Source organism: Podarcis pityusensis (assembly GCF_964106645.2).
Source record: "Podarcis pityusensis genome assembly, chromosome: 4".
In the NCBI taxonomy this organism is placed as follows: Eukaryota; Metazoa; Chordata; class Lepidosauria; order Squamata; family Lacertidae; genus Podarcis; species Podarcis pityusensis.
The window spans coordinates 79400895-79657074 of record NC_138027.1 but is presented as its reverse complement, the minus strand read 5'-3'; the positions used below and the strand labels follow the sequence as shown (position 1 = coordinate 79657074).

Here is a 256180-nt window from a genome sequence, read left to right as displayed (position 1 = left end):
GTGTGACATTGCAATGTGCTTTTATTGTTTTTTTTTGTTGGGAGCAGCCCAGAGTGGCTGGGGCAACCTAGTCAGATGGGTGGCATATAAATTGTTGTTGCTAACACTGAGACTTCTGTGTGACCACAACACATTTATTTTCATACACTCAAGAAATCAAAGGCAAGAGAGAGACCCAGAACACATCTCACAAAATTAAAACCCATCTTTCTTTCATCTATGTCACAGTGGGGAGCAGTTTTTAGCCCGGGGGCCACAATGGCTTCCTGGCAACCTTACAAAGGGCCACATTCCTGTGGTGGGTAGGGCCAGAGGCAAAAGTGGTTGGAACGATGAAAGTAAATTTTACCTTGGTACATGAGGCTAGTTTCTGCCCAATATTCAATCCAGGCAAACAAAATAAGGTTACCAGATTTTTTTCAAGGAATCCGGGGACACTTTTCATCTTCAATGGATTTTGTATGGGGTAAAGGTAAAGGGACCCCTGACCATTAGGTCCAGTTGTGGCCGACTCTGGGGTTGTGGCACTCATCTCGCTTTATTGGCCAAGGGAGCTGGCGTACAGCTTCCGGGTCATGTGGCCAGCATGACTAAGCCGCTTCTGGCGAACCAGAACAGCACACGGAAACGCCGTTTACCTTCTCGCCAAAGCGGTACCTATTGATCTACTTACACTTTGACGTGCTTGACTAACGTGTAAATCCGGGGACTGTCCCCGGGAAACGGGGATGTCTGGTAACCTTAAAACAAAATGCATTCAAAGGCACATTCCAGCCATTTGGGGCGAGAGGCAGGTCTGTGTTCCAAAGGCTCCCCACCCCTGATCTATATATTTGCTATATCCAGGGAATGAGAATTATCAAGGCAACTTTGAAAGCTGCTACTGAAAAATACTTCTGATTCCGCAATTTAGTTTAATCTCCATGTGACTTAGAGCTTCAAAGATTCCTAATGTACTGTGGCATATATAAGGTTGTTCTGGAATCAAGGAATAGCCTGGGGCATCAACATTACTCTAATCATTCTATGTAGAAAAGAAGAATGCATATAAAGGCGGCTTTTTTTAAAAAAAACAACAACGTTGGGACGGTAAGAAAGGAAGCGGAAGATGAGGCGAATACTGTCACTGTTAAGTAAGCCACGTTGAGCATACTTAATATGCATACAATAGTAGTGTAAGATGGTAAACAGAGCTATTCAATGGACTTCAACTCTTTGTATCACTTGCAAGGGAAGGGATAAAATTAGTTTCTATTTGTCTTCATGCTAGAGATGAGGCCTGGCCAGGGCGGCTTTCCTTTTATACCTTCTGGGCTTGACGAGGCATGCGACCCTCACCTCCTCCCCAAGCTAGCGAGCCCCACCTGGGCTAGTGAGCCCCACTTGGGTCCTTGCCTGCCTTAGCCTTCGAGTGTTACTCCCATTGCTCAGAGGTCAGTTTGTTCTGGCCTGAGACCAGCAGCTATGAATCTCGCTGGACCTGCCTCCTGCCTGGTAGGCCGGCCGGTTCCATCTGGCCCAGGACGACGGGGTCTTGGCAGACCACAGTTACAAAAGACTGTGACGAAGGCTGCTCAGCACCTGAGGAGAGCAGGGTTCTAACTGATGAAATATAGCAGAGACAGCTGAATGGACCTTGGGCTTGGGGTATGCTGGGGCAGGTCCCTGCAAGGTTCCAGCAGAGAATGGCTGGGGCAGGTTTCACAGCGGGGGAATGCATCAGGAGACCCAATCTCAGTGACCCCAGGCAGGAAGAGGAGTTACGCTATGACCAGACCATGTCATTACTGAGGAGGCAAGTTTAGTCGTTGTCCCTGCCTCTGGGTCTGGTCCTGACGAGAAGGATACAGGTATCAACAAAGATGTCCCACATGACCTTAAGGTGCTGCGGTGCAATGCTTGGTCAATGATTCACAAGACCACCGCCATCCATGACTTGATCGTAGATGGATGAATTGACCTTGCATGTGTAACAGAAGACTTGGTTGGACATGGCAGATGGGCCTGTTCTTGCCGCTGCTTGTCCACCAGGTTTGCCTTAACACTGCAGCCCTGGTCATGTGGGCAGGGAGGCAAGGTTGCAGTGATTTTCAAGAAGTCCTATTAGGGAAACCCAGTTTTCTGAGTGCATGTTCTGGAAGTTGGGCAAAAGGGCTAGTACGGGATTCCTATTGGTGTACTGTCCACCCTGCTACACCAATGATTCCCTGCCCGAGCTGCTTCAGGTTTTTTTGGCCTTTACTTGTGAACCCAGTTTGAATGTCAGTTGCTCAGTGTGGGGGGCCACGCAGAAGGCAGGGCTTATAACATAAAACAGCACACCTCTTTGGCACCAGTTGGAGCCAATTGGACAAGATTGGGTTGGGGGGTGTCCCTATGGCCCCTGGTTTGATTGTCAATGACTCAGTTTAGGGGGCAGCACAAAACGTGGGGTTTGCAGCACAAAACAGCGGCACCTGTTTGGAGTCCATCAGACAAGGTTGTATTTTTTGGCATTAACCTGTGACCCCGATTTGCTTTGCCAGTTACGTGGTTTGGGGGGTGGAGGCACAAAATACAGCACGAAACACCATGAAACCAGCACAAAACTTTGGCATCAGTTTGGGGGGGGGCAGGATCCAGAATTTCAGGGTCATATGTTAATGAAGCTGTACCAGAGTGAGAGGAGGAATAGGAAAACAGTGCAGTGCTTGAAGACGGGGAGAACCAAGTACTACACTAGGAGACATTTTTGTCCAAACAGTGTTGGACAAACAGAACAGGGAGAGCCACCTGCCCCAGCCTCTGTTGCTTTGAACCTGAAATACACAAATGACATGCGCAAAGGGGGCATGTCAGGTGTTGAGACGGCATCTTAGTTTGTGCCAACCATGTACCTTAGAGCTCTGCTTTGAACTCTTGAACCCTGTACAGTAATCAGTAATCAGATCTATGTTTAAACTGTGTAGTGATTCTTAGAATAAAGCCTTCTGGAATAATTGAGCTGAGAGTCCGTATCCATGAGTGGGAGCTAGGGCAGGTCCTAAGAGTGTGCCTGTATTGAAGGGGGCATCTTTTATTTTAAGATGGTTTCATAGGCAGAACTTGGAAGACACAATACAGTTTCCCCGAGCATAAGCAAGCAAGTTCTGTCTATGGATCATCACATAGGAAAGTCTCCCCACCCGCCAATTTCATACACACAGATACAAAACTATGGAACCTATGGGCAGAGTATTTCTTGGAGCAAGTTATTGCGTCCTTATTGCATCCTTGAGGTTGTTCAGCTGGGAGCAGGACATACAAGAGGGTGAATGGTCATACAAGAGGAGACAGTCCTTTAACATGTGATCTGATTTGGGTCTAATTGTGGCCTTTAGCTGTTCAGTTTCATATGTCAGAAGAAGAATTTTATTTCAGCAATATTGATTTCAACCGGAATCAGTGGCAGATTTTATTTTTGCCAGACTTAAGAGACCATAAGAAGAGCCTGTTAGATCAGGCCGGTTGTCCATCTAGTCTAGCATTCTGTTCTCACAGTGGCCAACTAGATGCCTATGGGAAGACCCCAAGCAAGATCTGAATAGCAAGAGCACTCTCCCTTCCTGTGGTTTTCCAACAACTGGCATTCAGAAGCTTACTGCCTCCGAACATTTTCTCATCAGAGAGAAATGGTGGATGTTGTACATGATATGAAAAGTAGGAGTGTGTGTGTGTGTGTGTGTGTGTGTGTGTGTGTGTGTAAAGCAGGTATAGGCAAACTCAGCCCTCCAGATGTTTTGAGACTACAAGTCCCATCATCCCTGACCACTGGTCTTGTTAGCTAGGGATGATGGGAGTTGTAGTCCCAAAACATCTGGAGGGCCGAGTTTGCCTATGCCTGGTGTAAAGACAAGGCCTTGTCTGGTTGGCTTGCCATTTTGAAGACTGAGAATTTTGTTCCAGTGTGTCTGATTTCCTGCAGTGCAGATGGGCAATGCGATCAGATGGGTGTTTACCCTGAAGCAACTTACAAATGTGCCGGGGGAGATGGGGGGTTACCTCATATAAGCGTGCCTAGGATTGCAGCCTCAGTATAGGTTAAATGCACAACATGTTCCTGGCTGTGTGTACAGCTGACCACCAAGAATACAGGAAGCAACTGCCTGGACCACAGTCTAGACAGTGCTTTGAAGATGTGGATTTTGGAGAGGGGTTGTTATTGACCACTGCACAGACACCTTTGTTTTTAGCAACTGTTGATGCTGTTGTGACTAGATATGGTACTTCACAGCTTCCCTCCTTTTATTTATTTCTCTCTTTTTTTGCAGCAAGTTCCCAGGAGACTACGGTAGTCAAAATGGCATTTCAGTGTATTTATGTAAGCTTATGCATGATGAGTTGGAGTTGTGCAACAGTGCTATCTGCTTTAATGCCCCAAGTCTGGTGTTAGTTTTTTTTTTTTTTTAAATTACTATGCTCACCTTGGAGACTATAGAGGCTGATGTTTGCATCGGAGCAGTAGTCACCCCCTTCAGGCCCTTGCAGTAGCAAGTACTGTAAGGCTAGTTATTCCAGTCTGGTGGTACCATATCGTGCTTGAGAAAGAAGATCTGTAGCTCATCATAAGAATCCAGAGAAAATAAAAAATGCATTCAGGAAGATCTAGTTCATAGGGAATGTTTAATAAGAATAATGTATATAAGAAAAATGACTGCATTGAGATGAAGTGCAACAAACACCTTTACCTGAATCCCATACTACGCTGCATCTGTTATTAGATGTAATGTGTTCCTGTGCAATTTTATGAATTGTGTGTACGTGGTCCTGTGACATTCCACTGTGGAATGTTTGTGGCATTCGCTCCTTTTTTTTTTAATGACTGGTTTGCTAAGTACTTGCAGGCAATATGCAAAAGCATAATTGGGTAACTACATTGTTAAGGAAAGTGGCATCCAGTAATAATTTCACAGGAAGAGGATGATGGCACCGGATCTGGAGGAATGGAATGGATAAACTGGGAAATGCAAAAGGAGAAGGGGAACTCATTAGGATATTATTATTTTTTGAAATGCTTGCTAAGAGTATTTATTTATAAAGCATTATTTTCCCTGTTCTTCAACCAAAAAGGGCCCCCAGAAGAGCTTGCAAATGTAAATGACGAGACGGTAGATTTGCAGTGTAAAATTCTATTTTAGATCCCACCTTTCTTCCATTCATGAATCAAGGTGGTATACAAGATAGGGTTGCCAGAGAGCCTCCCGTTCAGGCACTGATCAGAAATTGAGCTGCTCAAGGCTTTTTTTTTCATCTGGAACTCACTGGAAATAAGTTCCGTCACCTCTCAGGTGGGCACCATTGCCATTACAAGACAACAAGGGAGGCGTTCACACTGAGTTCCTGCACCTCTTTTCCTAGAAAAAACAGCACTGGACCTGTTTATCTTTAGCAAGGTTGTTGTATTGTTTACCTTCTAGCCATGTCTTGAGACTGGGGCATAAACCAAATATTCAACACCCATTGTTGTTGTTTTTCTACTCTGCTTGAACTCATTAATGTTTGTTCAAATCTGTCTGGTTGTTCTTTGGTCACAAACATTTTTTAAATCAAATACAATTGTATAATTGGACGCGGGTGGCGCTGTGGGTTAAACCACAGAGCCTAGGACTTGCCGATCAGAAGGTCAGTGGTTTGAATCCCCATGACGGGGTGAGCGCCCGTTGTTCGGTCCCTGCTCCTGCCAACCTAGCAGTTCGAAAGCACGTCAAAATGCAAGTAGATAAATAGGTACCACTCCAGTGGGAAAGTAAACAGCCTTTCCGTGCCCTGCTCTGGTTCGTCAGAAGCAGCTTAGTCATGCTGGCCACATGACCCGGAAGCTGTACGCCGGCTCCCTCAGCCAATAAAGCGAGATGAGCGCCGCAACCCCAGAGTCGGTCACGACTGGACCTAGTGGTCAGGGGTCCCTTTACCCTTTACCTTAATTGTATAATTGGGGAATATATATTGTTGTGGGGTCAGGGGGTTATGCTGGATGAACTTTTGATATGCCTTCCCTCCAGCGGAGTTAGCTATGAGTTTAGACAGGACAAAGAGGGCAAAGAGGACCAGAAACACTGTTGTGGATGAAAGAGTGCTTTTTCTAGCTAGGTGCTTCTGGAAGAGGACTGGCCTCCACCCTCCCTCCAATTCACTTCTGGAGGCAGTTTGACTCTGCATAGGAATTACAAGTGGGGAGAGTGTTGTGCTTTTGGTTCTGCTTTTCAACTTCCCATAAGCCTTTGGTTGGTCCCTGTAAGAACAGGCTGCTGGACCAGATATGTCTTTGGCCTGGTCTCGCAGGGCTTTTCTTATTCTTAGGTCCCCCTCCCTCCCACACCAGCTGTGGAATATGCAGACTGAACTTGTATGAACAAAGGTAGCATCCTGAGTAGTTGCAGCAAGGAAAGGGTCTGTCTGCAGGCAGCAAAACGGGTCAACTCTCACAGGCCTGGGATTCTCGTCACTTGAGGAACTGGACCAAAGGGTACCGGCATTTGAGAGTTACTTTGGAACAGCGAATTTGTCAAAAACTCTCCTTTGAATTTGATACTTGGAATTATCATACCCATCACCCAAAAAGACAAAACAAACCACCGCCTAAGAGGCTACCTATTTGCATAAAATGGGCACGTGCTGATGTATACGTAGACACAAATTTAGAAATAAGTACTGCAATTTTAACAGGAACACGGTGTACCTCACCATAGTGGGGGAAACCATGAGCCTCTTAATTGTGGATGGGCAAATTCAAGGCCCCTGATCTCCCTTCATGCAGTTCTTTACCTTTAAACCAGACTTAGCCCTTCAAATAGAAGGATTCCTTTAAATACAGGACTTGCCTCTGACAGACCTTCCCATGCAGAACTGTTCTCTGTAAATAAGAGACATTGCTATCCAGAGGCTTGAAACAAAAACTTCAGAGACTTAGGCTTGTGAGCTTTTATAGATGGTTGCTCGGTCCCTGCTCCTGCCAACCTAGCAGTCAAAGTGCAAGTAGATAAATAGGTACCACTCTGGCGGGAAGGTAAACGGCGTTTCTGTGCGCTGCTCTGGTTCGCCAGAAGCAGCTTAGTCATGCTGGCCACATGACCCGGAAGCTGTACGCCGGCTCCCTCAGCCAATAAAGCGAGATGAGAGCCACAACCCCAGAGTCGGCCACGACTGGACCTAATGGTCAGGGGTCCCTTTACCTTTACCTTTATTGGGAGGACTGCAGAACCGGCATCACACAGAAGGTAACTGAGCCATGCAACATCAAGCAAGTGTGGATTAGCTTCTGGTATCCATAAAAGGAAGCAGGCTTTCTGCCAGTCAGTGGTCAAGAAAGTCATGTTTTCTTCTTTCTGGGCTCCAGGGCTCAATTCCTAGTTCAAGACACTGACCTCATGAGTCACAGACTCAAGAGTCTGGAGACCCTTCAGGGCTAGATTTTAATACTAGCCTGACCTTGGCATTCTGCTAGCTAGCTATAGTTGCATCTACTAAATATAACAAACTTTTTTGTTAACACATCTCTGTCATCGTGGTTCTCAGGTGGTCCAAATACCTAAAAATGAGATCTCTCAAAGCTAAAAAATATTTGACAATGCATCTCTCTGTGTATCGACATACTTAGAGATGTATATATGCACACACACGTCTGGGTAACATCTGTCAAAATGGACCCTGTGTCATGGTTCAGAGATCACAGCACATGTTTTCAGAGAATGTAGTGAGGTGGAATAATTGAATCAATAGCCTAGATGCTACATGTATGACAGGACTCTTTTTAGAGCTGGTATCTCAACTTTAACCAGCTGGAACAGACAATTTAGTTGCGGCTACATTGTAGAGTACAGCTGTGCTGTGCTAACCGGTTCTGAACATAGGCTTGCCAACAGCAGGGAAATGATAACATGCTTGAAAAATTCATATTGTGCAATTATTTCTTTTTCTTTACCTATATGCAAATGTTCTAAGGAACTTAGATACCCTGTGATGCGTCTTTCCTGCTCTACACCCAGATTGTTCTGCTAAATGGAAAATGCACCATCTAGAGGCAGAAAATTACACTGCAGGGGGGGGAAACAGTCTGCCTACAAAAGAAAAAAAATGGATGTCATCCATTCAAAGGTTAAGTGGTTTATTGTAGTACTTCCAGCAGTAAGGCAGAATGGGAGAAATCTAGAGAAAATGAAAGCCCCTCCCCCCAGTTCCTTTCAGCATTGCCTAAATTTTATTTCTAAGTTTTCCCATTAGCATTATATATACACCAACCTCCCAAGTCCTGCTTTCTAATATATTTGCCCCCACAGCATTCCTGTTTTTAGCTATTACAGTCCTAGCTGCTGTAAGCAGGAACAGTTTGAATAGCCCACCAGAAATCATATGTAAAGTCAATTGAAGGCTTGGCAGAATCGTTTGCTTATCTTATTTATTTCTTCGAAAACAGTTCGCTGGTACTCTGCAGTTTCCTTGCATGACCACCACATGTGGAGAAAAGTATCCTGCTTCCCACACCCTCTCCGGCAATTTGCTAGATTTTATGGTTTTGATGCAAGCTCTGGGGACAAGGGGGCTTTGCCCTGAAAGGAGGCGTTTACCTTTAAAACAAACAAATAATGCAAGAACTCCATAGAAGCCGCAGTTTTGTCTGGGAGTGAGACAGACTGGGAGAGAATCAGAGAGAGGATGGAAATGAGCAAGATGCTCCTTTTGTGTATGTGGGGAGGGGTACTTCTCTCTGTCAGGGGGTGGAGAGGCAGTGGATTTGGCTCCTATTGGAGTGTCACAGCCTTTCTCAATCTGTGGGTCCCCAGATGTTGTTGCACTACAACTCCCATCATCCCTAGCTAGCAAGGCCTATCGTCCCATCAGGGATGATGGGAGCTGTAGTCCAACAACATCTGGGGACCCACAGGTTGAAAACTACTGGAAGCCATGCCTCAAATACAGAAAACACAATAAGCCTTCAGTGACCTCTTGAAGATGACTTAGAAACTTCAGCTGGTTCAAAATGCAGCAGCCAGATTACAGGCTGTGGTGACAACTCAGAACTCCTATAACCCCTGTTTTAAAACAGTTGCATTTGTTGCCAGGTCATTTCCAGGTCTGGTTCAAGGTGCCTACATTTGTGTTTCAAGCCCTAAACAAGGCAGGCCCCAAATCTCTAAGACTGCCTCCTTCCCTACAGATCCCCTCAGGTGTTAAGATCAGCAGGTCTTGCCTACCTCTTGGTAGTTCCACCATCCTCAGAAGTTTGGAGGGTTCGTGTGACAGCCTGGAAGATGGCATCTTCAGCGGCAGGTACTAAGTTGAGGAATCCCCTCTTCCTGGAAGTGCGTCTGGTACCTTTGTTGTGCAGTTTCCATTGCAAGCTGAAGATCTACTTATTTACCCTATTCTTTGACACCTTGCATATAATTGTTGGCATCCGTCTGTCCCTACAGACAGTGGAAGAGTGCGCCTTCAGGGGTAAAGTCAAACTGTTGGAAAGTTACTGCACCTGCTGTGACTGTAGAGAGGAATACAGTGTTTTATCACAACAGGGGTAGATGAATACATCCTGTTTTCCTGCTACAGGTGCACCACGGTGTTTCTTCTCTCTGCAGTCATTCCTCCTCTGGTCACTGCTGTGGGGATGTATATGTATATGTATATGTATATGTATATGTATATGTATATGTATATGTATGGACCCACCCACCCCTATTCTTTCAATTGCATTTGTTTTAAACAAATTTGAATATTGCATTTTTAAATTGCTGGAACCACCCATAGAACATCGAGGTAAATGGCTGGTAAGAAATCAACCAGACAAGCAAACAAAATGAAATTTAAGGTTGCATATTCACTGAGGTGGCAAACCTGTGTCAGGACTTTACCATGCCTAGTTAAATGATCCTGCTTACATAATCCATACAGGAATCCTTGCATGTAAAAATAAACAAAACCAAAAAACAGTGATCAGCAGAATGGGTTCCAGACAAGGCTAGCCTGTTCCCTGATACCAAGTCACCTGTGTGCAAGCATTTATTTTTTACTCTGAGGAGAAGCATATGAGCTACCCAAAGTGGTACAACCCTGACACAACTGTTACCGCCCTTTTGAGCAGTGGACCTGAGTCAAATGATGTTGGGAAGTAGCGGAGCTCATCCATGCTTCTGCTTGCGTTGCCTCTTCCCCCCAGGGAGACCTGATCTTTAGGACTGAATCAGAGCAAACGCCAATTGGGTTTTCTCCGGATTGACGTTTGCTCCGATTTAGTGCCTAAACAGCAGGGCAAAGGCAAAACTGCTAGATACAGCACTGGCCAAGTGGAAAACTGCTTGGAACCATGCTTTCTAGGCACAGAACAAGTGGAATTATGGAAGAGCCCTCTGCTCTATTAGAAACTCACAATTCAGACACATGCAAAGTTTTATTATAGGCATAGCTGTGCACATAGGAAAATAAGAATGCTAGCTCGTTATTTATGTAAAAAAAAGGGGAAAAAAGGATAGACCAACTTTCATTAAAAGCAATTCGATGTGTTCCTCCACCCCACAATCAAGATTTGTACCTCTGGGTTTTGGACGTCTTAATTACATGTACGTAGTTGCTAATTTCCATTATTTACTTATATCCTGCAATATAAATCAAGCCACATGATGGAGCCTCCCCACTGCAGCTGATAGTTCCTGTACATAGCAAAAGGGGGGGGGGATGACTGCTTATACTAATAATACCCACTGGTATCTGTTACAGTTTCTGTGGAACTGAAACGCGAAAGGTTAAACCTGTAAACAGCAAAGGTATCTTCGGTGCTGGAGTCAGTGTGGTGGTTTAACGGATAGCTTGTGTTGTTAATAGGCGTAGAGACTCGGATTCAGAACTCAGCAATGGCGCTCATTGCGGGGCATTTGTCAAATTGCTATAGCCTGCCTACCTTGTTAGGTTGGGAATAACCTTAGGGGAAGTCATTGGAGGAAGAAAGGAATGCAAATGGAACAAATAAATAATACTGTTTTCCTTATAAACAGTGGACGCATTGTGTGTAGAAATGCACAATTATGAACATAACAATAATTTTATTACCGCCCTTCATCAAAAGATGTCAAGTTAAAAACACAAGATAAAAGCACAAATAAATAGTTAAAACAGAAACAACAAAACACTAATGCCCCAACCTACAAACACATTTAAAAGGCTGTAGAATATTAATCGGCCAAAGGCCTAGGACGTTTTTGCCTGGCACCTAAAGATATACAATGAAGGCGCCAGACAAACCTCCCTGGGGAGAGCATACCACAAATGGGGAGCCACTGCAGAAAAGGCCCCATTCTCGTGTTGCCACCCTCCGGACCTCACATGGAGGAGGCACACAAAGAAGGGGTTGAGATGATGAACACAGAGTCCAGGTCAGTTTGCTGTATATGGGGAGAGACGGTCCCTTGAGGCATTGTGGTCCTGGGATGTTTAAGGTTTTATAGGTCAAAACCAGTGCTTTGAATTGGGGTCTGGGAGCTAATTGGCAGCCAGTGTAGTCGGGCCAGGATCACTGTAATATACTCAAATTGTCTTGCCCTGGGTGGGCAAGGAGAATTAACAAAGACATACTGGTATTTTCCCTGTCTCTCTCCCAACAGTCATGCAGGGCAACCAAAGCAGTTTAATTGCCAAAATCAGGGCTAAACCCCAATTGAAATGGCTCTAGAAAATGAGTTTTTAATGAAACATTTGTTAGGAAAACCTTTACAGAGAAATTTGACTACAATATACATAAATTAGTTTAGTTATCTTCACTTACAATTTGAGCACTTTAATTCTTTCAGAAAACTAGAACCGAAAAACAACAACACTTTCCCTTAGGTCAATGCTGTAGCAGTTCTTCAAATCCTGAAACTGTGCAACAAAACTTGTGCATTTATTATAATTATTTATTGCTTAACGCATTAACACCCCGCTTTTCTCGACAGTTCAAATCTCCTAACCAGGATGCACAAAATGCAACCGCAAGAACTATGAACAAAAATAAGTTTAAAATCCCCAAACAAACTACATCAAATATTTGCTTCCAAACAACGAGAAACATTAAAACCAACAGCAGGAGTTACAGGCAGCGAGTAAAATCAGTCTTGGAGTAAAACAACAATAAAACAGCTGCAATAAAACCGAAAGGCAAAAGTTGAAGGTCTTCCTAAAATGGAAGGCTAATTCAGAGGAAGCCCTCCCTGAGAAGGAGCAGTCTAGCTCCCTCTTCTTGTTTTGAGACCTGTGTACTCTGTTTGAATATTTTTGCCTGGATGGAATGTGTCCTTGAACTGTTACAATGCCTCATGCATGCCTGGATGGAGACAGAGGAAGAGAGAGAGAGTCAGCAACTTCTGTCTTTCCATGGCTGGAATGTCATCAGCACTACAAAGGTAAGAGTCACATTCATTTGCCATGCCCGCTGCACTGGCCCACATCTGCCATGGTCATGGAGCCCCCTGAAAATTTGCCCACAAGGGAATGTGGCCCTTGGGATGGAAAAGGTTCCCCCCCCCACACACACACCTTAGTGGTAGAACTGGAACATGGTATTTCAGGTGCCATGTAAATAAAAGTTGCTCAGTTCTCTGGTCTGAACACTCTTTCTAGCAGAAATATAGGCACAGGGCCTTCTCGGTAGTGGAATGCCCTCCCATCAGATGTTATGAGTAACTATATAACTTTTAGAAGACATTTGAAGGCAGCCCTGTACAGTATAGGGAAGCTTTTTAATGTTTTATTATGTTTTTTATATATGCTGGAAGCCATATGCTGGGGCAACCCAGTCAGATGGACAGGGTACAAAAAAATTAAAAAAAAATATTATTTAAAAACAGCTAAATGCAGCCTTTTTTAAAAAAGGCCTATGTCTCACCTGCAGTCTGCTGTTTGGACAGAAATAAGGAACCTGGGGAACTGAATCTGCTCCCTTCCTTAATAGCCAGTAAATCAGATTTTATCTTTTAAAAAATAAATTCCTATAACACTGGGATCCAGGGAGAGGAGCCTTATACAATGCATATTTGTTTGTGTTGTGTATTTAACAAAGAGCATTTTGTCCCATATTGTACATTTGCATTTTTTAAAAAAGGATAAATATGAGACACTGTCTTAGTGACTAGTCCATGGATAGGCAAACTAAGGCCCAGGGGCCAGATCCGGCCCAATCGCCTTCTAAATCCGGCCTGCGGACGGTCCAGGAATCAGCATGTTTTTACATGTGTAGAATGTGTCCTTTTATTTAAAATGCATCTCTGGGTTATTTGTGGGACATAGGAATTCGTTCAGTACCCCCCCCCCCCAAATAGTCTGCCCCCCCCCAAGGTCTGAGGAACAATGGACCAGCCCCCTGCTGAAAAAGTTTAGTCTTTTTATGTCAGCTTATTTTGCTAGAGTCACTTCCAGGCAACTTGCTATCCCTGGTGTAGAGAGTTGCAGCTGAATAAAATTAGCTGAGAGGTGCTGAACTCAGACCACAGGTCTCCCTCTATCCCCCCCCCCCATCCTGATCTATGGCTGTGGTTATTCCATAGGGTTAGGAAGGCACTCTGTACATGTGGCACTCCCAACCTGTGGGGAGGTGGGCAGGGGTAGGGGGAGAATTGGCAGTACAGTGGTACCCCGCAAGACGAACGCCTCGCGAGACGAAAAACTCGCAAAACGAAAGGTTTTTTCGTTTTCGAGTTGCCTCGCAAGGCGAATTTCCCTATGGGCTTGCTTCGCAAAACGAAGCTTGCCCCGGGGACAGCGGGTCTTCTCTTCGCGCTGCCCGCGGACCTCTTTTGAAGCAAGGGTTTGCGGGGAGATCGCTTCTCCCTGCAGCCCCTTGCTTCAAAAGAGGTCCGGGGGCAGCGCGAAGCGCTTCGCGCTGCCCGCGGACCTCTTTTGAAGCAAGGGTTTGCGGGGAGATCGCTTCTCCCTGCAGCCCCTTGCTTCAAAAGAGGTCCGGGGGCAGCGCGAAGCGCAGCGCTTCTTCCCCGCTGCCCCCGGACCTCTTTTGAAGCAAGGGGCTGCGGGGAGATCGCTTCTCCCTGCAGCCCCTTGCTTCAAAAGAGGTCCGGGGGCAGCGCGAAGCGCAGCGCTTCTTCCCCGCTGCCCCCGGACCTCTTTTGAAGCAAGGGGCTGCGGGGAGATCGCTTCTCCCTGCAGCCCCTTGCTTCAAAAGAGGTCCGGGGGCAGCGCGAAGCGCAGCGCTTCTTCCCCGCTGCCCCCGGACCTCTTTTGAAGCAAGGGTTTGCGGGGAGATCGCTTCTCCCTGCAGCCCCTTGCTTCAAAAGAGGTCCGGGGGCAGCGCGAAGCGCAGCGCTTCTTCCCCGCTGCCCCCGGACCTCTTTTGAAGCAAGGGGCTGCGGGGAGATCGCTTCTCCCGGTGCTCCGAAGCGGGGCGGGGGGGCGGGAACACCTTCCCCCACCGCCCCGCTTCGGAACGCTGCTCCGAAGCGGGGCGGGGGGGCGGGAACACCTTCCCCCACCGCCCCGCTTCGGAACGGTGCTCCGAAGCGGGGCGGGGGGGCGGGAACACCTTCCCCCACCGCCCCGCTTCGGAACGGTGCTCCGAAGCGGGGCGGGGGGGCGGGAACACCTTCCCCCACCGCCCCGCTTCGGAACGGTGCTCCGAAGCGGGGCGGGGGGGTGGGAACACCTTCCCCCACCGCCCCGCTTCGGAACGCTGCTCCGAAGCGGGGCGGGGGGTGGGAACACCTTCCCCCACCGCCCCGCTTCGGAACGGTGCTCCGAAGCGGGGTGGGGGGGTGGGAACACCTTCCCCCACCGCCCCGCTTCGGAACGGTGCTCCGAAGCGGGGCAGGGGGCGGGAACACCTTCTGAAGGCTGGCGGGGGGCAAAAGTCTTTGTCCCCCCTGCCTGCCTTCCCAGGGGCTTTTAAATCGCCCCGGACAGCGGAGAAGTCCTCCGCTGTCTGGGGCGATTTTAAAATGCCGCCCGCCAGCATTTTAAGATTGCCCGGACAGCGGAGAAGTCCTCCGCTGTCCCGGGGTTTTTTTAAATGCTGGGGGTGGGAAGAAAAGCCCTTATCCCCCCCCCCAGCCTTCAGAAGAGGTCCGGGGACAGACTGTCCCCGGACCTGGTCTGAAGGCGGTTTCCCTAGGAACGCATTAATTGATTTTCAATGCATTCCTATGGGAAACCGTGCATCGCAAGACGAAAAACCCGCAAGACGAAGAGACTTGCGGAACGAATTAATTTCGTCTTGCGAGGCACCACTGTATAAATGCTGGAGTATGAAACAGATTTTGAGGTCTGACACTGGTGAGCTTTGAAACTAAGCAATTGTTGTATTCTACTATAGTGTAGTTCTAGCTATGGCAAGATGGAGAATACCGGTATATAACATTCCCCTGAGTAGGAACCAACAACCAGCGCGATGGGTATATATTACAAGATGTAGTGAATACCTTTAAAAGAGACTTAAACCAAGTCATAACGAGTACGGCTATCAGTGGAACGAATACAGTGGAACAGATTCCCTCAGGTGGTTGTGGACTGTCCTTCACTGGAAGTTTTTAAGCAGAGGTTGGACGGCCATCTGTCATGGATGCTTTATTCAAGATTCGTGCATCGCAGGGAGTTGGAATAGACGATCCTCAGGATCACTTCCAATGCTACAATTATATGATTCTATCAATATTTTAATGAGGAATGGCAAATCTGTGTGCCAAAAACAAACAAACCAAGACGCACAACGAGGCAGAAAGCTCCGCATACTGATACATTACAGCTAAAATTGTGGAGTGGTGGGAGAGAGAGAGAGGACAGAAATATTTTCAGAGCACTTGGGATTGTTACGCTTCTTTATCCTTCACAATAATGGCAGCAAGGTTGTCAACACAGATCATCTTCTTTAGCCACAAATAAAAGGGATTTATCCCTTTGGCATACATACCTTCTAGCAAAGCTCATTTTAACTGTTGGCAACAATAGTGTGTACAACAGATGAGCTATACTCCCACCTTAAATACCCAAGACGCAGAACCTCTGTCCATTTTTTAAGAAGTACCAAACTTAGGAAATAACTTTATCTCTAGATAATCCAGTGGATCAATATCCTGGCTTCATATATTCAGGTTTTGCCGCTTGGCATTGGACCTAGATCCTAAGGCTACTGTCCCAGTGAGCCCTGTTTTAAATTAAGCCCATGTTTATGAGATGTGTAGGCCAGGGGAGGGGAATGTTTTTCTGATGCCAGGAAGACCTGCTAATCCTCTGACTTTGAAAAAAAATGTAAAACTGACGCCTTACTTAACGTCCCAGGGAACAACGTGTGCTGTGTCATGTCTTCAGTATTCCTGTCTTGTCTGTCCAAGAGCTGTAATATATGTAACTGCTCTTTCAGTCTTTGATCAAGGGTGAATCTGATTGCCTTTTAACAGTGGCTGTCCCAACATTTTGAACAATAACAACAAGCTAATAAAAGACTGCAGATTTCATTTGGTTGTATACACCATTGGCAAAAAATGCTGAACTCTGGCAAAACTGCATAGATCTTGGTCTGATACAGCAATGAATATTTATATCCTTAAAGGTAAAGGGACCCCTGACCATTAAGTCCAGTCGCGGACAACTCTGGGGTTGCGGCACGCATCTCACTCTATAGGCTGAGGGAGCCGGCGTTTGTCCGCAGACAGCTTCCAGGTCATGTGGCCAGCATGAAACACCATTTGCCTTCCCACCGGAGCGGTACCTATTTATCTACTTGCACTTTGACGTGCTTTTGAATTGCTAGGTTGGCAGCCGCAGGGACCGAACAATAGGAGCTCATCCCGTTGTGGGGATTCGCTGTGGTTTAGACCTTAGATCCTTATTTATAGTATAAAAAATGTGACAAAAATTAAGACTTACTCTTTCCTATAAATTATTTTACTTATTTATTTGCTGTACCTTGTGGCTGTCTAAGGGTACACCTTTGTGAAGCTTGTTGTGAACCCTGCCTCCCCAATCTCTTTGCACTTATGCACCTGCCAATCATGAAAAACACCTGAAACATCACATAACACCATGGGGCCTCACTGAGGTGGTTTATTGTGATGATCTGCAAAATGGTGGACTTTGTCACAGCATTAAAAAAAAAAGTTTAAATGTGATTCCCACAAGAACCCATTGTTATCTAGGCCTGGATAGCTATGAAATAAACTTCAGAATAAATAAATAAATTCCTATTAAACAAAACTACATACAAAGATAAATCATTACAGTACCATATAAAAGGGGATTCATTTTTTAAAAACAACAACACGCATACACTATATAATACAATAAAATAAGAAATATTTGTGTTTCAAGACAAATTATAAAGTCTGACACATGTAATAGTCTCATTCCAAACTACACAAACAAGTTGTGCAAAAGACTTACAATTAAATATATTACACGAGTCCAGATTTATAACATAGTTCATACAAAACTTGCTGTCATATCCACAATAGTATCTGCTTTGAGCTTACTGTCGTGTTCTTCAAAAATACTTCCAGTTGAGACTGTAGTCGTGCAGAAATTCTCCATCAACAGAAAGTCCATTTCCTGCTCATCAGTGTTGAAAAACAGTATCTAAACATAAGTACCTACTTTGACATAGCATTTACAAAATAAATTACAGTATGTGGTTGTCTCCAGTTGGTTTCTCAAAGACCATCCATAGCAGTTTCCTGAAGACTGGTTCAAAGATCATTGCTCCACCCCATGTTTTCAGATAGCTGAAAAAAATTGCATTGCCACCTAGAAACATTTTCAGTGACATCCAAGTATAATGGAATGAGCCCTAAGTCTTATATTCAACTAGCAATTCCAAATAATTCATACAAATAACCATCATAGCAAAGTCCTAGGAATTCCCAGAGGACATTTACCTGAGAGGTAGCAAAAGAATATTGGTGCACAAACATTGCATTATATTATCAGTAGTAAATGCTTCAGGGCCAAACTAAAAGGAACATTATTCACATATTTAATGACCTGGCCACTTTTATTTTATTTTGTAAGACTCCAATCCTGAAAACAGTTTACTAAAACAGCCCCTAAAACAGTTTACTGCTATTTGATCTCAAAGGTGTAGTTTACAGTAATCAGCACCTTTTTTGGGGGGGGGGGGTGCAGAAAGCAGCCAGAAGGGATCAATGTTCAGCAGAAAACTATCAACCCCCCCGCCCCCCCGAATTGCATGCATATTGTGGATCGGTGCCCCTGTTTCCCCCATCCCAAAGTAAAAGCAACGTGGTTAACTACAGGGCTTTTTTACAGCCAGAACTTACAGGAACTCAGTTCCAGCACCTTTCAGGTGGGTGCAGTTGACGTGATGAGAGAACAAGGAAGACATTCATGGTGAGTTCCGGCACCTCTCTTTCTAGAAAAATAGTACTGGTTAACTTTATGATACTTGTTTAAACATATGACTAACATCACATCTAGTTTTGCCCCACAGACTGACAATAAGCAATCTGTGAGTCTCCCTCCAGCACTCAACTTATTTACTAGGGTGAAAGTTCCACGGAGTTTTATTTCCTTCTAGGCAGGCAGAGAAGTCCACTGCAGCCTTAGACTTATTACCTGGAAGCAAATTTAACTGAAATCAGTGCAGTATATTTCTGCTCTAAGAGATATTGTGATATCTGACAATAACTAATATCTGAAAAGATAAAAGCAAACAGAACCTTCCAGAACATGACAAAATGTATTTTTTTGGACAGGGGTTACAGGTGTTTGCTTTTTGAATTGTGAAAGTCACCTTCTTTTAAGACAGTGCAGAGATCCTGGTTGCTTATTATGTAGTATCAAGTTTCATTTTGTAGACCAGAATTCTGTTGCTGTAAGTCTTGACCTTAATGTGACGCCTGGGTCCTGTCTTGGATTTTTATCCATCTGGTATGTTCACATTACAGAAGTGCCTCAGGAAAAATGGGCCTATTTCTGCTCCTAAACAAGACACTCTCTCTTTGTGGACAAAGAAGTTGGAAGAAGGGAGACCAAGAAGATGATCCTTTATTCTGTCCCATAATTTTAGGCAGTGGATTCAGGCGACTTTTCTTGTTTCAGATTTCACAATAATGACTTTCATCATTTTCTGCAGCGCCTTTTCTGCATATTCCAGGAAGTGCTAGGATCTGGCATGCTTGCCACATTCCAAATCTTTATTAATAAGTTGATCACAATGAGGAATGTAATAAACGTTGAAAGATAAAGCTATACAGGAATCTGAATGCATTGAACACATGGAAGATACCAAATTACCTCTGCAAGAGATTCGATCAATATTTTCCCCGTGATAAAATATATTTCATTCAGGATTTTACTGTATCATCCTGTAGAGCAGATGTATTCGTAATTTAATTGTCACAAAGAGCCTTTAATTACAATACTCAAAAATGACTTGCGGTTTATTACATTTTGTAGCATTGTTAAGACCTTCTTACAGGCCTCTTCTATCTTTATATGCTTGTCTTATTTATGCACACTATTACGCATCACTGTTTTCACTTTTTTTTTGAAAACAATTAAAACACACACAAAAATGTATATACAGGCATGATTTCAGTGGCTGAATAGCCTGCAATGTCAAAAGCCTTCCAGGAGCACTAATAAACAGCATTATATTAGAATGAGTAATGAGTAATTAGAATGAGAAAGTGCACTCTCAAAAGGGTCACTTTAGTTAGTTATACACTGACCTCAGCCTTTAGCAGAGAAACACACTTTGGGTACGATGCAGCTGAAGTTAAGCACTTTTTATGCCCCACTGGTTTCGCACCCAAGACCTGTCTAACCCACCATCCTGTTTCCAAGAGTAAGATGCCAGCTGCCCCTCACAGAAAGTGAGAGACTGGGAGAAAAGAAAGCAAAGTCCTAAGGACAGACCTTCTAAACTGTCATCCATCATGATTAATCCCAGAAAGCTATCTGGCAAAGACTTGTGAAACCTTAAAGTCTGGCACCTTTTATTATAGAATCATACAATTTCAGAGTTGGAAAAGGATCTTAGAGGTCTAATCTCCTGCTCAGTCTTGTCTAATCCCCTACTGAGGGCAGAACCTACAATGCAACCATGACAGAAATATGTGGCCCTCCAGGTAGTATTGGACATGAACCCTATAATTATAATAATTATAACATTTGTTTGTTTGTTTGTTTGTTTCCTGCCCATCTGGCTGGGTTTCCCCAGCCACTCTGGGCGGCTTTCAACAAAATACTAAAAATAAACAGGGCTGCCTTCAGATGTCTTCTAAAAGTCAGATAGTTGTTTATTTCCTTGACATCTGATGGGAGGGCGTTCCACAGGGTGGGTGCCACTACCGAGAAGGCCCTCTGCCTTGTTCTCTGTAACTTTGCTTCTCGCAGCATGGCCAGTGGTCTGGGGTGATTTGTAGTCTGGCAGTATCCACAGGTTCCCAACGAACTGCTGCAACCTTGACAGATTCAGCCTCTGTTGAAAAACCTCCACTGAAATATTTTACAAAGAATAACAATTATAATTACTACTTTGTCAGCTCCACCTTATCTAAGGATGCTTGTTTGTGGTGTAACATTGTATCCTTCCTGCATTCACTCTGTATTCTGTTTTGTGTTTCTTCTGTAGTTTTATGGTTTTGCCTTGTAATATACCCTCGCAAAATCGCAACAAAAAACCCAACCCCTTCGTTGAAGGAAAGCATCTCCCAAGGCAGCCCACGCCAGTCAGACAGCTTATTGTTACGAAGTGTCTTCTAATCTGCTTCCTTGCTATTTCCACCCATTTGTTGTCGCCCTGCCCTCTGGAGCAACAGAAAGAAGTTGTGGCTTTCATGGAAATGCCTCAATAAACTGGTTGCTGTTTAAGGTGCCACAATACTTCTTTGTTGTTTTTACTGTTTAAGCCTCTCCCATTAAAAGTGCTTAATTTTGGCTGAGGGTTCCCATACAGCAGAAACAGGAGGCAGCATATTGAGGAGGCAGAGTAAACACAATCACTTCCATCTCCCAGGTGAGGGGCACAGGTTTTAGTAAACTTGCCTCTGTTAAGCACATCTGGAAGAAAGGTTCTAGTCTAGTCTTTGCCTCCTGTGCTGCTTATCTGTTTATTCCTAATATAAATAAGTGTTATGGCGGCATGAGGCCACTTTATTCTGCCACATATTTTGACCGGGCCTTTGTTCCCATAGTTATTACATCTAAGAGTTACCATACACGAATCATTGGCTTCTGATTATTCTGGGTTGACATGTAATATACTTGAGGTTCCAGGTGACACCAATTTATAAACCGCTAAAATCCAAAACTGATCAATGGACAGCCAACTCAGTGTGATTTCAATGCCATCATTTAAAGCTCTGAAGTAAAACAGTGGCCAGAGGATGAAAAATTCAGGTCTATATTCCAGTCATTTGAGCTGCATTTAGTTATCAAGCTTAATTGTATCAATCACACGAACAACCATTGGTTTAATAGACAAAGGTACTAGTTCTTCACTGTAGCTTTCTGCTATGTATTTTTCCAAGGCTAGTGATCTAGCTTTCTGACTTATTGCATCAGCCCCGAGCTTTTGAGATTCCCCACTTCCTTGCTCTGATAGCACATTTGCTGACAGAGTTTGGTACTTGCCAGGAGGACTACGCTGTGGTTTTCTCTGTTCTGCAGGACATGTCTTGTTCGGTGAGCCCAATTTGGGACCAGTATCAGTCTCACATAGTGTTTTCTTCTTTTGCATGGTCCTATCGTGACTTGAAAGTGGAGCCAAGGAACCCTTCCTTTCACTAGCATTCTTTTCATGCACTCCCAGTTCATCTGAGGCAGGAAGACGATACTTCTCTGATTTATGATGCATATGCTTTCCATCTCTTATACTAGATTTAGGCTTGACATAATCCTTTGGTGGTTGTGGTTGCTGCTGCTGTTTCCCTGCTGTGACACTATATTGATGGCTCTCCTGTTTCACATCTGATAAGGGTAGCTGCTGGTTCTTAGAATTCCATGAAGCCCGTTTTTCATTCTTAGCAATATCCTCATGGTTTCTAGAGTCATTCAAGGATGGTTTCTGCGGCTCCCCTGCTGCAAGATTTACTGGCTCAGTCTTTGATTCATTTGGTGCTGGTATCTGATGTTCCTTAAGGTTGCACAAAGTACCTCTCTCCCTTACAGTAGTCTCTTTGCTCTTTGGAAGTTCATTTCTAGAGTCATCTAAAGATGGTTTCTTCTCTGCTGCAAGTTTCATTGGCTCAGCCTTTTTACTCTTTGGAACTTCATTTTCCAAAGGTAACGGGATTTGCCCAGAATGACTAGTGTTCTCTTTTGTCTTCCCCAATTTACTTACAGTAGTCTCTTTACTCTTTGGAAGTCCATTTCTAGAGTCACCTAAAGATGGTTTCTGTAACTTCTCTGCTGCAGGTTTCATTGACTCGGCCTTTTTACTCTTTGGAAGTTCATTTTCCAAAGGTAACTGGTTTTGCCCAGAATTACTAGTGTTCTCTTTTGTCTTCCCCAATTTGCTTACAGTAGTCTCTTTACTCTTTGGAAGTCCATTTCTAGAGTCATCTAAAGATGGTTTCTGTGACTTCTCTGCTGCAGGTTTCATTGGCTCAGCCTTTTTACTCTTTGGAAGTTCATTTTCCAAAGGTAACTGGTTTTGCCCAGAATTACTAGTGTTCTCTTTCGTCTTCCCCAATTTGCTTTCAGGTTTCACTTTCTTGCCAGATAATGGTATTTTGTCACTCTTAGTCTTAAGGCTATCCTGGGCATTTCTTTGGTTAGCATTATCATCACACTTCACTGGTTCTTTGAGTGTGGAGAGCTGGTGTTTTGCAGCGTTTTCATCTTTTGATGCAACAGTTCCACCTTTTTCTGGATCTCTTGATGGTGTTTGACATTTTGAGTTATCTGGGGAAGGTAACACTCCCGGCCTGCTAGGTTTATGCTTTGGTGGGGTCAGCTGCTGTGAACCTGCTCTTTCACCACCACCCTCTGCAAGGTCACTTTTTATTAATTTCTGGGGCATATTGGAGTTACGCACCAACTTCTTACCTCCCACTATAGAGTTTTTCTCTTCTGTTACCTTATCATCTTGCCCCTTTCTGTCAACAGATGATGGAATTAGACATTGTACTTCTTTCAGTAGATTTCTTTCTCCTCCTTCACTGTTCCCCTGCTTTACTGTTTCATTTGGGGAGGGAAATCCGCTTTTCTCAGGCTTTACTTCTGCCATCACTTTTATGCTTTCCTGCTTCCCAGTTTTGTTTCCTAAGGGCACCTGCTGCTTCTCCACATTGTGCGCGGGGCTTGCCTCCCCTACAGGACTAATTTCACGCTTTCTAGTCTCCTTTGTTGAGGCTGGTTGATACTTCCTGGTCTGGGGACTCATACCCTCAACTTCTACAGCATGGTTTTCACTCTTAATTAAATCATTGCACAAATTGCTTGTTGTTGGCTTGCTGTCTTGCCCAGGTGCCCCCTTGGGCTTCAGCAATTCAGCTGGAGAAGGGAAGTGGTGTTTCTCAGAATTAGGACTGGCTGCATTATCTCTTACAATACAGCTCTCTTTCTTTTTCACTGCATTTGATGTTGGGGTTTGGAGGTTTCCAACACTGCACCAAGGTCTGTCGACTTCTGGAGTATCGCCTTCTGGATTTGCTGAGTCGGTTAGTGAGGATGAGTGAGATTTTTGAAAAGGAGGTGTAGGATTCTTTTCCAGATTGCCAGTTTCGTGTCTGATGAATTCTTCCGGCAGCCTCTGAGAGGTATCCAAATGGCTCAAGCTACTATTTCCCTTTTTGCTCTTGTTTTCAGAATTTGTCTTTTCATTATCTGAGCGCAGTTCAGCTTTGCTAGTATTCTCTGCTGCTCTAACACAGCTGGATTTATCTAAATCGCCAGTCAAAGGGCAAAGCTCTTTTTCAAAATCATTTCCTTTTAAATCATTGTTGTCTTTCTGGCTCCTATTTGAAGTAGGAGTTTGGTGTGGTTGATCTAAAGTCTGTTTTGATATGTTTGAGCTAGGGTTATTTTGTTGGCTCAGCTTTGGATGTGATTGTGGCTCCTTGGGCAAATGCTCCCTTTCTGCCTGTTGATCAGATGGCTCACCTTGGCTTCTCGATGGCTGTAGCACTCCCTTTTTTGCTTTACCCGCATGGTCGCTTTTGTTAAGGCTAGGAAATAGTTCCTCCTTATCAGGCAGCTTCTCTTTGTTCTGAACCGTGTCAGAAAATGTGCTCCCCAAACTTTGTGCGTTATCTTGACTTGGCTTAAGCGGAGGCATTTTGTGAACAGCTGCAGGTTCAACACTTGATTGCTGGTCCTTTATTGGAGGCTCTCTGTTACAAGATGCCTGAGCTACAGGAGAGAGAAATGGTGGAATATTTTCCAACACTTTCTTTTCAGAGAAACATTTTTGGCTGGTGAATGGGGGATCTTTTATAGGCTCTGCTAATTCTATTTCTGTCTCCTTTGGCCTGAACATGCCTTCTGGTATGCCAGGAATCCCATCCTCTTTCATTTCCTGGTGACTATGTACATGAACTCCTTCAGCTGGATTAGAAGAGAGGTCGTTAGTAGGTATGTTTTCTCTGCTCATGATTTTTGCTGCATTTTTGTCTCTGGACCTGGAAAAGGTATCATCCACAGGCGGTATGATGTTCTCTTTGTGATCTAAGCTGTCCTTAGATAAAGGAGGAATGCAATCAACAAGGGACACATTTTCACGTGAAGGAAGAACACTGTCTTGATTAGAACCTGGGCTTGTAGGAGTTACATTACTCTTGACAATGTCCTTTTTGTCAGCCACCACCTTAGGCATTTCATGATGCTTGTTTTGCAACTGTCCTCCTAGTTGCCCTTTATGTGTCATGCTTTCTGGTATCTTGCTGTCATGCGACCCAATGCCAGGTGCTTTCTGGGTGTCTTTTGGCCTCCCCACTTCAGAAGGCTGAGTGGCGGACTTGGCATTTGTAGCCCAGCTCCAAGGGTGACTAATTTCAGTAGCAACACAGAATTTAGGTGTAGGGACAGTTGTGAATACCAGCTGTTGAGGCTGAGGGCTGTTGACAATTGTGGTTGTCCTTAGTTTCCTTTCAAGCACTCTTATTTCAGGTTTGCAAATCTTTTTTCTCTCTGGGCCTTTTTTGCTCTTTCTCTCGCCTTTGCGCGGCAGCAAAGATTTCACCTCAATGGCTGAACAGATATTACTGCTTTGTTCAAACTTTTCTTTCAGTTTGGACAAGACAGAGTTTTTGTTGATTATCTTGGGCAGGTTATCGTTTGGGGTCTTCTTTTTTGGAGCCACCTGCTTTTCTCTTTCTTTAGCTTCTTTTTCCTCAGCAACTAAGAATTTCTTCAGGATATTCTTCACAGTATTTTTCCCAGTTGAGCAGACCCATTTGACTTTATCGTGGGGTGTTATCTCTGGGCTTTCTCCTTCTTTTGAGGAGCTTTTGTCCAGCTTGCTTACAATGGAGTTTAGCCCATTTCTGTTCTGCTTTTCTTTAACGACCAGCTTGCCAACCTCTCTCGACCTTTTCCTGTAGGCCTCGCGGTTGTTGTTCATGAACCTCGATTGCAGAAGCTGGAATTTGGTGGGACGAATGCCGCCATGTGCGCTATGGCATTCGCGCCTCGAGTTCACCTTGTTCTCTATCCCTTCGAGCCACTTGGCCTTCTTGCTCTCGACCTGGGGTCGGCTGGATAGGAGGTCTGTGAGGTAAAGTAGAAGGCTGCTGAGGACAGCAAATGCACCTAGTTCTGTGGACATCTTACTGAGCTTCTTCTTCAGCACTATGGGGTCAACCAGCACCTTATCACTGCCCAGCTTTGTACCTTTACTTCTGCTGCATAAAAGAAAACGAATGTTGTTGTTTTTGTCCAGGGAAAGTCATCAACATTGCTTTTACTTCCTTACTGGTTTTAATGTGTTTATATTTATTAAACAAGATTATATACCGCTTTATTTTTTATTTTTACACAGGAACTTGCCTGAGTCAGGCAATAAGTCCATCTAGCTCAGGATTGTCAACACTGACAGGAAATGGCTGTTCAGAATTTTAGGCAAGGGTGTCTCTCAGCCCTATCTGGAGTTGCCAGGGATTGACCTTAAGACCTTCTGCATGAAATACAGGTGCTCTACCACTGAACTACAGTCCTCCTCCTCAAAAAAACACACGGTATAAAATACTCATATTACCAAGAAAAGTAAACTTAAAAACAGGTAGACATAATAAAATGTATCAAGATATAGATAAAATCAACAGGTTTTTTTAAAAAGTGAAAAACCATAATATATGCATAATAAAAAATGAGCATTAATTTTAGAAGTAAAATTACATCGGCACTCCTCTTAATGTGCCAGGCACATTTATCCAGTGCAGAAGATGATATACAACAGTTGTCTTAGCCATGACTGTTATTAACAGATGATTGCTGATACCTGTCCAGGAATGGCTGTTATGAACAGTAAGCATACATAGTATTAGCACAGAGTGGTGTTTTTTTAAACTTTCTTTGAAACACAGGATGCGCCTCTGCAGGCACATTCCAAATAATGGCATAGTGGCTTAACATGCAGCTGAAGTACCAGAAAACAAAATATGACTATGTGTCATGTCTGGAGCATGACACTATGTAGTGTGAGGTTCTGTCTGTATTTTTTTTTTTAAATCCTGTGCATTTCTGAAAGGGGCAGAAAACAGAGAGGAACAGGATACTAGCAAAAGATTACATAGTTCATTCATTCAGTGGGGTTTAAAAAACAAAACAAAAAAACTTATTTTATTTCAACTGACTCTCATGCCATACTATTGAAACCCTCAGTTTCTAATGCAGTTTGTCATCTGATAGTAGGATGTGATGAAGATACTGTTAGAGAAATGCAAGTCCAAATCCTACTTTTTAATGCACAGAACGCTTTGGAGCCTGGCCTGCTCTCTATAGGGAGCTAGCAAAGTTTGAAAGCTTGCAGCATTCCACTGTGTAATAAAATCCATCTAGTCCTAAGCGAAAATCTGATCTGCTTTCCCATCAATTATGCGGGGAAATGTTCTCTTAAAATCCCTTTTCTGAATCCCAATGAAATCTGGAAAGCCAGAGATAAAAGCATTGTATGCCATGATATCCAACACAGTATCAATTGACCTCTCTATCCTTTCATTTATTAACATGGGTAGAGATAGAAGTCTGGCATGGTTATAAGCCTACTTCTGTTTGAAGAATTAGGCCTACAGGCAGCTGAGGATTTAGGAAATGCATTAACTGGTGAGGATCCGTTACTAAATAAAATAGTGAACTCAGTGTGAAAGCTACATGGTGAAGTCAACAGTAATAGACAATAGCCCGGAGGGGGGAAAATGCACCAGAGGTTTCAACTTTCTAGCACCATAAAAAAACTTGGAAGGTTAATTCACGTAATAATAAAGTAGTATGTGAATGGGATTCAGTCTGCATACCAGGACAGTATTAAGTTTTTATACCTCTTCATATACAAGCAAAAGCAAGACAACAAATCGCCTTGGGATGAAATCCTGGCACTGGTGAATGCAAGGGCAAATGCCAGCTTTGATTCCAGCAGATCAGGAGTTCATCCTTACCACGTAAGATGCCCAGACCATACAATGAAGGTGCTTTTCTGATTTCGAGAAGCAACATAAGCTGCTAAATTCAGATAGATTCTGCCATCCACATCACTATAAGATAGTCAACCATTTATTTATTTTTTTCCTTTCTCAACAAGCTGTGACATTTTATGAAGAGTTGTTGTTGCTTTGTGGTTTTTAAAAAAAGGTACTTTTAATGGTCATGTCCTATCAACAGGGATGCCAGCTCAAGTTTGAAGGAGGGAGGAGCAGAAAGAGATTTCACAGCAAGCATCAAAAGACTGCTTTTTGGAGAGATAGATCTTCAGACAGAAATACACACAACAACGTTGCATTTTAACAGCACATGTTATGGTGACTTTTTTATACCTCACAATAATCAGAAATATAGATGTTCCTGAAGAACAGTATCCCATGTAAGTGGCAGACTGCCCCTCACCCCTCTGCTTGTAAATGAAGATGGCAAAATCTAGGCCTCAGAGCTTTTCTCACAGGTAAACATTGCACACAAGAACATCTGAATGAAACAGTTGTGCTCAACATCACAGGTTCTGCTTATAATTACCATTGTCATAATGGGAAAAAAAGCAATGAAAACTTTGACAGTTGGCCAGCACTGAATACAACAAACAATATGCAGCATATGAGGATAAGGATGAACAGCTAGATGTCACTGTGTTTTGGGGTTTTCCCCATTGCACGACAACACACGTATACAACACTTTTATAAAAAGCAGCTTCTGCTGAGGCCATGCCTGACGCACACATGAAAGAATGGATAACGTCACTGATTCAAGGTTTGGATTTATTGGAACTGGTGTTAATCTCAAGCCATATCACTCACTGGATTCTCTTCCCGTTACCGAAGTATGAATTCAAGGATGAATATTAAATATACCCGATGATTTAAAAAATTTGCCCTTTCAAGTTATAGGAGCCTTCAGATGGGAAGAACACATCAAGAGTTTTATTTCAAACAAAGACTATGATGCATTTATAAATCTAGCTTCGGGAATGAAGGGGAAATATCTGTTCCCCATTTCTTCAGTCCCTCTCCAATCCCTCCCCCATATGAAATCCTTGTTTCATCAACGCCCACACACAAAAGGCATATTCAGGAGGTCTTGAAACCAGCATTGTGGGCCTGGGTCTCATTTAATTGTCTTCTGGTGTCAAGAGGCAGAAAATTTCAATCTTAAACAAAGAACTCACACTGTGGGTCAGAGTCCATAGGACTCACTTCAGTGTTACCTCAGCAGTGAGGAAACTTTCCTATGCTGCTGTGGTAACATAAGAACCCAAAGATCACATTAGAGATTTGCTAATGATATGGCAAATTCCTTTTTCTTTCCTGGCCAGAATTAAATCAGTGTCTTGTCATGAATGACCTGTTTGTATGTTTCAGCACCTATATTCTTCACTTCAGCAGTTTCAACAAATGAAAGCAAATTGCATATACTCTTAGGGCAACTAAGTATAGCTGCTGACAAAGGGTTAGGAATGGGTATTCTATGGAAAGAATTAAAGTTATGTGTTAGGAATGCAATCCTATGCATGATTACTAGGAAGTAAAGTCACACTGAACTGTGGTGGCTACTTCTTAGTAAAAGTACATAGGAACGGTCTATATATCCTATTTACTGTAAAAGGGGACTGAGGCACAAAGTTGATATCAGAAATCAATCGGACTTAAAAGCGGTTTACTCAGAAAGTTAAAATAGATTGGGGGCATATAAAATAAACTGCCCAAGGCACTGCTTTGAAACAAAGGTAATAATATAAAACAGCAAATGCGGCTTCATAATTTGGATCATATTATACAGAGATTGTTTTGTAGGCTGCCTCAGTCACTATTCATAGTTACAAGGTTACTGTTACAACGTACAAGGTGACTGTTTAAGAGAGTACGTTCAACATGGAGAAGAAGAAAGAGGCCAGCAGTGTATTTTCATTTGGGAGTCAACCTCTGACTGGCAAAACACCTTAAAATTTCAGGAGAGAGTGAAGGACCTGACCACAGTGAAGAACTAAGGTGGAAGCTGGCAGTGTATGTCAAAATTTACACAAAGGGCTGGCCCAATACATTTTGGCACCTGAGGTAAACCACAAAATGGCATGCCTCCTACCACCACGGAAGAAGGGATGAGTGAAGATCTACATCAGGAACAACGGAGGGAATAAAAATCTACACAGGGATATCTGCTGCCTTGGTTGCATCTAGACTAGGTTAGGCTGCAATCCATCCTACTCACCTGGAACTCGTAAGCCCAATTGAATAGGACTTACTTCTGAGTAGACATGGTAAGACTTGCACTGTTTATGTGGTATTCAACTAGATTCAACTCTGGGTAGACCGATTGAAATGAATGAACATGACTAAGTGAGGCCCATTCATTTCAGTGGGTCTACTCTGAGTAAGACTTAGTTGAGTGCCAACCTTGGTCACACTTTAAGTCCAATGGAAATCAGTAGGACTTAAATTAGTCATTACTAACTTTCTATATTGATTTTAACAGAATCTAAATGCTCTTAACTTATGCCACAACTACCAGCCATCTCCATATTTACTCAGAAGAAAACCACATTGAAATCAACAGAACTTACTCCAAGTTGAATGTATGTAAGATTGCAGCCTCAGTCTGGATCCAACCCACTAACTTTGAAACTCTTTATCTGCCACTATATATCCTACATCTTTCTACACCAGAACAACACTTTCTAGATTTTGTAGTAGAAGAGATTCTCAGCACCAAGAAACTCACTGTAACCTTGACCAACAATGACTTAGTGACAACTGCAAGCAAGAATTCCAGCAATGACACAGTAACATGCAATGCACACAATGTCAAAATAATGAATGATGCTTATGAAGAGGCATAAGATTAATTTATTTACAAGTATTTTAGCCACCCAAATCATTAAAAAGTTTGTAAAGGTTTTTTTGGGGGGGGGAATCACCACAAAAATATATAGGAAGCCAGGAATAGTTGTAGAGTTGTGTTTTGTTACATTGCATATATATATATATTTGTGTTCTGCTAAATCTCAGATAACTTCCTAGAATATTTAGGCACTACAGTTCTGAAAAAGGATATACATTTAATTGATTTTCAGTTAGGTGATATCACAGAAACGTCGATATTACGGAGTTGAGAGGAAACTGGAAAGAGTGCATAAAAATGGACTGAAGAAATAGAATCTCAGATAAACTTCCTTCAAAGGGTGATAAAATTAGTTTGCCTTAAATAGGTGTGCAGACAGCATTAGTTTTACATATATATTATTGGCATATGTGTACATGCAGTCACATTTTGATGTGATGCAGAATTTTATAACAAAAATGGGTTATTAAACTGCTTCATCCCCCCAAGAATTATAATGCCAAGGTGCTATAATTAAAGTAGTATGATTAATATTAATTAATATTAGAAGACATTCTTAAGTATTGAATACTGACAGAATTTAAATACCCTTAATCTATTTTATTTACTATACCCTTTTCTTCAAATAAATTATTGGAGCGGCTTACAATAAATTTAATAGTATAATTCTACTATTCTACCTCTGCGCAGCATTTTATAATGCTGCCTGCAACAATATTGGCATAGTTTGGGAGTTTTCCACACATTACATGGAAATATAGATTTGCAACCCAATGTACACTTAGCTGCAGCTAATTCTGTCCCTATATTTGCTAACAAAAATGTAATGTGTGGACTGGCCCTTATGTCGGGTCAAGAAACTCCTATCTGTGGAGTAGTGGGAGTACTTCAGAGTAAATGAATAAAATAACATCATGTTAAAGACAGTGTGACTTCACTGAGACTTAGGGGCAGACAATTCTTTTCCTGAATTTTTACAAATCTGTTTAGAGTTGCTTCTTAGGAATTTGGCTGCAGGGTATAATATAATCTTTTTAAAAATAAAATGAAATGGCAAAAACATCTTTACTTTTCCTCTGAAGACAGTCGGAAGAGAGCCTCTCCCAAGTTTTCTAGCTTCTCCCTCTGTTCAAGATCCTGGTACAAGCCTTTAGGGACCTTGTTGAGCCCATAAAGCAAGCCATACAAACAGCCAGCAATAGTTCCAGTTGCTGCACTCTCACCTGTAAAATAAAGCAGAAACGAGAACCCAGTTGCATGCCCTTTTAGCTTCTCCGTGAAATAATATCATCTATATTAAGAGCAATCTCAGTTCTCTGAGCGCTGGTCCAAATTGGCACCACCAAGAGACAAGTATCAGGTTGGCAGAAACATTTAAAAAAGTCACTGGGGGGGGGGGAACAACTCTAATGTGGAAACAGCCCAAAGAAGACATGCCCAATTCCCATGCTGACAATTGGTCTTTCATGTCACAATCACATCCTACCTTTAAAGCACTCTTAGGCTACTTTAGCAGTCATGACTTCTCCTAAAGAATTATGGGAACCACAGCTTGTTAAGGCCAGTGCCTTTAACAAACTTTGCCACTTTGCCTGTCATCTCCTTGAAACACCCCTGCTGTAAAACTAGTTGTGAAACATAGGTGTAGACCATATAATCTTTCGTAGATTAAAAAAACACACCTCACAATTCCTGTGGCTTAATTTTTCTTTGATAGTAGGATTGCCACTTCCTTTATGGGAATAAGAAATGAAGCTTTTCCCAACCAGCACAACATTACTGCAATAATTACTACAGTGGTACCTCAAGTGAAGTACTTAATTCGTTCCAGAGGTCCGTACTTAACCTGAAACTGTTCTTAACCTGAAGCACCACTTTAGCTAATGGGGCCTCCTGCTGCTGCTGCGCCGCCGGAGCACGATTTTTGTTCTCATCCTGAAGCAAAGTTCTTAACCTGAAGCACTATTTCTGGGTTAGCGGAGTCTGTAACCTGAAGCGTATGTTACCTGAGGTACCACTGTAATTGGAAAGTACAACAAGTGCTTTAGATGCAAGATACTTCAATGATTGTAGTAAGTGGAAAGAGCTAGAATTATTAGTGAGTCACCTAATGTAGCCAAACTGACCCTAATCAAAAATTATAATGGTCTGTATGCCGAATATATTTTGCTGTTATGGTTACAAGGAACCGACATGAAGGAACTACTAGATTACTCACCGCCATGGAACATTGCCCGGTTGCAGAGCTCGGTCCAATCACTACCACATCCTAAGAGAGCATCATATGCAATCATGGGAGCATCATGACCTCTCCTTCCACCACGACCTTCAGAACTCCATCTCCTATAAGTCTGAATGGATAATTAATGAGTTTGGTTGGGTGAATTTGATGGCAACGCAACCCAGAATATACAGATTTAAATGCCACTCTTTTACTTTGCCTTTTTTCTTTTTCTTTTCATAGCATGGCACAGAAACATGAGGTAAATTGCAGATTGTGCTTTAAAATACTCCCTTTTTTGTTTATTTTTAAAAATATTGGAGTGGCATTTGCTCATTCCTTATTTCTGTGTGTAGTCAAGCCTTGCTTTAGCATACATTAAATATTTCTTTAAAAAAATATTTAATCTGAAACAAGATGAAAATGGCCTTTCTTGGCTTTGGGGGAACCACATTAAGGCAATCTCTTAGATAGCTCATCTTTCTTGGGTTCCTTCACAAATAAGGATTCCATTTGCCTCCATCAGTTTATCTGAGATTACTGTATGATGAAGATGGTGGTGATGGTGATGATGATGTCATTTGCTTCTCTGACATTACCATGATGGCATTTGCAACACTGCCTATGTGTTTTCAAAACTTGCCTACAGTTTATCACTTAAGTCTATAAAAATGTGGAATCCCACAAGGTTGCTTCCTCAGAGAGGGAACTGCATGTTACCGTTTTTGTTGTTCTTGGCAAACCTTTTTATTTCATTCACTGACCGTTTAACACTTTCTGTAAAGAGGTGGAGAAAATAGAGAGACAGACAGTCAGTGTGTGATCCAGAAAGTTTTAACCGGGACTTGTCCTATCTGCTGATTGAAGGTCCTTATTGCACAGATGATGGTTTCCTGCATGGGTATCACATTATACTGAGCATACATGTATATTTCTACAGAAGAAGGTCACAGTTAGCCAACGCTTTTTGAAAGCTGTAGCCTTCACAGAATGAGCAGCAAAGGCCATAGAGAAGATCTTAATGTACTATAAGTGGTGCTCCAAGTAAACAAGCAAACAAACATCCTGACCGCTAAGCAATTGTCACATCTACATCCAGTGATGATACTGGAATTCTTAGTAATAGTTTTTCTAACAGCAGCTTCTGCTGTACTGCAACTTCGTGAAATGCTGAAATGTAAGTAGATACTACCATAATGTTCTTGGCAAAATTTGCATCCTATTTAAGTGCTGTTGCCTTTTACTTGGGTGCAATCTGTTTGGGGCAAGTCTCCAAGTAACAGAATGGATTGTGCATATTGTAACTTCGTATGGAATACTGGTGAGGAAAGGGCTTGCATGAGTGACAAGAGAGCCATTTCATGAGGTAGGTCACCTGATCTCGTGGAGAGTTTCGTACACTGGGATAATGCATTAAAGAATACTGGCATTGTAATGAAGACTATCTATGCAACCCAGATGAGACAGGTGGTGAGGGGGTTTCAAATGTCAGAGGCACCCCGTGGAGTCATTGTCATGCAGGAGTACGATAGTCATAGCATTTGAATCAGATCTCAGTTAAGAAAATAAAGAGAGCACAGCAGCGCACAGGTCTGAAAAAACTGCAGCTCTTATAGAGTGCCTGGGATATATAACTGGAGCCACCAGCAAACAGACATGGACATCTTCTTACCTCTTGTGCCACCAACTTAGCATGTCTGCTGAAAGAGTGGTAGGCAGAATTAGATTGCTAGAGGCATGTTCACAGTCCTTGCTACCCAACCTCAGCATCTGCTTGGTGACCTGGACAGCTAATTCAGTTCCATCTGACCCTATAAAACCTCAGCTTTGTTAAATTCTGCTCCCCAATCTAAGCATACTGTTTTTCTGTTGAGGAGACTGCCAGAATGTCTGCTTTCCACCATTTCCCACATTCTACCTCTGTAACCTGATCTTTTTCCTGCTTTGAACTGCAATGTTTGTCGTTCTAGACCATCTGCACATTAGCTGCCACATCTGGAACCCAATATTATGACCGCCTTAAGCTACACTGCTGGCTCTTCCCTTCACCTCCAGCTGCAATGGTGTGACCCTTGGATCTCCTATTCCCCATCTCACATGGAATATGAAGTTGATCCAGCAACTTCAAGAGCTGCTGGATCCCAACTTCCATCATCCCTGGCCAATGTCTATAATGGGGCTGATGGGAATTGGATTGCAATCATATCTAGAAGCCCACCCCTACACTCAACCTAGCACCAATCTAATATTTGTCCCATAGGCTTGAGTCATTCAGTAAACTTATACTACTACCATGTTATGGTACTTGGTTGCAATTGTTTCTAAATTAAAGAAAATAGGACCTACTTTCAGATGGGAGAGTATCAGTACATATTTGTCCCCAATACTTTCAGAATTTTTGGTTGAAGAGTTTACCTTTTCTCTTTCCTCAGCATCATAATTGTCAGGAAAGTTGGGTTTATTCTGGTTGTCTTCATTGATTTCTCTCTCCTCCAAGTAAAATTGCCATTTCGCTTCAAAGTAAAACCAATGCTCCTGATATTCTGAATGAAAAACAAATTAATTATGGTACATTTAATCTTGAATAGGTTCTTTCAGTGCAACAGCATGAATGACAAAATCCAATTTACAGAACTCTCATGAAGAAAATTAAATAAAACCTGTCCAACTATTCTTAGCCTCTCAACAATACTAATTAGCTTATCTTCACAATGTAAAAAAAGGGGGGGATAGATTTTAATACAATAGATTTAAATACAAATAATTAGGGCCACCAGACACACATTTTGGAAAACCAGAATGTAGATCACAGAGTCTATTAAACCTACAAACAAACTTTTACTGTAGTCCATTCAGCAATTACTACTGGGTCCTGAATACTGAGCAAAAGCATAAGAAGCCCTCCCAAGTCTCAACAGGAGCTATTTTGAGTGCAGGCTGTATGCTACCTGATAAGGCAGCTGGCAGTAACACCTTTTTTTTTTTTTGCAGTATGATCTTCAGAAGGCAGCCTCTGCAAATAAACTAAGATGGGCATCTCTACCCATTTGTGCAGCTTTTTCCGAGTATGCACCCAAAAGATGCTTAAAACTAGAGAGGGTGCACTTTATAAACTGGTGGTGCTTCACATGAAACATTTTCCTACAGGAAGCAACATCCCTGCCACTTCTGCAGCATCCATTGCTGTAGCTTTGTTTCTGCCACCAATATTCAGCATACCTTCCTGAACCACTGTATCTGTAGCAAAACAAACATTTGCAGCACAGTTTATATATTGAGTCTAGAGCAGCTGTTCTCAACCTTTGGTCCTCATATGTTGTTGGAATACAACTCCCATCATCCTTAAGCTAGTAGGACCAGTGGACAGGGAAGCTGGGAGCTGTAGTCCCAAAACATCTGGAGACTCAAGGTTGAGAAAGGCTGGTCTGGAGGAAAACTTTTTTTTCCTAAACACCAGATTGCTGCTGATTATGAAAAAGTCATTTGTGAAGTTGCTTCAGTTTGAGAAAGGCAGGCTATGCTCATTTTCTCAGTATGTGTACCACTTGCACTTTGAAGACAGGAACAAAAACATAATTTTCTTATCCCCCTGCAAATAGCTTACTGATCCCTGCTGACTGAAAAGTTACTTTATCTCTTGTTGCAATCCGGAGGGAGCCAGGGATACCTTAGGCCTTTTAAGTAGGTGAAACTCTGATGTCGCACATTCTGTATCACAGCTGATCCTGGAAATCCTTGACCTGCCAGTCATTTTCATCCACCTACCTGACTATTTGCTCGTCAGGATCTTCCCTCCCAACACCTGTTCCCTCACAGTCACATTGCTCAGCTTTCTGCTTTTGGGATTCCCCCCAAAGGCACTTGAGAGATGCTTCTTACTAGCCTCTTGTTATTTACCTATGGCCTTAGACATATGGTTTTCCTCCCCATCTTTCCCTTGCTTCATTCCCCTTCCTTTCTTCTTTACAGCCCTGAAACCCTTTGCACTATGCTGTCCCTGAGCAGAAGGCTGACTTTTGTCAAAGAAGTTCTAGGCATCATCTTCTGCAGCATATAGCAAACATCTGTCTGTACTAAGTGCTACCACAGGTGATCACTTGTGGCTACCTAGCAGTAAAGTTGCCTCTGAGAACTACAGAGTGAGAATATGCAGAACAGGAAACATTAAACAAATGTGCTTTTTTTAAAGAAAACAAAAACAAAAGAAATTGACTGAATAATTCAAAAGGAGAGATCCCTTGAGAAAAGGGGCTCACATTTGTTTCAGGCAGGCTTTTTAAAATGTCGTCCCCTTTATTTATTTCTAAAATAGCATTGCACTTCACTCCATAATGACAGATGCATGCTTTAGGAGTCTTGCATATTTTACTCAGGGTTGGAATCGTGCAAGAAGAGTGACAGCATCCTTCTGTCAAAAGCAGACCAGACCTATACAACTTAATCCTGCACCTGGTCTAGTCAGGAGGAGGAGGAGGAGGAGGAGGAGGAGGAGGAGGAGGAGGAGGAGAAGAAGAAGAAGAAGAAGAAGAAGAAGAAGAAGCAGGAGGAGGAGGAGGAGGAGGAGGAGGAGGAGGAGGAGGAGGAGGAGGAGGAGAAGAAGAAGAAGAAGGAGGAGGAGGAGGAGAAGGAGAAGAAGAAGAAGAAGAAGAAGAAGAAGAAGAAGAAGAAGAAGAAGAAGAAGAAGTTGTTTAGCTAAAAGCCAGAGAACTTCTGAGAAAGAACACAGGGCCTATTATTTGTCAGTAGTCACCTGCATCGCTATCCAAATATGGGTTTCGTTTTTTAAAATTGTGCATATAGGTATATTCCTAGAGCAAGGATTCAGAGAAGAGGGACAGGTAGCAAATTGACAAACACAAACACCTTTACTGGCATTATGAGTTAAAACATTTCAAAACACTAGGATACATTTAAAAGGGACAGGAGTGAGGCTGTTGAGGATCAGAAGGTACTTGATTGTTCTTCTTCACCCTGTCTATTCCCTACAGGGGTGATTCATTAAGAACCCTTTCGGGTAAGATGGAGATTAAAAAGGAAGCCACAGGGGCAGTAACGTCCTTGTCCCTATCTGCTCATTTGACAAGTAGCATCTCTCTTTCTCTAGGCTCATGATAAAACCTTCTGAGTTCAAGATTGAAACAGACACCTGAAATGGCAGTTAGGGAAATTAAGCTACCAGAGCATAAACACTTCAATTATGCACCTTACGTGTGAATTTGCAATTGCATATTGTGCAATGTTACCTGCCATGTGCCGAATTGTCTTCTTGCAGTATTCTTCAGCCATTGGGACCACCTTCATCATTTCTCTTCCCCACTGCACCAGTGGCTTTCCTTGTATTGCATATGAAACAAACAGAGCTGTGCACAGTGATCCTAAAAACCCTGAAAGGAGCATAGAAAAATGGTGATGACGATGGCACCAAGTAGCACCAAAAAGGAGGAGAAATCAGCGTACAGATGCATAAGAAACTACGTTTATTAAGCTCAAAGAAAGACAACATGCACACATTTCAAGCTATATGCCTTTCTTCGGGAATATTTTTTTGTTCCCTATAAAACAGGTATTGAACTTCAAATAGCATTACTGTATGTGTATATAACTGACCGGTGCAATGCCTACTCAGAAGTCCTGTTGAACCCAGAAGGGTTTATTCTTAGGTCAAGTGGAGTTAGGATTGCAGCCTTCATCACTACTTTCAACCCCTGACCAAAGAGAGGCGTTCCAGAGAGGGTGCCACTACCGAGAAGGCCCTCTGCCTGATTCTTTTACAGAGGGTATGTGTGGAGGTTTCTGCCAGCCTCACTTGGGTAGGTTCTTTTTCTATTTGCTTATTTTAAATGGGGATTTTTAGTTGGAGGTTTCCCCTATGAAATGCTGGTCAAGTGTTGGTGGCACTGCTTCGGACAATTACTTTTCCTTTTTGATTCTGGCATTGATGTCCTCCAAAGAATGAGCGATTTGGCTGTTGTGTTAATTACAATGTGCCTGTTATTTTAGTGATGTATTGTGTTGAGATACTGTGCCTTTATAACACAGAAACCATGTGAGCCTTTTTTCCACCATTTAATCTCCACTGGAGGAGATGCTTCATCTACTCTATTCCTGAGAGCTAGACTGCCAATAAAAGTGCATGAATTTAAAAAAACAAATAAGGTGACAATTCTGATAGATTTACTGTCATCCTTAGCATTCAATACAGATCCTTCATGTAGTGTGCCAAACACTTAAAAGTCACATAGTCTGCAACTTTATTTTGCCATTTTAAAACCTAGAAAACAAGCAAGATTGTGTGAGCATTTATCATTTAAAGTAATGAAACAAGATTGGGGAGAACTGGCATAACGGAATACTTCAGCAAATACGTATGACTTACAACTTGTGTCTCTACTTAGGAGGGAGCCATCTGATATGTGATGATTGTTGGCTGAGATTAACATTCCAGGGTGATGACTTCTTTTACATGTCCAACTGATCTTAATGAGGATAACATTAGAATGGTGCATAGGTTTAAAACAACTGCTTTTGTGGCCCTTAGAGCTACCGAAAATGAAAATCATGAAAACGAACTGCTGAAAATTAAAAGGAATTCATAATATGTTGCATGTTGAACTCTGTATGAACAGCCCTAAAACAGATTGATCAGAAGTTTAACCATAAAAGTTTCTTGCTCTGATTAACCAGTGGTTTTGCACGGTGACACTGTTTTCATGTCAGACTGGACTACAGCCTAACCTGGTCTCAGAATGCAACTGTTTCTGGTTATTGCTTCTACTGACCTACAGTAATTTTGCAATTCTGATGGTGGGCATATTGCATTGTTTCCCCCCCCCCCCCAGACTGATGACAGGTGAAGCTGCAGAACAGATGTGTGCCCCAAGCAATGGCTCTCAGATTGCAGACCACTGCTGTTCCACTTACCAGGCTAGTGGATAGAGAAAGAGGAAGAGTCATAAATGAGTGTGGCTGGCTGGCTGGCTGGGAGAAACAACATTTCCTCATCCCCCCCAGATCTCAGAAGTAGGAGATATAGTCAAGCTGAGGTTTGTCTTTACTGCCAGTGGTTCTCCAACCTGCTCCTTCTTCTTCCTATTGGTCCAGCCATCCCATTAGCGCTTTTATTGTCTTTCCTCCTCCCCCTTTTTTCCTCCAGTGCTCACACCCCTATTCCTATCTTCATGCATCAAGAATTGCAGTTGGGGTGTGTGTGCTTTTAGTGCAGAACTTGAATCTGACATATTGCAATTGTGATATGGCACACTGCAGAATCCTTGCAAGAAAGAGCCCCCAAGCACTTATACAGGCAAAGCTCCAGCCACAACTGCCCTGAGCAAAAAGCACCTTAAGTTTGCTACAGGCCTATGTATGCTAATTTGAGAGTTATGCCCACTGAAACAATAGGAGCTTCAAGGTGAACATGTTAAATTTGTTGTGTGTGTACACACATTTCTTTCCTGTTTCATACCTGAACACTATACTGTATTAGGTTTCCTCTGTCCAAATGGTACTACAATCCACCACCCCCCACCCCCTTGACTGGGCTTCCTTCCAGTTTAGGAGCCCAGATGGGGACAGGGAACTATTAAAAACTACACAGGGCCATTTGCAAGGGGAAACTGAAGGGCAGAGAAGGGTTAAACACCTCCCACCAGCTTTCCCCTGCAAGTGTCTCTCCACCCCTGCATTATGAGGAGAACACAGGGTAAGTGTAGTTTATTGAATACAATTTAGTTTATTGAATTTATGTGTTGCTTCCCACCATCAAAGAAGTCTTGAAGCAACTTGCAAAAGAAAGAAAAACCTAGAAGAGACATGTCCATTTAAAACAATGCAACATACTAAATGTGTTCACCTACAATAATCACTTGCAAGCAACCATACCACCCAAGAATGGTCCCAAAAGAAATAGCTGCTAAAAGCCAGACTGTTATTGTTGGGTAAATGCCAGAAAAATAAATACATCTTCTCCTGGTGCTGAAAAGATGACAATGTTAGCAGCAGACAAGCTTTCAAGAGGAGAGTCTCCCATAAGCATAGGACTACCACAGAAAACATCTGTTTTCCTATTGCCACCCTCTGAACATCTTTGCAGGGAACATACAGAGATTCCCTTCTTCAAATCGAGGTAGATTCATATGGGGAAAGGTCGTCCTCGAGGTACTGGGCTCCCAATCCATGCAATACTTTGAAAAGTCAAAACCAGTACTTTGAATTTGACTTGGAAACAAATTGGCAATTAGTGCAGGTAAGGTAAAAAGATAAAAGATAAAGGACCCCTGGCTGGCTAAGTCTAGTCAAATGCAATTATGGGGTTGCGGCACTCATCTCACACATCTCGCCGAGGGAGCCGGCATTTGTCCACAGGCAGCTTTCTGGATCATGTGGCCAGCATGACTAAAATGCTACTAGCACAATGGGACACTCTGACGAGTGCCAGAGCGGACAGAAACACTGTTTACCTTCCTGCCGCAGCGGTACCTATTTATCTACTTGCACTGGCATGCTTTCGGACTGCTAGGTTGGCAGGAACTGGGACAGAGCAACGGGAGCTCACCATGACTGGTGTTTTATGTTGAGAATGCCCTGTCTCTGTCAACAACCTGGCGACTGCGTTCTGTGCTACTTGCATTTTTTTCAATTGTCTTCAAATGCTGTTAACAGACCTCAAGCCGCACACACAGATCGACCAGGACTTTGGCAGGACTGGCAGTCTTGCAAGGGGTAGGGCAACCCAGAGTCAATACATCCTAACCAAAACAGGTCGATTTCCATAGACATTACCTGTAGGATGGTTATGAGTCATTCGTCCAACTTCAATGCTCACTTCAATGAGAGTTTCCAGTCTGTCAGGCTTCCAGTATTTCATCCCTAAGCACATGGCCTTTGTAGCGGCTCCAAATCCTGAACCTATTGTCAACAGCAACAAAAAGGCAAACGAGTCATGAATGATAATTTGAATCACGTTTGATTGTAGCTGATGATGTTAGTGAATTTTGAAGTGGTGTGGGAGCCAGAAGGCTGCTGGGAAGTTGGTAGTTGGAGTCCGAGAACTCTGAAGGAGGGAGGCAGGCCCATGAAGAGGGATGGGGGAAGACAGGTACACTTGCCCTAGACCTCACGGGGCTAAGCTGACCAGGGCCCCTCCACCAGGGGCACGCCAGACTTAAACTGTCATGTCAAGAATGCCCCATACCTCCCAACCACCCTGGACCTGAGAGAAGCGCTGCACGGCCCAGGGGCAACAGGTGGCTCATCGCTAAGCTGGGAGGAAGATAGTAATTATAATTCTGTATACATATGTATATAGGGTGTGGTAATCCAAAATGAAACACCTTTTAAGTCCTCTTGATGTTAACATGAGAGCTAAGGGTGTGACCGGGCCCGTGCAGAGCTTGTCTGAGGCCCTAGTTGGGAGTCTTGTTAGAATAAAGTTATAAACTCAAACAAAAAAAGCAGGTGGTCCCTTGGCAGGCCAACCTGTGCCCTGCCCCCCGGCCAGCCAAGCCCTCCAAGGCCCAGGGCGAATGTACCTAGCTGCCCCCACCCTGCTTTGCATAAGCCTGTGTGTGACTATATATTTCTGTACCCCACTTATTTGGGAGTAAGTCCCATCAAACATGTCAGTAGACATGTTCAGTGTTCTCCCTTGCTGAATTTCCTAATGAAATCAATTCAATAAAACATTCACTTTCGCTGGATTGTTATATATGTAATATATTTTGAGTGCATTTTTGTTTGTCTCCCGGTATGCCCCATGGAGAGCCTCAAGGTCCATTAATAGCAACACCCTAGTGGTCCCGGGCCCTAAGGAAGTTAGATTAGCCTCAACCAGAGCCAGGGCCTTTTCAGCTCTGGCTCTGGCCTGGTGGAACGCTCTGCCTCATGAGACCAGGGCCCTGCAGGATCTGATTTCTTTCCGCAGGGCCTGTAAGACAGAGTTGTTCTGCCTGGCCTTTGGCTTGGAGCCAATTTGATTCCCCTCCCCTCTTTCTTTTTTCTTTTTCTTTTTCCTTTCTCCTCCTGTGATGAGGCTGCATTTTAATATTTTAATGTTTCAATATTTTAATGTTGTATTTTAATCTTGTTTTTCAGTTGTATTCATTTAACTTGTTTTTATTATTGCTTGTTAGCCGCCCTGAGCCCGGTCTTGGCTGGGGAGGGCGGGGTATAAATAAAAATTATTTATTTTTATTTTTATTATTATTATTATTATATCCCATATTCCATTGAAGTAACACAATATTTTGAAAGAATCCTAAAAATCCTAAAAGCTGGAGGTTGCTGATTTGGGATCTCAGAGAGAAGGAAAGCAACAACTTTTACACCAAGCCTAGAAACAGCTCCTAGCAGCGAGTTCCCTCTCCCCAAGCACCAACGTCCATTGCTTAGGCCGCAGAAGGGAAGGCAATCACACCCCTCCAGCTGTATTGCTACCTGGACTATTATTATTATTACATTAATTGAAGTGAGTTTTATCTTGATATTGTTAGATGACCTTTTGCAAGCCACCTTGGAGGTGTTTAAAGGGCAGGAATGTGGAAATATAAATTAAAACAATAATAAAGACATAAAAGCCAGGCTGAATCTACACATATATATTTTAAAAATGCTGTGAAAGTGCTTTAAAAAAAAGTTTAAAAATATACAGTATGTGGAATTTGCCATTAGCTCACTAGAGCCATCTAGTGTCACATTTGTATAATGCGCTTAAAACATTACATTTGCAGCCATATAGCTGAGTCCCCAATCAAAAAACATCAATTAATAAACAGCAGATTAAACAACAACAATATAAAGCATCAGCAATAAGCAACACCATACAAAAAAACCCCAAAATCCAAATACTCATGTAGGCCACCTCTTAACATAATATAGCTCCCATCATATAAAGTCGCAAGATAAGCAAAACATTTAAAAAAATTGTAACAGCAGCATTGTAAGCAGTGGTAAGAATAAATAACAATTAAATAATTAGCTGTCTAGAGGAAAGCACTGTCAGTGCCAAGCAGCCCTCTTTGAGGAGGATTTTCCAAAGACCCAGGACCATGACAGAAGAGGCCCTGACTGTCTCCCATCACCACTCTCAGTATCTCAAAAGGGCAGGCGTCTGAAGCAAGGCCTCTGATGACAACTCAAGTGTCATCAACCTAAGTTCATACGGGGTAAATAGCCATTCATTGTTATACATAAAGAAAACAAGTAGCAGAGTTCATTTCCATACCAGAGATACAGAGACAAGGTTTCCAGGCCGGAGAATAAGGTTGCAGGATAACCTGAAACCCTGACCCTTTTCAAAATTCAGCACTAGGCCTATGAGGCCTTTTTCTCCATAGAAACCGTGGCTGCCAGCCGTTTTTAGGAGTTTGGGATGCCAACTGTGCTGTGTCCAGCTTGTCAGGCACAGGAACGTGCTTCAATCCTAGTAGTGGAACTTAGTCCTGGTATTTGCTTATTAGTTTAATGCTTCACACCCGACTGAATGGCTTGGTGCATGTTAAGCTATGAATAAGATTAAGCTGTTAGAGCCTCATAGTCTGTTGTCACCTCACAAGGGATAGGCAGGGACTAGGTAAAAAAGTTGTTGTTGTTGTTGTTATAATATCCCCTAGCCAATGTAACCTTTAATTACATTTTAACAATAGTCTTTTCTATATTTTAGCTTGTTTTGTTTTAAGCCTGGGGCTACACAAAAGGTGTCTGGCTGTTGAATTGGTTGCCCCCACCCATTTATATATGTAGTAGTATGACATGAAGCTGGAAAGAGAGTGGGGGGCAGAGGCTGACTTTTTAAGGGACAAAACCTCTAAACCCAAGTCTCCCATAGTCCATGCTTTATAGAAGTAGAAATTACCAACCAAATGTCTGCTAGCATTCTAGTGGCTATGAATATAGCCATTTCTCACTTCACATGACTTCATATACATCATTTAAGAAAGCAGTTCCAGAAGACAGCCACCTTTGCAGCACCATTCCTAAAGTCTGGCTTAATTGGGTTTATAGTTGTACTCACCTTATATAGATCCTACGTGGAATCTCAAATAGCTATTGTGATTTTGCTTTGAGAGATACACATACCTCCTCAAAACACTTTCTGAAGTTTCTATTTGATATATGCATGAATGAGAGCAGTGTGCTTGTAACTGCTTCACTACCAAACTGCTATTCATTCATGGAACGGGGCCAGAGGGGGGAAAGTGAGCTAAAACTGCCAGGTATTTTTCTTTTCTCTTCCAGCAATTGCCATGAGAAGGACATAGTGGGGAGAGAGGCAGCAGCACTGTCAAACGAGGTTGATTGCAGAGAGACAAAAATAATCATCGTATTGCATTACAATGTTTATGCCATGAAGTTGCATCAATATATGATGCTGGTGTTGAGTGGTTCTATATTCCAGTGATATAGTGTCACATCAACACAGTGCTGGCCCTGGAATCTGCACTTTCCTTGTGAGGCCATGTGCAGCCAGTGAAGAAGACGTACAATGCCTCTTCTAAATGGTTAGTACTAAAGACTGGAAAGTGATCTCTCTGCAGAATGCAAATAATAATAATAATAATAATAATAATAATAATAATAATAATTTATTATTTATACCCCGCCCATCTGGCTGAGTCTCCCCAGCCACTCTGGGCGGCTCCCAATCAAGTGTTAAAAACAGTACAGTGTTAAATATTAAAAACTTCCCTGAACATGGCTGCCTTAAGATGTCTTTTAAAGATAGGATAGCTGCTTATTTCCTTCACATCTGAAGGGAGGGTGTTCCACAGGGTGGGCACCACTACCGAGAAGGCCCTCTGTCTGGTTCCCTGAAACCTCACTTCTCTCAATGAGGGAACCGCCAGAAGGCCCTCGGTGCTGGATCTCAGTGTCCAGGCTGAATGATGGGGGTGGAGACGGTCCTTCAGGTATACAGGACCGAGGCCGTTTAGGGCTTTAAAGGTCAGCACCAACACTTTGAATTTTGCTCGGAAACATACTGGGAGCCAATGCAGATCTCTCAGGACCGGTGTTATGTGGTCCCGGTGGCCACTCCCAGTCACCAGTCTAGCTGCCGCATTCTGGATTAATTGCAGTTTCCGTGTCACCTTCAAAGGTATCCCCACGTAGAGTGCATTGCAGTAGTCCAAGCGGGAGATAACTAGAGCATGCACCACTCTGGCGAGACAGTCCGCGGGCGGTAGGGTCTTAGCCTGCGTACCAGGTGGAGCTGGTAGACAGCTGCCCTGGACACAGAATTAACCTGCGCCTCCATGGACAGCTGTGAGTCCAAAATGACTCCCAGGCTGCGCACCTGGTCCTTCAGGGGCACAGTTACCCCGTTCAGGACCAGGGAATCCCCCACACCCACCCACACCCTGTACCCCCAAAAACAGTACTTGCATTTGAAGCCTAAATAATACAATAACTACCACAGTGAAGTTGTGTCTCGGCCCATACTCTGAGAGGCATCACATATGCCTTGTTTTGCTCCCCAGGCAATTTGGTTTAAATAGATTACTTTACATCATGGGCAGGCAGACTAAGGCCGGGGGGCCGGATGTGGCCCAATCACCTTCTCAATCCGGCCTGCAGATGGTCCAGGAATCCAGCATGTTTTTACATGAGTAGAATGTGTCCTTTTATTTAAAATGCATCTCTGGGTTATTTGTGGGGCATAGGAATTCGTTCATTCCCCCCCCCCCCCAATATAGTCTGGCCCCTCACAAGGTCTGAGGGACAGTGGACCAGCCCCCTGCTGAAAAAGTTTGCTTACACTTGCTTTACATGGACAAAATGTCCAGGTTAGTGCAGGCCCCTAAAAGGATCCACGACAGATTGTATTCCTGAAAAGAAACACAAATTCCAGAACAAAAAAATCTGGACCAGAAGGCATCGTGCCAAGCACAAAGACTCTTTAAATAGACATTTAAACTGGACAGAGATAACTTACAAAAGGACGCAGTGCCCTACAAAAGGAATTCCTGACGGCTTGCCTTTCGCATCCCAGGCAAATATGGAATTGCTGAAAAACTATACAATGAGTACAGTCTTTCCCCACATGGTCATAGTGCCCATACAAGGAAGAAACCTGCCCTTACGCATCAACACGTGTAACTATAGGCAACTTATAAAGCATATAAAGAATCAAAATAATTATATACTTCATTACTGAGTGAGGCATTATAGTCAGAAGTAGATTAAATGAGAATGTAGGGGGAGGATCGTAGAATATCTGTTTTGCAATGCAGAAGGTTCCAGGTTCAGTCCCCAGCATCTGCAGGAAGGGATGGGAGACAATCCTGTCTTAAATCCAAGAGAGTCACTGTTCATCAACTGTAGATAACACTGAGCCAGATGGACCTATAATGTAACTTAAGTATAAGGCAGCTTTCTATGTAAGAAGCTGTGGTTGCCTCCAGAACCAACAGTACTTCCTTGGGGCTATGTAAAAAAACAACAACGTAATGAACACTGATTTAAATCAGTTAGTGCTGAGATAGCAGCAAAATGGGAAACTCTTCAGATTGCAAAAATAATGCAATCACATTCATGTTTACTCAGAAGTAAGCCCTCCTTTGTGCAATGGGGCTTCCTATCAGGTTAGTGTCCATGAACTCGCAGCCTAACAGTGCAATCCTACACTTAGAAGTAAACCCACTGAATTCAGTGGCACTCCTAGCCTGCTGCCCTCAAGTGTAGTACAGTGGTACCTCGGGTTACATATGTTTCAGGTTACATACGCTTCAGGTTACAGACTCCGCTAACCCAGAAATATTACCTCGGGTTAAAAACTTTGCTTCAGGATGAGAACACAAATTGTGCTCCGGCGGCGCGGCAGCAGAGGGAGGCCCCATTAGCTAAAGTGGTGCTTCAGGTTAAGAACAGACCTCCGGAACGAATTAACTACTTAACCCGAGGTACCACTGTACTGGAGTAGGATTTTTAAGTAGAGGTTGGATGGCCATCTGTCATAGATGCTTTATCTGGGATTCCAGCATTGCAGGGGGTTGGACTAGATGACCCTTGGGGTCCCTTCCAACTCTACAATTCTATGATTCTACCAGTCAGATCGGCTTCTGTGTATGCATTTGGTTGGGGGGGGTGCCACCTTGTCCTTTGCCTCAGGCAGCAAAATGTCTTGAGCTGGCCCTGACTTTATTATTCCTTACCAATCCACTGTAGGTTACTTTAAAGTACAATGATGTAGGATAAGTTTCAACTCAGAAAAACCACCACCTTACCTTTCTCATTAAATGGTGTGTGCCAAGCCAGGAGATAGTTGTCTGGCTTCAGTTGGGAGCAGCCTTCGATAGTAGCAGGATCTGACCGTCTCCCAGGAAGTTTGTCAATAGCATCCACATAACGTTTTACAAGTTCCCGATATAGGTCTTCTAAACACCAGTAATCTGTTCAAGGGAAGAAAAGTGTTATATAGTCAGATGAAGCAGCAGGGAATGTTCAAAAGGAGAAAAGGAAATCACTCCTGCTGCTGCTTTTTCATTTCTCAAGGTTGCTAAAGATGGATCAGTGACACCTTAACACCCTTAAACTACTCTGTTATCAGTGCTCTTTTTCTAGAAAAACGAGGTGCTGGAACTCACCACGAACACCTCCCTTGTTCTCTTATAATGGCATTGGCACCTGAGAAGTGCCGGAACTGAGTTGTGGTGAGTTCCAGCTGGGGGGCAGGCTGCCCATCATAAACACAATTAGGAGGTTAAATAATGTATAGTGCAATTCTATGCATGTTTACTTAGAGGTGTCAGGTGAGAGAAAAGCTGGAGCTGGGGCATATACATTTACATCCCACCTTTCTAGGCAAAATGCCCACTCTGTGTGGCTTACACAACAACATAAAGCAGGGGTAGCTAACATAATACCATCAAACGCAATACCATAAAATTTAACAAAAGCAGAAGAGCAAAAATTATAATCAGAGGAAAATTAACCTTTAAAACAGTGGTACCTTGGTTCTCAAACACCTTGGCACTCAAACAACTTGGAACCCAAACACTGCAAACCCGGAACTAAGTGTTCTGGTTTGCAAACTTTTTTCCGGAAGCCGAACATGCTCTGTTTTGAGTGTTACGCTTCCGTTTTGAGTGCCACACTTCCGTTTTGAGTGTTATGCTGAGGTCTGTCTGTTTTTGCTATTTATTTTGCGGTTTTGTTTTTGCAGCTCTTTTTTGTTTTGTTTTTGTGACAGTGTGGAACCCAGTTCAGCTACTGATTGATTGTGTGACTGCAGTACATTATTTATTGCTTTCATTTTATGGATCAATGGTCTTGTTAGATAGTAAAATTCATGTTAAATTGCTGTTTTAGGGGTTGTTTTTAAAAGTCTGGTACGGATTAATCCATTTTGCATTATTTTCTGTGGGAAAGCACGCCTTGGTTTTGAAACGCTTTGGTTTTGGAACGGACTTCCAGAACGGATTACCACTGAAGCTTTTATTGCAAGGCAATGAGGGGACAACTGTAACTCTTTGGGGTTCTTACTCCGTAAACTGGATACCATGGTGGAAAAAACTCTGTATATGAACAGGGGTACTTTTGGGATCGCTGTATCCAAAAAAAATTTGTAGAAAATGGACTGGCCAAAACAGGGATGCAGTTTAATATATTCATCCTGGTGAATTTCCAGGGAGTCTAGATAACGATGACATTGGTTATTTAATTAGCTTTCATGTGTTTCTAGGGCTGTTAAATGACCTTTCACCAAGCAAGTGCTGTCCTGTGTGTTCCAAAGCATTTCCCTATCACTTTCCTTATTAAAGAAGTGGGTTTGTTGCACAAGACCTCTTCATCAGCTATAAAGGTACAACCTGAATTAGTCCATATGTGCTTAAAACCCACTCCAAAATAGCACCAGTCTGGAATCGCCCTGCAAAGCCATTTTTAAACGTTCCAACAGAACTGAGAGATATTTATAGAAAACAATGAATAAAAGTGTGTTGAGCCATTCCTAATTCATCTCTAGTCAAGATGTGAACATCTTTGCAGAGGGTAAAAACATCCTCAACCTGGTCAACACTCCTGAATGTGTACACAAACAGAAATAAATCCAATGGAGCCCGGCTGATGGGACTAGCTTGGGGGCAAAGTGCTGTGAAACATTCTGGCTGGGAAGGGGGGAGAAACAACTTTACTGCGCTCTAAAATTTGCCAGACATAGCCGGGATTTTCCCATCAAAAATGGTGCCTGGGCAGAATTTTCGGCAGTCACTTGAAATGTCTTGTTTTTTTTTAGATTCTGAAAAAAAAGAGGGGGGAAAAAGCTTTTGTGTCCAGATTTTCACTTTTAGTATAGGGCACATTTTGGATAACATCATGTGACCACAGGTTAAAAGCCCAGCACTGGAAATGCACTGAGTACATAGTAAAGGTAAAGGGACCCCTGACCATTAGGTCCAGTAACGGACGACTCTGGGGTTGCGGCGCTCATCTCGCTTTATTGGCCAAGGGAGCCGGCGTACAACTTCCAGGTCATGTGGCCAGCATAACTAAGCCGCTTCTGGCGAACCAGAGCAGCGCGCGGAAACACCGTCTACGTTCCCACCGGAGCGGTACCTATTTATCTATTTGCACTTCCTGCTTTCGAACTGCTAGGTTGGCAGGAGCAGGGACCGAGCAAAGGGAGCTCACCCTCGAACCGCCGACCTTCAGATCGGCAAGCCCTAGGCTCTGTGGTTTAACCCACAGCGCCACCCGCGTCCCAAGTGCATAGCAAACAGTAGTATAAACACAGCCAAAATAAGAAGGGGTACACAGACTTAACAGTTTCCAGTTCTGTTTTTCTGTTAACTCAATATATGTGCCTAAATACAGAAATGCTGGAGGTAGCTTCCAGGAGGTTCCCAGAGCATGGCTATCAGCTTCAACCATGTGTGTGTACCTACTGCCAATACAGTGGTGCCCCGCAAGACGAATGCCTCGCAAGACGGAAAACCCGCTAGACGAAAGGGTTTTCCGTTTTGGAGGTGCTTCGCAAAACGAATTTCCTATGTGCTTGCTTCGCAAGACGAAAATGTCTTGCGAGTTCCTGCAGGGTTTTTTTCCTTTCCCCCCCTTTTTCCCAAGCCGCTAAACCGCTTATCAGCTGATGGCTAAGCCGCTTAACAGCTGATGGCTAAGCCGCTTATCAGCTGATCGTTAAGCCGCTTATCAGCTGATCTTTAAGCCGCTTAACATCTGATCTTTAAGCCGTTTATCAGCTGATCTGCCAAGCCCGCTAAGCCGCTAATACTGTAGCGCTAATCTGCTAAATCGCTAATGGGCTTGCTTCGCAAGACGAAAAAACCCGCAAGACGAAGAGACTCGCGGAACGGATTCTTTTCGTCTTGCGAGGCACCACTGTATAAGGAGGCAGCCACCAGTTTTTGAGCTTGCATGAGCAGCTGCAAAAGGGCACTTGGAGATTCAGACAGATGATGGGGGAATATGCAGACCTGTTTGGCCTCCTGCAACTTGTTATATTTGTAATTTCAAGGCAGCCCATCTCAATACAGCCCTTCTGCCCACTGCAGCTGTTGATTTACAGTAGGTCACACTGAATCCTGCAGTATGAATACAGATACACCTGATGCACACCACCTGGTCAATGGCTCTGATAGCATCATAGGTCCCAGCCACTCTGCCATGAATGCCAGTGGTCCATATGCCTTGATGTAGGAGAAACAGATGATCACATGTCTACATATTGTTGCACGCCACCACGATCTCTCAGTGATGCGAGATTCTAGGGTCTCCAGGAGATAACCCAGAGTTTGTTTCCTTTTGGAATGAGGCACAGTGCAGACTGTGGTTCCTTTATACAGTTTATTTATATGTGCATATAACCTGAGCCTACAATGGATGGGTTTGCAGCATTAGCAACCCTAGAGGGTTTTGTTTCTCCCATAGCTGCAGCCTTGAATTCAAACAGAAACTAAACATTGATCTGACTCTCTCCCCAGCTTGCTGTTTTCCTTCTAAGTCACATCTCAACTCTGCTTTTCCTTCTAACTAACCATCCATTTCCCATCTCACATACACCTCTTTCCTTTGTTTCCTTTAATGGCCCATCACCCAGGCAATCACCTCACCAGGAAGCTAGCTTGGCTTATATTAAAAACTTGCGTGATCCAGGGGTTAGGAGGGTCTTTGCATACAGCTTACTTTTTTACCTTAAAGGTAAAGGGACCCCTGACCATTAGGTCCAGTCGTGACTGACTCTGGGGTTGCGGCGCTCATCTCGCTTTATTGGCCGAGGGAGCTGGCGTACAGCTTCCAGGTCATGTGGCCAGCATGACTAAGCCGCTTCTGGCAAACAAGAGCAGCGCTCAGAAATGTCGTTTACCTTCCTGCCAGAGCACGGTACCTATTTATCTACTTGCACTTTAACGTGCTTTCAAACTGCTAGGTTGGCAGGAGCAGGGACTGAGCAATGGGAGCTCACCCCGTCACGGGGATTCGAACCGCCGACCTTTTGATCGGCAAGTCCTAGGCTCTGTGGTTTAACCCACAGCGTCACCCGCGTCCCTTTTTTTACCTTACCCCCACCACAAAGCCATAATACTATCTTGGCCAAGAGATGACCTTGATCAATGGCAGCTATATATTCAACTTTATGGTTTAGACACTATTGATTTTTCACATTTGGAAAATGGTAAGGATATGGAAGGAAATAATATTGTATAGCTGCTTTAAGGAGGGAGGCAACTGAAAAGTGCTGTTTCCTGCTCTAGAAAACATTAGGACTGTGAAGCTGCAGAAACAGCCACTCTATAGTCCAGCCTGAGATTTTTATGTTCTGGTTTCAACAACCCTAAAAGATAAGTTATGGTAAATCAACTTAGATATTACAAGAGGACAAAGGAAGAAAGGGTTTAGATAGATACCTTACACTTAAGACAAAACCAGATGCCTTTATTAGATTTCAAATTATCTTTCATTCAGTGCTCAGTCTAAGAGACACAAATGGTGATACAGGCAACCCCCATTTATGGGGGGGGGGCATAGCTGTCAACGTTTTCCTTTCTTTAAGGGAAATTCCCTTATTCCGAATAGGATTCCTCGCAAGAAAAGGGAAAAGTTGACAGCTATGGGGGGTAGGTGTTTACGTTAAATTGTGTATATTTGAAACACCATTGGAAAAGCCTGCAAAAACCCTGTTCTGCCCCCGCCCCACCCCTTTTTGTAATGTTTTTGGGTCACTTCCAGACAGTCATGCACATATCGAACACGTGTAAAAGGGGGCTTGTACTATCTCAACCCATGATGAGCAAGTTAAGGTGCATTTTGCTTTTCAAAACGGGAAAGCATGTATTGTCTTAAATGGCTAAAAACTGATTTTATCATGTTCCTATGTCTAAAACACACATGTATTATAACAACTGGTGCTTGCAATTGCAATTGATGGAATTCGGACAGAAGTTCAAAAACGAGATTTTGAAACAGCAGCTCCCCTGCTGTATACGCTATAGGCAGAGGGATATGTATGTAGCTTGCTTTTGTACAGCTAAAAATGGTTGCAAAGCAGCTTGATAAGCCTTGCAGATAACATTTATGCTCATACAGAGGTCAAGAAGCAGGAAACATGTGACATGCATTTAATCACTGACTATATTCAGAAGTATGTTAGTCATCCTTTTCCATGATAGGTTGACATCTTGCCATTATCTTTAGGGTATTAGCTCCTGCTCACATCATTGGCTAACCAGTAGCTAGACACGAAATATCCGAGATTCTCTTCAACAGGCCTCTGGTAGCTAAATTTAGAGCATCTCAGCAGCAGTCAGATAAGAGTGGAATGTCAGAGAAATTTCATTGACTTTCCCGATTCTAGAAAACACGCTGAGAAGTGCAACACATTTGGAGAGCATTTGTCTTCAGTGAAGATACAGATGTTTTGTTCAGCAGTTATCTTGGAAGTATCACAAAAACAACACATAAATTGGGTTGTAAGATACCGTTGCATTCAATAACTTGACAATATTGGATGCTTTTTATGCAAAGGGAGTTGATACTTACTATGATGGGCAGCTGTCTATATACCAGTCAGGAATAGGCAACTCTGATAAAGGAAAATGGCTTAAGGTTTTCTTTTCCCCATCCATGTTTCATTCAAGGCAAGTTTATATCAATGCATCCAGTGAAAGAAAAATGTGTTCTCTTAGTTTATACCTTTCAAAATAAATTTTATGCAACCAACGAAGAGAATATGTAACTTTCTTACTGTGAATGGAAATCATATTCATTCTCTCGTTCATATATATATAGTGTGAGAACATTGAGACTCAATTATTCTCAGTAATAAGGTAGACCAGTATTCTCTTCTCCATATTGAAATAGAAAGATGAGAAATAGTTGGCCACCTAGCAAGCTCACACTTGAGGTGGTATTTGAAGGGAAAACTCCTTGTACCATTTACATTTTCAGCAACCATGCTAGTTAAATGGCAAAACCAAGACATCATATGCATTGATAACTGAAGGTAGCATGAATTTCTGCACAAACTCGCTGCTTAGGTAACAGAACACAATAATTAAATGCTGTTCTCCAGGTTTAGCCTTCCCCTCCCAGCTTGCATACAACCTGAAGTTTTTCCTACCTGTGACGAGAGCCTCAGCTGTAGCCATGTGCATAAGAGTATTATCACTGATTGGCCATTTGTCAGATGACAGGACCAGGTTCTCGAGTCCTCCAATTTCTTTCAGTTCCCCTTGAATCTTTGCACCTAATGCATTATTTTCCCGCGTGAAATTTCGATAGCCCAGAGCGTCTCCTACCCCTGCCAGCAACAGAGCAGCCTTAAATTTATCCATCATAAGGGGACTTCAGTGCTTCTTCGGTTCTCAAAAACTGTCACTTCTTGTTTCTTTGTTCCTTTGCCTTCCAAGCTCAGGTCAAGCAACACTTTATATCGGAGCCATTGTGTCATTGCACAGAGCTGTCTGTATAAGGCAAGGCTTTCCTTTTCTGGCTTTGCAGATGCCACCACTTGTCTGACATCCAATGAAGGGATAGAAATTGTTAGTCCAAGAATTTTCTGACTTATTTTTAAGCTGCAAGCTCCCAAAGTGTGCAATGCACTAGTCCATGCAAGTAGCAAAAATCAAAAACCCTCCTAACAATCCTGGACAAAGCAAGCCAAGAAATATTTTGGCTATCCAGTTCAAGTAACTCTACACCTAGAAAAACACATGCTGTAATCAGGAGGTTTATTTTTACAGCTGTGCAAATGAGCATATTTTTCTTTGACTTTTGTAGTACTGTATTCAGTTACTTTTGGGGGGGAACTGAGAAAAACACAAAACAAGGACAGCGATTATAGACACCAGAGGAAGAAGACCATAAAGGTGAGAAGGAAGCTAGCAATAAAAAGAAGAAAATGGAAAGCCAATTCATCAATGAACTGAGCTGGCTTTAAGTTTGTTTGCTGCCCTGCAGCACACTCATAAATGTTTTATTGCAGTGAAACAACACTAGGCCATACAGAAGTAATTGAACAGTGTTTCCTTCCTAGTGCTCCTTCATGAGAATCACATTATGTACACACATAGTTAGGTTATTCTGGGGCAACTAGGCGTTTCCCAAAGGATGCTTAGCTTTGGTTTCTATTTCCAGCATAATTCAAGGTTCTCTCTCATTAAAAAAAAAAAAAAATCTCTGGCAGGATTCACACTTGAGCATGTAGGTAGGAAAATACTTTTACATTTTATCCACTGTGGGAAAATACAGAAGTGTAAACTTTGAACAATTTGATTTAAATAAAATGTGACACAAAGTTTCACAGGCCTGTGAAGGAAAGGGGTAGTTCTGTAAGGCAACTCACAAGCTAACAAAAAGGTGCTACTCATTGCTAAAAGGAAAGGCCATCTTTTAATATTCTCTTCATTCCACCTCTGAGAATATAAAATTATTTCCTAATATAGCAGTACAAAAACAGCTTTACAAGCCAAACAAGATGATGATCCATCGGTATTTTGGAAGATCCATATTTAAAAATATGAATTAGTTATGGCAACTGACCACTTCCTGTTTTAATTCCCTGAAGTGCATAGGGTTAGAAGAAAAAACCTGGCAGTTTTAACAAAGCATGGGTTACATTTGTGTAAGATTGTCCCAAAACATATTTTCAGAGATTACAGTAATCTTCATTCATACATTTTCTGCAGAGAATTTAGCACTCAAATCAAATTTTGGTGTTACTAATTAAATGAACTTATTTCATCAGGTAGTAATATCTCTTTTGCCATCAAGATTGCTGTTACTCAATTGCACAACTGTCATGCACATACTAGAGAGTCCAATTGACACTACTGATAAATCAGATGGATTTGCTTTGAACACCTGAGTTCGGAGTCATTGTTTGTTCTTGAGCAAGCCTTTTTCATTCCAGCTTATGTTCCTGTTACATGTACTGGAAATTATAACCTGATTCAAAAGTTTGCTGTGATTTGAAAATAAAGATTGTTATATTGTGTTTTGTGCTTATTGCCTTTAATGTATAAATCCACCCCCCATTTTATGACTTGTTAATTATCATTTTTGGTGCACAATAACAAGTATTTTGTTGGCTCTGATGAATGGAGACAGTGCTATCAATCATCATTCTCTTCATTGCAGTTTTAAGGTTAACCGAACACTAGATGTTGCAGAAAATTATGCAGCGTATATTTAGGAATTTGGCCACCATTAATTAAAATCTTGTCCCTCGATCAACTCTGGGATCCCCATGAAGTTCCAGAATTCTCAATGTACCAGGGATATGTTAAATTTTGCGAATATTGCCCATCATACTAAACTGTATTAAGGACGTATATCCTCAAAATATAAGAACAGGAAAACGTAAGGGTTGTGATAACCATCTGCATGCTCAAATACATTAAGCTGCAAGTTAAATTCTGATACAAACTATCAACATGCTGCTAAGATTTTCATGTTTAACTTGCAATACATGTCTGTATCCAATATCACATTTTAACTGTTTAACACTTAGATTAAGAAGCGGTAGATGAATGTAACTGGTTATTAGAAAAAAACAAGGGTTTAACATTTAAAGACAAAGCATTTCTATCCCTCTGATCTTGCAAGGACAGTTTCAAACCTAGTGCAACCTGTTAGGGTCTTTTTTTTGCTGTAGATCACAGATAGCTAATCTGTGGCACTCCAATATGGACTTTTAACTGCTATCAGCCTCAGGCAGCATGGCCAAGACTCAAGGATGATGAGAATTCTAGTCCAGGAACATCTAGAGAGCCACAGATTAGGAAGGCCTGCTGTAGACCCCATTTGAAGACATTTAATGTCCAGATACATTTCTGGGCAAATGCATTAAGGTAGTTGAATGACCTTTTGAGAATACTGTACCTGGCTTTTTCACAGTTCCTAGCCTAACCACCTGGCTAGAAAAATAAGAGATATCTAAAAGCTGTCATACTGGCATCTAGTGGTGAAATGAAAGATAGGCAACATTCAATTCACTACTGTTGTTTGTAGTTTCTATTTTTCTTACTGAAGTTTCACCTTAGCAGAACACAGCTGATGATGTTAACCTAGTCTAAAAGTGAAATTGGTCACCTTGTACTACATAGCTTGACATTACCCTCTATTGGCTCTTTTGTAACTCAAAAGGAAGGCTTGTGAAATCCACCACTTTACATGCTTTCAACCTTATCAGATGCAACATGGGACCCAATTTAATTTCTTTACTTTATTTATTGCAAATGTTCACCTTCCTCTATTTCTTTCTAGGATAACAAGTTACAATGAAGAGATGGGCTCCTGCAACTTCAACTGTCATACAGAAGAGGAAATTTAAGAAGGGAAATCATGCAGGCTGAGAAAGATATGTCTGCTGAAATCACTCCTTCTACATAGGAGGCACAACAGTCCAGTCTTCCTTTGCATCTATATTGTTTAAAAAAGATAAAATGATGCTGGTACCATTTGTGGAACCCACTTTAGGTCAAGGCGCAATGCATTTCTCGGTCCTTAATCTATGAGTTGACAATCAATACACCTTGAGTTCTTGGCCACGATTTGGAAATCACTCAGTATCAGACTGCTGCATATATAACGACATAATCAAATGAACTTAAGCACTTTTTAAGTGACTTTGATTTCAGTGGGAGAATTAAGCATGTGTATGTCTTGCTTCCACTAATATCAGAGGAACTTAAAATGGTCTTGAGCCAGATCGTATACATAATATACTTGGAAAATTCAATAGGCAATCATGAAATATCAAATGATTCTTGAATGTTTCCTCTACGTTCAAAATATTAACAATAGCCACAATACAGATACTTGGTTGCCTCATTATTGATCAAGTGCAAACAAATTCTCATAAGGTCAGTGTGGAATGAGGAAATCTGTTTTAAAAAATGGTTCAGCTTGGCCTTTCCATAAATTTAGAATCACAGCACCATGCTGAAGAGATGTGTCAATAAACATTTCACTGCATTCTTTCATCAGCTTTAACTTCATATAAAAATACCACATACCACATACTTTATTTAGGGATTTAATTTATATACCACAAATACTGCTTTTTAATATAAGTACAATATAATACAGTTGTAATTATGTAACTGCTGGTGTTCATGAACTGAATGGCATGCTGTGCTGTCAAAACTTTTACTAAAATGGCCTCTAGTTAAACTTCTCCAAAGTATAAAATCATGCAAAATCTACATCCTATATGATACAACCAGTACAATAATTGAAGCCAATATCCTACAAACAGCCTGGGCTATCTTCTGAATTTCTTCTTGCAGTGTCCATGAGTCAGCCATCATTTTCTTGAAGCAGAAGTAGTGATTCCTGTTTCGTCAGTGGCATCCCACCACGACTATCGAAACCAGTGACAGTGCGCACAGTTATTGGCCAAAATGTCTTCATTACCTGATGCAGTTCAGACTGCAAACTTATTAAGTCCACTGAGAAGAGTCTATGGTTAGGAAGCTTTACGTTTTCCTCCTGTGACTACTGGTCGTGCATATTCCACAAAATCGTCTATTAGAACTGGCCATGCTCCTAAAAATAAAAAAAAAAGTTAAACAGCTTTGAGTCAAAACCTTTGAATGTTTAAAAAGCAATGCATTTATCTTTGCACACGTGTTCACAACTCAGATTTTATCCATATGAAATCCTCCAGAGGGAAGCCAAGTTGAATAGCCAAGTGCAAATTACAAAACGCTTCAGCTACATTTTAGGGTCAACATTATTTTGCAGCACACACACACACACACACACACACACACACACACACTTCGCCTAGTGGACACACAGGGCGAATGTTTATGGACAGTATTACTTCAGCACCACTCCATTTAATTTTGAATATCTACATCAGTTACCTTCTTCGTCGTAGTTTGACATATCATCTGCAATCATATTTCCAAAGTCTAAAAGAAGATTCCAAGTATCTTTGGGGATTGATCTTTTATGATGCTCCTACACAAGAAAAATAAGCTGGTATAAACTATTTTTAGATTTTGTCACAAATTTTGTAAAATCTCAGCTGGGCACAACATCTGAGTAAAAAGTCATAAGGTCAGCAGATCAATCCCAAACCTGGCTTGGGAGCAGCAGATCCACGGCTGCACCCAAAAGCCCTACTGCTCATGCCAGAGATGGTGGAAGGGAGGGCATGTTCATCCTCCCTTTTTTGCTTTGCCAGATCTGACATGCCCAAGGATCAGGCCCCTTAGGGGATCCATGGGGCTTTGGATCAAGTGCATCCAAAGCTACTAATGCCTCTCTCACACTTATCAGGGTTGGATTTGGATTGATCTTTATTACGGCCATTGGCCCGTCACACGACAGTTTCCCATACCAACATAATGTACTTGAACCTCCAAATTTAAAACCGTCAAAACTTACAAAAAACAGACAAGAACCAAAGCAGAACAAAAACAAAAGACCAACATCATACGTTGCAATAAATTTGTAACATAACCATCACCATCTGCTCACAAATCAATAAAAGACATCAATGGTGATTCACCTAGTTACATCCTAAAACATAGATCATGGTTTAAAGGGATTTTCCGAGCCACACAGGAGTCCGTTTCTCTTCTTTAGGGATAGGACACTGATCAAGAATCTGGCAACCGTGAGTGATCTTAGGGGGTCATCATCATTTAATAGATATCTCAGTTTGGCTTCATTCGTATCATCGGCAATTCCCTTTAGATATTGGGCAAGAAACTTGCTCCTGGCCGATGAGTGAAAAGCACAGTCAAAAATCATGTGATGCAACGATTCCGGTGCCCCACAATTACAATCACATAAGAGCGATATCTGTCCATTGGAGAATCTATTTCTCAGCATGTTCGATGGGAAGGTGTTGAATCTTGCCTTTACAAAGGCATATCTATGAGCCGAAGAAGTTAAGGAATTCAAGGTTTTCTGCTGCCAACCTCCAGAAGGAGCTTATCACCTGCTTGGAGAAAGCTGACATATTCACCTCGACAGAACCCCCGCCAGCAGCATTCTTTTCTGCCAGGACACTAACACACCATCCTGAACCCCCTTCCCCATCGGGGAGAGTAGGGCCGAGCTCTGAGTCTGTTGCACTGTAAATGCTTAATATGAAAAGGTAAAGACTTCAGATGCCTCTATGGACTTCCAGTATTGTACTTACCAATAAAAATTTATTCCAAAGATCTAGAAATTTAAATCTCCCTGATAAAACTAAATTCCAATATGCGATTGCCATTTCTAGATCTGAAATACATAAGCATAACATACAATATATAATCATATGAAAGATGTTGCGCTCTAAGCCAATATAGAATGAGTAATTTTTAAAACCAAGATAAAAATAAATAAATACCAATATAGGTTTGGAGATATCGTTTGGTGATTCTACAGTAAAGCCTCGGTGTTTGTATGTGTGTAGCGCTAGTCCTAAACATGGAAGACTTGCTTTTAAAAATACTATTTTTTGGTATTCATTGTTTACCACTTTAAGTTTTGAAAGAACAAAATACGGTACCTCTGGCTATTTTGAACAAGGCAATACAACTCATTGAAGAGAAAAGGGTTGAAAGATTTCAAGTTGTTAACTTTTAGCAAAACACATAATTATCCAGTACTAATTTCCAAATGTGATTTAACCTGTGACTCCGAGTGATTATACCAAAATAATGTGCATGGCCAGGAGAATAACCTTGTTTGAACATCAATGATGTTTCAGTTTACGTAAGATGCAAAGGCAACAATTCTTCATTTATAATTCTTATAAACCAATCTTATGTATGTTTACTCAGAAAAATTTCCCATTGAACTAAGAAACAGGATTGTAACCTTATCTTGGGCTTTGTTGCAACTAGGTTTATCAGAGGTCAATGACATTTTGATGCAAATGATCAGTGTGGTCATAGATAGCCAGGAGTTTGGCTACTTCCAAACCTCATTAATGAAGTAAGTTTGGCTCCCTCCATTTAAACCTGTTTTCCCCTTCATACCAGCACCCACTAAGACAACATGAGAACTGAATTTAATTCTGTGCTGTATTTGCTTCTCATATTGCTTCTTCTGAGGTCTATATTACTAATTCTAGCTTTGACCATTCCCAGTTTTGGTTGCAAGAAAAGGCTGGATTATCAGCAACAAAACAACAATTTTGGTTCCCAGAACATGAACACAAATATTTCCTTCTCAAGATAGTACACATTATCATGTTTGCCCTCCAGTATACGATCTTCACAGCTACTGTGTCTGAGCCGCAAAGATAAAACTAACATTCCTTTGGTGTGGTAGATAAATTTAAAACAAAACTTAGAACCAGACTATCTTCATTCATGTGTACTCATGATAATGGTGAAATACAGAAAAGTAAAATATATGTCATAGTAAAGCATATAAGTCATATTGAGAAAAGACTATTGCAACCCACATTTAACTTCTTATTCAAATGTGCTACACTATTGTTCTGACAACATTAAACATAAAATAGTTGTTGAAGATTCTGCATTCCCCTGTAGACCTGCAGGTATAGGGAGGTATATAAATTTAATTAATTAATTAATTAATTAATTAATAATAGTATAATCCACATTCAGGAGCACACCTAGTAAATAAACTTGCTCACACCAATGTGTGTTCCCCCTCCCAAAACAATTTGCATATGGAAACACACACCTAGCAAAATTTGAAAAAAGGTTGCCAACGTTAGCAAGTCTAGCCTCCTAAGTGTAGATGAGGTACAGTCATACCTCATGTTACGTTTTTTCAGGTTGCTCTTGTGGTGACCCGGAAGTACCGGACAGGGTTACTTTCGGGTTTCACCACTCGAGCATTCGCAGTAGTGCTAAATCGTGCTTCGTGCATGCGCACAAGCGCCAAATCACACCGCACACCTCTGGAACAGATCCCATTAGCAACCAGAGGGACCACTGTATCTGTATTAGCAATGACAACAGAATAACACTTTCTGGAGAATTGTGCAATAGCTACAATCAATTTGGGGTATGACTGTGTACGAACGTCCTTTAAAACATTCCTGTATCTCTGAAAAATTACCCTCATATGCTACTCTAATGGAGCATATGAACAACTGCAGTTCTAAGATGATTCTTGGCATATAATGTCATTTTTCAATAAACTAATGTGGTCATGAACACATTAGTCTTATTGTTCAAAAGTGTCTTAATGTACACATCTTCCATTTGTGTTAATTAGAACAAACATTATTTTTGCAGGCTTACTTCCTTACTTAAAGGTTTCTTAGATAGCAGTTTACTACTACTACTATTGCTGGCAGTGACCATTTTAGGTGTGTCTGATATGTGCGTGACAGCACAGATGTGCATCGCACCGAACCTGAAAGTGTCCCCAAAAGATTCTCAGGCAACCTTTCCCTGAAATTGTTTGCAGAGAGTAGTTGCAACGAAACTGTACAGTGGTACCTCGGGTTACATACGCTTCAAGTTACAGACTCTGCTAAGCCAGAAATAATACCTTGGGTTAAGAACTTTGCTTCAGGATGAGAACAGAAATCGTGCTCCGACGGTGTGGCAGCAGCGGGAGGCCCCATTAGCTAAAGTGGTGCTTCAGGTTAAGAACGGACCTCTGGAACGAATTAAGTACGAAACCAGAGGTACCACTGTAATCTAAAGATAATGCTACTTAAATTGAAGCCACAACTGTACATCTGAACTTTCCAGCTGAAGATGAAAACTTGGGGAAGGGAACTGATTACAGAAAGAACATTAATTGATTTTTATCTTCAACTTAAAAAAACCGCACAACATAACTCACCTAAACCTTTTTGTCCAGGGTTCTTAGCAAAGTTAAAGGTAAACTGATAAAAATCTTTAAACTTCATTGGATCCTTTAATTCTTGTTCCAGCCTTGGCAAAAGAGTTTTTAGCTTGTCCGTAGTATCACACCTGGTGAAAATATTATTCTTTTTATAACAAAAAACCCTACAGTTTAAATACACCAACAAAAACATGACAAATATGCTCCCACTGTTCAAGATAAAATACATTCTTTATTAAAAGAGTGTAATCATCTTTATTACAAAGTTTTTATATACAAGGCAAGAATCAGCATAAGACTAACTGGCATGATAATTTAAGACTTTAACAGAACTAGTGACTATGAATTATTCCACAATTCTTCATTAAAGTGCTGTGGCTGGGATGCAAAAAAACCTGCACAACTGCTTTATTTATTTTCATTTTCACCCTGCCTCTAGGCCACAAAATACGCATTTAAAACAGCTAAAAATCAATAAAATGTTATTAAAACCATTTAAAAGCAGGACAGAACTACATGAACACCAATCAGCATTTACCATGGTAACATGAATATTGGATTGAAACATTTGTACAGGAAAAAAATGGCAGACAGAGGAATGTTTAAATATTCTCTTGAGCCTGCTAGTTGTCTCCAGGTCCACATTAGCATTCTGAGACAAATACCGTATTTTTCGCTCTATAACACGCACCCGACCATAACACGCATGTAGTTTTTAGAGGAGGGAAATCCGTAGGCATGCCACCCGTAGGCATTCCCTCCATAACACACACAGACATTTCCCCTTACTTTCTAGGAGGAAAAAAGTGAGTGTTATGGTGCAAAAAATACAGTACTTGGTTAACTTTATATATTATTTTTACCACACATTTCATCATCATCATCATCACCTTGTATGCCACTTTTGAACAAAATTGTGCCCTGAGTAGTCTCCGATGTATCAAATGAGTGATAAGAAAAACAATTTAAAAAAAACCCTATCAGGTAGAATCATAATGTTTATAAATAAATACCAAAATATCCATTCAACAATGTATAAAAATATAAATAAAATAAGCTGACAGCTTAAAAACACAAACAGGAGGAATAATACCTAACATAGAAATAAAACAGTAGTACTTTACTACTATTTTCAGCGCAGGAAGACTCAAAGTAGCATATGAGATTAAAAATAAAACACAAAAACAACCCAGCAATTTAATACAGCAGCAGACAAAAAGCAACCAGCTATTCTCCACCTAAGCTATTTTTGGTGATGGTTAAGCTCAGCCTTCCTTGGCAAAGCCCAAAGGTTTGTTACAGCACTAATAAAAACTGATGTCAAATTGGCATCCCTCCTCCAGCAGGCTACTTGACTTAAGTCAGAATTTTTAGGTCCAATAGGACTAACTTAGCAGCATGAATATCTAGTTGAAACAGCTCTACCAGGAACAATCAGCAATATACAAGTCTGGGGAGAGGCTGCAGCCAGAGCCTTCGCCCCTTTGTCATCAGGCACTACAGACTCCCTAGCTGTCCATGTGCGGAGATACTGTCTTCCAGCACCTCTAAAAGGTAAAAGGTAAAGGACCCCTGACAGTTAAGTCCAGTCAGACGACTCTGGGGTTACGGCGCTCATCTCACTTTACAGGCCGAGGGAGCAGGCGTTTGTCCGCGGACAGTTTTTTCCGGGTCATGTGGTCAGCATCTGGCGCAACGGAACACTGAAACCAGAGCAGCACACGGAAACGCCGTTTACCTTCCCGCCGGAGCAGTACTTGCACTTTTTTGGCCTGCTTTCGAACTGTGGGGTTGGCGACTTCCTCCTAATTCTTTCATTCATTTCTGCTTCATTCTTGCACCATGATCTACTTCATGCATTATGATCCTGTATTTATTTTAACTCCTGTCTTAAATGCTAAATTCTACATCTGTGGGGAAGTGTGAGAGCTCAAAAACCATTCAAGGTCTCACTGCCCCAGGGCAACAGAGGAAAATAAAATCAAGCAGGCCTTATGAAGAAAATATAAAATCTATTTACTGAACCAAACAAAAACATCAAATTTTGTCCATCTTGTGATAAACTAATTGCATGGGTAAGAATGGGAGAATTTTTGACCTTTTTTGTCAACAAAGCCAAATATATGTTTAGTGACTTCAAATGACATTTAAAAAAACATTTGGTCACATGTTTGAAAGAGGCAAGAGGACATTAGAAAGATGAGCCTAAGCATTGTTATCTTAGACATTATGTGTTGCATAACAGGAAGAGATGAACTGTCTTGCTCTGGTTCTGTGGAGGAGCCAATGGAGCAAGGCAGTTGTCACAGCACCATGGAGAGCTCCTAGTGAGCAATGTATTTCAAAAGGGGTTGAAAGTGAACTGGGACGTTTGGGGCGTCTGTTTCCAGTCCACCTCTCCTAGGCTCCACCCTATTTTGGAAAACTATACAGAATCAAAGAATTGTAAAGTTGGAAGGGACTCCGAAGAACATCTAGTCCAACTCCTTGCAATGCAGGATTCACAACCCGAGGTTCCCCCATCCAAACTGAAACCATACAGGACCCTGCTTAGCTTCGCAAATGTGCTAGTATTTTTATTGATGCACCACTAAAGGACTAACTCTTAAATGGGTCAAACCTCTAGCTGGAGGTCTTCTGTGTTCCACGACACTTCAACTGAATCCAAAAGAGCCATAAATATGGTCTTAACTGAAGGGAACAGACAGAAGGACTGGGGAATGAAATTGTCCCTACTAGGAAAAGCTCCAACTCTAGAAATTCACATACATCTAATGAAACCATGTGAATGGCTAAGAGCATCTTTGGGTAGTTTTTACTAGGACAGTTCCCATAGTGAACTAGGAAAGCCAATGTTCGATTTTAAAAGTGTCTACAGTTAGCTACAGGAGGTTGAGCAGCAAATGAATGCTACGCAGAAAGCTCTGGATACATGCACAGTTTGTTTGATAACAAATAGCTTCCTTGGACCACAACTCAGGTTATATGTGTATAAATAAGACATGTGTGATTAAATAATACAATTGTTCAGTATGCACAACTTTGAAATATTTCAGAAAGTTACTTTTGGTTTACTAAGAACATTTTGAAGTCCTATTAAAGAAAGGCATACTCACCCCAGTTCTGTCATGCCATCTACAAATTCTTTTTTGCTGAATTCACACTGCGTGGCTGCCCTAAATTTCCATGCTATGACCAAAACACTGATACTAGCAGGGTCCAAGCTTAAATCATCACAAAACTGTTGAATCCCGTCAATGCCAATTTTATTCTCATCTTGCGGATCTGTATATAGGGGAGGAAAGAATGTTACATTTTTTCATGAAGAATCACAGTTCAAAGAATTGCAGCTCTTTAACCATCAGAAAACATCCTGCTATTCCATTTTTCACACACACCATGGGGCGTGGTGACATTGCACAGCCACGGCCCCCTCAGTCATGAGGGCAGAGCAGAGCACCTGCCTAGATCTGCAATCCACAAAGTTTTTAAGTTAAAGCACTTGAAGCCAAGTGGTCAAAAACCTTAAATCCAAGTACTCTAGCTGAACCCACCTACAGATGCGGCTGTAAACACACAGCTTTAATCCAAGAAACTTCCAGACATACTTCTGTTTTCTGTGCCTGATATGAAAGCAATTTCAGACTTTAAAGAAGCTCACTCCTGTTGTCTTCTTTACACTTAAATGTTTCATATGATAGAACGGAATTATATGAAGTTACAAAATTCAACTGGGTTGTGAATCTAAATCAGGTATCCTCCATCTGAACAACATGATGTCCTCCAGACATTGTTTTACTAGGACTCTGATAATCCCTGGCCTGCCTGGAACTGATGGGAGTTGTAATACAACAGCTAGAGGGCACTACATTTTTTTCTATCCAATCTAAACTACACACCTTAACCTTACTAACCAACAAGACCATCCTCTCTGATTTTCTTTAAAATTGAGTTCCAAAATCTAAATAAATAGTATGTCAACATTTTATAGTACAGTATATGTTGAAATTTCAAAGAAAGACAGTCTTACTTTTAAAATTCCAACTGAAGAGTTGTAATGATATTTAAAACAGACCTTTGTACTGGATGTGTTTCACATCTCCATAAATCTCTTAAGGGCTTGAAAAACAGATGATTGCTGTAAGAGGTTATTAGACAATCATACACACAAGAACAGATTTTCTAACTTAAATTCTATGGATCACTCTAGTCTTTCATTCATCTCTCTGAGAGCCTGCTTTTGAAGCAGTTAACTACAGGTGCAAATGAAATGTCCTCTTCAAGTCTGCTTCTGTTTAAAGTCCCTATAATACTAATAAAGGACAATAAGCTACCTTGAGCTCTCCAATTTTCTGCATATGCTTAGTGGAAATGTGATCTACAACTCTGCCATTTGTGACATAGTTGTTGTTTTTTTACAAGTAAAACTAATAACGTCTTTCAGACACCAGCATATTATTATAACACATTTCATTGGAGCTGTCAGCTGATTAAAGTATTTTGGTTTGTTAACAATCTGTCTTTTAACCAATTGCTTAAGTAAATTTGCATATTACCCAAACATCAGTACGTTCTGAGATAAAGTTCAGCAAATGATTGCTTACTGAAGACTGAGTAAGCTACCAAGCAATTTAGAAGAAAAGACCGTATTCAATCTCTTACAATAGTACAATAGAAGTGTTAACACCAGACATTTAAATCCCAGAATCTTGGAAATTGTAGTTTATTACAGGTGCTGAGAGTTGTTAGACCTCTATTCCCTTCTCAGAACTAAAATTCCCAGAGTTCCATGGGAAGAGGGATTGAGCGCTGTTCCTCTGATAACAGGGAGGTTTAACAATCAGATTGCATCCATAGTACTGGGAGACACTATTAAACTTTAAAGCACAAGCACTGATAAACGTTACACTCAAAGTGGCAAGGATTCAAGGCTGGGTGAAAAATCTTACAGATTTGAACTTCCAAAGGACAGTGACTGATTTATTTTTATTTTTTAAAAAGTTTTATAGGGACAAACCAATGGCAAGATGTGCTACTTATGATACAGATCACCTGTTCAGTCAGGTTGAGATGGCATAAAGTCCCCAACCCTGGTTCAGTCAAGATACACTGGTGTACCTTGCACATCCCAGCTCAGCCAGTTGAGCTGTGGCTGGTATACATCCCCAAAAAGGGGCGTTATGGGGCTAAGCTCACTGAAGTGCAGCAGGAGCAGGAATGAGGGAGCAATGCAGCCATGATCTCCTCTGGAGCTTGCACACTGGGCCATGTTTTAGCTCTGTATTATTTGTGAAAGAGAGCACAGAATATAAATCCAAGCAAATTACAGATTTAAATATAAATAATTCAACAGTGACATAGTCTCTCACATATAACTGCGAAAAATTAAGTATGTTTTCACTCCTTCACTGGATACTAAGCCTTTTTAAGAAATTCATATTGTTCTACCTCTCAATTTGTGATGAACATAACATACAGGCAAAGACCAATTTGCGTGCATCCAATTGACATGCGACTGCGTGCATTGCATCGACCCGGAAAACAGAATGAACCGGGGTGTAACGTGCTTATGTGAACTCTGCCATTGTGCACGATTACCCAGAATGCAACACCCATGTAAATTGGGGGTTGCCTGTACAATAATAAAATACAGACAACCCCAAGTGTGCACGGGGGTTGTGTTCTGGGTGATCATGCATGTTAGCAGAGTGCACATAAGCCCCACCCCTACTTTCAAAGGAGTTGTTGGCATCTGTCCTTCTCAAGAGACAATGGAGTGCAACTCCAAGGGTGGAGTCAAACCACTGTGTTAACAGCACCAGTGACTTCCCCAGGGTGCAAGCCTGAGCAGTGTGTATGGAGGCCCTGGGCTGCCCAGATGACAGGACCCCCTCTCAGCCTCGCTGATGTGGTCCAAAGGGAAGCGGAGCAATACATTTGGCAACAGCCTGGCTGCAGGAGTTGCCCGAAGGAGGTGTACAAGATGCCATCTAACCATTTTAGGGACTCTGCTCTGGATTTGAGTAGGGTTTGCTCCTTAGCTTTTTCTTCTCTTGAAGATATTTAGCAAGGCTGCCGAGGTTTAGGATCAGCTTTCTTCTAGATGGGCTACCTTCCCAGGTTCACAAGTCCCATCTGCCTCTCACTTCCCTCTAGCATGGGTAGGCAAAATAAGGCCCGGGGGCCGGATCCAGCCCAATTGCCTTCTAAATCCGGCCAGTGAACGGTCCGGGAATCAGCGTGTTTTTACATGAGTAGAATGTGTGCTTTTATTCAAAATGCATCTCTGGGTTATTTGTGGGGCATAGGAATTCGTTCATCCCCCCCCAAAATCTAGTCTGGCCCCCCACAAGGTCTGAGGGACAGTGGACTGGGCCCCTGCTGAAAATGTTTGCTGACCCCTGCTCTATAGCATGTGCAGAATCTGCCTTCTTGACCAGTGGACCCAATATTGTCTCGTCCGTTCAATCCACCAGAGCCTGTCTTCCTATGCAACGGAAGTCCCTAACTCACCAGGGGTTTGAGACCCATCGGCTACCCTCACCTGGTTTCAAAGGAGTATACACTTATATAACCATCAACATAGGCATTCCAATGTGAATGAGAATGCACATTAGAACACACGTTCTATGGAAAACAATGCAGGGAGTATAAACAGCACCTCCATTCTTACGCCCATAACACCAGCAAGTGATTGACAATAGAAACTGGATCAGGGTGATGCAATTTAATTATAAAAAGTCTTCAGTTCATGTGTAATGAATCAGATACTACAAGATCCACACAGTCCGTAGTGGCTGACAGGGTAGTGTGGGTGGGGCTGCATTGCGCTCCCGTTTTTCCAACTTGCTTTGCACCATGAGGGGGCAGAATTGGGATCATTGGATTGACCCTGCAGCTGCACCCAAAACGTGCTGATTATCTCACTATGTTACCCCTCCCACCCTTGGTAACCAGCAATGACCTGTGGCACTGGGAAGGCCAGAGAGCAACACAGCCCTACCCATATGACCCTGCTAGCTACAGCTATATATAGCACTTAATATACTGCTAGTACATCTCACACATACAAATTTAAGCAGCTAGATTGCTCTTCCTTAGCACGCATGCTGGATTTGCACTTACAGTGTTTTCAATTTTAAAATAGAATTATGTCATATTGAATGGTAAAGATAAAGCAGGGGGAGAGAGCTTTATACTTGGAGGTTTCTGATTATTACAGTAGTATATACAGAGATCATTAGAACAGACTTCTACATTCACATTTAGTTTACAGCCTGATACTATGCATGTTTACCCAGAACCAAATGCACTGAATTCAATGGGTGTTGCTTCCAAGTAGATATGTTCAGGATTACAGATTCCCCAAACCCCAAAGATTTAGGCAAAAGCTGAAACCAAGTCCAAATGAAATAATGAAAAAATAAACCTTACCTTTGTACCTGTTATACAATTGTTCTAATTTCTTTCTGTCTATTGAAATTTTCATGGATTCTTTGTAGTACAAGTCTGGGTTCTGGAAGTAGTTGTCTGTTGCCACTTCTAGTTTCCACTCATTCTGCATTAAACAGTATATAGCAGTCCTTTCACCAGCCTGGGTAACTGCCATAAACTGGCGGACCTTGTCCTTCTGAGACGATTTAAGTTTATGCTTTGGGATGCAAAAGAAGCAGGAAAGCCAATGAAGCTAATCCAGTCGTTTGTTTCAGAATTCTACTATAACTGCCTATCTTTTAAAAGGGTTTACTTCTCTTGTTGGGTAACAAATTTCACTCCAGAATAACCCAAAGAAATCCTTGTTCTTCTGTAGTTAAAGACAGCACTCTCTTCTGAAAACTGAAATGACAGCATCTATATGTACATTTTTAACAAACAAACAAAATTCTGAGTGCAATTCATTTCAGTCTTAGCATTACAATTCTAGATACATCAACTTTCCTCATTAGAATATCCAGTTTTATCTACACAGTAGCTATTCATTAAGGGGGCCAAATCTTTAGTCAAGTAACTTTTAAGTAGTGGTGTTACGATAAACCTAAGAACAAAACTGTGCCCTTATAAAGCATAAATTACACGACATGTAATTACACTACCATATATTCAAGGGTCTAAAAACACTGAAGATACAACCCTTTGCACATTTACTTGGGAATTAAGTTCCATTAAAATGAATGAGCTACTTGAAAGCAAACATGCATAGGATTGCACTTAGTTGCAATATCAGTGGAGATACATAATCATGATAAAAATCAGAAGCCAGCATTCTAAAAGTATTGTTTCAGGTTAGAAACCAAAATAAATAATAAATAAATGTATCATCCAAAAACACAGTAACATGAAGTCACTTTAACAGTACATTCCTATTGCATTAATGTTTCATTTGCATTTCTTTACTGCCAGTACAGTCTTGAAATATCTCTCAGTAAGATGAACGCAGTTGTGATATTTTGTGTCACCATTCACGATGGCATTTTCTTTATAAAATCCTCTTAGCAAACGAAACTGCACGACCAAAACTACAGCAAGACTTCTCTCCTATTCTAAAGAAGCCCCATGTAAAAAAATGTTTGTGAAAGAGTCCTGAGAACCACCACATTGGAAAATAAATCCAAGTAAAACATGGCTCCTGTATCCTTACTTGCCAGCCAATTTCAAGATCCAGGAATTCAAGGTTTTATCACTGAAGTAAAGAAAGGCTTGCTTGTTTTGATTCATCATTCACTTTTGGGGATAATGTGAGAAGTTGAGCTTTCACAGGCAAAAATAATGAATAAAATATAAATAAATAAGCAAGCAAGCAGTTTATTGAACTTCCTGAATCAGGGTTTTTTAATTTTTTTAATACATTTATTCTGATTCTAATCTGAGATCCTCATTTAAACTCGGCTTTCTCTCCAAATAAACCACTCATTATCATACCTAGCAGAAGACGAATGAGGGGAAATTGAGCGATGCCAGATCCTAACCGAGTGTGTGTGGGAACTATTTGGTCTTAGGAGCGCAAAAGGAAGGAGGGAAGAGCACCTTAGCGGCTCACGGGCAACTCATTCACCTGCGGCTCCTTGCCCCCCCCCCCCGCGGGACAGCTCACCCCGGCCTATATCCCCCCTATAGAAACCCCTCTCCCCAGAGCCGAGGGGAGGCAGTGCGGGGGGGAAAAGAGGGAAGAAAGGCAAAGAGAGAAGTATAGCTTTGGGGGCCGGTCTGTAAGAAGCGGGACAAAATCGGTGTGTGTGTGTGTGTGTGTGTGTGTGTGTGTGTGTGAGAGAGAGAGAGAGAGAGAGAGACAGGTCGTCAGGCTGCAGCACCCTGCCAGCTTCTCCGCTGCCCAAAAAAGGGAAAGGTACGTGGTGGAGTTAGTGGTGGTGAGAGCCCGTCAGCCAGCCGTGGTGGCAGTAAGTACTGTAGCTGCGGTGCTTCTGCTATTTGCTTCTCCCCCAAGAATCCCATTACACGCACGCACGCACAAAAGAACAACCTCCCTTTCATTCACACGAGACGCACACCCGTGTGTCCGGGTTAGTGTTACAGGATCGCCTCGGGGCTTGGAGAGCTTCAATGACGGGGAAGGAGAGAGGGGGGAGAGAGGAAGGCAGACAGGGTTAAGTCTCAAAAGAGCCTTTGCCGCCCCCTCTCCAAAAAAAAAAAGCCGGCCGCCTCGTGACCTTCCTTGACTGAGGCGCCAGCAGACGGGAGAGACCTAAAGGGGAAAGAGAGCAAGGTCGCTCGCTGCGCTGCACTTTGCCCTCAGGCGGCAGCCCGGCGGGAGGAGCTTTTATTCCGCTGCTTCCTCCTCCTGCTCGCGGAAGCGGGAAAGGGGGGGCTGTTATTAAACAACCGGTGCAGTTTTTCCTCTCTCCTCTCCCTCCCCCCCCCCGCCCGTGCGCAACCTACCATTTTATCAGCGGCGCTTTCAACCAACTTCACTATCCAGCGCCAGCGCTGCTGCTGCCGCCGCCGCCACCGCTACGGCGTCCTCCTGCGCACGCGCGTACCGGGCCGCCTCCCCCCCCCCCCCCGCTCCCTCACGACCCTCAACCGCCTGCCATCGCCTAGGATCGTCTTCGGAAACTCCCGCCCCCGAGTTGTGTTCTTTCCCGCGGTTCCAGTACTAAAAGGTGCGACGCTACCGCGCCCGTGAGGTAGCGCTGGGGGGAATCGTGCAAGGCCCGACAAGAGCGAGAAGGGGAAGGAGGAACTACGTTACCCATGGTGCACTCCGCTCTCAACCGGCTGCTGCCGTAGATGTGTAATAGTAGACTCATGCGAAGCGTCTCACTTCTGGGCTAACTTTTTGTTTGCTTGCTTCGAGCGTCACAAGGGAGACAAAAAGCTGGAGAAACTCGGGATTCCCCGTCCCCTGTAACTGGGCAACTACAAGCCTTCTACAAAGGATTTATTTTCTTCTTAGCGCTGGTCTTGCCGTTTTTTGTTTTTTTAAGTTATTAACGATTTTTAAGTGGGCAATGCACTCGTATGCAGCTTGTTGAAGCACAAGACTTCTGCACGCAGTTCAGTGCTGGTTTGGGCTGAGAGGAGATCTAAGGTGGGGACTGTTTTTTTTTTTTTGCCGTAACCTGGAAAGGTCCAGCCTCCTTTTTTAACTTCATTATTATAGATGGGGATGCTGAGGCCAGTTTGCATTTACAGCCTCAAAAATATCCCTCGTACAAAAACACCATGTTGCAACAAGATAATCCCGCCCTCAGATCAGTTCAGCGCAGAACTGCATGTAGAAGCCCAGATTTGAAGGCAGGCTACGACGGCTGTTTTGGTACAGTCAATGCAATTCTAAGAATTCCCACCCACATTTCCCACACAAAATAAGAGCCGAGTCGAAAATAACATGCCCTTTGCTGTTACCTTCTGTTTCTGGCTAGGCATACTGCTGCTCAGGAGCAGCTATACCCAAATACTGCCTTTCCCCATTGTTTTTCTACCGACGCCTTCCCCTTCCGTCATATAGTGAAGCGGCAAAAAAGAGCGTCAAAGGAAACCAGGAAGTCCCACCTCCATTCTATTGTAGCTCTGTAAATATCTTACCTCTATTGGCCGATGCGAGCGTGGGAGGGGTGGAGTGGGAATTTTATACTTCCCACAATGCACCGCAACGGAGGCGGTTGCGATTACTGTACCCCTTTCTCTCTCTACTGTACATGTATATATAAACAACCCCGTTCACTACATTTCCCACAGTCCACCAGGAGGACTACATTTCCCACAAGGCGTTAAAAAAAGAAACGAAAGCGAGGGAAAGCGCTGGCGAGTCGCTCGGCTGTGCTCCTTCACGCTGAGAGAAGCCGAGTGGTTGTTTTTGACGGGTGAGGTAATGGCAGGGGGTTCGTTATGGAGAGGGGGCGGAGCCCTCCGTTCTGGTTGGCTAAGGGCGGGGCGCGAGCTTGGCTAGGCGGCTCCTCCGAGGGATTCGATTGGTCACCTGAGAGAACGAGGAAGGGAGGCGGCGTGGAGGTGAGGAGGATGGGGACGTGGCTCGGCTTCTCCGGCGGTGGCTCGGCTGCGGTGGGACCTTCCCGTGCAGGTGAGGCGATGCGAGGTGGGGTAGAGTGGGGGGGGGGGAGAGAGGAAGTGCTATGTCGTTCGCCACTCCCTCCCCCGCTTCTTTCCCTCACTTTCCTGTCGGCCCTGACGAGACTGAGGGATCCAGGTTTGAAATGAAAGAAGGAAGAGGCTCCGAAACCGGATCCTGAATCGCCTTCGGCGGCCCACCCTCGCGCGTGATCTCATGACACGGTTCATGCACACGATTTGAGTGGCAGTGTCCATCAACTTCAGAGCCGGGGGTCTTTTAGACCCATGGGGCTGGACCCCCCCCCCCCAAATCAAGTAAATGTGGCTGGGGAAACTCAGCCAGATGGGCGGGGTATAAATAATAAATTATTATTATTATTATTATTATTATTATTATTATAAAATAAATATAACTGACTGACCAGTTGCGTCACAGATAACTTGGTTCTGCCTCCCTTAACATCATGCCTGCCCCCCCCCAAAAAAAATCATGGTTACACCCAAGCCTGGACCCCTCCAATGTTTTATAGGGCGGGGGCCCTGAAGTGACCTCAGCCCCAGGAGTTGGTTCCTAAGGTGGCGTCATAAAGGAGGCAGTGCTGAATCTGCGTTTGTTATTTTTAGTATGGGACCAGAGGGTGGTGGTTAGCGAGTTGGATCCTTCCCCCAAAAAAGAGGGGTGGTGTGGTGGTGGTGGCTTCTTCCTCTCCCTCCCTCCTCCCCACTAAATCTCCACCATTTGTTACATCTTTAGCACCAAGGGAATAATGGTGTGTCTTGCTGCTCTTCCTGCTGCTGGACGTGCCCTGCCCTTTAAAGCAAGCGGGGTTGGGAGCTTGGGAAGTGGACGCAGCTTCAGAATTTCTTCCTTCCAATGGACGGAAAGGATATACACCTTTATGCATCTTGGTCAGGGCTGATGTAAATGGTCTGCTATAACTAGTGTTTTAATGACCCGTTTCATAAATGCCTTTCCTGGGACTAGATGTTGTCTCATATATATGTAAGTAGTTGGTGCCAGCAGCAAGCAAGGTCATCAGACTACTCCCTGGGGTCCATAGATGTTTGAAGGGGATGCTGAATTGAGCCATAGCTCCAGCACAATCTTCCTCTTTTCCCAGTATTTAGTGAATTAAGTATTATGGAAGTAAGGAATGTGATCTTACTGAGGAATAAGTCTTGCTTGGGAGTACCTGAAAAACCTGGAGATATCCTTGACAGGATTGATGGATCTGAAGTTTTAATGGCCATCCACTGCTGTTTAACACACTTGGCAGAGCACTTGAGCAAAATTATGCATGTCCTTATTTTATATGTATAGATGCCTCTGGGAAATTAAGACAGTGGGTACATTGGGATCTCACCAACACTATGATCCACCATCTTATCATCAAAGTAAAACAACAACAGGTTTTTTTGGGAAGAGCAAACAGCAGGAGATCAAGGAGCTGCCCCAGAGTTCCAAAACTCAGGTCTCCAGACCACTCCATAACAATATGGATTTGCAGCATCACATATTCCTGGTTATTGTACAGAACAAAGCCATGTCACAGCCTTTGACTTTAATGGGTTTACGATCTATGTAGACTGGAGAGATTTGGAAAGGAAGAGGTCAGGGAAACGTTCAGTATTGTTGACTGCGAGAAGGAAGTTGCTTGACAAGTAGAGAGCATGAGGTGTTGCAGAGAAAAGGAGGAGCACAATAACAAAAGCAATGGAGGTGGGAGAAGTCAAAGGGAGGGAAAGTAACTGATGGTTTGTGTGGAAGAGGAGTGAAAAGATATGGTAACTTGTAAGAATTAGAAACTTTAATGTGTATATGGCTCTAAGGAAGGACATAGTCGTGATCGAGAAAGATGAGAGAAGCAGGAAGGGTCCTGGGATTATAAGGTGCCTTTTCTTCATATTCTTTTGTAGTTAGGTTAGTTACTAGGAAATTAAAATATTGTAATCAATTGTACTTTATTTTATTCATTTAACAATATTTGAATACTGCTTGATTATAATAAAAAAAACCTCTCAGTAAGTAGCCATTTTACTTTTTGTTTTGAAATGCAGAGTTTGGAATCATCATTTATTGTCCATATAAGAAGATCAAGCAACCATTCCATTAGTGAAAATTAATTGAAGAGTATTTGATATAATTCAAGGAAAATATATTAAAAAAAATTTCAGTAGAACTCTTTCCATCTTGATAGATGTTAGCTAGTGCTATGTTTTGGACAAAAAGCAGACCAAGAAAAAAGATGTTTTTCATAAAAAACAATGTAACCTTGAAGAAAGAAGAGTGTGCAGTGCTTAAGGTATTTTCATCTCCTGGTTTCTGGAATTTGAATTCATATTTGGTTCAGCGGTTCAGCAGTATACTAAGAATTACAGCTAATTTTTATTAATTGATCATACTGCATATATATTTGAGATGCAAAAAGCATATGATGGAAAGTTTGGGATAATTTCTGACTGCTTTCCTATGATTGGTAATAATTGGACCATGAAGGTAACTGGATTTATTTCCTTATGGGTGTTGGCTTCATTGTTTTGCTGTCAACTAATAACACCTGTGGAACATGAGGATATAGTGAAACATGCAATAAAACTGCATCGTGGAAGAGGAGTTGCTGCTACACAGAGGAAACAATGGCTTGTAGAAAACTGCAGAAAGCTATCTGGACTCCTGCGTCAAAAGAATGTGGTTCTCAACAAACTAAAAAGTGCAATAAGAGCAGTAGAAAAGGACTCGGCACTGTCACTTGCAGAAAGAACTTTTCAAGTCCACACATTTGAAATTTTTCAAAAGGAGCTGAATGAAAGTGAAAACTCTGTATTTCAAGCAATCTATGGACTCCAAAGAGCTTTACAAGGTGATTATAAAGATGTTGTGAACATGAAGGAAAGTAGTCGGCAGAGATTGGAAGCTTTGAGGGAAGCAGCAATAAAGGTTAGTTCTCTCTACAGTTGAAAAATTACGGTAATGTTCTAGAACTAAAGGATGTCAAGGTAGCTACTGCCTATAGACAGGTTTCAACAAAGTATTAGGTTGGTTTCAACAAACTTGCCAGCTGTGCTTGGTGGAGGAGGGGGAATCACACCCATCACATTAATTTTGAGATAATGCTTTGCATAGGGCAGGCTTCCTCAACCTCGACCCTCCAGATGTTTTTTTGGCCTACAACTCCCATGATCCCTAGCTAGCAGGACCAGTGATCAGGGATGATGGGAATTGTAGTCTTGAAACATCTGGAGGGCCAAGGTTGAGGAAGCCTGGCTTAGGGCAATATCTGGTGTTAGTTATACTCTGAGTAGACCTATTAAGTCTGTTTATTTCAATGGCTCAATTCTGAGTATGATCAACATTGGATATCGCCCTTAGAACCAAAGTTGCAAAAAAAGCCAATGCGTGCAGAATTTCCCATATTATCAGTGGTCATATTTGGGCCATAGATGCTTTGCAAATGGCACATCTATGTATGATGCCCAGAGACAGGACAGGGACTCATGACAGGGTAGGCTGCTGCATACTCCACAACCAAAAATACCCAGTAACTGACCCATAGCGAGGTATGACATTCAGTAGTAAGAACTACTCTTCTGCTTTCAAATGCAATATTATACTCTCTTAAGTGTCAAGTTCTTGTTCCGTCTGTCCAAATAGGAGACAAAATATTTCTCAAACGTGTTCAGTTCTATCATTTGTTATGCTCATAAGCCTTTGATAGGAGCAAACTTCATTAGCTCTTGAAAAGGTAGCAAAAGCCCCTACGTTAAATCATCCAGAATTAAAAATCTGTTACTTCCACTGTTGCTGGGCAAGGAGATGCCTTTCTTAAGTAAGTAAGGAAGAAGTGCATTCATGCCCATAAAGGTTGCCATGTCAGCCGAGGATATACAATCAGTGACACTGCTCTTTTTTCATTGTACAGTGGTACCTCGCAAGACGAATGCCTCGCAAGATGAAAAACTCGCAAGACGAAAGAGTTTTTCGTTTTTTGAGTTGCCTCGCAAGACGAATTTCCCTATGGGCTTGCTTCGCAAGACGAAAAACGAAAACGTCTTGCAAGTTTGTTTCCTTTTTCTTAAAACTGTTAATACCTAGGGTGACTTCGAGGAGCAACTCATAGCACGCGGTGTGGTAGCCTTTTTTGAGGTTTTTGAAGACTTTGGTGATTTTGAAGACTTTGGGAAACCGTGCTTCACAAGACGAAAAATTCGCAAGACGAAAAAACTCGCAGAACGAATTAATTTTGTCTTGCGAGGCACCACTGTAACTCCTTTTCCAGCAGTGTGGTCATGAGAAGGGGTGGCTGCAGAATGACAATAACCACATAATGAAATGAGAAGAGAAATATTGGCTTGCATTTTTATACTTAGAGAGATGTTAGTTGTACCCCATAGTTCCCCATAAAATCACTGGTGATGTTGAGTAAATTGCTATATTTCACCCTTAAAACATATATGTCATCTTGTACTTCCTGGGTGAAAAGTGGGATATAAATACATACAGTTAATAAATAATGGCTACAGAAGGGAGTAAACACTCTGCATATGTTGACTGTCCTTATTATAAAATGGCCTTTTTAAGGATTTCACTCCAGCTTCATTGAGGATCTAGAGCTGAAAGGCAATTCAAGGACCTCAGGAAGCTCTTTGTATGAAGTATTTGTTCTGCAGCTTTTAAAAAGTTTTGTAAGAACTTTGACAAAATGAAATGTTCATCTTGTGAATTTCAGCTTTGAAAAAATATCTTAGAATTTTTTTAATGAATTCTAACAGGAAGAAACGGAATACGTTGAACTTCTAGCAGCAGAGAAACACCAGGCTGAAGCCCTGAAAAACATGCAGCATCAAAATAAAAGTTTATCCATTCTTGATGAGATTCTTGAAGATGTAAGAAAAGCAGCTGATAGGCTTGAAGAGGAAATAGGAGAGCATGCCTTTGATGACAACAAGTCAGTAAGTTTATCTAGAGAGGGATTTTTATAGCGATTGAGTTCTGCTACTTACTATCTTATATAACAATTTATCAAAAGTATTCTTATTAAGTATTTTTATGTTATGTTCTCCAGTTAAGTGGCATATTGGCAGAATAAATAAGAAGACTTTCATTTCTTCTTGTTGCAATATAAATTCTAATTTGAAATCCAATGCAATGGGGAGGATTCCAAGACAGCCACTGCAAGTTTTCTTCAGTGGTGAGAGGCGAGAAATACATAGTAGCTTGTAGGTTACCCACATAACTGTAGAAATTAAAAGTAGCAAAACTAGAAACTTTTAGAATAAAAAATAGCAATGTAACAGATACACAAGATTGATATCTCTGACCTAGAGGTTATTAAGGCAATATAAACAATTTATAAAAATTGAAATCCTGGTGTTGTAAGAATAGACAGGATTACTCCAACGCTTTATATGCAGGGCTGCCTCTGAAGACTGTTTGGAAGCTTCAGCTGGTGCAGAATTCAGCAGCTAGCTTGCTCACTGGGGCAAAAGGGTTTTAGCATATTAAACCGATCCTGGCTTCCGGGCCCAATTCAAAGTGTTGGGTTTGACCTATGAAGCCTTAAACAGCTCAGGACTGCAATACTTCAAGGACCATCTCTCTCCATAAAAACCACATTGGAGAGGTACCTATGGATGTTTCTTCAGCCACAATCAGAAGGCTTCCAGGGCCAGATCTCTGCCCACAGAGAGGGAGGTCCACACTGTTCTGTGACCTGAGGATACCTTCTGAGACAATAGGATTGCTTGCTCATTATTATTATTTCCTTTTAAACTCTAAAAACAAAGAAAAAATGGCATAATTAATAGATGACAATAATGAAAAACCTTTGCTTCCTTGATAGGTGAGGGGAGTGAATTTTGAAGCTGTTTTAAGAGTAGAAGAAGATGAAGCAGATACTAAAAGAAATATTTCAAAACGGGTAGTAGAAGATGATTTGGGTCTAAGCATGCTTATTGATTCACAAAACAATCAGTACATACTTACTAAGCCCAGAGACTCTACCATTCCACGTGCGGATCATCATTTTATAAAGGTAATGTATAAAAATAGGGCTGAGCATATTAATAAAACTTAAATTAAAAGTGAGTATTGTCTGTATACTTTTCAAAGACAGAAATATAAACAACAATTATGAACATATCAAAGTTATTTGCCAATACCAGTTTGTAATCGTGTTATATCCAGGTGTCAGGAACTTTTTATTGCTGTCATATCTTAAAATACTACTGGGTTTTCCAAAATTAAAAATGCTGCTATTGAAACCTGGCAAAAATGGCAGAAAATAATGAATATTAATTTCCTCTATTTCTGAGAATTCAAAATTGTGACTTTAGGTGCTACATTGGACTGCACTAGCTTATATGATTATCTCAAGATCATTCTTTTATTTGAAATACTGTGAAGCATCTTCTTAGACTTTGCCTTGGATGGTTGTTATAGACATTATTCAACCACAAACTTGTGTTTGCCACCAGCAATACCCTCAACAGGATGAGAATTGCCATATACAATGTAGCTATTTCATGTAGTTATCACTCTGCCTTAACTGAAAGAGACTTCTAGGTAGGCTCCATTATTAAACATGTCAACCTTTTTACAGTCCCATTATATATATATGAGATGTCCGAGTTCTGGTACTAAAAGTAGTATAAAATACTACTATGATCCCTCCATCTGCTTTTAATGCAGAAAAAATTCTAGGTTGGATCTATGGCTCCAAGTCAAAGCTCTTTCCCATCCCATCACCCTAATTTTTGCAGAAGCTGAGTTTATTTTTGAGTTGCCCTTGACCAGGCATAGGCAACCTCAGCCCTCCAGATGTTTTGGGACTACAATTCCCATCATCCCTGACCACTGGTCCTGTTAGCTAGGGATCATAGGAGTTGTAGCCCCAAAACATCTGGAGGGCTGAGGTTGCCTATGCCTCCCCTTGACACTAAAGGCAGCAGGGAGGTCCTTGCTCATATAGGAGCTCCTGCATATGCAAGAGCTTCCGATCTGATCTCTGTGTGCCATAACTACAGCAGCTGTTCTTATAGAGCTGTACTGGGTTAGTTTTTAGTGACAGCTGGTATAAAAAATGAATTTAGAATTTGTGATCTGATTCCATTCACAGCTATGGAAAAAAAATTAAACCCAAATAAGAATGTGATATGCCCCATAAATGCACCCTGGGCTGCTCATCCAGCTCACAAATGAAATGGAATTGTTGTGAAACCAGTACCAACAAAGGGCAATATTAGTTGTGGTTTTTTTCCTAGAGAGAAAGGTGTCGGAATGCACATCCCTCAGCAGAACCCACCTCAGTGATCCTCTCCTTGCCAGCCAGAGGCTTGCTTAGGCTGCTCACCTGAGGCAAGGGGAGCTTTCCACACCGCAGCTGACCAGCTTAATGGCCCCCCTACCCATGCACCTCTCCGGCTCAGCTGAAGTGTGGAGAGGCTTCTGTGCCTCAGCTGACCAGCTTAATGAGCAACCCCCCACCCATATGTCTCTCTGACTAGTGTGAGCCAGAGCAGCTTGGGGCTTGCTCAGCTGAGGCATGGCTTTCCCACACATCAGCTGTTAGCCAGGAGGCTGAAGAGCCTCAGCAAAGCCCTGCTGTGCCTCCAGCTCACAAGGAGACCCTCTCCAGAGCCCTCATATTCAGGCTGTGGGGAGGATGTCCTCATGAGCTGGGGGTGCAGTGAGGCTTTGCTGGTCAAGCCTCTCCCCCAACTTCTGGGGCCCAGCTGAGAGGTGACAGAACGCTGTTCCGTTAGGGGGAAAAGCCTTGAATATTAGTATTAGGAGTTAGCCTGAACAAACGAAAATCAACACTTATAAGGACTAATGACAAAAATACAGTATTTTGTTGTTGTAAAAATGTTGGTATAAGCATTTTCCAACTGATATTAACACCAGCTTTATCTCCATTTCATGTTTCATATGCATAATGAGTGATAGTTTTTTAATCTCTCCCAAGAGGTTTCACTCTCTTGGAGAAAGAGCAGAGGGAGAGCATGTGAGCCCAAGGCTTGCTCCTCGTCCCACTCAACTCCAGGTAGTGTTTCAGGAATGCAGTGTTCCATGAAAAGGCCCAGTGACGATCCATGAAACCTCTTCCTTCCTGGATCAGTAGTATGTTCCCTTGCTTTGCATGTTGACATATGTGTGTGGAACATTTTTATTTTATTTTTGTTTTATTTATTAGGATATTGTCACCATAGGAATGCTATCTTTGCCTTGTGGATGGTTATGTACAACAATAGGATTACCAACTATGTTTGGATACATTATTTGTGGAGTACTCTTAGGACCATCAGGATTAAACAGCATTAAGGTAAGATTTTGGAGAGGTACGATGCTACATAAGCTGATATTAATTTATGCACCAGGGCTGCTACTCCCCCCCCCCCCAGTCCTGTATAGCCCCAAAATCTGCTCTGGAGAAGTAAGGGAATTAAGGGGTTTATGTATGCTTTCCTTATTGTGGAAGTAAGATGTAAGCAGATACTGTATGTATAGCATGACTGAACTTCTAGTTACTACTTTTGCAGAAGCTGACTATATTTTGAGACAATTAAAAAGACTTACCTGTGGCAACTGAACAAACTTGTGTTTTTCAGTCAATTGTGCAAGTAGAGACATTGGGAGAATTTGGTGTGTTCTACACACTGTTCCTCGTTGGCTTGGAGTTTTCCCCGGAAAGATTAAGAAAGGTATTGCTCCATACAATGTATGTGCATCAGCATTGCAAATAATCCAAAAGAAAAACAGCATTTTGGATTGTTCAAATTTGCATGATTTTTAAAAAAATGTTGCTTGACTAGACATTTTGTTATAAGAATTTTTTGTTTGTTCTCTTAACACCTCTTTTTAAAAGACTTCTACAGTTTCCGGAGGGTTATTTTTTTGAAAATACAGTGGTGCCTCGCAAGATGAAATTAATTCGTTCTGCGAGTTTTTTCGTCTTGCGAATTTTTCGTCTTGCGAAGCACGATTTCCCATAGGAATGCGTTGAAAATCAATTAAAAAGGAAACAAACTTGCAAGACATTTTCGTTTTTCATCTTGCGAAGCAAGCCCATAGGGAAATTCGTCTTGCGAAGCAACTCAAAAAACGAAAAACTCTTTCGTCATGCGAGTTTTTCGTCTTGCGAGGCATTCGTCTTGCGAGGTACCACTGTAAACACGTGTTCTCCTAGAATACATAGACACAGAGGCCTAGTTCTCACTGAGGTGGCAGATTTGTGTCTGGCTTGTACCACTTCAGATGGCACATGTGGGATCAGATGCTCTTCTGTCCAAATTAAAATCCTTGCACGTGGAAAGCTAGCATGCTGAGGAGAACACTGTGATAGAGCCATAGTCTGAAGTGGGTAGGACTCATATTTAGGGCATGATTGGCCCCCAGGTGCAAAGGCTGCAGCCACCTAGGGACAAAAAACAGAGCTAGAGACTGAGAAAAGAGAGACTATTGCGACTGCATCATAAGTAGGCAAGTCAGAAGAGCAGTAAGGTGGATGCTACAGAAACAGCTCTGAATGGGAAAGTACCTCCAGGGCAGTGCAAGAGTCTTGAAAGTCTGAAAGTGGGATAGGCAGAGTGGGTGGTGTTAACCTGGCAATTTAATATTGCTCTTCTGCCTGGGTTCTCACCGAGGTGGCAAACCTGTTTGTACCATTTTTCTTTCTTCTCAATTACTCCTTTTTACATTCTCTTTCCACTGACCTTCCAGCTTGCGCTCAGCTTTTAATTCTTTCCAAGCTTCTTTGCTAGAGCATAGCTGTGTTCATCACAGCCCCTTTAACACTTCGTTGGGTTGTCATTCCACATCTTACTTTGCCTCTGGACTCCACTTTGGGAGCTGTGAGCTGAAAGAGTCCATCAAGCTACTATAAATAAATTTTATATGGGAATGCTTGCATGCTAAAGAGTTATTGCCTTACTGACAGCTTATTTACTGTTTGAACACAAGTTAACAATTTACTCAGTAGTGTAGGATTGTTTGTTTTCTGCTTGTAATAATATATATCCTAGCACTTTTTTCAGTTAAACATCGAGGACAAGGGTTGCATTAAGCAGGTGTGAGTATAATCTATAGCATAATATAATCTATTTGCCGGGGAGGGGGAACTCCTATTTTTTTGGAATTCATATTGTTAAATAGATCCAGAAACAAAGTTTTGGTTGTCTAAAGAACTCTCAGGATCTATATATTCTGAAGGTGTATTGCATAAGAATTTAGCATAAAATTTAAAGGATAAATACAGTTGCAATGTTGAAATAGTATTATGCTAATCTAAGTGACCATTATTCTCAAAGGTGTGGAAGATATCATTGCAAGGACCCTGTTACATGACATTCCTGATGATTGCATTTGGCTTACTGTGGGGACACTTGCTACAAATTAGAGCAACACAGAGCGTTTTCATTGCTACTTGTTTATCATTATCAAGCACACCATTGGTATCCAGATTCCTTGCAGGGAGTGCTCGGGGAGATAAAGAAGGTAGGTGGATCCTTAACCTACTGAATTCTTCCATTTAATTTTAGCCCAGGCACATGGGCAAAAAGAACTAACCTTAAAAGGTACTGATGAACTTTTAATTGTCGTAGAAGGGTGCTCTTAACTATCAGTTAACTTCCAGTTAAATAGTGAGAGTTTCGCATAGTGATGGTCCTGACCTGAGTTCTTTACCCATTAAGTTATAGGATCCATTTATTTTTGCCGAATTTTCGGATTGCCCTTCACTTTTCATCATATTCTCCAACCTGGTACCCTCCAAATGTTTTCAACTACAACTTCCATCAACCTTGGTAAGAATGACCAATGGTCAGGAATTGTGGGAGTTGTAGTCCAAAGTGTCTGGAAGGCTAGGTTTGAGATCCAGTGCCTTCCATGCAGTTAATAATTTCTGAAGATTCTATCCCTAGTTTCTCAGCCGATATCTGAGTTAACAAAACTTATCCTGCAGCATGTCTAATCACAGCACTCCATAATGCTTTCTGTGTGAGATAAGTTGGTTTCTATGAAATGCAAGCCTCAAGAGACATGTATTGTAATAGACTTCTAGAAAAGCATAGATGCAGGCTTAGATATAATCTACTGAAAATATAAAAGCTTGAGAATAAGACATCTTAATAGAATCCTGTTAATACGTCTACACGTGTAGCTTTATATTTTCAATGATATTTTGTCATCTGCCTGGTATGATGAATGGGCTAATTATGGAACTGAATCATGAGTTGCGTACAGCTATTGCAGATGAGAGCTAGAAGAGTTTTTCTTCCTCTCCCATAATACTACAAACTGAATTGTAGGAGATTCAGGACACCCAATAGGAAACAATTATTTACACAGCACATAGTTAAACTATGGAATTCATTGTCACAAGAGTGTGGATGGTCACCAACTTAGATGGCTTTTAGAGGAAATTAGACAAATTCATGGGGGATAAGACTATAAATGCCTACTAGTCATGGAGATATGCTACAGTGCCGGACTTAGGGTGGTGTGGGCAGTTCCCCTGCACAGGGCACTGAGCCAAGGGGGCACTAATAATAATAATAATAATAATAATAATAATAATAATAATAATTAAATAAATAAATAAATAAATAAAAAACAAATCAATATTTATGCTGGTACCTACTCAAAGTTAGGCCCTGGTCAGGCAGGTGATTGAATTTCTGCAACTATGATGTAGTGCACTTGAGAGCAAAATGGAAGGCAAAAGGGGGGGAGGGCATCAAATAAATATTTAGGGAGCCAAATTTTGTCCTTGCTCAGGGCACCATATTACCAAAGTCCACCCCTGTATGCTAACTCCAGGTTCAGAGAAAAGACAGCATGCCTCTGAATGTAAGCTGCTGGGGAACTACTGGATTTGTAAAATTTCCAGGAATTTTGAAGCCCCAAAGAAACCCATACCTTTTAGGGGTGGGGGTGAGGAATAGACATTTTCAGAAAAAAATGCAATACATTTTAACAGTACTCTTTACATATTGAAAGTCAGTTTGATACTTTAGGAACATAAAATACATTATGCATAGCTTGGTTTACCACAGAAATATGACTGGTATTTTAAAAGAAGATTTTATTCAGACAATAATTACTAATTTGTTTTTTAAAATCTTTGTTCCAAATGGAGTTACAAGCTGCTCGACTGTAAGGAAGTTCATCTCTATGATTTTGCAAGCTTATGTGGAGCAGGCAAAAATAAGAAGAAAAACCATCAAAATTATTGTGGAACAAATGACTATTCTGAAAACTATTACGTCTTCTCCAGTCCTCCACAGTGTTAAGCAGACATAAAAAGAGCTGAGAAAAAGAGGGGAGGAGAAACAAAACTTACTGAACCCCATGTGAAATTTAGTCTTTATTCTATCAATAAGTTTCAGTTTCTTCATATTTCCCATCATATTTATCATGGACTTCTAAAAACAGAAGGTTTGCCCAAGCTGAAACCAGCTTCTACCCTTCCACAAGTCAATTTATTTCTTGTTTTGGTGTGTTTCAAAACCATAGATCAGCTTCTTTCACGTGCTACAGAAAAGGGAGGAATCTGAAGTAGGTAAGAGACAAATGTCAGAGGCTGTACAGTGGATGCTCGGGTTGCGAACGTGATCCGTGCAGGATGCACATTCGCAACCCGCATCTGCGTACGCGCGGGTTGCGATTTAGCGCTTCTGTGCATGCGCGACTGCCGAAACCCAGAAGTAACCCGTTCCGGTACTTCCGGGTTTCAGCAGTCCGCAACCCGTAAAAAAGCAACCTGAAGCAGCTGTAACCCAAGGTATGACTGTATTGTGCATAGGTCTTGCCACTATGTTGCAGGAAGGTTATGCTTGGCAGAATCCCAGATGCTCTGTCGAATATGTTGGCCCAATAGGTTCTGTACTCTGCAGAAAGAAAGCTTTCCTCATCAGACCCTAATTTTAATGGAGTCAAACACAGAAGCAGTGTGGTCATCACTTACATTTCTGCCCTTGAATCTTGGATCCAGCAGATATGCAGCAGCATAAATTGCATGGCAACAGAATTATGTTGGAACTTGGCTTGTATTTGTATTGTACTGGCTTGTATTTTGGGGCTCAAAATGACCTTCCCATTGATTTGCCATTCAATAATAGATATTCTGAAAGTCATGCCTTCTTGCACACATTTTCTTAGACACTCATTTTATTTTTCTTTCTGTGATACTTTCACATGTATGACTTCGGTCCAAATATATAACAAGTTCATGATAAGTGGCAAATCATTATCAAGGAAACGGACGCTATTAATACTGTATTGCAGTTCTTGAACATATTGAACATCTGCCTCTTTTTTTTTAAATCTCCCAGGAGATATTGATTACAGCAGTGTTCTGCTTGCAATGTTGGTTATGCAGGATGTACAGCTTGGCTTGTTTATAGCTGTTATGCCAACTCTTATTCAAGCGGGTGTTGGCACACATTCCAGGTAACAAAGTTCATTTGTTTGCTTTTATTCATTACATTTTTAGCCTGCCTTTTCTCTAAGAATTTCAGGATTGCGTACATGGTATGTTTATTTTCCTTCATGCTGCATGTCTCTTAAAGTGTGAATGCGATGAAGTGTTTTATCATACATCTAATAACTAATTTACTGTTGACATGCATGGTACATAATTACTGGCTTTCCATGCTGCAGTTCAGAGGTGCAAATGAATTGGAACCGTAAATACATTGGAGTTTCTATGTCAACTTTCTTTTCATTAGTCCGGCTCTTCTACCTTCAAACTGCTCTTTGAATTTCACTGAGTTTGATATGTAAGTTCCTGAAAAGGGCACTGGCCAAGAAATTGGTACAAGAAATTGTACATGCATAGGGCTTAAATGTTAAATACATCCTAATACTCTTTATATTGTGACTCAGATGTCAATTTAATTAGGTTATAAATATTTTTAGTAGCTCATTTAGTAGTTCGTTTTTAGTAGCAGTTTTGAATGGTTCAGTATACCAGCTGGATCAAAATGGTGTCTTGTGGTATCCAAATATAAACCAAATTCAACATGGGAACTGTCATGCTGAATTGGGCAACAGTAACTTCAGTGACATCCAAACTGGTGCAATTTAAACAGTTCAGCCTGACATCTGGATTCTAAATGGCACGTGATAGTATCCAAATGCAGGCCAAAACACACTCCTCATTCTCTGGAACCATCATGCCAAAGTGGGCAGTGATATTTTCTGATCCTTTGGCACTGGTGCAGTGTGGAACATTTTGGTTCATCATCTTGATTCAAAATGGTGGCCAGTGCTAAACATAGACAAAAAACTGGCTCCTCCTCCTCAGGAACTTCCACATGATAGCTCAAGTGGCATTCAAATGCTTAGAGGGCAGGGCAAACAGACACACCGCTTTCAAAAATATTTATTAGATAAGGCTCAACTTTTATTCTAGCTTAAATATTCCCCAAGTCTGTTTTTTTTTTTTAAGACCAGGTGTGGCTAACCTGTGGTTCTCCAGATGCTGTTGGACTCCAACTTCCATCAGACCCCTTCAGTGTGGCCAGTGATTAGGAATGATGGGAGTTGTAGTCTAACATTTGCAGGAATTGTGGGTTAGGAAACTGTAAATGACAGATACAGATTTATGCACACATTTTCCTGTTTAATAAGAAAAATCATTTTAAGAGGACTTTTAGAATGACACTGAATGTGACTTTTTCTTCTTTTTCCCTAGCACCATCAAGGAAATACTGAGAATATTGATGCTGATTGGACAAATTCTCTTTTCTTTGGCTGCTGCCTTGCTTATATGTCTTGTTTTAAAGACTTATCTAATAGGACCATACTACCGCAAGTTGCATACGGAAAGCAAAGGAAATAAGGAAATTCTAGTTCTGGGAATATCTGCTTTTATGTTCCTTATGTTAATGGTATTTTTTCCAAATATTTCTTTATTTTTAACTTGCACATGATATGGTGATATATTAATTTTGAAAATAATTCCAGGAGAAAATGTAGATTTCATTAATGGAAGCTGGCTTCATAGGTGAATATGTAAATTACATAAAACATTATGTCAACAAATTTAATAACCAATTTAATAACCAGTTTTAAATGAACATTTGAGCAGTCAGAAAGCTGGCTGCTCATAAAAATGCTTGTGCATAGCTTAAAATGCTTATGCGTACATAGTCCTAGCTTAAAGTTCCTTCATTGTATAGCTAAAGTTCCACCCATACAGCTGCCATTATTGCAGAAATCATCGCCTGCCATGTCTGAGTCAAAGTCTGTTATCTGGGTTGTCTCTGGGAAGTTATGTCAACTTGATGAAAAGGAGATACGTTAAATCTCCTGGTGCCCCCCCCCCAAGTGTTGGCTGGTACCCATTTGGGCCAGTAGGACAGATGACAGGGGGGTCAACAGCAGGTGGCACTAGAGCCAATGACAGCCAGAGCCAACTTCTTTTCTGTTGGGTTCTACAGCTAAGACTAAGGAGGAGGAAGCTGATAAGCAGTGCTACATCTCCTTCCGGGATTGGCTATAAGAAGCCAGGCAGGTGGGGTTGGAAGGTAACTGCAGGGTAGAAGAGAAGAGCCAAATGTTAACTGATTCCATGTAGACTAGTCCTTCCATGCAACCAGGTAGATTGAAGAAATGAGTGATGAAGAGGCATAGAAAGATACAGAATATAAGCAAATACTTTGATGCTTTGACTGGATCTTATGTTCATTTTTACTCTTCAGTTATTTGACATGCATTAGATCAGAAGGTGTATCTAATCATTTTGCATTGCCTTTGGCCTCCCTTTCTTAGAAAATCATTGCTCTCTCTGTATTCATAACATATTGTCCATTTAGACAGTTACATCATGCATCTGAGAAAGTGCACTGTTGCTCAGGAAAGCGCATGCCACAATAAACTAGCCTTTTAGATGCAGGAAGACTCTTTGTCCTTGCTGCTACAGATTTACACAGCAACCTCTCTGTAATATAAAACAAACTTCTAAAAGCAAATATCTTGGTGTTGAGGCATTATTTCTGAGTGCACTAGTGTCAGATATGGCATAAAAAGTAAGTTTGAAAAATTCATATACATTTCTTAAAATCAAGTGTGCATGGCCACTTGTAGTTAGATCATTGCATTACCATCCTAAATACATTAATATGGTAAGTTTCCTTTGTTTGTATTTAATGAGAGGCGCTAGTGTGACTAGTTTGGATTTCAAGTGGATTTTACTACAGTGAAATTGTGTTTAGGAACTGGGCTAACAGGTAATCAAAGATGGTAGAGACCATTTTATAACTCACAAAAAGATTACAATTTTAGAAGTCTTAAAATTGCTTATTTCCTCTAACTTTAATTATTTAAATTATAGTGCTTTCATTAAATAAGGATAGTGTTATAAAATATTTGCATGTAATATTTAATTTTTAAGCAAGGTGGTTAATGAAAAGTTAATTAATAGACACAGAATAGTAATAAAAATCTTTTCCACCCCCTAACAGATCACAGAGCTATTGGATGTTTCAATGGAATTGGGATGTTTTCTAGCAGGAGCCCTTATATCTTCTCAGGGTCATATGGTTACTGAAGAAATTATGTCCTGTATTGAACCAATACGTGACTTTCTTGCCATCATATTCTTTGCATCTATAGGTAACTTATTACAAAAATATATAAATGATTATTATTTTTACCAGCATAACAGCCAAAGGGAAAGGAATGTGCATTTGTAATAACTAGGATAAATTTTAATTGCATTGTGCTTGTGAAGCCTATTGGCATCAACTGATGATGGTGTGAAGGCACAGAATGTTTGAGTATTCTAACTATTCAGGTAGACAAAACTATTGGACTAGACTCCAAAGAACTATGGATCTTCCAAAGTCATTAGGCTTATTCTTGATCTGTAACCACCATGATACATGACAAACTACCTATGAAATTAAAGTGACTTTCAAGCAGTTTGTGATGCGGAAATGTATAAAAAGAAAAGGAATTGAAGAGCTGGATTGATAAAAGTTCCTTATGTGAACCAAAGTAGCTCTTTATGTCCCAGAGTGTTTGCAGTTCACATTCTCTAAGGGAAAGGGGAGTTGTCAGTTTGTAACTGAAGTGAAATATCACACAGCTCAGGGACTGGAAATAAGTCCCAATAGTTACAGGAGCGAAGGTGACATGGTATCTAGAAGCAAGGTGGATCAAGAAATTGGAGCCTATGTAACATCCCTCAAATCAGCTTCTATACCTGAGGGCTGGAAAGTGGCCAATGTACCACCAATTTTTAAAAAGGGATCCAGGGGAATCTTGGAAATTTGGGCTGGTTAGCTTTATGCATGTCCCAGGAAAACTTGTGGAAAGTATTCTTAAATACAAAATGGTCAAATATATAAAAGAACAAGTTGTTGCTAAAGCAAAACCAGCACGGCTTATGCAAGGGTGCACCCGATCCCATTAACCTATTACTTTGAGTGTCAAAAAGTATGTAGACATATATGATCCAGTTGCTATAGTGCATCTGAATTTTTAAAATGCTTTTGAACAAGGTACTGTACCTCATGAAAGACTCCTGAGTAAGCTTAGCAATCATTGACTAAAAGGCAGGGTCCTCTTGTGGCTCAGGAACTGGTTAAATAACAGGAAGCAGAGAGTACGAATATATGGATAGTTGTCCTGATCGAGGAATGTGGGAAGTGGAATCCTCCCAAGGATCTGTATTGGGCCATGTTCACAAGCAATGTAGAGTTAGAGGTGAGCAGTGAGGAGGCCAAGTTTGCTGATGATTCAACACTGTTTGGGGTCGGTTCAAAGGGATTGTGAAATGCTTCAAAGGGATCTCTTTAATGAGCGAATGGGTGGTAAAATGGCAAATGCAGTTCAATATAAACAAGTGTGAAGTGATGCACGTAGGGGCAAAAATATCTTAATTTCACATATGCGCTCATGAGATCTGTGCTGGCAGTAACTGACCAAAAGTGAGATCTTGGGTCACAGTTGATAGTTCAGTGAAGATAGTCACCTAGTAACATCACTGACAGGATTTATTTTTTTTACCTAATTCAGGAACAACCAGCTAGTAAGCATCACTACTATGCTTTAGAGACAGCATCTACAGCAGACTCTGTAGGCTGAAATACTGCATCTGGTGGATGGTACTTCCACCTGAATTATGCAACCTCTCTAATATCGTGGGTAAAATGAAAACATCTAAAATATTATTCTTTAATATGGCATGCTTAACTCAGCAACAAGCTTTAAGAAAGATTCCTGTCAATATTTCATCACTGTGCTCTTTTATAAATATTGCAGTGTTTAGAAAAAAGTCACAATAGCTGTAAGATGCTTCTTTTTCTCTTGCAGGCCTTCATGTTTTCCCTACCTTTGTAATATATGAACTCACAGTCTTGCTGTTCCTTACACTTTCAGTGGTAATAATGAAGGTATATATATATTGTGTACTTTAGAATAAAATTGAATAAGGTTGATATTTTGTATTACGTTACTATGGTGACTGCAACCCCACTCCCTGCAACTGGTATTCTGTGGCTTAAGAATGCTAGATGAAGGACACAACTGATGATTTTTTTCCCACAAGAACCTAACCACGGGTTTCAATTTTACAATGCAATCCTATCCATGTCTACTCAAAAGTCCTACTGAATTCAGTGGGGCTTACTCCCAGTTTTGTGAGATTAGGACTGCAGCCTTGGTTCTGGTTCAGGCTGCTGAATGCAGATTGTGAGAATGCAGTAGTAATTTATTAATCATTACTACAGTGGTACCTCATGTTACGTGCTTAATCCATTCCAGAGGTCCGTTCGTAACTGGAAACCGCTCATAACACAAGGCTCTCTTTCGCTAATGGCACCTCCCGCTGCTGCCGCGCTGCCAGAGCACGACTTCCGCTTGCATTCTGGGGCAAAGTTTGCAACAAGGGGCATCTACTTCCGGGTTAGGGGAGTGCGTAACTTGAAGCATTTTGTAAGGGGGGGCAGTACGTAACACGAGGTACCACTGTATCTGTATTAGTCAAAGAAACAACAACAGTAAGATACCAATGTGAGATATATAGGCTGAAATTCTATATTCAACAATATAATATTTAAAAAGTTATCAGATTCAGTTATCAGAACAATTGCCCAACTACATAAGATTAGTCAGATAAAATGTCAGCAATGACAGCAGGAAAACTAGCAACTAAATGTCTGGGAACAGAGAAATACATTCACGTAGTACTGAAAAGATATCTGCATTGGTGCCAGGCAAGCCTCCCTAATATATTATGTTTAATATATTGTTTTGATCTCTAATGTTACTATAAAGCACTAGATTGGCTTAAAATATACAAAGAAAAGCAATATTTAATCCCATCAGAAGTGTACAAACCGCTGAAAGAATTGCAACTCACAAGCCAGTAAGCTTTTTCTCTTATTTCATATACATTTGTAGAGGGTTTTTTTAACCAGACTGAAACTTTTCCAGAACTATAAAATTTAAGCAGGCATTCTATGTTAAAGCCCAGGTTTATTGAAATCAATGAGAAAGAATTGTGTCCAGTTCTTTCAGGAGTTGTTCCACTTAAGCAATAACTTTCTTATGAAGTCTTCACTACTGTAGCCACCAGCATTGCAAAAAGCCTCTCCTCAGAGCTGGAATGTAGTGCAGGAGTTGCAGTGGAATGGGAAAATTTGTTTGGAATCTCCCCAGTTTTCACTAATTCCCCTGCACCACATTCCTGGTCTCACCTGTGGGACGCCTTGCCCCTCAGCAGAGGCTCTGGAAGGCACAGTGTGTCTGCAGTGGAAAAAAAAGGACAGCCTTATTGTGTGAGCAGCTTTCTCATTGTTACAAAGCTGAGATACAACCCTAAACACTTTAAATTTAATCTAGTATGCTGTGTAAAGATCACCTAGATTACAATCTGACCTGTTCTGTTCTGCTAATCAGTATAAACTAGTTAACTGTGGTTAATTAAATAACTTCTTAACCTTATTTTATTTTAAGCAGCATAAACTTTCCTGTTTTTCCCACTGCGTTGTTAAAAACATTCTCTCTCAGTTTTTCCTGGCAGTGCTTGTCCTTTCTATGATTCTTCCAAAGAGCAGTCAGTACATCAAATGGATTGTATCTGCAGGCTTGGCTCAAGTCAGTGAATTTTCCTTTGTCTTGGGAAGCAGAGCACGCAGAGCGGGTATAATTTCTCGAGAGGTAAGCTATGACATCATAAAGCCATATCACGGAGAGCCAGGCTGGTGGTGTGGTTAAAGCGCCAGACTTAGGGGTGAGGAGAGACCACAGTTCAAATCCCCACACAGCCATAAAGCCAGTTCACACTTTGAAGCATGTAATAAAACCATATGCTAAAATGGTCAACTTAAGGGATGTTGAGACTGGGTGCTATATACACCGTTGTCGGTAGCTTCTTTAAGCTTTTTTCCCTTTTTAAACAGAAACATCTTTGGAGTCTTAATGCTTCATTAGTAGAAGAAAGGGAGGGGGAAGAGCTGGTTAACGTTTTACCTCCATTCTATTTCCTTTTCAAACCTACCCAGCTGTTTTCCCCCTTGCAAAATAGTGATAGGCCTGCATTCCCCACCCATGGGTAGAAACAAAAACTTCAGAAGGAAGAAGAAATTCTAGCTCCTGCATTTGCTTTACCTTGCAACCTCCCAAGGCTGTTTGGGGGTTCATTCTTCTTTAATGGGAAATTTGCGCAAAAGTTGCGTTAGGCCATGTCAAATACATGTATTCCAAAAGCTGGACTCCACCAGCCTCAACTTCTAGTAGCATTTTAGCTGTAGATTGACAAATATTAAAGGGCATGTTGGATGGGTAATAAAGGAATAAGAAGGTGTGGCTTGCCATAAACTGTTGCTTGTTGCATATTGAGCTTGGTTGTGCTATCTTCCAAGTCCTGGTAATAGAACAATAATGGCAATCCTTTTCTTTTTAAGCATTGTGTGGTGATCTACTTGTGGGATTGATTGAGTATCTGCTGCATAAGTAGGGTGGTAGGATACGTTGTCTCTAGTTGCCATTGTCTTAGTTACCTTCATGCTGTAGCATCAGAAGCAGCCTAATGTTTCTGTGAGTGAGAAGCCTAAGGATGGGTCCCAGACGGATGAAGAGGACTGCTGAGATCTTAAGAGTTTTCATTCTGAGGTCCGTAAGCAACCTCTGATAAGTGAAACTATATTAATAATGCTTGCAGATAATGGGCAACTCAGTGGAGCAGTTTCAAAGCCAATTGATAAAAAGGGAATTAAAAAAATATAGAGCAAAGACTATCAGATGGCCTGTTACACTTCATTACTCCAGTAATATTTACTTCTTCACCTCATCTCTCAAACTCTCTTGTTGATGTTGATCTGTCTGTGCGTTTGGGTAGGTAAAGATGTCATGGCTTCTCTAGATGGAACTTTTCTGAGTTCTGAGTATTATTTTAGTACAAGAGTTCTGAGTATTATTTTAGTACAAGAAAAATTTCCACCCATTTAAGTGATGCCTTTGAAAAGTATTGTAACAAAATTATTCAAAGGCTGCAACACTGCAAATGTCATGATTTTGGAAAAAAAAAATGGATTAAGACTATCACAAGTGTGCAAATATAATTACGTCATGTAATGTACTTTGCATGCACAGGAGGCTGGGAAAGACTTTTGTCCAAGACCCTAGCCTAGAGCCACTGTCATAATAGAAGACACTGGTCTTGGTGGAAGGATCTCTTTGAATACTTTAGTGGGTTTTTCTGCTAAGATTGTTTTTCTTCACAGAAATAACACATTTTGCTTCCCAATTTTTAGGTCTACCTCCTTATATTGAGTGTGACTACTCTAAGCCAATTGCTCGCACCAGCACTCTGGAGAGCTGCGATTATGAAATGCTTACCAAGACCTGAAAGACGATTAATTTCCTAAAGTTACTTAGAACAAATCTTTCATGAAGAAAGCATCTTTATAATCAACAAATGCAGAATTTCCCACACTACATAGCCCGAATTTGGGAGGAAGAGCCTGTGTGTCCACCCCCACAAAAAAGCTTTATTTCTTTTACAAAAAGTCTGCAATTCCAATAACTGACTGGTGTGCCTTTTTGTGAGAATCAGGCAGAATCCTGCACTGCATAAGAAAGACACTGATCACACAATGGGATTTCACCAACCTTTCTTTCCCCCTATGCTCCACCACAATCACTCCTGGAGCAGATTTTGAGGTATACAGGGGCTTGTGGGAGAGGAAAGTGAAGTCCCATAGTGTGAGCAGAAGTCTATTCCATTTGCACATATGTAGTGCTGGATACAACCTGTTATTTACAGTCAGTGTAGTAAGTTTAATTAACATTTATAGTGCCTGTGGCACTGTTAAAGAACTATGTAATAAGTTAGTATCCAAATCTAACAGCCACAGTATATATCTATTTTCAGTGCTATACAAACTTTACTTTTTTCCCCATTCAAATATAAGCTTGAAAACTACTACAGCTATCAAAGGACTGAAAGTTAATATGCCTAAATTTACACTTAATTGATGCATTTTAAATAATGTAGTTATTTGTAACATTGATCTGTCTCATTTTTTTGACAAAAATGTTTGTTGTGATCAGAAATGACTTTTTAGTATGAATAGCAAGAATTTATTGTGTTGATCATGTTAATAGTTCAAAACCAAAACATAGACACTGAAACTAAATTAAAACTATTTTTGGAAGATACGTTTAGGTTTGTGTTGCTTCACTGGATAAATCATCATTTATATAGCAAGAAGGAAAAACTCAGAATCTAGTCACATTGAATAAATACTGGAAAGTCCATGTCTTTAATTCTTATAAAAATAGACACATACTAAATGGTGAACTATTCCACTTTATTTGATTCCAAGTCTAATATTGAAAATGTGATTATTTAACAATCTTAGTGGTATTCTATATGAAGCTATAGTGGCTCTGAGCAGCTTCCAAAAATCCATACTTTGTTGCTGCATGTGCTGTGGCCAGTGGCGTAGCAAGGTCAGGTGGTTCCCGGTGTGGAAAATTTATTGTCACGCCCCCCCACACATTGACATTATTAAAAGAAGGAAAAATAAGATACTTACAGTTGTAAGTGTTATTTTCTGGCTTATTTACATTGTGAGCATAAGCACTTAAAACCATTTTTCCTAACTTTATTCTCTGCAAATTTTGAAATCAAAATCAATTCCTTTCGCTACTTTCGGCGGAAAGAAACACCCCCTGTGACTTAGTTGGTTTTTAACCACTGTCCTAGAACCTAATAATGCCCAGAGAGATAAAGATGTCTGTCCCCTTGCTCATGACCAGTCCAGAAGGTGGCCTGGCCAGCGGGCCAGCTTCCTCCTCTTCCTCCCCAGCCCCAGTTTTGCCTTTGTGCAGCTCAGCAGGGCTTCCCTCCTGCTCTGTCTGCTACATACCTCATTGAGGGAGTCCCCAAAACTGTCAAATGTAGACAAGGGAGCACTCTGACGAAGATCACGGCAACTGCGGATGAAGAGGGAGAAGTAATTTGTGTGCCATATAACAGCTCTTTCCAAAATATAAAAACCAGTATCATGAACGTTAAAATGCAAAAGACAAGCAATTAAAAAACACAACCAAACATTAAAGCTCAAGGCACCCATAACTGAAACAATATAACATCGGCGTAGCTAGCTGCTCAGGTGCCCGGTGCAAGGCTCGCATCCTGTGGAAGGGGGGCGCTGCGTGGAGCCTCTCCGCCGCCTCTCCCTCAGCTCTAGGTGGCTGAGGGAGAGGCGGTGGGCAGACACAAGCCCCACGCTGCCGTTTCAGGCAGCATTGAGCCTGCAAGTGCCCAAACCACCACGTCACTCCCAGAACAGCAGTGTGGCTCAGGCGCACTGTAGGCCCTACAGTAAGTGCCGGCCCCAGCAGTGTGCCAGCCACATTTTGTTATGTTTGTTGACGCAATTAAAAAGTTTCGTGAGGCCAATTTTATTTTTTAACTCAGCTTTTTGTCATGTTGCCACCCCCTCAATGATGACACCCTGGGTAACCCACCCCCCGCACCCCCCCTTCTCTGCCACTGCAACAGAATAAAATAAGGACTTAATGGAGACGCAAGATCTGTTGGGCTGTGGATCCTCTGCTCAGGTTGTACTTGTGCATATAAAACCATGCATCCTGAAGACACCACGTTCTCCGCTGACCTTCATTCCAAGGAAACTGAACTTGCGTCAGCAACTGGAACCCTGGGAGATTGGGGCATTCACATTCGCATCTTTGCATTTATTTGTGGATGTGTGGAAACCATAATTGTGAAGCAAGAAGTGAAATCATTCTCCATTTTTTTTGACCTTATAAGTAATAACTTACATTATTAGTTCTCAGTCCTGAATGTGGAATGATGGCTTGTGTTTCCATTTAAATTTCATTCCTTATTCCTAAATCTATGGATACCTTGGATCCTGCTTGGGGGTTCCCCCTTTGGGCATCTGGCTGGCCACAATGAGAACAGGATTCTGGACTAGGTGGGCCATTGGCCTGGGTGTCCGTTTTTTTACTTTTTGAAATATAGCAACCCTATTTAAGGGCCCACCGCCTCCAATTTATGCATCTCTTCCAGGCCACTCCTGGAGGGACCCCTCTTCCTCTTCCATTTCCTGAAGCTGTGGGACAAAAACAAAACAAAAATAGCAACACAAGAAATATGAAGGACAGAGCAGGCCAAGATGTCCTCAGATGATCTTGTATTTCCTAAATAATTCATAGGAAAGATCTGCCTAGTTCAACCTCATGTTTCTCACATTATATAACCTCTTCCCTCCTCATCTCTCTTTCCTTTTGTGTTGCATCTTTCAGTTTGACAGGCTGAGGGCAGGGGAAGTGTATTGCATTTTACTGAGCTGCAAGCTGCTCTGGGAGCCTTTTTACTGAAGAGGGGGGTAGAAGTGATTATCGTGGTAGTATTAATTAATAAATTAATATAACCGTGGGGGGGGGGAGGTCGCCCTTGAAAGGCTTCCAGCTTCCTTCCATTCTGCAGTTGATATGCCCCCACCCCTTCTGCCAACCGCCCCTTAGGCTGCTGCCACCTACCCATTCAGGACTGAGCAAATCTGTACACTGGGGTCTCGGGGTCTCCTTCTTGCCTTCGCCTTCCTCCTCCAGGGGGCTGCCTGGCTCTTCCTTTGACTCGTCCTCCTTGCCAGCCATTTTGTTGCAGGCATCTCCGTCCTCAGAGGATGACTGTTGGCATGGACAGGATGGAGGAACCAGCCCAGAGGTGGTGGCAGTGGTGGTGGGGAGAGGGCAGATAGACAGCAGCCCAAAATCAGACAGGCAGGAACCCAGAAGCCAAACTGCCTGCATTGAGTCGCTTGCCAGGGAAGCCCTGGAGCCCTGGGGGGCTGGTCCATCAGGACGAGTGGGGCAGCAAGCACAGCACATTAACATATTTTTGTCATTTTGCCACCCCCCTCATTGATGACACCTGGGGCGGCCCCCAACCCCCGCAACCCCCTTCCTCTGCCACTGCAACCAAATAAAAGAATAAAAGAAGGACTCAAAACTCCCTTAGCAATTTCCTGTTGGTCCCCTCACCATTTTCCCAGACGTTAATCTTCAAACTTTGCTGATTGTCACTCCCGCTTTCTCGCTGTCTAATATCTCGTGATTTTTAAAAATAAATTAAGGCCCCAGCTTTTCTCATTCTGTCGCAGCTAAGCCACCCAAAGGCTGTTGAGCCAAGGCTGGAGTTGGCCTCAACTGCAAAGTGAGGTTGGGATTCTGAGCTGATGTCACAGACGGTTCCGATCAGTCCATTTCCTCTAAGGGGGGGGGGACCTGTTTTCCCTTAGGGTGACTGCTTAACACACAACCCAAGAGAAAAAGGAGAAAAGTGGATAAATCTTTTAGTTCTGTAGCAAGAAAGAATGAGTGCCAGTTTTGTTTCCCCTACAGTGGCGTAGCGTGGGGGGTGCAGGGGGGGCGGCCGCACTGGGCGCAACATCTGGGGGGGGGGCGCGCTCGCACTCGCAGCTCTCTGCCCCCTGCTAAAATCCACGGGTTAGGGGGCACAAATTACTTGCCTTGCCCCAGGTGCTGACAACCCACGCTACGCCACTGTTCCCCTGCCCGCCTCCATTGCAACACGTTATTTATGTTAGCAAGGGGGCTAACATCCTTCTGTCTAATTTGTAGAATGTCCTGTTAAGCCCATCCTAACCTTAAGACTGGTATGGGAATAAAGATAATTAAGATCAGTAATCCCTTGCCAATATTTGTAGCATGAGGTACTATTATTAGCTCAAATGAAACATATATTGAAGGGGCGGCTGACTCCCTCCCCCACCCATCTTCTTTGTACAGTATTTGCTTTACCACTTAACTGATGTATATTTGCTTTGGACAAATGTCCACCCACTTTCAAAATAGCTTGTTCCCTTCCCCACCCCATGTAAGTGAACCACCTCTGTTCTCTCATGTCCAAGTATGTTTCGTACATGCTTTGCAAAGTCACTTTTCCACAGCTCGTTATGCATGCTTAGTGGCAGCAAATAAACAAAGGTGGAGAAACATCATTTTGTGCAAACACATGCATACTGTGTGAGCTCAATGCAGACCAGTGCAGCGACTCATTTCTGCAAAGGAATAAAAAAATGGGTTTAGATGGGTGGGGGGAGGCGGGGTAGTCGTTATACAGAACACTTTTTACTGCCTGTATTATGGGCACGAATTATACATTTCCCCCATGGGAATGGCGGGAAGAGTGACGGCAGCACACGCAAAAGCGGAAGCCGCGAGGTCCCCGAGGGCGGCTCAACGGCCGGTCTCGCGCTGCCGCTTCCCGCGCTCTCAAGGCCCCGGGAGGAGGAAGGCGTGAAGGGAATCCCGAAGGCGCGAAAACCTCGCGCATGCGCGGGCCTTTCGCCTGCGACAGCCCAGTAGGCCGGCAGAAGCGAGCGAGCGAGCGTGCGGCAGAGCGGCGATGGGATGTGGGAGGGAGCTCGCTCGCCGCCCCGCGTGTGCCTATGTGGGGCACGTTACAGCCCCGTGACGTCAGCGCGCAGCGTCACGCCGGGAGGGACGCACGAAAGTGTAAGTTTCAATTTTTTTCCCTCCCCCTTGCCTTCCTTCTGTGCCAACCGCCAAAAAGCCAAGAATCGCGGGACCGCCGGCGGAGGGGGGGAGGGCGAGCGGAGGCAGCGGCGAGCCCCGTTCCTCCCCATCCGCCCCATTCCGTGCAAGGAGCGCGAACAGGTGTGAGAAGGGGCTCAAACCTGCGGGTCGGCGCCGGGGAACCTCCAAGCTTTGGGGGTGGGGGGGGGAGGAGGCAGCAAAGCGAGGCAGGAAGGAGAGCGCGGCTTGGCTGGGTGAGCTTTGGCAGGGGCAGGGAATGATGGCGCTTTCGCGAGGAGGAGAAGCAGGAGGGGTTGTTGCCTGCAACCCGATCCCGTGCATGTTTACCCGAAAGTAAGCGGAGGGAGGGGGAGGATTGCTTCCAAGTAATCAGCAATTGTGCATCGGATCGCAGCTCTGCACCCCGAGTACGGTAGAAGAAGAAAGAGCGGCTAATTTTAAGTGCGATTTACTCCCAGGTAAAAGCTTTGTTTAGGATTGAGGCCGATCCATTATTATTATTATTATTATTTTGCATGTCTGCTTTTTTATCCAGTAAGCATGCAAAAGTCTCGGTGGAGCTTGCTTCCAAGTAAGCCTGCACACGGCTGCAGCCTTAAGGGATGGCTGAAATGTACTCGTGTTGTGGGGGGGGGACGACACCCCCCCCAAAAAGTGTCCCCTCCTTTGCTTCAGGAAAACTTCACACTTTCTGGAAAGTGTTGGAACCAAGGAAAGAAAAGAGGCTTGCAAAGCGAGGGGTTGGGGTGGAGAGGCGCTGGAAAGGGGTGAAAAGACGTGTGGGAAGGGGGGCAACTTCTTATTAACATTTCCCATGCACACTTATGTCGCTTCATAATTATTGGCAGAGTTCATTCTGGTGCAGTTGAACGAGTGTGTGTATGTTTGTGGCCGGAGGTTGTGGGGGGGGGGAGAGCAGAAAGGTGCCCCCCTCTCAACCTTATCTCCCCACAAACACAGCTGCTTTGCCTTGCAAGGGGGAGGGGGAGGAGGAAGCCTAGAGGTGATGGTGTTGCTCCTCGGCTGCTTCTCCCCACCCCCGAGGGGGTTTTGAGGAGGGCCGTGCATTGCACATGTGCAGTTGGCATCTCTCTCTCTCTTTCCGTGCAAGAGCGGCGCTGTGGGTGGGGGATTGCTCGGGAGTGTGTTGTGGGGGATGGAGTTTGCTCCCTGCTTCTCCTCCTCTAGTTCCTCAGGTACCGTCGGCGCCTTGGGCAGGGGAGTGGGTTGCAGGGACCGAAAAGTAAGACAGGTGGGAGACGAGGAGGAGGAGGAGGCAGCGGCGGTGGGAAGCGCTTAGGCGGGACGGTTTAAGGCGAGGATCCTCTTCCTCCTTCCTCCCCTCTCTCCTTCTACCCCGGTCTCTTTCCTCCCCCCTTCCCCGGGGCGGGCGGGCGAGGAGGAGGGTCTGCTGAGGGTGAGGTTGGTGCCTGGGTGGCCCCCCGTCTCTTCCCTCCAGCCTCAGACTCCCCGGGCTCTGGTCGGGCTTCTGAGGCCCTGGAGAGGGGGCGGGAAGGTGCAGGAGGCGGGGGCTGGCGGGAGTTGTTCTGTGGAGCGCAGATGCTGCTTCGCCTGGTTTTCACAGGGACTCTCAGGACCAGTTTCCTCCCCCCGCCCCCGAAGCAGCATGTAAATTTCCAGGGCCTGCTTGCATGTTCGCATGGAGAAGCAGTGTGTGTTTTGTTCAGCGTTGGGGGGGGGGTGTAGTAGGGGGTTGGGCCCCTGAGGCCTAGCAACTGTTCTGCAGTTAATGGGTCAGGAGCAAAGCCCCCCACCCCGCTCCCCCTTCTTCTTGGAAGGGGGTTGCGTGCAGATTTATGCAGGAGGCATATTTATCCTTTTCAGTCATCCAGCGCATAGCTGGACAGGGTGCAACTCCCCATCCCCACCTCTATGATCCTGTCAGTTCAGGCCATCTTGCCTTTATATTCTCAGAAGATCAGGGGCCAAACACTTTGGAGATGGAGCTGCTCTTAATTTATGAAGGCTTTAAGTTGGGTCTTTCAGACTGTAACTTACTTTAAAAACCCTGTGCTGAAAGTCAAGAAAATGTAGCCATCTCAATTTTAAAATGTGTTTCCCTGCAATAACCAAGTTCTTTTCTTTTAATTTATCGTTTTTAGAATACAGTGCTACTGTTCCTGTACCTGTGGCAATCAAGCAAGTAAAGAACTGATTTCTTGGATTAAGTAACATGGCAAAAGATGTAAGTATATTTGTAAGTAACGGTCCTACAGATAATGTTTTTGTTTATTGTATTTGTATCCCACCTTTTTTCTCCAAGGAGGATCTCAAGGTGATGTATATGGTAATCCCCACAACTACCCGGTGAGGTGGGTTAGCTGAGAGGCAGTGACTAGCCCAAGGTAACACTAGCATTAATAAATATAGGAATTCACTGTTACCCTATGTATTCATGTAGCTGCTTCTACACAGCAAATAAGCATGTGTTTATTTAGCTGCATTGACTCCATCCTCATACCATTTAGGCTAAGATGCTTTTAGCATAGTGTCATAGAGATGACAAGTCATCATCTCTTCTAATGATGAGTAGTGGTGCATCTGGTATATTGTAGTGGTGGTATACATGCACATAGCAGCATCAGCCTATACTGCTGTACTAGGGTAGCATGAAACACTTAGCAGAATTCCATAAGTCACTATGTTGTGCTCTCACTTTCAGTTACACTTTATTCCAAACTAGGGAAGGCCAGTTACATGTATGTGGATCAGGATCAGTTTTATTTGAGTCAGCAGCCCCCAAATAATTATGAAGGTATAATATTTTTTTTGCCCACCATTTCACTTGTGAATAAACTAGGGAAAGCTTCTACCTTTCAGGATGTTTATTGCTAGCCCACTGGCTCCTAGTATAGCTCCAATAATAGCTTAACACTTGCTTTGCTTTCTTAAAAGCAATATAAGTAGAAGGTTTACACTAAAAAGTTATAGGCTTGAGGATCTGTAATAAGCTGTTTGTCCGTCATATGATTTTGTGTGGTGCTGACTTTGATCATCTATGGCATGAATGAAAAAAACCTTTTTAGTGTTGTCTTTTTAAGTATGATGCAGTGAATTCTTACTGCTTTTGTTAGTACTCTACTTTCCATTATATTGCCTGGCTGAAATAGAAGGTACACCTTTATCCTATTAATCTAGCCCTCTTCTAGCAGAACCACACCTTCAGCATTGAAAAGCATATGACAGTTTGGTTGTTTCTTTGTGCCCTATTCTTAAAAAAAATAGAGTTGTTGAATTTCCTATTAAGGTATTTATCATAGACTCAGATCGTGACCTAAAATTGAAATTGCAAAAAAATAGCTACTGGAATCTATAATTTCCTCCCGTTGTTGTAATTTTCCTGCAAACTAGAACAGTCAAGTTCAGTTTCATCAATGAACATAAGTTTAATCAGTATGGGTAATCCCATTGATTTAGAGCAGGCTTCCACAATTTATAACACATCAAGCTAAACAGTTCATCAACCATGTATTGTAGGCTGGTGTGTACTTAACAAACCCTGTTTTACAGTATCACTTGGATATCACAAACAGACAGAGGGCTGTGCTTAGTTTGGCAGGCCCCAAATTCTGCAGTTAATTTGGCAATTAAAATTGCAAAGAAAAAGCACAGAAAAATAATTGTTTTAAATCACGTTTCCCATTTTGAATTTTCCCTCCTGAACAACTATGCATGCTAACTAGTCAACGACAACAAAACATGTTGGTTGGCAACTAAATTGAGCCATCATAAATGCTATAAGTAAAATGGAGAGCTTTTGTGGTCTTGCAGCCCATATCCACTGCAAAAATAATGTGGGATTAGAGACAAGTAACAGATCTTTGTTTGGATCTCTGTACAGATACAGAAACACCAAGGAAGGTCACTTACAGTCATGGGAAAAAGAAAGTGACCTTCTTTGAATTCTGTGGTTTTACATATCAGGACATAATAGCAATCATTTGTTTCTTAGCAGGTCTTAAAATTAGGTAAATACAACTTCAAATGAATAAAAGTACATTACATATTACACCATGTTGTGATTTATTTAACAGAAATAAAGTCAAAATGGAAAAGCAATATGTGAAAAACTAAGTACACCTTATGATTCAATAGCTTGTAGAACCACCATTAGCAGCAATAACATTAAGTAATTGTTTTCTGTAGGACTTTATCCATCTGTCACATCATTGTGGAGGAATTTTGACCCAATCTTTACAACTTGCTTCAGTTCATTGAGGTTTGCTGGCGTTTGTTTATGCATAGCTCTCTTAAGGTCCCACACAGCATTTCAGTTGGGTTGAGGTCTGGATTTTGACAGGGCCATTGCAACACCTTGATTCTGTTCTTTTTCAGTCATTCTGTTGTAGATTTGCTGGTGTGTTTGGGATCCTTGTCCTGTTGCATGTCCCAGTTTCAGCCAAGCTTCAGCTGTTGGGCAGATGGCCACACATTTGACTGTAGAATACTTTGGTATACTCATGGCCAACTCAATGACTGCAAGGTTCCCAGGTCCTGTGGCTGCAAAACAAGCCCAAATCATCACCCTTCCACCACCATGCTTGACAGTTGGTATGAGGTGCTTGTGCTGATATGCTGTGTTTGATTTTTGCTAAATGTGCTGTGCATTATGGCCAAACACCTCCACTTTGGTCTCATCTGTCCAAAGAACATAGTTCCAGAAGTCTTGTGGTTTGTTCAGATGCAACTTTGCAAACCAAAGTCGTGCTGCCATGTTCTTTTTAGAGAGACAAGACTTTCATCTGGAAATGCTTCCAAACAATACTTGTTTAGTCTTTTTCTATGGATACCGTCATGAATTTTAAAATTTAACATGCTAACAGAGACCTTTAGAGCCTGAGATGTAACTCTTGGGGTTTTTGCAATTTCTTTGAGTGTTGCACGGTCTGACCTTGGGGTGAATTTGCTGGGTCATCCACTCCTGGGAAGATTGGAAACGGTCTTGAATGTTTTCCACTTTTGAATAACATTTCCGCTGTAGAACATTGGTTGGAGTTGGCCTTGGAACCCTTCCAGTTTTATGGGCAGTAGCACTTCTCTAAGAATGTTGTCTTTCCTCCTTGGCATTGTGTTAAAACACACCTGAATGCTCCAGACCGGCAAGCTACTAAAACTTTGGCTTTTATGGAGGTGGGCACACTTGCTGATGATCAATTAAGCAAGGGTATTTGTAGCCCCTGTCTGCTACTTATCCTTTTAATTCCTATGGAGCAGTAAGGGTGTACTTAGTTTTTCACATCTAATTTCTCCATCTTGAATACAAGATCGCCTGTATGGACTCTGGATCATCCTGATGAGATGCAAGATGGCATCTCTAGAATATTACAGTATCTGTGAAAACTTGCTGCTTCCTGGATCCAGTAGGCATCAACAACAATAAATTCAGTATATTGCTTTTATGATACTTAAAACTAAGAAGTCATATTTTCCTCTATGGTTCTAACTAAATCTGTTTGATAAACTGTTGTGATTGAGTTTAGGAGGTAAGTGTGGACTTAACACTTTTGTCTTAAATTCAGATTTCCTTTATAAACATACACAATTAAAGTCTTTTATAATGCAATTTCCTCCTGCCATGTTTAGGGCCTCAGGATATTACATGTCCTTGTAAATGCAGAGAAATATGAGGCTTGTTTTTCTTTTGAAAGTACATTGCAAATTCTAAAATGTATTGCTGATATCCGTGTTCAACTTAAGATTTGTTTTTAGAATTACAGTCCCATTTGGTTTTCGAACGTTTTGGAAGTCGAACGGACTTCCAGAACGGATTCCGTTCAACTTCCAAGGTACAACTGTAGTGACGCTGTGGGACTCAGCCCTATGGCAATTATACCATGGGGTCCTGCAGGGATCTGTGCTATTTAAGATCTGCATAAAGCTGTTGGGAGCCATTATCAGGGGAATTGAGGTGACACATCATCAGTACACTGATTGTGCCTTGCCTCATCTCTTACGTCTATTGGAATCGGGAGCTGAAGGGATAGATGCAAGCCAGTAAGCTGAAATTGAATCTAGAGAAGACACGGGCCCTATGGATTGGTTTCTGGGTCCAGAAATTAGGATTGGAGTGTAGTTGCACTCCCCCTAAAGGAGCAGTTGTGTGATCCAGGGGCACTCCTAAATTTCACCTTATGGTTGGAGACTAAGATCACCAGATACACCCGATTCCCTAGCTGTTGCCATTCCTGGATAAGGATAGCTGGAATTTTGATGACTCTACATTGGGCCTCCTTTGGAGGTCGCAGCTGTTGCCTGGGTGCTGTTGAGTTTAGGTGCCCCAAGCATATTGAACCAGCTCTGAAGCAACTTCACCGGCTGGCTATTTGTCAAGGTGTTGAGTTTAATATATGAAGCTCAAATGGCTTGGGGCCCACCTACCTGGAATAGCACCTTTCCAGGATCATCCTGCCTCTGAATTGAGATCTGCGGAAGATTCCTTATTGGTTGTGCCATCAGTGACAGAAGTAGGTTTAGTTGACCCAGAGCAGGGCCTTCTTGGAAGTAGCACCTTGACTTCAGAGCTGTCTTTCCCCTTGGATCAGGCCAGCTCCCACTCTCATTTGGTTTTAGTGGCAGGTTAAGACATTTTAGTTCTGCCAGGCCTTTGTGTTGTTTTCAGGCAATTTTTGTTTTGGATGAAGTGTATTTTAACGGCTTTTTATTCAGTGATATATGCCATATGATGTTGTGGCCCACCCTGTGACCTTCAAGTAGAGGGTATAGAATAAATGCCCACAAATGAAATACACATTATTTGATACACAATATTTCAGTTTACCCATACGTTTATTTTAAGTGAATTTGCGATATGTTAATCTTGTAAGAAGGGACGCGGGTGGCGCTGTGGGTTAAACCACAGAGCCTAGGACTTGCCAATCAGAAGGTCGGCGGTTCGAATCCCCGCAACGGGGTGAGCTCCCATTGCTTGGTCCCTGCTCCTGCCAACCTAGCAGTTCGAAAGCACGTCAAGTGCAAGTAGATAAATAGGTACCGCTCCGGTGGGAAGGTAAACGGCGTTTCCGTGCACTGCTCTGGTTTGCCAGAAGCAGCTTAGTCATGCTGGCCACATGACCCGGAAGCTGTACGCCAGCTCCCTCGGCCAATAAAGCAAGATGAGCACCGCAACCCCAGAGTCGGTCACGACTGGACCTAATGGTCAGGGGTCCCTTTACCTTTACCTAATCTTGTAAGGAGGAGTTCTGTATCCTCTGAGAAAGCAGTACCTTGCACAGTTTATAGTTTCTTGCTTTTGTACACTTATGTTTCGTGTGGCCAGGTTCAAAGAGCTGCTCAAGTAATCAGTGTGCAGTAGGAGTCTTTGCACTTCCATTCATTGAGTAATAGCGCACATCCTTTGTAACATGGCAGATTCCTTTGAAACTGAGGGCACTTTAATAAGGAGGTTGTGTGTGGCATTGGTTGGTGGTGGTTTAAAGAAAGAACATCCCAAGTCCTATGACATACTTAAAATAGCTTTTGAATGGTTGCTGCTGTGACTGATGGGAGCAGAACTGACATTGCTATATGTCTCTGAAGCTAGAGAAGCGGGTAAAGGTGCCAGTCAGATTGACAAAGAGGCAGTGTAATTAAAGGAAGTGTGTCAAAGTGGGCAACGGACTGAAGAAAACTGAAAAAAATAATTTCTGATGGATCTGTGATGAAAGGGAAAGCCAAGGAGATTGTAGGGTTGAGGCACAGCCTCAGCAAGGCCCAGGAACAGAATAAACTATGCACTATTGGCAGGAAGGAATTTGGTGGGGGCAGTAATTCAGGAAGTCAAGGGGAATCAATTTGCTACCTCTACAGCCTAAACTTTGCCAGCACTATTGTACTTTAGAGTTTCATTAAAGAGGACTCAATTTTAAGGTGTCAAAGAGTGGCAAGTTGTGGGGGCAGTCTTTAGTTCAAATCAATATGTTAACTACCGTATTTTTTCATGTATAACACGCCCCCGTGTATAACACACACATTATTTTGGGGGACTCCAAATTAAGAAAATGGGGAGGGGGGAGATTTCCAAGAGTTGTTAAGCTTTTTTGGGGGGGAGGGAATGATTGCTGAAAATAGCTTACAGTACCCGCTGCTGAAAATCGCATGCATCACAGAAGACCCGCAGCTGCCAATCAACCGCCCTATTGCCACAGTGGCAGCCAATCACCATCAACCCTTGCCGCAGAGAATCTCTTGCTCACAGCTGCAACAAATCAACCAACCCCCCTCTCTGCACTACCTGTGTATAAGACGAGCCCCAATTTTAAACCTAAATCCTCGTCTTATACACAGAAAAATACGGTAATTAAATACATCATTTATAGAGTTATTATTGTTAGCAATTCTTTGTTGCTCAACCAGGCTATAGAGTTCAACTGTATGCTGTTATATAATTATGCCTTGTGCTACCCTGAAGTAAAAGGGCTTTTTAAAATGTTGCAAGTTCTCTAGTGCAAAGAGATTGTCCTCTCTCAGAGAAGGCTGCATACTATGATTATGCTGCTTATATTATCGAGTTATAAAGTAACAATTGAAACTAAATAAATACGAGAATCAGTGGAAACAAAATAATTTAAAATCATGGCTAGCCATTATGTCCAAACTGGGAAACATGGTTTGTTTCTTTCAAATCGTGATCGGTACGTCAAGAACAAACCTTGACTTAAGAGTGTCATTTGCGGGAGTGGAAGAAGGCCACAATCCCCAGTTCTGACACAGCGCTAAGTTGTTGCTTCTGCTCACTGGCGAGGAAGAGCAAAGTGAGAGTAATCTGCATATTCATGTTAAAATATTACTCCTAGCTTACTATGGGGTGTGAATGCAGTCACTGTATACAGAGAAGACTGAGTTAAATGTAAGGGACATAATGCATATTGGCATATGTGTTTTAGTATCCACATAGCAGTGCATGCATCTGTGGCCAATAATGTGTAATACTTAACAAAAAGCATAGACTCTTTCTGTATGTAGCATGTAGCTTAATTGAATTTACCATTAAAATATATAGAATTTCAAGCACTGTGGGTTGGGTTATCACTCAAACATATATATATATTTTGTTGCTTTCTACATCTAGCTCCAAGCAAAGCACAGCAAATAGCATTTTTTTGCAATTGGAAAATAGATGCTTTCAATAAATGTCTGTGGAGTAATTTGTTTGTTTGTTTATGCAGCTTCTAGAGTATTATGTTCCATATCTAACTGGTATATCTGACTTCCGAGGGAATTCAGCTGGTTTCCTGATTTTGATAGAAAATATTTGTACACATCAAGTCTTTTCTTAGAATTATATCAATGCATTCATTTTTTATTCCAGTTAATTAGCCTTTCTTAAAGGGAAGGTCATACCAATGTTAAGAAATTTGGGAGGTGGGGGTTATACATTGAAGATTTTTCATTCTGGATTTGGGCGCTGTTCAGTCGTACCTGCTTGAGGAGAAGGGCAAGTTAGAAGACACTGCATGAAAGATGTGAATGCAACTAACTGCTCAAGTTTTCTATGTACAGTAATTTCTCACCCTGCAGGAGCAAGTGCAACTTTTAACCTGAAATGATTTGGTGGGAGAGGGGCTTTATCTTACAGCAGGAGGGGTAAATTCAGATTTCTTTAGAAGTGTTTTACATGCCTAATTGGTCATGTTTGAGATACCTGGTTCATTATCTGTCACTGCATTTTGTGGAGTTCAACTAATGAAGGACACTTCACATATTGCTTCAAAGGACGTCTAACCCCCAGTTCTCTTTCCCTCAGTCTCAATCATTGCAGATAATTTATTTGTGTTAAGGGAATTTCATTTCATTTATTATATTTCCATGCCACTTTTCACTCACATGAGATAAAAAAATTAGAATTTTAGATTTAAGCTTAGTTTTGATCATTCAACAAGTGTACAAAATATTAACAAAATTGGATGACATGAGGTAAAAAGGTTGGATCACTTGATATGGAATGACCCACTGGTAAGTGATAATATTCAGCTAGTCTGTAGTATTGCATTCTTGAGTGAGGTGATTGAGCATTCAGCGCCAATGTTCTTCGTTGAGCTGGATTCTCCAGATTCATTTCATTCTAACTTTGACAGCTTGTTGAATGGAGATAACTTTCTCTAGCCTAGTGCACCTGGAACTGGATGTGGGGATGTGTGTCCCTGAAGTGTCTCTAGTCCAGGGGTAGGCAACCTAAGGCCCGGGGGCCGGATGCGGCCCAATCACCTTCTAAATCCGGCCCGTGGACAGTCCAGGAATCAGCGTGTTTTTACATGAGTAGAATGCGTCCTTTTATTTAAAATACTGGGTTATTTGTGGGGGCTGCCTGGTGTTTTTACATGAGTAGAATGTGTGCTTTTATTTAAAATGCATCTCTGGGTTACTTGTGGGGCATAGGAATTAGTTCATTCCCCCCCCCCCCATATAGTCCTGCCCACCACATGGTCTGAGAGACAGTGGACCGGCCCACGGCTGAAAAAGGTTGCTGACCCCTGCGAGTCTAGTCCTTCCTGGAGATGTAGTTCCAGAAGGTGGGGATGGGGGTGACTCCTGTTGGACATTTTGACCGTAGTGTCCTTCAAGGTTCTGTCTTGTACCACATGCTGTTTAACAGCTACATGAAATTGCTGAGAATGCTCAGGGTTGCGAAGTTTAGTCCCATTAATATGCTGATTAAACCTGGCTCTCTCTCCTTTCCATGTAAATCCAAGAGAGCTGTTCCAAGTTTTGATTGGTGCCAAGCATCAGTAACCAAAGTGAAATACCTTCTTAGTTCTTTTGCATGCCTAAAATGGTAGAACTTCTCATTTACTAAGCCATCAAATTTCTTATTTTAGTGGCTTTCTATCCTTTAATCTGGGCTCCATCTTTGCCGTTAACATGTTGACTTATTCTAAATGGTATTGTTAACTAAATCGTTTTATTCCGTTTCTGGTTGCCATAAGGAGCTTTGATTTTTTAAATATCTCCATGATAATTTAAAAAGTGTGGAAATTGTTGCCCTAGGGAACCACAATAAAAGTCTCACCTTTGAAAAATGATGGGTTTTTGGGGGGAGTAAGGTAAGAAAATACAAAAAGTTGATAAAAATTTATTCCCTTGTGCTTACAGTACTTTTAATTTTTGCTCTGCTTGTAAGTGTGCTAAGGATTGAATATGTAGAGCTTTATAATGCAGGCTGCTGGCTTATTTTAAAGATATGCTTCTCTTTATTATACCTACATTTTGTTTGATTCAGTCCTAAGAGTTCACAGCAGTCCTGTCTTGGAGAAATAATTCCCTAGTTGCTTTGCTCATGTGCTAGTCAACAAGAAGCAAAATTGGTGAGTTGGCTGGCAGTGCACTCTAGGGTACAGGGTAGGCCTATAAAGAGCTAGTAAACAACTGTGTGTACTTCAGATTTCCAGTGCACCTGCTGTGAAGTTCTGGTGATGGCAGTCAAACCCTGGTCTGACCCCCAGGCTGAATTCCTATGAGGTTTTATGGCAACTGTATTCCTTGTGAAATGGAGCTTTGATGACATTTTAAAACGTTTTGCTTTCCTAAGTTGAAAAAGAAACTTTGAGCTAAAACTCCAAAACTCACTTTAGGGCCAGAGGGAGGCATTTGAAAGGAAAATGTATGTGATAGTTTAACTCCTTTGGTGTAGGTTGCTGATAGAAGCCCATGACCCTGGTAAAGAGGACAAATGTCAACCATGTATTGATCAGAGCAGTCTACATAGTTGCTTGCTTCTGCGGTGTGTGTGTGTGTGTAATGGGTTGGAATATTGCATATTTTGATCTTACTAAGAGCTGGGTTACACAACTGCCAGCTGATAAGTCTGTATGCATAATGGGGCATTGGGAGTGTGTATGTGCCTATGTGCAAGTTCCCCAACTCCTTAGGACAAAACAAGGTGTGGCCTGAACTAAGGGGGATTTTGTGTATAGCTATATGCATATAGGTAGACCTGGAGCAGTGTTCTATGATAAGCCTGCACAGTAAACATCACAGATCTGGTGCTTGCCAGGACCACAAAAAAATCCAAGGCACAGACCCTCATGGATCTTAATTATTTTTTATAGAGAGTGACAACAGTACCACCAACAAATCACAGAATACATTTGTGGACACAAAGGCAACCTATAACTTGATGATGGATTTGGATGGTCCCTTGCAAAACCTATTGGGACCTGGGAATGTAATTTGTTTGCAAAGTACTTTACATCTAAATAAAATGTGTCTTCTCTTGTAGGCTGGTCTAATTGAAGCTAATGGAGAATTAAAGGTTTTTATAGACCAAAATCTTAGTCCTGGAAAAGGTAAGAAACCCTTGTTGTCATTGGCCTTCATATTTAATGAAGTAAGACTTCTGTGTGTGTAGTAAGGCTGGCTTCACGTTTGAGGAGTCCTGGGCAAAGAAATCTCGGGTGGGTCCCATTCCTCTTATCTGAAGACCCTGGTGGGCTACACCTAGCCACACTTGACACCTGGGCCTAGTCTTTCTCACAGTGACCCAGATCTATTAGTACTTTGTAAACTTCTTTAAAACTTTGCAGTTGAAAGGCAGCGTGTACAAATTTTAATCAGTAAATACATCCTAGGCATGTAATGCTACCTGCACAATGGTGTTTGTTGTAGAAGAAAGCATGCATATTGACCGTTCAGTCTTTCTTACTTATAGGTTTTCACTGAATTTTTGAAAGAAATACTTTATACAGAAACAGTACAATAAACAACAATAATTTTTTAAAAGTGCACACGATCAGTGGCAGCCAATACTGTAATCAACCATTGCCTGTTACACAAATGAAATTGTGTAGGGAGTCCATGTGCCCTATAATTTTCCATTTTCCCCTTGTGAAAAAGGCATCTTCTCATAGGTGGTGGCTGGTATCTTTGGTCCATTGTATGATTAGGGAGAGGATCTCTCCTCCCATTATTGGATTATTATGTGCTTAGCTATCATGAGTGTCCACAGCAGCCAGTCACATTGTTCCTCACTCAGATTCCGGAATGGTATGTAGTTCATCAGCAACATCTTTGAATCCCATGGATGCGTCTAAGGCCTTATTTATGCAGCTGTTTATCTTTGACCCATAGGGTGCAACTTTTGAGCAGGACCATGTTGTGTGACATAGAGTTGCTTGAGGGGAGCCACAGCGGCAACCTATATCTGTTTCACAGTTGTTTATGAAAGAGACAGTGTGTTACTCAGTACTCTCTGAAAGTGAGGCTTTGGAGTCTTAAGTCTTCAGTTGAAGTGACCGAAGGGGATAGTACCCACTCAAAATTCAAATGTGCCATAGGCCTATAAAAAGGTTGTGACCCCTGCTTTAACAAATAAAGCTTCAATTTATTTACTAATGTGTTTGTATCCCAGATTTTTAATAAAATTGTTTTTTATGGACAGGGCATCCAAATGTGAGTAAGAATACATTTGAGACTGATAGTTATTTCTCAGCAGAACCATTCCACTTTCGTTCCAAGCACAATTCAAAGTGTTGGGGCTGACTTTTAAAGCCCTAAAATGCCTCGCCCCAGTATACCTGAAGGAGCGTCTCCACCCCCATCATTCAGCCCAGACACTGAGGACCTCCTCTGAGGGTCTTCTGTTGGTTCCCTCACTTCGAGAAGCAAATTTACAGTGAACCAGGCAGAGGGCCTTCTCAGTAGTAATGCCCTCCCTCTGGAATGCCCTCCCAGCAGATGTCAAGGAGATAAAAGAATTACACAACTTTTAGAAGACATCTATCAGGAGGTTTTTAATGTTTGATGTTTTTAGATATGCTGTAAGCTGCCCAGAGTGGCTGGGGAAACCCAGCCAGATGGGTGGGGGTAAAAACAACAACAACAACAACTATTATTACTTTAGTTCCCTGAATCAACTTATTGACTTATGCCACAAACATTTCATCAGGATTTGGTTGCGACTGCAATTTTCTAATTCTCAAAATAGGCATGTAATGCCATCTGCACAAAAGAAAGAGAATCAACTAGGCTATACCGGTGTCTCATAAAGATCACACTTTTAAAAAGTTGCACACTAGAATAGTTAATGTTAAAAATCTCTTCCAGTCTCAGATGCTACTTGCCAGAAACTGATTGGTATTTTCTTATTTCCTTTAGTCATCAAATCCCTCCTGAATTATTTCAGACAACACTGCATTTAACTACTTAGAAGGGTGGGTGGGTAATTGGCTGCATATACACCATACTAATATTCTGTAGCTATTCAAGTGAATAGAATACTTTTTCACTTTACTTTCTACCATTCTAAAATTTTACTTCTATAAAATATTTTGTACCACAGGGTGGCAGCATTTATACAGAAATGCATATACGCATTGCTCATACAGAACTTTTACAAACTTCTGTCTTCATGACGACTTGGAGACACAGGCTGCAGTTCTTCACACTGACTTTCCAAGTAAAAATGGATGTGATTGTAAAGAGATGTGGAAGCTTTCTTCATGCTGACTTGTGGCTGACAAGATTTATCCAGAACCTTTGTAGGGGACCTATGACTCTCCAGTTGGCATGGTTAATGGTCAAGGATGATGGGAGTTCAGTCAGTAGATTTTATGGTTTTTAGCTAATGGCCATCCCAATGCAGTATGAGCACAGATCACACAACTACAAAATGAAAGACGTTACTAAAGGATGATGGCAGTTGTAGTTCAGAAATATCACGAAGGCCATAGATTCCCCAGCCTGATTTAGAAGTTAATCTTCAAGCAAAGCAGATGTTTCTGGTAGTAGTTTAAGTCAGTATGTCAGATAAATTATAGTGAGGGATTCTAATCTTGGCACGTTGATTTCTCTGTCTTCAGAGAATTAAATCAAGCTATTATGTTTGAGCTCAATGATTTATCTCGAGGACTTCATCCTAACATTTGCTCAAGTAAACAATGTTTTGCATATTTAAAAGCATTTTAACTTGGACGTGTGCAACAGAATGAGGTTAAATATTAGACTGACCTCTTTAGTTTGCCTAGTCAGATGCTAATTGTGTTGCCAGTTATTTGTTACCATTTTGTAACTTTTCAATTTGTGTATTTTAGGTGTTGTTTCATTAGTAGCCGTTCACCCTTCCGCAGTAAATACACTTGGAAAACAACTCCTACCAAAAACATTTGGACAATCTAATGTCAACATTGCACAACAGATGGTAAGAGGCCTGTTGGGAAACCTACTGATTCATTTGTGATATGTAACTTGTAGATTTTGAGGTGCCACATTAATCCTTTGCTGGGGTCAACCCCAACATTGGGACGCATTATGAGAAAACATGGATAAGATTGTTCTACGTCAGGGGTGACTAAACTGTGACCCTACAGACGTTGGTGTGCTGCAGCTTTTATCAGCTTCTGCTAATGCACCCAGTGATGAGGGATGGTGGGAGTTTTAGTTCGGAAACATCTAAAGCGCCACCTCTGTTGTACATTAGAAATTTTTGAGATCTACACCATGGGGTGCATTTAAACTGGCAGCTTTCAATGGAGAAGAGCACCATTAGATGAGGTTCTTTCAGCAGCATGCCTATATAATATAAGTTGGAGTTTGATTCCAACTTAAGAGTTTCCTGGTTGGGCAAAATACCCACTAAAAATGTAAATTGTTGTTTGACTTTTTAAAATGTATCTAGTATAAAAGTATGGCTTCCATACTAAGGAAGCTAATATAATTACAGTGTTACCTCAGTTTTCGAATGTCTCAGAAGCTGAACATTTCAGTTTTCGAACGCTGAAAACCCGGAAGTAAATGCTTCTGTTTTTGAGTGTGCCTTGGAAGTCAAACAGCTTCCGCTGAGTTTTTTTTCAGTTTTCTCCATTGAATTTGCAGACCGCCCTTTGCGCCTCGGTTTTCAAACATTTCAGAAGTCGAACGGTCTTCCAGAACGGATTATGTTCGAAATCCGAGGTACCACTGTAATCTGAATAGGAGTGGTATTAATTGACATTTTGTATTAACTGTAGGTTATTGGTACACCTCAGAGACCTTCAGCCCCCAATACTATTCTGGTATCAAGTCCACATACACCCAACACACACTTCGTACCGCAGAACCAGACTGCAGATTCTTCGCCTTGGTCTGCTGGGTGAGTAAAATTTAGTTAGGTTACAACATATTCACAGGAAAATGTTACAACATATTCACAGGAAAATGTTACAACATATTCACAGGAAAACGCATGCCTCGAAAGCATTATTCTTGGTAACTAAAGTTGGGCCTCATATTCAGCTAGTTAGCTAATAGCTGAAAAATATTGGGCCAAATCCAGTGATGTCCCTGGAGGCTTATGTTAGCAGAATCAGGGGAGGGGGTAAGTTTTTCCCAGTTTCCCTGACAACTCCCCATGTGATCCAGATACTTGGAGGATCCTTCAGAACACCATGGGAGGTGATGCAAGGAGCTACAGGGGAGGGGGAGGTCAGTGACAATCACCTCACTCCCTGTCCTGCCAGCAGAAGCCTCCCCTGGACCAAAGCCCTTTCCATCCACTCAAGGACATAATTGCATTCAGTTCTCTTAAACTTGTAGTTCGTTTCTTCCTCGCATAAAGGTTGGTATCTGAAGGTAGATATGGTGTGTATTTCTATAGAGTTTCCTTTGAATAACGTTATAAGCAAATCCAAAATGTTTCGAGTAATAGGAGTGTATGCCTATTGTCATAATAGGCTTTCTCGGTAGTGGCACCCTCGCTGTGGAACGCACTCAGATGTCAAGAAAATAACAACTACAGTCATACCTCGTGTTGCGTTTGCTTCATGATACTTTTTTTCAGGTTGCGTCCTGCAGCGACCCGGAAGTACCGGAAAGGGTTACTTCCGGGTTTCGCCGTGTGTGCAGACACACAAAATGACATCATGCGCAGACGCGGGTTGTGTTCTGCTCATGTTGCAAACGGGACTCCGGAACAGATCCTGTTCGCAACCAGAGGTACCACTGTATCTGACTTTCAGAAGACATCTGAAGGCAGCCCTGTTTAGAGAAGTTTTTTAGGATTGATGTTTTTATTATGTTTTTAGATACGTTGTAAGCTGCCTAGAGTAGCTGGGGAAACCCAGCCAGATGGGCATGGTATTAATAATAATAATAATAATATCCTCATATTTTAACTGTGTGTGTCTAGGTCAGACGTGGGTGTGCAAACCAACAAGTTACGTTCATTAAAACAATTTCTTCAGTGCCATTGCATTTCTTAAAAAATACTGTTTTGAGGTGTTCTGCTTCTGTTTTTGGTTGTTTTTGTATATATTTTATAATTTTATATATGGACGTTTTACAATGGCCTTTATTTGTAATGCCTAATAAAGGTTTGGCAAAGTAAGTATGAGTTCTGCTTCTATGCAGACAAATTCCTAAGGGCAGTGGGCCAACACTGCCACCATTAGAACATATTTTATCATTGATGAAGCCTTCTTTTTCACAAGGTTTAATGAAACAAGTGATTTGGGGTATGGGTTCTCTTAAAAAAAAAAAAGAAAACCACCCTAAAGTCGTCTCATTGGTTTTGGGGGTTTGTGTGTGTGTAACTCATTGTATCTGTATTTATAGGAAGCGCAACAAAAAGGGTGAGAAGAATGGCAAGGGTTTGCGGCACTTCTCTATGAAAGTTTGTGAGAAGGTTCAGAGGAAAGGAACAACCTCATATAATGAGGTAGCAGATGAGTTAGTTGCAGAGTTTAGTACCGCAGATGCACACATCTCACCAAATGAATCGGTAAATATATTCATGTTCTGAATTTAGTAGAGACAACAAACCCTTTTCCTGCATGCTACAAATACCTACATGCAGACACAGCCCTTTTCTTTTTGCTTTCTTTTGGGGATCATCCCAATGTGCGTATTGTGTGTTATAAAAAATTCAAGTTCTTGTTTTCAAGATTAGAAATGCTACTTTGTTAACCGACAAAGTTATGATATTACTTCAGCTGTTGCATGACTGGATAAATTCTTTAAAATAGTTAAATCAGAGATATTCTAATACTCTTAATTCAACAGCAGGCTTATGATCAGAAGAATATTAGACGACGTGTCTATGATGCCTTAAATGTCCTTATGGCCATGAACATTATTTCCAAGGAGAAGAAAGAAATAAAATGGATTGGCCTACCTACTAATTCAGCTCAGGAATGTCAGAATTTAGAGGTAAAATGCGGTGGACTTTTCTCATTTGCAGCATTTCTTTAATCTTGTTTTCTGATTACTCGGGAGGAACAGATTCCCTCACTTCCATCCCAAGATGGTGGCATGCCTTTGGTTCCACACAGGGTTTCATTCTGGTTGGAGACCCAGATTCTGGAGTGGTGGAATAATTCATTCTGCGCATCTGGCTTTCAAAATCATAACTTTCTTTAATTGAAAATGATTGTGCATTTGCAAATTTTCATAAGTAAAAAATAAATCTTTAGGGTAAGAACCTCCCAAGTGCTGGTGGAAGAGAGCGGGAGTAGACAGTTGACAATTCCTCCCAACTTCTGGAAATAATTCCAGAGCACTGTAACTAATAGTGAAAATTTGAGTTCCACTTTAGGGAATATTTACAATGAAGTAGAACTTCGGAATCTAGTGCAGAATCTAATCGTGTCAGATTCCATAAGCACCTCTGTTTAATACCCCTTCATTCTATGAATGACTTCACTATAAGAAACAGATACATTTTTGGTTGAATTATTTTGATTGTCTTTTAAATAATCTCTGAACAGGCTTATGTATCATTTGATGGTAGTTAGCTCTGGGTGTTCAAGATTTCCTTGTATGCAGAGAGAGGGTTTATGGCTGTTGCCACACTGTCGTTGTTGTTTAAGAACAACAAATGATGTTTCAAATTCATTTCAGCAGATATGAAATCTTGGATATTTAAAAAAATCTAAAACAACCGATTCTCATGCCGTCTTGTGAACTGCTTTGGAATCTTGCCTATGTTTCAAATGTATATATTACTTGAGACAGGGTGCTGCTTTTTGAGAAGTATAAAGCCCCCTTAGATTCACAGAATGAACTTCTTGGTTTCTTGGATTTTAGCCCACATACAGAGCAATATGTAGCTACAGTACTTCTCAAATTCACCCAGCTCCTCTTTAAAACTAACAACGTTTCTTTTCTTAAGGTGGAGCGACAGAGAAGACTTGAAAGAATAAAGCAAAAACAGTCACAACTACAAGAGCTAATACTTCAGGTATTTTTGGAACAGTTGTTTGCCTTGCCAAATCACTTTATATTTATTTATCAATTGTCTAATGTGTTAAGATGAGCCGGTTTCCCCCTGAAGCACTTACTTAATCCTACATAAGTAAATGACATGACTGGGAATAAGAGGATAATGGGCTGGACAAGTCAACTAAGCAGGTGGGCTAGCAGAAGCCACGGCAAGGGCTCCTGCTACTGCAAAGGTGCTTCCCGCCCCCCTTATCTGCCTCAGATCAGCTCTGGAGGGTTGGGAGAACCCCCCAGAACAGTGCATGGGGATTGGAGAGGGGAGATTTTTCCATCTGGCAAGGCAAAATGATTTCCTCCCAATGGTTTTAATTCACTTTAGCAATAAGGCATCACACAATTTTCGTTCTTGATTATTGCAAGCACCTGTATGCAATTTCATCTGATTCTGTTCTGTATGTTTTGTGTCTCCTATTTTTATTTTAGGCCTGCCCTAAAAGATAGAGTAGAATTAAATAATAGAATAAAAATAATTAACTGGAACAACCTCAGGGGGGTTTATTAGACTTCTTTGCATTTTTCTGGGGTTTCAAGAACAGCAGCCTTTTTACTTCTGGAAAGCACCGTATTTTTCGCCCTATAGGATGCACTTTTTTCCCTCCCCCGGCTTGCGCAGCGCTGCCTCTTATCCCGAAGTCCCGGCGCGCTGAGCAGTCGCGCCGGGGCTTCGGGTAGCTCTGCGCAAGCCGCGGGAGCCCTCTTTCTTGCGGAGAGCAGCCTGTTCTGGGGTCGGGGGAAGCTCAGGCTTCCCCCTCCCCAACCTCGCGCCTTGGGGGGAAATAATTTTTTTTCTTTATTTCCCCCCCAAAAAACTAGGTGCGCCTTATGGGCCGGTGCGCCCTGTGGGGCGAAAAATACGGTACTTCCTCTTGGTAACCAGGCAGTATCTGCATATATGAAATGGCACCAAGGGAATAAGCTTTTCTTCAGCTTCCTGGTCAACCCTACCTGATTAGGCAGATTTTTCTCTTCCCTAACCCCCCACTGTCTTTCCTCATCTTATTTTACTTCTATTTTACGGATGATCTTATCTTTAAAAAGTTTGTCCAGAGCTTATTCACTTTGCAGAAGTTAGTTTTTTCCCCATGTTCTGGACTCTGTTTTGGAGCTGGAGGAAAAACCCCTCCACTTGGGTGTGGGTGTAGGTGTGGGTGTGTGTTTCTGTTTGTAGACTTAAACACATACCACCTGGTAACCAAAAAGGAGGCATTTCTCAAAACTTAAGAGTGCCTAATCCAGAAACACTTGATTATAGATATTAGTGTTACTTGTTTAATTATTCTTAAATATTCTTATTTAAGAATTAATGCCAAGCAAGCCTTCACAATTGTTTTTCTATTCTTAAAGAAAATGAAGTTGTTTATATTTAAATCCCTTAACAGCAAATTGCCTTCAAGAATCTTGTTCAGCGAAATCGTCAAGCAGAACAGCAAGCAAACAGACCACCAGCTTCTAATTCTGTCATTCATTTGCCATTTATCATTGTGAACACCAGCAAGAAGACTGTGATTGACTGCAGTATTTCTAATGACAAGTAGGTTGCTAGTAGGGAAACGAGTGTTTTCTTCTGTCCTTGCAAATACACTGGCTGCATTTGCATGATAAATTATAATAAGCAATTGACTTGTGCTTTGCTTCTCCCTCTAGTAAGCATGGGGGCAACAAACCATGGTGCTTGTCTTAGTATTATATATGAACTTGGGAACATGCTTTGTTTTGCTCAAACCAATGTCTGGTAAGCAAAGAAGAAATCTTGCCTTCATGTTGTGGTTTATTTGAAGCAAAACAAACCAGGACCTCCAATTCAGTCATAACACGGTAAGCCAGGGAGCATAGTTTCATTGCTCATGCTCTTGCAAGGGGAGAGCAAAGCTGCAACCAGGTTCACATGTTCATGGAGCTAGCTTGACATTTATGCAGGAAAATGGACTAATCTCTTAAATACTGACAAAGTTGGGGTTGCAAATACTGGTTTTATTATTTTATATTTATATACCACCTAATTGCCTAAGTGGTTTCAAAGTGGTTTACAAGTATAAAAACCAATAGAAAAAACACACACGTAATGAAAATCCACACTAAAACAGTTCATTCAAAATGTTAAAATAAAAACTCGCAATTAAAATGTACAATAAAGTAAGCCCATTAAAGCAGCACAGAGGTTAAAACAGGAGGTTCAGTTTAGGAGATTAGGTGGGGTGGGGAATGCTTGTAAACAGGTATGTCTTCAAGAGCCAGAGGAACACTGTTGAAACTTCTTGTATTTAAGCAGGTGGAACATTCTACCACACTGGTGCTACTAGTGAAAAAGCTGGCCTCAACAGTCTATAACCTGATGAGATTATAGCTGATTCTGTGAGCTGCACTCCTCAACACTGATTTCTGCAGGGCTCCACAAAAGACCTCTGCCAGTGAGACTGGACAGTGTTGGTCTTGATGGGGCCAATTATCTTACTAATATATGAGATATTGAATTATTTGAGACTACTGCTTCCTGAAAGACAGTGTTGGAATTGTATAACAGCATCAGAATGTGCTGTATCTTTTAAAAGTTGCGTATTAGTAGAAGGTACACTTTGGAAGAAAATTTTATAACCCTATGTGCATAGCTTTTTGACCAATTTCTACCCACTTTCTGTAGGTTTGAATATCTATTTAATTTTGACAATGCATTTGAAATACACGATGATATAGAAGTGTTAAAGCGCATGGGAATGGCTTTTGGGCTAGAATCTGGAAGTTGCTCAGCAGAGGACCTAAAAAATGCAAGGAGCTTGGTTCCTAAAGCTCTTGAACCATATGTGACAGGTAAGGTTCTGTGAAAGATCTCCTTATATTTAAAATGTGTGTGGAAAAGAAACCAAACTGCCATTGGAACTTGACACAACTGCAATATGCAGCGCTATAGGATACAAGTAGTTTGCAAAGCCTTTTATCATTACAGTTGCCTAAGCAAAGCATTTTCCGAGTGAAAAGTTCTTAAGAACTTCCCTGCCCTCAAATGATGGAAATAAAAGTTGTAATAGTGCAGTGACTTCCAAATCATTGTGGAGTTACCATCACCTACATAGAGGTGGATTATCTAGCAGTCGATTGTGAAATGTTAGGTGCCAGGCCAATCCTAGAAATCATTTCAGAAAGGAGAACTGTTTGTAAAGTGCTATGGTGCTGTCCTCAGTTGGTGTCAAAAAGGACTGCAGAACATCAGAATTAACAAAGCTGTCCTTGAAATACCGTATTTTTTGCTCTATAAGACTTCCTTTTTCCCTCCTAAAAAGTAAGGGGAAATGTGTGTGCTTCTTATGGAGCGAATGCAGGCTGCACAGCTATCCCAGAAGCCAGAACAGCAAGAGGGATTGCTGCTTTCACTGTGCAGTGATCCCTCCTGCTGTTCTGGCTTCTGAGATTCAGAATAATTTTTTTCTTGTTTTCCTTCTCCAAAAACTAGGTGCATCTTGTGGTCTGGTGCGTCTTATAGAGCGAAAAATACGGTGCTTGTCAGCTATTAGAGCAAATTTGAACCAAGTCTGATTTCATTTTAGCACGCGTTTCCATACTTTTAAGTGTAGCAGTTATGAATGATCAATATTTTCATAGTAAAAGGAAGTTGTCATATTCATCCTTGCCTCTGCTGTTCCGTACAATTGGTTTTATTTACTAAAATACAATCGGGTGTTTTAATGATACACTTAGTTTTGTATGCTGTGGAATCCCTTTAGAGAATTAGGCTTTGTACACCCAAACTTATCCCCTCCCCTATTTTTCTTCTGCTTTGTATGCACTTTAGAGATTATTCAGTGCACCTATATTTTAATGGGAACTTTAATGGGCCGTGTAACCTCTTTCTTTCTTTTTTTAAGCTCCTTTAAAAAAATTCTTCGTGATGAGCTCTTTGTACAAAATGTTACTACGTGTAAAAAATATTTGGATTAGATTTGTGTTTAGTACAGAATCAACACTGCAGAATTCATAATGCTTTCTTCCTTTACAGAAATGGCTCAGGGATCAATAAGCAGTGTGTATGTCTCATCCTCATCAGGTTCAGCTTCAAATGGGACAAGATTTTCAAACAGGTTAGATGGGATTTCTCTTTAAATACTGATAAACCTGGCAAATGGCAAGCACCGTCATTTTTAGGAAACCCCCCCCTCTCCATTGATTTTAATGCAGAAGAAAACAGTATTACATACGGGGATATAGGGAAAAACAAAAACCATAGGGATGAAAGGTGGCACAAATCACATATATTAACAGTTCACATATCACATAACGAAACAAAAGTTAACTCAAAAGTCCAGATTTCCTGGGAAGCTGATGTAAGTTGTTGTAAGTGGTGTTCATTTGTATTCAAAATAAAATCCCGCTCGACTGGATAGAGGGTATCCAGCTGTGCCTTGCAAAGTTTGAAGATGGTGTGTAACTTCTTCAAAAACGGCAATATTTCAAACATTATTGGAATATCCAGTATATTCCGATTTCTGTATGGTGGGCAAGCATGCAGTAGCCAATAAGAATCTTCTAATATAACCATCTTGTTGTCATGCCCAAAAATAAACGGGAGAGCAAGCAGAGAGGGGGTAATTAAGTTGACTGCTTAGTTTCATTAAAAACCAGGGACCAAAAATATATAGACCTGCAAACACTTTCACCAGAGGTAGAAGTATGTTCCCCTAGCACCACACAGCCTTGCCAACGTGAGAGGCGTGTGACATTTGCCCTGTGGTCCTGTGCCACCTACGATACAGCTCAAAGTGTGGTCTCCCTGATATGGACCAAAATCGACTTTATTGCCCAAATAGAGCATATTACCATATTGGCCCGGATATAAGCCACAACTTTAAAATTCGAGGGGGAAGAAAAAAAGACAGTATCCGAATATAAACCACTCCCTTAAAATTCCGCAGGCACTCACCCCCGTTCCATTTTACCATATGTCTGTTTCAGCTGCGATACCATAAAAGCCAGTTTCTTTAAGGTCGTGAATTTAAGCTGCACTTTAACTATTCACGGTTGGAATTTGGAAAAAAAAAGGTGAGGCTTATATTCAGGCCAATACAGTATATTCCAAATACCACCACCTGTATTCTCCCCAATATCTCCCTCCGCGGAGTTTTAAAACCAACTTAGAGCCTGCAGTGCAGGTTAATAATTGCTTATATTAAGCTGCAACCCAAGCTTTTACCATAGAGGAACAGGGTTTTTGTAAGAGGTCTAGTGACCTGTGCGCAGGTGCAGTTCAGCCAAAAAACATGTTACCCAATAAAAATGCAACCAGCCGGTGTCCTTGATCTGGGAGGCTTGCTTGGTAGCGGGTGATGGATTCTGGTCAGTTGGATTTTGTTGTTAGCCAGATAAAATCTCATCAGCAGCTGCTGAGACTTCCTAAGGAAAGTGCTTCTTTCATCAAAGGGCAAATTTCGCTTTTTGTTTTGCCTAATAGTTTCCCTACGGGACGCAGTTGGCGCTGTGGGTTAAACCACAGAGCCTAGGACTTGCCAATCAGAAGGTCGGCAGTTCGAATCCCTGCGATGGGGTGAGCTCCCATTGTTCGGTCCCATCTCCTGCCAACCTAGCAGTTCGAAAGCACATCAAAGTGCAAGTAGATAAATAGGTACCGCTCTGGTGGGAAGGTAAATGGCATTTCCGTGTGCTGCTCTGGTTCACCAGAAGCGGCTTAGTCATGCTGGCCACATGACCTGGAAGCTGTACGCCGGCTCTCTCGGCCAATAAAGCGAGACGAGCGCCGCAACCCCAGAGTTGGCCACGACTGGACCTAATGGTCAGGGGTCCCTTTACCTTGAATAGTTTCCCTAATTGGCATTTTGAAGGAGTTAAAGCCCAAAAGGTGATAATGGTGTAGAGCAGCCATAGGGAAGTGTTGAGAAGTTGGTCCCAATTCATACCCACAAAGGCTTTTTCTTTTATTTTGCCATTGTGTCCAGGAAGGCACAGCAGTTGATCCTGGCATCCTGAGCCAAAGATATGAGCAAAGTCCTTGGGGTCCAGTAGCTACCTTGCATGACTTTAGTTCAAAAAAAATTTTTAGGCACATTCCTTTTCTCTTTTTTTTAAAAAAAAGATATTTATTGAGATTTTCAAAATGTTACAAAAAAGAGAAAAAATAAAATAGAAGCAGAAGAGAGTACAAAGGATAAAAATAATTGACAAAATAGAAAAAAACAGAAAAAAAACCCAACCCCTTCCCACCATATACAAAAAAATTCCAAATGAGAAAAAATGACAGAAAAAAAAGAATGCAAAAATCACAAAACTTTAAAAACATTTAAAAACAAATTCATTATTTTCAAGTCCTTAACTGTCATTACCTTCTTTCTTAGACCTCCTCCTCCTCCCTTTCTTTGTATCCTAGTTATTAATTATCCCAGCAAATCCTTGACCTTATCTTTCTATAATAAAATAAACCTTAAAACTTAAAACTTATCCTTACCAACTTCTCATAATCATAATATTCTTTCATAATTCTTTAAACATCTTTGCTAAAGCCAAGTAATTTCATTCCAACATTTTTCTATCATTCATCAATTTTATAAAACAGTTCTAATGGTAGAAAAAATGAAGATTGGATCTTCATTTAAACAGATCCAATCTTCATCCAGCGTCCCTTCCTCCTGGTTCCGGGTTTTCCGAAAAACCTTTTCTCACCCTTCCTCCTGCATAGCTGTGTTGTAAAAACTTAATGCATTAATGGAAAACCAGTTAAAAGTATTGATCCTAATTTGCTTTTGTTTCAGTGACTACTCAAATGGAGGGGATGGAATGTTAGCTACAAGTTCCAATGGATCTCAATACAGCGGCTCTAGAGTAGAGACACCAGTGTCTTATGTTGGAGATGACGACGATGACGATGACGAGGACTTTAATGAAAATGACGATGACGACTGATATTTTTTGCGTGTAGACTTTTTTAAATGTTAAAATTCAGCAAGCTTCAGGAATAATTCTAGGAAGAGAATTGTCATAAAATTGCCCCATCAAGGAGATACTGGTAAGAGTCCTGAATTTAGAAATTGCTCCTCCAGTAAAGTAAAAAGAATTGTTTGTTTTATGTAGATTTTTTTACATGTGGTGAGGATGTGTGTGTTGATACCAGTGTGTTAATGCAGAACCTTTATTTACTCTTTGCTTAGAATTTTTAACTTGAAGGAAAATGCATTTTGCCCCTAAGTGTTGTTGCTAAGTTTGAAAATGTAGCCACATTTAATGGAAAATAAAATCTGTCCACCTGTCAAAAATGCATACACTGAATGGCATTTTATTTAGAGTGCATTTAGGTGACACTTCGTACTGAAGCATAGCAAACAAATGTTATATTTTGCTGATCATGCAGAGTCCAAAGAAACAAACAAAAGAGCCTCTTTTTAAATGTTAGTTTGCGGAAATTGTGTGAATTTATTTCCCTTTTAAAAATTATTCTGATCATTGTAATTCCATCAAATTTATATATTGTGTTTGCTGAATGTTAGGACATATGGAATACAATTTTTGGCAAATGTTTACTGCCAAGCTGGTACAGCTGTGTAAATGTCTTGAAGGTTTGGGATGAGTTTTGCTTATGATAAAAATTTGCCTGATTTCTTACAGGCAGATTTTGAAAACAATTTGTTATATAGTTGTTTACATACCTATAAGTCTATCATATAAAAGACATGTACTGAAACAAATGTTTATATTTGTTTCTTAAACATCTTCCAGTAATCTATTATAAAGTTGAAATTAAATATAGAGAATGTTTTATGTTTAACTCAAAATTTGTCAATCACTTTTAATACTTCATTTTTTTTATAAAAGAAATTTCAGGGCAGGTGGTAGTCTTTTAAAATTTATTCATAAAGAATTAACTGCACAAATACTGTCAGCTGCCTGTTCTAAGACAGTAGTCTTTTTATTGAAACACAAATAAACTTTTCTGTAATATTTTATGGAATATAAGCAGTTTGTTTTACTTGTTTAATTGTGGCACTATTAGTTTTTATTAATAAAAAGCGCGTGGGCATTTTTAACAAGTTCTTTGTTTCTCTAATCAAGATTATTTTCACCTTCTGCTTTGTTGTGTTTTGACTTGTGATATAGTTCTTCAGTTTGGAAGAGTTTCAGAGCTCTTTAAATGGGTAAGTAGGTAGGTATTTATATCGCTACATAAATTGTGAGAGACTTTGACAGCACTGCATTCACAAGCAATTAATCCCTAGGATAGTGCCTCTGATCATAGAAATGTATAAGTGGATAAATCATTGAGATATGCCTGAAATAAAAGGGAGCTTTAGTAAAATGTGTTGGCTTCTGTTTTCATCAGTAAATTTAAAAAATGCCATTTTTTAAATGGTTAGTTAGAATAATATGTATTCTGATGCATCTGATTTGATAAAATTGTATATTCTTGTGGTACCTTGGAAGTCGAACGGAATCCGTTCCGGAAGTCTGTTCGACTTCCAAAACATTTGGGAACCAAGGCATGGCTTCCGATCGGCTTCAGAAAGCTCCTGCAGCTGTTTGGGAACCAAGGCTTGGCTTCCAATTGGCTGCACGGAAGTCATGTCGGATGTTCGGGTTCCAAAGAACATTCGAAAACTGGAACAATCACTTCCGGTTTTCGATCGTTCGGGAGCCAAAATGTTTGACTCCCAAGACGTTTGAAAACCAAGGTACAACTGTACTTGTATATCTATTCTAAGCTTCCTGGTGATTCCCATGCCCAGGAATTCAGTGCACTTCTGTGGGAATAGATTTTCACTCTTCTCTTTTTCTCGCCTGCCACTACTCTGGGTCTTTTAACCTCTGGAGTTTTGGAGGAGGTGGGATTGCAGCAACTAGAGTCACTAATAGAGTCAGCCCTCCAAAGTTTGCAAGGATATGCTTTCCATCTGCACATGCAGATATTTTTCATTAATTCCTTTTGTTTATTTAAAACACCTTCGCAGCTTGAGGCATCTTTTTTTTAAAAAAACAAAATTTAAAAGAGCGAAAATGTCGATGTAATGAAACACTAATCAAAATAATCAGTGGCATACAGTGCTTAAAATTACAAAAATTGGCGGTCGCAAACATCACCCTGGTAACGTAGCTCACCATTAGGCCTGTTGTTGCAGATGTAATAGGCTAGCTTGCTTGCCCAAGCATGCACAGGCAGAGACAGTCAGACAGCGTAGACCCACATCACTATTAGAGTTTGTAAGTTGTGACCTTGCTTAAGGCCACTAATCATTATTAAGAGAGACTTTCACTGTGAACATTCTGGCTCACAGTGTGCAATTTAGTGTTTGTTTTAATATAAATTATAAAACTAGAATGTTTACTGTTGCAAGTTTGTAGAAGCTTTTCTTAGTGCAAAAGATAGTTTCATGTTCTAATTAACTTTTTTGTGCTCAAAAGCACTGCACCAGATGCAACTTTTAAAATACGCTAAGGAGCCACTGCTCTTCAACTCTTAATAGGATTCTGTTGACGGACTGGCCACCTCCAAAATAAAAATAAAAATAAAACATAAACTACTAAAAGATCCCAAGAGCCCATACCACTAGTTCTGCAAGCCCACTGGTGGCTTTAGATTTATGTTCCAACAGCAGGTTTTTTTTCTCCTCTGCTCCATGGCAGATCAAATGTGTGTTATGCCTGGCTTTTTTTTCATCTGGAACTCAGTTCCAGCACCTTTCAAGTAAGGTACCATTGCCATTTTAAGAGAACCAGGGAGGTGCTCATGGTGAGTTCCGGCACCTCTTTTTCTAGAAAATAGCACTGGTGTTAGATTCAGATGCAATTTGCAATGGGACTTTTCCCTGTTTTCAAATTTTAAACTCAAAAACCCCACATTGTGTGTCCAAAGTAGCTTTCAACTGTACCAAAGGGTATTGCATGAACAGTGCCACAAATAATAGTTTTATTACTATTTAATGTTTTTGCATCACACACATTTACATTAGGTAGTTTTAAACGTATCTATTGAAATGACACCAACATGTTTTCATTAGGTAACATTTCTTACATTGTGTTTAGTAAATTTAGTATCCAGCTTGGCCTTTTCAGGGAGTGAGTGGAAATCACATTAGCATCTGCGATAAAGCACTTGTATGCAACAGACATTGAAAGTAAGTTTTGTACAGTTGAATATTACAATAGTGACTTGTTTTCTCATGGCTTTGCACCTTCCAAAAGTTTTTACGTAGTTGCCCTCTGTCAGTACACAATAGAAGTTTTGTATCAAACTGCAGACATTAAAATGGAAACCATACATTACAAATACAAGTTGCATGATACTAAAATATTATACAGCGTGTTAATGACTGTTCACGCAATTATTAAATTATTTGCTTATATCAATTCAACAAATACAAAACAAAAACGAACTTTTTTAAAAAAAAGCTTTTGAGTGAGAAAAGGGGGAGAGGTGTGGATTAGCATTCATAGGTTTTGTTCGTTTTTCAAATTACAGGTGTATAATAAACAGTTACGCATAAGCGTTGGTATAGACTTGCCATACGACTTGTTAGCATCTGGGTCATGTATTACGAGTGAGGAATTGAGTTGAGTAATCCATTGCTGGAATTCTGGATTGTTCATTTTTCTGCTGTTGTAAAACAATAATACATTTGACAACCAACAGTGTGACTTAATCCATTTCTGCTGCCCTGGTTGAAGGTTCCAAACAACAAGGAGTTATCCTCAATGAGCTCGGCACTCTAGTTGCTCAATTTTGTATCCTGACTTTGAATTCCACTTTTCCTTCGTACGGGTCGTGAGGATTATCTGAAGTAATTCCAGTACCATTAACTCTACATACAATGACTACTTCTTTGTTTATGGGCATGTTGAGAAGCTTCACTGCCACCAATGGATTGCTGTAGGTAGGCTAAAATGAAAGTGTACAACGTTAGATCCTTCCATTTAAAGTATCTGTGAAAGTCAAAGTGAACATGGTCAAAAAACATACCTGTGCTTTCAATCCATAATATGGGAAGTAGTGAAGGGCAAAAGTACCATTTGTAGGATAATAATCTACCTCCAGCGGACTGGCATCATCCTGTTGATCATAGGCAAGGCAAGTGTTAGGACTAGCGCTCTCTCTCTATATATGATTAAAAGTTGTTTTGTGCTTTAGGTATGTTACGTAGCCATACTTCACTAGTGCAGTTTGCATGTTGTGAGCTTAAGAGCACTACTTGAAAATAAGATTCAGTCTGAGGTGAAAGTAGGAACTCCCTCCACCGTTATTAGATTACAACATAGAATTATAGAATTGGAAGGGACCCTGAGGGTTATCTCTAGCCCCAACCACCTGCAGTGTAGGAATATGCAGCTGTCCCATATGGGCCTTGAACCTGCAACTTTGGTATTATCAACACCACGCTCTAACCAATTGAGCTATCCAGGCATAATATCAACATGTTTAGCTTCAGTTCTTCGGCTGCTTCTCAGACATTGGCAAGTACTGAATGGCTTCCAAATGTTTCATTGAGGGACATAACGGAAGCCCTAGCTATGTGTTTGTAAAGTAAATATGTTTTTGAAACCTCATGAGGTTTTTGACCTCGTGGCTTAGGTGATGATAGGGAAGCAGGGTAACAGTGAAGCACTCTGCTCCAAATTGCCTCCATCCTGAAATGGCTTTGGGTAGCAGAAAAAGAAGAAACCACGGGCATTTTGGTAACGTGCTTCTCTGTATAACATGAAGTTGGAGCCCTGAAGCTGTGGCCCTTTGCAAGCTTGAGCCGTTGAGCTCTGGTAAGACTTCTGGATAGACGTACATACATTTTTACTGTGTATTAGCTAAATGGAAATAATTTCAATACAAGAACATTGGGCAATATATACTTACCAGTGTTGTGCAGTTCACTCTTGGTGCAGTGCCATTGCCCGGGAGAAAATTTATAATCTGTGAGGTAATAATTTTTCATGTTAACCACCGAAACAATAGTAGCTTTGAAATTTTTAAAATTTATTTGTCATGGACCTGGAAAGTTCAGGAGCAGGAATGGAAAAGAAGATCCCACTTGCGCTGGGATGCTTGTGTCAGACGTTGGTTTAAGTCCTTGTGCTACACCAGATATAACTATCCTGCTTTCTTATACTTGGCACCTTATTCCCAATGTTGTTTTCCTTTCCTAGGATATTGGGAGTCTTCTTGTTGGGTGGGCAATACTTTTTATTAGGACCAGCTAAACAACTTTTGTGAATCAGAGTTTTGAAGAACACGAAAACTTCCCAGTATTTCATGACATTTCGGTTGGTATTTCCCAACTGTCAATTTTAAGATTTCCTTTCCCTTATGGGTCAACAAAGCTACATTTGTGTTTCTTTATATCCCTTGTTGGATGAGATTCTGCTGTTAAAATAAGAAGACCTTTTCAGTTCATGCCTTTTAGTCCTTCAGAACACTACAGATCAAATAAGGCTTCAGGTTGTTATAAGTTGCCTCTCTTTGTTTCCAGGTTTGAACTCAATAATGTTTGATATAATAAATAATTACTTTGAAGAACTGTTTAAGTACTTACTCTGTTCATTTTTATTATTAAGCAAGGGCTTCCTTCTGGAAAACCAAAAGTAGAATCTGCCAGACCAGAACAGTTTTGAAGCATATCTTGTGTAAATTTGCAGGAATATTTTGTGTGGTGTGGAGCATCAAAAGACTTTTGAAAATAGTATCCTTCCATAGTACAGTTCCTGTTGGCATGCTGTGCAGTTTCGTTGTAAGCTGTATATTATTGATAGAAAAAGTAAGGGGGAAATCAATTTCTATTGCTTTCTTTTGGAGCACCTTCCAGGCTAACCTCTTGCCAATTGTTTTTGTAAGAGAATAATTGTTCTTTCTTCTTAAAATAACGTTGCCTCTAATGGTTGTACAATCCTGCTGCCTCTTGATATTGTTTAGGGAAACTTGGAAAATGTTTCCTAGTTCATCCAGAAATACATACAAGAGTTACCTTTCTGCATTCAAACCGAAACTCAAGGTGACCCCATGCAACTCTATTTCAAAGTGATGTCCTTCTACTGTACTTCAGGCCACCTTTATTGTGATATTTTCCCACATACTTTACCTGAAAGAAAGCTGTGAAGAGTTTTGACATAACGTTCCCAGGAGTCTGGGTCAGAAATATTGTAATAAATTTCCAGTCCTTTCTCTCCATACACATCTGGTCGTAATGTCACGCCTTCATTGAGAGTGCAGTTTAATATATAGGTGAGGAAGAGAGAAGGATCCCATTACAGACAGTTTATCTCAGTTTAGTTTTAATAATTGAAGTAATAAGTATAAATCGGAAGTCTCCATTTCCAACAATCAGGTTGCTAGAAATCAGAATTGTTTGACCTCCGTTACATTAGTCCTGTAGTGAGCCTATTTGTGACATTTCTTGGTTTGAGAACCGAATCTTAGCAAAGAGTTTTTTGTCATTTCAGAGGGTTCTCCCCCCCCCCCCACTTTAAACCTCAATTGGGAAAAGGGAATGGTTAAAGTTATGCATTCGAGGGCAAACCACATGATTCATTTAACTGGTTGTTAGGGCCTTACTGGCTGCTTAAACAAAACATAACTTGGGATTAAAGGAAGGAAAACTCATATATAAGCATCAATTCTGTGGCTTCTGTGCCATGGTATATTGTCAAGAAAAGTAAGCTTCTATAAGCTACCATATTTACTCAAATGTAACGTGCACCTCTTTTGGCAAAATTACGTCACGAAAATTAGGGTGCACATTAGATTTGATGGTGCATTAAATTTGAGTAAATACAGTACAGTCGTACCTTGGAAGTCGAACGGAATCCGTTCCAGAAGTTTGTTCGTCTTCCAAAATGTTCAAAAACCGAATTGCAGCTTCTAATTGGCTGCAGGAATCTCCTGCAGCCAATCAGAAGCCCTGCCGGGCATTCGGGTTCAAAAAGAACATTTGCAAACCGGAACAATCACTTCCAGGTTTGTGGCATTTGGGAGCCAAAACATCCAAGGTACAACTATATCATTCCATCAGTTTTACCTCTAAAACAAATGAAGCTGTGGCCTTCCAAGTGGTGTTAGCCATTAACCATCCTAGCTAGGGCTAATGGGAGTTAAGGTTCAGCAGCAACTAGAGTACCACAGATTCCCCATCCCTGCTCCTAAAACTCTTAAGCACCAGGCTATACTTCATTCATCAGAACTCAAACCATCATTTTATGTGTCTTAAGTTGATTTATGCAGTAAGTGTGTGTGTGTGTATGTAGCACAACTTAACAGAATGGGCAGGAATGTGTTAAGTACCTGGTGATTTTAATCGATCTTGGTAGTCCGGTGTATACGGATTGAGTGTCTTCATTAAAGAATATATAGCAAGTGCAAACAGCCCAGTCATTACCACATAGAATGCAACATAATAAAGACTGATCCAAACTATTAAGAAAAGAAATATTAAGTTAAAACTTTTTAAAAGCATGGTATTCATTACTCTTAGGAGGCAATCTGTTCTGGTTCAGTAACTAATCATAGCAGCAACCAAGTACATGTCAACAGTTAGATGAAATATTTATAATAGTTTTAAGGCATTTCAGCACAGGAGCTTCTTAATCTCCTGGTTAAGTATTACAGTGCTAGAAAAGGAGCACAGATTTTTGTAGAACTGCGATTCAGGAGAATACTACAATCAACAGGAAGCTGACAACAGTTGCTGCTTTGAAGATCATCAGTAGAAGCTGGAAATTCAATACCATTTGGCTTTCATAGGGTTGGATGCACTGAAATAAATATCCCAGCACTGAAATTATGAGTTGAGAACTTTCTGAGTTTCTCATAATAAGAATTACAATGTATACCGCACAACTGAAGTTAATTGCTTCAACTACCAAGTAAGGATGTTGTGGAGGTCTTCAGTGCAAACTTACAGAGAAATGTACTGTTTAAAATTTATACTCCCAAAAGAATAAAGGGACAATGAGTATGTCGCTGTTGAAGTCTAACGGACAAAAATGCAATTTGCTGTTTCATATCACAAAGTAAAAACGCATGTTGAGCTGGAGCATAAATTTTGTGTGCACGCACGTGTGTGTGCACCAGGCTTATCCACACTTTAGCGGTGCTCTTTCCAGGTCCAGTTCTGCACCTAAAAGCTCTGTGTCCAAAGGTTTTTTTTTTTGCCCTGGAGCTTTTCCCATGAAAATCTGCTTTTTAGTGCTCAATTGGAGCAAACATCCATTCAAGTTTACCATGAATTGCATTTTGGTCCAATTGAGCTTAAAGAGGGCGTTTTCATGGGCAAAGCTCTGGAGAAGAAGAAAAAAGGCAATTGGACACTGAGCAGAAGTCATACCTGGGAAGAGTGGAGGAGAAAGGAAAGTGTGGATAAGCCCACCTATGAAATCTAATGAAATACAAGTAGCATATATTGAAATTAGTCACAAAATAATAACCAATAAATTGAACATCTTATCAATGGCATTTTTAAGTTGCTGTGGCTTATGATTGAAGAAAGGGATAAAGATGTTTGAAATTAAATTTTCCATTAGCTGTACTTCAGAGACTTTTATTATTATATATATAAGTAATGGCACCCTTCTGAAGACAGACCAGATCCAGTGAGCTGATTTAGGTGCGTCTAACCCATTGCATGCACTTTGAACACAATCTTTTAGCAGCTTTCCGTTGAAGAGCAGACCCCTGCGCCATATTACAAACCGCTTTTGAAACTCCCCTCAGTTTCTTAAAGAGGTTTGCACCCAGCCCTTGGGGCTGCTGTGGAAAAACTCCCTTGGATTCACAGAACTAGTTATGTGGTTCTTTGGATCCATATCCAAAAGAATAAAATCAAAGTCATGTTCCTTCTATTGTTTCTGCCACAAACTGGCATTTCTGTGCTCGTCTAGTAGGAGTTCTGGGTTTCGTTAGTCTGTTGCAGAGCCAACTGCTTCCCTGTAAGCTATTTTAAATAAAAGGGAAATGAGTGTTTTATGCTAAAATCAACAAATTTGCAAATTGTTTTTTTTTTTAAAGTAGTTTGTGGATTCTCCAGGCTCGTACCAAGTAACACGGTTATATAGGAAGCATCTTGTCAACTTAAGACATTTAATCATACAGAAATAATGCAAATGACCAAATCTCGACAGCACGAAAATGCCTGAACGACATTCTCTTCTGTGTGTTTGGCCACATACCCCAGTTAATCAAGGTTCTTCCCATTAATTGCCCTGTTTCCGGATTCCATAAGAAACGCTGGAAGTTCTCCATTCTTTGGCTGCATGTCTTCTTTTCATTTAAAGTTGCCATCTTTGCTGAAAGCCAGGAGCTCCTTCAGAAAACAAGCTGTTCAGCCGCTGCCCAAAGAGTTGATCAGGTAACCATTTTGGTTTTATACCCTTTTAGCCTGAAGGTTATGCAGATTAATATCCATCATCATCAGAAGCTGATAACGGCATATATTCACCCCCAGTAACTATCGTTCTGTTAAAACAACTGTTGATAAGCAAAGCGTTCAGTTGGGCATGGAAAACGTAATTATCAAATGTCCTTTTCTCTCCCTCCTTGGTGTTGCGTATTTTGCACAGAACTTGTGGTACATTCAACACAATAGACGTTATCGCAGCGGATAAAATTTCACTGCCCTTGATAACCCACAACATTGTGGTTGCTCTGCTTGAGCTCCTTCTTCCTCGGTCAACAGGTTTGTGCAGGTACTATTAGGCTGGACAGGCATTACAATGATTATTCAGATTCATTTGCAGCCTCTTAGAAGCAGGTGGGCCTTTTTCTGCCTCCCAGTGGGTTGGATCCTGAGAAAAGTGCAGAAAGAGACCAGTGGAAACACATTCTCAGCCATCCCAGGCACCCAACACACTTAAAAGCTCCCCTAAGAATTGGGAAACCCAGTTGAATGACGCGAGTTGAGGGTGAAGGCAGATCTCCAAAATAGGGCAGAGGCAACATCTATGAGTTGGAAGTTCCATTCACAGAAGTTGCATCGGCCTGATCTTCAGAGACAATACAGCCCAGGGTCCCCTAACCCGCAGGAGAAGCGTCTTTTGGAGGTAGAAGGCAGTTAGGACAACTTTTTTTAGGATTTCACAGATGTTGTTTTTGTGGGTCTTTCTCAGGGTCCAACCCAAAGCCAATTGAGTGAGAGACCGGCAAAAATATGTATTTGCTATACAACCGATAAAGGATTTAATTCTGTGCTGTAATGGGTCAAGAAATCAGGTCTCAATGAAATGCATGTGTGAGTTCATAGGAAAGCCTAGTTCCACTTCAACAGATGGTTCAAGAGGGTTCTACTGCAACTAGGCCATCTATGTTAACCCTGTTAATCTTGATATGTTGAGCTCTTGCAGGTTGTGAAAGCAACCACCCAAACTATTGCAGAATGAGTGCATTTTGCCCCGTGCATTTTGTGACCGAGTCTTGTTGCATGTAGCAATGTAGTTAACAATAAGGGAAACAACACAGTATATCACAATCTCTCTTTATTGCAAGGAAACTACCTACAAGTAAATCACAGTAATTCAAATTCAAAATTCAAATTCAAATTTTATTAAACGGTCACAGACCAGGTTAACTCGTACAACAATCACAGTAATCAGACACTGTTTATTTTGTGGTAGCAGCTTGTGCCCTTCACCAGTGTTTACTTAAGCATTTGACATTGGACTTCTCTTTCTACCAGAACATCCAGGGCAGCAGCAGACTTCTAGCAGCCTGTTAATAACTGGCCAGTATTCTCCAAGCCAGAGAGATGAAATAACCTTGAAGCACAGGGGCAAACAGATGCAACTTGATGTTAGGCCTCTCTGACCCACCTTGTTCTGGTGACTGTAATCCGGGCATAGGAAAACTCAGCCCTCCAGATGTTTTGGGACTACAATTCCCATCATCCCTGACTACTGGTCCTGCTAACTAGGGATGGTGGGAGTTGTAGTCCCAAAACATCTGGAGGGCCGATGTCTGCTGTAATCTGTTTTAACTGTTTTCAGTATTGTATTTCTACATAGTTGGAACCCACCAAGAGACCTCATTGTCAAAAGCGGATGAGAACCCGAAATATCTTGGATGTACGGCTACATTCCCTTTCAAAAATAATTTGTAGGGTTGTGCAATCGAACTATGGTGGAATAGCGTGACTTAACATTTTTTTAAAAAGACATGCATGACCACTGATTCAAAATTGGTGTCACACACACACAATGTTAAAATGGTTGAGAAAAGCACCTGTTTCAAAATGAGATAAAGGGAACTATGAAGAGTCACGGAAGGGGAAGGGACAACATTGGCCGCTAGACTATATTCTGCCCGCCAGGTGCATAAGACATAGCAAGATGCCCACACTATATCCCTGTGAATGGGAATTCTGCTTTTACCTTATGGTGGAAGATCCATTTAATCAGTAGCACTAGGAGCCCTCCATCCAGAAGACCCTTTAGTTTGATTTGAGAAATTCAGATAATTCATTTTTGAACTTAATAATATTTTTTCTGTCAAAACTTGGTGATCCCCAGATAAGGTGTGGTACATTTAAGTTCTTCTAGTTCTGCTTCTATCAATTCTAGGCTTTAGGGGCCTCTCAAACACACTTCCATCTCACGCTCCGTAGAAGTATTTGGGCTGCATACTACCTGCACATCTTTTACTATAGTGTAGAGATGTGGCATGGTCCAATCTCTGTGGTAGTGTGTCAAGAGAAAAGAGCTCTGGGGTTCTCTCTATCTTTGGCAAGTATTGGTGTTGGTTCCACTGTATAGTCAAAGTAATTGCAGGACCCTGGAATATATTTATTCTGTCTCTTGTTAGACTCTGCCTCTGGTATTCTTCAGTATATAAAGACCCTTATTCTAAACTTATGGTCTTCCTCATTCAGTGTTTCTCTTCCAACTTCAATCCTCATTTGAACTTTTTGTTGTCCTTCCATGAGAGTTTCAGTTCTGCTTCTTGCCTAAGAGGAAAATATCTTGTGTGCGAACACTCAGAGACTCATGGCTCTTAGGAGGTGTTTTGCACACAATATTTCTTTGTTGTACTTTTAAAATTATTTGAACATACTGTTTACTTTTCAGGTTGCTTTATTGCCCTTGGGCTCACCAGTGAGATGAAGGACAGCCAAACCTCCCTTTTGAAGGTTAACACAGGGATTCTAGGAGATGAGAGAAAGTAAAAAATAAATAAATCGCTAAATAAACTAATCTAATCTTTGCTCCTGCTAGATTTTCCTAGTGTCGCAAAGTTGGAACAGTACATGGGTGAGTCTGTGATCATATTGTCTCAGTCATTCCTACCACCTGAACTGGGTCCAAGACACGCATCACTGTTGTAACTTAACCCCGGAGAACAAATGAAGACCCTCTTTGTACGTCCTCTGTGAAGATTAAGGCAGCTGTCAGCACTGCTATGTAAAAATAACAGGAACATCAATGTAGTGCCAGCCTTTCCAGGAATGTCATTCCATAACCAGAGCACCAATACTGCAAAGAGTTGACAACATTTGCCTGCACGAGCCAGAGAAGAGTCTCTGATGGACATCTTAAAAGGTCAGGCAAGTAGGTATGGGAAGAGACAATCCTTCAGGCAACCTGGCCCCAAAGAGTTCAGGGATTTAAAGGTTAACAGCACTTTGAATTGGTCCGGGGCCTGGAAACTGTTCAGATACAGATGCAGAAGACAGAGCAGCTGTAATTTTCCAAATTCCTTTCCAAGGCAGCCCCGTGTATAGAAAAATGGTAGTAGAACCAAGTTCTAGCAGAAACCCAGTACAAAGTTTGCCTAAGTCAGGAGGGAAGGCAGTGCTTTTCCAAACACCAGGCAAGTTTGGCGTCCATTGGTTTTTCTACGTAGTGCATCATGTAAAAATCTCCTGCTTTGCTAATATATAAAAGACTACCATGCTTTACCTTCTGCTCTCTCCTACAACACCTTCTGGTGAATTTCAGCTGGTGCTAGAGACAAATCTGAAGGACGACTGGCATTCATCTTTCCAACTGGTTCCTGGTACCAGCAAGCTTTATTAAAAACCTGTTGAGTCTATAAAAATAAAAAATAAAAAATTCTGAATCTTAAGATTGTGAGAGCAGGATGCTGGACTACATGGGCTCTTCCTATATTCTTATATTTCCCACCCCCTGTATGTGTGTATGTTGACCGTCAAACCTGAGGAAAACTACTGTGAAATTCAAAAGTTAGTTCACTGTTTTATGGGGGGTTTTGTATATAATTTTTTAGTTAAAATTTTCAAACCATTTCACAATAACCATGAAATCAAGTAAGTACATTGTTTCATAAGTTGACTTCCCACCCTCACTTCCACCGTGTTTTTTACTCAAGCCTTTTCTACTGCATTATATTTTATCTACCACAAAAAGTTTATCTGTTACAGTTATTTGTCATTTTTCTTCCACTTCTTTTATCTCGAGTTCTGTCCGCAATTTCATTTGAATGAAGTTTTTTTTAATAGTCCATGAAAGGCCTCCATTCTTCTATGTTCATCATTTTTATCTCTTAAAAGTTCATCATTTTTATCTCTTAAAAGTTCATCATTTTTATCTCTTAATTTCACTGTCAGCTTTCCCATTTCTGCATAGTCCACTACGACTGTTTTGTGAGTTTTAGTTCATACATAATTATGTTATATTAGATGTTTCCAGTTAGAATTTCAATAGAAAATGGAGATTGCCCTTTCTTCCTAATTTATTCCCCTTTATTTATTTACTATTTATTTATTTATTTATTTATTTATTTATTTATTTATTTATTTATTTATTTATATTAAATATTTATTTATTTATTTGTATAAATTTATAAACTTGATGAGATCTCTGTCTTTAAAATGCTTCTTTAAAGCAGCTATAACAGAATAGGGAAGCGAGATCTTGGACTGTGGTGCTTGGGGAGTGTCTTTCTTGTTGTACACCCCCACCCCAAAGCAGCTGTTTTACTCTCTTTGGGGGAGACATACAGATGTGTTTTTCTAAACAAGGCAAACAGCAGCTTGGAAAGGTTACACTGGGGGAAACTGTGCAAGGAAAATGGCTTCCCCTCTTTCTCCAGTGCCACAGCCTCATTTCCAATTTTAATTAAATGAACAAGATGAAATATCCAACTGGGTACCCTAACTCATCTTTTCAGTGCGTGTATCGAAAATGGAAACACAATGGATTAATGCAGCTGCTGCTTTTGAACTTGCCCCTATTCCCTTGATTACAAAAACATTAAACTGAACTATCTTCCTCCTACCAGTATAGTAGTATATAGTGCCCCCTTGTGGGTGACAGAAATACATACAGGGATGTGGATCTTTTATTTTCCATGCACGTATATTACAGTGGTACCTCAGGTTACAGACGCTTCAGGTTACAGATGCTTCAGGTTACAGACTCCGCTAACCCAGAAATAGTACCTCGGGTTAAGAACTTTGCTTCAGGATGAGAACAGAAATCGCGCGGCATGGTGGGAGGCTAAAGTGGTGCTTCAGGTTAAGAACAGTTTCAGGTTAAGAACGGACCTCCAGAACAAATTAAGTTCTTAACCTGAGGTACCACTGTATTAGCAAAGCACTCACTATACAGCATTGGTTGGCAAACGTTTTATTAAAAACATTTATTTTTTTGCCACCATTCATGGTCAAATGGTTATAGATACAGATAAACAGGCATTGTTTTAACCCAACTGTTTTGAAATCAAGAATGCAATAGGCAATAAGCCTTGGATTTAAAAAATAAATAAATCTGATTACTCTCTGTGCACTGAACCTTTGTGTACTCTGAGGTGGTGGCAACACTAGACGGTAGTCATACAGTCAAAATGGTCAAATGCCAGTCCAGGCTGGATACAGGGAGCAAGGTCCCAAGTCATTGTGCAAGGTTAAGTTTCCACATCTGTAGAAGATCCAGAGTTAGGGTCAGTCCTGGAGTCACAGTCAAAAAATGTTATTTATGTATGCCACTACTGCGACTCGTGTTTCATTAGCCCCAAAATGGAAAACGAGTGAGGTCCCAACTAAAGAAGAATGGCAACTTAAAACTGATGGAATATGTGCAGCTTGCGGTCCTAACATATAGAATAAGAGAACATATGTTTAAAGAAGATTGGAAAATATTTATTGAATATATGGGGGGCGGGGTGGAAACTGTGTACACTTGAAAACATTGGCAGCATTAAGATAAATTCAACAGTGTAAATAAATTTGCATGGATGTAATAATGGAATACTGAATGGTTTAAGTTTATGTAAAATATGCAGGGGTTTATGTTATGCAAAAAAAGAAGGGAAGTCAATGACATTTTAAAGTTGTTTAAATGAATATTCTAAATTGTAAAATAGAGAATTTAATGAAAATTATATTAAAAACCAAGGGGGGAAAAGTCCTGAAGTCATAGTCCAGTGGAGTTCGCAAAGCAGCCAAGCCATGGTCCGTCAACAGAGAAAGTTGAGCAGACACTAGAGTTTCTGCCTTGCTTCCCTGTTATCCTTCCCAATATTGATTATTGCACTTGAATTTGCTCCAGCGGAGCAGCTGCGTCTCTTCCCTTAACAGAACATGTGATCCTCACCTGCCTTGAACTTAATCCAGCCGAGAGACCACAAACCTCCTCCTCCCAGACCTAATGAGCCCCATGATCTCCACCTGGCCAACTAGTGAGCTGGGCTGTGTTCCCTTGCCTGCCTCAGTGTCCTGGCGGTGCACTTCCTGCTGTTCCCGACGCCTCAGACCCTGCCGTGTCTGTGGAGACAGGTGAATCTCCAGTTCTGGCAATATGTCCCCTTCCCCTGGCTTCTTTGGTGTCCTCTGATGTGCTGTGAGTACCTCCCCTTCCCCATCTTCAGCTTGTCCTTGTTTGTACCAATTGCAGTTCCCTCAGTGTTCTGCTAGTTCATGACACTCTGGGAGTTGGCATCAGGAGAACTGGAATGAAGTGTTGTCAATATGTAGATGACAACCAGCTCCATCTCTTTGCTTCATCTGAAAGGTAGAAGTGTTTGGAAACAGGTGGGGAGGATTAACATATTGGAGCTGCCCTTAAAGATGAATCGGAAACTTCAATTAGAACACAATACAGTCGTGAGAACATTAACCAGTGCAGCTGGATGGAATTGCATTACATGATTTCTAGAGAATTAATGTGCGTTTCACTGAGCCCACAAATGGATTGGGACCCAAATACACAGAGGAGATTGTCTCCTTATATTAGTCTGCCCATCTTTTAATATCTTCTCCATGTTCCACTGCTGGGGGACGCTTGGTCTGCTAGGGGACTGGGCCTTCTCTGTGGTGGCTCCCTGCTTGTGAAATACCCTCCCTTTAGAAACACGACAGGCACAGATGTTAGCATTTCATTGTCAAGTCAAAACCTGCCTGTTTAACCCAAGCATTTTAAGTGGTGTTTCAGCTTTCTCTGTTGTTGTTTTTAGCTACTTTTGGTTATTTTTATGTGCTTTTTCCTAATATTTCATCCTTGTTTAAATGTCCCTTGTACCCTGCCCTGATATCTGTACTGATGAAAGATGGGCTGTGAATATTTTGACATAAATATGGCTACTCAAAAGTAAGTGCTATTGATTTCAATGGGGCTCACTCCTGGGTATATGTGCAGTGCAGGACTGTAGCATAAGACGTGATTTAAACAGAGATGTTTCGTCCTTGGTAAGCATCATAGGGCACCCAAATGTTTCCTCGCACACCCTGGCATCTTCCACTTCCCCACCTTGAGGATACTGGCATTTAATAGGGGGGAGCGGAGCGCTATTTTACTGTGATTGCAAATCAGGGCTTCATCTACTGTAAACATTTGCAGTAAATTAAATCTTTGCATTGTTCAGACCATTGCCTTCAGTGAGATTAATTAGTTTCAAACGGCGGCGTCTGGCAATTTTCTAGTTTGGAGGAGGCTCAGAGGAGCAGAATTCTGTGTCTGATTTACAACTCATAAAAGTGAGGGTTGGTCTTCTAACTGCAATAATGATTGCCTGACCCATCCGGCAAAGGGATATTGGCTTCCTGATGAATTATGACTTTATTATCTACAGCTACACGCAAAAAAAGCAGAGTCAGTATGTAGCATTTCATGTCTGTGTGACACAGTTTATTTGTGTTCCAGTAGGCTGCAATACCAATATTAAGTAACTGATAGGCTGTCACTGCTTCAATGAGCTTCACTAATTCCCATCTTCCAGTACAATCACTCTTATTTTCTTGGATTGTACTTTCTTGTCATATGAAGAAGTATGAGATGAGGTGAGCTGGTGTACCAGGCTGGCAAGTCCTTGCTTTTTATCCTGCTTTGGCCAGATATGTTCAGAGAATATTTAGTTAGTTGTTCGTTTAGATGGCTGTTCAACTTAGGGTGTTTTTAAAATTGTGTTTTAATGTGGAGGAAGAAAGGTTGTGAAGATCTTTTTGTAAACACCTATCTGTCCTGGTAGATCTCCTTGATTCCCCCCCCCCCCGCCTCCCAAATTCAAGTAGTGGATATCAAGCCTCCATTGTGTTTTTTGTAATGCCTTTATTTATTACGTTTATATCCTGCCTTTAAAAAGAACTCAAGCCAGTTTACATAATTCTCTTTGCGTAATCTTCAGGATTATCTTTGTGTTATCTTCATAACAACCCTGTAAAGTAGGCTAGGCTAACAGTGACCGGCCCAAGGTCACACAAGGCGGTATTGAACCATTCATAATACAGTGGTACCTCAGGTTACATACGCTTCAGGTTACAGACTCCACTAACTCAGAAATAGTACCTCGGGTTAAGAACTTTGCTTCAGGATGAGAACAGAAATCGTGCTCCGGCAGCGCGGTGGCAGCAGGAGGCCCCATTAGCTAAAGTGGTGCTTCAGGTTAAGAACAGTTTCAGGTTAAGAACGGGCCTCCTGAACGAATTAAGTACTTAACCCGAGGTACCACCGTATCAGAGGTGGTTTGGTGCAGTTGTATTTGGCGTCGCACTGCAGGGGGCACCAAAACAATACTGTAGAATGGAAGCACGAAAAGCCGGGGTGAATTTTAGCATTGCACAGGGTTATGCTGAAATTTGATCACCCAAAATCTGCCACTGATATCAGGATGTACAGTATATGAAGAGCTGCCACATTCATTCACTAATGGGCCTGTAAACAAAAAAAAAAAAAAAACAACCCACCATTTTGGGCCAAGAAAAACTATTTTGCATCCTATAAAAAGGATGCAGCTAGATAATATTTGCTTGCTTCCATTTTGCTTCTACTAGACAAGGCATGGCAATGAACTGTAGCTCTGGAAGACTCTCTTCACCTCAACTGGTATGCCTAATGAAAGCCTGAAACAGGACTCCTCAAGAAAGGGGAATAGAGAGCTGAACTCCCCTTTGTTCAGACACTCTGCCCTGCCAGGCAACGAGGTTCCATAGACTTAATCACTGGATAACTTCTTATTTTGGTGCCCATTTATTTGTTTATTTGTCTCCTGCTCCCAAAGGATTCCAGGGCAGTAAACCAGTGATAGCAAAAACATCTTAGTTCAGTTGGTTAGAGTCTGGTGCTGATAATACCAAGGTTGCAGGTTAAATCCTCGTACGGGCTGGCTGCATAATCCTGCACTGCAAAGGGGTTGCACTAGATGACCCTCGAGGTCCCTTCTGACTCGACAATTCTAAGACAACTTGTGTGCGTTCTTATGAAATCTTAATTCCAATACTGATTCAGACTGGGAAAGATCTCAGCTTAAAAGACTGGATGAAAGAGAAAGGTATTTAGGGTAACAGAGATGCTGCCTGTCTATAATATTCAGAGGACGGGAGTTGTTTTGTTTGTTGTTTGTTTTTTTATACTGTAAATTGCCCTGTGATCCTCAGATGATGGGTGGTGTTGGTGTGCAAATTCAGTAAATAAATAAAATAAATAACACTCCAAAGCGTAGGTGCCACAACACTATAGGCCTGATTCTTAATATTGTGCAGGACTCTTGATAAGACGGTGTTCTGCAGGAAGCCTTCACCTGTATAGCAGTGATTTGACTGGAGGTATAATTTCCAGGCATATCATTACTAAAACTCTGCCTATTAAAAGCAAGTTAGCAAGCTGATATTCTGAGGAATCTGAACTCTGTATACAATTACTGACCTTTAAAGCCCTACATCATGGTTGGGTGCATGAAATAACATCTCCCACACTGACCTGCCTCTGTCCTGAGACCATCTTTGTACGTTCTCCCCGCCCCTTCTGCCTACTCCAGCAGTCTGAGGTGAGGCAGGTAGCAAATGGGTTGGGGGGTTTATTGCCATCTCACTTACAGAAGTCCCTCCCCAGCGAGGATCACATGATGCCTGTACTACCACATAGACCTATTTTAAAGGTCCAGGGGCCTTTTTTAACACCTGAGAACTTCTTAATGCTGCTGCTGCTTTATAGACTGTTGCTTTACTGTGTACTGTATTTATTCCTGTGTTGTTGTTTTTTATTGTGCTTTGTGTTTGTGACCTACCCTGGAAATATTTGTCAAGCAGTGGTGCATATATAGCTTTATATACCATATATGCTGTGATATAACATGCCTCTCTTTTCTTCTTCTTCTGTGTAAGCAAATACGGTTACACATTCTTAAATATTAAATTGGAGATAGAGACCTAAGAAGTTAAGCCAAAAGTTCAGTGGAAAGGGTTTTGGTGAGGATTCAAAGAGCATATGAAGATCTTTTCCCTTGCTTTTCCTTCACTAACTGGATATGTCTCTTCTTACACTTTCAGAAGCACAACAATTGGGAGGCTAAATGATAAAGATGTGGTTGTAATATTAGGCAGCATATGTCAAGTGCTAATTCAATATAAAGGCACTATTACATGAGCAGAAAGTATCCCACTGGGTATTTAGCAAAGAGCTGATATTAACAGCGTTGCAGACATCAAACTAAATGGAGACTGGCACTAAGAAATTTCCTCAGACATGCTGCTCTTATGAATATTATTGCATACCCCTGGATTTTTCCTCAACATTTTGGGTTTAACAGATACTGCCCTAAGCTATATATATATATAGTACAATCTACAGTAATGAATCTTAAGTTAAGCTTGATTCACAGTATAAATTGCAACTCTTTTCTTAATTTTTAGATCTATTTTTCCCCCCTGCAGCCAAGACAATAGTTGCCATGTCACTTGTGTAATGAGCACTCGGTAGTCACAAATACCCCAGTGGAGTTTCACTTTACTGATTTCAGAAGGTAATTGGATAAATAATTAAAAGTGGTCGTGCTCTCTGGTCGTGGAATTTCTGGCTACATACTGTTGAAGAAGTAAACTGAGCGACATGTTCTCGGTGGCTCATTCTAAATTAAAAATGGTGAGTCATGGCCAATCATAATTTCCCTAAACATCCTAACTTCAGCATTTTAGAACATGGCCTACACGTATCAGCTGCCTTTCCACATCTATTTCCCCCCACTTTCATTATCAGGTGAATTGGAGATTTAGTCTAAATCCCATTCTTCTCTCTAAACTCCCTCCTCCCTGCAAGATAAGGTAGTTCTAGAAAATTATGGTGTAAGTTGGAGCCACTTCCCGCAGGTAGTTTAGACTTCTTGTTCAGTAAAATATCCACCACCATTCCAGGCTAAAACTTTGGGATTCAGTTATTGGTCCTGGATTTGTGGAGACACAGCTAGGTATCTTGGATGTCTTGTGATAACTTACGTAGGATCATCTGGAGATCATGCAATAACAAAAGCTGTCATGTGTTCTGTAGAACCATCTTGGCCATTACTTCTGCCTCTGAAAATGGTGCGCCTCATTTTGTGTCTTCTAGAAACGCTCTTGGGAGATAAGTTACGTAGTTGCATCGTAACAGGTTTTGTAATGGTTTCTCAAATGAATAATCGCTGCAGTATGAGTCTTTCTTATCTACTTTCAGGAAAAAACAACAACAACAACTGGAAGTCAGTACAAGAAAACACGATGGCTGTTCAACTTAGCTAGAAATTAAACAAATGATGAATTGTGTTTCAACATGTGATAAAAATAACTCAGCTATCTTTGTGAGCTATTATACAAATGCACATTTCTTCTTGGAAACACTTTCCTGATTTACACTCCTGATTTATATGAAGATTAGTAATATTACACCACATAAGCATCAGCAATGAATATCTGATCTTACTATGGAAGGTGCCTGTATGGGAGAGCTTGGTTAGTTTTAAAATTGTCACAAATTCATAATGATTTTTTTTTTTTTTTTACTTCTTGTTATAGCAAATTCAGGTGGACAAATGCCTATTATTTTTGAGATCGAACCCAAAATAAGGAAGTGGTTCCTTGGAACTTTCTAGGTATGCTGAATTACAGATGTTTGTTAATTAAAAGCCAGAAGGAACTGTTGCTTTTTTTAAAAGAACAACAACAATGATCTGATGGGGACCTGTGAGGACAGAAAGTCACTGATGACAAAATGATAAGAAAACCCTGGAGTACCTACCATATTTTTCCATATATAAGACTCCCCATGTATAAGACGCCCTCTACTTTTGGGGACCCCAAATTTAGAAAATGGGCATATGCACTTTCCGTGTATAAGACACCTCCAGATTTTGAACCTTATTTTAAAGGCCAAAAACCTAATCTTATACATGGAAAAATAAGGTAACTTCATGTCTACAACTAAGCCTGTAACACAAGTACCCAACAGTAAGCAAAATCATGTATTATTATTTCACTGTTTAGCCTGCCTTCCCTTTGTTATTTACGCTATGTCATGTTTTAGATTGTATACTCCTCAGGGCAGGGATCTATCCTGCATACTAATGGTAAAATGTAAAGGAAATGTATCTTCCAGGTTCACATCGAGCAGCAAAGACAGAACTGTCTTGTGCTGCCACCTTAGGGTGGGGGTGCAGCATGACACCCAGTCACAGGATCGCTAAAATCCTGCCTTTTTCTACTGGCAACTCTTGCTTCCAACCTGTGTTATGTGTGAAAAACAGAAGGTTTAAAGAAACTCAAAGTCTGACAGACTGTTAAGTACCAATTTAGGCTGTTTACGCATTACTGCATGGGTAGGCAAACTAAGGCCCAGAGGCTGGATCCGGCCCAATTGCCTTCTGAATCCAGCCCGTGGACGGTCAGGGAATCAGCATGTTTTTACATGAGTAGAATGTGCCCTTTTATTTAAAACGCATCTCTGAGTTGTTTGTGGGTCCTGCCTGGTGTTTTTACATGAGTAGAATGTGTGCTTTTATTTAAAATGCATCTCTGGGCTCTTTGTGGGGCATAGGAATTTGTTCATTCCCCCCCCCCCAAATAAATATAGTCAGGCCCCCGACAAGGTCTGAGGGACAGTGGACCGGCCCCCTGCAGAAGGAAAAAGGTTTCTCATTTCCTTCTCCTCCTAACCCTGCCCCATCTTCCTTTTGAGAAGCGCTACAAGATTCCTGTTCCTGGCTGGCGGTGGGGTGGGAGATATACTGCAACATTTTGTTGCAGGTTGCAACGGTATGTGTCTTATTTTAGATACGGATCTCAAAAAGATCTTGGGTTTGAAACTGTGGCTGAACAATTACACTGATAAGTTGGAGGGGGAGAAAGGCAAGATTGGGGAGTGTAGAAAAATTAAGACATATGATTCTGAGATATCAAGGAGAAGTGAAGGGGGAGGAGTAATTCAATTTTAAAAAACCATCTCCAGACAACCATAGCAGAACCCCTGTTATGTAACCTACAAGGAAGTCGGGACAAAGGGTTATAAATTGCCATTATAAGAGTGATGAATGTAGTGTCTCTAATTCTTTTTAAAGTTGGCTATTACATCAGCTCAGTTGGCACTGCAGAGGTTGTGAAAAGATCGCAGGGGTCACCTTTCGAATCCTTCCTTGTGATTTTCTGGTATAACCACAACATCACAATTAATAAATAATAACTACTTTGTATGCAAGCTTTAATGACTCAAGCCCCGCCCCCTTTCTCTTTCCCCTCAGCAATCTCCTTGTGCCCCATTTTCCCCCTCCCTCAATGTTATTTTCATAATGAAAGCCTCCATAGGAAGGAATAGGTAGTGGCCTGGCCACAAAGAAGGATGGCAGTAATTTTGCTGCACACAGATTTATGTTAAATATTTGCAGAGAGAAATTATCAGCACCATTCAGATTTCTGTTCATTCTGATCCTTATTGGAAAAAAGTCAGCAAGTGTCTAACATTGATATGCTTTACAAATCCCATTGAGCTTATTCCATGGGAACTCATGAAATCATAGAATTGTAGAGTTGGAAAGGGACCACCAAGGGTCATCTAGTCCAACCCCTTGAAATGCAGGAATCTTAACTTAAAGCATCCATGACAAGCGGCCATCCAACCTCTGCTTAAAAGGAAGGGGAGTCCACAACCTCCCAAGGGAGACAAACCACAAGCTTACAACTAAATTTTAAAGTTACTAAAAACATTTGCACACAAATTGTGGATGAAAACATAAATTATAAATTAACAGAACAATAACCTCCCCAAATAAATATTTATTGTTCAGGACCTTAATCTCATTTGCTGCCATTATGGGTGAAGCATATTATTTTCTTTGCATTATGGAAAACTTTATTTTCCAAACTGTGTGTTTACTCCCCCCCCCCCTTTTCTGCTGGAGCTGTTCCAACTTCAGGAATAAATATATTGATTTCAATTTCCTTGATCATACATTCTCTATTTCATAGAATCATAGAGTTGGAAGAGACCACAAGGGCCATCGAGTCCAACCCCCTGCCAAGCAGGAAACACCATCAGAGCACTCCTGACATATGGTTGTCAAGCCTCTGCTTAAAGACCTCCAAAGAAGGAGACTCCACCACACTCCTTGGCAGCAAATTCCACTGTCGAACAGCTCTTACTGTCAGGAAGTTCTTCCTAATGTTTAGGTGGAATCTTCTTTCTTGTAGTTTGGATCCATTGCTCCGTGTCCGCTTCTCTGGAGCAGCAGAAAACAACCTTTCTCCCTCCTCTATGTGACATCCTTTTCTATATTTGAACATGGCTATCATATCACCCCTTAACCTCCTCTTCTCCAGGCTAAACATGCCCAGCTCCCTTAGCCGTTCCTCATAAGGCATCGTTTCCAGGCCTTTGACCATTTTGGTTGCCCTCCTCTGGACACGTTCCAGTTTGTCAGTGTCCTTATTTGTTAAAGGATGAACCTGAGGTCCCCCAAAAGTTCCAGTTGTTGGATGTTTTGAATGACCAGTGCACCAGAGTTACTCTGAGCATTCAAAACTGCATTCTGGTCCAGAGATGGAAGGAAGAAAAAGTTCCCATCAGAAAGGAATGGCAGACCAAATTGATGGACTCTGCAGAGATGGCGAAAATGACTGGGGGAATCAGAAACCAGAAAGAACAGAATTTCAATAAAGAACGGGGGAAATTTATAACTTACCTTGAAGACCGCTGTAAACAGTTGAGCTCCTTAGCAGGATTTGAATCACACTTGTAACAAGAACTAGGGATACATTGGGTATTTAAAAATTAGAGTGACTTAAAATATGAAAAGGACTAGTGACAGAACCCTCAGAGGGGTGGGGTGGGGAAGTCCAGAGATTTGGTTGAATCTTTGTTTGCTTATTTTTATTATTATTCATGATTTTGAATGTACATTTTAATTTGTAAAACTAAATATTTAATTTAAAGAAAACAAACTGCATTCTGGAGTCAGTGAAGAAACTAGCCGTTTTCAAACTAACAGTGCGTTAATCTGTGTCAAACTAAACTTAACTCTACTGGCCTGAAAATAAAATCAGTGTACAACTCCTATCATAAAATAAGCATGCATTGGTATATTTACTAGTTCAGATAACTTCCAGTGAGCAGAAGAAATTAATGTAGCTGGCCAAAGAAGTTTTGCTCAGGTAAGCATGCTCATGCAAATTATAGGGAAATATCTTCTGTGTACTGGAAGGTAGAGGCAGCTTACTCCAAAAGTTAATTCAAAATTATATAAAGGCTGCCATAGTCTGATGGTCCTGAAGTTATGCTTTCTTATTTATTTCATAGACAGATTTCTGTTCTATGCCAAATCCCTCAATCCACTCCAAGCTAGTTCACATGAAGTCAAGTCCCAATTAGAAGCAAGTAATAAGGACTGCATTCATTGAACATATAGCTGTTTGTATACCTGGCAGAAGGCACGCGGATGGCGCTGTGGGTTAAACCACAGAGCCTAGGGTTTGCCAATCAGAAGGTCGGAGGCGTTGCTCGGTCCCTGCTCTTGTCAACCTAGTAGTTCAAAAGCATGTCAAAGTGCAAGTAGATATATAGGTACCACTCTGGAAGGTAAACGGCGTTCCCATGCACTGCTCTGGTTCGCCAGAAGCGGCTTAGTCTTGCTGGCCACATGACCCGGAAGCTGTACGCCGGCTCCCTCGGCCAATAAAGTGAGATGAGCACCGCAACCCCAGAGTCGGTCACGACTGGACCTAATGGTCAGGGGTCCCTTTACCTTTACCTTTATATCTGGCAGAACAGGCTTGTATAAGAAGATTAAAAACTATATGCATTCACCATATGCGAGAGCTTTAAGATCTTTATTACCCCTGCTGCTGTACAGAATAATAAGGAAATATTTTCAACAGCAAGTTTCTTTTTTTTAAAAAAACGTTCACATGAATGCTCATATTATGAACAGAAAAAGATGGTGGCCAGAGCACATTGCCAGCCAAACTGAATGGCTGCAATACAGACAGTGCTGTTTCTTAGACAAATGATATGCTTAACCAAACAGCCAGAATGCTGGTATTGCATTAATATATGCATGTGTGCTTCCATTAGCATTTTAACAAGTACAGCAGATACAGTTTAAATATTTGTCAGGCATATTTTTCTCCTGTTTATCACCCCCCGCAATAAAAAGCTGTCTCATTTCATCTAACAAAATAGGTAAAGTAAGACGAGATAACTTATCTATGATCTTCATAGTTCTCTTATTTGTCTTTTTTGCCCGGTGTGTAAATTTGTTCGTCCATAAGGTACCACAATAGTTGTTTTTGCTGCAACGTCGTAACACAATGATTCCCTCCTAACATTCTGTGTAATCTTTGGAAATTGCCCCCTCCCCTCTCTCATACACATCCATTTCGTATCCCCCTTTTGCAAAATTTATCTGTGGTGATGCTAGACAATTCTGCTTGTACCACACAAGACTGAGTCAGGTAAATAAATCATTCTCCCCCCACCCCGGACCTTTTCAGATGATCTGTTTTTAAAGCAATAAATGCAAAGTCAACTATTTGTTGTTTTCAGTCCACATAACTCCTTCAAGACTGAGCACAAATATACCATTCGCCCCACAACCACGACTGTGCTCTGTTTACCTGGGAAAGTGCAATTCTTTCTAATGGGATATTTAACATGGTATCTAAATAGCAATAATAATAAAAAAGTCTACAGGGATGTTCCAAAGTTTTAATTGTTATAGTTTCTGAACTAGGACTGTGATAAATCTCCTGTACTTCCCTTTAGTCATGCAAAAACTGCATTTGCCATAGGTGGATAACTTGATCGGTAGAACATGAGACACTTAATCTCAAGGTCGTGGGTTCGAGCCCCATGTTAGGCAAAGGATTCCTGCACTGCGGGGGGGGGGGCTGGACTAGATGACCCTCGTGATCCCTTCCAACACTACGAGTCTTATCGTTGTAGCCAGATGACACGAAAAGCTCACAATCATCATAATGGAACAGATGCTTTTATAAGCCCACTGTAAAAATTAACTTTCAAGGGACACCCCTTGATTAGCTTCCATTGGCAGATGAAGACAGTGTCATTCTTGGTATTTGATCACTGATGGCTGGCATATATTATATTTTATGCATGAATTTTCATTTTTATTGGTTGTTTTGGGTTAGCATGATAAATAGGTTGTTTATGTTTCAGTTCTATATGTTGTGCATAGTCTTAAGTACCTTCTGGTGGTGAACACAGCTGATAAATACAATAAAATTAATCTTGTGGTGAAAAGGTTCCACAAATCTAATTTGTAACCTGCCATTTTAGTTGTGTTGCGAAGTGGAAATTATTACGGAACAAAACTGCCAACACTGTTCTTTTATACCTGTTAATATTCTTCAACTCTAACCCTTATGGTTGTGTTGTGTTTCCTCTTTATCTGCGTTTCTTCTAATGACAAACAAGCTCGTAAGCAGAAACTTATAGATGATAACTTATAGATGATCACTACTCACAGATTTTAGGAAAAAAGTTGCCCCGTAGCTGTTGAAAATTTGGAAGTTGTAGAAAAAGGTTCTGGCTATAACCATTGCTTTCTGTTTGCCTTTATCTCTGCTAACAGCCGCTGTTACTTTTATGCTTAATTAATTATGCCTTTTTTAAAAAAGAACAACAGGCAGGGATGGAGAAGGGCAAGTAGGAGCACTTTTTCTCTAGTGCGAAAATGGTCAAAGGATAAGCTGACATTTTATTTTTTATGATTCAGAAGAGCTTCTGTAGAAATGAAATGTCACCCCTAACTTCAGTGCCTTCTAGGCCACATCCGCAGAGGAACTATTCTAGAATAGGACTGGCCTAGAACATGGCTTGTTGGGTACCATATTCATTTGTTCCTGGGAGCTTTTATGTCTAAAGGAGGGCTGGGGAACTTGTGAGCCTCCAAAAGTTGGACTCTCAAGTTCCATCAGCTCCAACCAGCATGGCCAGTGGTCTGGAGTGATGAGAGACTTGTAATTCCACAACATCTGGGAGATCACAGTTTACCTCCCCCAATCTAAACCAAGATACTTGGTAGTGGGTTGTGATTATTTATGACTTTTGATACAGGATATTAAGTGCACTTGTGAGCTTTTCTCTCATTTCCCCCCGTTACATTTTATTGTTTCAACATTTTTTAACATATACAACCAAAACGCAAAATCAAAATTTTGTCTTTTCTCTTATTTTTGGCGACTTCCCACCCCAATTTCCATGGAGTTGTTGTTTCTCCCCTCCTGCTGTGCCCTGTCTTCTTATCTATCAAATCACAGTCATGATATTATAATCTACTCTCTTCTGTTGCTCATAGCTCAAATCTTGCTCGTGAGTTCATCATACTTCTTAATACTTCTTAAGGGATAAAAAAAGAGGGGGAATCCATTCTCCCATAAGGAATTTCCATTGAAGTCTTGCGAGTTTTTCTCATGCTGCTTGTGTGGAGGTTGTTAATGCAGGACAGAAAACTGAAAGGGTGGCTTAAGAATCCTAGGCAATCTAAGTACTATATTTGTCTTTTGGATGAAGGAAAAGCAAAAAAGGGGGGGAAATATTGTTCGGTTTTCACATGGAGACTAAAATGTACTCTTAATTAAGCTGAGGTCAACTGCATGTGGAATATAGTAGTGTGTGGAAGGGGTATTGGGCTGTTGCTACTGCTTAGAGAGAAATGGTGGTTAACTGTTTCTGCCTGCTTGTTTGCCTTCTGTCTGGGCAAGGAAAATATGCCATAGGGCATGGTTGCCAACATGGTGCCCTCCATGCTGAAGTCCCTTCAGACCCAGCCAGCGGAGCCAATGATCAGGGGATGATGGGAATAGTAGCCCAACCACACGGATTACCTGTCACAGAGAGCTGGTCATGGAAGGAGAAGCCAGATCTCTCACACTCACCTCTGCTTTCTTTCTGGATCATCTTGTTGGATTGGATCACGTTGAATGATCTTGTTGGATTGGATCCAACAAGTCCGTTCCTCCACACCACGTGGCCCAATGAGAGAGGCTAGGCAGACACCTGCTTTTTCTTGTTTTCTCCCCACAAAAGGGTGTGGGGAGAGGGCAGGTGAGTGATCAGAGATCACCTCTTGCTCAACCAGAAGATGAAATGCTGGGTGATGCTGTGGATGGCCAAACTTGGCCCTCCAGATGTTTTGGGACTACAACTCCCATCTAGCTAACAGGACCAGTGGTCAGGGATGATGGGAATTGTAGTCCCAAAACATCTGGAGGGCCAAGATTGGCCATGCCTGCGTGTGGAGGCGGCCACCATGCCCTCTTGGGTGGCACAGCAGGTTCACCCAGTTGAGCCTCCACTGCTGGAAACCCCTCAAAGGGAGAATCCAGGAGTTCAGGAGAGAGAGAGAGAGAGAGAGAGGATGAGGTGGCTGCTCCCTGCATGACCCGTGACCAACCATGTTATACCACCCAGAGCAAGGGCGGGGAGCCATTTTCAGTGCAAGGGGCCCACAACCATCCGGGCAACCAAAACGCATTGCTCAGGTTCAAGGACAAATATACTCGTGGGGGAAAGCAGCATTAGCGTGGGATGTGACCCAGGAACGCCATTCCCTTTGGTTCCATCCCGCTTTCTCCTGCATCTTCTCTGCCCCACAAGAAAAGGCGGGAAGTTGACCGGCGGCTGCCTCTCCCCTTTGCACGAGCCTGGAGCCGAGCGGGCTGCCCCTGAGCCCTCAGCCGCCCTCCTCCTGGCAGCGTGGCGAGGCGGGATCTCTCTCTCCCCCTCCAGTAGCGCCCAAGGACCCCGGGGAGAGCGACTGGCTCGCTCGCTCCTCCTCCCTCGGGCTCCGGCGCCGCCTCTGGTCCTGCCCTCCGGCGGCGGCGGCGGCGGCGCCTGCCTCCCAGCCAGCCTCCTTTCCTTGGGGCCAGTTTATTCCCGAGGCGAGCCGTGCATGCTGCCCTCGGCGTCCCGCCGTGAGGCGAAGAGCGCGGCGCTCGGAGGATGCAGCCTCCCGCCGCTCCGGTTTCCATGACTGACCCTTTGGCCGTGCTGGACCCCACAGGTAAGACCTGCGGGCTGAGGGCGAGCAGAGCCGGAGAAGCAGCGAGGCAGAAGCAGGTGGGCTTATATTCCGCCTTCTTTCTGTACCCGGCACAGTTTTACACCCTGGGGAAACATATCTGCATCTGCCGTTTTTGCTTCAAGTAGTTCCAGAGGGAGACGTACTACCTCGCATGCACATGGATAAGTGAGAAGGGAATATAAGATTTTATTTCCCGCTCCAATTGGGGGGCGGGGGGGGGGGGAGGAGACTGCATTTTTCTCCCCTTCACAAATATTGGATCCTCTCGAGCCCAGATCACTCGTGTTCTGCCTGCTGTGAACTTCTAGAATGGGGGTGTCTCCCCACCCCCTGAGTTGGGCACAGGGCAGATTTCACACGACCAAGAAGACACGAGTTCAGAAGAACTTGCGCGTTGAGCTCTGGAGGGAGAAACCAACGGAGCCAAAGGGCCAGGTAATTGCGCCAAACCTTCTTCCACTTTGGAGAGGCTAACAAGTGTTTGCAAAAAAACAAAGAAACACCTCCCACCGGAGCTTCTAAGAGCTCTCCATGTTCTTAGGAAGGGCGATTCATTCTGCACAGTGAAGGCTCCCTAATGTATTTCATGTCTTTGAGCTCATTCCTCCTAGGCACTGCAGCCCAACGTGGGAAGCTGACTTAAAGCGAGTTAGACCTTGAGTCCATCTGCCTTAGTATTGTTAGCGTTGACTGGCAGTGGACCTCCAGGATTTCAGGCAGGGAAGCGGGGCATTCCCACGCTTGCCTGGAAATGCCAGTGAATGATTTTGGGGACCTTCATCACGCAAAGCAGGTTTTGTATCATCCAAGCTACAACCCTTTCCTCAAAGACACGTTCAAGTAGAATGAATTAGTTTGACTTGTTCTCCTCCCCCAACCCCAATATCATATAGATACAGTGCTGTTTTTCTAGAAGCAGAGGTGCCAGAGCTCACCACGAACTTCCTTGTTCTCTTAGAGACAGATAGATAGATATTTCAGAGGTTCCTTTGATACTGCTTTAACCAATTTATTGCTTTGGGGACGGGATGGGACTGGGAGGCGATTTGAGTTTCTCTGCAAGGATCTGTTGTCTGCCTCCCCCTCCTGACTAAGGAGACTCCAGTGCACAATCAAGCTGTTAACTTTTTTTCCGCCCCCTGAGAGGACTGCAGTGTACATAAATCTATTCTTAAATATATATATATAAAAATAGATAAATAAAAACAAGGCCACAGAATCATGCTGCATGCTTTCATCTGAACTATCCATCTTAAATGTTGCAGGTTATCGGTTTCTGGTTGAAAATTAGTAGTAATTAAATATATGTAATTACTTTCGAAATCTTGTGTAGACATGGTGCTTGTTTTACTGCCTATCATCGTATGTCTTTAAACAGCAATTGGGGCGAGCAGCTTATTACCGAAGAGTCCCATGTTATGATTCTCAGTGATAGAGTTTTCCCCTTGATGAAAGAAAGAAAGAAAGAAAGAAAAGAGATGATAATCCCACAGGCGTTAATTGCCATGCAGATTCATACATGTGAATCTCACTCCAGGAATACATACTGTTGACCAGGCACCCCCAAACTCAGCCTGCCAGATGTTTTTGGACTACAATTCCCATCATCCCTGACCACTGGTCCTGATAGCTAGGGATGATGGGGGTTGTAGTCCGAAAACATCTGGAGGGCCGAGTTTGGGGATGCCTGCTGTTGACCAAGGCCATGTGCAATTTTTGCTGTGTTAACGTACACACAGGTGTTTTTTAAAAGGAATTTTGTAACGCTTGAGCTAGCCCTCAGATACTGATTGGTGTTAGATAAAATGAAGAGTGGCAATATGATTCATGGTTTCTCTCATAATTTTTCCACACGTTGTCCAAAAAGCCTGGAGTTTGGGGGAGCATTTCTCTGTCCAGGACAGATACACTCCCACTCCTTTAGGAACAATTCATATACAGAAAACCACATTATGTCGAAGCCTGCCCATCTATGAAGACTTATGCATTTTCCGGCATTGAAATCATGGTACAAAGGGTTATGAAGTAACAAAAGAATAAGAGTGCCTTGAAAATGTGAAGAATGCATTTCGTTCACCACTGAGTACCCACGCCTATATAGAGGGAAATATTTGTCCTTTCTGGGCAGCTTCTCCCATCTCTTTGAAAAAGAAATTTAGGGAGCCTAATTGGATTTAAAGAAAAGATCAGGGAAGCCCTGTGTGGAATTTAACTTTTGCAGTAAAGTTTCTAATAATATGCACACTTACCTAGGAATCTTAAAACAAGAAGAAGCACCCATTCCAATGAAGGAAAGCAATTAATTGGAATCGTCCCTCTGATTGCAACCGACATGTGTGAGCACATCTTGTATTTTAGTTTTAGCCGTGTCTTAAAGAACACTGTTCTGACTTAAAATTGTAGTGTGTTGAATTGTCCTACCTTTGGGAAACACTATTCCATACATTATTTTATGTGGAATAGCTATTGTATCCTGATTCTGTCCTCATTGTTTCAAATATAAGACTAGAACTGTAATAAATAGATACGTTGACAACATTTATAGCCCATGGTCTTGCCAGTCTTTAATCATCCTGATTGTGCGGGCAAACAGAAGCTAAATGATGTTTAGATAGATGTAACTGCACATTGTTTACTGGGGGGAATGGAGGTTCAAAAGACCACATTTCAGATCTTTCTAAAAAAAAAATTTTTGTACGTAATTTGCAGAATGCACAAAAATCTGGCAAGGGAGCTTATAGAGATGCATGAGACTAAAATAGTGGGAGGCAAGCAACTTGTTCTGGATTTGTTCTGGATCCTATTGTTGATTGTTATTGATTGCCATGCATATGTTTTTTTAAAAGCCCAATTACAACTCCCTTTAAGTATTTCTAAGTCTCATTGATTTCAATGAGAGAATTCTGTACTACGAGCTTCTTAATTGGAATTCCAGAGGGACCACTGGATCATGCCTTTTTTATTTTTGCCCTTTTCCTGCTAATCCACTTGAATGGTAATGTTGCATATTTACTAGTTCATTTGTGCAGTGCTGCTGGTGGCTGTAGTTAATTCAATTACTGCATGCATAGAGGAGTCCTAGCTTGTTCAATAGCAAACTGGAAAACATGATACAATGTGCTTTTGAGAACCTTAAGGGAAGAGACCGTTTGGAATGTAAAGGTTCTCTTTTAGAATCCTTCTATTGAAATCTGTTTCAAGCTATGATATTTACAATCAACTTCCATTTTACCAGCAGAATTTCCTTGCAGTTTACCTTTGTTTGGAAGATATGTGCTGTGATTTCAGTCAAATTTCCTTCTAAGGAAGCACGTTAAGGGCTGGGACATCATTGTATTTGGAACAAGGAAGAAAGAGTTTAAAATAAGAACAGGGTTATAGAATTGTTACTGTGCAGCCATTTAGAGTTATGGCCCACTATTTCAAATATATTAGTTTCCTATATTTCCAACATCTTTTTACGCTGATCTCTCAGTTCTTTTGACAAAAGCAATGCCAGCATCCAATGATGTCCTTCTGCTCATGCAACAGAGATCAGCTTGTGCAATGGGACTTCCAGGTTCTCTTTCTCCATCCTCCAGCTCTCCCATGTGCCTAAAAGTCTGCTCTGGAAGGTCTGCTGATGCCATAGAATAGATAGATTGATCTTAGCCTTTTGGTAAAAATAAATAGTTGGTTTTCATCTTCAGGCCCTTTAGGTCTTTAGGACTGTTTGTTTAGACCATGCAAAGCGGGGCATGAACAAATGTTGCATTGTGGATTTCTCCTCTTCAGGACCTAAGGCAGCCATGTCTGATTCCAGGAACTCCATTGAATTCCCTTTCCAACCAGGTCCCTTCCCTCAGCAGACACTATTATCTGGCTACTGAGCATTAGGCTGATTACTTTTTGACCCATTAGCTTTCCCACCTAAATAATTGTACTTCTGCAAACTTTGGGGTTCCTTTGAGCATGCTGATATATCCTTAATTTTCAGTGGTCCTGTTTTAGCTACAAACCTGTTAGCACTCACCATCTAAGTTCTTACACTGATGTATAAAGTGTTGGGTCTCTTCTGTTTGCAAGAGGGTTTTTAATAGATGCAAGGTTATTTTTTTAAAAAAAAAACAACCTCTGTCTTTTCTGATTTCCACAGTTGTGCTATTCACATGACAACTGGATTTATGTTTCCATTTTAGCCATCCCAGATTACCTATTTGATAAAATATTTTTTACTTGCCTTTTTTCTGCCCTTAACTTGTATTCTCATAAAGTAATATAAATGGCACATAAAAGTCAGATCCAATACTTTATTGCTTCCATAACGTTCATTAAAACCAGTACAATGTAAAATATCTGTACTGTATACTGATTTTTGTCTGAATAGTATGAGGTAAGCAATTCTTGCCATCATGACACACAATAAAAAATACATAAAATAAATAATCCCTGTTAATTTTGTTGTTGTCTTGTCCACTTGACTTTGGGTGGCATATTTAAAAACACTACTGCTCAAATAGATTTTCATTAAAACTTTGAAATAAAGACAAATGAGGATTCTGTTACCTTAACCAGTCATTAAATTATTAATTGGAGAAGTAATTGATACCAAAGCAATGGAGTCAACATTAATACTGTATTACTATAGCTAAATTATTGAGAACATAAAATCAGGGTTTCTGTCCCCTCTTCTCTTAAATTCAATAAGCTAAGGATCTGCATATATAATATACACAACCAGGTTCTACCACGTAAATTCATAATAGCCTGTCTTGGGGTTTGCAATAGCACCTATTTATTAGTTTCTCTGAGTGCTGGACAAATCAAACATTTTTTCCAGAGGAAGCAATTTCCAAAAGCATATTGTGGACTATGCACATTAAGCCGTCACATATAGTATGAGGATGCAATGTATAATGCACCATTCTTTAAATTTACCTGTACAACTTGCCTCCCCCCCCCCCCATGGACAAATACAATTCTTTAAATGTTGGTGTTGCTACCAAACATTTGGATACTGAATATCATGGTACTGATAGTATTCTCTGTGTGTACGTATTCTTTCTTTTAATAGCCGGTTCACCGTGTTACTGGTGATTAAATGTTTAGAACATTTTTTGTAACACCATGCAATTTAGAAAGCTGTAAGGTCTTACACTCAAGTGGAATAAACCTTACTTATCTAAGTAATACCCACTTTCTGTAACTCACTGTGCATGGAGTTTGTATATACTAGGGAGTCCAGTCCTATGCATGCTTACTCAGATGGAGTTTCACTGAGTTAGTCTAAGGGCTTAGTCTAAGGTGAATGATATAGGATTGCAGCCACTGTTGTTCAGGTATCACAATGCCCCAGACAGCATTGTAGGCTTGGTTTTGAACCCTTTACATCTGTTGGTATGAAGGAACTCCTCATTTTCAAGAGGTTGAAATGCGACAAAAAACAAGACAGCAATACAATTAAAAACCATATAGCATCTATCACAGAATACTACAGGTATCTAGCACAACATACAACAGACGGGGGGATGGGACATTTAGTAGTTGGCCAAGACCCTCAGCAATTTTCAAGTGGTCCATGGGGAACCTCTGTACTAAATAATTTCCCAAGGCAGTAAATGACATGAGAAATTCCACTTTTTGTTGAATAACTACTTTAGCTATTCAGTTTCCTACCTCTTGGCTGGGCCATGAAACAGACCAGGTAGTCAGCTATACTTGCTGAAATTTTCCACTTCTTCACAACTATTTGCAGGAGCCCTGTCCCCATTTCCATCTAGAAACCATAATCAGGCAAGGGGTGGGTGCTCTCTGATGGGACAATCCTATGCAATTTAAACAACTCTTGTTGTGTTCAGTTGGGTTTCCTCACATGGGATTGCAGCCCTAATCTCTCTTCTCCTTTCCCATGGATACATCTAATTAATATTTGAGGTGTGGTCAAACACTCCTGAGACAAGGAACCTGTACTGCACAGCACAACAGTTAAGATGGGACAGAACTGTTTACTGAAAGAAATCGCACGACTCTAATGAGAAAAGAGAACAATCCCAAAATGTGTATTGCATAACATGCAAACTGAACCATGATGAACACACTATGTTGGCCAGAGTGTTCTAAGGTATCATTATCTGACTTATAATAAACTAATCAATGCTCAAATCAGTAGTTGTGGAGGCAAAATTATTTGCCTTCTAAATTTGTGACATGGCAACTTTCAGTGTGCTATCCAGGTGCTACTATTACCCTGCCAACCAAAGTAGCCAAGCAAAATTTATAAGTTCACTGTAATGGGTCAAGAACACATTTTCCCTAGGTTTTTCTTGACTTACCATAGAGCTGAAAGTGTCTTACAAATGTTGCAAGCAGTAACTTAAGTCGCAAATTATGAACATTACAGGGTTGCGACGATAGGCAAATTTGTGAGTTCTGGGTGGGTGGCTACTCTTTAAGGCGAGTGGGTAGTAATGCTTCTATGAAGAATAATACACACATGCATCTATCCTACCCTTTGCAAAAGAAAATGCACAAATCCTTTTTTTAAAGCAAGCTGCTTCAAGTTGGTGATAACATGGGCTTTAGCCTGCAGGAACTCACCACAACTACCTTTCTCTGGACATGCTGAAAACATGCAGAACAATTGTTTTACACTAGAATCCATCATATTGAGTTTTGTGGGGTTTATTGGAGGGGATTTCAGCTTGAATTCCCTTGCTCTTTGTATATGCAGGGTGTTGGAGATGATTTCAAGGCAACTTTGCCACAGAACGTTAACTTGTGTCATTTCAGATGCCTGAGTGACTTTTGAAATCCAGCGTCCCACTTTTGTACCTTTCACTCACATTTAGTCACGGGTTTGTAGATGCTTAGATTTCTGCTGATGTAAATCCAGTGGATGTTTTCTTTAAAAACATCTCTTCAGTAAATCCAATAGAACTTATACTAAAACTTATTTCTTAGAGCTTACAAACACGTTTTTTTCTCTAAGTAGGCAGTGTACAGGGACTTGTGCATTATAAAATACTGTAACCCTGGATGTAAAATACTGTAATACTGGACTTAACCAAATATGAATGTAGTGGTTTCTAGAAGCATATTGAATCTGGAGAGATAGCAGGAGGAGGAAGAGACTCCTCCTGTTTTCTGGTGTGGTTCTTCTCTTGTGTGTGTGTGAAGGATTACAAATTCAAAGCACTAGCCTGGACCTTTAAAATGTCTGACACTTGGAGTTATGCTTCAGTTCTGCTGGTCCTTTGAACAGAAATGTCATTCCTTTTTAATAGTATCATCCATTGAAAACCCTGTGCTAGAGGAGGAGACGGGGAGAGAGAATATGAGATACCAAAGAGACCTTTTTCAGATTACTCTTGAATCATGGCTGCTCTTGCGTGCAGTTTGTCTTTCTAGAGAGCCTAACTAAATGTTCCATGCAGATGCAGGCAATAAAATCCTAATGGTCAATTCAAAGAGGGGGGGAAAAGAGGAGAGAAAGCGAAGATAATTTGTAGAAGGGATAAGCAGCTGAGAAGACAAAATGCTTTAGCCTTGCCCTTTCCTGTGCCTTCTGATTCTCTTCTTCAGATCACTCTCCCCAGCTGCCCTCCCTCCCCAGTTAGAAATGCATGGGTGGATTGGTGGAAGTGAAATCATCAGTATTCCTGGTGGTGCCCTTGTGGAAAGCACCGTCAGGCTGGGGGTGAGCCAGCCTGGGATCTGTTGGGTCCTGAGGTGGGTTTGGATCTTGCTCCAGGCTGGTGCAGCAATTTGTCTTGCTCCCTTTACTCCCACTTCTCCAAATGGTTTACAAAAGTATGCACAAATAAATCTTAATAAAAGTTTAAGCACAGAATAAAAAAAACAACAGAGTTTTAATTACCTTTAAATTGTGCAAAATATTACTAGAAATCATCAGGAGCTAATCAGGAGCATACCAAATATAGACCCCAATACAGACCAGCCATAAAAAGATAACAGCCACTTAAAGATGGAGGGATGTAACCTCTCTAAGCTCATGAAGAATTGAGAAGGCCCTATTTCAATATATTTTTTTCATAACAGACTAACAGTGTCTGTGTGTACATGCTTTAGTGGATCTCTGAACATTGTCTACTTGAAAAGCTCTGTCTAAGAGTTATTGGTTCTTTGGTTTTTCTGCTTTGAGAGGGTTGGTGAGTAGACAGAACCTAAACTATGTGATTCAAGAGAACTTTGCGCATTAGCCCCTCCTCAGCTAATATCATCTTCAGAAGGGTAATTTAAGCTGGGAAACAATGAAAGGGGACAGTTCTAAGGCCCCCAACAAAACAGCTCTTCACCAGACTCTGATCATGGTTCTCTGGCACATTTTGTTTGACCCTGGAGTGTTGGGCTTGGCTATTGGGTTTTGAGCTCAAAGCCATGCTCACCTACAGGGTCAGCCTACCCATGTTGCAGGGTAAAGTGGTCGTCTCAGGTGGCAGATCTGGACTCCTCCTCCGTGGCCATGCCACACTGCTCCTGCCACTACTTTAGATGCCCCTGAAGTAGATGTGTGCCTGCAGGAGGCAGTAGTGTGGTGGGGGCAGAATATTTTGCCTCAAGCAGCAAAATATCCTTAGCCAGCCCTGCTCACCTATAAAACCAGGGCTGGCCCTACCATTAGGAAGAGTGAAACAGGTGCTTCAAGTAGCCAGTGCTGGGATGCCGGAAGTGGCAGTAGGGTGTTGGACAGCACATCTTTCTTTGCCTTGTGGACTGCTCTGCACTTTAAGCTGGCTGTTCTCAGGTACGCTGGAGAAAGCTGTCCTGCCACTCATGTTGAAATAAGATTTAGTTGTCAGTCCAGTTATCTTCTGCACACAGAATCATAAAATTGTGGAGTTGGAAGGGACCCCAATGGTCATCTGGTTCAGCTCCCTGCAAGGCAGAAATCTCAGCTAAAGCATCCATGACGGATGGCCATCCAATCTCTGCTTAAAGACCTCCAAGGAATGAGAGTCCACAACCTCCCAGGGGAGTCCATTCTATTGTCAAACAGCTCTTACTGTCAGAAAGTTTCCCCTGATGTTTAATGGGAATCTCCTTTCTTGTAACTTGAAGCCCTTGGTTCGAGTCCTACCTTCCAGAGCAGGAGAAAAGAAGCTTGCTCCATCTTCCATTTGAAACCCCTGAGATATTTAAAGATAACTATCATATCTCCTCTCAGTCTCCTATTTTCCAGGCTAAACATACCCAGGTCCTTCAACCGTTCCTCGTAAGATTTGATCATCTTGGTAGCCCTCCTCTGCACACATTCCACCTTGTCAACACCCTTCCTAAATTGTGGTGCCCAGATTGGAGACAGTATTCCAGGAGTGGTCTGGCAAAGACAGAATAGAGTCGTACTATTTCGTCCGTTGATCTGGACACTATACTTCTGTTGATGCATGGAATGGGGGAGGGGGTGCCACCTAGCCCTTTGGATCAGGCAGCAAAATGGCTTGAGCTGTCCCTGTATGAAACTCACTGGAAAGCCTTAGGCAAGCTGCTGTTTCTTAGCCTACGCGACAGGGTTGGTTATAAGGTTAATTCACCATTTTTAATTCCTTTGTGGGAGAGTAGTGTTATGTACTGAAGTTCTCACCCTGGGCCAGCAGGGGGATACTGTAGATAGTTTTCACTTAGGTCCACATATGCAAATAAGGGATTGAAAGTGACGTTCAGTGATTGGATAGTTACAGAAAATGGTTACTGTTGCGTTCTAGTGGAGCTCTATATAAGCAGGCTGGCTGAACCCTTCAGTTCAGTTCTGTTCTGGCCTGTGAATAAACAAGAGCTGTTTGAAGAATCACTGTGTCGTCTGATATGTTCACCAACAACTTAACAAGTAGGATACAGGTGTAGCACGTTGCTGCCGCCTTGGGATTTGTGCATATGTATTGTGGTGCTTATAATAACATTTCCTTCCCTCGCTCCACAGGGCACTTTGCAAAAAGGAAGAAAACTTCTCTATGGTTCACAATCGCCCTCTTGATAGTGTCTGTTTTCATACTGACCATAGGCCTTGCAGCTACCACCAGAACAGAAAATGTAACTGTGGGCGGTTATTATCCAGGAATAATCGTAAGTAGGAATTATATTTTAGGGTTTCAAGTATTTACAATGCTGTGTGCCATGCAATGAAGTAACCATTGTGCAGAATTATCTGCCCAACAAAGCTTTTTTGTGGAATTGACAGCTCAAGCAATGTTAACCTGATTGTGTGTGTACGTATGTTTGTGTGTGTGTGTATGTGTGAAAGCGAAGACAAGCAAGCTAGCACATCCTGAGTAGATTAGAACAAGATACTGGTAGATGGATACAGGGCTCCACTGCAAGTATTGTTAGGAATATTAATAACCCATCTATCTTTAGTTCTGAATCTCTGTCATGAGTAATATTTCATGGAGAGAGCTGCCTAAATGTCCATTATTTCCTACTGTGTTTCACATACATAGATACATGTTGCACAGACTTGGGGAGTACAGAACAAGCTCAGATTGATATATATGTGTTGGAAGATAAGGTCTCATGTGCAGCAGCACGTAAAATGCTAAAATCCAAAATGAAAGTTGGAACAACAATACTTGTGGGAAAATTTAATCAGGAAGTAAATTCTGTACTCCTGCCTCATTTTCCGCTGTTTCCAGAATTTTAGGTATTTTATTTACAGTAATTAATAAACATTTCTTCCTTCCTATATAGTTTATATATTAATAGCTGCAGTTGCCATAAGCCTTGAACCTGTACATACCGCTCAGTTGGAGCAACTCTAAAACAAGATAGAATCCCAGGCTATTTGTGATCTCCAATATGATTTTAAACGTTGTTTGTATTTTTAAACCTGTAATGTGCAATCTTTAACCACATTTAAGCTGCTGGACCGGGTTTACACATAGTGATAGCATGGTTTAATAAATGATTGTTAAACAAACCATGGCTTAACATGGTGTGCAAACCAGGACACTATCCTATATACACAGCTAAGTTGACCTGTTGTTTCTTTGTTCTTCGCCACAGCTTGGTTTTGGGTCCTTCCTAGGGATTATCGGTATCCATCTTGTAGAGAACCGGAAGCAAATGGTAAGCACATAATATATTTAAATGTTGTTTTAAAAAATCTATAAGATTAAATATGTTCTTGCAGACCTCAGACATTTCATTCTCCATGTATCCTTCAACAGTCAAGTGGTCAGTTGACCTGTTGTGTTTCAACTCTCCCCTCTCCTGCGTTTCAACTTTTTAAAGGGGTATATGAGATCCCTTCCATTATTTACCATGAGACCAATATTTTACCTAGGCATGTTTTGGTTTCTGGTTTGCTTTTTCTCCCATTGTTTTTCCTCCTGTAACTGATACCCCAATGCAGATTTCATAGTTGAGGGGTTGTCAGAACTTTGTTTGCCCTTAAGAAAACAAATACATATTCTGTGCATGCTTTTTGTGTAAAATAATAAAAAGTTAACCATTGTGTATCCCATCAACTTTTATGTTACTATTCTTTTGTCATGCGATACTAATGCATTTTAATACAGTTTAATAAATTAAACTGTTTATATTTTGAAATCAAATCATCCCCAGCTACATCTTCAAAGGCCTCAGCTGGACCCTGACAGCTACTCTGAAAACAAGTGGTTTTGGGGGGTTAAAAAGCTTACCAAATTTGCAACGTTACCTTCTCCAAACAATGAGGGTTAAATCCTGCAGTTCTTTTCTTGTTTTTTATATATATATATATATATATATATATATATATATATATTGATATCCAGAAAAGGTTCAAATTAATCAGAACTGCAAAAACCAAGTCATTGATTTTGTCAGCCTGCCTTCAGCTGTTCCTCACCTAATTATGATTTTAAAAGCCTGCTCTTCATACTGAGCTTGAGTAATATTTCAAATGATGCCCGAGTATGTATTTTTTAAGAAGCATATTTGTGGAGAGTCATGAGCTCAGTATATGTACCTCTCGGAACTAGGGGGATATCTACAGAGGATGTTGCTGCCCTAAGTGCTCCATCAGCTTCAACCACACACAGTCCTTGTAGAGAGATTAGTAAATCATTGTGCCTGCCTGCTCACACATTCTTTAAAAGGTTAGCTCTTGCACGCAGAGAGCTACAAAGCCACCTTAGCAATACATATACATGGCAAGCAACTTGCACGCTCTTGCTTAAAATTCATACTGATGCTTCCCTGAGGTTTGTCCAGCTCAGGCCTCCTACACAATGTGTCACCTACCAAATATAAAAGCAGCCTGCCGGTTCCATATGTGGTGCTTGGCAAACCCCATCCCCTTCATTTGCAGTCATAGGCTAGTGAAAACTGGAAGTTTATTTAGACTTGCTGGGGAGCAGACATAAATGGCTGGCCTTACTTCATGATTCATTGTTAGTCGTTTAGTCGTGTCCAACTCTTCGTGACCCCATGGACCAGAGCAAGCCAGGCACTCCTGTCTTCCACTGCCTCCCGCAGTTTGGTCAAACTCATGCTGGTAGCTTCAAGAACACTGTCCAGCCATCTCGTCCTCTGTTGTCCCCTTCTCCTTGTGCCCTCCATCTTTCCCAACACCAGGGTCTTTTACAGGGAGTCTTCTCTTCTCATGAGGTGGCCAAAGTATTGGAGCCTCAGCTTCAGGATCTGTCCTTCCAGTGAGCACTCAGGGCTGATTTCCTTAAGAATGGAGAGGTTTGATCTTCTTGCAGTTCATGGGAGTCTCAAGAGTCTCCTCCAGCACCATAATTCAAAAGCATCAATTCTTCATGATTCATAGCAGGTGGGGAATCTCAGGCTCAGCAATCCTTCAGCTCTCTGCATCTGGCCTTTGACATTTTCTACAAGTGCACCAAAGTGAGCAAGACCTGACAAGCATTTCGTAGGTTTCCAGTTACTAGAGATCTTCCATTGTTTTGGCAAATTCTGAACTGTTTTGAGTCTGAAGTAGCTGCAGTTCCTTAAAGCAACAACTGAACAGCAAATCCATCTGCGTTATCCAACGCAGGGTTTTGGCATCATGACTGAGTAGTTAATCTAGCTGACCAGCCTCCCTATTGTATACAGTAGTTGAATCAAAAGCCAGCTATTTGTGGAACTGGATTGTTATCTAGTTTTGTTACATCGTATTTGGTATTGATTTTGTAATATTATTAATGTTATGTTCATTTCCTGCCCTTCACCAGCAGGTCTCAGTACAGGTTACAACAATGTAAAGTTCAAAATTCAGAACATTCAAAACAGATCACAATCACAGGAATAGGGTGGGCTCTGAAAACACACATCTCAGGTACCGAAAGCCAGAGCAAAGATATATACCGTATTTTTTGCTCTATAAGACTCACTTTTTCCCTCCTAAAAAGGAAGGGGAAATGTGTGTGCGTCTTATGGAGTAAATGCAGGCTGCGCAGCTATCCCAGAAGCCAGAACAGCAAGAGGGATCGCTGCTTTCGCTGTGCAGCGATCCCTCTTGTTGTTCTGGCTTCTGAGATTCAGAATATTCTTTTTCTTGTTTTCCTCCTCCAAAAACTAGGTGCGTCTTATGGTCTGGTGCGTCTTATAGAGCGAAAAATACACCCTAGTAGCTAGACTTTGATAATTTGTACTCCAGATTAGGCTTTTGTTGTTCTTCTTCAGTTTTCTCCCCCATGTTTAGGGCAGGGGTAGCCAATGTGGTCCCCCCAGATGTTGTTGGATTACAGCTCCCATCTTACATTTATAGTCTATTTTTCTTCTTTCACGTTTCATAAAATGTTAAAATTACATCATCATCATTATTAAACATCTCAGAGCAATAGAACCCAAAGCAATAATCCATCCAGACACTGACCAGACCTAGATCTGCTTAACTTCAGCAAAGTGGTGGTAGTGTTATGTTCCTTCAAATCATATCCATTCTGGCCACTGACCATGTTGACTGGGGCTTATGGGAGTTGGAGTTCAACAGCATTTAGAGGGTACCTCATTGACTACCCTCAACTTATGGGGTTATTCTTATTTTTTAAGGTCCTCAAATCTACAAATGGCCTCCCACTCAACAACACTACCGTACCCTGTTGCTCAGAGCATGCAAAAAAGATCAAGGCTACACTTGTGTGCCTTTTCTATGTGTTATAATGGATTGCCTCAACTTTTCAGAAATGGAGAACTTCATGGATTTTTTATCCGCACCACTGAGTTAAAACATAGTAATGCAGCGATGGCCACTTGCCTGCCTGTGCAATTATACAGTGTACGTGCAGTTTTATTCCTGCAGATGTTAGATTTTTGTAGGAGGCACAGATGGTGAATCTCACACTTTAAGCTACAAACCCAACCCTTCATAAAATATTTTGATGGGTAATATGCTCTTCATAAAGTGCTGATACCAAACAATTTGAAGAACCAAAATATGGCCAAGATTTATTGTTCTGATTCAGTGGTATCGACTAAGGAAGCAAGATTAAAAAAGCTGAACTATGTTGTTTGGTGATGCTTCAGGTACTCTTTGGGCATTACCACAAGCGTCTGTGAGAGCTAGGGACTTACTATGATGGGGACCCCCAAACCTCGGAGCATGCAACAGTCCTCCCTTATACTAGAAGACAGGCCTTAGAAGAGGCCTTAATCCCACCTCTTGGATCTAAGAAACCCAGCCGATCGTAAGATAGGTGACAGGAGAAGACATGCTCCAACTCTTCTATAGAGCTGTTTCTGGAGCACAGGATGGGTCAGAAAAAGAGGAGGAAGATGCAGGTCAGGCAAGTGAAGGACCAGGTGCTTCCCCACTCTCTCCTGCACCAGTGTCTCCCAGAATCAGGAGGAGACTGAAGAGGGATGAGTAGAGGAAGATTCCACGCAGGCGTAGTCTCCGACTGCGTGCAGGCAGCCCGTTGGGGGGAGGTACAGAAACTGGTGGAGGGGGAGTGACGCCCTGTTGCAGCAACTGCTCCATAGAACGCAGACCTGGGAATAGTTGCCTGGACGCTAAACTGGTGTTCGTGGCTATTCGGAGCCATAGCTTTGACAATAAAGAGTTAGCTATCTGCTGTTTATGGGATGCGGGTGGCTCTGTGGGTTAAACCACAGAGCCTAGGAATCAGAAGGTCGGTGGTTCGAATCCCCGCGACAGAGTGAGCTCCCGTTTCTCGGTCCCTGCTTCTGCCAACCTAGCCGTTCGAAAGCATGTCAAAGTGCAAGTAGATAAATAGGTACCACTCCGGCGGGAAGGTAAATGGCGTTTCCGTGTGCTGCTCTGGTTTGCCAGAAGCAGCTTAGTCATGCTGGCCACATGACCCGGAAGCTGTACGCCGGCTCCCTCGGCCAATAATGCAAGATGAGCGCCGCAACCCCAGAGTCGGTCACGACTGGACCTAATGGTCAGGGGTCCCTTTACCTTTACCTATCTGCTGTTTGCGTTGTTTTGGCTGGGGAACACCCTTCACAATATATATCAGCAAAATAAATTAATATTATTATTATTAACAACACATGTGATCTGATTAGGGCAGTTAAAGTCTTGTACTCTCCAACTCCAAGTAGCTCAGCCTGCGTTTTTCCTTCCCTTCGGCAGCATTTTCTGCTGAAATAGCAGTACTCTGAACTACAGCCATGATGACCTCTGACAATGGAACTGGCAGGCTGTAGCGGGATGTTACACTCTCCTGCTGCTGTTGTATAGTGGGGTCTTAAGATGACGCTATTAGTTAAAATAGACTGGCTGTTTTAAAAAGTAAATAAGCGCCCATTATGATAGACTCCCATATTACATCAATTGGAAAAATGCCTGCAATTGATAGCACCTTTGGGGGTTGGGACAGGGCTGGAATAACCATTAAGCAAAATAATCACGTGCTTAGGGCTTCAAGGGAAGGGAGGGGCACCACAGAAACTTTCCATTGCCAGATTTACCATGAACCAGCAACTCCACTTTTCAGTTTACAAATTCTGAGATGAAATCTGTCTATATTAATTAAAGCACGAAAGCACAAGATTCAGCTGTAAGCTAGTAATTAAGTTGTTCATCTCATGGAATAAAGTGGAAGTATACGAAAATAAGCATCGTTTTCCATCTCACTGTAGGTTTTCTTTCATTTTGAAAAAGAGGTTCTCATTTTATGGTTTATTGTGTGTGTGTGTGTGTGTGTGTGTGTGTGTGTGTGTTGTTGTTGTTGTTGTTTAGTCATTTAGTTGTGTCCGACTCTTTGTGACCCCATGGACCAGAGCACGCCAGACACTCCTGTCTTCCACTGCCTCCTGCAGTTTGGTCAAACTCATGCTGGTAGCTTCGAGAACACTGTCCAACCATCTCGTCCTCTGCCGTTCCCTTCTCCTTGTGCCCTCCATCTTTCCCAACATCAGGGTCTTTTCCAGGGAGTCTTCTCTTCTCATGAGGTGGCCAAAGTACTGGAGCCTTAGCTTCAGGATCTGTTCTTCCAGTGAGCACTCAGGGCTGATTTCCTTCAGAATGGATAGGTTTGATCTTCTTGCAGTCCATGGGACTCTCAAGAGTCTCCTCCAGCACCATAATTCGAAAGCATCAATTCTTCGGCGATCAGCCTTCTTTATGGTCCAGCTCTCACTTCCATACATCACTACTGGGAAAACCATAGCTTTAACTATACGGACCTTTATGGGAACAAAATCTTTTCAGTGCATAGGGCCTCTAAAGTTCTTAATCCGACCTCTAGGTTGGGGGCAAAAGGACCACCTCCTGGTCCATGTGGTAAGACAGGCAGGGGAACATGTTTTCTAACGACTTCGACATTCCCAATTGCTGGCTTTCAGAAAACAGACACTCAGCTGCTGCAGCGTAGTAGTGTTGATGTGCCTCATCCGCTGGCTTTAAGGCCAGTTAGTGCCTACACCCTCTGAAGCAGTGGTGGACTTTGGGCCCTCAAATTTCAGCAGCGCCCTGTGCGATGCTAAAATTCAGCCTCCTGCCTATTGTGCTCTGTTCTGCAGCATTGTTGTGGCTGCACTTGTTGCCTAAAACCACCTCTGCTGTGAAGTTGCCTTTCTTATTAGTTGTTCTAACATGACTGCCCTTGAACCTTGAAGTTGCGTCGGACGTTCAGGTTCCAAAGAACGTTCGCAAACTGGCGTTTGGGAGCCAAAACGTTTGACTAGCAAGGTGTTCGGGATCCAAGGTATGACTGTATTTTAAAAGAGTAAACAATAGAATTACACATTGTAATTACACAGAGTAAACATTGCTGGGCTAAACAGATAAGCCTTCTAACTTTTCTGGAAGGGCACCTTGGAGGAACATTGACAGACCGCTTTAGGAATGCTGTTCTAAAGCTTTTGAGCTTTGATTCAGAAGGGACTGCTCTTTCCGACAACAGTTTACAGTACAATCCTAATCATGCTAGACAGTCAGTATGATTTAGTGATTAGTGTGTTGAACTAGGATCTTGGAGTCCAGAGTTCGAATCCCCACCCATCCATGAAGCTTGCTGGGTAGCCTTGGGCCAGTCACGGTCTCTCAGCTTAAATTACCTCGCAGGGTGGTTTGTGAGGATAAAATGGAGAGGCACAAGAACCTCCTACACCACCTTGATATCCTTTGAGTAATGGCGGGATAAATATAACAATTTAAGTGTCTACTCAGAAATAAGTCCTATTGAATGCAATGGGGCTAGCTCCAAAGTGGGGGTTAAGTTTGTAGTCTCTCATAAGGGGAAGGCTTTTGGCCACATGACCTGGAAAAACTGTCTGAGGACAAATGTCGGCTCCCTCAGCCAGTAAAGCGAGATGAGCGCCGCAACCCCAGAATCGTCCACAACTGGACTTAACTGTCAGGGGTCCTTTACCGTTACCTCTTTAGGAAAGGCTTGCTTATGTGATAAGGTTTATTTGAAGAGACCAGGTTAGTTTGGGGAAAATTTGTGACTCCTATCCAGATTTCCCTAATCCTGAGAGCGGAGGAAAATAACCTCATCTTTCTTTTGTGTACATTGTGAGACAAATATATGGCAGAATTCCCGAACAGGTTTCGTGTGCCATCTCCATCCATAACGCACAAAAATTGTGACATTTGTTACTATGGCAACTAAACAGCAAAATAGATTTAATATCCTGGTAAAAGGGTATTCAGTGATTGAAATTCATCACATTCTGCCTGAGTGGTTGCTGTTGGTGTTGAGGCACCTGTATTGTCAGCTAGTGACAGGGTGGTGAAACAGGATCAATAATTATCCTGTGGATTCTATGTCATGTCTTCCATGCAGCAAACTCCCCATCCCCATTCACAACTGTGTTGAAATGTGGACTCCACCTCTGCAGTAATTTTTATTTTTTTAAAACACGAGTTCTTGCAAGGGTGCTCAGTCCTCGTTCATTAAGGCATCTTATCGCTGCAGTAAGCAGCAAGCCTCACAATTTATGCCCTGTCAACCTATTCTTTCCAAAGGTCGGTGCCTCTGTAATAGCGCTGCTGTAATTGAGACGACACTCGAGGACTGTCACACTAGAGGAGATATGATTATGTCATGGGTACTGGGTGTTCATTCTTCATTCATGTCTATTCTAGCTGTCGCACTTGCTACAATTACAATGGCTCTCTAATGAGAAAAGGGTTTTGCAGCTACCCAACTATAGAATCTCTTCCTAGGGGGAGGGGGGGGAAGCTATTCATAAAGATCTCTTAATGAGTTTCTCTTTAAAGTCCTTGAAGCATCCCCTTGTTCACATGGTCACCAGAACGGGTAAAGGATTATTTCCTTTCCGCCATTCAAAACAACACTAAAAGAGCAGAGTGCTATAGTTTATCATTACATATAGTCAGGTGATGAAGGTGCCAAAACAGACAAAAATTAAGATGACACTGCGATGACCATACATTGGAAATGATGAGAATGGGGGAATCAGTGTGCCTATTGCATATGACTAAACAATTTTGATTTTACAAAGAAAGCAGAATCATTGATTGTTGTTTAGTCGATTAGTCGTGTCTGACTCTTTGTAATCCCATGGGCCAGAGCACACCAGGCACTCCTGTTTTCCACTGCCTCCCACAGTTTGGTCAAACTCATGTTTGTAGCTTTGAGAACACTATCCAACCATCTCGTCCTCTGTCGTCCCCTTCTCCTTGTGCCCTCAATCTTTTTTTTTTTTAAATGATATTTATTGAGAATTTTAAGGTTACAAAGAAAAAAGAAGGAAAAAACAAGAGAAAGAGAAAAAGTAAGAAAAAAGTAGATAAAAGTAACAATTAAACAATACAAATCAGTAAAAACCAAAGTCAAAAGGAAAAAACAAAACACACAATACATCAAAATCAAAAAGCAAAAATAAACAAAAAATTTAAAAACAAATCCAATATTCCCAGATCCTTAACTGTCATTAACTTATTTCATCGATCTCCTCACACCTCCCTTTTTTGTATTCTAGTTGTTAATTATCTCAGCAAATCCTTTCCATCTTTCACAATATTCTGTCATTAAATTACCTTAATCTATTTAACCTTATCTTACCATAAAAAACCCTAAAACTTAAAACTTAAATCTTATTTATACCAAATTCTCTTAACCATAACATATTCTTACATAATTCTTTTTAACATTTCTGCTAAAGCCAAATAATTTCATTCCAACATTTTTCTAATACTCATTAATTTTACGATACTTTTCTAAATAAATTTTTAAAACTTTCTTCCAATCTTCATCCATCGTCTCTTCTTCCTGATCTCGGGTTTTGTCAGTCCTTTTTATCCCATCCATCTAGTCCATCAACCCGGTGACCTTATATCCGAGGCTCTTAAGTCTTTTCCATGTCCCTTCCGCAGGTCTTCATGTTTATACCTGTACTTTACTTTGTCTTCTGCTCCTTTCACTCGGGGAGACTCCAGCTTGACAATATTTTTGTCCCTTCTCGACAAGTCAGCCCCTTTTCCATAGTCAACACTGAAATCCATGTGATATTTAAAGGCATGTTTCAAGGTCTCTCCAAAGTTAAAGGCCCCCACAACTCCTAGCTCCCCCCGGCCCAAAGCCAGACTTGAAAGGTCAAAACATCCCTGCATAGGGGGGTCTATCCAGCCCCCCATCTCCAAGTCAAACTGGACTCCATCTCTTCAAATCTGACTTTTTCCAGGTTCGTTCGTCAAATCCAACAACTCATGTTCCTGCTGGGCCACAGCTCCCTCCATCTCTGCCACCCGAGGTCCAGCAACAACCTCCTCCGTCATCTGATCTGTCAAAGCACATTCCTGAATTAATTCCTGAGTGGGTTCTATATAGGTACCCACTGCCTGTCCAAAATTTCCGATCGCAACAGTCATCAAATCCATCTTCTCATGTAACTGTTCCAATAAAGCACTTGTCTTGCAAAAGGCAAGCACCAGAGCCTCCGAGCACATTCTTGTTCAAGGTCGAGGTCTGGTCCCACGATCTTAATCTATTACAGCTGCAAAGCTCCCCAGTTCGGCTTTAATAACAGTTTCACAAGCTCCCTCTAGGGGAAACAATTTCTATTTGTAGCCATCTTTAAAAAAAAAAAAAAGCAGATCTAGCAACAAAGTTTTCCTTTTTCAGATATTTTGTCAATATTTTATTCCTTTTAAATGTGAAGGGGAACAATGGAATCAATATGTTTCTCTTCTTTTAACTATCTGTCAAAAACGTTTGTCCATAGTCAATGAACTTCCCCAAAACGTCTGTCCTGACACCCCGCTCCCAGGTTCAAGACGGTGGAAAATTGCCTTTCTTTACTCTCTCTTCTGCAGGTTTAAACAGTCTAAAAAAGGTTCCCCCCTCTTCTCCTGCTTCCAAGGGGGGGTTTCAATAATTTTAAATGATGAAAATTTGATCCTTTACAGACGACTTTCTAAACTCTAGCTTGCCGTGTCTTTGCTTCAATCTATCTACAAAAGCGGAAGGCAGACTTCCTGTTTAGACCTTCCCGCTTCAGTGCCAAATTAAAAAAAAATCTTAATCCAATTTTCTGTTCTACTCACGGGCAGTTGTTTAAAATCCAATTGTCCACAGGAAAAAGTCAGCGCTCTCCGGCAACAGCAATGCGGCTTCACTCCGTGAAAGAAGCAGTCGATTCAAAGCACCGCACCACTCACCCCACGTCGCTCCGGATCCCCGAAACCGGGTTTCCCTGCGAGTAGGGGGGGCGCAAAGGTGCCAGCCGAATCCCACGTCCACAGGCTTCTCCCGCCTGTGGTTTTTGATGGGTCTCCGCCTCGCCGTGGCGGTTCAGACCCTGTTTTCCATGGAGCGGATTCCTCCCGATCGGAGGAAATCCGCCATTGCCAGAGGCGCCAACCCGGAAGTCCCCTTGTGCCCTCAATCTTACCCAACATCAGGGTCTTTTCCAGGGAGTCTTCTCTTCTCATGAGGTGGCCAAAGTATTTGAGCCTCAACTTCAGGATCTGTCCTTCCAGTGAGCACTCAGGGCTGATTTCCTTAAGAATGGATACGTTTGGTCTTCTTGCAGTCCATGGGACTCTCAAGAGTCTCCTCCAGCACCACAATTCAAAAGCATCAATTCTCCGGCAATCAACCTTCTTTGTGGTCCAGCTCTCACTTCCATACATCACTACTGGGAAAACCATAGCTTTACCTATACGGATCTTTGTTGGCAAGGTGATGTCTCTGCTTTTTGAGATGCTGTCTAGGTTTGTCATTGCTTTCCTCCCAAGAAGCAGGCGTCTTTTAATTTTGTGACTGCTGTCACCATCTCCTGTGATCATGGAGCCCAAGAAAGTAAAATCTGTTGCTGCCTCCATTTCTTCCCCTTCTGTTTGCCAGGAGGTGATGGGACCAGTGGCCATGATAAAGCTGAGGAAATGGTGCAGCTCTTAGGCTTTGGCTACCAAATGGTCTCTCCTTTTCCCACTCACGCTTCCATTGTAATGGTTTATCTCTCCTCCCATGGGCTCATTCCTGTTTGGTATATGATGAATGTTTTGAGCTGAAGCACTTAATAATAAATACAGGGGTTTTTCATTATAGATGTACAGTAAAAAGGTAAAGGTAATGGTACCTCTGCCCATACGGGCCAGTCGTGTCCGACTCTAGGGTTGTGCGCTCATCTCACTTAAGAGGCCGGGAGCCAGCGCTGTCTGGAGACACTTCCGGGTCACGTGGCCAGCGTGATGAAGCTGCTCTGGCGAGCCAGCACCAGCGCAGCACACGGAAACGCCGTTTACCTTCCCGCTATAAAGCGGTACCTATTTATCTACTTGCACTTAGGGGTGCTTTTGAACTGCTAGGTGGGCAGGAGCTGGGACCGAAAGATGGGAGCTCACCCCGCTGCGGGGATTCTAACCGCTGACCATATGATCGGCAAGTCCTAGGCACTGAGGTTTTACCCACAGCGCCACCCGAGTCCCTAGATGTACAGTACTTATCAACAAGAAGTGAGAGTTTGGCTATGCAAATCAGTAATAGCAGAACTGCTTGAGAATTTTTCATTATTATTATTCAGCCTCATAAGTAGCGATAAGCTTAGGAAAAGATAAGCTTAGCAATGAAGGTGAGTTTATGAAGAGAGAAGCGTATCATTTCATAACTATGATCATTGCAAAGTGAGGTGGTAAAATAGGCTATGCCACTTCTGGCTTGCATGTGGGATGTGGCACTTTTTAAATTAAAACAAAACAAAACAAAGCTACTTGCAAGTAACGTACACATTGTTGAGAGAGCATCTGCTTCAGCCAATTTGCTGCTGTGATTGTTTTCTTATTTGTAGGGATATTTTTAGGTGGGAAAGCATTACAAAGACTGGTCCTCTACCTGCAGCCTGAAATAGTTCAGTCTGTCTTACCTCCTTGTAGTCTATTACTTCATTTCCACCTCATGCGTGCATTCTCAGCTAATTAGTTCTTAGCTAATTGTGTGAAGTGTCCCTAGAGCAGGCATAGGCAAACTTGGCCCTCCAGATGTTTTGAGACGACAGTTCCCATCATCCCTGACCACTGGTCTTGATGGGAGTTGTAGTCCCAAAACATCTGGAGGGCCAAGTTTGCCTATGCCTGCCCTAAAGCTAATATGGGAGTTAGCATTCTGTTCTCACAGTAGCCGTATGAGGTAGGTCCTTACTGTTCCCATTTTATAGAATGGGCAATTGCAGCTGAAGAAACCACCCAGGATCATTCCCTCCCAGGTGCACCTACAACAAATTTATCCTATTAAATGTTTTAAATACCCCAGTTCATTGGTGTGGTACAAGAAAAGGTAGCTAGGCCTTTTGAAGTGCTGAATGGCCTGTTTGCTATTTATTGGCACAGACCATTTACAGATTTAAACGATTCCCTGATACGCATCTCTGTGGTGTTTGCTTAGCCGTCCACAGGCTTTATTTATTTTAAAATATTCATAGACCACTTAAACATCAAAATGTGTCAAACTGGTGTACAAGTGAACCCGAGGCCAACAGCCAACAATAAAACAGCATTAAGTCCAAAAATACTGTAGTAGTGTTAGTTTTATATAGCATGGTTTGAAGAGATGTTCTGACCTGTTGGATTAAATGCCTGTTCAAAAACATTTGGAGCTTCCAAGGGAGTCAACTTCTCTTCCTCTGTTCTGCAACACTGCAAGTTGGATGACCAAGTGTTTCATAATCAGGTTTCAGTAACTGTGTGAATATATACCGTAATAATCTAAGTCCACTTTTCTCTTTCTAGTTGATAGCATCCATTGTGTTCATCAGCTTTGGAGTGGTAGCAGCTTTCTGTTGTGCAATCGTTGATGGTGTGTTTGCAGCACGACATATAGTAAGTATGCCTTTTTGATATTCCTCTCTCCCCTGGTTAGCTTACGCTTCGTGCCTACTAAGCCATTTCTGGTTGTGGTGAAGTTCTAGTGATCCACTTCAGGTTCAGCATGTGAAGGGTGTAGTTGGACCATTAGCAGTTATGGAGCACGCACTTCCATGTGTTCAGTGTGGTTCGCATGTTAAGATCATTAGGAAAGGGACCAAAAATAAAACTGCTTATATGATAGTGCTTGCTTTGCAATTTTCTGCTGCAGCAACACTGCCTATGGTTATGGACACCACATCTCAAAAAGGATATTGTATAGCTGGGAAAGGTGCAGAAAAGGGTAACCAAAATGACTAAGGGACTGGAGCAACTCCCCTATGAGAAAAGCTTACAACACATGGGTTTTTAGTTTGGAAAAAATGGTGTGTAAGGGCATTGGGGGACATGACAGGAGTATATATAGGGCCACAATCGAAACTCCCATTGTTCTAGGCGCATTTTGCGACAGGGAATTTCATTAGCGTGAGCAGTTTCTGAGCTCTGGGCGCAGTACTGAGCCTAAGATTTCATATTAAAACTGTAGAGTGGAAGGAAAGGAGGACCTTTTTCTGCCTCTCCACTTCCAGCCACTCTCTGAAGACTGGAGAAGAGACCCTTCTAAGAATATCAGGATGGGTGGGCAGGGGAAGCATGGCTTTGTGTTTTTTTTACAGTCTTCAGATGAGGACTAGAACCATGTGAAAAACGAACATAGGATTTTAGCTGCAGTTCATTCATTTTCAGCTTTGTATTCTCGTTATAAAAAAAGCGCGCCTAGGCATTCCGTTGTTGCGCCCATAACCTAGGTTTAAGGTGCAACTGAGCCCCTAGCTTTCATATCTCAGTTTCTATCACTGGATAGCTGGTGAGCTGACTGAATTGCATTCCACCATTATAAAATTATGTGTGGTATGGAGAAAGTGGCGAGAGAGAGTTGTTTCCTTCTCTCTCTTTCATAATGCTAGAAAACAGGGCCATTCAATGAAACTGGAAATGCTGGATGGTTCGGGACAGACAAAATACCGTATTTTTCGCTCTATAACACGCACCCGACCATAACATGCACATAGTTTTTAGAGGAGGAAAACAAGAAAAAAAATATTCTAAACGAAACAGTGGATGTATGATTTTTGTGGTTCATGCTGTGGCCACAGACATGCGATCTGACGGTGAGTTTGGGGTAGCCCAATGCAAAAATCCTGAGGATCCATGTGGATCTATGCTTTGTAACCACGTTTTTGCACCACTGCGGCCCCAGGCAACAGTGGGTGCGTGATTTTTTTGGTGCAAGCTGTAGCCATGGACATGCTATGTAATCTGATGGTGAATTTGGGGTGACCCAGTGCAAAAATCCTGAGGATCCATGTGGATCCGAACTTTGTAACCAGGCTCTCTGTCCCTCTCTTCTCCCCACTCAGTGGCTCTTCTCCCGCTTTGCTGTTTCAAAGCGAGCCACGGAGGAGGGAAGGAAGGGGAACCATGGATCCTCTGCTCACGACTGCAGCAGATCCCCCTGCCATCCGTAGGCATTCGCTCCATAACACGCACAGACATTTCCCCTTACTTTCTAGGAGGAAAAAAATGAGTGTTATGGTGCAAAAAATATGGTAAATGACTTCAGCAATCAACACATGAGTGGGAAAACGCCTATTGTGCTCATAATAAAATAATAATAATAATAAATTTTATTTATACCCTGCCCTCCCCAGCCAAGACCGGGCTCATGTCATGCTTGCAGGCTTCTCATACACGTTTGTTTGGCTGCTGTAAGAATAGGATGCTGGGTGTCAGGGAACTGCCATCGGAAGGAAGGGAAGTGAAAGGGCTCACACAGGTTGGGAGAGACTCAGCAGCTGAAGAGGGAACCAGTAGGGGGAGAGGAGCTGGGCTGAGGGAAAGGGAGCTGGAGGGGTGGCTCAGAGACACTTCCAGCGAAAACAGTGGGGAGGTTTCAGGACCTCCTGTAGGGACACCCACTCCTCGCCGGAAACTGTCACGCAGAGAGTCCAGAAGACGTGTTTCCGTTAAGGAGCTTTTATGTTGGAAGCGATTCCGAAAGCAACCACTGTCGGAATCTGCCAGCGACTGACGGAGCCATGTTTAAGGGGCTCCGTTACAGACAGAGGTTTGCAAACTTGACCAAACTCTGAGGGACTAGGATTTTACACACAAGCAGCTCATCGTCCCATCACAGCATTCCGACAGTCTTCGTGAGCAGCTTGTGCAGGAGAAGGCATCATGAGCAACCCAGCCGGAACCGGAGAAGCAGGAGCTGGAGCGGGTCCAAGCCTGGAAGAAAGGTACCGGGTGTTGGAGGTCCAGCTAGCGCTGCAGACGGCGAGGCTTGAGGAGAGGAGGGCTCAGGATGCAGACAAAAAGGGGAAAGACACCCAGCTCGTCAGAAAGGTACCAGGATTGGTGCAGAAGTTTGGGGGGGAGCCCAAAGACTATCATGGCTTTCGGACAGAGATGCAATATGCCCTCAATCTGCAGTTTGATGAATTCCCTGACGAGGAATCAAGAGTGGCTTTCGTGATTGGGCATCTTGAAAAGGGGGCGAGAGACTGGGTTAGACCCCTGATGGCAGCGAATAGTGACGTCCTAAAGGACACGATGAATGGAAAACCACCATGTTCACCCCTTTGGGGGCATTTGAATATTTAGTTATGCCCTTCGGCCTACAAGGAGGCTCCGCGTGCTTTCAATCGTTTATGAACCACGTCCTGGGGCCTTTGCTTTACAAGAATTGTGTGGCCTTCTTAGACGACGTGTTGGTGTATTCTGAGAATGAGGAGCAGCATGTGAGAGACGTCAGAGAAGTGTTGAGCAGGCTGCAAGCCAACCAGCTGTGGGTGAAACTGGAGAAGTGTCAGTTTCATACCAAGGAGGTGGAATTCCTGGGGTATCGCCTGTCAGACAAGGGATTGGCCATGGATCCCGGCAAGGTCCAGGCGGTGCTGGAATGGAAAACACCCAAAACAAGGAAGGATGTGCAGAGGTTCCTAGGATTTGGGAACTTCTATCGTAAGTTCATCCGAAACTTTGCCCACCTGACGGCGCCCATTACGGACTGTCTCAGCAGTAAGAAGAAGTTCGTTTGGACTGAGGAGGCGGAGCGAGCATTTGAGGAACTAAAAAGGGCCTTCGCCTCGGAACAACAACTCCTGCATGTGGATTTACAAAAACCGATGAGAGTGGAAACTGACGCATCAGACAGAGCGATTGGGGCGGTGCTTCTGCAGCCAGGGAAGGAGGAGTCAGAGTGGAGACCGTGTGCCTTTTTTTCGCGAAAGCTGAACAAATCCGAGAGGAACTACACGGTGTATGACCGAGAACTACTAGCCATTCATGAGGCGTTCCGGAGATGGAGGCACCTGCTAATTGGCGCACAACATAAGGTGCAAGTGTGCACTGACCACAAGAACCTAGAGTATTGGAGGACGGCACGAGTGCTCAACCAACGGCAAGTGAGATGGGCCCAGGAGTTCTCCAAATTTAACTTTGAGATTTGTTACGTGCCAGGCCCAGAGAACATTAGGGCGGACGCTCTCTCACGCAAACCTGAATATTTGGAGGAGGAGGGAGCACCCGAAGAGAGACATGTCATTCCAGAGGACCGCTGGGTGTGTGGGGCGGCATTGGTGGGACAAAGAGAACTGGTAGAGGAAACAGAGAATGATGAATACGCCCAGAATAAGCTCAGAGGTCTTAGGGGTGAGGGAGAGGAACCAGGGGGTTTCGAGGAAAGAAATGGAGCTTTGTATTACAAAGGGGCACTGTATATCCCTGAAGGAGACTTAAGGGGGAGGGTACTCAAGCAGTTGCACGACAGCCCCACGGCGGGGCATTTTGGACAACACAAAACCATGTGGTTGGTCACCAGGGAATTTTGGTGGCCTAAGGTGAGGGAAGATGTACGGGAGTATGTAAGAGGGTGTGAGCAATGCCAGCGAGCCAAAGGGGAGAGGCGGGCACCGGCGGGGCTATTAGAACCCTTACCAACCCCAGAACGACCTTGGGAGGCAGTGTCGATAGATTTTATGACTGATCTGCCGAAGTCCAAGGGGAAAACAGCCATCATGGTGGTGGTAGACCTACTAACAAAGATGTGCCACTTTGTAGCCTGCTCGCATGCAGTCACGGCGGAAGAGACAGCGAAGTTATTTGTAGAACACATTTTTAGGTTGCACGGGGTGCCATTGAGGGTGGTCTCAGACCGAGGAAAACAATTTACGTCCAGGTTCTGGAGGAAGCTCATGAGCTTACTGCAGGTGGAGGTCAACTTTTCGACTGCCCGGCACCCTGAAACCAACGGGCAGGCGGAAAGAGCAAACGGGGTCCTCCAGCAATACCTGAGGTGTTATGTCAATGACAGAGAGAATGACTGGGTAGAAAAGTTGGCGCTGGCGGAATTTGCCTACAACAATGCCGAGAATGTGTCCACAGGGATGAGCCCCTTCTTGGCTAATTATGGGTGTCATCCCAGGGCTTTCCCAGGGGGAGAAGGGGAGAGATGGGGTGTCCCGGCAGCCGAGCATTTTGTAGAAGAAATGGAAGCAATCCATCGTCAGCTCCAACTCAACTTAGAAAGGGCGAAGGAAGAATACAAGAGGCAGGCAGACAAGAACCGAAGGGAAGGTGAAACCATAAGGGTGGGAGATAGGGTGTGGCTGTCAATCCAAGGGTTGCCGTTCAAAGGAGGTTGTAAGAAATTAAGACCCAGGAGATTGGGTCCCTTTGAGGTCATTCAACAGGTCAACCCAGTGGCTTTCAGGCTCCGGTTACCCAACCACATGAAACTGCACCCAGTATTTCACAGGTCGTTACTGTCACCGTATGAGGGGGGACGAGAAGGGATGGCCACTCGGGGACCGGTCATAGAAGAAAGGGAATGCAGCAGCCATGTGGCAGAAATCCTCGACGCCAGATGGAAGGGGGATCAGGTGGAGTATTTGGTAGCGTGGGAAGGAGAACCGGAGTCAGAAAACACTTGGGTAATGGCAGAAGATATCAATGACGAGGTATTGATAGAAACGTTCCATCAAAGGTTCCCAAGGAAACCTCAGCCTGTGGAGAGGTTCCGGAGGGAATACTTTGGGACCACCGATGAGGAGGAGGAGTTGGAAGGATTCTCGGAATCGGAAGGGGAAGGGGAGATGGACTCTGAGGAGGAGGAGTACTTCGAGACCAGGAACCGCAACAGGTGGAGAGAAGTGTTCGGGACATCGGAAGATGAAGGAAGTTCATTCCGGGGTTTTGCCTCCTCACCGCCCGTAGAGGAGGGGGCGAGAGGGGATGAAGGGGGCCCTGGAGGGGAGGTGGATGTCAGGGAACTGCCATCGGAAGGAAGGGAAGTGAAAGGGCTCACACAGGTTGGGAGAGACTCAGCAGCTGAAGAGGGAACCAGTAGGGGGAGAGGAGCTGGGCTGAGGGAAAGGGAGCTGGAGGGGTGGCTCAGAGACACTTCCAGCGAAAACAGTGGGGAGGTTTCAGGACCTCCTGTAGGGACACCCACTCCTCGCCGGAAACTGTCACGCAGAGAGTCCAGAAGACGTGTTTCCGTTAAGGAGCTTTTATGTTGGAAGCGATTCCGAAAGCAACCACTGTCGGAATCTGCCAGCGACTGACGGAGCCATGTTTAAGGGGCTCCGTTACAGACAGAGGTTTGCAAACTTGACCAAACTCTGAGGGACTAGGATTTTACACACAAGCAGCTCATCGTCCCATCACACTGGGGTTTTGGTATAATCTAGCACAGCTCTTCCTATGTTCTTATTATTTCAGAAATGTTTACAGGGAAGTCAGTACTCTCTTTCCTGTACAGCAGACAGGGGTCTGAGGCAAAGTGATGTTCGATACCTAGGTAGGTTACTTCCTGAGTTTATGTCAAAACTTGAACTAGAGCAGGCTTTCCCAAACTTGGGTCCCCAGCTTTTTTTTTTTTTTACTACAGTTCCCATCATCCCTGACCACTGGTTCTGCTAGTTAGGGATGGTGGGAGTTGTAGTCCAAAAACAAACACAAGTTTGGGAAACCCTGAACTAGAGTCTTCCTGGTTCATAGTCTTGGTCACTTGGCGCTCTGAAACTGTTGGGGAATTTAGTGAATCCGAGGGGGTGAAAGATGTGGAGATAATAAAAAATATATATATATAAAATATAGAGCTGGAAGAGAGAAGTTAATTTCAAGGTACAGAAGTTTCACATACAAGTGTTGTTGTTTTCTTTTTTGAAAGTTAATGAATATATGGAAACAGGGAAGAAAATAATAATTATTATTATACTCACTTCTCGAGGCTCCATAATTCCCCCCCCCCAAAAAAAATGGGTCAGTATTGTGAGGAAACCACAGTATAAAAATATATGAAGTGACAGGATTGTGTGATGGAGTACTACTCATGTCAAATATAACTTAACCACCCTTGATCACAGCGAAATATATAATGTGGCATCTTATTTTTATTTCAATCATGTTTTCATTAGAAAGAGATGGCAATCGTTTATAAGAAATAATGCACACTCTTTTTCACTGTGTGCCTGTTTTCTTTTTTGCCTGTTTTCTTAATGCAGATAATTTATTTCTTTCCTGCTTTTCTTAAAAAGTCATGCGCAAAATAATGAAAGTTAGCTATGTTCTGTCTTTCACAAAGTACCTCCAGCTTTTTAAAAAATAAAGGAGAGGGGGGGATCCATTGTTATCACATGTGAAGATGGCATAAATTCGGCACAAACACTACTGAAGAAAAATGTATTTTAGGATATATAGCTCCACATGATTTGCCCCATTCAGAGGAAAAAAACACTTCACTTAATAGAAAGCTCTATAGAAAAGCACTTACAAAAATTAGAAGCTGATGTAAAAGGGACTTGATTTAAAGTACCCCTGTCTCGTGTGAGAAATCGTAATACAGATGTCGTTTGCTTTGTTCACATTCATCCCAGCGTTTGTGTATTCAAAACCACTATTCACCTCCCCCCCCCCCCCATTTTTTAAAAAAGTGGAATGCCTGGATCAACTGAAACAAATAAAGGTGGAAGTAGTTTGTAATGATGTTAGTTCGGGGCAGGGCGGGGGGAATACAGATATTACAGGAATCCATTATCTGTGAATCATGTTTGTTGGCGGTATATTGTTACACAGCAGTAGAGCTGGCCCTTGCATGTAACTTAATATCCTTTCAAAACAACAAAACAACCTTTTCACCAGGCATGTAGAAGACAGTTGCTCTCCCTTGTGATTCTATAGCTTGGCGGGGGGCGGGGGTGAGGACAAACTTTCAAGGCAGGTCTCTTCATCCAAATACAGTGGTACTTCAGGTTACATACGCTTCAGGTTACATACGCTTCAGGTTACAGACTCCGCTAACCCAGAAATAGTACCTTGGGTTAAGAACTTTGCTTCAGGATGAGAACAGAAATCGTGCTCCGGTGGCAGCAGGAGGCCCCATTAGCTAAAGTGGTGCTTCAGGTTAAGAACAGTTTCAGATTAAGAACAGACCTCCCGAACGAATTAAGTACTTAACCCGAGGTACCACTGTACTTAAAAGGGAATGGTGTGGGTTGGGAGGATAAGGTATTTATTTTGCAATGCGCTTCTCCACCCAAAACATGTCTAAACAAATGTGAATATTAGTGGGGAGGTGTGCATAAAATGTATCTATTAGTGAAAATAACATACAAAATGCATTCTATTAGGGACGTTGCTTGGGGGGAAAGTGCACGTTAGGGAAAGAGTGCACACACACAAAAATGTATTTTTGAAGAAATTTATACTAAAGTGCTGATGAATGCTGAGGATTACCGGTAATTGCAATCTAATGATGGCATGTGAGCAGAATTTAAGACTGGGAAAATGAGAACCTGAGGGAAGTCAGATTTGACAGTCAAATTCAGTGTAGTTTGCTTCTGAGTAAGCGTCATAGGATTGCACTGTTAGGTACTTTTCCTTCTGGGATATGGGTGGCGAGGTCTAAACCACTGAGCCTCTTGGACTTGCCAATCGGAAGGCTGGCAGTTCGAATGTGCACAATGGGGTGAGCTCCCATTGCTCTGGCCCAGCTTCTGCCAACCTAGCAGTTCAAAAGCATGCCAGTGCAAGTAGATAAATAGGTACCACTGCGGCGGGAAGGTAAATGGCATTTCCTTGCGCTCTGGTTTCCTTCACGGCGTTCCGTTGCACCAGAAGCGGTTTAGTCATGCTGGCCACATGACCCAGAACGCTGTCTGTGGACAAACGCCGGCTCCCTCAGCCTGAAAGCGAGATGAGCGCTGCACCCCATAGTCGCCATTGACTGGACTTAACTGTCCAGGGATCCGTTACCTTTACCTTTTACCTTTACTTTTCCTTCTCCTTCATCAAATAGTAATCAGTATGAGTTAATTTTTAAGAGTATGGCAAAATCCTGAGTGGGGAGGCCCTTATTAAAAGTTTAACCTCTTTCATTATGGATCCTTTTTTAATAATTTGTGAATTCCATGGTGCCATCTGGTGGCTTTTTTCTGGAACAGGAGGGCATTTCTGGGAAGAACCTCATCCTGTTCCATAAAAACCACAGTATCATACATAGAACATGCTATAAAATGAAGATTTGGGACAGCATGATGCATGAATCATGTTAATTTTAGTGCCAGGGAGCTTTTGACGCTAAAAATCCCACAGGGCTGTCTTTGTTAGTCTGTTGCCTTAGAAACAAACAAAGAATCCTGTGACACCACAGAGACTGATAAATTTGTTATGGCATAAATGGTTGTGGACCTCAGGCCATTTCAAATAATCAGAATGGCGCCTCTTGTTCACACATGCCTACTCTTTCTCCACTTAATCGTATTGACATATTTTTGGAAAAACCAATGCTACCAGTAAAATTCATTCTATTTATTGGCTCTCTGTTAAAAAATAGAAGCAATTCTGTTGATAAACGGCAAGGCAGTAGGAAACCGAACTCAAATAATATGCGATGCCTCCCCACAATTAAATTAGCCAATCGCTTTGAAGGAAAACATTAGGCCTATTTTTCCTTCTCCATGGTGGTGCAAGATGCAAAATCATAACTAATTACCTTTAATATCATTTCCTGAGTGAGTCATTAACGTAATTGCACAGCTCATATGGTAATTTCTTTTATAAAAAAATTAAATTAGCATTCATCATTCCAAATGGGAAAGTAACTTTAATTCACTTCTTGGGTTTAGATTTTCTTTGTGTTTAAAGCTCTGTGGCCTATTTTATAGCTTTGTTTTATTTTTCTCAAGAGCTTTTACATGATTGGTGATGATTAGTTAAAGGGACAAAGAACTTGCAGCTGTCCAAATGTTTTTTAACTACAACTCCCACCAACCCTAGCATAGCCAAAGCTCAGGGGTAATGGTACTTGTATGCCAACAACATCTGGAAGGCTGTAGGTTCTCCTTTCCCGATTGAAAACAAATATCTGGGTGTTTTCCTAGAGATGATATGAAATGTATATAACACCATATAACACCGGTCTTGAAAGACCTACATTGGCTCCCAGTACGTTTCCGAGCACAATTCAAAGTGTTGGTGCTGACCTTTAAAGCCCTAAACGGCCTCGGTCCAGTATATCTGAAGGAGCGTCTCCTCCCCCATCGTTCTGCCCAGACACTGAGGTCCAGCTCCGAGGGCCTTCTGGCGGTTCCCTCACTGCGAGAGGCCAAGTTACAGGGAACCAGGCAGAGGGCCTTCTTGGTAGTAGCGCCCGCCCTGTGGAACGCCCTCCCACCAGATGTCAAAGCGATAAACAACTACCTGACATTCAGAAGACATCTGAAGGCAGCCCTGTTCAGGGAAGTTTTTAATATGTGACATTTTAGTGTATTTTTCATCTTTGTTGGAAGCCGCCCAGAGTGGCTGGGGAAACCCAGCCAGATGGGCGGGGTACAAATAATAAATTATTATTATTATAATGTATATGCAATTTTCCTGGTATTTCTTTATTTTGAAAATGTGTCTCAGGCTACGCGGTTTGCTGCAACTTTTATGCCATTAATTCCTTTCTTCCAAATGGGGCTGTGCTTACAAGGCTGTAGCCTGGACCCAGATTGTGACCTAAGTGCAAACAGTTTCTCAGGTTTCCAGCAGGACCATTTCAATTAGCAACAAGCCATCAATAACATGATGGAAAACTGGACTTTTCTCAGGCAATAAGCATGTTGATACAGTTGTAAGGTGTACCTTCCAACTTACTGGAAAACAAAGTTGCCCATAGGACACAAAGGCTTAAAACTACAGTGGTACCTCGGGTTAAGTACTTAATTCGTTCCGGAGGTCTGTTCTTAACCTGAAACTGTTCTTAACCTGAAGCACCACTTTAGCTACTGCCGCGCTGCCGGAGCCCTATTTCTGTTCTTATCCCGAAGCAAAGTTCTTAACCTGAAGCACTATTTCTGGGTTAGCGGAGTCTGTAACCTGAAGCGTATGTAACCTGAGGTACCACTGTACATATTAAGAGTCTTGGTTAAGGCTCTTTTTGTCTAGGGAGACACATTAGAACTTTCCATACAAAAGCACAAGATTGGTTGCTGAGGTGTCTGAACACTTTGTTTATTACTCTTACATTTTAATATTGTATTGTGAGTGACACATGTATTGTTTAAGCGCTACGTGCTTTTCTGTCAATTTGACAATTGTTTATTTTGCACCAGAAAAATAGTAGCATCCCTTTTTAAGAGGGGTGAAAGAGATTAATATATTTTTTGGATATGCAAGTAGGAAAAATCCAAGTCTGAGTGGCGTTAGAATATATCACCATGGCATCACTGTTTGTTTGAAAACTGGCTTGAAAATAGCGCTGTGTTTTTCAACCCAGGAACATATGTTCCATGTCAGCATAAAATCAAGCAAAGTTGAGTTGGCAGAAATTACTTCACAAGGACTTTACAGCAAGGTGCTTTATTTTAATGCTATTTGTAGTGATGTTACAAATGTGGATTTTTTTTTAATGCAGTGCCATGACAACAAATGTATAGCAGATAAACAGAGAAAGTTCTTGGCCCAAGAAAAGCTATGGAGAACATGGAAGCATTCATAATTATTATAAATAAATCTGATCACTTACCTCTCCTGATTTTTGCAGTAATCACAGTGATCTGCCTGGCTTAGAGCTTCAACTTACTGACCTTAGTATTTTATCTCAAAACTGCTGAAGAAGTGTAACTTAGACATATGTTTAGAAGTTTCGCTATATAGAGGGGTATCTGCCAGGAGCTACTAATTTCATAGTCAGCATCAGAGAGTAAAAATAGAAAAATGCAGATACTGCAAAGGAAAGATGAATTCTCTGCCTGGCAGCATATAGAATCCCAAGCTCAAGACAAAGTATACCCCAAATACATTATAGGTTTTGTGGCATTGTCTCATAAGTTCAGATCCACTGTGAGCACATTTAAATCTAAATAAAGGAGATATAATTTTTTTTGCATGTGAGAACAAATTCTGCCAACCTCTGAACTATCAGGTAGTTATGGGCTGGAACCAAGGTTGATTCTCAGATACTCAGTACCAGTTGCTTTGTCTTGCTTTTAAAATATCAAATTATTTTGTTCTGTTTTTAAAAATATACATTAGTGCCCTTGGGGTGCAAGTGGAGGGGTGGCACCTCTGGTGGGTGACACATTGTGCTCCTTCTGGGGTCGTTTGTCCACCTTTGGTCCCCACCCAGCTCTCACCTGTCAGAAGCTGTCAGCATGCAACAACAGCCACACCCCGAGAAATGGCTTCGAGTGACTGGCAAAACTGGGTGAGGGTAGCTGATTGGTCTCAAACGCTTGGTGAGTTAGGGGCTTCACCCAGCATGCAAAGGCCGGCTCCAGCAGATTTAGCATAGTGGGTCCAACGGTCAAGGAGCCAGTTTCTGCGTGCGCTGTAGACGGAAGTGAGAGGCAGATGGGACTCATCAACCTGGGAAGGTAGCCCTTCTAGGAAAAGGAAGCTTTGATCCTAAACTTCTGCTGCCTTGTGGGATATCTTCAGTAGAAGAAAAGGCTAAGGAGTAAACCCTATACTGTACAAATCCAGAGTGGAGTCCCTAAGGTGGTTGGGTGGTGTCTTGTATGCCTCCTTTTGGCAACTCCTGCAGCCCAGCTGGTGCCAAGTGTATTGCTCTGCTTTGCTTTGGACCACATGAGCGAAGCCGATGGTCTTGTTGTCTGGGCATCCCAGGACCTCCATACACACCACCCAGGCTTGTGCCCCAAAGAGGTCACTTTGGAGCTGCTAACACAGCAGTTTGGCATCACCAACAGAGGCACACTCCGTCATTTCTAGAGACAGATGGATGGCTTTCAATCATATTCTCAGGGCAGTTGAATTGCCAGTTGGTTTTGGATTTCTAGCTCACTCAGTCTCAAACATGGGCAGTGAATGAAAACATTTAAGCTAGGGGTAGGGAGCCTTCTGTTAGATTCCATGTGCAATCAGATGAAAGTCTGACGGATCATGCAATGTGTGTCCTTGCTTTGGAAAGCTAGTGTAAGCTTTAAAAGATCTGTAGCTTGTGCTTTCTGATTTCACACTTTCTATGAGTTGTATAGATATATCTACCTGCCTCAAGAGGGCGCACACGCTCTTCCTAATATTGGAAACTTTTATTTTAAAAAAGTAGTTCAGCATTCTGTTCTCACAGTTGCCAACTAGATTCCCATGGGAAGGTGACAAGCAGAATGTAAGTGCAGTCGGAGTCTATCATTCTGAACTGATGTTCAGGGGTTGCTGAACATGACTAGTAGTCTCTGAAAGCCATATCGGTCATGAATTTGTCAAATCCCCTTTTAGAGCTGTTCAGATGGCCAGCCATCACTACATGTTCTAGTGGTGAATCCTAGTTGTTATTATGGATCTATATCAGAGGATCAGAGACCCTTGTATATAACTCAGCAATCAGGATTTTCACCTAAGTCTATACCCAAATGAATACTGGGGGCTCTTGAAAACTCTCCCAACACAGAGGTTTGGGACATTGCAGGGCAATGACATGAAGCAAGATTCTCTTGCACTTTTCTGCAGGTTGTGGAAGGCTTGGTGGTCATTACTGTGGGTGTCTATGTGAGTTTTGATGATACGGTATAAGAGATATTCTGCTTACGCACACGCGGAAATAAATGATTTGTGGACGTAGCATGTGTTGGACAGAAGTTAGCAAATAAAGCTGTCCAGTGAGTTCTTTATAGACAGTTCAGTAGCAGTATTTTCCTAGCTTTTAGATTTGGTCCATTTCACTTTTCCATTAGATTTGGTCCATTTCACCTTGCTGCTGTTAAGCAATTATAATGCCTATAGATATGCACTATATGTATTACTCATGTGATTTATGAGCTACTTAAAATAAAATCAGGTTTCGCCTCATTTTGATTCCTTATCTGGGGGAAGGGGTTTGTTAGAAAGCTCCAATCTAGTCTAGTCTAGTCTAGTCTAGTCTAGTCTAGTCTAGTCTAGTCCATAATCATTTGTGCAATGTATTTTGAGATCATTGATGGACAAGCAAAGCTTCCCACACGGATTAGGAAAAAAAGGAATCTAGTTTGGAATCTTTGCAAGTTTGATTCACAGAGTTAAGCTTGAATTTAAGCTAACCACCAAAAGCAACAACTTTAAGCATGGTTTGTGGCGCAGTAACCAAATTCTGCATGGTTTGTGTGTGTAACAAGACAAGATAGAGTGCTTGGTGGGGAAGAAAGTTGATTTGACGGTAATTGGAAAACTGGTTTGGGATATCCTACTTTTCCTGAAGACTCGGGCTGTGTTCACACATAGACTCTGAAATGTACAGGGGTCATTTCTCCTCAGTGTTATTTTGTACATAGATGTTTGCAGTTGTACACACCTTCATCTAAAGCAGCAGCTACTCTCTGCGTTGTCTGTACCCACAGGTGTGCATGTTTTAAACTAGTGTGCAATTGTGTTTTCTATTCCTCTCTCCTCAATTAGTGTTTCCACAGATCTTTTTTTAAAAAAACCCAGTCTTTCGAAAGGTGCTGGAAACTAGTATGTTGTATCTTGATATATAAATGATATGTATCAGTATAAAGAAGCAGCTAAGTTACTGTACTGCTTCCTGTTTGCCTATTTCATTCATAGACAAGTCAAACATACATTCCCAGCACAAAATGGATTATAACTGTTCCTTTAGACTGACAGTTAGTGTGGACCAAAGATGACATGGGGATGGCGTGTGCACAGCACACCGAAAAGGTGCCTGCCTCCATCACTGAATGCACGTTGCCATGCAGGGTGTGCACAACATCAGGCTTGCAGTCTTGAGTCTGCGCTTGGATCCTGCATTGCTCCTGTATGCACAAGAACTTTGATCAAACAAAGAATTTGTTAAGCATGTAACTGGAGAAAAGAGGAGGGAATGCCCAAGCACAGAGTTTATTCCCAATATTCCTGACTATGGTTTGGAGGATGACAAGTAGGAACCGTTAGAATTCTTGCTCCGTGTGTGCAGTCATGAGATTGTTGTCTATCACATGACGGTGTATGTTTTCATTCCACAGTGTGGGAAGTGATGGAGACAGGATGTTTTGATGTTACTGTGTTCCGTGGTGTGGGACTATTGTCCTTTGTTTCTTTCTCTCTTTGCAGTCTGATGAGAAAGAGGAAGGAGCTAAAGCAGAATGCTCTGAGTGTATTATATGTAAATAAAGTAGATTAGCCAAAATGCTGTACTACTGAGTTCTGTTACGCGAACTGCAAATACTCTGCAGGATCGTAAGTGTGCTGATGCCTCTTGGTATCAGTCACTGTGATGTTCGGGCTGAAGGAAGCTTTGGAAGCTCCCGAATGACCAGGAGGGAGAGAACATGCCAGTCGGGCATGTGTCTCTGCCAGGGTCCTACACGAGAGTAGGATGATCCTAACAGGAACTAGTTTTCGTTACTGCCCAACTGCTCTTGATATTAGGAACTGTTTTAGGAGATCCAATCTAAATGTTTATTTCTATAACTTAAACCTTCGAAATTGCAGTGTATGAATTGCCACCAGGGTAGAATCAATCCTTGCATATGCATCAGTAAGGATGATTATATTTTCCCAACACACATTACCCTCCCTGCTGAACATAACCACTTATGTCTTGCTTCCAAGCCAACAATTGTGTGTTAGAAAGGAAACACGTGGCAAAGTGTTCCTTGGCTATCTAATTACCTAAATGGACTTAACAACTTTACAAAATTGATGCAGTTTGTCTGGGAGATAATTGCAATAATGTATCTCAAAGCCTTATCTTTTTTCTCTTTTTTTGCAGGAACCCAGGCCTTTATATAATAAACGGTGCCAGTATTATTCAAGTGGAGTTGGATTCTTATATGATGTTTACCAGACCGAGGTAAGCTATTATAGTGTAGTTTTTGTAGCTTTATGAATGGGGAAAGCCACTTCCAAGATGACTAGGAGTATAAATGTTTTGCAGTCAAAGCACTTGGCCACTGTGGATTTATTTTCCAGACTTAAAACACACTATCATATTTGTAACAAGAATATTTTCTTTGGAATCAAAGCTATTCTCATTCCATTCTTGTTGCTTAATGGTCCCTTGGAATGCATTCCTTAGACATAACTCTTTTTTTTGGGTCTTTCTCTTTTTTACTGAGTGGCATATTGTCATATATACCCAAGTTCAAGTTAATAGGTTTATACTGGCCCCAAACTACAACTCTACAGTGTAATAGTCTGACACGGTCCAACAATGTCTGCATTTCGTATTCAGATTTATTTTGGGTTGCGGTTCTGCAGCCAAGTACAGGAGCAGTTGTGGGCAAATAGACTTTTGACTAAAACCTTACACTGAATACATATTGTTTTTGGTCTGTGTTACTGTATGTTTTATGCTGAGCGTATATATGTTGGCAAGTTCTGAACAAAAGGCCCATCTATTGTTTTGCAAGCAGGACAAGGAACAGAAACAAAATTGGCCCCAAGGAAAGATGAATTCTGTAAAATAAAACAGAACAAGGCTACCTAACAAAGTTGAAGGGGATTTGAGCAGCCATTTTGCTCATGGGGATTTGTTTCCAAAACAGCTCCAATTTCTGACCACAGTGCATGGTGTAAACTTAGTGAACAGAATTTCAAGTCTCCCAAATGAAGATTTGCTACCTCCTCTTTCTTCAGGTGACATGTTACACCTTAAACAGCAAGTGTCAGCTGAAAGTGAAGAGTAACACATGCTACTGCTGCGATTTGTACAATTGTGAAAAGTAAGTACCTGTGGACAGCAGGTTTGGAGGGCTCCTGTCAGTCTGAGCCTCTTCAGCCACAGTCTGTTGTAACCCAATGGATGCTGCAATCTGTAGTCTTATAAAGCAGACACGTACTGTATCTTCCTGCAAAAGTCACTATTATAGGAGGAGCCTATTCATTTGCTTTTTCAGCCAGGCATGTGTTTATAATGTTAGTCATAAAATCTGGGGAGAAACTATGCTTTACCTGGCTGTCTAATACAAACCCACTCAGAATGAATGACGCAGTAGAATACATCAGCCAGGCCTCTTTTACTCCAGTTCTGATGATCTGCTATTAAACACAAGTTCAGTGGGGAATGGGCAATGACTAGGTTTTTCCCCTGTGATTATTATTATTCCACTCATCTGACTGGGTGACTTCCAACAAATTAAACCACAGTAAGATTTCAAACATTTAAAACTTCCCTATACAGGGCTGACTTTAGATTTCTTCTAAAAGTCAAGATGGTTGTTTATTTCCTTGACCCAAAACACCCTCCCTTGCTCATATGCATGTCAGCACTTGTAGAAGAAAATGCCATGTTTTTGCGAGAGACGAAAGTGGAGTGGGCAGAAGGGGAACCCAGTTGGAAAGTAGCTTGTAGATTTTGTCACTAATAGATAGAGGGCCTTCTCAGTAGTGGCGACTGCCCTGTGGAACGCCCTCCCTTCAGATGTCAAGGAAATAAGCAGATATCCTATTTTTAAAAGACATCTGAAGGCAGCACTGTTTAGGGACGTTTTTAATATTTAATGCTGTATTGTTTTTAACACTCGATTGGGAGCCGCCCAGAGTGGCTGGGGAAACTCATCCAGATGGGCGGGGTATAAATTTATTATTATTATTATTATTATTATTATTATTATTAAAACAGATTCATTTATTCTGCCTGCCCCAAGCAGTGGCCTTAATTTCTTTCTATGCTTTCTATCCAGAATTTACTTAGGTTACTCTCTTTGCTTGGGCCACTTCCTGCTCAGATGCAAACATTAGGATGGCTTTCAGACATTTTTGTTTTCATTTTTTTTTCTTTTCAAATTTCTAGTCTACCCTATACTTAACCACAGCCATTAAAAAATAATAATAATCTAGCCACCCTCCAGAAGTAGTACACATTGGGAAACTCCTTCCAACACAATGTCTGGCAAACTGCTATATTTTGAATACCAGAAATGTCATCAGTTTTTCATTGTTTGAATGAGAGGACGAAGGGAAAAGTAGGTGCATTCTGGGACATCTGTGTGCAAAAGTCCACACAGATGTGCTCTGGGTTTTCTTTTTGTAAATTGCTGCTGATGTGCTGTTCTTCCCTCCCGACCCACCCCCTTCTCACCAGCTCAGAACACTCTACCAGCTATTACGAGTTCCTTGGCGTGAACAGCTGTCAGGATGTGGTCCACTTGTACCGGCTGCTCTGGTCCTCCACTGTCTTGAACATCATCGGGTTGTTTCTTGGCATAGTCACAGCAGCCATACTTGGGGCATTTAAAGATGTGGTAAGTCTCGAAATGCTAGAGGCATTTTATACCGATGGGAGTCAACGCAGTAGGCCTCGGGCTTCCATGCAGAACATGTGGTTGGGGCTATTGCACAAGGAATGTCTGGAGGGAGGGGATTAACTCTTTTATTGTCAAAAGTACATTTACAAGTTAGGAAAAGGCATGTCCCCCAGACCAGTGTGCCTTGGCTGTTGCTGTAACTGCCTTATCGGGTGCACACCTAGGAGTAGCAGAGAGACCCGAGCTGTGGACGAGCAGGAGAAAGACTATGCCTGCATGTAACCTGTTTCTGCTCCTCCCTGTTCAGTCCTCCCCTGGTCCTGTGGGAGGCAGTGGAGCAGGAGAGGTGGGGGCAGTAGGAGAAGATGTGGAAGGACTTGACTCTACACCAGCCTGACCTCTCTTCTCCTTCCTCTTGCACCTGTTCACCACTCTCCAATCCTACAGCTACTCCTGCTTCTGCCTCTTGTTTTCTGGCTGTTAATGTCTCTTCCAGATCACAGATCCCTTCTCCCAGTGCCCACTCATCAAAATTCAGCCACCACCCCTCAGTGTCCAGACAGTCCCTGACATCTTGTATTTTTATGTTGCTGTAGCCTAGCCTAGAACTTTACGTGAAAGGGCAAGTAACAAAAATGTTTGGAGGTGCTAGGTGTAGAGTACAGTACTAGGTTTACCCAGAGATTCCAGGGTGTCTGGAAGTCTTTGCCTGTGCAGCTGTATGTGTGAAGTTCCCACCCCTATAGATGTTTTCACTGTACATGCAGACACCATGGGGTGAGCGGGGACTTCTTGACACATGTAGCATCAGGGGTCAGGATGTTTCATACAGCTCTGCTCCATGTTGTTAGAACACCTTAAGGCTAGCATATCGTCACCTTGACACATCAAAGGTGCCCTGCACATGCAGATTTCTAGCTGCATGAGGAACTGCACATACAATTCCGAAGTCTTAAAGCAGCCTTCTTCAACCTGATGCCCCCCAGATGTTTAGGACTACAACCCCCTAAGCCAAGAGTTGTAGCAAGAAACGTCTGGAGGACACCAGCTTGGTAAGGGTTGCATTTATCGTTATGGTTTCATGAGTGCTGCAGCAGTAAGGTGGGTTTTTTTTTTTGCCATAATTATTTTTTGACTGCCAGACCGAGTCTTCCCACCCCTCCCCTCTCAAATGTCTGATGTCATTGCCCAAAATCTGTCTATGCCGGCATTTACACCACAGATGATGGGTTAAAGGTGGGATTTGGGTACATACATGTTCAGCAGCCCACTGATACTGAACGCCCAGAGCTGCTCTGTGCACTGAGGCCTTGAAAACCCATGGATTTCAATGGAATTTAAGCAGCCTAATTTTGCACAGGATTTTTGCACTTTGCCATTTTTTGTACTTATTTTAATGGCGAAAGTTGTCTTGGTTTAGTCTCCCCCAAGCTGCCTATCTGCATTTCATGCAGCTGGTTGATACATTACTCTCTGAGATGCTCGATTCCTCAAAAGACAGGCAGACGCTTTCTAAATTATTTGTTTAAGGCACACATGTTCTTTTGTGACCTAGATGCCTGAAAATATTGGTTGGAAGAGTAATCTTTAGGATGAAAACCACAGGCAGGATAAATAGAACTTCCTTAGTTCTCTGCTTGTTGTGCTCATGTTGGATTTCCATGCATCTATTAGCTGAGGCTGATGCCTGAATATGCCAGCACCTTTGAAAGTCACACTGAATTTGGAGGACCTGTGTATGCACCAAATATCACGTAAAGTTTCACGTTGAGCTAGCATTTGCCATCTTGTAATTTAATGTCAGGTGAAAGAAAGGCAATTTGAACCAGTAAATCTTTTCAGAGTTTCAAATCCTTATTCCTGGATTTGCTTTTTATGAATACAATCCAGCTGGAGACGACTGGCACACGGTCCAAACAGTGCTATTTCCAAATCCTACTTAAGTTGTTAATAGGGAGCAATTGCAGTTTCCCACAATGCATATTTTGTCATGGTGCCTTCCTGCTCTTCAGGCCACAAAGAGAATCGTAACCATTTTTTAATTTGAAGTTTGCATGCCAGTTCCTTACAGCTTGCTCAAAGTATTGTTAGAGATTTCTTTGAGGTTAGCATTCAAGTCCTAAAGCAAATGGCAAGGAAATAAATTGTGTCAGTTGTACTACACAAGCGAGTGAAAAGTACGGACAAATGGTTTCTTGGTGCCCTCCAGGCTAAATTCCTGGTATCTACTTTGTTGCTGGATTTCCATGTTTGTTTGTGTGAAGTAAACTGCTAATAGATTTGAGTCACTTCCCCTCTCCTTCCTTGAGCAGTGTCAAGGGTCAGCACTGGACTGGGAGAAGACATTAAATAGAGCAGGGGCAGGCATCCAACAAGAATGCAGGGAAGTAAGAATAAGTGAGGAGAAATGGAATTGTTCTTCTAAATGTCATTGTCCCCTAAAGCTCTTAAAAATAGCTCTTGAATTTATGAGGAGGTAGCTTGGCATGAAATTTAAAAACTGTGCACATGAGTAAAGAATTGCTGCATGTTCTTTGAAAATTTGACATTGAGAGGCTGAAGAAGGGGTGGCCCTTACGTTGGCCTGGGGTCTTACTGTGGAGGAATCATAACACTCAATGCACATTTGAAAAGAAGAACTATTTACAGGAAGCCCCACTATGCTTCCTTCCCATCTCAAGCACTCTTGACTAGTGTGCGGTTTCTGAAAAAATGTTGAATTTGGTGTGTTACCATTTGCACTGTATTCTGCTACTGGGTTGCTTTTGTCGGGTAGTCACAGCAGTCAGACGAAATAGAGAGAATGCTCAGTGAAATAATTTCCCCCAACCAAGATACCTACCTTTTAAAAAGAGGAGCTTGGTGCATTTGTTCCACAGATGCATTTGGACTTCCACAGCGACATTTTTATAACTATTTGTAGTCCTTCAGAGAAAGGCATTTTCCTTACACTGGCAGCTGCGTGCTCCTTGAAATGTGTAAAAGTGGAAAGCTATTCCTATTACACACATTCTGGTCTACGTTGAAAGTTGGGCAGGGGACACAATACATTCTAGTGTGTTAAGGTCACAAGCAGGGGATGTGCCTGACTCAGCTCCCTTCCTTAAAAGTGTTTTGCAAGGAACAAATAGAAGCAGGTTTGGCACCAAAGTGTTTCGACATTTTTCTAAGGTAAAAGGTGCGGGAGGCAGTGGAAGACAGGAGTGCCTGGGGTGCTCTGGTCCATGGGGTCACGAAGAGTCGGACACGACTAAACAACTAAACAACAACAAGGTAAAAGGAAGAGATGGGAGTTTTATCTTGTAAAAAAAGTATTCTGTTCCCCAATCTGCAGATGTGGGATAGCATTTTGCCTCAACTTATATCATGCTGTTCACGAAGGTGTCATTCAATGTACCAATGGATATGGAAAAAGTAGTTGATGAATGTAAAAATTAAACGTGGGGCATAAGCAAAATGTACTGATCTAGCTGTCTTCCACAGGTGCCTCTCTCACAAATTGCCTTCAGCTCTGGCCCTCCACCACAGATTCTTTACAATCCAGCTCAGCAGATTCTGACGTATGCTGGGTTTTGCCCTTCTGCAGCAACTGTCTCTCATTATGCTTCCTACCATTTACCCCTTCAGGTATAGTAGAGGAAGAGTTCCACTTCCCTTAACTGTAAATCAGATGCACCGTTATGGCGCTGCTAGACTGTGCTCGTGGCGGCTGTTTGTGTGTGGGGGGTGGTGGTGGTGGTATGTATCAGACTAGCACTGAAGGTAGTTTTCAGCACTTTTAAAGTAATTATTTACAAATCAAGTGTTATATTGTTTGTTTCTACTACAATTTAATGTTATATGGCCAGTGTCGCAGGTGCTCTGCTAAGAACACAGAATCAAAATTGGAAAGACAAGCCAGAGCTGCAGGAATGACATACGAGCCGACAATTTGTGTGTGGCTGGGTGTACACAGCAGGGATAGGGAACCTGTGTCCCTCTAGACATTGCTGAGCACAACTCCCATCAACCCTGACCACTCAACCATGCTGGCTGAGGGTGAAGGGAACTGGAGCCCAATGTTGGGAGGGCCACAGTTTCCCCTCGTATTCAGTGGTGAATTAGGCCATAGAATCATAGTGTTGAAAGGGACCACGAAGGTCATAGAGTCCATCCCCCTGCAATGCAGGAATCTTTTGCCTGAAGTGCGGCTTGAACCCGTGACCCAGATATTAAGAGTCTTATGATCTACTAGCTGGGCTATCCCATTGTGAGTCTCTCTGTGTATACCAGGGGTCAGCAACCTTTTTCAGCTGTGGGCCGGTCCACTGTCCCTCAGACCATGTGGTGGGCCAGACTATTTTTTGGGGGGGAAATGAATGGATTCCTATGCCCCACAAATAACCCAGAGATGCATTTTAAATGAAAGCACACATTCTCCTCATGTAAAAACACGCTGATTCCTGGACCGTCGGTGGACCGGATTGAGAAGGCGATTGGGCTGCATCCGGCCCACGGGCCTTAGGTTGCCTACCCCTGGTGTCTACCATATTTTTCTGTGTATAAGACAACCCCATGTATAAGATGCCCCCTATTTTTAGGGACTCCCAATTTAAGAAAATAGGGGGGAGATTGCCCCGTGTATAAGACGACCCACAGTTTTCCACATAATTTTAAAGTAAAAAAACCTAGTCTTATACATGGAAAAATACGGTATATTACCGCAATTATGCATAAGTGATGAGTTTTTAGGGGGTTTTTTTTACATATGTTTATATATATGCCTAATGCTCTTTTGAAGTCCAATTAGCAGCTAATCACCGAAAACCTTTTGTTTTGCTACAGCCTACCAACAATTTCCCAACAGCATCATCTACTGATATTTCTTCATCCGACGACACTCAGCCACCATCTCAGTCTAGCTCTAACTATGGCTTGCCTCCCAATGCTCCTCCATTATATACACCATATTTCCTGTCAGGTGAAAAGCCTCCACCGTACGTACCATAGTCAAGACACCAATATCAACAGGTAGCAGGTTTAAAAACAAAAGCCTTGGCAGAAATGTGTGCTAACTAGCTAGTGGTCTTTAAGGAGTGTCATATTGTGTGGCATGTTATTTATCAGCTTTAAATCCAAATAACATGTTGACAAGATAATGATTGCAAAACAGGCAGGCATCACAGACAGTTGATCGATCAGTTAAATAATTGCATGCAGTCCTTTTCAACCTACCTTTTAAACTAACATGCATCCCCCTGCACCTACAAAGCAACTGTTATTTTTAAAACAGAGCTAAGATCTAGGTAGCCACATACAGCCTGCATTTGGATATTAATGATAAATCTGATTTATCATAATGGAAATGAATTGGGTGAGCCTTGGGTTCGTGACACAACTCGTCCTCTTCCAGTGCAGCTGCAATGAGAAGTTTATGCTTTTGTTTCCGTTTCCAGTTAACACAGTTTAATGTTGTCTGAACCCTAAAGTATGGTTAATCTTAATCATGGCTTACTGAAAAAAGCCCCCCAAAAGCCACAGTTAAGACTAACCACAGTTTGTTTGCAATTGCACGTAACACTACTTTGATTTGTCAAACACAGAAGCAAGTTTTTGATATCCTTCTCACAGTCATACTGATTATATGGGGACACATGAACTAGAAGCTTACCTAGATTTGTTCCTGTAATAGTTTATGGTTATGTCTGAATGCAGGCGTTGTGTGCTTGGTGGTCCAAGATACTAGATGCAAATAAACAGCCTTTATATTGCAAGGGGATGTCCATCTCTACCCAGAGAGAATAGCTATGCAGATACACATCTGAGCTGCATGTGCAGCAGTTCACTGCACAGTGGCAAAGCCACTTTGTATGTAAATCACTTCACAAAGCTGCAAAACTCTGGCTTCTTAGTTTTATTTCCTTATTCATAATAGTTGGGTTTACCTCCAGTTTAGAATCTAAAAGGGAAAGATACTTTCATCTTTCTTTCATAGCATTAATATCTTCTTTTGGGTGGATAGGTCTTCCAAAAGATTGTGACAGTTATTTTACAATAAAATATATTGTGTGTAATATATTTGTACTTTTAGTCTATGCATGTTATAGATGAGATGAAATATCATAATTTAATATGAACTGTTTTTCCAAAGGGTTAAAATATACTGAAGGATCAAAGTATTTTAAAATATTTGGATTTATTCTCTTGTCTCAACAGTTGTACTGTGCAGTAGTTACTACTACTAAAAATAAAGTTATCTTTTCCATATGCTACAGATTCAACAAGTGATGCAGTATTTAATGTTGGCACATAACAAAAGGGGGGCTGTAGTAAAAGCTTCTGTTGCTATTTACAGGGAAGCAACCTTTGGCAGAGGTTTGGAATGAGACAGGGAGTGGCTGTGGTTTCAGGATTTATCTCAGGATGGAGTCCACAGGTTACCCATTTCTAGCTTATAGTTTTTCACATTATGTAGAATGAGACAGCGGGGTGGGTGGAGGATAATGATGAAGAAAACTTGGGAACAGAGAGGAGGAAAGAGGAATAGAAAGCAAGCAGGACATGGAGGCGGTTTATCCCAGGTATGTGGAACCTGTGGCCCTTGAGATGACATGGGACTCCAACTCCCATCAACCACAGGCAACATATATCTGGACAGCCACAGGTTCCCCATTTCTGAATATGGTTGATGGAACAGAACAGGCAAATATAATAAATGGGACTTTTTAATGAAAAGTTCATAATTCAATGTAAAGAAAGGAAATGCACACTTTTTTTGGTTGGAGAGCTGTAACATAAAATTCAAAGAATTGCTAATTTTGGGAAGTATTAATTAGATCTGCTCACATTAAAACACAAACCAAACTGAATTTCTTACCCATCCCTAACTACGAGCAAATTGGAAGCAAGTGGGGTGAGTATTAAAAGGGGAGTAAGTGCCAGGGCCAGCCCAAGATATTTTGCTGCCTAGGGCACAGCAGCCACCCCCAGTGTCATGGTGCATAGGGACCCTGTACCCCTGTTCCATACTTACCTCACTACAGAAGAGAGTTTGTGTGATAGACCATAACAGCTAGAGGAGAGAGGGCAGGCAGCGGGGATAAGTAGAAGTCTTTATTCTCTATGCTCCATATGTAGAAGTTTTGCATGTAGTGAGAGGGTGGGGGAGGGATAAAGTGCTCTATTCCACTGCTATTTCTGCACCCATGCTGAAAATGCAAACCATCTGTCTCCAATACTCCTAAGTGGGAGGAAAAGCCTTGTCATTTCCACTGGGGAGAGTATAACATACCAAACATTGTGCGTATGGATGTGCTAGAGAATACATAAAGTGAAGCAAACTATTTCATAACAGACTAGCACCACCCAAAGGACTTAATGCAAGAGAGCAAAATATTCCCACCCCACACAAACAACAACAACAGCAACAACAACAACAGCAACAACCACCAGCCCTGCAACACATAGAGGCAGTTCCAGTTTGTAGTGATCTATTCTGCCATGATTGATAGCACTTGCTTCTGGTTTAAATGCCAACAGCTCCATTGCTCATGTGTTCTTAAAAGTCCATCTTCCCCCAATAACTGCTATCACTCTTTGCTTTTTAAAAAAGCCTCAGACAAGTTTTTCTGCCTAGATTCATTAGAAAAAGACACAACCTAGTTGCCGAATATCATCAGCCAACAAAGTAACCAAGTTTTGATATAAAACTCTAATATTGCTCCAAATCAACATGAATAAAGTAAAATTCCATCCGGAACACAGACCATCATTGCTTCAGCTAAGTCCAAAAAAAGTTCTTATATTTTATTCTTTCATATTTCATTAAGTCAGTAAGCAGCATTTGGTAATAAAAAAATACAGAACTATTTTTTAATCTTCCAGTCCACTCAGAATATATTACCAGTTGCCACATGGCAGGTATGACCTGCCTCTTAACAACTCACCTTCGGCAATAATTTGCAGCTTTGGGTTATTAATATCAGTTTTCTCAACTATTTACAAATATATTACATCTTTGAAACCCTCCCAAGCGAAGAAATATTTCAATAATTAATCTGACACACGAGTTTCAGTAGCTCCTACATAACTTCAGTGTTCAAGAGAACTATACACGCAGTGCTGGAAGTCTGAATAATTTATATCTTATTTATATTTATATTTATATATTTATATATATAAAGGAAAGCATTGAAATGGGACTTTTCTGAATATAAAACGTTTGTGTGTGTTGCAGTGGCATCTATTGACCAGTCTCTATTGGAGGACAAGAATGAGATGTGATGTCATTGGACTTGTAGACAGCTTCATCTAGATCCACAGCTTGCTTGTTAACTTTCACTGTCATGCAGCCACGGTAGAAAGCGGTGACTGGAGTTGAAGTGACAGAAACATCTGTATGTTTTGTTTTTGTTTTTTTTAAAAAAAAAAGAGAGAAGGAAAACATATTCAATAAAGGTTACCACCAAGTTCCTTATTCTTGTTAATTCTAAAACAAAACTTTTTTTTTCCATTTAACATTCTAAGCTGTACATGGGGCTATGACTAACACAGGCTATGGGAATAGCTAAGCTGCAAAATTCAGGGAAGCTTTCGCAGAAGGAACTTGTTTCTGCATACAAAGAATTAGAAATTGTTGGGGTTTGTAGTGTTTCACTGCTTCTTCTCTTTCTCGAATTTTGTTCTTGTCTTCCTTTCCAAGGTCTTCTGTTCGATTGTAAGATAAGTTTTGGCACCAAGGCAAGTTTAGCCTGCAGGTCTCTTCCCCTCAGGACTATCTGCACTGATAACAGCTTAGGGTTCTGTCTGGAAAAAGCTCCCCCTTGTAACTTAACTCCTAGACAAAAGGTCTGGATTAACCATTACATAATTTAGGACAGAGGCGACTTCTGATGAAGTGTAATTATCTGATAATCTCATTCTGTGGAAGATGTTCTCATCCCGCTTGCCATTCAGTTTTAAATTATCTGCAGCTCAGCACAAGCTGGCTGATGTTATCTGAAGGTATGGATGTGTTCCCAGGGCTTGGGGTATGGTCCAAAGGAGCATGAGGTCACCAACTTCCTAAAGCTAAGCAGGTTTGTGGCTGGTCAGTGCCAGGATGGGAAACTGCCTGGGAACTGCATATACACCACCTTGGGCTCCATGGTGGAAGAAGTGGGCACTCATTCCAATAGACAGTGGCTAAGTGCACATGTAGCATTGTGTGGTGAGGATGCAGGCAGAGGAGTACAGGAACCCAGATAAAGATTTAGCAAATGACTTCTATGTGCCTAGTGCTGTTCGATAGAGGGATGACCACCCTGTCAGGCACAGAACATGCATATAGGCTATGGAAATATTTTCCTTACTATTATTGGGAATCAGCCAAATAATAATTTTTTTAGTAAAAGGCGGGAAGGCAAGCTGCACTTGAGATGTTTAAGATAATATATCTGTCATACACCTTTGATCACAGCTGTGTTGGAATTGGTAAAAATCTTTTATTAGATGCCTACCAGTATCCATGTAAACACTGAAGCAGGAAGAGAGAGACAGGATTTTAGTATAAGCCAATACATGAAGAAATCAGCTTATATCAACATTACTGCTATGTCTAATTTATAATCTACCTGCAATTTAATCTGCAGAGAATCATTCTCTCACTCACATTTGCACGCACACACCATGGTTTCAGTTTTTGACCTAACAACCTCTGTAGCCGTTCCTGTGTAGCCTTGCCTGTAACACAAGCTGGATCTGCAGGAATTAACAGTGAACCTTTTGTGGCAAAGAGAAACACAGCCTGCAAATTCCTGCAGAGCAGGGTTCTGTTAAAGACACAACTACAAGACTTTGATCAAAAGTTGGCAAACGTAAAATTTGCAAAAAAAAGTATCATGTGCTCTGGAGGTCATGTAAAAAACAAACAAACAAACAAACAAGCTATGCATTGACATCTAACATAACAAAAATTGGCTTAAACAAAATGCTTCTGTGGAGGAAACTAAAAAAAATGCATTGATTTAAGAAAACTACATGACACCTTTTGCAGCAATACCATTAGCATTCTAATAAAAGTAAATTTTGGGGGGGATTTTAAGGTATAATTAGGTAAAAATTTATCAGTGTGATTGTATTTTGCCTCTTAACTACCCTTTTTTTGAAGAAGGAAAAAATACTTTAGGAAAAGACTATGCAACTAACAAAGGGGCCACTGCAGAAAAAGACACAAAATATAAAAAGGAAGAGCTGATGAGATGAAGGATCCCTGTGTGCACATTGTACTATGCTGAGCTACCATGTAGAAAAACTGAACAGATAAGTAGTATTTATTAAATATATTCTACTATTCAAATTATGCTGCTGTCATATTCCCTAAAGCACCACCAATGGACAATAGTTAAAACCGAAAAAGTAACCTATTGGGCAGGATCCATCCACTTTGCATGCTTAGAGCCTTCCAGATTTGCATGCACCGAGAGACTTTCCATAGACATTTATTAATTTATATGTTTCTTGCTCTTCAATATTGAATAATAAAACCAACTAAATAAAACCAAAACAAACAGCATTAAAGCTGTTTGGAACCAGGGACATTGAATCCAGATCCTAGAAAGATTCAAAAACCTATCAAAATAAACATCTAAAAGGCCCAGGCACAAAGAGAAAAAGGAGAAGGGTCTTCAGTTGCCAAGCAAGCCTTCCTGGGGAAGACAAGCCAGGGCACCAGTACTAACACATACTCTTTCATATCACTGCTCACCTCACTTCCAAAGGCCTGTAGAAGGGCCTCTGAAGAAGATCTCAACACCAGAGCAGGAATATCAATCCTTTAACCTTTTTGCTGGTCCTAAACTATGTGGGACTTTAAAGACCAGCACTTGGAACTGTGCCTGAAAATGGATGCATCCTTTATAATCCATGCCTTCTCTCGCTGAAGTTATTACTTAGGGCTTGGTTGATGTCCAGAAAAAAAAGTCGGGAAGAACTCTGCACTCCTCAAAAAGACACCGGCTACTTGGGAGAAAAATAACTGAAGCATAAAATATTTTTGGTGGGCTGGGGCAGGAAACATTCCTGCAGATGCAGACATCTGGTGGTATTTCCATTCCACTCCCCCAGTACACTAGAATTTCTCTGCAAACCAAAACATTTTAACCCTTGTGTCTCTAAAAGCAGACACCCAGATTTTATCGCTCCAAAAACAGAACAAAGGGTGATGCCTGATAATGTTTCCACACTGAGGAAGTCTCTTATTCCAACACTATTTTGTGTGAATAGCCCAGATTTAATTCATCAACATGAATGGGTCTATACCTTTGCATTCAAAGTGCCTGGAAGCAGCCACACTGGATTGTTAGCTTTCACTCCTGTCACATTAGAATCATAGGGAGGATCTGCTAGCCTTTAAAGGGAGATCTATATAATACCACTCTTTAAGTAGTATAATCTTTCTAGGAACATTTCTCTGGCCTTTCATGAACATAAAACATATGTTGCCTTCTCTTTCAGTATTTCTATGTGGCCCCTTATCTAAGCAACCCTCACTTACTACAATGGAATGCAATTTAGAATAATGATCACATTTGTGAGTTCTGCTTGGGAACATACTATTTTCCTTTCCCATCCTCTCCTGATAAAAAACACCCTTCAGGTTCAGTTGTGCTTCATTCTCCAAGCAGGCAAAATTTCAAATGGCAGGCTATAGATGTCACAACAAGTCATGCTTTATTGTGACAGGAACAAGATGCAGCAAACCTCAGGCTCACAGAAACCCCTCTTTTCTCATCTGCAGCCAGGAAGACAACTTCAGAAGTTTTTTATTTCAGTTTGCGTTAACCTGTGGTTTGTTGTGTTATCTGGCACAATAAACTGCTTAACACAAACCAACATACTGTGGTTGGTTTAACAAGCAGCCAACTTCAAACCAAAACAAACCACCGTCCCTAGTTTGGACACATCACCAAGACAGGGATCATAGTATGTTGCTCCTGTATGTACTAGACAAGAAGCAAAGTGAGAGTCACCTGTGGATTCATTGTAAACTATTAACCACAGTTTACTGTGACATGTGAATGCTGTCCAAGCAGAAGTAGAACATGGTCGCTTCTACTGACTGTTTGACAGTCTACATTCTGGACTGCAACATTTGATACTCACCTGGCAATCCTCCCACATAGGTCTTCACAGATGATTGCAGGTAATTATCCAAGAGAGACAAATTTTCTTCTAGCTGTGAATGGCTTAGTTCACTCTGTCCTGCAGTGCCATCCACAGTCATCAATATTTGACCTCTATCAATGGAGATGTCAATCAAGTGTTCCTGTTCATCACAAATGCTTACTGCCAGTCTGCACACCACTGTGTTCTTCACTGCCAAGACAACGAACTGAATAGCAAGAAAGAATAAGGAACAAGATGGAAAATGGAAGTTATAGGTATTTATAGGAAAAGATAGCACCAACACACCCTGTTACCTTAGAAATATTTGAGGAACTTAAGATACTATTACCAAATGCAAGGATTGTTCAAAATTGTAGTGGACAACCACTCCCAAATACACTCAGCAGAAAAGGCTTTGGGAAGGTTTGCTTTGAAACTAGCCGACAACTAACTCTGTTTGAATTCAAATGTTTCTCCTCAGTACATTAACCACATGAACTGCTTTGCTGGGTAGGTCCTAAAACTATCTAGTCTCTAGCACGGCAGTGGCTATCTAGATATTTCTGGAAAACTCATAAGCAAGACATTAAGCTAGTAGCCAACAAACACAGCTTGTTCTGCAGAATGTGGTTAACCAGTGGTGTACTACATCTGAACATGGGACATGCCACTTTAGCTATTATGGCGATAAGAAATGGGCAAGAAGGGACCTGCATAATTATGGTGGGTGAAGTGAGCAAAGAAAAGCAAGCTGAGGAGGTGGATGTTATCTTTCATTTTTTTACCTCTTCCACCATCACTGTCTAGGTCTGTGAAACGCTACTGGCTAAGAATTTATTTCTTGTTATTAAACATTTAATACTAGTGTCAAGGAACGCCCTCCCATCAATGCACAATCCAGTGCCTGTTTACTCAGAGGTAACCCCACTACATTCTATGAAGGTTATAGTCTTACAATATAATCCTGTACATCTCTACTCAGAAAAAAGCCCCATTGAATTCAGGCAAGAGGGTATAGAATCACTGACTGTATGATTACTAAAAGTAGATTCCACTGAATTCTGTGAAATCCAGTGCCTAGCACAGCCTTAACCACTCTATTCAGTTAATTACCATAGCCCTGAGTTCTGTTCCCACTACTTTAGTATTCTGCTTTGTGAAACTTCATTGTTAATGGATATAAATCTCTGGCCATCAATTAAATTTATGTATATATTATGTTGTGGGCATAGTTGGAAATCTGCTGGTACAATTTCAGTATCTCTCTTGAGTTCAATAAAACCATTCACAACGTATCAAAAGAGAAAATGGAACAAAAAGGCATAGGTTGCAACTCAGTGAATTAGATTATGGGGCCTTAAGCTCAGTGATAGAGCATCTGCTTTGCATGCCTATGTTCCAGGTTCAATCCCCAATGGCATCCCCAGTAGGGCTGGGAATGCCTCCTGCCTGGAATCCTGGAGAAGGCCCTGCCAGTCACTGCAGAAGACAATACTGAGCTACATAGAAGAAAGGTCTGGCCCACTATGAAGGCAGCTTTCTATGTGTCTATCCATAGCATTCTATTGTGATGCATCTGACAGTATGGACTCCATGGCCTATGAAAACTTGCTGTTATTTTGCAGCAGTTCCTCACCAGAAGAAGAAGAAGAAGAGTTTGGATTTGATATTCCGCCTTTCACTCCCCTTCAGGAGTCTCAAAGCGGCTAACATTCTCCTTTCCCTTCCTCCCCCACAACAAACACTCTGTGAGGTGAGTGGGGCTGAGAGACTTCAAAGAAGTTTGACTGGCCCAAGGTCACCCAGCAGCTGCATGTGGAGGAGCGGAGATGCGAACCCGGTTCCCCAGATTACGAGACTACCGCTCTTAACCACTACACCACACTGGCTCTCATAGCAATGTGACTCCCTATTTGTGTTATTCTCAACTCTAACAGCATCAGGTAACATCTAGCAAAATAAACTTTCATGCCTGATTTGTTGGGAGTATTTAAGTGGGGGACATCAAGTCTGAGGTGGGGAACCTTAGGCCTGGGGGATAAATGTGGTTCTCCAATCCTTTATATATAGCCCTCTGGACTCTCCCCAGAACACACCCACTCCCTCTGTGCCACATCTTTCACTAGCCCTACCTCATACCCTCCCTTTTTTTTAGTGTTTTTGGCTGGAATGGGTCCTTGAACCCTGATAATTCCTCTTAGATGCCTGGATGGAGGATAGAGAAAGATGATGGGTTGTGTGTGTAGAAAATGTAACTACTAGGATTGCATGTTTGGTCTGGCATGCTGCCTTCTCATCTTGGTCCTAAAAACCTCAGCCATACACCAAATGAAAACAAAAAACTAAAATTATACGTATTTACCTGTTGCTTAAGTTTCTTGGTGGAATGATAGTCAATCAGAGCCACTGATAAAGGGACTGTTGCTTCACTGCTGATGAGGGCAAAGAGCACCCCAGTATCTGTGGCTGGTCGAATCAGAATATTTACTTTTACTTCCCATTGCTTCACTGTTTCATTGGTGTCAAGTGGCTGGGCTACAGAAAGAAAAACAGAACTTAGGTACATAAAAGTTTCAAATAGTCAAGCACAGATAAGATTTCCTCATCTGAGGGGGGGACGGGACAGATAGCTACATATTATTAAATCACCAGTATAAAGGAGAGTGCCATTCCATACGAAACTATTTTAACTGCTCTGTTTCATCCATCTTACAGAAAGTGCTATAGCCCTGTAGATTGCTTGAAGCCAAGGTTAAGCTTTTTAATCAGCAGGGAGACTTCTGATTGCCAGAGGCTATCAACCCGCCGTACTTGGGGATCCTTCAATGTGAGTCATTCTGCATCAGCCGTGAGCCTTAGGAAGTAATTGAGTGATCTGATATCAGCGAACCCAAGGGGAAAACAAGATGACTTTCACAAAACTCACAGCAATATAAATGTATAAATAGAACGTGGTCCGCATGACCTAATTGTAGCCCCAGGTTCTGTTCTCACTTATTTCAGTGTTATGCTTTGTGAATGGATACCAAACTAGCACAATTTGTTTTGTTTTTTAAAATGTCAGTTATTAAACTGGGAGCAGAACGCCTTTTGCAGGGCTATTATTTGCGGCACATTTTAATCTTCCTTGTTGTTGTGGCACAATTCATCATGGAAAATTTGTGGTGCTCACTGCTGACAATTCCTGCTATAAAGCGTCATGGGGACAGGATGAGTCAAATCACCCAGGACACCTGGGATTGTGGGAAGCAGTCTGACTGATACCTGTCTGCATGTACAACAAAGGAGAGCTAGATCAGGCATCTGGCTTGGAGGCAGGTCAATATCACAAAGATTCACTAGTATGTTTTATAATCCCAAAGGAAGGGACTTCTCTGGATAGTAAATAATAATAATAATAATAATAATAATAATAATCTGTCCAAATGATCATCTATCCTCTATAAAATATTAGTTTGTTAATTTCCTTAATAGGGCATCTGGTGCCCTATTTTTTTTTAAAAAAAAAAAACCTGGCAGAAAAATGTATTACAGTAATAGCTTTTTATTTTTTTTATTTGAATTCCTATCCCATCCTTGCTTTCAAAAGAGCCTAGGGGGTTGATGGCATGTGTATACAATATACTGAATTAACTTTTTTTTGTACTTTGCATTGCTAAATTTAGGGAGGAGAATTTAAAACGACCTATTTAAAGATGCAACTACTACACAGAAAGAAATGATCCCGTACAACAATCATATATTTTAAACTGCTTTTTAAAGCCTTCTATATCTTTCCTTCTATCTATCCATGCACACAAGTGTGTATGTATGCATATATTAACATCTGATTTTAAATGCCAAGGTTTCGCTTGACCCATTAATTTTAGATAGTCTTTTTGGGTATGCACTTCCACATTAAACTTTCTTCTTGTGTGCAACACTGAAATAACACAGTATAGTATATGTTCAGGGAGCAAATGCCAATTTCAATCTTGGCTGAAATGGATGTGTATGTAAATCACCCTCCTAAAGGCCTCTACTGTGTTCAGTCTGTGCAGGATTATTAGTCTCAACTCAGCACATGTCACTGAGAAGGTGACCACATCGACTCTCAGTGTAATCAACACTGCCAGAGGGCCAGAGAGAGAAAAATGACCCTCACCATTGCATTTTAACCCATAGGGAATGTTTCACCAGATAACAAATCATGGAAGGCTTTGACCTGACCAAGAAAAGTCCGAACTGAAATATAAAAATACACTGTGAAGTGCAAGCGGCAAAAAGTAAACCAGAGTTTTCTATATTCTGTGGGGTTTAATATACCTAACATTTTTTCTCTTTTACTACTTGAACCTCTATTTCAGGTTGAGCTTTTTTTATGAAGAGGATATGGCAATTTTAAGACAGCACTCCTCAACTGATTCTCTTTCTCTGCAAAATTTAAATGCGTATTTTCTGCAGCATAATACTACCAGACACTTACCATAGCTGAAATTAAACACAGCAAAACCATTGCCAGGGTAGAAGGAGCCTCTTCCTGCAACCGCAAAGCACTGCATCTTATCATTCACTCTCACTGTCTCTTGGATGGTCATATCCTCGCCATTCAGCCAATTCCAGCCCCTCATGCACCCGTCCATTCGTGGGTTAATCTAACAAGATTAAGTGCATGGCTTTACTTTCGTTTTTTTGCTGAATTTGTAATGAGGGATATGGGTTTAAAACATTTCATAAATTATTTTTTAAAGACTTGAATACCTCTCTTAAATATAAATATTTCCAAGGTAGGGCACAGAAAAGCAATAAATTCATAAAGTAACAGCAAATCCAAAAAGTCAGGTTATGTCTTTCAAAGATACTAAGATGGCCTTATGTGAAAACGAATCATTATATAAAACTGCGGTACAGCCGCACTAGGAACACTGTGTGCAATCCATGTCAACCAATCTCAAATAGGGTATCACAGTAATGGGAAAAAAGTTATGGCAGCTTCCCTATGAGAAAAGGCTAAAACGCAAGAGGCTTTTTAGTTTAGGAGGGAAAGACAATGAGGAGAGAGGCTAATAGATGTTTGTAGACATTAATGGGAGTTCATCCTTTACTGAACACTGACATCTGGAGGGCACCAAGTTGGGGAAATCCATACAGGAGGACTCCACTGTCCCGAACACCTGAGCCCAGGAATACCCACAACACTACAGTGGTACCTCGGGTTAAGTACTTAATTCGTTCCTGAGGTCCGTTCTTAACCTGAAACTGTTCTTAACCTGAAGCACCACTTTAGCTAATGGGGCCTCCTGCTGCTGCTGCGCCACTGGAGCACGATTTCTGTTCTCATCCTGAAGCAAAGTTCTTAACCCGAAGTACTATTTCTGGGTTAGCGGAGTCTGTAACCTGAAGCGTATGTAACCTGAAGCGTATGTAACCCGAGGTACCACTGTACATACAAAATTAAAAAGAGAATTGGAACATTTTATCTTATGAGAGAAATTGGGCATCTCATCACAGCTTAAATACAAATTCAATAAGAATGCCAGAAACCAAATGAATTTGATTCAGAGTCTGGATCTGACCTATGGGGTGCCAGCTGACCACCTCACACCAGTGGATTACTCCCTATATATACTTAACAGTAGTACTTACAGGCTGGACAAGATCTTTAGTCTTAAAAGGAACACCTCCCACTGTTAGGTTCAGCTGATAAAGTCCTCTGTCCAGAGTAAACAAATCTCCTGAGACAGCTATCTTCATAACTGCATCCTTATTGACTTTTATAACCAAACTTCTCTCCAGCTCTTCCACAGATATCTGAAGGGGGGGGGAGAGAGAGATACAAACAGGTTCAGAAGTTTGGTTTAGTTCAGAAGTTTAGTACCTGCATGATACAAAAGGCATCCACAAAAGAAAAGGAAAAAAAGGTGAGGGAGCTAACATCACATCATCAGGTAGTAACAAAGCATTCTTGTCTCTCCAGAAATTTAGGACAGAGTTCACATAGCTATGATCAAGCCTCCTTTGGCTTTTCATGTACAATAAGCAAGTCCAATTTATGTGCAAAAGTGAAGGCAGTATTACAGAATGCTATGGCAGTTTTATATTTGCATCTTGACTATGATGCAAAGGAAGAAGACCATATAGTTTGTAGTTTCCAACACTATTGCAAGGTAAGTCCTTAATCCCTTTACCCTGGGAACCAGCCCCATCCTCTGCACCTGAGAGAGTACAATGGGTTATGGAGGCAGAGTTCTGTGTCATATCTTATAGGAAGGTATGCACCATGTAGTCTTGCACCATGTAGGAGCTGTGGCATGTGTGAGGAATATGGCTTCTCTTTTAGGATGAAATCTTGTTTGATGGCCATCTGATTGCTCCAGTGCATTCCTTTGATTTCTCTGCCACAGCACAAGATCCCTGCTTTGCTGCTGCCCTCAAATAGGAAAACAAACCATGGAATGGCAGGCTTAGTGTTAAGTCTGAACCAATGGTTCAGGCTTGCTTCTTTCCAGACAAACCATGATCTGAATCCAAGATTTGTTCTTGACTTCCTGAGAATGGTTTGTTTGGGAGAAACAAATCACATGTGCTGGTTCAAGCATAAGCACCAAGGCAGCTGCAGCAAAGTGGTTTCCCTGTTTGGCTAACAAAGAAGCAAAGTGGAAATGTTCAGCCTGCATGTACCAGGAAGCAGCCCATGTAGAAGCTTGCTTGCTTATTGATTTCCTGCCCTATCTCCCAAAGGAGCCCAAGCAGCAAACACCAGACTATGTTACACAGGAATGAGGATCATATGAAACATGGCAAGTGGAGATGGTAACATTTTCAAAGACACACACACAATGGGAAGAAGGGGAGGGGACACCTGAAGGACTGCATAACTCCAAAATGTTTTAAAAGGGAAAGGTGTTTGGAGAAAGACCTCAAACTCACAAATACAGTAGTTTTAGGGGAAGCTTTGGGAGCAATCCAAGTCAACAAATTCTAGCTGGATGAATGCAACCGACTGCCAAGAACTGTTCGTTTTTCTTCTAACAGCATATAGGTAGATATTTACAAATTTGCTCTGGCTTTTTATTTTTGTTCTTAACACCTGATCCTATTTACCAAAAAACCCCAAGAAGATATACCAAGCCTCATGGGCATCAACATTTATACATCACATGTGGAGTTTTTTTCTTGATCGTTTTTATGCAGAACTATGAGGAAGAACATGAATTACAAGTCATCAAGTACAACAGTGCAACTAAAGGAACAATTTTTGGCAGAGTAAAGAAGATTAACAGGGATTAAAACTACTTCCTAGTCTATCAGAAAAGCTCTTGCAATTAACATCAAATTACAAAATAATTGCATTTGCCAGTCCACATTTCTTCCATCCAGTACTAAAAGCACCGGATTCTACACACACAACCACAATGATATCATACAAATTCATCGCTTTACCAATCAATGCAGTAAAAATCTGGAATTAATTTTGATAAATGCAATGTTTTCTTTTTTGGTTTTGTAGGCTGGCATTACTTTACCATGAGGTTTTTTTGGTCAAGATGTTCATTATGTAACCCAGAAATTCTGGTTTTGCTGCTGCAGCTGACAAGCCTGTGCATGTTAGCTGCATTACATATTTCCACTGTAAGTCTAAACTATTTATAAACAAAAAACATTTAACTAATCCATCATTTTACATACGTGAGAGCACTCTATACTGTTAAGGTATTATTCCCCCCCCCCCCCTATTTTGGGCCAGATTTAATTAACTGGTCCTGCTAGTTGAAGCCCGTGCAAGCACATCCACTAGTGCAGTAAGGCTTCCTCCCCTTTTCCTCCTGGTCCTTTGGTTCTGGGCAGCATTGGGAAAACCCCTAGAACTGCATGCAGAGGGGAAAAGAGAGATGGTTCTGCTGGGCAAGCAGAAATCTTGCGCTGATAGAACATTTCTAACAGCATGGTGATGAATTCCTCCTATAATGCATACACACAAACAAACTATATTCAGTTTGCTCCACTGAATGGAGGAAACTGTTTGTTTTGATGGTAGTTCAGGAACTGAACCAGACATGAATGGGCGTAACTGGAATTATGAGGAAAGCACTGCAAAGGATGTGTTTTATCCATTAGTTTCTTAACAAATAAGGAGTCTCTCTCTCTTGCACACAATAATATTCAAGAATACTTCAATTTTTTTTTAAAAAAAGCAATGCTTTTAGTATTTCTTAAAGTGTCCTTTAGGGGTTAGCAATTGACATCATGTTATAGAAAAACAAAACGATACTCTGCATTAAAATATTAAGTGTCAGAATTCATCATTTGAGAAATACAGAGAGCTCTAAATAAACAGTTGGGAGGTGTGGGATTTAAAGAGTTATAAGGCATGAGAACAGCAGCCTGTACTATACCCACTGTCTGCCACATTCCATGGTTGATCATTGGTCCACTGCTGGTCACACGGCCTATTCCATTGTACTTCAGTTGCAACTCTAGCCGTCCATTGCGCAAAGCCAAGACGATCCACGTACTGTCTCGATGGCCTCCAGCAAAGAAAAGGATGCCTTCAGGATCAAAGGTTCTAAAGTCGAATTCAGCCACAAGTCTGGCCACAAGGATACAAGAAATAGAAATCAGTTATTTATGCAGTGTTTCAGGAAGCAGGAAACATAGTGTGCTTTTCATCTAAGTGATTCATTTCAGAGATGCAGGTACTGACTATAAAGGATATATAATCACGTTGTCAATGACAGCTGCCATTCGTAAGTGCACACACATACAAGGGTGCAGACATCATCCAAAGGCATGCCAAGAAATAGTAGGGGTTTGTCCACTTAGGTGACAAACATGACTGCAGAATCCTGTAGTACCTTAAAGGCAGGGATAGGGAAATCTGTTGTCCTCCAGGTATTACTGGACTCCAACTCCCATCAATCTCATGCAGTATGGCCGATAGTCAGGTATGTGGAATCTTTAGTCCAGAAATATCTGAGAAGCCACAGGCTCCCCATGTCTGCTTATGAACACTATGTTATTGTGACATGGGACTGCAAGTGTCATGACTGATGCCTACAAAAGACTATACTGTCTGTCTGTAGCCACAAATACTTTTCTAGAATTCTGTCTGCAATAGTGACAGCAAGTTATTGGTCATGGAAAGATCATCTGTTTTGACCCATACCTATCCCCCAGTTTAGCATGTGTTTAGAAAAGACCTTTCCTCTTTAATTAAAAATGGATTCTCACCGCGTTGGTTGTTTTCTTTTAAAACGTAGTCTGATAACAGGTGTGCCACTAAACATTCTTCCAAGATAGAGGGATTTAACGCTTTTTGCAGCAGCGAAAGATACACAGGGCAAAATGTCCTGCAGGGAGAAAAGCAAATCACACATATGCACACATAAAACTTTAAGACAAGGTTTAGAAACAGCGATTTTCTTTGATTTCTTTTATCTTCAAAACACTGATAATTCAATGCCACTGCAACTGTCCAATAGTAACCAGGGGACTACAGTCATACAGGTGGAATCTACACACATATAAAAAACGCTGTGAAAATACTTTTTTTAAAAAATGTTTTGAAAAATATATATTGACTTTGCCATAGTTCACCATTGCTATCTAGTGTCACATTTGTATATCACACTTTACAACACACCTAAAACGTTTTATTTGCAGCTATATAGCTGAGTCCACTCCCAACAATCCCTCCTCATTCCAGTTAGTAACTGCAGATTAAGCAGTCACCTACTTCCACACTGAGTCTGGGCATAGAAATGTATGTTTAGACACAGCTAAAGAAGAGTAAGTTGATTATGATGCAGCTCAGTGAGCGGGCACATGCAGATGGTCCCAGGTTCAAACCCTGGCATGTCCGGTGAAAACCCTGGAGAGCTGCTCTCAAGCAGAATAGACAATTATAAGCAAGATAAACAAACAACATACTCTGAAAAATGGCAGCTTCCTATGTTCCTATTTAATATTTCCTTTTGAGAATTAAGGGGAGGGAGGAGAAAGCAGGCAACAAATACCAAGTTAATTACATTCCAGGAACTGAAATCCACTGTAGGCACACACTGTTTTTGAAGTTATGCTGGTCTTTTAATGGGTTTGCCTCCAGTCTTAAGGAGTCTAAGCCAGTTGGACTATTCCCCTTTCTAAAGAGTTGTTTCAAAGCTTTGGGACTGCATTCTTTCGTTCTTATCTTGGTGAACAGAAGTAAAAAAGCTACCTCACAGGTGTTCATGTTCTTGGAAAGTTTTACTCCACCTCTTCCATTGCAGTGGCAGCTGTAACTTCCTGGCAAATTGACACATGCTTGCTCACAATATTTCTGTTCACACTCGTCCACATCTATACTCCAGCAACAATGGAGAAAGCAGAGACGCAGATTCTTACATTCTTTTTTAATATGCTAGGCTTAAAAACAACAATAACAACTGTTGTCCAAAAGTAATATCTAGCACGTCTTATTCCCTCTGGGGCAGGTGGAAGGGAACATAGGGCACTCAAGGTGTTCTTCTTTAATATCATCAATAATTTCATATATGACAGACAGCATTTTGGGGGGACTCTGGAGTGGCAATGAATATTACAATTCTGAATGGAGTCAAGGATCTGGTGGATTGGGAAAGGACAGTTTGGGGCAGTGACAAAGTGGGTGATCTGGTGCCTATAAAGCCAACACTCCCTCTTCTTCCCCAATTTTGTTGGCAGTTGTTCACCTGTTAGGGGTATGCCATTGTCATAAAAGTCCCTAATTCTATATAATCTCACACTTCTCCAATGAATCATTTGGTTGGGTCCTGCCTGTATTGTAAAATTGTGGATGAAACATAAAGGGATCAGAGGCGAGACTAGGGATACTAATTTTGAGATCCAGGAATGAATGCCACACTCCAAGATCAGTGCTAGAAAATGGATTAGTGAAAGCATAGAAAGCATGGCCAGGATGTTAATATGTTTCAGTTTGTCCTATTCCATCTACTGATCTCTGAAATTCCGTAGTATGTTTATGACATTATGCAAAAGGGATTGCTTCATAATACCAAGTTCTCCCTAGTCACCCTAGTTCCACCCAAGTGGAGGGTGTTCCACTGAGATTGTTGGAAAAATTTTGGGCTAAAATTGGTTGTTAATTTTGTCCACCAGGGGAACCTTCCAAGACTCATTGTTGGTTATGTATTGGCATTCTGCAAGGGGAAGACTCAGATTACAAGGGTTCCCAAACTGTAGTTCACGGACCACTGATTCATACAGGTGGTACGCAGCACTGTCCACATTACATATTCACACGGATTTTAAACTGTATTTCAATTGTCTTTTATTTCTTATATTGCATTTTATTATATTAGTTTGAATTCTTTGGAGTGCACACTGTAATATAAAAAATGCAACATATGAAATAAAAGAAACAATACAAAGAGAATTAAAACTCATACCACATCTTGCACCCTACATTATGATTGCTATAAAGGGCAAAAAATATTTAAGAGGTTCAACAAGACCATCAGAAATTTTCAAGTGGTTGGGGGTGAGGGAGGAATTTGGGAATCACTGCCCTTAAGACTTAAAAATAACTATCAAAGGGGGGGGGGGGCTTTACGACAGCAATCTATCAAGCCTCAGAATTATCTTTCTGGGATTAATTCCATCTACTAACCTTCACAAACCTTTCTGACATCATCATAAACATAGCCATCATCACAGACACACGAATAAGAGCTTATCACGTTTTTACACTGAGCTTCTCCACAGATGCCTGGTGATACTGTGCATTCATCTATATCTGAAAAGGAACAAAAATCAACAGCAATAATCAGAATGTCAACATTCTTTCAATGCCTATCGTTCCCAAGTTCCATCTTGGTCCAGAGTCAATCCTCATTCCATTGTTACAACTGAATAATAGAAGTAGGAAATGACTTCAGTCTTCCCAGAAACCAGAAGCTGCTGTTTTGTAAGCCGTATAGCACCTTGGGTAAAATGCTACCACATTATTGAGAGAGGAAACATCGGAAAAAATCACAGGAAAAATGTGACAGCAATATAAAGTAAGGTCAGAATTTGTGGGACAAAAAGGATCACAGAATTAGGAAATGACAAATTGTTTGTTTTGCTGAGGAAAAAATGAAAACATATTTTCAAAGCCTTTTCAATCCAGTAACACACACACACACACACACACACACACACACACGGGAGGATGCTTCTGCATGTGATTCTATTGCTGGAATCATGTGCACAGATCTTGAGCAGATTCATATCCAAATTCGCTATTGCATACTAATGTGAACGAGAACATGAAGCATATATGACCTTTGTTTGCACAGCAGGACATGAAAAATGATGTCACCTGCACTCCCTTCCACTCTCTTGGTCTGGATTTAAAAATGTGTGTTTAATAGAGCTGATCCTGGAACTGCAGACGTGAACTGCAACTCCCATCAGCCCCAGCTAGCATGCTCAATGGCCAGGGATGGTGGGAGTTGTAGTTTGGCAACATCTAGAAGCCACCAAGTGAAACTTACGCTATAGGACAACCTTCCCCAACCTAGTACCTCCAGATATTTTGGGCTACAAATCCCAGTAGCTTGATCCACCATGTCCAAGAGTCAGGGATGATGGGAATTGTAGATATATGTGTGCATGTGTGTGCTTATCCATCTGATAGGCACCAGGTTAGAACGGCTGCCAAAAGAGAATGGGTACAGAGTAGGGTTTTTCCCATATGCAGACTACAACAGCATTACTCTGTTGAAAAGACAAGAAGTCTTACATAGTTTACTAAAAACATAGGCAGGAAAGAAACCCCCAGTCTTACAGCTACTTAGCCACTGTTAACTATTTCTTGAATAATTCTAAGGAAGATTCCCACCAAATATTGTTGAAATATTCATACATTTCCAAACTCAACTCTTATTTCATGAGCTAATGCAATGCAATATATAGAAAAACTACGAAAATCTACACTTCACAAGGCACTATTTTTCAGAGTCAAAAGAGGCTGGTTAGCTGGGGCACTCTGGCACAACCCAACATGCAAATCCTTTGTGAATCACCACTTTGCTATGGCGCTGGACAGTTCTGTGGTATAACTACAGACATGCCTAGACATGCACACTTGGCTTTTCGTACTGGAATCTTAAGCCATAGTTGTAAGAAACTAAGGAGTATTAGCAACAGTTCAATTTAGCCGTCGGTGGCAACATGCTAATAAAGAGAACGGAGTGTCCTGTGGCACCAAGACTGGTAAATGTATTGTTGATTTGTCTTTCATGGATTAGAACCCATTTTATCAGATGCAAAAGAGTTCACTTGAACAGCTTGTGCAGAATAAAATTGTCTTAAAAAATTATTCAAAAGTTACAATACAATACATTTTAAATCACTATATCCCCTCCCCTGTCTTATCTCATCACCTTCCCCCACTCCCCCTATTTTTGCTATGACAGGCCAGCACGGCTATGCCTCTCGGGGGCAATCGTCATATAATGTTGATGTTATCGAGCTTTCACTCATTCCAATGGTGTTTGTGCAGTAGGCTTCTGGAAAAGCACTGGAGTCATGACTAACAACAAAATGAAACAATCATAGCCCCATAGTACATAAGGGTGTGGGGTGTTAGCATCCAAAAAGAACACCACATGTAAAGGGTTAATTGTAAGAGCTGTAGAACTCTGTGATGTCATACACTCTGTGGCAGTTATGGCAGTTGGTTCAGTTATGGCAGTTGGTTCAGTTACGGCAGTTACTTGAACAGTCTTTAACTGTTACAGCAGCTATGCTATGTTGTGCTGCTTTCTGCCTCGGAGTAGAACAGTCTGTAACTGTTTATGCACCCTGTATTAGCAATTTAAGAAATATCCACCCGCACAGTATATTTAATCTGTATCTGCAACTACACTAAGTAAAAGTTATCTGTTCTTTAAACTTTAAGAGTCTCGTGTAGTTTTTACAGGAGGGAACAAATTAAAGGGTCAAACAATCCAGGGCTCTCTTCTGCAAAACTCTGCTAAATGTTCAATTCCCACAAAAGGGAGCTTAAATCGTTGGAGCAGTTCAGATGTAACACATGCTTCCTCCTCTTCCGCTTGCTTCCTTGCTCCTGGCATTCCTCCTTTCCTGGTTTGATGCAAATACTAGTTTGGCATTTCTTCTGAATCAGCAAACTATCAGTTTGCCTTAAATCAGCAAAGGAGTGAATGAACCAACATGCATGAAGAAGTTAATGTTAAATGGTTTAAGCTTTACTCTGTACTCACATCTTACCTTTGCAACTTTTATTGTCATCCATGAGTTCAAACCCATTATTACAAGCACAGCGATAGCTGCCAAGCGTGTTGTAACAGATATGTCTACAGCCACCATTCTGCTCGGCACATTCGTTAATATCTGGAAATAAAGAAAGGATAAATATTGGGTGTATTCACTTCGGTGCTGCAAACACAGTAGATGGCTGTTTTCAAACTTCACTGTCATGTGGGAAAGGGGGGCTTTCAGCAGAAAAGTTGGAGTGCATGGGAGGGGAGGGTAAACTTATCCCACCCCAGCTGTAGACACTCATCTCCAAAACTCACCCTGCACCATAGAAAAAAGCCTCCTTTTGGTGTCCATGAAAGGTTGTTTTCAAGCCCAATTTCTGTGCAGGGTAAGGAGAAGCCACGGGGACTGCATCTGTCACATGGGAGATGGATTCACTACCCCTGATTTACACCGACTGGCAGCAACTCTCAAGGATTTCAGAGTGGAGTCTTTTCCACCACTATCTACAGATGCTAGTACATTTCCAAGCATGATTCAAAGTGTAGGGGCTGACCTTTAAAGCCCTAAACAGCTTTGGCCCAGTATACCTGAAGGAGCATTTCAAGCCTCATCGTGCAGCCTGGAAACTGAGATTCAGCTCCGAGGGCCTTCTGGCAGTTCCCTTATTGTGAGAAGTGAGGTTACAGGGAACCTGGCAGAGGGCCTTCTTGGTAGTGGCGCCCGCTCTGTGGAACACCCTCCCACCAGATGCCAAGGAAATTAACAACTGTACCTGACTTTTAGAAGACATCTGAAGGCAGCTCTGTTTAGGGAAATATTTAGTGTTTGATGTTTTACTATGTTTGATGTTTAAATTTGCTGGAAGCCGCCCAGAGTGGCTGGGGCAACCCAGTCAGGTGGGTAGCATATAAATAAATAAATTAGTAGTAGTAGTAGTAGTAGTAGTAGTAGTATTGACCCTGGGAAGGTTTGCATGCAAAGCATCTGCACTGAGCCGCAACCATTCGCCATCTCATTATCCTCATCGTGAACACACAGCCACAAGCAGCACAGAACAAGACTTACCTTCATTGCATCTTTCTCCTTGCCAGCCTGGTCTGCAGCGGCAAAGGAATCCGCCTTTCAAGTCGTCACATGTTTTCGTACCGTCTTTATGACACGGACTAGGCAAACACTGATTTGGCAAATCTGGGGATGGAGGGAAGGGTTGAAAACACACCACATAAAACTTTTACCCTGGAATCAAATTATTTAAGACAATATTGCTATTACCATTCAAACAAATTCTGGAGGTGGCAAATGCATTGGTTGCCTCTATAAACAAAAACTGGTGGAGAAAGGAGGCAGTTATTAGCATTGTTTTGTAAAGAAAGATGGCAGCACTGCATTGCCACAAGACACTGTGTTTTAGACCAGAGGTTTTCAACCTTTTGGAGTCCACAGTTCATTTGACCAACTGCATACTTTCTGCAGCACCCCTGTGGGGCTCAGGAGCCCAGTTATGTCACCCCTTGCCTGCAGAGCTGGCAGCCTCTCACCCTTTTTCAAACACCCTCCCTTGTGGAGGGTTTCCTCAGCCTCCTCTCCCCTCTCCTTGGGAGTCCTCTGGGCAGCCACCGCCACTGCCCCTGGTCTCTGAGCTGCCCTCCCTGCCCCAAAGAGAGCTGCCTCCTTACACTGCCTTACAGGGGCTGGGAAGAAGATGCCCCCAGCCTTAGTGGCCCAGCGGAGAGTGGCCAAAGGTGAATGTGAGGCTAGTAACCTACTTTGGGAGGCAGCAGTGGGCACTGCTGGGCCTGCATGGTGGAAAGGCTCCCTTTCAGGACTGGGCACTCAGCTCCCTGGCAGGCATTGCACACAGCAAGCACAAGAAAGGCCCGCACAGTGCCTGCCTGCCTAGCCTCCTACTTGTCCATTCCCAAAAGCAAGGGCTGGCAGACTAGCTGGTTTGGCTCCCTCACCCACTTGCTTGCTTACTCCCAAGGCCACCTCAGCTCCTAGCAACCAGCACCCCCTGGCCAGTCCCAGAGGCACCATTTGCTTGGGAAGCTTGCAGCCAGGGCAGCTGCAACAAACAACTGTGCAAGCCTTTAGGAGGCAGAGACATGAGAGGGCATCAGAGGAAGGAGGGAAGGAAAGAGGGGAAGACAGTTGCCCATGGCACCCCTAACCATCCTTCAAGGCACCCCAGGGTGCCACGGCACACTGGTTGAAAACCACTGTTCTAGGCAATTTGCTCAATTACAGAAAAGTTAATACACTTGCCAAGCTAAATGAATTATTGTCCTGGAGAGCTCACTCTTTAAAGAAAAAAATGTGGCAACCATTTACTTTGCCCATTCTGACTTGAAGTCATCATTCTGGAAGAAAAAACATTAATTGCAGAAATGGTATACAATTTATTAATAATCATTATATATGTTATGTCCTAAGCCTAACAAGACAGAGCTCCAGGAATTCTTCTTCTGGAGATAGGAACTTATCTTGAGTTGTAGCAGAATGTTCTGTTGTAAGAAAGGGAGGAAAGAACGCTTAATTCTTAAGGAGTGGCATGTGACTATCCTCTGCCAAAGGGAAGCATACCTATAATATTCGCTAAAATCTTGAAAGCCATAAACTGTACTGTTTGAAAACATCTCTACAATAAGACTGTTAAACACTAAAACAAAAGAAGCCTTACTGAAGGCAAAGACAATCCCCATCACAAAGTCTTCTAAGTATGTAATAGTAAGCAAGACCTTGAAGAAAGATATAGTTGGAGGCAGGATACAGGAGCACTCCCAAACCGCACATTTGAGCTTTCTCTAGTGAAGCCTTCGTGAATTATCACAGTCTCTCTAATCAGTGGAATGCAACTCGGCAGCCACAGGTCTGCACTGTAATGCAGCAAATACCTGTATCATCAAGATGCAGACAAGACAGTAGAGCAGTGACGTAACATGGTATTCAAATATTTCAGGTGAAATGTTGCTAATAGTGCTTACTTGTCTAAACCATTTGAGATATTCACAAAGTCATATTGAAAACAGCCAATGCAGCAAAACAGATCCCACAGAAGCACACAAAAATCCTTTGGCTGCAGTAAAATTAAACCAAGCTAAGCTGCCACCTCCACTTTGCCAAGTCAGTACTCATTTGAAGAATATTATGTTGTTTCCTGGTTCAGTTGCACTTTACTCTCCTCTTAAAGTAAGTATCCCACATAAATCAGAAAGCCAGGAGTTCTATACTATTCTAACTTCTATGTATCTCTATGGCACAGGCATAGCAAGGAACCCTAACTTTTCCTCTTGACTAATTATCATGCCTACCACCTCCCATAATTCATTTCAGGCATAAATCTTACCATGGGTGAGATCTGTGTGTCAGCTATGCCAGTGTTAAGAACAATAGTAGCAAAGGACAAGGGATTCTAATCATCCTTTTACTATGATGCCCACACCAGTCCTCAGTCTGTCTCTTTTCCTTGTATAAATCTGTTAGCCAAGAATGCATGCTGCGAGGTTTCTTGTTTGTACCCTGTGAACTCAATATGTTGCCTTAGGCAGGCTTGCTATCTCTCAGGCACAGCATAAGCATTTCTAAGTAAGAGGTTCCCTGCCAGGATCTGAGAGACAACAGATTGCCTTAGGCAACCTAGCGAGTTCATAGCTTTACATACCCAACTTTACAGGTGGTTGTTGTTAAGATAAATGTTATGTGAAGCATTTTTCACGCACAGGAAAAACACTGCATCTGTTCTATTCTTCTTCCCTCTTGCTCAGCAGATGGTATTCTTTAAACCATGCTTTCCATTGCTCGGTCACCACTCCCATTCTTAGCCTCATTTCCAAACAATATATGCCCATTGTTGTTCTCTGAACCGAGACATTTTGCACATGGGCAGTGTTAAACTCCCATAGTTCTAGGTGCATTTTGCGACACGGATTTCTGAGCTCTGGGTGCAGTACTGCGCTTAAGATTTCAGATTAAACCTCCAGAGTGGAAGGAAAGGAGGACCCTTTTCTGCCTCCCTACTTCTAGCTACTTTCTGAAGACTGTAGAAGAGACCCTCTGAAGAATAGTAGGGGCGTGGGCAGGGAAAGGACTAGACCATGTGGTAAATGAACATATTATTTTTGCTGCAGTTCATTCATTTTCAGCTTTGTATTCTTGTTACAAAAACCCCCGCACCTAGACAATCCGTTGCTGCACCCAAAAACTAGGTTTAAGGTGCCATGTAGCTCCTAGCTTTCATATCTCAGTTTCTAACACTGCACATAGCTAGTCAAAAAGTTAGCATGCTACAGGCCTTCCATATCCAATCATCTCACCTTTCTCTTACCTTCCAAAGGATTTCTTTCCACAGTGCTTTGGATATCTTTGCTTTCACTGCTTCACTCTTACTTTCAACGGTGAAGGTGACCACCATACCAAGAGAGCTCACTCTCATTATCCCAGCCTCTCCAGCAATGTGTTTAATGTCCTTAGTACACACATACAAGAAACTTCTGATAGTGCTAACTAGGGCTGGGTGATGTTGGGTTTTCAACATCACAGTGTATCGCCAGCCAAACATTTGGCGAAATACCACGATGTTTGGCGAAATACCACAATGTTGAAAAAAGCTGCATTGACCCCAGCCAGCGAGATGGGTGAAACCACCGCAGCTCTCATCATGGGAGCTGAGGTGGCTTCACCCCAGCGCCTCATGGGCTGTGGCCAATACAGCTGGCTCCAGCCTGCTGCTCAGCCCGGGGGTGGAAAGGCTCCTGGCCCCAGCTGAGCAAGCCCTGAGGCCCCATGGCCAGGCTCTGCTGTGGGGCAGGAGAGCTCCTGCCCCCAATGGAGCCAGCCCTGAGACCCCTACCATTTGTGGTGGAGCAGCAAGGACCTTGGGACTCCTTGGTCAAGCTCCCTCTGCCTTCGCTGGCATGGGGAGTGGGCAAGCTACCTTGCCCGCTTGCCCCCCACTCCCCGAAGACAGACCAAGCGGAGGTAGCCAAGCACCTCGCTGATTCAGCTTGATTCTCTCTTAGCCGGGGAAGAATATGAAACATGATGGCATATCGCTGGTGAAAGCACCGCTGCTTGAGTCCCTCTGCCTCCAGCTCCCAACTAGTTTGTTTCTCCCTCAGTGCACTGGAGGCAGAGGGACTCAAGAGCAGTGACAGTTTCACCAGCGATATACTGCTGAGTGAAGCTGTCACCGCGGTCTGCCCCCACATACTGGTCCTGGGCAATATATCAATATACATCAATATACCAATATATCACCCAGGCCTAGTGCTAACCACACCTTGAAATACTATGAAAGAATATTGGACCCTAGTACCAGCAATAGACAGTGGGGTGGGGTCATGTTGCTTTCCTGATCTCTGCTGCTGTTGTATATCACAATGGAAAGGCGGGAGGAGGAAGGCAACAGTGAGGTCAGTGCAGTGCAAACATGCCAGCACTCTAGCCAGCACATTTGCACTGCACTGACCTCACAGCCACCTCATTGTTTCCCATCTCAATATGAAGCAATGCCCTGAACTGCAGGACGGCTCATGGGAGCGTTTGGGTGCAGGGATACCAAAGAAGGATGTCAAAAACATCAGAGTGATCAAGTTCTAGTGCTAGGTGTAGACTTACAGCAAATCAGCCTGCCAAGTCTCCCAGCCTTTACAAACATGGGACGGATACTACAGCAAGGAGATGGCTTCCCACACCCAAGCAAATGTTCATACATTCTTTATACACAAAGCAGCATGTGTCACTTTGGCCAGGACTCCCCATCACTTCACCTGGCCTGATAAGAGCATAGGTGGCAAAGAGCCACATCTTACAGATAGCTCTCCTTTCTGGGCTCAGAGCCCAGCACCCCAAGCCCACAGATAAGGATAACATCAAAGCAAGCCAATTAGCTCATATCAAAGCAAGTGAATATAAGCATATATAACCTCATGGTTACAACTATTACCAGTTAATTGTGGGGTTATCTTGACTACCAAGATGGCACTAGCGGAGCTTCCCCAGCAGTTCACCTTTGGCTCAATACAAGCAGCAATTGTGTCAGGCAAATGGCGCAGCCCCCACCATGCCATCTGCCTAGCACACAAATAATTTGTTGATTTCTTTCATCGCAATAGAAAAATAGAACCTAGTGTGTTCTATTTTTCCTTCCCATCTGAAGTATTAAGATGTATATATTTACAATGCTTGCCAACCTCTTCAATTAGAGCCAGGCACTCTGTCCCCCTAAGCACGTTACACTGTCTAGCAAAAAAAATTTACAGGTTGTAAAGATGGACAACAGTAGAAAACTGTGTCAGGAACCAAAAAGTCATATTGAAAAATACAACTTTCAAGTCGTCTGGCCCCAAAATGGCAACTAGGCATTACGTTTTGGTGACTGTAACCCTGGTTAAAGGAGCCATTTGGCACCTAGCTTATATATCTGAGTTTCTAACACTAACAAGGGGGTATGGTATGATTGTGATGGTATTTTTTTTAATGTAGAAGCTAACCACTTCTCATCACCTCCTCTTACTGTCCTCTCAGGCCCAAAAGCCCACCTGGCCACACATAGTCTGGTTTCAGGTCAGCATAACAGCCCAAGTCAACTCAGCCCTGCGTCTGCCGTATTACTTATCTACACTCTCCCCCTGGGCCCAATCCATGGTGGTAGATGGCAGTGGCAATGAATGGAGGAAGAGCTGTCACTGCTACAGATACTAAATGGCGACCACAAAAAAACCTGCAGCTGGAACTTTGTAGCACAACCACACGACTGAGCACTGATAGCAGAGCAGTTCTAAAATCACTGCAAAAAGGGTTATTCTGCACTGAATAAAAAGGGTTTTGTAGGCAGCAATTGCTGAGATTTTGCATATTCATCCCAGAATTAAGTTACAGCCACATCTGTTAACTTTTAGGTGAATCTTTCACAATGTTAATGGGTTCTGATCTTGAAAGATAAAATGAAGCGTAGGCTGCATGTCATTTAGTGAAAGACTCCCTACGTTTGACAGGATTACATGGCCTGTTTAACCAGATTGTAATAAGACACTTAGGCTACAATTCTGTATATCAGGGGTAGAAAACTTGTGCCCTACAGGCTGGTTCTGGCCTCCCAATATCCACAGAAATTTGGCAATTTAACTTTTTTTAAAAACTTGCTTTGCTTATTTTGCTTGGATGCCCTCTACTGTGATCCTGGAGGGCCCAGCAGCACTCCAACTATCAGAAGCCTCTCCCTCAATTTACCTTGCAATGGTGCCTCGACTCCATCCAGTGCAATGCCATTGCAAGGAGGTCGGTGAATCCCTTCTTGTTTCTTAAGCCCCAAGACCTTCTTGCAATGGCATTACACTGGATGGAGATGAGGCACCGTTGCAAGGTAAGAAAATATTTGAATCACTATGGACTCCATTCAGCAAAATACCGTATTTTTCGCTCTATAAGACGCACCAGACCACAAAACGCACCTAGTTTTTGGAGGAAGAAAACAAGAAAACAAATATTCTGAATCTCAGAAGCCAGAACAGCAAGAGGGATTGCTGCGCAGTGAAAGCAGCAATCCCTCTTGCTGTTCTGGCTTCTGGGATAGCTGCGCAGCCTGCATTCACTCCATAAGACGCACACACATTTCCCCTTACTTTTTAGGAGGGAAAAAGTGAGTCTTATAGAGCGAAAAATACAGTAATTTTGCTATAGCGCAAGCACTCTTGGCTGCACCATTGAACTTCCGCTTGTTGTCCTCCTCAGGTCCAATGCTAAACTGTGCTGAACTGAAAAATCAGAACTTAGAGGTTTCCCAATAGTTCCTCATACTTGGACCACAGAAGAATAGGGGAAGGAGACAGAGAGAGGGGTTCTTTGGGGGGGGTTGGAGGGAGGTTAGACTTATTCCTCTCACCTATGGCACAGTGTGGAATTTTGAAGCGCATGAACTTATCTTGACAGTCCCCATAGTCACCTCCCCAAAGAGACCTACGCAGGTAGGTCTCTTGATCCATTCTATCTATATACTACAAAGCAGCAAAACATGGTTTTATACCCAACTGTTATAGAAAGGTAAAAAAAAAGGTAAAGGACCCCCCGGATGGTTAAGTCCAGTCAAAGGTGACTATGGGGTTGCGGCGCTCATCTTGCTTCAGGCCAAGGGAGCCAGCATTTGTCCACAGACAGATTTCTGAGTCATGTGGCCAGCATGACTACTGGTGCAACGGAACACAGTGACAAGTGCCAGAGTGCATGGAAACACCGTTTACCTTCCCGCCACAGTGGTACCTATTTATCTACTTGCACTGGCATGCTTTCGAACTGCTAGGCTGGCAGGAGCTGGGACGGAGCAATGGGAGCTCACTCTGTTGTGGGGATTCGAACCGCCAACCTTCCGATCAGCAAGCTCAAGAGAGGCTCAGTGGTTTAGACCACAGTGCCACCCGCGTTATAGAAAAGTGAGCTGGCAAAGGTTGGTGCAGTGATTAGCATGCTGCGGAAATTATTGTTCACTGGGTAACACTGGGCCAGCTGATCCTAGCCTACCTCACAAAGGGATCACATGCAGGGAAGAGCCGTCGTCTAATCCTGGCAGATCTTACACAAGTGATGAAGCTTGCTCCAGCAGATGATGCCATCACTAATGACAAAGTACCAGAGCTTCACTCCTCCATGTTCCTTCTCCACTATATCATTGCCCACCATAACCATAGTTTATTATGAAATTCAAATACAGGCAATAGTTTATCCAATGGAACAAAGTGGAAGTCTGATGGGAAGAATTATAAGGAGCATTCGACAATATTCACATGAACTCGACTTGCTTTTCACCTAAGCCAACAACCAACAATACTGTATTCCTTTAGTAACATAGAAATATGAAAAATACTTACTGTGCACACATGTATGGAAATTTGGATTTCTTGTATATGGTGACCCATACCTCCTAATACATCCTGAAGAACAAAAACAAACATTGTTAAGCAAGTTGGCATATTAACTAACTTCTGATTTCCTGGTATTCTATTCAGCATGTTTGCTTGTTTGTTCTATTTAGACTACAACTGCCTTATTAGAAAAAACACAATTCGAATGCTATAAACATTATTAATTTTGTCAAAATATATTGTTGCTTTGAAATGCAGATGTCGCAATGGTGCTAAAGTTTATTAGGACCTGTGATTAATCTAGTTTGGGGGGAGGGGAATCTGAAGAATTTGCTCAAAACAGAATATAGTTTTTTTGAAGATTCTAGTGTTTACATGTTCAACACAAATTTAATAGGGTAATAGTCAGATTTTGAAGGGTCACAATTCTCTGAATAATAGCCAGTCATTATAACTGTATTACTTTGTAATTGTAGGCAAATAAAATGTGCCTCTTTTTGAAAAAGAAGAATCAGCAACTTGATCTCTTTTAAGATAAAGAGATGTGCTCTGTTACACGGCACATTTTGGGGCAGATATTAACTGTGCCTAGAAAGTGACAACAAAATAGTACGAAGCAAAGGGTATCACTGCAACTCACCCAAATATCCCGGGTAAAAATAATCCTGTTGGGAAGAGAGAAGGGGGAGGGGGAGCACACAATTATTAGATTTGGTCTACAATTGAATTCATATTAAAATAAGCTCCTGACAGTTTGATAGCTGAGCAATGTGGTCTTAATGGAGGTCATAAGGTATGTGCTTTGCAACAGTTTTTTTAGATCAGCAGAAGCAAGATTTTCCCAGAAGCCACCATGTCTTCTTGTTTCTCCAGCAGCTGCCTCAAACCACCTGATGGGCAGGTAGGCTGGCTGGTAACCCTGCCATTTTGGGTGGCTTACCCATTAGCAGATCTGCTGGCTCAGAGGGTTCCAGCTGCCCACTTGAAAACTGAATCTCTCCCAGCAGCTCTTGCAAACTTGCTTCAAGAGCCAAATTTTCCTTCAACACTTAAAATGTAGCTCTCCTAAGCAGTGGTGTTGTGAAGAAGGAACAAGGGAAAATACAGTTCCAGGTCTTTTTCCACAGAAGGAGCGATGGCATTTATTTTTGAGAGCACCACAGCAATATACCTGAGAGAGGAGCAACCCTCTTTGCCCTCATAACAACCCTATGGGGTAGGGTTCAACATCCTAACACCTTTGCCAGTTTATTCTACAATAGTCAGCCTGTCCTAATGATTTGGGTATCATACTATGTGCTGCAGTGCTTCTCTTGAGTGGCAGGTATATATGTTTATATATAGATATGGATCAGGTTTCCTCAACCTCGGCCCTCCAGATGTTTTTGGCCTACAACTCTCATGATCCCTAGCTAGCAGAACCAGTGGTCAGGGATGATGGGAAATGTAGTCTCAAAACATCTGGAGGGCTGAGGTTGAGAAAGCCTGATATATAGACACACACACACACACACACACACACACACAGCTGCTTGCATTCTTGTTCACTTCTGTTGAGCATGGCTATGAGCTCGCCTTGGGAACATGGCTATGGGGACTGTCAGTATGCTATTCTGCACTTAAAATTACCACTACACCACTGAGCCCCAGCTCCACAACACAAATCTACCAGATGGGGAAGGCACGATTTCAATTAAGAGGCAGGAACTCTCCCCGCCAACAAATCTGAACATCACAAGAAAAGTGAGCTCTTCTTTTTAAAAAGACAATTAAAAACCTTGCAACAAACAACCATACAAAAATACCAATTTTTACACGCAAGAAAACTATGGTAATAAAAAATCAGTTGCATAGAACAATGAATTACAAGTGTTAGGCAGTGATGGTGGTGTATTCACAGAATCAGGTAGCACTGGAAGAAATCATGAGGGGCATCTAGTCCAACCCCTGCAATGCTGGAATCTTTCATCCAACATGGGGCTCAAACCCACAACCCTAAGGTGCTCTACCGAATGAGCTATACTATAAGGGCTGAAATTTTCTTGCAGTCATTTCAAGCAGGTCTCTCCAAAGCCTTCCATGATCCCCCAATTGGATGTATGCAATAAAGCTATGCTATGTACCATAAAACGAGTCAAAGCTTGTTAGTTCTCTGGACCCTTTCAGTTTGTACAACAGCTCTTTAACTGAAGCAAGTGTCGAAACCCATTCACACCAGGTTTTTAGTGACAATCTTTTCAAATCCCTCCAAACACTTAGTAATTTCCAGTGTCTCCGTCACCAGGAGATACTTATTTTGCAAGTTCTCAATTATTCCCTCAAAGACACCCAATTAATCTACAGGTGAAACAACTACTACTACTGCCTGCCTATACAGTGGTATCTGGGGTTACAGACGCTTCAGGTTACATACACTTCAGGTTACAGACTCCACTAACCCAGAAATAGTACCTCGGGTTAAGAACTTTGCTTCAGGATGAGAACAGAAATCGTGCTCCGACGGTGCAGCGGCAGCAGGAGGCCCCATTAACTAAAGGGGTGCTTCAGGTTAAGAACAGTTTCAGGTTGAGAACGGACCTCTGGAACGAATTAAGTACTTAACCTGAGGTACCACTGTATCAAACTTTGGAGTGCAGCATCAAACATAGACTTCCAATCAAGGCTTGTTACCAACACTATAAACTGTTCTCATGATATATTCCAGAAAAAGAGGCTGGTGCAAAAATCAGTGCACTTTAAGAGGAGCTGAGTCAAAGGTCAAGTAAGTAGCAACTGGCCTAGCTTTTAAAGGAATTTAAATCTGGAAACAGTTACTGCACCCTGAGAGATACTTGAAGCTCATCTTAGCTTTCACCTCTCATTTCCAATAGACGGGAGAGATTAAGAGGATGAGACCAGAATCGAAACAGTTGCAACAGCCATATGCAGTGCTTTTCCTAGTGTATGACACCAAAAGCAAACAAAATGATCGTAGAATCAGTTGGAAGGGACCTTGAGGGTCCCCGCAATGCAGGAATCCTGTCCACAGTCATCCTTGGGTGGGCTTGAACCACCAACCCTCTGGTTAACAGCAAGACACGCTGTCCCACTGCACCACAGAAATAAAATGATATGCTTGAGACTTTTAGCTCCCAGTGGATATTAAGCATCTGTTGTGGGGCATGAGGAGGAATTCAAGGAAGAGAATGGAAGATTTTTGCATAGATAAAAGCGCATGGTAGTTAGGAAGGAGTGATGAATAACAAACAAGAGTGCCAAAAGTGCAGTGTTGCACAAATGTAATACTTCTACAGAGTTATGGAGGCTGGGGAGGGATTCTAAGGCCAAGATAATGAAAGAATGCACCAAGATGCCCAGAACAAAATTCTAAACTATTGGTACTTATGTTTCTGATGCTTGAATATTTCTAATTTCGTTAAGCAGCTTAAACTTCCATCCACAGCCCATTTAATCCAGAATTGTTCTATGGGAGAGAGTCAAATGGGCTGCTCAGAAGGCATTCATCTGTGACTTTAAATATCTGCAAAGCCCAAAGAGTTTCGTTTACTCTTGAGAAAAACAAAAAACGAGAACAAAAGCTGAGCTGGAAATAGCCTTTTCCTGCACATGACATTTCTATTTATTCGGGCTTCCGAAACTCTGTAGATTGGTATTTCTGTTCAGCTTATACCAAAAGGATTAATCTGACAGGAAGAGCAAATTGCATCCTATAGAGGAAAAAGTCAGCTGAGGTTAAGGTGGCGGCATCATTCAGAAAACAAAGGTGAGCTTGCCCTATAGAGGCACCAGAATATTTTTTCTAATGTCTGGAATGAGAGCGTGCGCCAACATTTAGAAGAAATGCTATGACTTAAAACTTGAAAAGTATTATACATCTTTTTCTGGCCCAAGTCCTTAGAAGCAGTCACTTTAAATAGAACTCTATTTCCATCTTTGTACAGTGATGATCTCAAAATAACAAAAACAACAACTAATAGAATCACATTACAGTGGTACCTCGGGTTACAGACGCTTCAGGTTACAGATGCTTCAGGTTACAGACTCCGCTAACCCAGAAATAGTACCTCGGGTTAAGAACTTTGCTTCAGGATGAGAACAGAAATCGCACGGGGGTGGCACAGCAGCAGTGGGAGGCCCCATCAGGTTAAGAACGGACCTCCAGAACGAATTAAGTTCTTAACCCGAGGTACCACTGTAATAAATATCAAACCACACTCTACATAAAACATGAAGACTGATTTTTTAAATGTTTTGAAAAAGGTGGCGCCTCCCAGCTTCAAACTCCTGATAAACAATCAGCTACATCAGGCTCATTTACCACAGCATGAGTTGCACAATTTTTACGGCTTGGGCACTGGTTTATGGCTTGGAGTTGCCCTGAAACTGAACCAGTTTCTGAAGACCAAAACCAGAAGTTATGCACAGAAGCCTGTAACTAGTCTCCATTTTTTTTTTTTAATGAAAAGCAGCCTTAGAAGGTTGTGAGCATGACGGAGCAGATGGGGGCTGGGGGGGGTGTTTGCTGAACTCTTCTTCTGTCAGCTGTTTTCCCAGTCAAAATTGCTCTCCAATTTGCTTTCCTACTATGGGGGTTGATAGAATGCAACTAAACAATTCTGTCACATCATGCTTCCTTGCAATTTACTGAAACACCCATTAATAATAAAAAAGCATTTGCTGGTCCAGTGTATAAAAGCCAGTTTTCTGGCATTTCTTCATCACACTGCAGTGTGACAAAAATTTACCAGTTCCTCAGTTCAGGTGAGATGTATGCATCACCTGCAGTTGCTCATACATGAGTAGACTTAAACCTTTAGCCAATCCCAGGAGGTGAGCTGACATACAGAGGGAGAGGGAAAGAAGTGGAAAAGAGCTAGAGTTTTGCCCACCCAATGAAGTTGTTGTGCATTTAAATCATAATGCCATTTAGGGGGCACTTCAGGATCCTTATTGTACTAATGGAAACTGTTCCGCCCATATTTGGACCTGGCTGAACTGCAGCCAAGTCCAAAACAGGGGGGGTTCTGCTGTCATTGGGCAAATACGGTGGTGGGACTTGAGGTCTCAAATTTCAGTTGCATTCTGTGCAACACCAAAATTTGGTGCCCCCCACCCCGATTCTCGTGCTCCATTATAAATAGTTGTGGCATCCCTTGTGGCGCCTCCGAGGCTCGGCACCCAATACTCCCTAAATACACCTCTGGCAAATGAACGACACGTTCCCATGTAGTAATACACTTGCACTATAGTTTGCTAATGTTCCATTAGACGCATTTCAGCATTCAAGGATAATCAGTGTAAAGTCATGGATCCACACAGGAACGTTTTAGTAAAATCCTCCAAGGAAATGCAATGCTAAAATCTTCAGGAGAATTTTTTTACCAGATTTGAAAGATTTATACCATTTAAATCAAAATAGTAACTGTTGTTAGGATGGCTAGACTTAGGTTGCATTTCCAATGATATTTATGTCTAGACGACTTAAGTTCACCAACATAAACCAAAGACATTTTATATTCTCTTAATCCTCCATTCCCTCACCACGATTACATTCTTTCCTCATTCTCTAATGTATTAATAAACATTTAGATAGCCATTTATATCTTTATATCTAAATATTTCCATTATTAGAAGTGGTCTCATTATTGTGGCTGCCAAACTTCCTTTGTAGAAAAGAAGAGTAACTGCTACTATATTTATCATTTGGTCAGCAGTGCATTATTAGGAACCCGCTACAAAAAATAACAACATACTTTAAAAAAAAAAACCCTGCACAAAATGCAGTTGCAATGCTTAGATGATCCTTGGCCCATGAAGTCCTGCTTGCACATTCAAGCAACATTTGCCACAACCATCACCACACCCCCATTGCCCTGAATCTCCCACATTGAATGGGACAGTATGAAGGGGGATTCCCAGCGCATTTGGATAAATGTACTACCTACAAGCCTCTGTACAATCAGGGAAGCCGGATATTGCTGGGTACCCAACAGTGTTCAGGGGAAGCCTCCTTCAAACCTTCCCTTCTCAAAGCATGAAGGTCCCCACCGGGAATGGAGTCATGAACATATACATCTTCGCTGCCTTCTTCGCGTATTCACTTTGGACACCTGAAGAGAGCTATAGTGGTCCTAAGATGAACCCAGCCAAAGTCAAGCATGCAAGCCCCATGGATTTCAATGTGAAACGCTAAAGCATATCTTCAGCTTTCTCCTTTAATATCACAGCTTTAAAATGCTTCGTTTTGATTGGATCATGGCCACAGACATCTTACACACACAAAACACCCCCCAGTGAACAGGGTTTTTCCTCCACACCATTTTTTTGTTACTGGGATCATCACTGCTTCCTTCCACTCTTGGAAGCAAGCACCCTCGTTTACATGTACATGCGCCTCATTTGCCTCCCCCTCACTGGATTGCTACTAGACACTAATGCGTGAAATGCCTCTTACATGTACATGCGTGAAATGCATTTGCACTGGAACTTGACAATAAAGGAATTCTGTTGGTGTTGGTAGATCTAGTAGCTCATTCACAAATTGAGTTATTACCAAGTGACTGCATCATGCTAAACTATGGTTTAGTAAGACATAAGCAAACCTAGCCTCTTCCCAGTTCTCCCTTGCCCTTTTTTCCTCCCAGGCAACCAGTACGAGGAGTCTGAACGTTTTTGGTTTTGTTGAACCATGGTTTGTTATATCATCCAGATCAATAAACTGTGGTTAATTTCAGAAAGCCAGAATCAAACCAGAGTTACTGGAACAGGTTTTGAGAAATAACCATAGTTAAGGTTAACCATAGTTCCAGGCCCAGACAACACACTAAACTGTGGTTAAAAAAAAAGGAGAAGCCAAAACTTCCAAACTCCTCCCATTGTAAGGGAATAGAAGAGGGAGTTTGTGTGAGCCCAGGAGGAGGATACACTCATTGTTATCACAATAAACTAGTGTGATTTCTTTTGTTCTGGTTGTTATTATGTATTTGTGTTTTGATCTTGTATTTTTATGTTGTGAACTGCCCTGAGATCTATGGATGAAGAGTGGTATACAATTTTAATAACAAACAGATTTGTGTGATGTCCAAACTTAGCCATATACAGTCATAACTCGTGTTGCGTTAGGTTCATGTTGCGTCTTTTCTGCTTGCAAATGTGGCAAACCCGGAATTGTATACTTCCAGGTTTTGACGCGGGCGCAGAAGCACATGCACAGAAGTTCTCTATCGCACTCCGTGCTTGCGCAGAAGTGCTGCTCTAGTTGTGGACTTTTCGGGGTGTGGACGGCACCCTGGAACGGATCGTGTCCACAACTAGAGGTACCACTGTACAGTGGTACCTTGGTTTACGAACTTAATCCATTCCTGAAGTCCATTCTTAAACCAAAGTGTTTTTAAACCAAGGCATGCTTTCCCATAGAAGCGGGGGACTCAGTTTACAAATGGAACACACTCAACAGGAAGCGAAACATGTTCTTATTCCAAGGCAAAGTTCACAAACCAAAACACCTACTTCCGGGTTTGCAGCGTTCTTAATCCAAGTTGTTTATAAACTAAGCTGTTCTTAAACCAAGGTACCACTGTACATGCAAGTGTGATCCAGGTCTTAGCTTACCACATTCATTTTTCTTGCCCTTTTAATTACAGTGGCTTGTAACCAACTAACTTCTACTCAGAGTAAACCCATCTGAAATTAATGGACACAAGTTAGATATGTCTATTAACTTCATCAAGTCCTCTCCAACTAGCACTGGATATAATCCAATGAGAAATAATAGCAAAATCAAGTAAGTTGCTCAAAACTCCAGCCTTTTTTGTCCACTATTTTTGTTTTTTCACAAATCCTTGATAAAACTCAAAGTGTGTAGGGAGAACGATGAGACCTCTCATAATTAAAACAAGGAATTACTTGACTAGAGCTGTCATGCCTTGTCTAGGCTGAAATTGCCTTTCCTGTTATGTAAAACTGCTTTATCCTAGGCGTTACAAGGCCTACAAATAAAGTAAAATAAAATAATACACAATACTGTAACTTATAATTCTGAGATCGGCCTTGTATCCTCTCCACTGAATAACAGATTTCTACCCTTCCTCCTCAAAGAGTGCTTTAAAGCATCTTATAAAATTTAAAACTAATATATAAAAGGATAAAACCATGCAAACAATTTCAGCATTACAATAAAAAGCAGTTAAAGATTAAACAGCAGTGAACATAAACAAGAAAAACCTATAAAAGCAGAACTTCTCCAAAGCTAGTTTGAAAATATTTGTCTTTCACCTTTTGTTCTGCTTCACCAAATGATGCCATGTTTATATGTGGCTCTCTATTCCTGGAATATTACCAGAGAGCTTCCCCCTTCCCATCTACCTACTCAGCAGCCTTTGGTATAGTGGAACAGGTCTCTCAACATGTGGCAAGCCTATTCTATACATGGCTGACAATTCATGCTCATCTTTGATAGTCAGATTTTCAGTTTCACTGTCGGCATGTGCGTGTGTGTATGCGCACACACACACAAAATCCAGAATTGGAAGCACATTCTTAATCCTGTCTGGTACTAAATGTTGTTCCTACTAATACTAGACATCTGTTCAAGAGAAAATGTAGTTGAGAATCACAGTGCCAAATATGCAATCACATCTCAAATGAACATAGAGCTGGTTGGCTGAGCTCGGAGGACCCTTGTTCGAATCGTATGCCTATTATAGCCTCAATTAGTGGGAATTCTGGACTCTGAATTAAGAGATCTAAGCTTAGGTTTCAATGAAATATGAAATCCTTTCTATGAGAGGGACTGTAGCTAAGTGGCTGCACACATGCTTTGCTCTTAAGTCTGGCCTGCTGTAAGGCAGCTTCCTATACAGTGGTACCTCAGGTTACATACGCTTCAGGTTACAGACTCCGCTAACCCAGAAATATTACCTCGGGTTAAGAACTTTGCTTCAGGATGAGAACAGAAATTGTGCTCCAGCGGCACAGCAGCAGCAGGAGGCCCCATTAGCTAAAGTGGTGCTTCAGGTTAAGAACAGTTTCAGGTTAAGTACGGACCACCGGAACGAATTAAGTACTTAACCTGAGGTACCACTGTATTCCTAACTAGACAAACTACCATTTCCCCTCCCCCACACTACAATATGGGGTTGATAAAACCGTACTTATTTGTGGGGTTTTTATAACAGTTAAATCAAGAAGAACTTTCTGACAGTAAGAGCTGTTTGACAGTGGTACAGACTCCTACAAGTGGTAGTGGACTCTCCTTCCTTGGAGGTTTTTAAGTAGAGGTTGGGTAGTCATCTGCCATGTATGATCTAGTAGAGATTCCTGCAACGCGGGAGGTTGGACTACTCCCTTCCAAAAAAAACCCCCAAAAGCAGCAACCCTCATGGGGCATTTTCTCCTTCCTCTTGACCGTTTTGGTTCCCTTTTCTGAAGCTTTTCCGACTCTATAATCTCTTTGAGATAAGGGAACCAGAAGTATTTCAACTATGGCTACGCCATAGGTTTCTATAACACGATACCATCAGTTTTATTTTCAATTCCTTCCCTAAGGATTCCTAGTATGCAATTTGCCTTTTTCACAATCTGCCATACACTGGGTCAACATCTATCTTCATCAATCTATCCACTACAATCCCATGTTGGCCATCTTCAACATAAATTGACCCGAGACTTCCCAGCACTGGATAAAAATTGTGCATGATTCAACCAAAGTTAAGCCCTCTTAGGACAACATGTGTGTACATATTAGGAAGTCTCTCTAGACTGCCCTCATTTAAGCATTGCTTAATAACACCCCCACAGAAATCAACTAAATGTGAAGATCAGTTCACAACACAAACCACTAAAATGAACTGTAACTGCCATTGTGTAGCAGTCCTTGAGGAAAACAAGAAAGTGATCTGTAACCAACTCAAGCCAAGTTGAGAACGTTTTAAAAGACCTAATAGGTGTCTGACTGCCCTACACCTCGTGATGGTTTGGCAATCAGGCAGGAGCACTAAGTCTGAGCCAGGTATTGATGCAATCACTCCTAAGAAATCTTCTAGTTTCTTCCCACAGAAGCCTTCAGTTTTCACTCAGATGTTTGTTTAGGAAACATTTTTTTACGTTGAGGTCAGCCAAATTCCACGGCAGTTTCTGCTCCTGAGCTTGCGTACCTGGCTGAACACTGAAAGGTCAATTATTTCTTTCTCTGCACATTGTAACCACCACAGGCTTTTGTAGCACAATCTTCTCACTGAGAGTTCACTCTGCTCAGTAGAAAGAAATCTGCAATATATTGTGTTCCCAGCAAATCTGAAAACATTCCATAACACTGCAACATACTTTCTTGTAAAGCTTTGTATCCCGTATGTTTTTTCTCAATTTCAACCTTAGTAATAACATCTAGCTTACTTGTTAATGTGTGCTCAAACACTTACTTCTGCACCTTCTGACCCAGGTTCTGTTCTTTCTTTTTAAAGTGAGTGTCAACTGAAGTGAGGGAAAGCAGTTTTAAAAGAATTCCCAGCTGGCATTTTACACCTGTGAAATGCCACAGGTTAAGTTCTCCTTTATGTTTGAGAGGATGTTAACTCTTAGGTTTATATCTCTGTAAGTGATGGGATTGCAAACCAGTACAATGATTTTGGAAAAAGGTCTTTGAATAAGTTTCTTCTAATGGGACAGGTGATACAACCTGACCTGAGGCTCGCTTTATTAAATATGTTAATAGACACCAACAATAATCTACTGTTTAAGGAACTACTAATCTTTTTCATGTCTGCAGCTAGGAGTATGTTAACACAATATTGGAAAACAGCTACTAACTTAACTCTAGAGGCAAGGTGGGATAGACTATGGAATGCAGCTCTTATGGAGAAACCAACAAAATACTGTATCTTAGAGCTCCAAGAATCATAGAATTGTAGAGTTGGAAGGGACCACGAAAGTTATCTAGTCCAATCCACTGCAATGCAGGAATCGTACGCCCAACGTGGGAATCGAACCCACAACCCTCATGTTCTACCAACTGAAACACAAATAAGATGCTGAAACTGCATGGTACATGTTTATTCAGGAAATGACAATGTTGTTCCCTTGCTACCAGCTACCAACAGCTCACTGGGACAATCTGTTAAAACAGAGTAGAAGACACTTAACTGATATCATCAACTCAAAACTATTACACAAACCTACTTAATGTCTGACTGCATCATTTATGCATGGAATGTTTCTTGGTGGGTGGGGCTATATGGGTATTTGTTATATTTTCAGAAACTGAAAAATAAAGTAGTTGTTTTTTTAAAAAAATGTTTTCCCCCTTTTTCTTTCTGCTACATACAAATTATCTCTTGAAAATCCCTAATGACCTAGAAGCCTAATACTTGCTGTGCCAGCATAGAAATGCATAAACTGGGATATAACGGCTGCTGTGACAGCATGGCGTAAACAGGATTGACAATAAATATGTCGTGCTTTTTTCAAAACATTATTTAATCCCCATGATAAATTGTCATTCTCAAACAAACAAACCATCTCCCCTGCAGAGAAGTTATATCACACAAATCAATGTCCTTGCATCCCAGGACACATGTTAATTGCAGGGATGCATGACCAAATATCTTACATTTTTAATTTGTCAAGCAGAGAAAAGACTCCACAGCCATGTAGAGAAAGAGCCAGCAGTTTCTACTTCCAAATATGAAAAGTATTTGTTGTTTAGTCGTGTCCGACTCTTCGTGACCCCATGGACCAGAGCACGCCAGGCACTCCTGTCTTGCACTGCCTCCCGCAGTTTGGTCATACTCATGTTGGTAGCTTCAAGAACACTGTCCAGCCATCTCGTCCTCTGTTGTCCCCTTCTCCTTGTGCCCTCAATCTTTCCCAACATCAGGGTCTTTTCCAGGGAGTCTTCTCTTCTCATGAGGTGGCCAAAGTATTGGAGTCTCAGCTTCACGATCTGTCCTTCCAGTGAGCACTCAGGGCTGATTTCCTTAAGAATGGATAGGTTTGATCTTCTTGCAGTCCATGGGACTCTCAAGAGTCTCCTCCTGAGAGTCCCATGGAGGAGACTCTTGAGAGTCCCATGGACTGCAAGAAGATCAAACCTATGAAAAGTATTACAGCCAGAGAAAAATCTTGTGCACCCTAAGTATTTTTTTTTTAAGCTACAAAGCTACATCCTCAAACTGCCAATAAGAGTTCTCCACCCTTTGCAAGTAGCCAACACAAAGGAACTCAATTTGGATGGGTCAAAGAGCCACTCTTCCGCGTCCAGTGTTATGGTCTAGATTCCCCCATCCCCACTTTCCTCTATGTAAACTAAGGTTACCAGACGTCCCTGTTTCCCGGGGACAGTCCCCAGATTTACAAATCAGTCCCCATACAAAATCCATTGAAGTTGAGAAGTGTCCCCGGATTCATTGAAAAAAATCTGGTAACCTTAATGTAAACGAGACATGAGTAGTGTCACATCTAGCTTGCCCTGTAGGACCATTTAGAAGCACAGTCTCAAATACCTTTTGGGAGTATCAGTATCAAACTTTATTTCAGTCACAGACCAGCATACCTTTTGGGAAGAAGGTCCATACGGACAACTGCACAGGTCATGACTCTGAACAATAGAGCACAAACTGTTGCTTTGCTTTCACCTTTCTAATTCTAGCCTAACTCAAACACCAAATGACATGCGGCATTATGTATTTTTAGGAAAGGCTGGAATACATAAATGATTGACCTAAACAACAATTCTGATGTTCTTTTTCGGTGCTGTGCTATGATAGCATGTAAAACCTGCAAATTACATGATATTGACATAAAAGTTGTAAAGTGGCATTAATTCCTAGTAACATTCATAGGTGTGTTATAATTTATCTGCATTTATACAGCACATACTATTCAGGGAGTGAGGAAAGGGAGACAGATAGAGGTTTGCCTAATACTACCCAGTACAGTGGTACCACGGGTTAAGAACTTAATTCATTCTGGAGGTCCGTTCTTAACCTGAAACTGTTCTTAACCTGAAGCACCACTTTAGCTAAAGGGGCCTCCCGCTGCCGCCGCACGATTTCTGTTCTCACCCTGAAGCAAAGATCTTAACCCAAGGTACTATTTCTGGGTTAGTAGAGTCTGTAACCTGAAGCATCTGTAACCCAAGGTACCACTGTAGTTGATCACTGAGATAGCATTTGAACCAGAAGCATCCCCAGTTCAGAGCTCAGTCACTGCATTAGCTTTCATTAAATGCACTGAATGCTGAACTCCAAAAATACATCTCTACCTCTTTAAGCTCACTGCATTTCCATATTTGTAAGGGACTTTACCCACCATTCTCTTCTTCCCCCAGAAGCTTAGGAGAATCCCACTTCCTCTCTCTCCTCCTTAGTCCCCTCTCCCAAAATTGTAAACCTAAGACTTCATGTGAGGGCAGGGCAACTCAGGCCAGCAACTATTACACACAGGCCTGCCCACCATTCTCCTAAAGAGGAGAAGCCTAGCATGGAAGACTTGTGTATAGTATGCAGATCTGAAAGGGCCACAAAGGGTAAACCACCCAAAAGGTATGCTGAAGAGTTTGCTAAAACAGTCATAGCAGATACAGCTGTTGTTAGTAACTCAGAGAAGGTTTGGGAACCTTCAAGCTTCCAAGAGGTTGAAGGTTTAACCTCAGAGGATGCTGAGCCATGGTTAAATGCCATGAAGGCTGAACTTGATTCCTTAGAGAGGAACAAGACATGGGAACTACTTCCAGGCCTGCCCAGGCCACAAAAAGTTTACAAAGTTCAGTTATTGCAAGTTTTTCAGTGTTAATTTTATGCATTTTTTAAAATCACCATGGTATTTAACAATAATATCTTATGTCCTTTAGAGGAGAAATTGTGAATTGTAGAATTTTAAATACCCGTCATCAACCTTGGCTTCACTCAATTTTGTTTATAACACTCTTCCATTTTCGTCTACAGTAGTTGTGAGGGTGGGGGATGGAGAGGGGCCTCACAAGTAGAGTAGCCTAGGGCCTCTCTTCATCTAATTCCGGCCCTGCCTGCGGAGCTTATAGCCAGGGCTGCGGCAATAAATAGCTGCACAAGCCTTTGGGAGGCAGAGACATGAGAGGGCATCAAATAAAAGAAGGAAGGAAAGAAAGACAGAGGGCAGCGTTGCTCACAGCACACCTGACCATCATTCAAGGCACGCTGGTTGAAAACCACTGGCTAAAGGCAAAACCACCAGGGATGGTGGTACCAAACACTTCGGCTTCCGCTGCAATGAAGAAGCCCCCATGAGCAATGCTCTTCTCTGCCAGTGGAGGCCAGGAGAGATGAATGCACCACATACTATCCTCCACCTCAAGCCTTACCAACGCAGCTCAAGTGTGGCACTTAATATTTAAAAGTTAAGAATGTACAAGTATCAGCAAGTAATTTATGAGATCAACTCAGTGAGAACACAACCGTTAATGAGTTTACTCTGCAATGCTACCCAACTTAAAGGTAAAAGGTAAAGGGACCCCTGACCATTAGGTCCAGTCGTGACCGACTCTGGGGTTCCGGCGCTCATTTCGCTTTATTGGCCGAAGGAACCGGCATTTGTCCGCAGACAGCTTCCGGGTCATGTGGCCAGCATGACTAAGCCACTTCTGGCGAACCAGAGCAGCGCATGGAAACGCTGTTTACCTTCCCGCTGGAGCGGTACCTATTTATCTACTTGCACTTTGATATGCTTTTGAACTTCTAGGTTGGCAGGAGCACGGACCAAGCAACGGGAGCTCACCCCGCCGCGGGGATTCGAACCGCCGACCTTCTGATCGGCAAGTCCTGGGCTCTGTGGTTTAACCCACAGCGCCACCCGTGTCCCTGCTACCCAACTTATAAAGTCTTAATTGCACGCCATTAAATAGGAAAATAATATCCCAGTCTATTTTTCTCTTTAAACAAAAACACCTTGATTTCACCTGGATCTTGGTGTTGAAACCCCACAGTAAACACTTCTAGCAGAAGTTACTTGCTGCATTCCCCCCCCCCCCATTTTTTGCAACTATTCTTCACGCTGCGATAGTTCCAAGTCTATTAAAAGTATACATGTCAAGACATGTTTTGCCTTAAATACGAAACATTAACTACTCTAAGAGAAAGCAGCCAAGTCCCTCCCATTCTCAGTACTTTTGACCTACATAACTCTTTCCCTACCCACTTGCATCAAATCATTAACGGGAAAGCACAGCCCTGTGCAAAATCACCAGTCAATTTCTTCTCCAGGAAATTTATTCCCTAAACTAATGCCAGATAATCCGAGCAATAAAAGAGCCTATTCAGAGCAGCACATCTGGAAGATGTGAGCAAATCAGGAAATCATTTTTAAGCAGCCATTCAAACACCATTCTATTTATGCAAAAATACTAGCCAATCTGAATACTACAAGCATAACACAAACCTATTGATGACCCATTTGAAACACACTTTATTTAAAATGCATTCTTTACACTTTTGAGAGTTTTAGAACTAAACAGCTGTAGACCTATAACCACATTGTTCTCACTAGGCAAACTACTTTAAAAAACCAGACTCATTCTACATAAGGTCAATGACTGCTTACATTTACAGTGGTACCTCGGGTTAAGTACTTAATTCGTTCCGGAGGTCCGTACTTAACCTGAAACTGTTCTTAACCTGAAGCACCACTTTAGCTAATGGGGCCTCCTGCTGCTGCTGCCGGAGCACGATTTCTGTTCTCATCCTGAAGCAAAGTTCTTAACCCGAGGTAATATTTCTGGGTTAGTGGAGTCTGTAATCTGAAGCATATGTAACCGGAAGTGTATGTAACCTGAGGTACCACTGTACCTAGTAACAAACAAGTTTTCATCCAGAAAGGGGGGGAGGAGGAGAATCCCAATCCAACAGAAGATTTTGATCACTCATCTAAATTGGAAAAATATGAAATGCTTCTTTTCAGGAGATTGCTTCAGCAAAATCCCTGGGGCTTACAAGCATTTTAAACACTTTAAGAGTCCAGGAGAGGTGGAAGAGTGAAGCAGAAAACCCAAGATATCCCAAAGGATTCTCATAAGTACTATGACAAGTTAAACTCCTCTCTCCCCACCCCAGTAACACCCCCCCCAAGAAGAAACTCGTATTAGCAGATTAATGCCAATTTAGTCCAATATAAACAGCGCCTCCCTGCCGCTTTCTTGGCCTAGAAATCCAAACGCAATCTTGTTAAGCGAAGTGCTGGTTACCCTGTGTGGTTTCAGTTATTTATCTAATGGCTCCTCCTCCAAACAACTTCCCCAGCTGTGCGAGCAGCTGGCGCCCTCGTTCCCCACTCCTGCAGCTTGCAGCAGGCCTGAACACTCAACTGCTCATTTAATTTTTTAAAAATAAATTAATTAAATTAGTTATCACCGGCACCTCTCTCCCTCTCCCTCCTTACCGTCTCAGGGTCGTTCTCAAACACCTCCCGGGCTTCCTCTTTGTTGCAGAGCTCCTCCACACACTCTCGCTCCAGATGGCCTTGCTTGGTCTCTTCGAAAATCTGGTAGGCTCGGCGGTGCCTCTGCCGAAGGAACTGCGAAGCCTCCTCCCGGGTTCTGTGGAGCAGCATAGCTGGGGGCCCGAAGGGAAGCAGGGAAAGGAGCCATTAGCATTGGAAAACCACCACCCGCCCCCCCCCCCGACGGTAACAAAAGAGCGGAGCGTGCAAAGCTGCGCGGGGGTGTGGGGAGGCGCGCGCGCTCGCGCTCGGGAAACAATGGCCCCGCCGCGCACTTTGCAGCCGGAGGAGTCTGTGAAACTGTCATGGGGGGGGGGGGGGAGAGTCCCGCTGCGGCTTTCCCTGTCCCCTCAGCTCACAAGGGGCTAGACCAGCTCCTCCATTGACGTCCCTTTGCCTGCGTCCAGCAACCAAAACAATGCCCAGCAGCCGCCAGCGCGCCCAAAGCGGCGCCACCGAGATCCACCTCACCGGGCCATAAACAATGACATCCCTGCGCCCCTTTGCCCTCTTGAGCGCGCGCGCTCTCTCTCTCGCTCCCCAAGAAACAATGGTTGGCCGGGGATATGGGTGAGGGGGAGCAGAGGGAGTGTGTCACCACCCACCCTTTTTCTGGAAAATGGTAAAGTCAGCCCTTAAAGCCCAGCAGCAGAAGGTCTCCAAAAAGTGATGGGGCGGGGGGAGGTTTGAGAACATAAACATTTGTTTTGTTTTAAGGCACCATTGAAGTGAAAGGCAGGCAGGCAGGCTTGGCTGGGTGGCCCATTGGATGCAACCGGCTCCTTGTGAGGAAAGGCGTTTGGGATGTCCTGACCTTGAGGGGCAATGGTTAGAGCAGTAAAAGGGCTGACATGTCTCTATATAATACTGTTCTTCCCCCAGTCCGGAGAAGCTGCATTGCTCGTGTGGAGACTTTGCTATATATCGATTAATAATTAAAGGGAGGGGGCTAATTAAAGAGTGGGGCGGGGGGTGGAGAGAGAGGGGGGATAAAGCCGAAGTGAGATTTTTCTCTGCAAGGAGAAATTGCAAGAATGGCGGGTAAAAGAGGGGTGTTTTCTTTCTCCAGTGAGGGCGGGGGGCGGGGGGGAAAGGCGAAGCCCCCCGAAGTATTACTCACTCTGCGAGGAGTCTGTAGCCAGCAGGACTAGCAAGAGGGCAGCAGCTGGAGCCGGCGGCTGCTGCATGATGCGACTGCTGCTGCTGCTGAGGCTGGGGCTGCGCCCTCCGAGTGGCGGAGAGGAGCAGGGCGGTCTGGTGCAGGAGGAGCGAGCGCAGCTACTGTTGGAAGGCAGCGCGAGCTCCGCCGAGCCCAGCGGGGGAGTCGCTTGTGCAGCTGAGCCAATCAATTGAGAAAGTTCGCGCTCAGGGCTTTGCAGCCACAGCGACACACCTCAGGCTTCGCGCGCCCTCGGTGCAGGGTCGCTGGAAAGAGGGGCAGAGAGAGGCGAGGCCCGGAGGAAATGTGGCAGGACGAGCAGAGTGACCCGTGGGGTGGGGGTGGCGGAACATGCCCTCCGGTGCCGCCGAGCCAGCTTCCGTGTGCGCCCCAGATTCCTTTACAGTTACGAAGTCACTGTGTACAAGTACTTGCCCTCCGGCCTTCAGGTTTGCGCTTCGTTTGAGGTGACAACATTCGTACGTGGACAGCAATTCTGCGCGCGCAATAGCCCACGTAAGGATTATTATTAGTGGCAGTCGTTGCATATCCACAATGGTGTGCGTGCCCCATGGCGTGTGTGTGTGTGCAGGGGTGCCATCCAACTTGAATAAAATATTGGGGGGGGGGGAATGTAAGCCTCAACCCGCATAATTGATCACATGACGTGGTGCATGCACGCCATTTGAATGGCAATGCCAATCAACTTTGGGGTGGGCAGCCCCCTCAAATATTATACTGGGGGTCGAAGGGACCTCAGCCCCTTGGAGTTGGCTCCTGTGTGTGGTAAAGGGACCCCTGACCATTAGGTCCAGTTGTGACCGACTCTGGGGTTGCGGCGCTCATCTTGCTTTATTGGCTGGGGGAGCTGGCGTACAGCTTCTGGGTCATGTGGCAAACCAGAGCAGCACACAGAAATGCCGTTTACCTTCCCACCGGTGCAGTACCTATTTATCTACTTGCACTTTGATGTGCTTTCGAACTGCTAGGTTGGCAGGAGCAGGGACCGAGCAACGGGAGCTCACCCCTTCACGGGGATTCGAACCGCCAACCTTCTGATAGGCAAGTCCTAGGCTCTGTGTGTGTGTGTGGTAGTGGTATAGCAATATGTACATAGTCACTTCTAGACGGCCCATTTATTCAGCATTTATGCTTATTTGTTTGCAAGGAGGTTAGACGACGTTGATCATTGAACATTTATCCTGATTTGTTTTCAGGGAAGTTAGACGATGTTGCTTCAAAGCAAGTGTCCCCTATGATTTCCCCGTAATTTTTTTCTGTCACTTTCCTTTTTTCAGCAAGTCCAGTTTTGAGGGAAGCGAGTTTATTCAAATCAACTTTAATTGCGCAACCTGAATAGCAACAGCCTAGCAGTGCCCACAGATTGCACACTTTCATTCTAAGAACTTGCCATTGGTCATCACTTCCTCAGAGCATGTATGAAGGCTCCACCCAAGACATTATGTCGCCTGAGGCAAAGGACAAGACAGTTGCATGCACACTCTACCTTCAAAGCACATTTTTCTCCTCAAAGAATTCTGGGCACTGCCGTTTATGTCTCGCAAAGTTACTGTCCCCAGCAACCCTTAACAAACTACATTGCCCAGAATTATTTGAGGGTAGAAATGTCTTTCAAATGTGCTTTAAAAGTATGGCATGTATGCAGCCAGTCTCACCCTCCCATTTCACGTACAGATGCCCACCAGACTGATAGCTGAATCTTACTTTTACTCTTGCAATGGAACAGCATCACTCATTCTTACTGTGGCAGAACGGGTCAGTGCGTCTGGCTGTTAACCAGAAGGTTGGTGGTTCAAGCCCACCCAGGGACGGCTGTGGGCAGGATTCCTTCATTGCAAGGAGTTGGGTTGGACTGGATGACCCTTGGGGTCCCTTCCAGTTCCACAATTCTATGATTCTTATTATCTCACCTGGGGACAACAGGTTAGTTTAAGGGATGCAGGGTGGTCTTATGGCACTCATAGCTCTGTCTTCCATTCGTACATGTTTTGAAGTGCTCCTGTGAGGGTTATTATGGTGCCACACAAAATAATACAGTGGTACCTTGGGTTAAGTACTTAATTCATTCCGGAGGTCCGTTCTTAACCTGAAACTGTTCTTAACCTGAAGCACCACTTTAGCTAATGGGGCCTCCTGCTGCTGCCGCACCTCTGGAGCACGATTTCTGTTCTCATCCTGAAGCAAAGTTCTTAACCTGAGGTACTATTTCTGGGTTAGCGGAGTCTGTAACCTGAAGCATATGTAACCTGAAGTGTATGTAACCCAAGGTACCACTGTATTGTATTACAACTATTTCATCACTTGTATAGCACTCCTCTAGCTAGTTTAAAAAAATTTCTATACCAACAAATTCTTTACTTGGCTTTATTATATCTGAGTGATGAAGGGAGTGCATTTTGTAGCCTGGCAAGCATCACTTCTGAAAGTTTGTAACATTCCTGGAAGAAAAAGCCCATTGTTTAATGTAATTTACATACTAGTTGAGGCAGTTTTTGAATTTGATTTATTAAAGGAGGGGGGGAATCCATGTTCACAAACATGACGTAAAAATTCCCTTCAATGGAATGTTACTTATAAATGGAGTGAAGGAGCTGTTTGCATAGTCCAGTGCAATAATGTGATATGGGTAAATGGCTCGTTTGCTTATTATTCATGCTTTTGAGAAGGGGAATGAAGTGCCTTCCTCTGTCCCTTTAATGATATTTCACCTATGAGCAGATCTACTTAATTGCAAGGGCATCTCAGTGCTATGCAGCTGCAGTTCTGTAGGAACTCATTGGGACTTGCTTCCAAGTAAACATGCATAGGATTGGGCTACATGCCTGTTTCAGAGTTGTCTTGGCTGTGCTTCCTTCAGTTTATCAAGTCTCTGTAGCTGGTTCAGGCTTGTACTAGGTCAGCCAGAAAGCAAACCAATAAGAATTATGCATCAGTACATATCATTGTTGGCATGCAACACATTTTATAGGAGGAAGGATTTTTTGAGCAGAAGAAAAATATTAGAATTACTTACAGTAACTGCAAATTGGGTACTGGTAATTTGAGAGAACACAGCGCAGTCTGGGAATGTGTCAAAATATGCCTTAGAAACATTCCGATCTGGAACTTGCCACTTTAGTTTTCTAATCGTATTTTCCACCCAGGTGCCAGGAAGTACAGCATGGTTCTGAAAGACAGGAAATGCTGGACTGTTTTGTCCCCGCAATGTGTGCCTTAGTTAATTCTCAGTGTGATTTCCTTTAATTGGAGGTCATATTTGACACATGAAATTAGCTTTTAAAATCAGCCAGGACTTGTGCATCCAGTTCAGGAGATGTTTACAATGCTTAAAAGGAAGCTGTTCTGAATTTAAAAGGGTTCTTTAAGTTCCTGCAAAATGTTCCTCTGGCTGCTACTTCTTTTTAAAACCTTGAAAAAAAATTACCTCCATTTGCTTTTATGCATAGTTACATGGGGGTAACATGTGACATTGACACATCATGAATTCTCAGAGTGCTCTCTCAATACCAAGAAGTTCCAGAGGGGTAGTTATGTTTGTCTGTTGCAGCAAAAATGACGAGTGTGTCCCGTGTTAGCCTTAAAGACTATTTCATAATGGCAAAAAGTTATTTCTTATTATAGCATAGTCATATGGATGCATGTTTTAGCTCCTGTGAAGGATCCTAAACCTCTTGGGAGTATGTACAGGGATACATGTATGTGTTGGACATGCATGTGGGTTAAAATGTATGCTTTGTAACAAAGGCAGATTTTCACAATGTACTGCACACCACAGCCCATAAATATTTCAATTATACCAATAAAGGTTGGCTGAATGAATAATATTTCATTTTAAGAAGAGTTAGGAGTGTTTCATAAGGTTTTTTTAAAAACTTCCTTTTGTCCATCCTTGACTTGGTACCCATCAATATTATTGGGTGGCTTTGAGTTCTTGTAACATGATGAGTGGAATTCACTAAGTTGTACCCACTCTCTTCACATCTTTTATCATTGTATCAATTTTCACCACACTGTAGCCTTCTTAGTCATCTTTTTTCTAAACTTCATAGGGAAGGTGTCCCAAACTTGGCTATTTTAATAGATCCTTTATTTCTCTTTCATAGCAACTAAATGAGGCAGCTAGAATTCTGCAAAGACCTCCACATTTGTAAGTACCATGTATTTTTATATATCACCTGTGGTTTTCTCCTCCATATTAACTTCTAAAACTAGATTTGCTTTTATTGATGAGACACAGCACGTTGGCCTAGTTCTGACATACTGGGAAACCATAACTTTCCCCTCTGTCAGGAGTGGGGAGCCTTTTTCAACCCAAGGACTGCATTCCATAATGAACAGCTTTCCAGGGGCCAGAGGATTAGTAGAAGAAAAGGGGAAAAGAAGATTCAGGGACAACACGTGAGTGGAACAGTGGATATGAATCTAAGGCTGTGTACATCCAGCACACTCCCATGGCTGGTTTGGGAAGTGGTTCTACACACAAGGTTAAGCACAATCCACAGCTATCCTGCATCTATCATGTTGTTT

The 256180-nt window shown here is 42.0% G+C and overlaps 7 protein-coding genes and 2 long non-coding RNA genes across 27 annotated transcripts; 4 read left to right on the top strand and 5 right to left on the bottom strand.

Annotated features, from left to right (window-relative positions):
• Positions 1–16997: 16997 nt before the first annotated feature.
• ADPRHL1 (ADP-ribosylhydrolase like 1) lies at positions 16998–54718 on the bottom strand. 6 transcript variants are annotated; one of them, XM_081002882.1, is made up of 9 exons: positions 54217–54718; positions 47867–48031; positions 41427–41552; positions 37889–38029; positions 35061–35188; positions 32643–32775; positions 31494–31647; positions 22324–25784; positions 18655–22149 (listed from the first exon to the last, which is right to left on the bottom strand). In XM_081002882.1, exons 1-9 carry the CDS (start codon positions 54431–54433, stop codon positions 21368–21370), a joined length of 5307 nt encoding a protein of 1768 aa, XP_080859008.1. In that variant the 5' UTR covers positions 54434–54718; the 3' UTR covers positions 18655–21367. The 6 variants fall into 6 exon arrangements, with proteins under 6 accessions (XP_080859010.1, XP_080859008.1, XP_080859006.1 ...); XM_081002884.1 differs by lacking the exons at positions 18655–22149; positions 22324–25784 and adding an exon at positions 16998–18346 and having other exon boundaries at positions 54217–54677; XM_081002880.1 differs by having other exon boundaries at positions 18655–25784.
• LOC308475992 lies at positions 44021–57574 on the top strand. Its single transcript, XR_013985619.1, has 3 exons — positions 44021–44086; positions 49324–49443; positions 57363–57574. It is a non-coding gene; the product is annotated as an uncharacterized lncRNA (long non-coding RNA).
• A 547-nt stretch (positions 57575–58121) lies between these two features.
• DCUN1D2 (defective in cullin neddylation 1 domain containing 2) lies at positions 58122–74165 on the bottom strand. Of its 6 annotated transcripts, none has more exons than XM_081003276.1 (7): positions 73746–74165; positions 70317–70733; positions 65999–66167; positions 62880–63010; positions 60259–60341; positions 58970–59066; positions 58122–58646 (listed from the first exon to the last, which is right to left on the bottom strand). In XM_081003276.1, the coding sequence occupies exons 2-7, from the start codon at positions 70489–70491 to the stop codon at positions 58567–58569; spliced, it is 735 nt and encodes a 244-aa protein (XP_080859402.1). In that variant the 5' UTR covers positions 70492–70733; positions 73746–74165; the 3' UTR covers positions 58122–58566. The 6 variants fall into 6 exon arrangements, with proteins under 6 accessions (XP_080859402.1, XP_080859400.1, XP_080859398.1 ...); XM_081003274.1 differs by having other exon boundaries at positions 70317–70718; XM_081003272.1 differs by having other exon boundaries at positions 70317–70533.
• A 153-nt stretch (positions 74166–74318) lies between these two features.
• On the top strand, positions 74319–97080 carry TMCO3 (transmembrane and coiled-coil domains 3). Its single transcript, XM_081003055.1, has 13 exons — positions 74319–74421; positions 76470–77349; positions 79182–79361; positions 80252–80443; positions 82604–82732; positions 83019–83111; positions 84717–84903; positions 87741–87858; positions 89105–89300; positions 90876–91026; positions 92731–92810; positions 94429–94578; positions 96174–97080. Exons 2-13 carry the CDS (start codon positions 76831–76833, stop codon positions 96285–96287), a joined length of 2109 nt encoding a protein of 702 aa, XP_080859181.1. The 5' UTR covers positions 74319–74421; positions 76470–76830; the 3' UTR covers positions 96288–97080.
• On the bottom strand, positions 79385–99287 carry LOC308475874. Of its 2 annotated transcripts, XR_013985461.1 has the most exons (4): positions 98797–99287; positions 97794–97860; positions 84123–84265; positions 79385–80183 (listed from the first exon to the last, which is right to left on the bottom strand). It is a non-coding gene; the product is annotated as an uncharacterized lncRNA (long non-coding RNA). The 2 variants fall into 2 exon arrangements; XR_013985462.1 differs by lacking the exon at positions 79385–80183 and having other exon boundaries at positions 83123–84265.
• Positions 99288–101305: 2018 nt separating this feature from the next.
• TFDP1 (transcription factor Dp-1) lies at positions 101306–128705 on the top strand. Of its 6 annotated transcripts, none has more exons than XM_081003188.1 (12): positions 101306–101436; positions 103602–103684; positions 113714–113780; positions 116523–116629; positions 117438–117559; positions 119020–119185; positions 119467–119613; positions 120575–120643; positions 122064–122215; positions 123323–123489; positions 124673–124754; positions 127434–128705. In XM_081003188.1, exons 2-12 carry the CDS (start codon positions 103673–103675, stop codon positions 127582–127584), a joined length of 1242 nt encoding a protein of 413 aa, XP_080859314.1. In that variant the 5' UTR covers positions 101306–101436; positions 103602–103672; the 3' UTR covers positions 127585–128705. The 6 variants fall into 6 exon arrangements, with proteins under 6 accessions (XP_080859314.1, XP_080859317.1, XP_080859312.1 ...); XM_081003191.1 differs by having other exon boundaries at positions 101359–101598; positions 119470–119613; XM_081003186.1 differs by having other exon boundaries at positions 101361–101598.
• Positions 128706–130571: 1866 nt separating this feature from the next.
• On the bottom strand, positions 130572–137013 carry ATP4B (ATPase H+/K+ transporting subunit beta). Its single transcript, XM_081003491.1, has 7 exons — positions 136813–137013; positions 134930–135058; positions 133731–133844; positions 133188–133387; positions 132512–132568; positions 131627–131716; positions 130572–131545 (listed from the first exon to the last, which is right to left on the bottom strand). The coding sequence occupies exons 1-7, from the start codon at positions 136922–136924 to the stop codon at positions 131384–131386; spliced, it is 864 nt and encodes a 287-aa protein (XP_080859617.1). The 5' UTR covers positions 136925–137013; the 3' UTR covers positions 130572–131383.
• Positions 137014–139630: 2617 nt separating this feature from the next.
• Positions 139631–205057, top strand: TMEM255B (transmembrane protein 255B). Of its 3 annotated transcripts, XM_081003245.1 has the most exons (10): positions 157219–157342; positions 159617–159699; positions 167280–167422; positions 168359–168421; positions 180951–181040; positions 196327–196407; positions 197193–197278; positions 198640–198799; positions 202286–202429; positions 203627–205057. In XM_081003245.1, the coding sequence occupies exons 2-10, from the start codon at positions 159696–159698 to the stop codon at positions 203789–203791; spliced, it is 936 nt and encodes a 311-aa protein (XP_080859371.1). In that variant the 5' UTR covers positions 157219–157342; positions 159617–159695; the 3' UTR covers positions 203792–205057. The 3 variants fall into 3 exon arrangements, with proteins under 3 accessions (XP_080859370.1, XP_080859369.1, XP_080859371.1); XM_081003244.1 differs by lacking the exons at positions 157219–157342; positions 159617–159699 and adding an exon at positions 139631–139792; XM_081003243.1 differs by lacking the exon at positions 159617–159699 and having other exon boundaries at positions 157190–157342.
• Positions 205058–206566: 1509 nt separating this feature from the next.
• GAS6 (growth arrest specific 6) lies at positions 206567–251727 on the bottom strand. Its single transcript, XM_081003061.1, has 15 exons — positions 251594–251727; positions 250414–250586; positions 234650–234674; positions 234016–234078; positions 226220–226342; positions 225161–225283; positions 222552–222677; positions 221121–221242; positions 220136–220254; positions 219305–219494; positions 216551–216715; positions 215391–215559; positions 213288–213460; positions 210923–211151; positions 206567–207175 (listed from the first exon to the last, which is right to left on the bottom strand). The coding sequence occupies exons 1-15, from the start codon at positions 251658–251660 to the stop codon at positions 207024–207026; spliced, it is 2019 nt and encodes a 672-aa protein (XP_080859187.1). The 5' UTR covers positions 251661–251727; the 3' UTR covers positions 206567–207023.
• Between the last annotated feature and the right edge of the window lie 4453 nt (positions 251728–256180).

Excerpts from the sequence above, each read along its gene's own strand:
- ATP4B (XM_081003491.1), bottom strand. The coding sequence starts at position 136,924 with ATGGCAACTTTAAATGAAAAGAAGACATGCAGCCAAAGAATGGAGAAC. Across the intron at positions 133,845-134,929 it reads AGATCGATTAAAATCACCAG|GCGTGACATTACGACCAGAT; the intron begins GTACTTAACACA and ends CTCTCAATGAAG. Across the intron at positions 132,569-133,187 it reads TAATAATAAAAATGAACAGA|ATTATAAATTTTCTCCCGGG; the intron begins GTAAGTACTTAA and ends ATTACCTCACAG.
- TFDP1 (XM_081003188.1), top strand. Across the intron at positions 116,630-117,437 it reads TCAACATTGCACAACAGATG|GTTATTGGTACACCTCAGAG; the intron begins GTAAGAGGCCTG and ends TATTAACTGTAG. Across the intron at positions 117,560-119,019 it reads TCTTCGCCTTGGTCTGCTGG|GAAGCGCAACAAAAAGGGTG; the intron begins GTGAGTAAAATT and ends CTGTATTTATAG.
- ADPRHL1 (XM_081002880.1), bottom strand. The coding sequence starts at position 54,433 with ATGATGGATAAATTTAAGGCTGCTCTGTTGCTGGCAGGGGTAGGAGAC. Across the intron at positions 41,553-47,866 it reads CACACCATTTAATGAGAAAG|GTTCAGGATTTGGAGCCGCT; the intron begins GTAAGGTGGTGG and ends TGTTGACAATAG. Across the intron at positions 35,189-37,888 it reads GACAATTCGGCACATGGCAG|AATATCAGGAGCATTGGTTT; the intron begins GTAACATTGCAC and ends TTTTTCATTCAG.
- GAS6 (XM_081003061.1), bottom strand. The coding sequence starts at position 251,660 with ATGCAGCAGCCGCCGGCTCCAGCTGCTGCCCTCTTGCTAGTCCTGCTG. Across the intron at positions 250,587-251,593 it reads GGCTACAGACTCCTCGCAGA|CTATGCTGCTCCACAGAACC; the intron begins GTGAGTAATACT and ends TCGGGCCCCCAG. Across the intron at positions 207,176-210,922 it reads CTATGTGGGAGGATTGCCAG|ATGTTTCTGTCACTTCAACT; the intron begins GTGAGTATCAAA and ends CAAAACATACAG.
- TMEM255B (XM_081003243.1), top strand. The coding sequence starts at position 157,282 with ATGCAGCCTCCCGCCGCTCCGGTTTCCATGACTGACCCTTTGGCCGTG. Across the intron at positions 167,423-168,358 it reads GTTATTATCCAGGAATAATC|CTTGGTTTTGGGTCCTTCCT; the intron begins GTAAGTAGGAAT and ends TCTTCGCCACAG. Across the intron at positions 181,041-196,326 it reads TGTTTGCAGCACGACATATA|GAACCCAGGCCTTTATATAA; the intron begins GTAAGTATGCCT and ends CTTTTTTTGCAG.
- DCUN1D2 (XM_081003272.1), bottom strand. The coding sequence starts at position 73,766 with ATGCCTAGCCAGAAACAGAAG. Across the intron at positions 63,011-65,998 it reads GATGGCATGACAGAACTGGG|GTGTGATACTACGGACAAGC; the intron begins GTGAGTATGCCT and ends TATTTTCACCAG. Across the intron at positions 58,647-58,969 it reads GTCAAACTACGACGAAGAAG|GAGCATGGCCAGTTCTAATA; the intron begins GTAACTGATGTA and ends TTTTATTTTTAG.
- TMCO3 (XM_081003055.1), top strand. The coding sequence starts at position 76,831 with ATGCAAAAAGCATATGATGGAAAGTTTGGGATAATTTCTGACTGCTTT. Across the intron at positions 79,362-80,251 it reads CCTTTGATGACAACAAGTCA|GTGAGGGGAGTGAATTTTGA; the intron begins GTAAGTTTATCT and ends CTTCCTTGATAG. Across the intron at positions 82,733-83,018 it reads CAGGATTAAACAGCATTAAG|TCAATTGTGCAAGTAGAGAC; the intron begins GTAAGATTTTGG and ends TGTGTTTTTCAG.